We start from the raw sequence: 210,947 nt of genomic DNA, 5'->3' as shown, positions 1-210,947 counted from the left end.
ACAGAAATACAAACAATAAGAGAATATTAAGAGCAATTATACACCAATAAAATGGGCAATCTGGAAGAAATGCACAAATTCCTAGAAACATATAAACTACCAAAACTGAAACAGGAAGAAATAGAAAATTTGGACTGATGCATAACCAGTAAAGAAATCAAGTTAGTAATCAAAGATATCCCAAAAAACAAGAGTCCAAGGGCCAGATGGCTTTCCAGAGGAATTCTACCAAACATTTAAAGAAGAGTTAAAACCTATTCTCTTGAAGCTGTTCCAAAAAACAGAAATGGAAGGAAAACTTCCAAACTCTTTCTATGAAGCCAGCATTACCTTGATTCCAAAGCCAGACAAAGACCCCCACTAAAAAGAACTATAGACCAATTTCCCTGATGAACATGGACACAAAAACCTCAACAAGATACCAGCCAACTGAATCAATTAAGAAAATTATTCACCACGACCAAGTAGGATTTATACCTGGGATGCAGGGCTGGTTCAATATCTGCAAAACAATAAATGTGATACAGCACATCAATAAAAGAAAGGACAAGAGCCACATGATCCTCTCAATACATGCAGAGAACGCATTTGGCAAATACAACATCCTTTCGTGATAAAACCCTCAAGAAAGTAGGGATAGAAGGATCATATCTCAAGATCATAAAAGCCATATATGAAAGACCCACCACTAATATCATCCTCAATGGGGAAAAACTGAGAACTTTCCCCCTAAGGTCAGGAACAAGACAGGGATGTCCACTCTCACCACTGTTATTCAATATAGTATTGGCAGTCTTAGCCTCAGCAATCAGACAACACAAAGAAATAACAGGCATCCAAATTGGCCAGGAGGAGGTCAAACTTTCACTCTTTGCAGATGACATGATACTGTATATGGAAAACCCAAAAGATTCCACCAAAAAGCTGCTATAACCGATCCATGAATTCAGCAAAATGGCAGGATATAAAACCAATGCACAGAAATTGCTTGCATTCCTATACACCAATATGAAGCAACAGAAACAGAAATCAAGGAATCAATCCCATTTACAATTGCACCAAAAACCATAAAATACCTAGGAATATATATAACCAAAGAGGTGAAAAATCTATACACTGAAACCTATAGAAAGTTTATGAAAGAAACAGAAGAAGACACAAAAAATGGAAAAATATTCCATGCTCCTGGATAGGAAGAACAAATATTGTTAAAATGCCAATACTACCCAAAGCAATCTACATATTCAATGCAATACCTATCAAAATAACACCAGCATTCTTCACAGAGCTAGAACAAACAATCCTAAAATTTGTATGGAACCAGAAAAGACCCCAAATAGCCATAGCAATCTTGAAAAATATTGGAAAGGGCTTGAAAAAGCTGGAGGCATCACAATCCCAGGCTTCAGTATGTATTACAAAGCTGTAGTCATCAAGACAGTATGGTACTGGCACAAAAACAGACACTCAGATCAATGGAACAGAATGGAGAACCCGCATATGGACCCAGAAAGGTATGGCCAACTAATCTTTGACAAAGCAGGAAAGAATATCCAATGGAATAAAGGCAGTCTCTTCAGCAAGTGGTGCTGGGAAAACTGGACAGCGACATGTAGAATAATGAACCTCAACCACTTTCTTACACCACACACAAAAATAAACTCAAAATGAATGAAAGACCTAAACATAAGACAGGAAGCCATCAAAATCCTCAAGGAGAAAGCAGGCAAAAACCTCTTTGACCTTGGCCACAGCAACTTCTTACTCAACATGTCTCCAGAGGCAAGGGAAACAAAAGCAAAAATGAACTATTGGGACCTTGGCTAAATAAAAACCTTCTGCACAACAAAGGAAACAATCAGCAAAACTAAAAGGCAACTGAAGGAATGGGAGAAGATATTTGCAAATGACATATCACATAAAGGGTTAGTATCCAAAATCTAGAAAGAACTTATCAAACTCAACAACCAAAAAACAAATAATCCAGCGAAGAAATGGGCAAAAGATATGAATAGACACTTCTCCAAAGAAGACATCCTGATGGTCAACCGACACATGAAAAAATGCTCAACATCACTCAGCATCAGGGAAATACAAATCAAAACCACAATGAGATACCACCTCACAGCTGTCAGAATGGCTCACATTAACAACTCAGGCAACAACAGATGTTGGCGAGGATGTGGAGAAAGAGGATCTCTTTTGCACTGCTGGTGGGAATGCAAATTGGTGCAGCCATTCTGGAAAACAGAATGGAGGTTCCTCAAAAAATTAAAGATAGAACTACCCTATGACCCAGCAATTGCACTACTAGGTATTTATCCAGGGATACAGATATCCTGTTTCAAAGGGACACATGCACTCTAATGTGTATAGCAGCACTATCAACAATAGCCAAAGTATGGAAAGACCCCAAGTGTCCATCGATGGATGAATGGATCAAGAAAATGTGGTATAGGGGGCACCTGGGTGGCTTAGTCAATTGAGTGTCCGACTTTGGCTCACGTCACGATCTCGCAGTCCATGAGTTCAAACCCCATGTCAGGCTCTGTACTGCCAGCTCAGAGCCTGGAGCCTTCTTTGGATTCTGTGTCTCCCTCTCTCTCTGCCCCTCCCCTGCTCGCACTCTGTCTCTCTCTCCCTCAAAATAAATAAAATATTGAAAAAATTAAAAAGAAAAGAAAATGTGGTGTATATATATATATATATATATATATATATATATACAATGGAGTATTAGTAATCCAAAAGTATGAAATCTTGCCATTCGCAACTATGTGGATGGAACTAAAGGGTATTACGCTAAGCGAAAGTTGTCAGAGAAAGACAAATATCATATGACTTCACTCATATGAGGAGTTTAAGATACAAAACAGATGAACATAAGGGAAGGGAAGCAAAAATAATATAAAAACATGGATGGGACAAAACATAAGAGACTCTTAAATATAGAGAACAAACAGATAGTTGCTGGAGGGCTTGTGGGAAGGGCGATGGGGCTAAATGAGTAAGGGGCTTAAGGAATCTAGTCCTGAAATCATTGTTGCACCATGTGCTAACTGACTTGGATGTAAATTATAAAAAGTAAATAAATTATAGAAAAAAATAAAATATTACTATGTAGTCACCCTCAAAAATAAGTAATGCACCTCTCTCTGGACCAAAAAAAAAAAAAACAAAAAAACAAAAACAAAAAAACAAAAACAAAAACAAAAAAAAAACACAACAACCCATAAGGCATTTGCAGAAGGAGGAAAGAGGGGGGTAAACTATAGTAATGAACAGTGGCTGACACTGCCACAAGGCCATGTAAGCCTTGTTGCAAACTCAAGGTTGAATCTCCAAGCCAGAAATTGTTGCTGGAAGGCTGAGGCCAATTCTGTCTGGTCCACACTTGGTTAGACCTAGGCCTAGAATTTAAATAGCTATACTCAGGCTTTCTCGCTGTTGGCACTATTGGAAATTTGGGCTGGATAATTCTTTGCTGTGGGGGGCTTTCTGGGGATTATAACATGTTTAGCCGCAACTTACCCACCCCCCAGTTACAATAAGCAGAAACATCTCTAGACATTGCCAAGTGTTCTCTGGGGGGCAAAAGCACTGCCACCATACCTCCTTTGAGTAAAATAGTTTCCAGAAGTGTGGGCAGAATATGCAAGTCAAACAAGTAACATACTACAGTCAAGATTCAGAACATTAAAGATCTTTTTAATCCAAAAGAGAAAAGACTTGGGATCATTTACTAAAAGAAGAATGAAGTTTATAGTACCTATTTCATTAGCAAGACTGGATGCAAAAATAATATGGGCAGTAGGTTCAAACTGCTATGGAACAACAATTTTGAACCTAGACTTCTCTCCCCAAATTATCATTCAAGGTTGAAGGCACAATAAATACATCTTCAGACTTGCAACAACTGGGGATTTTTTTTTTATCAGTCATGGCCCGTATCTGAAAGGGATACTGAAGAATGTACCCAGCACAAGAAAAATGAACTAAGGAGAAGGTTGTGGTTTTAAGAAAGAAGGGTGAACAAGGAAATCCAACATGGCGGAGAAGTAGGGGGACCCGATGTTCCCTGGCCCCTCAAACACAGCAGTGTTGATTGAGGCCCAAGGACTTTGAATTCCAAGAGTCCAGGCTGCAGAGTGACAAAGACATCTCCGGGGGCCCACAGGGACAACCTGGTGGGCCATAGGTGCGTGATCACAAACTGGGAGAGATAAAACTGGCCATGGAGGCACAGATGGTAGGGATCCCCTTGTGTGGAGAGACAAAGGGAAGAGAAAGAGTGGCTGCGGAAGCATAGGACTGTATCTGGACAAGAGAAAAACCACATACTGGGATGGACAAAGATCCAGTCTCCAACTGCGGAGTTTTCTCTGGACTGGGGCTTGGTGCCCTGTTTGTGCACCAGGGGAAAGGGGAGCCAGCCCGGTCTTGGTAACTAGTTCAGGGGTGTAGTCCACAGTGGGAGAAAGCAATCCTCTCCCTCAAGTGCTGTGGGAAGAAGGTATATAACCACTTAAAGGACAAAGACCCTGCCTGCGCCCGCCAGCCAGAGGCCATATATCGGTGGTGGGGAGCAGCACTTCCCCAGAACCAGGGCGCACAGAGCGGGACCCTTTAGGACTTTGGGTTTAAATCCCAGCTGACAGCCAGGGAGGTGCAGGAGTCGTGGGAGGGGAACAAACCACCTCATTCCCACTCCTGGCACTGCAAGGACAGCTTGAACAGAGTGGTTTGGGACACCCGGTCCGGGGAGGAGAGACTGGGGTGTTGCCATTTTTCTCCCCATCACCAACAAGGTGGGGCTTCAGGGAACAGACAGTGGGCCCACAGTGCAGGTAGGACCTGCCTACACCAATCCACACCCCTCCACACCCGGTAACTGGTATCTAGGGGAGTGGGATTGACATTGATGAACCAGACAGCCCCTCCTCCAGATCAGTGCTGCCATCGGTTCCAAGTCACCCAGCGGTTTTGCATTTCCTGATTTAATTCTTGGACAATTCTTATTATATATATATACTTTTTTTTTTCCTTCCTTTTCTCCTTATTTCTTCCCTCTGCTAGTCTGGTTACTCTGCTTGTTGGTTTGTACTCTGCTTGTTGGTTTGTTTAAGCAGACATATTTACTCTATTCTCTTTATACCTGTTCTATAACCCCTTTATTTTCCTCTTTCTCTCTCTGGATTAAGTCATATAGTTTCTCTGGTCAATTTTTATTCTTTCTTTTTCTCCACTCCTGTCATTTCTCTCTTTGTATGGGATATAGCCTCTTCCATTAACAATGCCCCCACTCCATCATTCTGCTGTAGCTGGTGTTTTTGCTTTTTCTGTTTTTGGTTTGTTTTCTTTTCCAGAGCTACATCAACGAACAAATCAAAGTATACCTGGTGGATGGTCCAAAACATAACTACGAGTAGGGAGATAAAGCAACCAGTGTCACAACAACAGAGAGCAAGTAACACACTCCAAAAAATGCGTCCTGAAGAGCCAGGGCCTGGACAGTGTAAGAAAGAAGGGAACATATAAATCAGTAAAACATAAAGTTAATCTATGTGTATTATTTTCTAATTGCCAAATAATTCAATAGCCTTCATATATGCAAACTACATCTATTAGAATATATAATGAAAGGAAAAAATCCTATAGTAATTACAAAAAAGGATCAATTAAAAATAACTGCAGGAGGAAATATACAAACTCCCTAGGAATAAAGCCATCATATGAAACTGAAGAACCCAAAAGAGAACTTAAACTGATGAAAAGCAGACTGTTTTTGGATAAGAAGACTCAAAACCATAAATACATCCATTTTCACCAAGTAATCTATAAATTCAATGTCATTCCAGTAAAATACTAATAGATCCTTCCCTGAAGCATCATAATGATTTTATAGTCATTGAAAGATAAAAAGCAAGAATATCCAGGAAAAATTCTAAAACAGAAGAAATCTGAGGGTAATCAGCATTACCAAATGTTAAAGCATATTATAAAGCTACAGTGATTAAAACAATGTGGTTCTGCTATTTGGCAGATCAATGGAAGAGACTAGAATGTCCAAAAATGAATTCAAATATGCGTGGGAATGTAGCAAATGCTAAAGGTGGTGTTTAGATGAGCTGGGAAAGAATGGATTATTCAATAAATGATGTTAAATGACTTGGGGACCTATCTGAAAAACGTTAAGTTTGTGTCGTACTGGACACCAAAATAAATTTCAGATGGACTCATACTTACCTATGGAATATGGAATCACAGATGTACATGGAGAAAAAGTAGGACATTTATCTTTAAATGTTAGTGTAGGGAAGGACTAAATAGGGCCATCAATCAGAAATCATCAGAGAACACGTTTGAGTATTTTTGTAAACAAATATTGATTATTTTAGAGGTGCCTCGCTGGCTCAGTCAGAAGAGCATGTGATTCTTGATCTTGGGGCCATGAGTTCGAGCCCCACATTGGGTATAGAGATTAGAAATAAATACATTTTAAACAAATATATTGACTATTTTAAACAGAATTATCTTTGTAGCAAAAACACCACAACTAGGTCAAGAAACAAACAACTGGGAAGATATTTGCAATGAAATTCAAAGACAAAGAGTTAACTCCTTATTTTTAAAAAAGTGTCTACAAATTAAAGAGAAAAATAAATTCTAAGCTCCTAAAAGGAAAACGGGCAAAGGATGTGAATGTAGAACACAGAAAAGAGATTTAAAACAATTCCGTGACATCTGGAAACTTCAGTCATGATATAAAAGTATCAATTAAAAACTACAAGACAGGGGAGCCTGGGTGTCCCAGTCAGTTGAGCATCCAACGCTTGAGTTCAGCTCTGGCCATGATCACATGGTTCATGAGCCCACACTGAGCTCTGTGATGAGAGCGCAGAAGCTGCTTGGGATTCTCTCTCTCTTCCTCTCTCTCTCTCACTGCCCCTCCCCCACTGGCACACACGCTTGCTCTCTCTCAAAAAACTTTAATAAAAAAACCACAAGCCATTACTCATTTTCACTCATTAGGTTGAAAAATCATTGAATTCAAACCTAATGATTTTACTGTTTGACAGGGGGAAAGCCTTATCACTCATTGCCATAAAGTAGTACAACTCCTATCAAGAACAATCTGGTAAAAGCTCAGAAAATTTTTAATGTTCAAATCCCTTTATCTAGCAATTCCTCTTTTAGGAATTTATTCTACATAATGTTCAAACATGTGTGAAATGATTTCTGTACAGTTAATTGAAGTTCGTTTTATTTCTTTCTTTTTTTTTTTAAGTAGGCTCCACGCCCAATGTGGGGCTTGACTTCAAAACCCTGAGATCTAGAGTCACATGCTCTAGCAACTGAGCCAGCTCAGCACCCCAAGTTCACTTTATTTCTAATAGCAGAAGACGGCAAAATAATAGATACCCATCTTACAGGATCAACTTGATTAACTTATGGCATATCAACACACTATAATACTATGAAGCTATACAGAACCAGAGATCTCTATATGTATTAACAAGACCAATTCTATATTGCATGTTGAACAAAGCAACATGTTGAAAAATGCCTCCCTTTTGCCTATAGAATTGGTAAAGTATGTGCTTGTAAATTCATTAAATATCTTTTCAGGCATAATAAGAAATTGGTAATAGTGTTTGCTCTAAGGAAGGACAAATGAGCATCAGTGAGACACAGTTGAGTAAACAACAGTTTTTGCATTGTGTGGCTTTTGGATGTTTTTTAAAAGTTTATTTATTTATTTTGAGAGAGAGAGAGAGAGAGCACAAATGGAGAAGGGGCAGATGGAAAGAGAGAATCCCAAGCAGGCTTCGCACCACCAGGGTAGAGTCCAATGTGGGGCTCGAACTCATGAACCCACGAAATCGGGGCCCTGAGCCAAAGGCAGCAGCTTAACTGACTGAGTCACCCAGGCGTCCGGCTTTTTTTCATACAAATGTAACAATTTTGGGTATTTACTGATGTGATTTTGCCCTGTGTGTTTGTGTTTGTGTGTGTGTATGTCCGTGTTAATTTTTGATGTAACAGTATTAGGACTTACTTTCTTAGTTTTATATAGGGAGTGGGGAGGGATAAATTTGGAAAAATACAAAAAGTTAAAAAATAATATAATAAAGCTTTCCCAACTAGGATTTGTAAGTATTAACATTTTTTTCATAATTGCTTCAATCTTTAAAAAAAAATTTTAATGTTTATTTTTGAGACAGAGAGAGACAGAGCATGAATAGGGGAGGGTCAGAGAGAGAGGGAGACACAAAATCTGAAGCAGGCTCCAAGCTCCACGCTGTCAGCACAGAGCCGGACGTGGGGCTTGAACTCATGGACCGTGAGATCATGACCTGAGCTGAAGTCCGACGCTCAACTGACTGAGCCACAAGGCACCCCTCAATATTTATTTTTAATAAAAGAAATAAAATGCCTTCACAAACTTTTAATTCCTCTTTCTTCTCTTTTCCATCTAATTTCTCTCCTCTTTCCCCAGCAGCAAAAGCCATCGTGATTTCAGTGGGCATCCTTTCAAGCTATCTGTTAATAGTTTTACATATGCACATGGTGGCGCCATTCGCTCAGGAGTGGTGGAGGATGAAGGAAGGTGGAGGGCAAGGCTCTGGGAAATCATGTGACTGTGGCATTTAGGCTCTGTGGGAACAATAATAATTATAAAAATTGAAGAGTAGAGTGGCTTTTTCCTTTTCTATTTTTATTTTTAATTTAATTAATTCATTTCTGTCTTTATTTTTAATTAATTAATTTTTAAATTCACATCCCAGTTAGTTAGCATCTATGCAACAATGATTTCAGGAGTAGATTCCTTAATGTCCCTTACCCATATAGCCCATCCTCGCTCCCACAACCCCTCCAGCAACCCTCTGTTTGTTCTCTATATTTGAGTCTCTTATGCTTTGTCCCCCTTCCTGTTTTGGTATTATTTTTGCCTCCCTTTCCTTATGTTCATCTGTTTTGAATCTTAAAGTCCTCATATGAGTGAAATCATATGATATTTGTCTTTCTCTGACTAACTTCGCTTAGCATAATACCCTCTAGTTCCATCCACGTAGTTAAAAATGGCAAGATTTCATTCTTTCTGATGGCTGAGTAAAACTCCATTGTATATAGATACCACATCTTTGTCCATTCATCCATCGATGGACTTTTGGGCTCTTTCCATACTTTGGCTATTGACGATAGTGTTGCTATACACATTGGGATGCATGTGCCCCTTCAAAACAGCATACCTGTATCCCTTGGATAAATACCTAGTAGTGCAATTGCTTGGTTGTAGAGTAGTTCTATTTTTAATTTTTAAAGGACTCTCCATACTGTTTTCCAGAAACAATCAGCAATATGGATGAATTTGCATTCCCACCAGCAGTGCAAAAGAGATCCTCTTTCTCCACATCCTCGCCAACATCTGTTGTTGCCTGAGTTGTTAATGTGAGCCATTCTGACAGCTGTGAGGTGGTATCTCATTGTGGTTTTGATTTGTATTTCCCTGATGATGAGTGATGTTGAGCATGTTTTCATGTGTCGGTTGGCCATCTGGATGTCTTCTTTGGAGAAGTGTCTATTCATATCTTTTGCCCATTTCTTCGCTGGATTATTTGTTTTTTGGTTGTTGAGTTTGGTAAGTTCTTTCTAGATTTTGGATACTAATCCTTTATGTGATACGTCATTTGCAAATATCTTCTCCCATTCCTTCAGTTGCCTTTTAGTTTTGCTGATTGTTTCCTTTGTTGTGCAGAAGGTTTTTATTTTGCCAAGGTTCCAATAGTTCATTTTTGCTTTTGTTTCCCTTGCCTCTGGAGACATGTTGAATAAGAAGTTGCTGTGGCCAAGGTCAAAGAAGTTTTTGCCTGCTTTCTCCTTGAGGATTTTGATGGCTTCCTGTCTTACGTTTAGGTCTTTCATCCATTTTGAGTTTATTTTTGTGTGTGGTGTAAGAAAGTGGTCCAGGTTCATTTTTCTGCATATCGCTGTCCAGTTTTCCCAGTACCATTTGCTTAATAGACTGCCTTTATTCCATTGGATATTCTTTCCTGCTTTGTCAAAGATTAGTTGGCCATAGGTTTGTGGGTCCATTACTGGGTTCTCTATTCTGTTCCCCTGATCTGAGTGTCTGTTTTTATGCTATTAAAATTTTTTTTAAATGTTTATTTATTTTTGAGAGAGAGAAACAGAGTGCCAGCGGGGAGGGGCAGAGAGAGAGGGAAACACAGAAACCTAAGCTTCAGGGGTAGAATTTAGTGATTCATCAATTCCATATAAACCCAGTGTTCATCCCAACATCCCATTTATGCTCCTCCCCCACCTCTCCTCCCCTCCAGGAACCAGCAGTTTGTTCCCTGTATTTTACAGTCTCTTATGGTTTGCCTCCCTCTGTTTTTATCTTATTTTTGCTTCCCTTCCCCTTCTGTTTTGTTTCTTAAATTTTTCCTAGGAGTGAAATCATATAGTATTTGCCTTTCTCTGACTGACTTATTTGGCTTAGCATTGTATACTCTAGTTCCACCCACATTGAGGAAGCAATGTTATTTAAAAAGGTGTGTTACTCTGGAGCATCTGGGTGTCTTAGTCAGATGAGCACTCCACTCTTGATCTCGGACTTGGGCTTGTCAATTCGAGCCCCACATTGAGTGAAGAGATTACTTAAAAAAAAAAAAAAAAAAAGATGCGTGTGACTATCTGAGAGGCAGCAGGAGATTTCTCCTTTTCTATTTGCTTCTCTGTATTTTCTATGTTGTGTATGGTAAGAATAAAGGCCAGTAAAAAAAAAAAAAAAGAAAGAGTTGGCGAAGCTGGGGCTACCTTCCTTATCTCAGTGTTCCTGACCCGCAGGCAGAGGTCCCGTGCGCATCCGCATTTGCCTGGTGGGTTTGGCCCTTCCCGCCCTTGGGCGGCTGGTGGAAATTTGCAGAGCCTGCAGTCTGTTAGCCAATGGACCTTACAGGCTTGCCCTGCGAGTAAAGTGAGCCACACTGAGCTTTAGCACCAGTGTTACTTGTTTCACGAATCTGCCAAGTGTCAGGCTCCTGGCGGGGTGATTCTACACGGACCTTTCAAGCCCTCCTCGCATTCCCTCCCCTAAAAACTCAGATGTGTCTGGAGAAGGGGTGAGATCTGCCCTGAATGCTCAGAGAGGAGGAAGGGGTGAGGAAGGGGCTGCTTCGAGGAGGCAGATTCGGGCACACACATCCCTCCGGGTGTAAGGAGCACCTTGGGGCCGTGTGAGATGATTAGTCCAGACCAGACTCCAATGGCTTCTCCCAGGGGATACAACACTCCAACCACTTTGCTTGTCCCAGGTCCCCTTTTTGTGGTATTGTGGTAATCAAGTTTCTTCAGCTCAACACAGCCAAGACTTGTCACCAGAACCCACAGCCTTTGAAATGCACGGAAGTCATGTTTTAAAACAAGATCTGGGAGGATCGCCTGGGTGGCTCAGGCGATTAGGTGCCAGACTCTTTATTTTGGCTCAGGTCATGATCTATCTCACAGTTGGTGAGTTCTAGCCCCTGGTGGGGCTCTGCATTGATAGTGTGGAGACCGCTTGGGACTCTCTACTGTCTCTCTGCGCCTCTCCCGTGCGCGCTCTCTCTCTAAAGAAGTAAATAAACATAAAAATATAATTAAAAAAAAACAGAATCAGAGAGAAAGAAAGAGAGAGGGAGAGGGCTGGGGGATTGGGGACGGATAGACAGACAGAAAGAGATGCCTGAGGAACCCTCAACTAGTGAAATCTCCCTACCCTCAGTTGCAGACCTGTGAGAGAAACTCCAGATGATGTCAACCCCAACTTTCAAGCCACCCCAAGCTGAAAGTGAATGAAGCAGAGACAAGTGTTCCCCTCTCTGGCCCGTCCACATTCCAGACCCTCTGGATCCATGACTATAAAGAATGCTTATTTATGCAACTTGAATTTCAGGATAATTGGTTATAAACCTATAGTGACTGGTACAATACCATGTATATTCTTCTCTGACCCTTTTTTCAGGTTGTCTTTTCCCATCAACATTATGTTCCTGAGATTCATATTCAGTAGGGAGGTGCACCTAACGTTTTGAACCCAAGTAGCATCTCCCAGATCCACATTGTGTCACAGAATGTATACACGCTCTCCTTCTCTAAGGACTTTCCAAATTTGATATCTTTAGACTTTTACATTTCTTTCAATCGTTACAGTTTTTACAGTTTTTTGGTTACAGTGCTGCAAATATCTATACATCAGTTTAGATACAATGACATCTCCATGAGATTATGATTTCCAACCCATCAACATAATATAGGTCTCCATATTTATTTACATCTTCTGCAATGTCTTACAATGCAGTTATAGACAATTTTCTGCAAAGATCTTACAATCTTTTGCTAGATATTCCTGTGTCCTTAATTTTCAAAGCAGTTTTAGGTGGTATCTTTAAACAATCGTTTTTTCCTACCTGTTTGATAATATAACTACAATTGCTTCCCACTCATAGATCTCTGGTTCCAACAAATTGACATGTTTTCTCATTGTACTATGATTTCTGCACTTTTTACCATAGCCAGTCAAATCACCTTCCTTTCAAAACTTTATGCCTTTTAAGAATTGATTCTTACCCAAATGGATTAGCTATGACCTCTAAAGCAACAGAAAATAGAAGTAATGATAGTAGTCACTTTAATTATGTTCTTGACCTTAAGGGGACATCTCTGGGTTTGTTCCACTATGGAAAATGTTTGCTGTATGTTTCGTTGTAAATCCTCTTTGTCCATTTCCAAAAGTTTGCTAATATTTCTAATTTAGTAAGAGTTTTTATCATGAATGTATATTGAACATTTTTTTCCATGAAACCATTAAAAATTTTTTTCCACATAGTTAACTTCACACCAGCTACAAAAATCATGAAATGAAGAACCAGTCATGAAACTGCAAATTCAAAGCCACTGGAGTGATAAGCAGGTTTCCCCAGAGGATGGTTAGAACAATGATCCACAATCTCATGAATTCATATTTCAGTAGTAAACATGGCACGTATTTAAAATAACAAATATAGAACAGCAGTAGAGAAACTATAGCATAAACAGCACGAAGTATATATATATTTGTTAAGACAGATGACATTTCTAGGCACAGTTTTAGGCAGTAAAGAGGACAGAGACACATAGGTTAGTGTGCATGGGTCTCCACAAAAATAGAATCTGCATAAATTGCATTGTTAGCCATACAATTATATGTCACTTACCAGTCAGTACCTTGCATGTTTAATAAAACACAGCTACATGGTAATCCATATGTATCCTTTACATTTCAAAGGGGCGCCAGGGTGGTGCAGTGGGTTGAGGGACCTATTTTGCTCATGTCATGATCTCAGGATCCTTGGGTTTGAACTCCCCCTCGGGCTCTTTACTGACAGCTCAGAGCCTGAAGCCTGCTTCAGATTCTGTCTCCCTCTCTCTCTGCCCCTTCCCCATTGACGCTCTGTCTGTCTCTGTCTCTCAAAAATAAATGTTGAAAAAAATTGGCTTCAAAATCGTTCTTGAAAATCTTTTAAAAAATGAGATAAAATAAAATTTACATGTTGAACTTAGAAACAGCTAAATGATTGTACAGGAAATCTAATTAACTAGCCCTGTGGAGTACTTTATGCTCTATGTGTGTATGTGTATATTTCTCTCTCAAATGAACAATGGATTTGTAGTTAATAGTTGTGCTTGTAAGAAAGCATCGAACAAACCTAAAGCTGCAAACACATAATGTTTTTTTAATGTTTATTTTGAGGGAGAGAGAGAGAGAGAGAGGGAGAGAGAGAGAATGAGCAGGGGAGGGGCAGAGAGAGAGGGATAGGGGATCCCAAGCAGGCTCTGTGCTGACAGAAGATTGCCTGATGTTGGGCTCAAACTCAGGAACTGTGAGATCATGACCTGAGCCCAAGTCTGACACTTAACCTGGGTGACTGAGCCACTCAAGTGCCCCAAGACATAATGTTAATGTAGGTGAAAATTCTCTTGTGTTTAATGAATGAGTACTGAACTTTATCAAAACCTTTTTCATCATCTACTCAAATGATCATATGATTTTTTCTCTTTTGATTTCACATGAATTACACTGATTGATATTCTAATGCTAGAATCAACAGTAAATTCCTAATTTAAGCCATCCTGGTCATGATGTATTATCATTTTACATACTGATGGATTTGGTTTGCTAAACTTTTGTTTAGAATTTTCTCATTTAGGTGATGATGCTCTACAATTGTTTTTTCATGCTTTACCTCTCCAATTGGTTATTAAAGTTCTAGTAGCCTCACAAAATCAATTAGGGAATGTTTTCTCTATTCTTTTCCACCGTGGCAAGGTCATCAAAGGCAGAGGCTGGGGAACTGTTCCAGATTAAAGGAGATTTAAAAACAAGTAAACTAAATGTAATGCATGATCCTAGATTGAATCCTAGACCAGAATTTTTTTCTTTTGCCATGCAGCATTTATTGGACAAGGATAAAATTCAAATAAGGTCTACAGATTACATAACAGCATTGTATCAGCATTAATTTCTGCTTTTTAATATTGTACTGTGAGTATCCTTAGTTTTAAGAATTACCTGCTGACATGTTAGAGGTGAAAGACTCTCATGTCTACAACTCATTTTCAAATGTTCCAGAGAAAAATTGGCAGTAGGAGGAGACACAGGGACAAGGAGAGAGAAGGCCATCAGGATAATCTACGGTCCACGGACTCTGGTCACAGTGACATCTAGTAACTAAATTTAAATGTTCGCCTTTCACTATGTACAAACCTTTACAAGTTTTGCTATAGGTAGGACCTGATGTTCCTTGCAAGTTGGGAAATAAAAGAAGAGACCTTTCTTCATGAGATGCAGAGGTGCATGGAGGGGACAAAGCTTGGCAAGGTGTCATGTCAATCCAGGCTGTCCCCGCAGAGGTCTTAGTACAACAATGCAGAGCAGAAAGAGATAGGAGACTACCAGAAGAGATCTGTAGAATGTGGAAGCATTTCTGGCATTCTCAGAACTCTTAATGGAGGGAAACTAGATAAAAGACCCAACCTTCTGTATTTACGCACAATGAGAGCTCAATCTTAGTTGGGCATGAGGGATCTCAGAGCTGGAGAATAATTTTTTCTGCTGCAAAGTAAAAGACAGTAAACCAAATACTTTGTCCCTCCCTTCACTTTGTGTCAAATCTAGAGGAAAGAGAGAGTAAAAACAGGTGTTACGGAGTTTGGGGTCAGGTAGATTCCCCAGTGTGTGAAGGGAAACCTCATCCTGGTTTTCAGAACTACATGAAATACATTGTAAATGTGATCCATGCCTTGAAGAGGGAAGCAGATACGAAGGGATGAGATCGCCACAGCCTTATACAAGGGAGAATAAAAGGAGGTTGTAGCAAAGTGGGATGTGGTAGACATGGGGATGCACCACGCAACCCCCCTTCAAGGAAAGACTTGTTACCCAGATTCACAGAGGGCCATCAGCACAGCCTCTAAATGCCACCTCCTGGAAGACTGGCCTCAGTTGGGGGTGAGCCGCATTGTCTGTGGTTATGAACAACTCCTAGGCTCACAACTCTCACCTGGCTCCTGGAAAATGAGATATGTGACAACATAAAGGCCCAGCCATTCAGCTCAACGCAAGACAACTCTGTTGGGCACAATTCACTCCACAGCATCTGCCGAGTTGGCTGAGGTGGTGTTGAGAGTTGCATCACAGTTCACCTTTTTTTCTCTGCCCAATTCTGCTTCCTTCTGTTTTTTCTTTTCATGGTTTCCATCTGTCCTAAACATCTTGCACCTGAAACTCGATCTCAGCATCTGTTTCTGGAGAATTCAGCCTGCAGCATGGGCAGACTCTGTAGCCACAGGAAAAAGAAATAGTGTGGCAGACATAGTGGATTATGGACATAGATATTTTCCTCCCTGGAGTGAGAGAAACAAGGAAGACAGGACCCTGGTTTAGCATGAAGGGAGGTGAGGAGAAGGTTGGCATAGGTTTGGATGTTGGTTCTGATGCTTTCAAAGAAATCCCAAATAGACAATGGCATAAAGAGAGCAGAAGCTTATTTCTCATAGAAAAGTTGAAAAATGGTGGGTTAGCGCTCCTCTGAGAAGTCATCAAAATCCAAGACTCCTTCCATCCTGTTGCTCTGCCTCACTCCACATGCTTCACGTTCTAATCAATTAGGCTATGTTGTGGTGCAGGGGCACATCCTCCCCCAATCTCAATGGCTCACAACAAACCTGTTGTTTCTTGCCTATAGCGCATGTCTACTGGGGGTTCCCATTGGCTTGGCTCCACATCCCCCTCATGTGGAGATCCAGGCTGCCAGAAGATTCCCTGGGATATCACCAGGGTTCTGCCAGAAGGAAACAAGAGCAAGGAGAAGTAGCACACATCCCTTCTATCGGCATTTAATTGGCCACTGCAAATTATATGACCAGGCTTGATTCCAATGGGCCAATAAATGTAATCCTGACTGAGGGAGGGGCAGAAAATATTTTGGAAACATATACAAAATATCACATATATGTGCCCACAAAGATTCACTTCTCTCTCTTTCCAATTCAAGATATAGCCCCACCACCACCACCTTTAAGGACACAACTCAAAAATTCCATCCTAATGGGATGTCCCATCATAAACAATGCCCAAATCCTGTGATAGTCTGGATAGGACTATCACTGGATGTCTATGAATTATACATACAAATTAATATATATACTCTATACAATGTGGAACAGTAACGGGACAACCCCAACACCTCCCCCCAATGTAGACAGGGGGAGAATGGGAAGGACAGAAAAAAAAAAGGGAATAAACTATAACACACACATTGACATAGATGTGAGAAACAATATGAGTTCAATCGAGTCGCAGAAGTGTACATATAGAATTATAGCTTTTTTTTTAATTTTTTTTAACGTTTATTTATTTTTGAGACAGAGAGAGACAGAGCATGAACAGGGGAGGTGCAGAGAGAGAGGGAGACACAGAATCTGAAACAGGCTCCAGGCTCTGAGCTGTCAGCACAGAGCCCGACGTGGGGCTCGAACTCACGGACCGTGAGATCATGACCTGAGCCGAAGTCGGACACTTAACCGACCAAGCCACCCAGGTGCCCCGAATTATAGCTTTTTTTGGTGGGGGAGAGAGAGAGCGGAGGAGAGGGGCAGAGGGAGAGAGAGGATCTTAGGCAGGCTCCACACTGATCTTGGAGCCAAGGCTCAGTGCAGAGCCTTGTGGGCTCCACCTGGGGCCCACCAAGGGGTTCACCAAGGAGCTCGATCCCACAACCCTGGGATCACGACCTGAGCCAAAATCAGGAGTTGGATGCACAATTGACTGATCCACCCAGGTGCCCCAGATTATGCCATTTATCTCAGCCTAACGTGCACATGTGACAATGTTCATATCACTCCTGGATATGTGTATGTAAAACAGCGTGTTAAAAACGCGATAAAGGGGCGCCTGGGTGGCTCAGTCAGTGGAGCGTCTGACTTCGGCTCAGGTCATGATCTCACAGTTCATGAGTTTGAGCCCCACATCGGGCTCTGTGCTGGCAGCTCAGAGCCTGGAGCCTGCTTCAGATTCTGTGTCTCCCTCTCTCTCTGCCCCTTCCCAGTTCATGCTCTGTCTCTGTCTCTCAAAGGTGAATAAACTTTAAAAAAATAATTTTAAAAAGGCAATAAAGACATGAGGTAAACTCAGAATATTGGTTACCTTTGAGAGGAGAGAAACATGAAACTGGAGATGGAAGGCAAAGAGAACCTCACATTTATCCACAATATTTTATTTTTCGAATTTTAAAAAGGCTTGAAGTAACTATGGTAAAATGCCAACAGTTGTCCATTTGGGTGGGGCAAGAGGGTAACAAAAGGCGGGTAACAAAAGAAATGTTTGTTATAATATCTTTGTACTTAACAGGAGTTTATCTTCCTTGCTCTTATGAAACATACACCACACAAACTCAAAGTGGGATTATCCCAGAATACAAGATGGTACAAGAAAACCATTAATAATATAAAATATCACATGAACAATTAATAGAAGTCAAAATTGTCTCACATACAAAAATCTGGTAATAGTCAGAAGGTGTTCTAGAAAAGCATTATTTTAGAATAGTAACAGGAAGATTTTTTTTTTTACTTTGAGAAAGATTTGAGGCAAAATCTGTCTACACACACACACACACACACACACACACACACCTCTGACCCTGGTGACAAGGGCTTGGGGTATGGCAGCCAGAGTGAGTGTGTGTGTGTGTGTGTATGAATGAACATATGCAGGTTGGAAATGGTGATGTGAGGAGGGGTCCATGGTGAGGGGAAGTAGGGTTATGAGAGACTCTGAGAAAATACAATCCACAAAGAAACAAAAAACAGACACAGGACAGAGGAGACCCACACCCTCATACTGGCTCTGACTGTTCCCCAGCATCTTGCTATGCTGTCTTGTATTTCACAAAGACCCAAGTCAGAAAAGTTATGGTCCAGGGAGCCAGGGTTGATAAGTCAGTTAAATGTACGACTTCAGCTGAGGACATGATCTCAGGGTTCGTGAGTTCCAGGCCCCCATAAGGGCTCTCTGCTGTCAGTTCTGAGCCTGCTTTGGATCCTCTGTCTCCCTCTCTCTCTGTCCCTCCCCCCCCCATCCTCTCCCTGTCCCCTCCAAATAAATAACCATTTAAAAAAAAATTTTTAATATATGAAATTTATTGTCAAATTGGTTTCCATACAACACCCAGTGCTCAACCCAAAAGATGCCCTCTTCAATGCCCATCACTTGCCCTCCCCTTCCTCCCACCCCCCATCAACCCTCAGTTTGTTCTCAGTTTTTAAGAGTCTCCCATTTTTAAATTTTTAAAAATGTTTACTTACTTTTGAAAGAGAGAGAGACAGACAGACAAAGCGGGAGCAGGGGAGGGGTAGAGAGAGAGGGAAAAACAGAATCTGAAGCAGCAGGCTCCAGGCTCTGAGTTGTCAGCACAAGCCCGATGTGGGGCTCAAACCCACAAACCGTGAGATCATGACCTGAACTGAAGTTGGACACTTAACCGACTGAGCCACCAAGGCGCCCCCACATGAAACTATTTTTTACTGTTTATTTTTTTGAGAGAGAGAAAGAGAGAGTGTGTGCAAGCAGTGGAGGGGCAGAGAGAGGGGGGGAGAGAGAGAGAGAACCCGCACTGTCAGCTCAGAGCCTGATACAGGGCTCCAATTCCAGACCGTGAGATATGACCTGAGCCGAAATCAAGAGTTTGCTGCTTAACCAACTGAGCCACCCAGGCACCGCCCCCCCCACATCAAACTATTATTAAGGAGGAACCCCTGGGAAGTGGAATTGGAGACGAAGAAGATAGGGAGAGAGGAATTATTATTTTGTCAAATAAGCCTGAGTTGCTCGGGAAATGTGTCATGCAATAAAGAAAAGCAATGCTGGGGGCACCTGGGTGGCTCAGTTGGGTGAGCATCTGACTTTGGCTCAGGTCATGATCTGACAGTGAGTTCCAGTCCCGCTTCTGGCTCTCTGTTGTCAGCGCAGAACCTGCTTCTGATCCTCTGTCCTCCTGTCTCTCTGCCCCTACCCCGCTTGCCCTCTCTCAAAAATAAACATTAGAAAAAAAGAAGAAAGAAGAGTGATGCTAGAGCCAGTTAGGGAATCAAGCAGTGCATCTCATGGACTTTCTCACTTAATTTTTCTAGTAGGCTCTGTAATTCCAACAGCTGTAGTTAAGCCCCGTTGAACTTTCTCCTGGATTTCCTTTTCTTGATTGGGCTCCTAATGCTGCTGATCTTAGATTTGATTATGGTTTTTTTACTTACCACTCTGATCTGCCACTTCCTTCCACAACCCGCATAAGTTACAGTTCCTTTGAGCTCTGGTTTGCTTGGTTTCTTTTGGGTGTCCATTTTAGAGATTGCAAGAATATTATAACATGGATTTAGCAATCATTTTTTTAACACTGAGAAAAGGTGTTGTACACTAGAGGGAATTGAGTTTGAGATGTCACGAGCCAGATAATTAATTCCCAATCTTAGCTGTTCATTGGAAACTTTCACAACCTTTAAAAAAAAAAAATGCAAAATGCAGATTCAAGAGCTCCTCCCACAGACATGTGGAATTCAACAATGAATCAATGAGTCAATAGTACTTTAAAGGTGATTCTATGGTCAGTCAGGCTTCATTGTTTTTTTTTTTTTTTTAATGAAATTTTCTTTTACTAGACTCCCATTTCCTTTTTTAAAAAAATTTAATGTTTATTTATTTTTGAGAGAGAGATACAGAGGATGAGTGTGGGAGGGTCAGAGAGAGGGAAACACAGAATCCTAAGCAGGGCTCCAGGCTCTGAGCTGTCAGCACAGAGCCAGGGGTGGGGCCCAAACTCAGGAACCTTGATATCATGACCCTATCCGAGGTCTGATGCTCAACCAACTGAGCCACACAGGCGCCCCTCCCATTTCTTCTTCTTCTTTTTTTTTAAGTTTATTTATTTTCAGAGAGAGAGAGAGAGCGTGAGCAGGGCAGGGACAAACAGTGGAGAGAGAGAATCCCAAGTAGGCTGGGCACTGCGAGCACAGAGCCCAAGCAGGGCTCATTCCCACAAACTGTGATATAATGAACCCAGGTGAAATTGAGGGTAGGATGCTTAACCGACTGGGCCACCCAGGCACCCCCCAGACTCCCATTTCCTATCTCTCATTACCACAGTCTACTGGCTCACTATTCATGGTGGATTGCCATAGAAATTACTAGTATTAGTAATTAGTATTAGATTGTCACAAAAACCCAATTTGTACCAAATCTGGCCAGTGTCATTACTTCATGATATTGCCTACATGTGGCAAGCAGAGGGGTAGTTATCTGATTGAGAAAAGTAATACAATACACAAATTAGCTTAGAGTCACAGCATTTCAAAAAATCATGGTTGAGAAGTATCCACTGAGAAAAACCCACAAGAGCCCAGGGGATGTCTTAATAGCCACTGCTCACAGAGTCTACTAAGTGTTGTGTCAAACCCTGTCCCAATAAGCATTTCTAGTACCCTCTCAGCCCTAGGAAGAAACTAAGCTTCCCAAGGGTTAAGTAACATTGTTGATAAAGTAATTTCTCATAATCACCTAATCACCATCTGACCGTGTGCCTGGCTCTGAGAATTTAGCGGGGGTTCGATAGCTACTGTCTGTTGACTCTTGGGTTTGTACCAAGCACATGAAACAAAGCATTTAATCTTTACAACAACCATCTGAGGGATATACTGTTGTTTTTTTGCATTTTATACAGAAAATTCGGTTAAGCTGCCCAGATTACATTTGGGTGCTTGAGTCTGAAATTTGAACCTTGTCATGTCTGACTCTGAAACCCATGCAAGTGCACTAGTTACATTTGGGGAAATAAAGATATGTAAGTGACCATCCTTACTCTCAAGGAGCTCCCAGTCTGATTGGAAGAGAAGGGTGTATACATCTATTTCAGGACAGAAAGAAAAGACTTGGAGAAGGGGTCAATAGTTCTCAACCCTGGTGGCATATAAGAATCATCTGGACGACTTTTAATAAATACCGATGCTCAAGCCCATGCCTAGAGATGCTTATTTAATTGGTTGGGTGTTTGCCCTGATCACTGGTATATTTTAAAGCCCCTTTGCCCCCGTACAAACGATTTTCAGGAGTAGCCAGGGCTGAGAACCACTGAGTTAGACCTTCTACTTTAAGCCAGAGTGAGTTATTGAAGTAGACTAAGAACTGATAGACTCTCAAATTCAATATATAAAACAATTATTTTTATTTGTATTGTTTTGTTTATAAGATTTATTTTGGAGAGAGAGACAGAGAGAGAGACAGAGTGTGAGCAAGGGAGGGACAGAGAGAGGGAGACACAGAATCTGAAGCAGGCTCCAGGTTCCGAGCTGCCAGCATAGAGATGGATGCAGGGCTTGAACTCATGAAGTGCAAGATCATGACCTGAGCCAAAGTCGGATGCTTAACCAACTGAGCCACCCAGGTGCTCCTGAAATAATTATTTTTAAAATGAATTATTTTATCAGATTATATAATGTATACATACAGTTTAAAAAGTTAAATTGTACTGAGGCTTATGACTAAAATATAGCAGTTCCCTGTTTTTTCCATTCCCCTAATCCCTCCTCACTTGACTCTTTAAATTAATTTTAGAGAATTCACACACCTCCCATTATCCAAATGTTAATGCAGTGGTGTCTTTTGCTTCATCAGAAAAGAATTACTTGCTGAACTTTATTTCTCCCACCCAAAGTACCCAAATATCCCCAAGAAACGGTAAAAGGGAGGAAATGTCAAGTAACGGAAGCAGGAAGAGGCAGGGAGGGGAGAAGTTCTTCTGTTCAGTCCATGGTCAGTAAAGCTGACCATTAGGTTTCAGACTGGCCTGTCTGATCCTCTCCCATCTCTTGGAAAGGTGATGGGCTTTATGTGAAATTATAGCCAAAGGAATATTTCCACACTTTCTTTTGCATTCATGCCTGCCCAGCATCAATAAAGTTTTCTGAAACCTTTCTAGAAATTAAAAGCAATCTGGAGGGGCACCTGGGTGTCTCAGTTGGTTAAGCGTCCAACTTCAGCTCAGGTTACAATCTCACTGTTTGTGGGTTCCAGCCCTGCATCAGGCTCTGCTGACAGCCTGATTCAGATTCTGTGTCTCCCTCTCTCTCTGCCCCTCCCCAGCTCATGCTCTGTCTCTCTCTGCCTCTCAAACACAAATAAAAGTTGAAAAGCAATCTGGAAGCTGGAATATTTCCAAAGCAACTTAAAAATCCTTACAAACAGGAAAGCAAGTTTGCATTGAAGAGCACGGCATTGGCTTAGCTGTTTGGGGAGCTGACCAGAGAAAGGGAACTGTGTTTTATTTCTACTTCACATACACTGGAAAGAAAACATGATAGGAGAGTATTACGTAGATCTTGTTATGCTGACGGCTACTTCTCTGGCACAGTTTAGAATGACTTTGGCACTATCCTCAAAAAGTTTTTAAGCTAGAGAATGGCTGCAAAAGGAGAGACCAAATTTAGGTCAGGGGGATGGCGAACGTTTAATTTGAGGAGTTGGCCTTTTGAACAAAGACTTGATCGACAAGCTAGGATTTCAGCAGGTAGAGGGGCAGACAAGGCTTTGAAGGCAGAGAAGAGAAGCACAGCCAGAAGCCAGGAGTGGGTAGGGATGGCATGGGTGGTAGAGTTGCCATCCAGGCTCCCTGTTGATTAAAATTAACACCAAATCATAATGGAAGAGCTCAGGGATGTGCAAAGGCCTCTTACAGACAGACCATTTCCCAGGCCAGCAGCAGAGGATAAGCAGTTTTGAGCCTAGGTGAACATATGAACAGGTAGAGGATGAACATGAGCAGTGTGTGTGTGTGTGTGTGTGTGTGTGTGTGTGTGTGTGTGTGTGTGTTGTGTGTGTGTGTGTTGGGAGGAGTAAGGGGAGGGTTGGTGGTCAACCTGAAAACTTTGGAAACTAGGAGAGAAGAAAAATAAATTTGCTTTATTTTGTAAACCTGACCTGTCTGAGTCCTTGTGGTGGAAATATCCCTATTTTAGAGATGACTGCACTAGTCGAATATTGCCTAGACTCTTCACACATTTGAATAGGATCCCCATTGCTGCAAAGCTATGTTCATAATTTGGCTTCCAATGTTGCCATTGAATATATGGATTAGCAAAAGCATCTGGCCCATTTACTACTACAGTACTCACTGTAAACTGACAGGGTGACATTTTCATGTGTGCGTTGGTCTTTTGTGAGCTTGACTGGCATCAAACCATCTCCAAGAGACCAATCCATGCTTAGTGCAAAGAGGAAGTCAAGTTGTGGGCCCATGAAGCTCGAGACCCAGAGCCAGTATGAGGTACTCAACAAGGTGCTGCCCCTGAGATACCCAGTTAAAATAAGTAGCCTGGGGGGCATCCTCCCTCCCACTCCCAAAATGGGTCAGCAAGGCTGGGCTGCCTTAAGACGCCTTGGGAGAGGAGGTATAACAAAGGACGCATTAGGAGAGGAAGTCAGGGTGTGTCATGGAAAGCCTTGAGAATTGGTTTGGCTTCTAGCCTGCAGGGCCTCCCTGCAGATACGTTGGCAGGGAATGCCACACAGTCAGTTCCCCATTTAAGGAGAACCGCTGGTCCCTGAAAGATGGACTGGATAGGAAAACCAGAGGCAGGGGACCAATCGTCAGTCTGCCATAGTGTATAGGAGGAGGAAAAGGACAGTAACAGCACACAGAGTGAAAGGTCACTCCCAAGAGACATTTCTTGGCTCCACACAGTACTTACTGTGCCTTGACTTTCTCACTTGCAATATGTGAGAAGGAGTAGCTGCCACCTCCCCCAGAGAAGAGACTCTGCTCTTTATGGCACCTGTATTGTTAAAATAATTTTCGGAAAGCTGCCCTCTTTTCATAAAGCACATAAAGGTGTTTAATGGCTCATGAGGCAAAACGGAGCTCATGTGCTTCTTCTGACAGTGCACATTCTGGACTCAGCCCAAACACAATCTTCCTCTCCAGGCCTGAAAACTGTTGAATACTGTCTAAGATGATGTGACTTCCCCAAACACCGGAGGCCTGGCTGAACACAACCTTCGTTGCTCCAGGGGTTACAAATAATTCCACTGCTTTTAGCAGTGCAGGCTCATAGCATCCTCTGTCCTCCCTTTTCCTGCACAGAACGGCTATGTCTTTGGGCAGGTAGCCACATTGGAACAGGTGGTGACACCTTTCCGCCACGTGTTTCACAATTTGTTCCATAGTGAGGCCAGTCTCTGTGTCATCCACCCCAGGCAGACCCTGGGCACACACTGCTTCCTTGTAGGCAGTTTCCCCGAACAATGGCAGTGTGTCTGGGGACCTGCCAGAGGGCAGATTTGCTCTGATCCCTTCTCATTTCTTCTTTCGTGACCGTTGCTATTTCCAGAGCACAGTGGATCCCATTGGTGATTGTTTTTCGAGGAAACTGAGCAGATGAAGGGGGGAGGCCATTAATATCTGCATGATGGACTTGGAAAGGGTCCAGAAAAATCCAGAGAATCCCATGATGAAGGTTTTCACTCCCAGCTCCCCTCACCTTTGGAAGGGTGATGCTCCTGGCCTTCAAGTACTAGTCTCCATATTTACTGCAGAAATTCTCAGTCTCATCCATCACTATGTGTTTAACCTCTAGGAACTCCCCTTGTAAGAAGGTTTTCCGAGTCACAACTCTGCAGGTGGTTTGTTGGCTAGAGGATGAAAGAGAGAATAAGGTTTCAGGCATATATACAAAGGGAACACCATATGCATCACTATCTACATCGGAATTAGAAGCTGGTTCTCATCTGGAGACTGATTCATTGACTCAGTGGTGTCCTAAACACTACAAAACTACTCTACTTACAAGTTACCTGATAGAATACATAAACTGCAAACTCTACTCTTTGGGGTTATCTAATTAAATCTGCACATGAAAAATTTTTTAAATGAACCCAGGTAGGAGATTTCATTTCTATTACTAGTCCATTTCTGCTGCTTGACAATCCCTAAAGACAGGCTCATTACATTGACAGGAAATCTCAAAAGCAATTTCCACTTGTTACTATCATTGCTTAACTTTCTTCCTTTTTAGAGCAGGCGAGCAGGTCCCTGGAGGCATAATTTTTATGTGCAAAAGAGGTATGGGCTAGGATGAATTCCTATCTAAAGCAAATCCTATTTCCCCACTTACTGGTAGTACAAAACCAAAGCCTTTTTAGATTTTGGTAAGGAAAACATCAGGAAGTTGCTGAGTTCCATGACATGTCAAGTAAGATAGAAAATCTACAGGGCTATGCCTCTCTGGGACTGCTACTCTGTTTACTTAGCTCAATTTTCCTTTGTAGTATGTTTTAGTGTACTAGAGGAGGAGGAACAAATTAGAGGAGGCAAGAAGCAGCCAATTTCGTTATATAGATAGATATAGGTAATTTTTTCAAAGTAAACTTGGTTGTTTCTTTCCTCTAATTTAGATCCAAATAACATCATTCATTCCTATAGATTTCCTGATTTACATATGCAGTCCTTGGGGATTTACTCCCCCTATGCCTTGAATCACAGCTACTTACATTCTTCTGTACCTGTTTCGACTGTGTAGACTTCTTGAAGTAAAGCACCGATTCTTAGCCCCCTCATATTAGGGGTTCAATAAATAGCTTGTTGAATTTGCTTTTTGACTGGGATATTTTTAATCTTACCCATACAGCATAGCCCTTAGCACAGTTTACAAGATCCTCCATAATTCGGAATCTACTTCCTTTCTAACTTCATCACCTGCTACATACCTCTACTCCCTCCCTACTCCAGTAAGACCTACCATTCTGATTCTCTCATGTGCTTTTGCACTTGCTGTGTGCCCTTTGCCTAAAAAGCCCTCCACTTCTCCTACTGACTTCTTAAGAGTGTGCCAAAGGATCCTTCACCCAGGACTATTTGCTGGCCAACCTCCAACCTAAGTTAAAATAAGCATATCCTTATTATCATATTAATTATGCAACATTCAATTTGCTTATTTTTTTCTTATCTCCCTTATCGGATCTTTAGGGCCCCATCTTCAATATATTTTTCCCTGGTAACACTAAATGTACACATTCCTAGCATATAAGTGGGGCCCCAAAAGATTTATTGGGTACATAAGTAAACCAAACCAAAAATTAAAGTGAGTTTGCCCTCATTTGCTAGATTGTATAACAACGAATTTTTTTTTTTTTTTTACTACACTGAAAGGTAAAGACTTAAATCAGAGGCAAATTTGCATGTTTTCTGCAATTGTCGATTCAGAATAAGTCAAACAAATGAAAACAGTTTATAAACAAAATGAAATGGGTATTTAAATTCAAGTTCCTGTTAGGTATAATGTCTAATTAACTGAAATACTCTATGACTTTGAAGCCTTAAATATCAAGCAAAATGTATATTTAAAACAAAACAGGCTTATTTCCACTTTTCTTAAAGTTAAGGCCAGAGATTGTAGGGAAAAAATGTTTCTAGTTAAAGAAATTTAAAGTGATATATAGTTGGCTAATTTGTAATGAGATGTTTAAACCTGAGCATTACATAGTACCCATTTGTAGCTCAACTACCTGATCATTTGGAGATGTGTATAGGGTTTGGGCTCTCACATTTATGCAGCTAAGGCCTCACAACATCTTAAACTAGAAACGCAGATTACTCTTGAGATACTGTCGAAAAGACTGACTAAATATGTTTATCATGTTGTCAGTGGCCCTCTTACATCACATAATCCTTTAAAGAGTCACTTTCACAAACATAAAGGATCTCTTTTGGTTTGCAGTGCAACAAATGCTTAATTTTCTCCAAGATCTTTATGGCTAGGGCTGTCTTCCTGGTTCCTGAAAGGCAGTGGATAAACAATTCTCACGGCTCCTGAAGGCTTTCTGAAAGCAACTCACATTGCTCCTCTATGAGCAAGTTGAAAAATTCACAGCCCAGCTGGTCACTCAGAAGAGATCTGGAACACAGTGAGACTATGATAAAGGCTGGCAACAAGTCTTCCATTTCATCCTTGGCAGCAAGCCTGTAGGACTGGGGGTAGTGAACAGGGATTTCATTGGGGCTGCACTGTGTGCTGGACAGGTGCATCAACCTTGGGATAGCACACACTTTCCCTGTGTAACTACCAACGGTTCCCAGTTTCTGCTTTAACTGATGAACAGTGTTTCGGCCATATTCAAGCCCTCCAATCCAACCGGGGCGTATTAAGATCGTATAGAGTACCAGGGGACTGTTAACTGCTATTAGAAGAGCGTCGCACAGGACATCCCGCTCTTTCCTTAAGCCAACATCACTGGCCCAGCTTCTAGAAAATATCACAATCCCCTGAGAACAAGGATATATCTGTGTCTTCATTAATTCCTTGAGTGCTTTATGATCTGAGAAGAGTTTCTTAAAGAGGGATACTGGTTTAAACTGTATCTCTTCCTGTGTCACTGAAAATGCAAGAAATAGAAATTACAAACTAAAATTTACAAAAGCATATTGTAAGTATTCCTGCAACATCATAGGAAGAAATGAATCTAGCCATGGAACTATGGGTTTCCTCGTCTACAAAGAAAGCACCCCCTCTTTATTTTGATGTAGCCCAATAATTTATTTTTGCCTTTGTTTCCCTTGGCTCAGGAGACATATCTAGAAAGACCTGGTAATCACAATACTGGGTATTTACCCAAAGAATATGAAAACGCTAATTCAAAGGGATATAGGCACCCCTATGTTTATTATTGCAGCATTACTTACAATAGCCAAACTATGGAAGCAGCCCAAATGTCCATTGATAGTTGAATGGATAAAGATGTGAGAAATATATATATATATATATATATATATATATATATATATATACACACACATGGAAATATATATATACACATGGAAATATATATTTATATGGAAATATATATATACATGGAAATATACATATATATATATATATATGGAATATTTTTGGCCATAGAATGAAATCTTGCCATTTGCAATGACATGGATGGATCTAGAGAGTATTATGCTAAGTGAAATAAGTCAGTTAAAGAAATAAAAATACCATATGATTTCACTCATACGTGGAATTTAATAAACAAAACAAATGAACAAAGAGGGGAAAAGACACAAACCAAAAAACAGACTTTTAACTATAGAGAACAATCAGACGGTTATCCCAGGAGAGGTGGGTAGAGGCATGGATATGAAGGGGATTAAGAGTACACTTATCTTGGGGTGCCTGGGTGGCTCAGTCAGTTGAGCACGAACTTTGGCTCAGGTCATGATCTCACAGCTTGTGAGTTCGAGCTCCGCATTGAGCTCTGTGCTGACAGCTCAGAGCCTGGAGCCTGCTTTGGATTCTGCCTCTCTCTCTTGCCCTTCCCCCGCTTGCATTTTTTTAAAAAAAATGTGTTTTTTAAACATTAAAAAAAGAATACACTTATCTTTTTTAAAAAATTTTAACATTTATTGATTTTTTGAGAGACTGAGTGTGAGTGGGGAAGGGGCAGAGAGAGAGGGAGACACAGAATCTGAGGCAGGCCTCCGGCTGTCAGCACAGAGCCTGAGGCAGGGCTCAAACTCACAGACCACAAGATCATGACCTAAGCTGAAGTCCAATGCTTAACTGACTGAGCCACCCAGGCGCCCCAAGAGTACACTTATCTTGATGAGCACTGAGTAATATATGGAACTGCTGAATCACTGTATTGTACACCTGAAACTAATGTAACACTGTAATTAGCTACTCTGGAATTAAAATTTAAAATTAACTCAATAATTTTTAAAAAGAGAAAGCACCCCCTCTTCACAGGCCAGGACTACAAATTTCCTATTTCTGGCAGCTCTTGTGCAGGAGAAGGCAATAGGGAGGAGTCTTCACAGAATAGAATAGCCTCCTGGTACCTTCTCCTCAACCCCAAGTGGTCCACTACTGTTAGGAAGGTATTTCTTCCGGCTAAGGGGTGTGTGTGTGTGTGTGTGTGTGTGTGTGTGTGTGTACCTGGTGCTTTAGGGATCCAAGAACTTTCCTTTAGGACATTGATTCTTAACCTGTGGCAGTTTTGCCCCCTGGGAGACATTTGGCAATATCTGGAATATTTTTTGTCATAGCTGGAGAAGGTGCTACCGGCGTCTAGTGAGTAGAGGGCAGAAATGCTGCTAAATATCCAACAAAGTCACAGGGCAGCCCCCCTCAACAAAAATTATCGAGCTCGAATATCAATAGTGCCAAGATTGAGAAGCTCTGCCTTAGGAAGAGTCCAGGTGACCCCATGGTTCACCTCTCTCTTTTATTTTTAAGTTTTTTTTCACTGTTTATTTTTGAATGAGGGAGACAGAGAGTGAGCAGCAGAAAGAGAAGGAGACACAGAATCCGAAGCAGGCTCCAGGCTCTGAGCAGTCAGCACAGAGCCTGACGGGGGGCTCGAACTTACAGACCGTGAGATCATGACCTGAGCCAAAGTCAGATGCTTAACCTATTAAGCCACCCAGGCACTCCAGTTCACCTCTTTCTGATTGGAAAGCCAGGGGCAGCTGTGGTATAGACTTAAAGAATTTAAGAGAATTCCTATATTTTCTCAAATTTGGAAAACAAAAGCCATATGTGACTGGAAGCCCCAAAGCACACAGAAATATAATGTGGATACAATAACTGAGAAACAAGAGTCCATCGTATATATTATTTCAGGACCATTATGTCTACATTTGACCTCCTTTAAGGACTAATTGCCACCAATTCCTCCCAATTTATTATTTTTTGTAAACTCTATGTTCAATGTGGGGCTCAAACTCATGACCCCAAGATCAAGAGTTTCACGCTCTACCAACTGAGCCAGGCAGGTACTCCCCAACTTTATTATTATTGTTGTTGTTACTATTTTAACTTTATTTTAAATTAATTTTGTTTTTTTTTAGGGTTCATGTCCAGTGTGGAGCCCAATGCAGGACTTGAATTCACAACCCTGAATCAAGACCTAGGCTGAGGTCAAGAGTCAGATGCTTAACCAACTGAGACACCCAGACGCGCCCCCATCCTCCAACTCAGTTTTAGAAAGCAAAGTCCCTTCAGCTATAATGAAGAAGGAATACCTGGAAACAGACATTGTTGTAGAGGTCTCTTAAATTCCAGGACTTTTTTGGGAGATGATGGGCTTCCTAGGGCTGATGGAGCTGGTGAACTCAGGTGAAAGCTGTAGTCAGTGGCCAGACTGGAAGTTGCTAAACAAACACACGGCAAGTTGTTTCAGATGAAAAAAGAAAACTCTTTTTCATTGCCCTTACTACTGTTGACGTGAGATGTGCAGCGTGCCTGAGCCACTCACGCTTTCTATGCCTCAAACAGTTCACATATGTTAGGAAATGAAGACTGGGGACTCTTGGAGTGTCACGCATCTTCTAAGTCACTATGTGGCTCATTTTGGGCAAGTCATTTCCTCTCTCTCGTGCGAACGTGAGCTGGTGGCCCCTAACGTTTCCTTCTAACTCTGATATTCTGATTCTGGGTCACCCCTAAAAGGAAAGGCTGCTGGTGGCTGATCAGAAAAAGGTTAGCACAGTATTTTTTTTTATTTTGTTATAGTTTGTTTAAACCCCCATTCAAGGTTTAGTTGGATCAGAAAGCAGCAGGATCTCTAGATTGGGGTGTGTGTCTATGAGAAAAGTAAACTCAAATTTAGGACAGGAGAATGATTTAGCAAAATCACTCGAGTCTTGATCCCAGCTTCTCTTATCAAATTTGGAACATATTGACCATGAAGACAAACTGACCTGTAAGTCCTTTATGGGTTGATTAGAAATCACCAGGGCTGATTCTGAGCCAAATTGTAAGGGAGGTGAAAACACTGAGTCCTTCTTCCCCTCCCCCATCCCCTGCTCAGCATCTCCTTTTACATCGGTTTTTCCCCATTTGGTAGTGCCCCAAGCCCACTGGTTGAAGACATTAGCTCTTAATGTTACAGAAACCATTCAAATTTGTCAACAAGCTTCCCTTAAAGGAATTAGTGGAGGGGCACCTGGGTGGCTCAGTTGGTTGGGCAGCCAACTTCGGCTCAGGTCATGATCAGCCGGCTGGTGGGTTTGAGCCCCACATCAGGCTCTGTGCTGACAGCTCAGAGCCTGGAGCCTGCTTATGGATTCTATGTCTCCCTCTCTCTCTGCCCCTCCCCCACTCATGCACGCGCTCTCTCTCTCTCTCTCTCTCTCTCTCTCAAGAATAAATAAATATTAAAAGAAATTTTTTAAAAAAAGATTAGTGAATTCATCCTTAAACAGTGTTTCTCCCAAATACTGACTTCAGAGTGACCCTGTTGATTAATGTTTTTGACTAGAAAACCAGCCTACAAAATTCTTTCAACAGGCAGTTACCGTGCATAAGGGAACTTTCACTAATTCATAGCTGATCAGATAAATTTCCAAAAGTGGACCAAAATCCAAGCATTTCTTGACCTCAAAGAGTTCATATTCTGGGTCTTTGGAGCTGAAAATATTTTTTTAGGATTGTATTTTTAAGTAATCTCCACACCTGCCGTGGGGCCTAAACTCACAAACCCAAGATCAAGAGTTACACACTCCACTGACTGAGCCAGCCAGGCACTCTGGAACTGAAAATATTTTCAAAAGAACGCTGTAAAGGGAGAATATTTGTTTTTTTTTTTTTTTTTAAGGGTTCAGAGCCCTAGGCAGGGGCTTATTTTTTTTATTTATTTATTTATTTATTTATTTTTATTTTTTAATATATGAAATTTACTGTCAAATTGGTTTCCATACAACACCCAGCGCTCATCCCAAAAGGTGCCCTCCTCAATACCCATCACCCACCCTGCCCTCCCTCCCACCCCCCATCAACCCTCAGTTTGTTCTCAGTTTTTAACAGTCTCTAATGCTTTGGCTCTCTCTAAAGGGAGAATATTTGTAAGCAAAATTGCTTTCTATCCTTCAACGAAATTACCTGACCAAATACCCATGGAAGGCACAGAAGGGGTTCCTTCCTGGCTGACTAGATTATGACTTCTCTTCTGCTTTACCTGACTGAATATCCAGCATCATGGCCACCCAGTGCTCCACCGTCAGCCTTGTGACAGAATTGTCCCTCATGATCCAGGAATCCGGGGCCTCTGTGAATACTACACAGCAGAAGTATGTGAACCACATAGACATATCCGTACAGGACATCGTTTTGGTACACATTCAAGATTTTGGTTGTGAAATGCACCTTTGGCTTCTCACAGCAGAAGTGGAAGGTTGGCAATTTTTCTACACAGCTTTCTATTTCCCTTTTTAGTAAGTCAGGGTTCACTTTTTCTCTCTGACAGCCAAACACTTCTTTGTTCTTATCATCTACTCCAATAATTAGGTATCCCCCGAGGGTGTTGGCAAACGCAGAAACGTAATGAGGCAGCATTTCTTTAATCCGAGGGACAATCTTTCTGGTGGTGAACCTTTTAAGCTCCACACGTGTTGACTCCGTAACATTGAGTTTCTCCTTATACAGGAGCCTGTCCTTTTGTTTTTTTTATTTTTTTTTTAATTTTTTTTAATGTTTATTTATTTTTGAGAGAGAGACAGAGCATGAGCAGGGGAGGAACAGAGAGAGAAGGAGACACAGAATCTGAAACAGGCTCCAGGCTCTGAGCTGTCAGCACAGAGCCCGACACAGGGCTCGAACTCACAAACCATGAGATCATGACCTGAGCCGAAGCCGGATGCTCAACTGACTTGAGCCACCCAGGCACCCCAGGAACCTGTCCTTTTGAAACAGTTCTGAGGCAGACACCCTCCTTTCTTCCTCTTCCTGAATGTATCCGTAAGGAACTTTCTGAGAACTCCACTCCTTCACCCTTGATCTTCCTCTTTGGGCTCTAGACTGCTTCTCTCTGAGAAGCTCCAAGGCACTGCTGGCGCTCAGGTTGACAGTGGAAGTCACGGCTCTCTGGTAGAGATTGGAACACAAGCTGCAAATCCTTAGGGGGAGGCTGGAGACATCTGGGCTCCAGGACTTTACAAAAATCAGGAGATTGTGCCCCTGCTGCATGTAGTCAAGGTATTTCTGTGAACCTGAAGGAAGGAGCTTCTGAAAAGAAGTTTCCAGGTCCTGCCCCAGCCCATGGCATCGTTAACTGTAGCTTTTATCATCAATCTCTGCTTTGATCACACCCCCTCCAGAATTTAACAGCGCACAGGTGGCTTGGATGATTTTCGCATTCTCCATTCTTTTCAGATAGCTACTGGCCATCTTCTTCCTGCTCTCTTCTCCAAAAGTCATCCTGCCCACGTGTACAACTGTCTTGGGATAGAGCATTTCCATGTCGGTCTGGACGCCATCCAGCCCAGCAGTCCCTCTGTGCTCCAAACAATAACAGAAAGGGGTTCCAGGAAACAACTTGGACAGAAATGTGGTTTCTACATTAACAAGAATCCTGGAGATTACAATGTTTTCTTTGAACTTACAGATTACTGGAGATACATTTTAACATTGGAAACACTCTTAGATATTACTATTTTCTAACAACGTTGCAAGCTCCCAAGTCTTTCCAGCATGAACAGGTATAGGTAAAGATGAATGCTTAATATTTTGCCATAACAGAAAGATTCCATTGCTGAAACTGTTAGTCGTTTTTCATTTAAAGTCAGGAAGCAACAACAGTGAGCCCAGAGATAAAGGGCACGGATTGGCACAGGAGCCAAAGCAAGTTATACAGAATATGCAGAGGCAGAAGTTGAGCCAAAAGTTGCTCCTATTTATAATTCAAAGGGAAAGGAAGGCAATAGAGAACTAAGGGAGAATAGTTCTGGGGTATATGTGATGTGGTCTTATAAAAACAAACATAAAAGTTGGTGTTCTTTATGCACTATTTTATACATTTAAAACATTTTACTCCTGGAAGAATGTCTATTGATACCAAATGCAGAAACCGTTATAGCTTCTCAAACCTTCTTCTAAAAATACATTTCTTCATACACAGTGTGAAGTAAGAGCAGGAGTGTTCTTTCTCTTCTGAATAGTTCTACCCTGTGCTGGGGGAGCCTCCAAGGCTCAGAAGAAAATGTGAGCCTTTGGAACATAGTCCTTAAACTATGGTCGATTTCCCTTTTTGCTTCATGGACCAGAGAGCAGCCATCCAATTTGAACTCAGTGCTCTGAAGCAAATGTTTCACAAACGGCCTTGTTAGCTCTTATTAATTGCAAAGCAAAATATTTACTAAACCAAATCAAAATTCTTCCTCTAGGAGAAGAGAACCATGTCTTCTGTGTGATCTCCTCCAAGTAGAGGCCATATGGGTGTTGTTTATGCCCAGCAAGAGGGGAAAAAAGCAGGCATCCGCAGGATGGGTACCCTCCTCTGCCATTTGTTTGCTCTTGGCTGCCTTCTCACTTCCTCCAGGCAAACCAGAATCAGCCTGATGAATTGTTTTTTTCATATGTGAGCATCTTCTGTAGGTAAATGTAAACATATGGCTCCTAGAGAAATTTCTGTTCATATAATAGAATCACAGAAGTGTTGGAAGTGTTGGCCCTTTCTAGCTTTGAGACCTCAGTTATGCTAACCAAAGCCTCAGATTCCTTCTGTGTAAATTAGAGATAATAATAGTGTCTTCTTTGTACAATTCTTGTGAGAATGAAATGTAGCCTGGGGCTACATGTCACAATAAAAACTGCTATTTAGTGATTGGCTTCTTTGGGCCAGATATGCAACTCTGATTGTCTCAAATTGTCCTTATGACAACTTGTAAGACATGCATTATTTTCATCATCTTATAAATGAAGAAACTGAATTCAGGGAAGTAAAGCTCAAGGCTACACACCTAGTAAGTAACAGAGCTGGGATCTGAACCCCTGTCTCTTGCAAAACTCATTTACTATCATTCTGCCATGCAGCCTTACTGTTAGCCAGAATAAGATACACGTCCTGCTCACAATCTAGAGAGGAAAAACATGTATTAACTCATTGCAATTCAACAGATATAATAACATCAGTTGAGCCCTTTACCTGCTATGCATTCTCTGTGTGCTCATTCAACTCTTATAACAGCTTGCAAATATAGTCACATGCATGACCATTATACCCTAGTGCCACTCTGGAGAGCTAATAACATATGAACAGTGTGCTCTGGGTGTTCTGAGGAGTGACAGTAACTATGCTCGTGAGTATAAGATTTCATAAATGAGATGGTACATGAGTTGCAACCTGCAAGTAAGAATGCACCAGGTTGAGGGGCACCTGGGTGGCTCAATCAGTTGTGTCCAACTCTTGATTTGGGCTCAGGTCACAATCTCACAGTTTGTGGGATCGAGCCACACGTCGGGCTCTGTGCTCACAGCAAGAAGCCTGCTTGGGATTCTCTCTCTCCACCTCTCTTTCTGCCCCTCCCCTACTTGTGCACTATCTCTCAAAATGAATAAACATTAAAAAAAAAAAAAAAAAGAATGCACCAGGTTGAGAGGGAGAGATGGGGAAGGAAAGGGAAACCAGGTAGAAGAATAGCACACGAAAAGACCCATTATCTTCACTGTCTAACGTCCCCTGTCCTGAAACTACAATGGAAATCCTTAATAGGTCTGGTACAGAGACACTCCATTTCTCTTCATTCTTCCCTTTTATTTCTCGAACTTCAATCTAAAATGGAACCAGAGGGGGCCACCTGGGTGGCTCAGTCGGTTAAGTGTCTGACTTTGGCTCAGGTCATGATCTCACAGTTCATGAGTTCAGGCCTCACATCTGGCTTTCTGCTGTCAGCACGGAGTCTGCTGTGGAGGCCACTTCAGAGTCTCTGTCTCCCTCTCTCTGCCCCTCCCCTGTTCTCTCTTTCTCTAAAAAATAAATATACATACATACATACATACATACAAATAAATAAAATAAAATAAAATAAAATAAAATGGAACCAGAGGAGAGAAAATGAACTCTCACACAAGGGCCCTCAGGAAAATAAAAAGACTGAGAGATTCATTTCTCATAAATGCCTGATTTACAGAAAACTGATACTTGATATATTTTTGAGAGAGAGAGAGAGAGACAGAGACTGTGTGTACAGGGCCACACATGTGCAAACAGGGGAGGGGCAGAGGGAGAGGGAGGTAGAGGATCCCAATCAGGCTCCAAGCTCAGCTCCACACTGGGCTCGATCTCCTAAGTCGTGAGATCATGACCTGAGCCCAATTCAAGAGTCAAGGCACTCAACATATTGAGCCACCCAGGTATCCCTGGAATTTTCTTAAATGATAGTGAGTTGGTCAGGGGTTAAGTTTTACTTATGGTTCCCAGAGGCACAAACAAGAAATAACCCAGGTCAGGTTGGTCTTGCAAAGGAAGCTGAATTGAAGTTTGTTTGTATGACCAGACTGGTTAATCTGGTCTGGTTTGCTTGGTGAATTTTCAAATCTGGCCTCCCTTTGTTTTTTATTTTAACAGACTCTAAACTGAGCTCTCTCCTCCTTACATTCCCTACCCAAATATGCAGCCTATCCCAAACTCTCAAGGGACTCAATGTAACTTGCTAACGTTTGCAAGTCTTGAACTGCAACTCCTCTGCTCTTCCTAAATAAACTCATCTTTTTGACAATTTTGCACTTGTCTCAGTCTTCCTTTTTATTTAGGTTGACACCTTCTACCCATCCCTTTCTGACACTCATCACATTCCTCACGCTGCTTTTCATAAGCCACCTCTCAATTTCCACTTCCACAATCCTAATTTAGGTTCTTCTTAGCTCTCACCTATGCCAATCACTTGCTATAGTTTCCCTTTCTTTCACTTCGCCCTCCTTTGATCTATTTAAAAACACATTTGCATACATAGTTGTCAAAAGTACAGCTCTGATCACTGATCTACTCCCACTCTGAAATCTTCAAGTCTCCCACTTTCTCCAGAGTAATCTACACAGCCAGTAAGCCACCATCTTTGATGAAGTCTTGATTTGTCTTTCAAATTTCCCACCACCTCCTTTCTTTAACACTAATAGCGGTCCTCAGACTTTGGTATGAATCAGAATCATCCCTGGGGCACCTTTCAATAATACATCTGCCTGGGATCCAACGCTAGAATTTCTGATTAGATAGTCTGGGTTGTGCTCCAGGCTTTTTGGGGTTTTTGTTGTCTTTGATGCTAGAGGACATACATATTAAGTATCCCCTGGTGTTTTCTAACTCACCGAATTTAGAAACACTACATTTTTTCGACTTTACTTACATTTCCAAGTTCCTCCATGCTTTCTCATTTAATTCGGGCGTCAAATTATTCCTTCTGCCAGAATCTCCTAATTTTCAAAACCCATCCATCTTTCCAGACTCAGATCAAATGCCACCTCTTCCAGGAAGTCTTTCCAGTTCTCCTGCGCATTTCTTTGATATTTAGCTGCACTTTTCTTGTGGAAAGCTGATCTAGGAAGCGTCCAAGCGCCCGATCAACGAAAGAGTTCACAGAATGGAAAGGGACACATTCCTCCCAGCCCCCAGCCCTCAGCCCTCCCGCGGGAATCGGACAAGTGCAGTAAATCCTATTGGATCACTATCTGAATCGATAATTCTTCCCGGAAATCCCGGGCACAACTCTTTCAGATGCCCTCCCCGGTTGTAAAACAAAGGACCGGCAACTGGCAAAAGACGTCCCAAAGTCCAAGGGCAGGGAGTTGAGAGGCAGGCAGGAATCGCTCAAAGGCTGAAAAAGCACTAGCCTGAAGACGAAGACCCCACCCTAAGAAGCAACCGAAAAGGCGCTTCCGCCCTCCGTCCCGCTCCACGCCTCAGTGTCGCCTGGCCCTCCGATTGGCTGCTCCTCGCACCCGCCCGACAAAGGCTGTGACCCACGTGACTCAACGGCGGCCGGAGGATTGGTTGTCCGGAGGGGGCTGTTCTGGGCGGGGAGGTCTCGCGAGCGGCAGCAAAGCTAGACTACCGGCAAGCGAGAAGCGGGACTGAGTTGTAGCCAAGAGCCGAAAGGCCGGGTGTCTGCTGCTGTCAGTCTCCGCGGGCCGGAGCAAACCTCCCGAGACAGGGCGTAGGAGCTTGAGGAGTTCGGAGAGCGGGCTGTGGACTCGTGCCTGGGTCTTTGGTTTGAGCCCTGGCTTCGGCCTTACTCGTATTTCCCTGCAAGTACGGCCCCTCTCAGTCTTTCCTGAAGTCGGTGCGGTTTGGACTTTATTATTATTATTTTGTTGAGAGTCCATTGTATGGAAGCACCGGTTGACCTGCGCAGCGCGCCGTGGAGACCGCCATGAGGTAGAAGCTAGGGGAGGGAGGGCTTAGAGATGCTTGTATGGTTACCTGCGTGCAGTACTGGAGGTAAGTTGGCTTTTTAAATTGTGCTGATGACTTTGTAATCTAGGTTTAGGAGGAAGGGGCGCCCAGTGACCGAATTAAACGTTCATTTATTGAGCCTCGTCCTATGTACCAGGCACTGTTCCGAGTGCGATGGATGCAAAGGCCAGGAAGACACTGGCCTGGTTCTTGAGGCAGTCCGTGCCATGGGGCCGATGGCAGAGATGGAAGGAGGGGTATGTGCATGGGTAAATAACTAGCGTGTGATGGCGTGCTGTGGTGGGGAAAAGTGCTGTGTAAGTGAGACGAGAGGATGACAGAGTTAGAGACCACTTAGAGAAGGTGACGTTTGAGTAAGGTTACTAAAATTAGAAGTTCTCCAGGTTGAAAGGGTTGGGGGAGGCACTCCAGATGGAGCAAAGCGTACTGAGGAAGAGAGCTAGGAATGTGTGCGTGCTGTGAATGGCGGGAGCACACTTGGAGCTCCGCTCCCAAGTTTCATGCTTTTAGACAAAGTTTTTTAAGTTCTCTGAGCCTCTGTTTTCCTCGTTTTTAATGTGTACTTCACCGGTGTAGGAAGATGAACTAAAGACTCCAGCGTAGCCCCTGTAAAACAGGCACTTTGTTAGTCCCCTCGCCCCCCGCCCCTTTTTAATGGAGTTTAATTGCTGAATGGTTAACACAGACCAACAGCTGTCAATTTTTAACTAAGGAGTATCGATCTATTGACATTTATAGATGGCTGAAGGAAGCATGTGCTGTCTCCAGAATTGTTACTTAGGTACTGACAACACCATGCTGAAAGGCTGGGGAGGGTGACATTGTGATCCAAGTACTTTTCCACGTCAGTGACAACATACCACCAGAAGGTGTCATTTAGAATAAATGAAATGCAGTCAGCTTTCTTACTCAGAAATTGATTATCCAGGTTTTGAATTACTTACACTTTGCATTGCTTTTTTTTTTAAACATTTTTTTAAATTTTCTTTTTTTTTTTTTAATTTTTGTATTTATTTTTGAGACAGAGAGAGACAGAACATGAGCAGAGAAGGGGCAGAGAGAGAGGGAGACAGAACCTGAATCAGGCTCCAGGCTCTGGGCTGTCAGCACAGAGCCCGACGCGGGGCTCGAACTCACAGACTCTGAGATCATGACCTGAGCCAAAGTCAGATGCTCAACCGACTGAGCCACCCAGGCGCCCCTTGCATTGCTTCTTTTATCTTTCCTATGGCCTGGAGAAAAATGAAATTAAGCCTCATATTTAACTGGTAGTGGAAAAATGTAAATCTGATCATCAAACCTCTGTTCTCTTTCCAGCTCTACTGTTAGTTAATTTGTTGTGAACCTTTGGCAAAACGTAGCCTCTCTGGATCTTGGACTTTTAAGATAGAAGATTCCAGTATAAAGATTTTATGACTATACTTTTTCTCTTTGTTAGGAGCAGAATTATAAATCAAACTGTATATTAAATGAGCTGGAGTTTATAATGGAATGTAGTAGAAAATCTTTTCTAAAGCTTTTGCTTTAGGACAATAAATCTCTTCACAGACATCCCTGAAATTTTATCATGCCTAGTGTTTGGGCTCATTAAAAAAAAATTTGGGGGGCACCTGGGTGACTCAGTCATTTAAGCATCCAACCCTTGATTTTGGCTCCAGTCATAATCTCACAGTTGGTGGGATGGAGCCCTGCATCCGTCGGGCTCTGCACTGACAGCCTGGAGCCTGCTTGGGATTCTCTCTCCCTCTCTCAAAAATAAACATTAAAAAAATTTTTTTTTAATCATAAATGCTTCTCCACTCTCCTGTATTTCAAAAGCAAAAAAGTTCCTCCAAGTTTGCATTTTTGTATAGCAGACTTGCTTAAAGCAAAACATAATGGAAAATAAAGTATTTGTTGAAAACCCATGGTTGAAACTTATCTATAAAGAAGCCTTTATTTTTTTCATAGGTTAACCTAAGTTTTCTCGGATGTGGAGAGTGTTGGGCTGGTCTTAGGTATAGAAAGATGTGAAATGGAATGATGCGATGATGAGTGAAGTATAGTCTGACCTGGTATTGCCACTGCTTCAGTGTTGGCCTTGACCAGGGTATGATCCCTTAATCTTCTCTCTGAGCTGATTCTGGTTGTGGTTTTTCCACATTGGTATGTTTTAATCTATTTGCATACTGATTTTATTATGTATAAGAATGTTTCTTTGATATTCTTTTGAATTGCTGATACTTTGCTGTTTTCCTTCTTAGGTTGAGGTGAAAAATCTGGCTTTTGATATCTTCGTGGAGGACTACATTATTTCAATCCTGAATCTGGTTCAGTTTTCTTATTGACTTATTATGATATTAAAAATGCTTAATTAACTATGGTGTTTGTTTTCGTAAAACCTTGCGCTCTAACAAGAACTTTTACAAATATCTGTTACATTCTTCTTATGGTACACAAAAGTGTTAATATTTTCAAATCCATAGGTTAATCCATTTCAAAATTTAATCAACTTTGTGCTATAAGAGAATGTACTTTGAATTGCTAAATGAGTGAAAATATTGGAAAACACTTATCTCAGCAGAGGCACTTAAATTATTTTCATCCTTCCTCTACCCATATATTTTCACCAACCTGACCATCCAGTGGCATGAATTTTACTACACAGAACTGAAGTGTTTCTGTAGTATTTCTAAGACAGGGTATTTCACACAAAGCTGAATTCTTGCTGTTGGAGTAGAGGATTTTTTCTCCAAGTATTAGATTAGCAATAAACACACACACACACACACACAAGATGCCAATACAAAAATACCTCAAAGTCAAAGGTGGTCTGAATTTAAACACCTCAGTAATCTTTAAGTTTCCACATAATCATGACAACTTGGAACAGCTCTTTGCCAAAAACATTTATTCTTAAAATTTGTTTCAGCATTTCACAGAAACTTACTAATAGCCAGAATAATTTGTGCCCATTTTGCAGACTCTTAACAGCAAGAAGAAAGAGCTTATTAAAAGATTCTTTTGCACAAAGTTAGATCAGTATTTTAGTTCATCTCTTAATTAATTAGATTTGCTTTCACACTGAAATCTTCAGACAACAATATACACTCAACCCCTACTTTTCTTTAACCAGTTTCCCATCTGTATGGCTCATTAAGGGATCTTCTTTAAAAGTTGATAAACTATAACAGGTGTTAAGTGGATCACAGTATATGGAAGGCGCTTTTTGTTCTTCTAAAGTGTTTCTAAGTATGTCTATAAAGAGCAGGTCTATGTTTCACATTGTTTGCAAACTGATAAAATATCTTCTTCATAGGCAGATAAATACTTTCTTTTCTCAAGAAGAAGGCTGCTACCTATTCACTACCCACTTTATGAGGTCTAACTTGGGTTTTTCCTGAGAGCTTCTATACCTCTTGTTCTTCAAGGAAAAGCTTCTGTACTAACTATCCCCTTTTATCCACGTCCTGTACATTGACCTTCATGTCTCCTGTCAGTCCTGATTCTCATTCTAACCAGCTTTGTAAACTCTAAGTAGGAATCTAGAGAGCAAGTTAAAAGGTTAAGATCAATGGATACATCTTTTTAAAGAAATCCATATACAGTTGACCCTTGAACAACACAAATTTGAACTGTGTAGGTCTACTTATATTCGGATTTCTTACAGTACTGTAAAAAGTATAAATTTTTTTTTAACTTTTATTCATTTCTCAGAGACAGAGCATGAGCAGGGAAGGGGCAGGGAGAGAGGGAGACACAGAATCTGAAGCAGGCTCCAGGTTCTGAGCTGTCAGCACAGAGCCCGATGCGGGGCTGGAACTCACAAACTGCGAGATCATGACCTGAGCTGCAGTCGGATGCTCAACCGACTGAGCCACCCAGGCACCCCCAAAAAAGTACAGTATAAAGGTACTTTCTCTTAATCTTAGTATTTTCCCTATCTTATTTTACTGCAAGAATACGGTATATAATACATCTAACATACAAAATGTGTGTTAATTGACTATTTATTTGTGAGGCTTTGGGTCAACAGTAGGCTATTAGTAGTTCAGTTTTGGGGGATTCAAAAGTTATATGTGGGGGGCCGGTGAACACATGTTCAGGGGTCAACTCTAGTTATTTAAAGTCCATATAATTATGAGTGGAGGATGAGAAGTATCAAACGATGCTACATACTGTGCTGAAAATCAGTCCTGTGGCCTTATAGTGCAGTAATTTTGTTGTGAGATAAAATGCTAATCCCTTTCAGTTCTCAGGGGAGTACAGTTTAATTAGATGTTGTACTTCTGTTGGATAACCTGTTATGGGACAAGCTTGGTGACTCCTGACATAATTAAACACACAGCGATAACAAAACACATAGCCAGAGGTGGCAAGAACAGTATCATTCACCCGGGTTTTACGACACAGTGGGCACACAGTCTTCATTTTGGGTAACAGAGGAGAATCAGAATTGTAGTCCAGGTGTACAGGTGGTGGCGGAGTAGGTAGGGCAGTCAGCGATTTGACGGTTTCTTGATTTTCAGATGAGTACCACCACTCAAGGAATTGCAGAAAGAATACTCCCACAGAAAGGCCAGTAGAGAGGGATAAGGCAGCACCTCCCACAGCTTTCTTCAGAGCTGACTTTATCTTCTCACCAACACTGGTGGGAGAACAGAACGAGGAGACAAAAGGAGAAACTGCTTATGTAGGTATCATCACAGAATGGGTACTAAAATTATAGTTCTTATACTCTTCATCAGAATCACCGATTCAGTTTGGGGATTCAATAGTTGCTAGATTGGCACTGTCTCCTTAGTATCTGTTCTAAATGATTTCTTTTTTCTGACCTACAGTCTTTTGGGAGTATAGGAGCTAAACTTTGTATTTAATGACTAGGGTCTTCTTTGTTTTTGTGTTTTAAGAAAGAAATTAGACTGATTATATAGATTGTGTGTAAGGTAGTATATCCAGAAAAAGGAACAACGCTCTTAACAAAAAATAACTTAGCAATATTGAGGAATATGAACTTGTAGGACACCACAAACACTAACTAGAAGCAGTATAGCATTGTGGTTAAGACACAGTCTTGAGAACTGTTGATCAGGCTTGGATCTCAGTTCTGCCACCTTCCAGCCATGTGGCCTTGGCAAAGGACTTCAGTATCAGGGCTCAGTTTCCTCAGCTGTTAAATGGAACAATGAATTTATTTCATTCAGTTGTGATGAGGATTGAGGTAACGTACGTAAAGCAAACACCTAGCACAGGGCCTGACGCACGCAGCAAGCATGCACAAAAATGTAGCTAGTGTGTGGGGCGCCTGGGTGGCTCAGTCGGTTAAGCGTCCGACTTCGGCTCAGGTCACGATCTCGCGGTCCGTGAGTTCGAGCCCCGCGTCAGGCTCTAGGCTGATGGCTTGGAGCCTGTTTCCGATTCTGTGTCTCCCTCCCTCTCTGCCCCTCCCCCGTTCATGCTGTCTCTCTCTGTCCCAAAAATAAATAAAAAACGTTGAAAAAAAAAAATGTAGCTAGTGTGATGAGGAAGTTTACCAGGAAGTTTACCACTCTTGTTCTATGGACACGAGAATTTTTCTGCGTTTACAAAATACCTCAAAGTGAACCGAGGAAGGTGGATTTAATAAAATTGGTTCTGATTTTAGAATATGTTAATGAAATATTTGGGGGAATGTTAAAGCCTTACCTCTTGGCTGGTTGCTGCATCATGCTGACTTCAGCTGGTCTGTGCTCCAGAGCTTGTATATCCTGAACTGTAAGTCGACCTAACCGAACACCAGCCAGCCTCAGCAGTGGTGAGTGATGCTGAGCCTTTCCTAGGATGTATCGAAGTTGTTGTACAAAAAACCAGCCTTCCCATGCCATGTTAACAAATGGGTAGGCTGCCAGGAAGGCTCTATAAAACTGTTTCCAACGGGAAGAAGGGGGATGAATAGAATATTCATCCTCTTCTCTCAGGCTAGAAACCAGCTTCTCTAGCTTCACTTTCAGGTAGGGAAGAAGAACCAGGAACATAATTGACTTCCAAAGCTGCTGCTTTGGGAGACCAGAACTGGCCAACCTCTGAAGCTTGTGTGTGTCCTCCATTACAATGCGCTTTAAGCCATAAAAATTTTCAGAGAATGAGGCACTGGTTTTGGACAAATAATGCTGCTGGAGCAGAAGATCTAGCAGGGTGAAGATTTCATCAAACCACCTCCAAAAGAAGCCATAGTGGGCAGGATTGGATTCTGCAAGAACCTAAAGCAAAGTAAATTAATAAAATGAAATTCATTCCATTTCACAATTACTATGCATTGTATTTGCATTTCCCCTTTTTTCTTCTAAATTCTATACTTTAGGCTTAAATGAGCACTTCTTTTGGGGTCTGCCCTATCCTCCCTGAAGTGCTGGGTTATTCAGTACAGGGCCCTACACATAACATGGACTCAATAACCGTTAAACCATAGGATGTGAATTATAATTATTGGTTTGGTTTTTACCCAGATCCTAAAAACTCTCAGAGAATTGACACCTTACCTTGACCACATGCTGAAGAGCAGGTCTCACTGCTGTCATTAAACTCTCCTGTGCTACCACCTCAAAGATGGATGGCTGGTCATCCACCACAGAAGCAGTTGTGATGTGAGCCCCGTGCTCAGCCATAATTTCCCGTGGGCACTGGGTTTCACTTTGCCCACAAACTCTTTACTAAGCATGAACTTGTTTTCGTTATCAAATGGGTGCTCAGTCTTAAAGGTAATCTTTCTGCAAGAGACCCAAAACTCCTCTTTCACGGAAGTGGGGGAAAAAGACCTCTTCTGGAGGCAGAAGGGAGGGGTCTCAAACTAAGGAGGTTAAGAACGAAGTTAAGGCAGACGCGGGTGGAAGTGGTGTGTGGGGTAGGGGTGACTTGTCAAATGCTGTACCTCACAGGGCAAAGCATGCCTATGGGGACAGGGATAGGCGAAGGAGTGATATCTTCTGGAGCTGCAGCCCTGGAGGCTGCGAATCAGGGACTCTAACTCGTGAGGGCTCAAGAGCCAGCTAGCTCTGAGGGGTTAGAGGTGCCAGTGCGGACTCGGTACGCGAAGACCGGCTCCAGCCGTTGGCTGCGAAGTACCCCCGCCAGGGACCGTCCTTGCGCGCTGACCCCCGGCGAGGCGCGAAGGACCCACGATTCCACGTTTGTAGAGAGGCCCCCGCTTTATGACAGGAGCCGCACCCGGAAATAGAAGCCGCTGGGGACTGGGATGGCTGGCGGACGGGAGGCGCTCTAGCCCCGAACGTGGCCCGGAAACCGGAACGAGCAAACTCTATCACCCCACCGGAGCTTCCGCTTCCGCTTCCGCTCCCGCTGAAATTAAAGAAGTGATTTGGGGAGGTCTGGCTTGGAGTTGGATTCTCAGCTCGATTTACTTTTCTTAGCTAGGTTTGCATCGCATCCCCGATGGGAAGCCACACCTCTGAATCTCTCTGCAGAGGTCTTTTTGGAAAGGTGTTTGGGGCGCCGCGCGACGTCTGGCACCCAGAGCCAGGAGCCCGAGCCTGCTGCTGAGGCCTGTGTTCCCTTGGGCGATTTAGTGAAGGGTGGGGGGACGAATGGGAAAGTGGACACACGGAAGTTCTCTCTGTGTGCGCCGGGCGTGGTGATTAATTTATAGTCGGCCCTCCCAGGAGGGATTTGCAGCTGGAGATAGAAGTCTTTAGCCTTATTGCCGCTAATTTAAAAAAAAAAAAAGAAAAAAGATGAGAATGAGAAAGGTTCCTGATGTTCCTCCGAACTTGGAACGGTCACTTTCCATTCTAGCCGGTAGATTAACTGTCTTGTAGGCGTAGTTACGTTCAAGCATAACTAGGCACTTGCCACACTTGATGAAAATGGTTCCTACTCTCCTATACAGTTGGATGTGTCACAGCGATGTGAATACAGGACTAAGAGGAATCCTGATGAGTTGTAACTAGAATCAACTGGAGACGCTTGGAAGATGGTACTTTTCACTGTATACCAAACTTAGTGTAATTTACAATTAGCAAAGGGCTTTACATCATATGCAACTTACCCTCTCTTGAGTTGCTTTTTCACGTTTAACCATTCCTCTTTCTTCAACCCCTCCCCACTTCTGTGCTAAATAGATAGGAATAGAATGTATTCACTGCTTTAGAGGACCTTGTGGTATAAAGATAATTGGTTTGCATAATGAGAACTCTCAAAAACAAGATTTGGGTTTAATTGTTTCAATAAAATCTTGCAAGTTAACCTTAATTATAGTTCTAAAAGGTTTTTTTTTACTCCACCAAATAACCTGCCAGCGAAAATCACATTGATACAAGATATTTTACTTTAGGGAATTTTAAGGACTAGAGATAATGTATCTGTATAAAGCACCCGAAACGTATTAGGTGTTCTAACAATGGTAGCCCTTATTTGCAGGCTTCTCTTTTTTCTTTTCTTTTAAGTTTGTTTATTTTGAAAGAGAGGGAGGCAGAGAGAGAATCCCAAGTAGGCTCCACACTTTTAGCACAGAGGCCGAAGCAGGGCTCAATCTCACGAACCAAGAGATCATGTCTCGAGCCAAAATCAAGAGTCAGGTGCTTAACTGACTGAGCCACCCAGGCGACCCATATGCAGGCTTTTCTTAATTAAACAACAAAAAGACAAAGTTGAGATGGCATCTACTATGACAAGTGGGAAATTGGTTAAACATTTGTATCAATTTTAGGGTTCTTTGGTTACTAGCAAAAGAAATAGGCCACTATTTAAACTAAAAAAAATATTGGAAATATATAGAGTAGTTAACAAAATGAGGAAAGCCAGCTCTAAAAGGACAGGAACTACAGTCCTATTGGATGTCTCTAGCAAGAATTAGTAAAGTCTCACCCAGGCAGCATTGTTAAAATGAATGAGCTTCAACAAATTTCTGCCACTGTACTTAGAATGCAAATTGTATTGCCCTACCTTAGTTCAGATGTCTTCTCTACTCTGTTTCAGGGAAGAGGGCAAGACATCTTGATTAACGGTCTTTGAAAATACCCCAAAAGTAAATTGAAATTGCACAAGGAAAAGGCAGTCAAAAATAGTTAGTGTCAATTATTACAGCCAACAAATAACCACCTCATCATAAATCCCGCCCTCATGTTTATAATGTAATAATAGATAAGACACATAAAAAGTGCACTTATGTGAAGAGGTATTCAGAGCCATCAGACAGGCTAATATGACGTGAGTTTAGAGGAAGAGATAACTATCAGCTGGGAGGAATACACACTGCTAACCAGTTTAAACAGAACACCCTTATTGGCCTGCATAACCAAAGGCAAGAACATTGTTTCTAACCTCATATTTTATTTCCACTTCCCTTTGCCAGTTGCTCTTTAATGCAATGATGTAACCTGGTACATTCTGTACCTCATATCATAACAGATGTCCACTGAGAAAGTTTTATGAATCAGGTGGACCTCAAAAGATAAGTACATTTGGGGCAAGTATTAGTAGTAGTGACAGAACTTTTGAGGCTAAGGGAGCAGCATGGAGTGGATAGGAGGAACAAATTGTTGCTTGCTTTAACTGTAGAGGCACAAATAGGAATAGTAGAGAGTATGTTGAAAATAGATTTAGACGGATTATGGAAGGTCTTAAATGCTAGTTTTAGTACTCTGCCTGTGGATGGTAATTTATTTAATAAATATTGAGTAACTTTAAAGTTTATTTGTATTTATTTTGAGAGATACAGAGAGCAAGAAGGGAGGGGCAGAGAGAGGAAGACAATAACAAGCAGGCTCCACGCACTGTCCGCACAGAGCCCGATGTGGGGCTCAAACTCACGAACAGTGAGATCGTGACCTGAGCCAAAATCAAGAGTCGGATGCTTAACCGACTGAGCCAGCCAGGTGCCCAATACTGAGTAACTTTTATGTGTCAGGCGTTATGTTGGGTGATGGGTATAAAGTAGTAATAAAAACAAATTGTATCTGCCTTCATGGAATTTACAGTCTAGTCGAGGAGGGAGATAATAAATAAATTAAGATACAATTTGTAAATAGAATGAGAGGGCTGGGATGGTGTGGTGGTGTGGGCTGGGAGTGCAGAACCTTCTAGAATGGGTAAACAGAGTGCCTTTCTGAGGAGATTGCAATTAAACCAAGACCTAAATTATGAGCCAGCCATGTGAGGAGTTGTGGGAGGAGGGGGTAGTATTAGGTAGAAGGAGCGGTATTTGTGAAGGCCCTAGGATGGGAAAGAGTTTAGCATATTTGAGGGCTGCAATAGCTAGCAAAAGGAAAAATGAAGAGTAACTGAAAGGCATAAAATGATGTTAGAGAGGTAGAGGCCAAACCATGCAATGACTCTGGCCATGAGAAAGAGACTGGATTTTAGCCCAAGTGCAATGGGAATTCATGGAAGAATGCCAGAATCACGATGAGATTTGTATTTTTAAGATGACCCTGTAATGGTTATGTGCTTATGTTTACTTTATGAAAATTCATCCGAGCTTTACATTTATAATGTGTGCACTTTTTATAAAATGTTTGTTATACTTCAAAATAAGTGCAATTAAAATCTAAGGGCACTTGGGTGGCTCAGTCAGTTAAGCGTCCAACTTCAGCTCAAGTCATAATCTCACAGTTCATGAGTTCCAGCCCCACGTCGGGCTCTGTGCTGACAGCTCAGAGCCTGAAGCCTGCTTCAGATTCTGTGTCTCCCTCTCTCTCTGTCCCTCGCCTGCTTGCACTCTGTCTCTGTCTCTCGAAAACAAGTAAACTTAAAAAAAAACAAAAACAAAAACTGGCTGCTGTGTGGATAATGGTTGGGAGAAAAGTTGAGGTTTCTAGTATTCCAGGCAAGAGGTGATGGTGGCTTGTATTAATGAGGTGGAATAGAGGGGATTGGATGAATTAAAGATTTATTTTGAAGGTAGATTGACAACTTGGAGATGGATTGGATGTGACAATTAAAGGAGAGAGAAATCAAGGATGACCCCAGGTTTCTGGCTTGAGGAATGTAGTGTAATTTATCGAGATAATCACGCAGCAAATACATACATAGTATGTGCAGCCATAGTTCTAAGTGCTTTACATATATTAATTCCCTTCATCCTTATAACAATATTTTGATTAAATATTACTATCTCCCCATTTTATAGATGAGAAAACTAAAGAGCATAGAGCTTCGGGGAACTGGGGGAAGGATAGGTTTTGGACATATTAAGCATAAAGGAGCTGTTGAAAGGTTTTGAATAGAAGAGGCATATGAATCAAAGTCTCTAAGATTTTTCTGGTGGCTTCGTTATGAATCCACCTCTGATTTCTGGGAGTTGTAACTGGAACCAGGTTTTACAGCAACCCTCATCCCATGATTTGCTTAATTTGGGTGGGCCATAAATATAGAATTTTCCATAAGTGTGTTTGGCAATTTGGTGGTGAAAAGTTGGGAAAAGGTCAAGGCTAGAGATAGAGATTTTGAAGTCCTATGGGTAGGAAAGATCATTGAACTCATGGTATTGCTAAAAATAGTGTAAAGAAAATGTATCAATTTGCAAATGACATATCGGACAAAGGGCTAGTATCCAAAATCTATAAAGAGCTCACCAAACTCCACACCCGAAAAACAAATAACCCAGTGAAGAAATGGGCAGAAAACATGAATAGACACTTCTCTAAAGAAGACATCTGGATGGCCAACAGGCACATGAAAAGATGCTCAACGTCGCTCCTCATCAGGGAAATACAAATCAAAACCACACTCAGATATCACCTCACGCCAGTCAGAGTGGCCAAAATGAACAAATCAGGAGACTATAGATGCTGGAGAGGATGTGGAGAAGCGGGAACCCTCTTGCACTGTTGGTGGGAATGCAAATTGGTGCAGCCGCTCTGGAAAGCAGTGTGGAGGTTCCTCAGAAAATTAAAAATAGACCTACCCTATGACCCAGCAATAGCACTGCTAGGAATTTATCCAAGGGATACAGGAGTCCTGATGCATAGGGGCACTTGTACCCCAATGTTTATAGCAGCACTCTCAACAATAGCCAAATTATGGAAAGAGCCTAAATGTCCATCAGCTGATGAATGGATAAAGAAATTGTGGTTTATATACACAATGGAATACTACGTGGCAATGAGAAAGAATGAAATATGGCCTTTTGTAGCAACGTGGATGGAACTGGAGAGTGTGATGCTAAGTGAAATAAGCCATACAGAGAAAGACAGATACCATATGGTTTCACTCTTATGTGGATCCTGAGAAACTTAACAGAAACCCATGGGGGAGGGGAAGGGAAAAAAAAAAAAAAAAAAAGAGGTTAGAGTGGGAGAGAGCCAAAGCATAAGAGACTGTTAAAAACTGAGAACAAACTGAGGGTTGATGGGGGGTGGGAGGGAGGGGAGGGTGGGTGATGGGTATTGAGGAGGGCTCCTTTTGGGATGAGCACTGGGTGTTGTATGGAAACCAATTTGACAATAAATTTCATATATTAAAAAAAAAACTGAGAACAAACTGAGGGTTGATGGGGGGTGGGAGGGAGGGGAGGGTGGGTGATGGGTATTGAGGAGGGCACCTTTTGGGATGAGCACTGGGTGTCGTATGGAAACCAATTTGACAATAAATTTCATATATTAATAAAAAAATAAAATAAAATAAAATAAAATAAAATAAAATGTATCAATATGGAACTTAAAAAAATCCTCACTATTCTCTCTTTCCAATATCCTATATATCTTCTCTTTTCAGCCACATTTTCTTATGGAGTTATTTGTAACTCCTGTTTTCATTTCCTCACCTCCATTATCCTCAAACTTCTGCAGCATGGATTTTGCCTTCTGTTTCTACTGACGGTCCCAGCAATGATGACCTTTACATTGCTAAATCCTTGGACGCTTTTCAGTCCTTCCTCCTCCTCTCTCTAGCAAGTGATACTGTTGATCATTCATACATTTACACATTCAACAAATTTTGGAGAGGGGAGGGGGGCTAGGTCGCAGAGATAGAAGAGCGAATAGGTTAGTATGTTCCTACTTTCATAGAACTCTAAAAACATCCTAAAAAGTTATAGCCACCAGCTTTTCCTTCTCCTTTTCTACTTCGCAGTCTCCTTTGCATTTTGGTTTCCTCAGCTACTGCGCCAGGCACTCTCACTCTCCACATTTAAAAAAATTAAAGACTTACTATTTTTGAAGCAGTTTTAGGTTCACAGCAAAATTAAGAAACAGGTACAGAGATTTCTAGGTCTCGGTTTCCAAAAGTAACTTACTATTGTGTAAGCACTCCTATTACAAGCCAGGTGCTTTACCTACTTTATCCCACTGAAACTTCCCAAGCCAGGAAGAGATAGATTGTTGGCTCCTTTTTACAGACAAGACTAAGGTTAAGGAGACATTAAGGAACTTTCCCAGTCATTCTCAAGGCAGGGGTTTGAAATCAGAAATTCAGATCCGATGCCATCTCATCCTGTTTTCCAACAGGATATTTCACCCTTTCTATAGGAGAGTTTTTAGAGAACTGTGCGAGGAAACAAATCCAGAGAACGACAGTTTAATACATCCCTCTGTATAGCCACTGAACTCCCTCTTGGGTCCAGTATCCAGTCTCCGGGGAAAGCCTGTCCGTCTCCAAGGCGACAGAGCTCGCCGCTTTACTGGTTCTGCCGCGCGCGGGGATGACGGTGCGCGGCGAGGTTCTCTGACGTCAGAGTTTCCTGTCCACCATCTTTGTCTCTGGCAAAGTGGGTTTTGCGCAGTGGCTTAGACCTGGAGAAGGAGTCGTGACGTGCAGGAAACCATTACAACACCACTCGGGCCGTGCTCTCTGGCTGCTGCCGCCACCCCCGCCCTTGCCTCCGGTGAGTTCAAGGCGGCTAACTTCGGGGTGCGTCCGTCACTGCTGGGGGGAGACCCCAGGTTGACTTGGACACTGGCGGGGGGAAGAGGAAATCCTAGGAGCGTGACCGTTGAGTACGAAGTGAGCCGTCGGGTGTGACCGTTGTGAGGAAGAGGGTTGGAGAAAGGGACTCCACCGCTCTGGCGGGGCGAGGGAATCCTCGGGTGTGGCCGCTGGGAGTTGGGGGGCACCTGAGGGAAGATACGTTCGAGGTCGGGGGGTTGGGGCCAGAGGCCAGGGGTGTGGCCGGTAGAGGCTGGAGGCCAAAGGGGAGAACCTTCCTTCCTCCCCGCTTGGCGTCTTTCACTCAGAGGTGGGACGTGTCCAGCTTAGCAGAAGGGGAAAGGGATTCCCCCACAGGTTTGTCCATTGATGGGCGAACCTCTCCCGTCTCCCGTAATGTGAGGATAAGCGACACCTCTCTCCCACCTTGTAATGGAGGAACATATCCCTAGAATCCTGACCACCTGGGGCAGAAGAGGAATTCCTGACACTTGGGGGGAAGGGAGGAGAAACGTTCAGACCCGATGTGAGGTGGGGGAAGCAAGTAGGGATAAATCTTAGCCCCGAATTTTTTCTTTCTGGGCTTAGCAGGAATGATCTGGTTTGAGAAAGGCTGTAGATTAAGTCAGAGGTAAAGAAACTGGAACAGCCTGTTATTTCCATATTCTTTGAATCGAAAGAATTTATTCACGCTGTTTGTTTTAGGAGCAGTCTTCTATGGGGGTGGGGGGCGGCGGGGATGTTAATGATCTCACCTGGCTGTTTCATTATGGAGCTGAGCACATAAAGTGTTGCTGCTTCATTAAACGGATTTTTAAAAGAAGTGTGTCTTAGATGCCAGAAACTGTTAATCATTGTGGTTTATAAGAAGTAAAGCACAGTAAGTTTAGAAAAGGCCGTATGACCACGAGGGTGGTCTCAATGAGGAACAATTTAAGTGACTAATTACCTGCTTGGTATGCCTGTATTGCTTAGCCTCAGGGTACACTTATAAAATAATAGAAAGCAGCAGATGAAGGAGATGCAGCTGTACAAGAAAACGTGTAACACATTCCAATGATGACTAAGCGTGGTGGTAAGGTGAGAACTGTTTGCAGGTATTTTGACAGTTTAAACACCCAGCGAAGTAAAAGGATAGCGTGTTCTGCGGACAGCCTCGCTGGAAGTTGGGTGGTAAAATTAACACAAAGCTAACATTCTGTGAATTAAGAGACAGACTCAAGAAAGCCCAGTTCTTCCATCTTTTTTTCCCCTTAAACATCTATATTTTATTTTATTTTTTAATTTATTCAAAAAAAGGTGTGGTTTTTTTTTTTTTTTTAAGTTATTTATGTATTTTGAGATAGAGAGAGGGAGACAGAGAATCCCAAGCAGCCTCCGCAGTGGTGGAGCCTGATGTGGGGCTCAAACTCACAAACCGTGAGATCATGGCCTGAGCTGAAATCAAAAGTCGGACGCTTAACCAACTGAGCCACCCAGGCACCCCACTATCCATATTTTAAAATATTACATTTTATGCACGGATTTGACCCAAGCTGGACAAGGAGTGAATTAGATATGATACGTTCTCCTTTACTTCTTTCTTTACTTCTAGGCTTAAATTTTCCAGAGTTTTGGTATTTCAGTTAAGAATCGGATGTAAAGGGGGGCCTGGCAGGCTTCAGTAGGGCATGCTACTCTTGCCCCATGCTGGGTGTAGAGATTACTTAAAAAAAATAAAATCTTAAAAAAAAGAATTGGATGTAAACCTTTTGAACTTCTTACTGTATAATATTAACACATTACTTTGTAGTCTGACATTTTTTTAATGTTTATTTTTGAGAGAGAGTGGGGGAGGGGCAGAGAGAGAGAGAGGGGGCAGAGGGTCCAACGTGGCCTCCACGCTGACAGCAAGTCCGATATAGGACTCGAACTCACAAACCAGGAGTGAGATCACGACCTGAGCCAAAGTCTGATGCTCAGCTGACTGAGCTACCCAGGCGTACTGGTAGTCTGACGTATTTAAGTAGAAGTCACATCTTGTGTCTATTGTAATTAGATGTCTTATGATTTCTTATGAGCTAAATGATAATGGAAGACACTATTATCTTTGCATTGAAATTTCTGATTATTGAGACATTGAAATATCTCAGCACCTTTCACACTTGTAATAAAAGATGGCCGAATGGCCTTTCTGCTCTATAATTAGGTTAACTCCTGCCGTTTTTTTTGCTGTGAGCACCAAACTGTAAAGCCCAGCTCTGTGTGAAAAGAAGGGACTTAGTGGCCTCACCAAGTCTAAGTTAGCTGCCATTTCCCAGAGAGCCATTTGAAATTGAGACCCTATTAATTTTTTTCTGGCCTTACTTTCTTTAGGGGGACTGTAAGGAGGGAGGAATAGAAGAGAAGGGTCTTGGGGCACCTGGGTGGCTCAGTCGGTTAAGCGACCGACTTCGGCTCAGGTCATGATCTCACAGTTCGTGAGTCGGGCTCTTTGCTGACAGCTCGGAGCCTGGAGCCTGCTTCGGATTCTGTGTCTCCCTCTCTCTCTGCTCCTCCTCTGCTCGTGCTCTGTCTCTCAATAATAAATAAACGTTAAAAAAAAAAAAAAAGAGAAGGGTCTTTCACAACCTATATTTGGGAGAAACTAGGTTATGTTAAATCCAGATATGTAATCCTGTGCAGGGAAGCTTTCTCTGAAATGCAGTGACACCACACTCCAGGCTAGGTCAAGTAAGAATGGTTGTGTGCTTTCCCTGTGATAGCTTCGTTGTTCAGCAATATCCCTAGGCCAAACCACAGGCCTTCAGAACAGTCAGTGACTTGTGGAGTTTGATCTGGTGGAAAGGTAGTGTGAGTTCAAACTCCATAATGCCTTTGCTTTTTCCTGGAGTTCTCCTGTAGGAACAAAAAAAAGGTTTTTTTTTGTTTTTTTTTTTGTTTTTTTTTCGGGAAGAGCTTGGTTTTTGAGGCTCTTCGGTGAATATTTGATTTTTTTTCCCTATTTTTTTCAGCTCTATCTTGGCTTCTTTTTCTTTGGCTTCTAATGCAGGCTTCGTTTTTCACCATCTTGTATTTTGGAGAATCTGCTTATGTTCATCCCTGGCTTGTGATTATCTCCTTTAAAAAATACATATGTAATTTTTTTGAAGTGTAATTCACATAACAAAATTAACCATTTTAAAGTGAATAGTGACATGTAGTACAATCCCAGTGTTGTGCAACTACCACCTCTTTCCACTTGTTTTTGTTTAGACTATTTTCATTTTTCTTGGAGTTTTCTTTTGGCTTAAGGCAGGAACTGACTTAATACAATGTGTCCCTGCCAGTATGGGTAAGAGATGTTTCATTACTGTTTTTTCCAACAGCAGGAACTAAGAGTGATAGGTTTTTCCTTTCTTTAAGAGCAGAGATTCTTAATTTAGGATCTAAGATTACTTGACTCTCTTCCCTGAAATTTTGTGGGTGGGTATGTTATTCTCTAGTTAAGAACACAGTGCTCACAACGAATAGGGAAATATATTCCTTGACAATGAAATTTAAGGGAGGTAGTTAAATGTGTGCGTCATTAATAAAGGTAGAACTTCAGACTAGGTTAGTTTTATGTTTAACAGACTGTGGTTAAAACTGTTCAGAATTAGGGGCGCCAGGGTGGCGCAGTCGGTTAAGCGTCCGACTTCAGCCAGGTCACGATCTCGCGGTCCGTGAGTTCGAGCCCCGCGTCAGGCTCCAGGCTGATGGCTCGGAGCCTGGAGCCTGTTTCCGATTCTGTGTCTCCCTCTCTCTCTGCCCCTCCCCTGTTCATGCTCTGTCTCTCTCTGTCCCAAAAATAAAATAAAAAACGTTGAAAAAAAAAAAAAAACTGTTCAGAATTTAATATGTGGGGCACCTGGGTGGCTTAGTTGGTTGAGCGTTGACTCTTGGTCTCAGCTCAGGTCGTGATCTCATGGGTCATGGGATCGAGCCCCACATCAGGCTCTGTGCTGACAGTGCAGAGCCTGCTTGGAATTCTCTCTTTCCCACTTTCTGTCCCTCCCCTGCTCATGGTCACACACTGTCTCTCAAAATAAATAAGGAAAACTCAAAAAGAAAAAAATGTTTGGTGTGCCTGGGTGGCTCAGTGAGTTAAGCGGCCAACTTTTGATCTCAGCTCTTGATCTCAGGGTCATGAGTTCAAGACCCTTGGTAGGCTCCAGGCTGGGCAAGAAGGTTACTTAAAAAAATTTTTGTTTTTTAATATGTGTATATGAATATGAGATCTTGAGAAAACAACAATTTTTGTGCCCCTTTTCAAAGAAACTGGGCGAGGGGGTGGGGGGGTGGGGGGGGCACCTGGATGGCTCTGTCGGTTAAGCATCTGACTTTGGCTCCCGTCATGATTTGTGAGTTTAAGCCCTGCAGCGGGCTCTCTGCTGTTAGCATGAGTGGTCTCTCTCTCTCTCTCTCTCTCTCAAAAATAAAATGTTAAAAAGCAAAAACAAGCAGTATGAAAAATTCCAAGCAGATTTTGTTTGTAAATCCTAAACAAGTTTTAAGTTTTGGTGATCTTATTGGACTTAATAGGCATAGTAACATCTTAAGCCATAATGGCCTTGAGCTATGGCTCTCCTGTTAGGCTCTAGTGATCGTTTCTGTATAGCCGTTTCTCTCTTTTTATGTGTAAGTTATTACGTGATAATTTCAGATTTATTCCAGGTCTTTTATGTGAAGGACTCCCTTTCTTCAATTTGCCCATTTCAAATTTAGTGTACATTGTAAATGGATTAAATGATTATAACATTCTTCAAATTTTTTCTAGAAAGGCATTATGAAAATACTGCAGAAGGCAAGCCCCTGTTACAGGTTGATTTTTAATTATAACAACTATCGGGGGGCGCCTGGGTGGCTCAGTGGTTGAGTGTCCGACTTCGGCTCAGGTCATGATCTCGTGGTCCATGAGTTCGAGCCCCGCGTCGGGCTCTGTGCTGACCGCTCAGAACCTGGAGCCTGTTTCAGATTCTGTGTCTCCCTCTCTCTCTGACCCTCCCCCATTCATGCTCTGTCTCTCTCTGTCTCAAAAATAATTAAACGTTAAAAAAAAATTTTTTTTTTAAACAACTATCAAAACGGGAATTTCTTTTTTTTTTTTCAAAACAATTTTTTAAGTTTTATTTACTTATTTTGAGAGAGAGCACACGCAAGAAAGCGCGAAAGCATGAGCAGAGGAGGGGCAGAGAGAGGTAAAGAGAGAATTCCAAGCAGGCTCCACACTGACAGACGCTCAACTGACTGAGCCACCCAGGTGCCCCTAAAATGGGAATTTCTGTATTCTATAATGTTTGTGAGTTCTAGCTTGCGTCTTTTAACAAGGGAATTCAGTGAAATTCTGATACAACCTATAGCGCTCTTGCATAAGGATCAGGACTGTAAATAATAGCCACTTGGAAAGATCTCAGCTGAGTCTAATTTCCTTTAGGTTGTTCAAGTGGCACATTTTAGAGATCAAATTTGAGCCAGGCTGTTTTCATTATTTCATGTTTATTTGGCTCTTTTTCCTTTTCCTTAATTACATCGATTTGTTTAGTGCTTAGGTCTTTTCTCTCTGATCCATATTTACTGTTGTTTGCCATATGTGGTATTGCTCAAGTTTGCCAAATTATGATCACTCATGTTGTGGCATGACAGTAATGAGCAGGTGCCAGGCATCAGTCCTAAATTTGGTAGTAAGTATTGTTGATGATGGTAAGGAAGAAGATACATGTTTTTGAGTGCAGAAGGGATATTATTAAAAGAAAATTTTAATACATTTAAAGATACCGAGTACTTTGGACGAAGTCTTGAGTTTCTCAAATCAGAAAACATTGTCTCATTATTTAGGGAGAAATGTGACCAGTCCATGCCATTTTTGTTTTACTAGTAAAACCATGTGTCAGCTGGATTAATTTCCTGGGAATTGGAACAGAAGTATTAAACTTGAGGCTGAGATCCGTGATCTTTTAAATTTTAACGCCAGTTCTGGTTCTCTTTTGTATGCAATAGTGACTGAATAAATCTCTCTTTCTCTCTCTCTTTTTTTTTTCTGGCCTTATTTTTAACTGTAAAGTGATATTATTCTTTTGGAATACAAAAGAATTATTGAAGAATGTTATTCTTTTGGAATATTATTCTTTTGGGCTAAGTGTAGATTGTTGGAAATATGAAAACTGTAATTAAAAAAATCCATGCATGAGGCATGTTTGCCTCTAGATATTTGTTGTGAAAGAATATTGTCCTATTAATTTAGTCTTTTTTTTCTTAGATTCCTTTTCTCAAGTGTAATAGTGAATAGGTTGGCACAACTGTTTTCTCTTTCTACTTTGACCTTAACATTGCTTCAGGATATGTGTTTTCAGGATACGTCCCTTGAGGTAGGGAGTAAATCGCATTTTCCTGAATGGAAAGTAATTGGGAGATCTTTCAAAACAAACTTTTTTTATCTTAAATATTTGAGTGCCTAATTGAAGATGTATTTACAAAAAGGTCTAGCTTTAGATCTTCGAGGTGTTGAGATAATTATGGATAAAATTACAAAGCCATAATAGGTTCATATTATCAGTCCATTCCATTTAGCCTGTTATTTTGCCCCAGTTCCTTGAGGCAAGAGTTACATTCTTAATTATCTTTGCATCTCTTGAATCACCAATAACGGTGGTAAGGAAGAAAATACTCAATTTTGAGTACAGAAATTATTATAAATGTTCTTAAAAGTAGTTGAATTCCTTGCTGGACATCAATAATTTGGATAAAGGAATTTTTTTCTCTTGTTGTAGGTGCACATTAAAGATCCAAAACCATGACTGACTCCAAGTACTTCACAACCAATAAAAAAGGTAAGTATGAAAACTTGATTAAAGAACTTTTAAGTTTGAATTCCTTCAAAAATTGTGGTTTAAGATTGTCCCACCTAGAATGTTTCTGACCTCTTTAGACATGCATATTGTGGACTATCTCATTGGGGATCTACTATTTGTACAAAAAAGTGTATTTGAATAAATTATTAAAGGATGGGCTTTTAAATATAGATAGAGCTGGGATGCACTTCATTTTGGCTTGGAGGTTCTGTTTTGGTGAAAGGATGAAATCCAATTTTAATTTGTCGAAGATGGGTAGGTCTGAGGAAGGCAGAAAGGGAAGCAGCAGCACATTTATTCTCTTTTAGTTTTTACTTGGAAATATTAAAGCAGGGGCACCTGGGTGGCTCAGTTGGTTGAGCGTCCGACTTCAGCTCAGGTCATGATCTCGCGGTTTGTGGGTTTGAGCCCCGAGTTTGTGGGCTCTGCTGATAGCTCGGAGCCTGGAGCCTGCTTCAGATTCTGTGTCTCCTCCTCTCTCTGCCCCTCCCATGCTTATGCTCTGTCTCTGTCTCTCAATAATAAATAAACATTAAAAAAAATATTTTTTTAAATATTAAAGCGATACAGATCACGTAAAAAGTAAAAAAGAAATTTCTCTTTCTCCTTATTCTTGTTCCTTAGGTGAACTCAGGGTGTATCCTTAGTTTTTTTCTGTGCATATAAATGCAAGTATTAATACATATGTTTAAAAAATTTTTATCTTTAACAAACTTCATGTAAACAGTACATAGAAACTTGATATTTTCATATCCCTCCATATAGATCTACCTCATTCTTTTAATTTTTTTTTAATGTTTATTTATTTTTGAGAGAGAGAGAGACAGAGCACCAGTGGGGGAGGGGCAGAGAGTGAGGGAGACACAGAATCCGAAGCAGGCTCCAGGCTCTGAGCTGTCAGTACAGAACGCGACATGGGGCTCGAACCCACAAGCTGTGAGATCATGACCTGAGCTGAAGTCGGACACTCAACTGACTGAGCCACCCAGGCGCCCCAGATCTACCTCAGTCTTTATCTGGGCTTTGTCTAAATATGTTCTTTATACTTAAAACAGGGAACCTTTAGAATCAATTCCATGATTTTTAGGTTATAGACTGTGGATTACTTGAATAGCTTTGAATTTATTAACCTCATGGTCTTTGTAATCAGAAATGTAATGCTGATTTTTACATTTGTGGGGTAGGAACTAAGGATTCTTGGGAAAATCCAAACTCCTCATCTTTTGTAAAATTGTTCCTAAATAATAGCTCATTTCTAGTGCGATAGATGGCCCTCCTATCAAAAACAGACTGGTTTCATTCTTCTCAACCTGTTGTTGAGAAGCTGAGATTTACTTTTCTTCAGGATTAGGATTCTGTGCTTTGTATTTAGCAGTCTTTATATTTACTGAAGCATTCTAACCATGACACAACTATCATTCCTCTTATTCCTCAACAACTTTTCTCCTCAAATGGACCTTTTCTCCTCTCTTCCAGTGGATGAAATATAACTTCTCTGCCTCAGAATTTATCTTTCTTGTTTCCATTGTAATTTACTGGCCTCGGCCTCCTGACTGTCTTCAGATTTAACTAAGTTTAGTCTTGAAGAACCAAGGGTCCTTCTATCTTGTCTGATTCATTGCGTGTATTTATTCCGAAAATATTTATTGAGTGTCCACTGTGGAGTTTCTTTTCTGCAAGAGACAGAGCGCAAGTAGGGAAAGGGCAGAGAGAGAGGGAGACATGGATCCGAAGCAGGCTCCAGGCTCTCTGAGCTGTCAGCACAGAGCCTGACGCAGGGCTCAAACTCATGAACCTTGAGATCATGACCTGAGCCGAAGTCTGATGCTTAACTGACTGAGCCACCCAAGCGCCCCATAACACTATGGAGTTTCTGATCCTAATTTCTTTCAAGTCAGAGTAGATGCAAAGGACACTGAATACCCTTTGGTTTCTAAAAATCATTTCCAACTAAAAGGAATCGGGACTCTTTGGAAAAGGAATCAGGACTTTTTGGAGAAATAACTGATTCCAGGGTGCATCAAGGGAAAGTACAAGATGAACATGAACATCTTATGCCAGAAAGCAAAAAAAAAAATTGATGGGACATATCAAGGAGCAGCATGGTTTGAAGGGGCTTCCACTTGCCAAATTTGAGCTTTAAAAAAAGTGATCATTAGGGGCACCTGGGTTATTCAGTCAGTTAAGTGTCCAACTCTTGATTTCGGCTTAGGTCATGATCTCAAGGTTTGTGAGTTCGAGCCCTACATTGGGCTCTGCACTGACAGTGTGGATCATGCTTGAGATTCTCTCTCTCCCTCTCTCTCTCTGCCCCTCTCCTGCTCACTTACTCACTCTCTGTCTCAAAAGTAAATATTAAAAAAAAAAAAAATTACCATAGTAGTAGATTATAACCCACTGAATAACATATACACACATAAATCATAGTTTTAACTGATTTAGGCAAGAGTCATCAATGAATACTAAAACAACTACCAGGTGAAAGCTTGATGAGGAACAAGATATTTAAATAGTCTTGAAGTTTCCTTTCACAAATTACTAATCACAAAGGAAAAAATAGTAACTTTACAGGGTCAGGACTTGGTATTTACCAACTTAACCACATAGTTGATGTTAACATCACCTATAATGGGATGCATTAACATTATTTGCCTCTTGATGTCATTCACTGAGAAAAACATACCATCCCGTAAGAATTATGCCTGTCAAAATGCATAACCTCAATGTAATCATGAGGGAACATCCATGATAAACCCCGTACTGAGGGCATTCTGTAAAATAACTGGCCTAAACCTTTAATAAATGTCATTATCATGAAAGACAAAGGCTAAGGAACTGTTTCAGATTAAAGAAGACTAAAGAGATACTATACTAAAATATAACATAGTGATCATTGGATCCTGGCCTGAGGGGGGATGGTGGTAAAATTACTATGAAGGAGGTTATCAAAACTTTTGAGTTGAGTCCATAGATTAGATGATGATGATGTGTCAATGTTAAATTTCCTGATTTTGATCATAGCATTATGGTTATATAAGATAATCATTTTTGGAAATTGTACATTGATGTACTTAGAGCTAAAGAGACAGGATGGCTGCAGTTTACTATTATTGTTTACTATTATTCAGGAAGAAACATGTAAATATATAGAACATATGATAAAGCAAATGTGGCACAATGTTAACAATTGGGGACTCTTGCAACTTTTAAGATTGAAATGATTTTTTTTTTTTTTTTTTTCTATTGAGAGAGGGAGAGCGAGAATCCCAAGCAGGCTTTGCACTGTCAGCGCAGACTCGACCTGGGGCTCAATCTCACAAACCATGAGATCCTTACCTGAGCCAAAATCAAGAGCCAGATGCCTAACTGACTGAGCCTGGTGCCCCTGAAAAAATGTTTTTGTTTTGTTTTGTTTTGTTTTGTTTTTTAATTTTAAAATAGGAGGGCACACTGTGGTGGTCTAGAGTGAGCAAACAGCATATCTGCTTGATACGCTGTTTTCAGGAAAGTGCAAGCATATCTGGCCTCTTCTGGTCATTTGGAGTTATGTCAGGGTAAACAAACTCTTCTATTACAATACAGAGAACTACATAGTGAGTTTCTTAATTTTATCAACTGCTAGTCCGTGACTTTCAATCTTTCCTACACATTGGAATTTCTCAGGGAAGTGTAGAACAATACTAATATCTAGGACCCTCCACCTGAGATACCCTGATTTCATTGGTCTGGGCTATGGCCTGGGTGTGGGGATTTAAGCACCCCACATTTTTCTCCTGTGTAGCCACGATTGAGAACCATTGCTGGCTGTTAGCAGTGGTTGGTAGATTTGATTAGTGGGAGGAGGAAGAGAAAAATAGAAGAACTTGTATGTATGAGATAATTTGTGCCCTCTTGGGCTCTCACCCAACTTCTTCCCTCTCTTTATTTTCTATACTTCACAAAAACTATTAGCACTTTGTCATTCATTATCAGCTTTTTTTCTGATTGTCTTACCATTCTGAAATGGTATTTATTTCTTCTTTTGTTAACATTTTGTGTGCTTTATGACCAAGGTATTGTCTATGTTGACATAAAAATGTATAATTAAAAAACTCCCCTAACTCTTCAAACCTTCTTTTGTAATGAGTCCTGGTAACCTTTTTTTATTCAGGGATTTGTAAAAGTTTGAGACCTACAGATTGAATCACGGCTGGGTAAATACCACATTTAAAAAAATGGATAGACTGTGTTCCTTTTACTTCCTGCAACACCCACCAGAGCTGCCACTGGAACATATTCTTTAAGTTTATGCTAGGATTGGAATAGTTTCAGTTACATCCTGTTTTGATCCTTCAGCTCCTGCTGCTATTCACAGTTCAGACTTTTGAAACCCTGTGGCTTGTCCTTTACTGTTCCTAGAAGTAAATGATGGGAACCCTGAGAGCTGGATTTGGCAGCTGAGGACTTGATGGAGAGGAGCATGACTCTAAAGGGCCCAGCTTTCCTGACTGCTATTTTTGCAGTTGTTGATTAAATAAAGCTGATTTTTGTAGCATTAATCTGTTTGCCTTGTTGGTAGTGGATTTTAATGTCACAAGCCTTTTTAGTGGTCAACTTTTATGTTTCTTACCAGTTTCATCCTTCCCATTGAGAGGCTTTAATAGATCTCAGAATTTGCTGTCCCCACTGTTTCTGTACTGATGAATGAAGTCTGGTTAAAATGAACATCAAGCACAGTCCTAGAAATGGAGGAAAATGAGGCAGTGTTGTTGAAGAGTTTAAGAGTACAGATGGAAGGTTGAACGGGGAGTAGCCAATTTCTCTTTCATAGGCTTAGTGGTATATTTTCTTCTTTCTTTTAAAACCGGTGGAAGATTGTTACCTTTTCTTTCAGCGCCAGTTTTCTGAAGATAGGTGAGCCTGGTCCTTAAGATAGTGATGATATCCCTGGCATTTCCCAGTGTGGGGCCTGAGTACTCATTCAGGATTGTGCCTTTAGAAATGGTTCTGGTTTGTACCATTCTTGAAGCTTCAAGATAATCATTTTTGTTAGATCAGTTGAATAGGATGGGGCCTTTAAAGCCTGTCAGCTTCTTAAAGTGCTAATTAGAGCAGTGATTCTCAGCCCTGGTTGTGCATTAAAATCACTGGGAGAGGGGCACCTGGGTGGCTCAGTCGGTTGAGCGTCTGACTTCGGCCCAGGTCATGATCTCACGGTTCGTGAGTTCAAGCCCCACGTCAGGCTCTGTGCTGACAGCCTGGAGCCTGCTTTGGATTCTGTGTCTCCCTCTCTCTCTGCCCCTCCCTAGCTCATGCTCACTCGCTTGCTCTGTCAAAAATAAACTTTAAAAAAAAAAAAAAAGAATCCCTTGGAGAAACTTTAAAAAATATGAACCTAAGAGTTCTGTTTGACATGCTGATTTATTTGCCCCAGAATAGAGCCTGAGCATTGTTATTTTTATTTATTTTTATTTTTTTAGTGCTTATTTATTTGTGAGAGAGCGCATGTATGCACACACAAGTGAGTAGGAGAGGGACAGAGGGAGAGGGAGACACGGTCTGGAGCAGGCTCCAGGCTCTGAGCTGTCAGCACAGAGCCTGACGTGGAGCTCAAACTCACAGACTGCGAGATCATGACTTGAACTGAAGTTGGACGCCCAACTGACTGAGCCACGCAGGCAGCCCGTTATTATTTTTAAATACCTCCCAAGTAATTTAGTGTCTAGCCAAGGTTGAAAACCTCTGGATTCAGCAGTCAGGAGACACAGTTCTAAGGGCAGCTCTGTCACTGACTCACTCTGATCTTTGAGCCTTAGTTCTTTATCTGTGAAGTTGAGAGTGGGTGAATGAGCTGATATCTAGTGTCTCTTTGGCTTGAAAACAGATTTGTGAACCTGTTCCCGTGCCTACATTTATTGTTTCCCTTGGGACCTTGAAATTCTGATGGAAGATCATCCCTCAGACGCCGTTCTCTCCCCTGTGTAGTAAGATATGAGATTTGCTTTTTCCCCACTCCCACGCTTCTAAGATCCGGATTGCAGCTTCCTCTCTGGCATAACCTAAATGATGGTATCTTTATCAATGGTCAATTAATATTCTAGGGATTTGAATTGTACCTATCCTGTAATTTTTAAATCCTCTACTTCAGTTGCTGCCCTGTCTCTGGTCAGCTGTCATGTTATTTATTACAGAGTGTAGTATTTTGCTCTAGTTTTCTGGTCCTAGGATCTTACCAATTTGTTCTCTTTTCTTGTAGGAGAAATCTTTGAATTGAAGGCTGAACTCAACAATGAAAAGAAAGAAAAGCGGAAGGAGGCTGTGAAGAAGGTGATTGCTGCCATGACTGTGGGGAAGGATGTTAGGTAAGGGTCATCACTCCTGCTGTCGGTCACTTTAGACCCATACCCTATTTTATGGCTTTTACTGCTTTTCATTTAACTGTTGTAAACAAAGAACCTATAAGAATGGGTTTGTCCCACTGAAAATCACAAGGAAGTATAGTTGCTTTTACGTGAACTCTGTGACTTTTTTTTGAAGAATGAAACCAGTTTGATTTTCTTGCGTCCAGATCTAGCATAAAACCTCCTGAGAGCTGGCACAGTTACAGATCTGTTGCTGAAGTAGTTTTAGGAGATGATAAAAATGTACCGAGAAGCAGAAGCTCATATGTTCTTTAATTGGCTCGAGCCAATGTTCTTAACTCTACAACTCTAGAATCAGTTGCTGAATTCAAGATGAAAATCAACGTTAACAAAGTCTGTTTTCTCACCCTCCCTGCTCTCCCCGTAATTCGGCCAGACCATTTGGAAATAGGTACAGATTATCCGCAAGCCCCTGAGGATTCCCAAAATCCTTTCGGGGGATTTATGAGGTCAAGGCTATTATAGTAATACTTAGGTGTTATTTGCCTTTTCACTGTGTTGACATTTGCACTGCTGATGCCTTAGTGCAAATCAGGGTAGCAGTGCCAAACTGTGATAGTAGTCATTGTATTCTTCATCACCACTTACTTCCAGGAAAAAGGGCAGTTTTAATTAGGGCTATTCTTCATTGAAGCATTAAAAATGTATTTTATTAAGCCTTGAAATATGAGTCAGGTCTTTTTAATATTCCATGCGATAAAATAGCAATTATGCATAAAGCACTTCTGCATAACATAGTGTGATTGGTTGACCTGGAAAAAAGCCGATTGTTTGAACTGGGAATACCATTTTTAAGTAAAAGAATGATTGACAGACAAATTATAGTTAATCAGATCTTCAGTATTTGGGAGACATTTTATCAAAAATGAACAAAGTGAACCTGTCACTTCTAGAGAAAAAAATTGACAGATCCATTTTGAGCTTTAAAGTAAAAATTAGATTGTTGGAAAACTTGTATCTCTCATTATGAGCTTGACAGCATCCCAATACTTAGAGACTTTTCTGATGAGATTGGTGGTGAAATGAATTAATGTATTATTTACTGTTCTCTGATGAAATGTGTCATTGGGAGGACCTGCATAACTCAACCAATATTTTCTAAATGACCAGTGCATAGATCATAGAAGTATCCATGGGTAAAAGATCCATTCACATTAAGTGAAAGAAGATAGATCTTATAGCAAGCAAGTTTAAAAAGTTTGATATGGTTTCAGATTCCACATTGTAGCTGACTTTTAAGCTGATTAATGTGTGTGCTGAAAAAGACAAAAGAGAAAAAGCCTTTGTCTAGCTTTAATGTATCAAAGAATATCCAGTTATCTGAAAAAGCTGTTAAAATACTCCTCTCTTTTCCAATTAATATATGTGTATGATTTGCTTCTTACACTTCAGTCAAAACAACATTCTACAGGGGTGCCTGGGTGGCTCAGGCGGTTAGGTGTGCAACTCTTGATTTTGGTCAGGTCATGGTCTCACGGTTTGTGAGTTCAACCCTCACATCGGGCTCTGTGCTGACAGTGTGTGGAACCTGCTTGTTATTCTGTCTCCCTCTCTCTGCTCCCCACTCACATTCTCTCAAAATAAATAAATTAACTTAACAAAAAAAAAAACAAACCCAACATTCTACAACAGGTTGAATGCAGGAGCAAATATGAGGTCATTGCTTAACAACAACAACAAAAAAACCAACATTCTACAACAGGTTGAATGCAGGAGCAAATATAGCTGTCATTGCTTAAACTAGACATTAAAGAGATTTGCAACATGTAAAACAATATCGTCTTAATTTTTTAAAAAATACAAATTTTTTTGCTTTAAAGTGATATGTTAATATGAAATGCATTTGTTATTTTAGAACTTTTTTTAGTGTTTTATTTTTGAAAGCGTATGCACATGCATGCAAGCTGAGGAGGGGCAGAGAGAGAGGGAGATAGAGGAGTCAGAGCAGGCTCTGCAGTGAGAGTGGAGAGTCCGATGCAGGGCTCGAAACCATGAACCGTGAGATCATGACCTGAGCCAAAATCAAGAATTTGAACACTCAATTGACTGAGCTACCCTGGCGCCCCACATATCATAGTTTAAACAAAATGATAGTAGATATCTTTTGGCCTTCATTGTATTTACTATCTAGTTGAAGAGACCCAAAATCTGAAAACTTAGGGAGTAATAAAATACGATTTTATTATTAGGAACTAGAGTATACATTAAAGGCAATAAGAGTTCTACAAAAGAGAGATACATGTAAATAGGAATAGTTGAAGAACACTTCTCGGAGGAGATGGGATTTGTGCCGTGCCTAGATAGCTCAAAGAGGCAGAATAAATAGAGCTGAGCTATTCATAGGTTATCATATTTCAGTCTCCCCTCCAAGTAACTTCAAGTTCAGTGCTGTGAGAAAGAAATACAATGTGAGCCCCATATATGATTTAAAGTTTTCTGATAGCCAAGTTAAAATAAAACATAGATGAAATTCTAATAATATATTTTATTTAACAGTATATCGAGTATCATTCCAATATGAAATTTAAAAATAATAAAAATTATTAATGAGGTAATTTACATTATATTTTTCATACTAAGTCTTCAAGATCCAATGTGTATTTTATATATACATAAATATATACGTATGTGTATATGTATATGTGCGTGTGTATATATAGACATATATATATCTCATATGTATATATATCTCATATATATATACACACACTTCACATCATAGTTCAGACTAGCCACACTGCCAGTGAGTAGCTACATATGACCAGTGGCTACCATATTGGAAAAATCAACTTTCTAACTTTATAGGTTGATACTTAACAGTTTTTACCTCTAGAACTTTGTTTTTGACCAAGATCTTTTTGATCTTGGGCAGGTTGTTGGAATTAAATTACTCAGGATCTTAAATTTACTGTTGGTTAATGTGTCACATTTGTTTGTCAGTTTTTAGTTGTTTTGCCCATGAGTTATTCTAAGAAATGGAAAGAACATTCATTTTGGGGGAATGTTAATTAGTGCTTGTTGAGTATCCACATGTGCTTGAAACTAGGTATGTATATTCAGATTAAACAGTTTGCCTTTCAGAGCAGAAGTCATTGGTTCGTTGGAGATAAGGTGGATTCTTTGACTTTGCTGTCCATCTTCCTTTCTGTAAATAACTCTTTCTGCTTATTGTGTGTGTGTGTGTCCAGGAGCTGTACCATGTGACCAGTTATTTCAGCCATTCTCCTTTTTGTAGAAATATACTGACATTTGCTTTCTGTGTACTTGTAGTAAGATGTTCAGAAGTATTTAGAAGTTTTACAGTACTTTGATAAAGCTTTAAGGGGGAAGTTTAATTGCTAATCACTCATAAAATTATAGTTCACCTATATTTTAAAAATAGAGCTTATATGTTAAAATCCAATAAGCTCACCTTCTAAACTAATGATGCCACTTTCCTTTGGCTTTACAGGAAAGTAGTAAATCATGAAATGACTTGGACTTGGAAAAAGTGTAAACTCCTTTTATATTTGAGGAAACTCGTTTTGATTGTCTGAATACGTAATATTAAGAATAAAGAAATAGGGGCACCTGAGTCGCTCAGTTGGTTAAGCGTCTGATTCTTGATTTGGGGTTAAGGCCATGATCTCAATAGTTCGTGGAATCGAGCCTCTTGTCGGGCTCTGCACTGACAGCATGGAGCCTGCTTGGGATTCTCTCTCTCCCTCTCTCTGTGCCCCTTCCCCACTTGCACGTGCTCGCTTGCTCTTTCTCTCAAATAAACTAAAGAAAAAAAAAAAGAAATAAATTCCACTAGAAGGGAATCAGGACGTCTTAGAAAAATGACTGATTTTAATTGTAAGGTTAGAAATGAACCAAGTGATCCTGGATGGAACATCATGTCCTACCAGAAAGCAAGGAAACTGGTGAAAATACAGGGTCACATCCCAGGGACTCAGAAGCGAACTGAGTAAGTTCTCACTAGCCAGGGATAGAAGAATATGAACATTTAAAAAATATAGCAACCATAGTGCGTTGAACCTACAATGAATTGATATGTAGAATTACTGTTAATTTGTATATGTGATAAAGACTGTTTTTTTAAAAGCAACATTCCAGGGGTGCCTGGGTGGCTCAGTTGGTTAAGTGTCTGACTTTGGCTCGGGTCATGATCTCACAGTTTGTGAGTTCAAGCCCCGTGTCGGGCTCTGTGCTGACAGCTCAGAGCCTGGAGCCTGCTTCGGATTCTGTGTCTCCCTCTCTCTGCCCCCTGCCCTGCTCACACTCTGTCTCTGTCTCTCAAAAAGGGAGTAAACGTTAAAAAAAAAAAAAAAAAAAAATTTAAAAGCAACATTTCTAAAAGGTATGTCCTAAAATATTATATGTGAAATTATATGATGTCTAGGATTTGGTTAAAAATAATCCAGAGCAACTAGATGGGCTAGGGACAGGGAGGGAAGGAGAATGGATTGAGGACATGTATTAATACTTGTTTATAGCTGGGTGATGGATATATTGGGTTCATTATACTGCTGTTTCTATTTGTTAGGAATTTTTGTAATGAAAAGTTTCGTAAAAACTCTATTTTTAGAGACTTTCTTGAGACCCAGGGTTATAGTTTCTTTAGAAATTCATCTCAGTGAGATAATTATTATTGCCATGGGGACATTTGTCCTTGCATCAGATCACTTTGTAAAATAAGGCCATTTCTTCAGGTTCTATCCATTGGCTTGACACCAACATCTTTTCATTTTTCTTTTCTCTTTTCTCCTCTTAGCTCTCTCTTTCCAGATGTAGTGAACTGTATGCAAACCGACAATCTGGAATTAAAGAAGCTCGTGTACCTTTATTTGATGAACTACGCCAAGAGTCAGCCAGACATGGCCATCATGGCTGTCAACAGCTTTGTGAAGGTAACATTTCCCCCAGGGACTCAAGACCAGTCTCTTCTGTCTCAAGTAACCTTTTCAGAAGTGTTTCTTGATATAGTTAATGTCTGCATTGCAAATAAGCAACCTCTGTTCCAAAAGAGGGCCTCTGGAGAAGTACTGGCACTGACTAGGAATGTTCATGTTTTTAAGCCTTCTTTATGCCAGCATTTGTCATCCAATTCAGACCATATGGAGAGCTTTCAGTTAGCTGGTCTTGGTGTCCTTGCCAGATGGAAGAAGAAAAGCAGGTGAAGAAGCCTTAATGTTTTACCTACCCAGGCTGACAAAGCTTAGGTATATCATTGCAGTTTCAGTAACCTGGGCTTTATCTAGTTTCCCTTTGTAAAAATTATGCTTATGAGTTAGAAGTAGTAGAAACCACAGGAACTACTACCTCTGTTTTGTCTTACTTAATAGGTCTTAACACTGGATTAATTTTTTTATTATGGAAACTTTCAAACATAATGAAGTAGAGGAAATCGTATTATAAATTCCTACCCATCTTGTAGTTGCAGTAGTTAATAACCCATGACCAGTCGTGTTTTATTTATTCTCCCATACATGTTTTCCTGACTCCTCCTCATTTTCCTACTAGATAATTTTAACGTAAATCCCAAACATGATAAAGATGAAAAATAATTTCATCCTTACATTTGTCAGAATAAGATCTCTTTTTGAAACATAACTACAATTTTCACATCTTAAAAAATTGACCATTAAGAAATTTCTTATTATTAAACATGCAGTCATAGTTTTCCTATCATTAGATTTGATGGACATAATGAGGCTGTACCTATTAAAAAGTACATATTTTAATATTTTATATATGTATGTATATATATATATATATATATATATATATATGGTTTTTTGCTGTTTTTTCCCCTTTGTTGGGAATTTAGTCTGCATTAAAAAAAAGACAGTATTTCTAAAATTAGCTTTTATTAAACTGTTCTGAAAAATAAACTATATGCTTTCTTTTTTTTTTTTTTTTTTTTTTTAAATTTTTTTTTTTCAACGTTTTTTATTTATTTTTGGGACAGAGAGAGACAGAGCATGAACGGGGGAGGGGCAGAGAGAGAGGGAGACACAGAATCGGAAACAGGCTCCAGGCTCCGAGCCGTCAGCCCAGAGCCCGACGCGGGGCTCGAACTCACGGACCGCAAGATCGTGACCTGGCTGAAGTCGGACGCTTAACCGACTGCGCCACCCAGGCGCCCCTATGCTTTCTTTCTTATGGAATTTTTGTTCTTTACCTGTGTTTAGCTACATTGTACAAAATCAGAGAACATAACGTTCTGTCTGGTGGTTCATAGGTGGACTACATCATTGGAAAGATAATTTAGTTTACTTGTTTTGTACTTTGGTGTATACAAGGTTTAGAGTGTTTAAAGAAATTTTTTAGCATAGTGCAATTTAAGGAGTATTCTATTTGTACTGTATTTGGAAGCATTTGCTAATAAAGGAGAATGTAGGAGTGCCTGGCTGGCTCAGTTGGTAGAATATGCAACTCTTGAACTTGGGTCCATGAGTTTGAGCCCCATGTTGGGTGTAGAGTTCACTTAAAAATAAATAAGTAAATAAATCCCTCATTTGGGGAAAAAAAAAAGGAGAATGTATGTTAATTGGGATCTTGGAGGGCTCTCTCTGCTGCTTAACTCCAGGAACTTGGGGCAGGCCCAAACCAGTTTCTCTCTCCTTTGCTTTCTTGGCTGTAGGCCCCAGAAAGTCCCAACCTATTTTCTCTCTACTTGATACTTGCAGACTGGCTCTGGAGTGGAACACATCTTTTCAATTCCTCATTTTTTTCCTGTTGTTAAGGCAGGTCCACTAATAGCCATGGGGATGGTATTACCAGCTCACTAAGGTGCTGCCCTTCTGGGCATTTCTTCACTGTGTTTATAAAACAATTAAATGATTTTCTAAGCTAAACTCTTAAATAGGCAACTAAGGTTTGTACTTAGGAAACAATAGCATGGGATGATTTATGTTCTGATATAGAATGAAGGAAATATTTTTTTGTGGTTTGTATAAACTAGACTATTTACTTTTAGTTACCATGTACACCTACAGTTGTCAATGATTTTTTTTTTTTTTTTTTTTTTTAAAGGACTGTGAAGATCCTAATCCTCTCATTCGGGCCTTGGCAGTCAGGACCATGGGGTGCATCCGGGTGGACAAGATTACAGAATATCTGTGTGAGCCCCTCCGCAAGTGTTTGAAGGATGAAGATCCCTATGTTCGGAAAACAGCAGCAGTCTGTGTGGCAAAACTCCATGATATCAATGCCCAAATGGTAGAGGATCAGGGATTTCTGGATTCTCTGCGGGATCTCATAGCAGATTCAAATCCAATGGTAACAAACTTCTGCTTTTATAAAGAGAATAGTGCTTAAAATGGGTCCCTTTTAAAAAAGCGTGTTTAAAACAAATCTTATGTTTGGGACATTGAAACCTAGGTTAGCTATGGGAAGTATGAATTCTGTGTGTCCCTCAGATTATCTGTCTCACGCTGTAGGTGTTTCTGAGGTGAAAACCAACTACTAAAATACCAGGGTCTTAAAGCAAACCTTTGCATCATACCTATCCCTGTATTTGCTCAGCAACTGGTTCTTTCATCATTTTTTTAAGAGGATTTTACCTTAAATTGATAGCAGTTTTTTAAAGATGATTTCTTCAGATGTTTGTGGTCTTTTCTAGCAGTGTGGCAGTAGAAACAAAGTTATATTTATTGCTTAGTGATTTTTATGCATTCTTCTACAGGAAAATTCTAGGACAAGATTCTCTTTTGACAACTAACGTTTTAAACATTTGGTAGCTAGGAGTGCCTGGGTGGCTCAGTCGGTTGAGCGTCAGACTCTTGGTTTCAGCTCAGGTCATGATCTCACAGGTTGGTGAGCTCGAGCCCCACATCACACTCTGTGCTGATGGTGCAGAGCCTGCTTGGGATTCTTTCTCTCCCTCCCTATCTGCCCCTCCCACGCTTATGCTTGTTTGTGCATGCGTTCTCTGTCTTTCTCTCTCTCTCTCAATAAATAAATAAATAAACTTAACCAAAAAAAACCTTTAAACATTTAGGAGCTGGAAAACAACTTAACACCTTAAAGTTTGGAGTACTTTTATTTCTCATATTAACATTTTTAACTTTGTCCATATAATGAAGGGGAGAAAGTCCCAAGTGGTATGTTGACTCTGCTGGTTATTGGAGCTCATTTGAATTCAATGATTGGTCAAAGTATCATTGCTGAGAAGATGAAGGAATATGGCCACCTTTTCTCCCCTTTTTGCCTAATACAATATTTACTTAGAGGTGAATAATTGTGAGTTAATCAAATGAGTAATCTTTGAATATTTTTCTTGTTGTTGAACTTTCTGGAATTTGCCTTGAAATAGACATTGCCTCTCACTTGGAAATTACCCACTCAGATCTCTGCTTTGATATTTCATTTGGTTCATCTTATTCTTTGAATAGCCTTGGCTTCTGTTTATTCTCCTTCAAGTTTAGTATCAAGGTCAAAGGATGAAGCAAGCCCCACTTTTTTTTTAGGGTACTATGGTACTTACTATCATCAGGAATCTTTTTAGCCACCTTCTAGGTACAGAAGTGGGTGCAGATATGGATGTGCTTAAACTATGACTTCTGATAGGATGTCACCATCAGTAAGAAGATTCAGCCTTTCCTTTTTTCCACCTCAAGTAAGATCATGTGACTTCTCCCCCGCTTTTTTTTATTCCATACAGAAAGAAATTTATAGGGGCGTCTGGGTGCCTCAGTTGGTTGAGCGTCCAGCTCTTGATTTTGGCTCAGGTCACGTGATATCACGGTTCGTGGGTTTGAGCCCCATGTTAGGCCCTGCGCTGACAGTTCAGAGCCTGCTTGGGATTCTCTCTGCCCCTGTCCTGCATGTGTGCTCTCCCTTAAATAAGTTTAAAAAAAAAAAAAAAAAAAAGAAATTTACAAGGCATTAGTATCTATGTTATAGACTGTGTAGTTGGTCCTAAGTTGTATTTTAGTGTTGTTTCTGAGTCACGGTTACTCTGAGCAGCTGTACTGGAAATTTTCTACCTGAGGACAAATGAAAAGATGAAAAGTATTTGGCTTCCGTGCTCCCAGTTTCAGGCATCCAGATGAATAGGGTATTGTGCACTCATGGAAACTTGTTAAATAGTGGGGCTAGGAATGTGGAGTGGAGTGAGGTGAAAATGAATTCTAACTCATTTAGGCAATTCCATTTTGGGGAGAAAAAGGCATTTTTACACTAATGTAAATTCTTCAAAGTAGAACCTACAAAATTAGATGATTAGGGATAGGGAGTAACTGATGGTTTAGTAAAGGCTTGCTTTTTCTTTTTTCTGCTCTTTTCTTTTTTTTGTACCTAAGCACTTAGAACTTAAAACTTTATCCAGATCAGTTGAGAGGGTGGAATGATTCTGGAACAAGCCTAATTTAACTTATTTTAAGTTTTCATTATGGAGGAAGGGCTGGTTTTGGCCAGATCCTACTCTCAAGTAACATGTATGCCATTTATTTATTTATTTATACTTTATATTTTGGGAATTTTCAAACATATTCAAAATTAAAGTGACTAAATGAAAATGAGATAAGTGAAATGAATCCATTTACCATCATCAGATTCGGTAATTATCAGCATGTGCTAGGCTTGTTTTACCTGTTTTCCCCCATGCCATACCTACCTATATAAGTAATATAAACAGGCAACACATCAGTGGGTCTCTGTTTGAATTTAATATAACATTATATTAAACTATAATACTCTTAATAAAATTTCCTAATCTGTTTTTACTACAGCTTATCAGGAGGTGATTTCAGGGGATTTTCACAAGTTACCTTTGAGGAAACATTTAGAGAAAATTTAAGGTCACCTGGTAGATTTTGAGAAACTTTCAGGAGCCACTTTTGTTTACTGTGTCTTTATTGCCGATTTTCCTAGAGCAGGTGTCAGCATTAATTATCATTGGACCTATCGCTCTCTAAATAGAAAATCTTTTTGATTCTCGTCACATTTCTCAGTAGCAGAACTTTTCCCTTGATATTGTTCAATGGAGTGCTAGCAAGGCTCACAGGGTGCAAAATTTAAAATGGTACTCACATTCAGGTGCCAACTCCATACCTGCAGAAGCCTGAAAGTGGAGTGTCTCCTTAAGCTTGTGCCTTACTTGCCTTACTCTTGTTCTGGTCTTGTTTTACATACTCTTATTCAAATCATTTTTTGAGCTCTTCATGCTTGTTTTAGTGAAGAACTGAAAAGTTTGTGTTAAGATAGCCAACAGACACACATACCTACCTTTGATCTCGAACCCATACTTTTCATCTCAATCGATGTCCTGCTTTTTGCCAAAAAGTATTACAACCGGCATTTAGACCACTGATTTTCCTTTTTTATCAGCTGGGTCAAATACTGTTGATAGGAAACAGGTGAGTACATGAATGTAAGGTTTAATAGCTCAAACATCTGAGAGATTCCAAAGGATTCTGATGACCATACATTCTTAGGAAAAGGGAAATTTAAACTTAAATGCATTCTATGCCAGATACATGCTTTTACTTAACGATTTATTGCTTCGTTCTCTTATCTTCCCAATGCAGTAGAGGTTATTCCATGTTGAGATCAAGAAGTGTACACTCAGGAAATTATCCCAGAGTCCTACAGCTAGTGGTAATATAGCCAGGATTCTAACCTAGTTCTGAGTCCCAGTACCTGTTATTGGTCACTGTCTTCATAGAGGTATGTCTATAATAGAATTTAAATGTGTGTATTCACACGTACACATTTAGAACTGTTTTATTGTCTCAAAATGGTTAAAATTTTGAATATATGAAGGCCTTTAATTATCTGAGACCTGTTTTACTGTGGAAATCCTCTCAAGCTCCTTATTCTGATGCTTGAGTCCTCTTCTGCTCTGGAGGGTATTTTGTTGCACTGTTTCAGAAGTTGTTCCACACGGTGGCAGCACTGCACCAGAAAATACTAGAATCTCTTGCAAAAAAAAAAAAAAAATTAACGTTTCCAGGGGGTTCTGCTTTAGTAATTTTCTTATAGCTCACTTCAGAAGGGCATCCTAAAGGTGAAAGCACCTGCAGAAATGACTTGGAAATCAGAGAGTAAAATGTTGATCAAGATCTGAATACTTTTGGGGTTATGTTGATTTCCAAGCTCATTCCTGGGAGTAGGGTACCTTGCTGCAAGTAATAGATTTGTTTTCATTTCTTGTCTTTCTGGGGGGGATCACACGCACTTCCTTTTCCTATAGTTATCCAATTTATAACAGTTAAAGCAGACTTTCAGTGAAATACTATTTGAAAGAGAAAAGATAGACTTTGAAGTAAAAAAATTCTCTTAAATTCTAGCTCAACGTCACTGAGTTTCTTCTTCTGTTGAATGAGGGGCGCCATTGTAGAAAGGCGTTAGGAGTATTTATTGAGCTGTGGTATAAAAAGTGCATATTCAAGGGGCACCGGGGTGGCTCAGTTGCTTAAGCATCCAACTTCAGCTCAGGTAATGATCTCACGGTTCATGAGTTTGAGCCCCGCGTCAGGCTCTATGCAGACAGCTCAGAGCCCGGAGCCTACTTAAGATTCTGTGTCTCCTTCTCTCTTTGCCCCTCCCCTGCTCACACTCTGTCTCTCTCCCTCTCAAAAATAAATAAACATTAAAAAAAAAATTTTTAAAAAGCACATGTTCAAGTGCTTGGCTTATGGGAGCTCATGAGAATGATGGCTGCTGCTCCTGTAACTATGAAATAGACATTAGACAGGGTTAACGTTATTGCTACAATATTAACTTAAAAGGTCCTGGTGCCGATGATAGCTGTACAAACTCATATAGTACAGTCTTTTCTGAGAGAATTAGAGCCAAACTTATTTTCAGATGCAGATTTTATTATTCATTATTTTGAAAGCAAACCTGTATTCAGAATGAGCAACCACTTTGGAGCTACAGGAGAATAGCTCCCATGACTTCTTCACAGATGTCAGAATTTTTTTATTTTATTTTATTTTTTTACATTTTATTTTATTTTTGAGAGGCAGAGAGAGACAGAGCACAAGTGGGGGAGGGGCAGAGAGAGAAGGAGACACAGAATCTGAAGCAGGCTCCAGGCTTTGAGCTGTCAGCACAGAGCCCAACATGTGGCTTGAACTCACAAATTGTGAGATCATGACCTGAGCCGAAGTCAGGTGCTCAACCGACTGAGCCACCCAGGCGCGCCCACAGATGTCAGAATTTTTAGAATTTCCACCAAATGTATATTTACAAGAAAAAAATGCACTTTTGGGTGATAGTGATTGTTTTGTAGCTTTTTTCCCGTACATTAGGATTTTCCCTCCTTTACTATGGTTTTTATTTTTTCCTCCAAGGCATTTGAGATATTCTGACTTCAGTTAGCATGTTCATGCTAGAGTCTGCCACTCCTGAGACTCCCAACAACCCCATCGCATGGTTGCTTTTGTTTGTGAACTTGGCTCTCCTGAGCCCCATTGGCTTAGGACTTTGCCCCTTTAATGTCTTCTAAACTTTCTCCATTCTGCTTCCATCAGTCACCCTGAGAACTGCCCTGGGAAGCCCCACTTCCCTCTGTCCTGTCCTCTCTGCCAAAGCACAAATTACTGAATAAGTAGGAAACCTATTTCTGTTTGATGAGTGTTCTGCACGAGCAGTATGTTCTCAGAATAGCCTCAGCTTGGCCCAGAATAGCCTTTAGCAAAGGTTCTGGTTAAAACTGCTAGCATCTTGGGGCACCTGGGTGGCTTGGTCAGTTAAGTGTCTGGCTTTCGGTTTTGGCTCAGGTCGTGATCTCACAGTTTGGTGAGTTCGAGCCCCGCATCAGGCTCTGTGTTGACAGTGTGGAGCCTGCTTGGGATTCTCTCTTTCTCTCTCCTTCACTGTCCTCTTCCCCTGCTCACAATGTCTCTGTCTCTCTAAATAAATAAATAAACAAACCAGTTAGCTTCTTTTAATTAGAAATTATTCTAGAAAGCTATCTTATAAAGAGGCCTTATAAAAATTTTATAAAGAGGCTTTAACTGGGTTCATTCACATATATCATGCAAGTGAAAGACAAACAGAACCCACATTCCAAGGATCGACATAGGATGAGAAACCTCCAATGATCCGGTGCCAGCTCACAGGTCAAATGGCAGTCACATCTTTTTGGTGACCATCACCAGCATGTAGAAGCAGCGTGGTATTATGGCAGTGGATCTCAACTGGGAGCGATTTTGCTCCCCAGGGTACATTTGGCAATATCTAGGGCACTTTTCATTGTCACAGCTAACCGGAGGGATGTTGCTAGTATCGAGTGGGTAGAGTCCAGGGCTACTTCAGACATCCTGCAGTGTACAGGACAGCCCCCTAGAGCAACCAGTTATTCATCCCCAAATGTCAGTAGTGCTAAGTTTGCAAAAATTTGGATTATAGAAATAATAGAAATAGCATATAACCACGTAGGGCCAGAGTGGCTGCTGTTTTGAGTCCTGGTGTGGCTGCTTAATAAAAATGTTGCCCTTAGCAAGTTGTTTAAAATGAGCTTCAGTTTCCTTGTCTTTAAAAAGGTAATAATGCTTATTTTACCCAATTATTTTGAATATGAAGGAATAATTTAAAAATTTAAATAATGCCTGGGGCACCTGGGTGGCTCATCGGCTCAGGTCTTGATCTCAAGGTTCGTGAGTTCGAGCCCCGCATTAGGTTCTCTGCTGTCAGTGCAGAGCCCAATTGGGATCCTCTGTCTCCCTCTCTCTGCCCCTCCCCCACTTGTGCACACTCTCGTACTCTCACTCTCTCAGTCTCTCCCAAAAATGAACAGTAGGGGCGCCTAGGTGGCTCAGTCAGTTAAGCATCGGACTGCAGTTCAGGTCATGATCTCACAGTTTGGTTCCTGAGTTTGAGCCCTGTGTCGGGCTCTGTGCTGACAGCTCAGAGCCTAGAGCCTGCTTCAGATTCTGTGTCTCCCTCTCTCTCTGCCCCTTGCCTACTCATGCGTGCACGCTCTCTCTCTCTCTCTCTCAAAAATAAACAAACATTAAAGTTTTATTTAAAAAAAATCAAAAAATTTTAAATAATGCCTGATATATAGCAAATATTTAATAAAACTGTAGCTATTGAGGAACAGACCTAACACTGCATACTTTCTGATTATTATAATTTCTATTTAGGCCTTAGAAAGTTGTGATTTGTTGTCAGTCAGTCTGAGATGGTACATATTGAAAAACTCAAGTCTCTAGATCACTTTGTAAATTTGAGGATTTTTATCAGAATATAAATGATGACCTTGTGGGCTATGTTGTCTTTCAAAGATCAGTCTAGAGCACACAGAAAAACTTCATGACTTCATTTAATTTAGTATTTTCTATGATTTCTGTTATCCCTAAATGTATATTAATAAGTAGAGTTTTAAAGTACAATTTCATACGTAAGTAAAATGAGAAATACATAATGTTCTTCGTGCTAAAAGTCCATAAAGGAGTTCTGGAGCTGGTAGAATTTTAGGTGCATGTGAGAGTGCCTGTAGGTGGTAGGCACTTAATAAGAGTAATGTGGGAGGTAATATGTTCAGTCTGTCTGGGTTCCCCATGTGAGTAATGTTGTATTTGGTACCAAAAGAGGAGCGATTTCTGCAGGAATGGAGTAAGTAGAATCATTAGAGACTGCTTTGATATAAGGCCGATTGCCCAGCTCTTGAATCTCCCACTGGTTGATCTGAGTGTTGTTCTGTCTCTGCTTATAGAGGAAGTAAATGATTTTTGTTTCCTGTGTAATAAACTCTGGAAATCTTTCTGTGATTCTCACTTCTTCTAAAATCAGTTTTCTATCAGTTGTTACTAACTTATAGGTTATTTTTTTTATTCTTTTTACATTTTTTTAAGTTTATTTATTTTGAGGGAGGGAGAGAGAAACCCAAGCAGGCTCCATGCAGAGCCTGATCTCACAACTGTGAGATCATAACCTGAGCCAAAATCACGAGTAGGACCCTTAACCAACGGAGCCATTCAAGTACCCCTGAGTTGTTGTTGTTGTTCTTCTTCTTCTTCCTTTTTTTTTTTTAATAAGCTCATTTAGGGGGGATAATTTTAGAATAACAGAAAAGTTGCAAAGATAGTACAGAAAGTTCTCATATACTCTTCAGTCACTTTCACTTAATGTTAACACCTTACATAACCATGGCACATTTGTCAAAACTAAGAAATTAGCATTGGTACATTATTATTAACTAAAGTACAGATTTTATTTGAATTTCACCTGTTTCAACACAAATGTCCTTTTGCTATTCTAGGATTCAATCCAAAATACCAAATTGTATTTAATCACTTCTTTTTATAAAGAGTTGACTCACTCTGTATGAAAGTGTCTCAAAAACAGAAAAGTGCTTTGTAATTATGAAATGGTATCTTTTCCTCCCCCCAGTACTGGATAGCATAGTGGTTAAGACTTAGACTCTTGAGCCAGACAGACTTGGGTTTGTATGCTGGTTCTGTCATTTCTTGGCTCCCTGGACTTCTTTCCATCCTCATCTACATAGTAGAGGTGATAAATAAAATTTTTCTCGTAGGGTTGTTGTGAACATTAAGGAGAGAGAGCTTGCAGAGCCCTTAATCCTGAACCTGGCAGAGAGAGCCCTCCATAATATAACTGCCATTTATGGTCCATATTGTATAGTCACTGTGCTGCTGGAGATTAATAAGTTTAAAGGGGTTGATTTTTCAATTGCACATTTATTCTTAAAAGATTTAGTTCTTTTGCATATGTTATTTATTTAAAAGCAGACATTGTTTTTAGGGTAATTCTGGGGGCAGCTTACCCACAAACGAAGCTAGGTCTGTTTACAGTGTTACTACACCATTGCAGAATTACTTTTAAAAGGTAATTTTTCCAGGAAATCCCTTTAAAGCAGTTCATCAGCAACTTCTTGAAAAGTGGATCTGTTGTACATAGTAATACTGAAAGATCACAGCTCATTCCTTTCTCAGTGTTCCCTTCAGGATGATTTCAAGGCTTTTAATGTGGCAGGGGGTTACTTTGTTCTCATAGGGAGATAACTGGTATGGTCATACATTTTTGGTTTGTGTTGCAGCTTGCTCTAGTGTAATTTCAGGGTCTGTGGGCCCACTAACCCTGATTGTTAGGAGTGCCTTTTGTCTATTTGTAGATACCTATTTGTGATGTGAGAATATTTGCATTTTGTCAGACTATATTTTAAGCCACTTTAAGTAATGAATTCTATTGAGTCTTATTTGTGAATCTTAATTGTTACCATGTATACAGACTTCCTTGTCATCATGAGCTGTGTTGACTCAACCAGGCAGACCTGTTGACTCAAGTTCCTTATTCATGGGAAGATGAAGGGGGGAAAATGGCACATTTTAGGATGTAATACAGTTGGCATATTATCTATTGGCATTCTGGACAGTGTGTTGGGTAAAAGTATGAGCTCTAAGTTTTACTTATGTGAGGGGGAAAAAATTAACTGGTACCACATAGTCATTGTGTCCTTAAGGAGATGATCAGGACTGAAACATGCTTGGAAGAAATGCATGTTGCCTTGTGCTTTCACATGTCAGTTGAAGCAACTCTATAAAGGAGAAAGCAAGATTATGTATATTTCAGCATAATAGATTTTGGTTAGTTATTATGCTTTCACTTGATTTCAGTCTTTAGGGGCACCAACCAAAAGGGTTGTAAATTGAACAGGAAAACTGAAGTATAAACCTGGATAGAGAGTATGTGACCTTGAAGGTCATTGCTGGAAATGGAAGTCCTCTAAATAGTACTTGAGTTAATAGGGAGAAGTCACGGTACTGGAAAGTGATGTCTTTCTTGGGTTCTGAGGCTATGGAAATGAAAGTGCAGGATGAAAGTCATTCAAAGGGACAGGGACATGTGTGAGAGATTTCTCGTAAAGGAGCTTCTGTCTGTGACACTCCAGTCCCACAGGAGATCTGGATTTCCCTTCTAGATTTCTTTTTTTACAGGATCATTTTTATTTTAACCCTACCAGCAGCTCTAGCTTGCTCCTTTTAAAAAAAAAAATGAGGTCAAATTTATGTCCTTATAATTGATGCATATCAGATAGGGGTAGCTTATAAATCAGATTTTATAGCTGGATAGTAAATCCTGCCTCTTTAAGTGCTGTCAGGATATGATTATCTCTGAAATATATGAAGTAGAAGAATACATTTTTCTCCTTGTATAAATCTCCTTGTATAAAGGCATGTCACCTTTGCCTGGACATAATGCTTTGATTGTATTATCCTCCCCCACCTCTGATGTTTCTTTCCATTTCTCCCAGCTGAAGTTCACAGCTCCTGGAAATTCTGCAAATGCTGAACGCAGAGTGATTATTACTCAGAAACTGGAAGCAGACACAAACCTTGAGTTCATATTCGAGCACTATCCCTTGCTAGTTGTGTCAACTAAACAAGTCACTAACTTCTCTAAATTGATTTATAAATTCATTTTTAAAGCCTGTTTCCTTATCTGTAATAGGTGGATTTTGATAGCTACTACCTCAGAGTTGCTGTGAGGATTAATGGCACATAGTAAGTGCTCAAAACATTTCAGTAGTTACTGTCTTTTTTTCTCTTTGCGCAGCCTTATCTATTAGGTATGGTATAAAGTAAGTTAAAACACAATTTGCTTACCTTAAAAAAAGCTCCGCTGGCTCCAAGGGTCCATAAGGAACTATCACACTGAAGAGAAGTCTGTAGTTAAGGCAGAGAAAGATGTGTCTAGTATGGAGTGTGATTTTATATGTATCTATATGTTTTGTATATAAATGTGTATATGGATGTTTGTGTTTAATATCTGTATCTATAAAGTATACACATTACATTACGGGGTGGGGTAGGGAGAAGTGTTTAGTTGCAGTCATCCCAAGAAACACCATAGTTGGGAGGCAAGATGAATAAAAAAATTTTTTTACACTATGTATGTGTTCCTTTGTAACCTATATGCCAACTTTTTATAAATCCGCTAATGTACTGAGAAAACTCATTTAAGGAACCCTATTTATAATTATATTTTTAAAGCAAAGCTTCTTTAGAAATTCCTTTCTAGGTTGTCTCGCTGGTTCAGTTGGCGGAGCATGCAACTCTTGATCTCAGGGTTGTGAGTTCAAGCTCCATGTTGGGTGTAGAGATTACTTAAAAATAAAATCTTAAAAAAATATAAAGGAAAAAAAAGAAACTCTTTTTTTGGGAACTGTAGTTTTTTTTAAGATTATAGTTAAAAGGCTGTTCTCTTCCTGGCAGTGTTTCCTAAGAGAAGTGCCAGTTTTCCAGGGGAGAAATATTATGCATGTTAGTCTTAGTTCAAATTCAAAGTGATAGTTCAAGTGAAAGAGACCTAACCTTTGGGTTTTTGTTTTGTTTTGTTTTTTTTAACGTTTATTTATTTTTGAGACAGAGCATGAACGGGGGAGGGTCAGAGAGAGAGGGAGACACAGAATCTGAAACAGGCTCCAGGCTCTGAGCAGTCAGCACAGAGCTGACGCGGGGCTCGAACTCACGGACTGTGAGATCATGACCTGAGCCAAGTCGGACCCTTAACCGACTGAGCCACCCAGGCGCCCCCTAACCTTTGTTTTAATACATGGGTATATTAAGGCAGTTACTCCAAGGGTTAGATTTTTTTCTTTATTATGTTGAATTACTGTTTGGAGAAGTCTTTCTGGAAAGAGGAAGTAGATCTTAAATTCTAATCTGTTATTTTTAAAGTTTATTTTTACAAATAGACAATATATGTGCTGTATAAATAGTACAAAATTCCAAACAAGCAGAGTATGAACATCAACAAGTGAATTGTCCTGTTACCGTAACCACCCAGCTGCTGTCCTGAAGTCAGTCTTTTTTCTCTGTCTACTTTAGAGTTGGTGTGACTAGCTTAAGTTTCCTTTAGAGTGGGAGAAATGTGGCTTAATGACCAGAAGACTACTACTCAGTCCCTACAGGCCCACCGTAGTATGTTTCTGAAATCATAACAGCCTGTGAAGATGGGGAGTTGAGAGTGGAAAGACAGAACAGAGGAACTTGGAGAAGTTTTAGAGGAACTGTGGAATTTTGTTATTGGGGATGCATTTTTCTCTAGTTGGCCATTGGCTCAGTGACTGTTTGGCAGTAATCTCTTTTCTCAATGCAGGCCTTTCTAAATGTAATCCTATAATCTGGTCTCTCTGGATCTTTTAATGAGATTTACTTTTCCCTATTTCCTTTTTTGTTTTAATGTGATAATGAGTGGAAATTGCCTTATTTTGCCACCAGAACATATACTTCATTAGCCGCATTATACACTTGGTTTAATTTCCAATTGCCTATGATAATGACAGGGGAATTCTAATTGTTCGTTCTGTTCAGCATCCTTCTGTTCTCTTTCCTCCATTGCTTTTTTTGATTCCCTAAATTCTGACCTTTTCTTTTTCTACATTTCCTATTAACAGACTTTATATTTAACATGTAATTTTTCTAACTTCAAAAGGATTTAATAGCAAAAATGGTAAATTGTGGTAGGACATCTTATCTTGGACAGCTGGTAACCAAGATTGGGCATGTGTTGTCAGTAACAATTTGAAAACAGGCATTTGGTCTTCTGATATGACATTTTGATCCTTTATAATATAATGTCAATCCAAGTGTAGAATACATGAGAAATCTCTTTTCCCTGCATGTACAGCACCTGAGATGATGGAGAGGATTAGTATTTCACTCTTCATGCGTTTTGTTTTTCCCTAAATCCCATGCTTGATGATAGCAGACAAAAATTAAGTCAGAAAAGAACTTCATACCTGCTACCATGTGGTATGTGGACTAGACAATTCTTCCTGATTTGTCTTAATAGCAGTAAAATCATATCATATCCATAATCATACTTACAAGTGAGCCTTTGATTTTTCATCTTGGAATTTTGTAATCACTAAATTATAGCTGAAGAGGATTCCATTCATGGCATCATACCTTTTATGTAATTATGAATGTTGTCAGACTTACGTTATGTGATTAAAAAATCATGTTGTCTAGACATTTATATTCTAGGATAAATGCTGGGATAGCCCGCAAACTACTCAGATAAGGTGGATGGTAAAATCAATAGCTGAGGGGCATAGTTCAGCGTCCGACTCTTGATCTCGGCTCAAGACATGATCTCACAGTTTGTGGGTTTGAGCCCCGCATCGGCCTCTGCACTGATGGCATGGAGCCTGCTTGGGATTCTGTCTCTCTGCCTCTCCCCTTTTTCTTGCTGGCAAAAGGATACAACTCTTAGTTTCTTAAGCTTTTAACAAGGGACTTCAGTGAGAACTAAGAATGAGTTGACGTTTGAACAATTTTAATATATATGACTGAAGCTGCTATCTCTTATCTCATTGATACTTAGAGAATATTTGGATTCAGTCTTTACTTTGCTTGTTTTTAGTAACACCTGGGAGCCTCACTGAAAAATGGGGTTATAGGGGTGCCTGGCTGGCTCTGTTGGTAGAGCATGCAACTCTTGATCTCAGGATTGTGAGTTTGAGCCCCACGTTGGCCATACAGATTACTTTAAAAAAAATGTGGTTTTAGGAGCGCCAGGGAGTCTACATCAGTTGAGCATCCGACTTTGACTCAGGTCATGATCTCGTGTTTCTTGAATTTGAGCCCTACATTGGGCTCTGTGCTGACAGCTCAGAGCCTAGAGCCTGCTTCAGATTCTGTGTCCCTCTGTCTATGCCCCTCACCTGTTTGCATTCTCTCTCTCTCTCTCAAAAATAAACAAACATTAAAAAAAAATTTTTTTTTAAAGTGTGGTTTTAAATTCACTTGTATAGGGCCATAGTATAGTTTCTTGTGTATTTTTATTTTTGTGTGTTTTTGCAATTTTTAAAATACTTTAAATATTCACTGGCAGGGCTCCTGGGTGGCTCAGTCGGTTGAGCGGCCGACTTCGGCTCAGGTCATGATCTCGCGGTCCGTGAGTTTGAGCCCCGCGTCGGGCTCTGTGCTGACAGCTCAGAGCCTGGAGCCTGTTTCAGATTCTGTGTCTCCCTCTCTCTCTGCCCCTCCCCTGTTCATGCTCTGTCTCTCTCTGTCTCAAAAATAAATAAACGTTAAAAAAACATTAAAAAAAAAAAAAAGAAATATTCACTGGCTGTAGACTTATTAGTTATATCAGGAATAATCTGTAATTTTGATAAAGGTTCACTTTTTTTTCTTGAAACTAGTATGGATTCCCAGATCTGTAAGTCAGGATACAAGTGTACTTTCTTATATTTGGTAGCAATTTTTCATATGTCATACTGCCTGAAAAGGTTACATTTGAGGCACCATATTTCTTTGAGTCTGAGATGGCATTGATTATAAGATGTGCTATTTTTTGTATTACCTAGAAAGAAATGTATTTCCTATTAAACTAACATGCTTTTGGTTATTAAATGCATCTTAGTTTCAGAGATGTTGATGTGGAAAACTGTGCAACTAAGTCTTGAAGAGTTATGGTAATAGTACCACCTTAAATTTGCATAAGGCTTTATAGAAAGCACATATGTATATCATATACCTGATTGAGCCTCAAACTAAAACTAATCTGTGAGGTGGATTAAATTATCCCCAATTTTCAGATGAGGACCATCTCCAGACATGATCAATAGTGAACTAGGGTTTCAAGCTCATAATTTCTTACTCTGAGACTCATGATATGATTGACAGTATCACCTCCTCACTCCCCCTTACATGCATACCCATACAGCTCTATAATTAGCCTAGATTTTTCTGTCTGTTGCCTGCCTAATGTACATGTTTCGTGTTTAAACTTCATTGATCTTATAACTGTTCATGTGTCTTGATTGTATTGATAGTGTTGAATACTATTGAAATTGTTAATGTTCTAACAGTAAATCATGTGTGACTTGTGTGACTGTCTGCTAATACGTGAATTGTTTTAATTCTGGGTTCCTGACCACTAAGAAGCTCTATATACCATCATTGGTGGTGTAATATGTTTTGAAAGCAGTCTATCTGTTTCTAGCTGACTGGGTAAAATGTTCAGGAATGGTTATGAGTTGAGATCTATGAAGTGGTCCAGAGAATATTATTTATTTATAATTGTACTGTTCTTGGTAAATCCAGGTCATGTCTGTTTCTTTCCCAGGTGGTGGCTAATGCTGTAGCAGCATTATCTGAAATCAGTGAATCTCACCCAAACAGCAACCTACTCGATCTGAACCCACAGAACATTAATAAGCTGCTGACAGCCCTGAATGAATGCACTGAATGGGGCCAGATTTTCATCTTGGACTGCCTTTCTAATTACAACCCTAAAGATGACCGGGAAGCTCAGAGGTCAGTCTGTTTTCCTGGATAGTATCTGGGAGACTTGCCTGCTTGAATAAGTTCTGTCTATATTAGAATAAGGGTCTCTTATGTTGGCAGAGATCAGTGGCTTGTGGGGCAGATACTGCTATCCTCATGGTATTTTGTCACTGGATTTAGGAACATTATAGGTGGTGGAGTGAACCATGCACAAATAACTCTTCCTAAGGGATGTGTATTTTTCTTTTATTTAAAAAAATTTTTCTTTTAATGTTTATTTTTTGAGAGACAGAGACAGAGTGTGAGCAGGGGAGGGGCAGAGAGAGAGAGAGGGATTCACAGAATCTGAAGCAGGCTCCAGGCTCTGAGCTGTCAGCACAGAGGCTGGCATGGGGCTCGAACCCACAAGCTGTGAGATCATGACCTGAGCTGAAGTCAGACGCTTAACTGACTGAGCCACCCAGGTGCCCCAAGATGTGTGTTTTCCATTTCTTGTTTGAATACTGTAGTTACCCTCTGCTGAAATCTCCCTCATCATGGTTCCACATCTCCCATACAGCAGTTTCTGGCCATTTGGTACACAAAGGTTTTTGAGTGTCTCTCACCATAGTGACAAACTTTTCATTTTATGAGATACATAGTAAGTGGCTGGATACCAGTTACTAAGCTGAACTATACCTATCATTCAGTAATAGAGAAAATGTATTCAAGTCTGCAAAATATGTGATGTCTTCCATTAGATACAGAAATCACGTCAGTCTGAATTTAGAGAAGATTTTGGAAGGTACACTTGGATTGTTGTGCTCAGCCCTTTACCAAGTTCACTGTTGTAAATTTTCTTTGACTATCACAAATTGACTACTAAATTTCGTATGCACCTACACACAGTTTACAGGATTGGCATTATCACCAATTTTTATTGAGTGTTTTGTGCATATAGGCACTATAGTAGGTAAAGTACTTCTGAAGAAATGGTGGCTCTTTGACATATTTTAATTATGTAGATAAGAACCTTCCTTGCCTGGATGAATCTCAAGCTACCATAATGTAAGTGCTCTTCACTTGTCTGGGAAATTGTTCCCTCTGAACCTGATTAAAACTCACCCTGATCGTTTCTTTCCATCCTCTAAAGTACAAGTATCTTATGGAAAGAACTTCATGTAAAATTTTATTTTTTGTTCATCAGTGACATCTCACACTTCTTGTTTATTCACTTAGCAAGTATTTATTGAGGCTATGATGCCTGCCAGGCATTGTTATAGGCGCTGAGGATACACTGTCACCAGAATCGTAGCCCTCGTGGAACATTTATCCTGAGAGATGCTGCAGAAGTATATATAATATGATATGATATGATATGATATGATATGATATAATATAATATAAATCAGAGCCTGATAAGTACTAATGAGAAAGATAAAGTAGGGAGGAGATCTAAAAAATGCTGGGCATTTGCGGATGAGGAATTGTGTTTTATCAAAGGGTGGTCAAGAAAGGCCTTGCTGAGAAGGTGGCTTTTGTGTAAAGACCCAAGAGCTGAGGGAGGTCAGAGAGTCAGCCAATTAGATATAGGAGGAAGGGAGAGGATCCCAACTTAATTACCTTGAATCCTTAACTGCATATAATCAGCTCACCTCTCATGTTGACCAAGAGCTATCAAAATTAGGTTAATTTCTGAAGAACCCTCAACAGATAATTAAATACTCAAGATTTAGTGAAGCCTTTAAGCATAGGTAGCAGGGGCTAGGAGAATGGGGGAAAGGTATGGGAGAATATTGCAGTGGTGTTCTGTAACTTACAAACTTTTTCAGAGATTCCCTTAATCATGAAGGCAAGGAGTTGAGTAGTTTTCCTGGTCAACTCCCTTCCTTCTGCATCATATAATGACACCTTCAGTGACAGATGGTTGGCATCTCTCACTATGAAGTAACTCTTAAAACTTAATTTGACATCCTATAAGTTGAGGAGAAATAGTCTGTGAGGCAGGAAGCCCTTATGGAATATGGGGAGACCGACGACCATAAAACAGGAAGGTAAGTGGTGTGAGCCTCAAGTATTTTGGGTATTGCTTAGTTTCCTTGCAGTTTGAGCATCCCTTATTGCTGGTTTCCTGAGGTCTTCTGATGTCTCTGCTCTGCCTGTAGTTTGCCTGTAGTTTGCTGCAGTATAGGATCCCAGTTCTGTTTACACATGGAGCTTTGACTTTCCTGATTCTCTAGTTTCTTGATACTGGGGCCAAGGTACTCTGACACATTACATCATGGACTGGATTGAACAAAGAAATTTTAATTCAAGTTATTAATTTTCCTTTTTTCTCCTCAGCATCTGTGAGCGTGTGACTCCCCGGCTATCTCATGCCAACTCGGCAGTGGTGCTTTCAGCAGTAAAAGTCCTGATGAAGTTTCTGGAGTTGTTACCCAAGGACTCTGACTACTACAATATGCTGCTGAAGAAGTTGGCCCCTCCGCTTGTCACTTTGCTGTCTGGGGAGCCAGAGGTGCAGTACGTCGCCCTGAGGAATATCAATCTAATTGTCCAGAAAAGGTTGGGAAACCAAGAATTGGTGATTAAAGTGTTTGTGATTTTGAATTAAGCTTAATAATATCAATATTAGAGTGTTAAGTTTTATTGATTTTTATTTTTAGAAAGTGTTTATTTTTTTAAAGATCACACTTTTTTTAAAAATTTTTTTTAACGTTTATTTATTTTTGAGACAGAGAGAGACAGAGTATGGATGGGGGAGGATCAGAGAGAGAGGGAGACAGAATCCGAAACAGGCTCCAGGCTCTGAGCTGTCAGCACAGAGCCCGATGCGGGCGGGGCTCGAGCTCATGAACAGTGAGATCATGACCTGAGCCGAAGTTGGACGCTTAACCGACCGAGCCACCCAGGCACCCCTATTTATTTATTTTTGAGACAGAGTATGTGTGCAGGGGGGGGCAGAGAGAAAGGGAGAGAGAGAATCCCAAGCAGGCTCCACGCTGTCAACTCAGAGCCCAGCACAGGGCTTGATCCCATGAACCGTGAGGTCACGACCTGATCCGATATCAAGAGTCGTATGTCAACTGATTGAGCCACCCAGGCGCCCCTAAGTTGTTGCTGCTGCTGTTGTTTTAATGTTTGTTTTTGATAGAGCACAAGCGGGGCGGGGAGGGGCAGAGAGAGAGAGAGATGGAGACAGAATCTGAAGCAAGCTCCAGGCTCTGAGCTGTCAGCGCAGAGCCGGATATGGGCCTCAAACCCACAAACTGTGAGATCATGACCTGGGCCAAAGTTGGATGCTTAACCAGCTGAGCCACCCAGGCACCCCCCCCCCCCCCACTAAGTTCTTTTTAATGTATGGAAATGAAAATGTTGAATGGCCAAGCAGCTTGTCCAGGGTGAGGAGGCTAATAGTTGTTTTTGGAGTGTCCCTGTGATAAATACATAGTGCTGCTCTCCAATGTAGTTGTTTTCTGAAGGGCCTCTTTATAGTATACCAGCTTGTGCCTGCTTCATACAGTTCAGGCTGTAGTTTAGAGCCAGATTGTTCTTCCAGCAGTTCTTAGCAGTATGTACCCTAACCCTTAAAAAATTTCTACCAAAAGGGGAACTGGTTAGAGGGATGTACAGGAAGTTTGTGAGGTTTTGGGGATGGGGAGGAGTGAGTAGAGAGCAGAGAGACACAGATTAGATATTAATACAGACTTAAAAGGACATGTCAATATATGCCTCACCTTCCTTATCTTGTGTTTCTGTGTACCGCAGGCCTGAAATCTTGAAGCAGGAAATCAAAGTCTTCTTTGTAAAGTACAATGATCCCATCTATGTTAAACTAGAGAAATTGGACATCATGATTCGTTTGGCATCCCAAGCCAACATTGCTCAGGTCAGACGTAAAGCAGACTCAGGTTTATAAATCACGTAGATCTTAAGGTCTGGCCTTCAGAAAAAGCAAGGCCATGAAATTGTTTTTTGAGAATCCTTAATGATTTTCTACTTCCTGGATTTTTAACAGGTTCTGGCAGAATTAAAGGAATATGCCACAGAGGTGGATGTTGACTTTGTTCGCAAAGCTGTGCGGGCCATTGGGCGGTGTGCCATCAAAGTGGAGGCAAGTGTCTAGTGTAGTTGTGATCACATTACAGGATTCGGAGTGTTCTCTTCACTCCTTTCTTTAAAATGGGTTTCTTAAGTTTATTAAAATAATAAAGCACATAGGTAAAATTCCCAGAGGGAATCATTTTTATCTCTTTGTAGTTTCAGTTATTTTGACTACTCCCATGTTTCTAAATAATATGCTAATGGTATTTATTGATTTACCAGTTATACACATTATCTGTTAACTTTGTGCTGTAAGTACCATTCTTCATGTACCCCACTGTTCCTACTTGAACCATCCTATTCTCCAATACTTATATCATGAGGTTTTTTGCTCCTGCATTGATTATCTTTGTAAATTGAGATAATATGCCTTCATTTATTTTTCTATTGACTAAAAGTTAGAAAACTCACCGTGCATATTATGACCAAATATTTAGGGCCAGTAGAATACAAATGATTGTATTTTCTTTCCTGTAGAGACTTTTATTTTTTCTGGAGTTTCTATAACGGCCTTTCTTTTTTTCTTGCATTATATGTCTTCATTGCATCCCTATCTTCTTCCATCCAAACTTTTCAAGCATAGTATCAAATGTGTGTAAGCCTTTTTTTGTCCTAATCCCTTGTCTCTTCAGTCCTCTGTCCTCTCACTTGCCCCAGTCTGGCTTACTGCTTTTTTGGCCTTTGCACAGCCATCATTCCATATAGCTTCTCTTCATAGCTCCTTGTTGTTATTAGTCTTCTTTAATAGCATTCCTTTTTGTGTGATTGCCATAGCTTCTCGAGTCTCTGACAATATGAATTACAGTGTTTTGTTTCTGCAGTTTAAATTTAATTGTCTGGAGTATTGTATGGTGACCGTTGCAGGTCTATATATAATTTTTTTTTTTTAATTTTTTTTTTTTAATGTTTATTTATTTCTGAGACAGGGAGAGACAGAGCATGAGTGGGGGAGGGGCAGAGAGAGAGGGAGACACAGAATCAGAAGGAGGCTTCAGGCCCCGAGCTGTCAGCACAGAGCCGGACGCGGGGCTCGAACTCACAAACCGTGAGATCATGACCTGAGCCGAAGTCAGACGCTCAACCGACTGAGCCACCCAGGCGCCCCCTATATATAATTTTTTAATTGAGGTGTATACCATGCTTATAGTAATTTACAGCCCATTTAAATTGTTTAAGAATGAGATAACAGAAAAGATTATCAGGACTTCTGTGAGCACAGGCAGGGCTGCTGATGAACAGGTTTCTGCTTTAGGGCAGGGAGTTGATTTTTACTTGGAAGTCCTCTGAAAGAGCCTCTCTGTGACCCGAGAGGGGGGATTGATTTTTAGCTTGGTTGCAGCCTTCCAGTAGGTGTTAATGGGCTATAGCTTATATTGTTCTCCATATTGTCCTCCATTTGTTTTTCATCATTCAGGAATTTGTTGAAATTAATGAAAACGTCTGTTCGCTATGATGTAGTGGATTCGGAACTCCGTATTTGTTCTTGCTACTTGACTCTATGCAGTTCTGCTTAGAGTCAGAGGATTGGACCATCTGATTTCTCAAGGATACTAAAATAATTTGCACAGTATGTCCAGTGCTTCATGGGAACAGAAGGAAACAGATGCTGTGTCAGAGAAGCATCTATGAAAGCCACGTTCCTAATTAGCCTTCCTTTTATTAAGACAGTGCTGCTTTGTGCAGTTACCATTGATAAATCATTTAACCAGAAGTTAATTACTTCTGGTTCTGATCGCTTAGTTCAGATATTTAATGCACTCTGTTACTCCACTGAGAAATAGGAAGTCTATTTATTGGATCTTGATACATCTCTTTTGTCACCATTCTTCACATTCTTTTCTTACTGAAGTATAGCCACCCATTTACTGTTAGATAATTTTCGGAGATTTTGGTAGCATTAAGAGTCATTTTGTGCTTTTCATTGCCAGTCTGTCATCACCTTATTCACTTCTTTTGCAAAGCTCTAGAGTCATACAAAATTATCTCTCATTCCAAAGTTAAAAGAGATTTTCTATCACTGAAATTACTAGAAAGTGTTCTCCATCTGTATTCCTAGAAGCTGTTAATGCCATGTATTGTGACTAATGGGAAAGTAGTCCATAATCTGGAAGGGATAAACTTCTGATGGCTTTCACTTCTTCCTTTGACTTGGGATGCCCAGGTAGGAATATGAGAGCATGTGAGGAATGAACTTTGGAAATGTAAGATCAGCCTTCTAGCAAGTGCTCTCTTATCTCAGGTTGCCTGGATTTGCTGGAGCACTTTTTCTAGACCTGATTCAGTCACGAAGGTTATCAGTTTGAAAGAGGTGCCTAGCCCAAACACACTTATTAGGGCCAGAGAAGAAATGATGGTCTGTTTCTAATAAAGCATTCACGGGAAGGGGGAAGAGCCAGTGAGGGAATTATCATAGACTTTCTGTATAGCCTCTGAACCAAGCTGCTGCTTGCATTCAAGAATGCCGCTGCATTCTCTCGGGGCCTCTTACCTTTTTTAATGTGTAGTTGGTTTCAGAGATATGACAAATGAGAAATAAATGAATATTAGTTTAATGCTAAGCTGCGAGAGAAGGGCCTACCTAGCAAGTTTAGGGTGTCTTTAAGAGTTAGAGTTGTATTTTTATAACTGTAAAGATAGGTGTTTCTATGTTGCTGTAAGTATTCTGAAGTGAAAAAATATGTATAATTTTGTTATTAAGTTGGTTAGGTTAAAGATTAAGCAGTAAGCTGCTCAATCAATAAATAGCATTAGAAAGGCAGTCCAATAGTACTGTTTTTTTCCATAACTTTTGCCTATCTTTTGCCTGATTTTTTAGTAGATTTTACTCCACTCCTCCCCCAGCTTTATTGGGGTGTGATTGACAAAGTTATATATATTTACAGGGTATACCTGTTTCTTCAAGGAAGAGATAAACCCCTGGTCCTTCTTAGTCAATTGATTTTATTTGTTTCAGAGAGATTAAGGCACTAAGTTCTCACTTCCCAGTCTTCTGTTCTGTGGTGTTTACTACAGATCAGGGTAAGATAAAAACAAACAAATGTATTTTTCCTGCTAGGAAAACCATATGTGTTTGCTACATAAAATTATATAAGCTAATTTAAATGAAAATAAAACACTGTTTTCTCCTACCCCTGTTCTACCCTCCCAGAGATGATATGGACATGATTTTAAATCTTTGTCTATATAGTCTTTCATACACCGGTGTACTTTTCACAAAAATGAGATGATTCTAAAAATGCTATTTACTTTTGTGGTCTGCCTTTTTTATTGAATTAGGCATGGACATTTTTCTGTGTTATTAGCATTTTATATCATTTTTAGTGGATTATAGACATGATGTGTGATTGCTTCTAATTTATTTAGCCTTTCTCTTATTGTAAGACCTTAAAGTTCCTGCTCTTTTTCCAAATAATGACATAAAGAGGACCTTATAACCAAGTTTCTGATCTCTAGTGGAGGTGAACATTGTTTGATTTATTAGCCATTTGAAATCACTTGTTCATGTCCTGTGACATGTCCTTTTTCCAATGAGTTATCTTTTCCACAATGATTTTTTAAAAATCTCTTATAATTAAAGATATTAATCCTTCACTTTGTAGCAGTTGTTTTCCCAATTTGTTTTCCTTTTGATTTCATTTGAAGTTGCGATTCACAGAAGTTTACGTTTCCTTGTGTAGTGAGTTCTGTTTTGTTGTCAGGGGTTCTTTAGTGGTACACCTAGAAGATTGTGCTTCACCTCAAACTTCTGTAAAACCCACTGTTATTTTCTACTTTTATGGCAAAGATTTTATTTTTTACATTTAACAATATTTTCAATAATTAAAACAGAAGGAATTTTGGTGAAAAATATGAGGGTGAGGGTCAAACACCAGACCAAACCATCTTTTCCTTACTGTTAGGAAATGTTGTCTTATACTAAATTTTGTAAGTGTATATTCTGTATTTCTCTGTTTCTGGACTTTTTTTATCTGAACAGTGATTGGATGTTTAATCTTGTTCTTCTGCCATACTGCTTTAATGGTAGGTGTTTTGTTTTGTGTTTTCCTCTTTAATCAAAAGCAATATGGTTGAGATGACAATTTGCTCAAAAATTACTGTTCCAGAGGCGCCTGGGTGGCTCAGTCAGTTAAGTGTCCAATTTTGGCTTAGGTCATGATCTTACAGTTTGTGGATTTGAGTCCCGCGTTTGGGTCTGTGCTCACGGTTCAGGGCCTGGAGCCTGCTTCAGATTCTGTGTCTCCCTCTCTCTCTGTTCCTCCGCCGCTCGCTCTCTCTCTCTCTCTCTCTCAAAAATAAAGATTAAAAAAAAATTACTGTTCCAGACTTAAATATTTCTCAGATATTGATGCATCATGGGAAATAGCCTTTTGTCTTTTTTATAATAATGATACAAAGGGCTCACTAAATGTTAACTTCATATCAAACTCTGTGTTAAACACTTCATTTGTGTTATTTATGATAATTTAAAAAATTTTTAATGTTTATTTTTGAGAGAGAGAGAGAGAGAGAGAGCATGAGTGGTGGAGGATCGGAGAGAGAGGGAGACACAGAATCTGAAGCAGGCCCCAGGCTCTGAGCTGTCAGCACAGAGCCCGACTCAGGGATCGAACCCATGAACCGTGAGATCATGACCTGAGCCGAAGTCAGACACTTAACCAACTGAGCCACCCAGGCGCCCCAATGTTATTTATGATAATTTAGAACTTATAGCAGTCTATATCCTACATACTCTATAATTTATCACAACTTATATGTGATAAATTTTTCTAATTTTGCTGTTGCAGTAACCACACAGGAATTACTGGCTGAAAAGGAATAAAATAGAATCCAAAAATGGAAAAAATACGTAAAAGATGGCAGAATCGTTTCATGGTGCAACAGAATCATCACATAGCCTTAAGATGCAGTTTTGTTTTTATTAAATTGCTTGGAGTGGTTTAACTTCGTACCTTTAAAAGATTATATTCCAAAGTTTTCAGGCATACACTAAAGTGAAATTGATTAATGAGCTGTCAGGTACACATCATCCATTTTGAACAAGTATCAACATGTTGCTGTTTTTATCTTCTCCCTTATTCTTCAAGGGAATGAAGTGCTATTGTATTTTTGTTTTTTAAGTAGGCTTCACGCCCAACACAGAGCCCAACCTTGAACTCACAACCCTGAGATCATGACCTGAGCTGAGATCAAGAGTCAGACACCTGGGGCACCTGGGTGGCTCAGTCGGTTAAGCGTCCGACTTGGGCTCAGGTCATGATATTGTGGTTCGTGGGTTTGAGCTCCGTGTCAGGCTGTGTGCTGACAGCTCGGAACCTGGAGCCTGCTTCAGACCCTGTCTTCCTCCCCCTGCGCTCCTCCCCCACTCGTGCTCTGTTTCTCTCTCTCAAAAATAAACATTAAAAAAAATAATAATAATAATAAAATAAAGAGGCCCCTAACCAACTGAGCCACTCAGGTGCCCCAGTGCTACTGTATTTTTTTTTTTTTAATTTTTTTATTCTTTCTTTATTTTTGAGAGAGAGACAGATTGCGAGTGGAGGAGGAACCGAGAGAGAGGGAGACACAGAATCCAAAGCAGGATCCAGGCTCTGAGCTGTCAGCACAGAGCCCACCATGGGGCTGAGTCCCAAAGATCATGAAGCTGAGCCAAAGTCGGATGCCCAACCGACTGAGCCACCCAGGTGCCCCAAGTGCTATTGTATTTTAATATAGATCCCAGATATGATCTTACAAAAGTAGTCTAATGTGTATATCTAATAGAGTATGTCCCTAAAAAAATACATTGTCATGATACCATTACTATACCCAACAACTAACAATAATCCTTTATCTCATTGAATACCCAGAACATGTTCAATTTTCCCTAGTTGTCTTTTTACAGTTGGCTTGTTCAAATCAAAATCTAAAGAAGATTCACATGTTGCATTTGGTTACTATGTTTCTTAAGTCTTACTTACTTGAGGTGCCATGTATTGAAGTGATTATATCATTAGGTTTATACAGTTTTCCAGAGTCTGGATTTTGCTGGTGTAGTTTAGTGATGTTGTTTATCTCATTCTGTCATCCCCTGTAAATAATTAAATCTAGAGGGTTGGTAATGTTCATGTTCAGTGTTAGGCAAAAGTATCTCCTTTGATGCTGTGTACTTTCTATTGCATCTTATCAAGAGGCATCTAATGGAGTGACCCATCAGAGTGCATCATGAGATATGATAAATTTTAGGCTTTGATTCTTAGGGTCTCTTGTCCGAAACCTTTCCCTTTTTAAAAACTATGACCTAGGGATGCCTGGATGGCTCAGCAGGTTAAGCGTCCAGCTTCAGCTCAGGTCATGATCTCACAGTTTGTGGGTTCGAGCCCCACGTCGGGCTCTGTGCTATCAGTTCAGAGCCTGGAGCCTGCTTCAGATTCTGTGTCTCCCTCTCTCTCTGACCCTCCCCCACTCATGCTCTGTCTCTATCAAAAAATAAATAAACGCTAAAAAAATTTTAAAAAACTATGAGCTAGAGTTTTAGTACATTAGTTTTATCACTTGTATTCTCCCATATTCCCTTCATTAATAAAAGGTTAATAGATCCAATTCTATTTTATAAATGAACTAAAGGCTGTGGAAAATTGCAGTTTATCTGAGGCCATAGACTTTCAGTTAGATAGTTCAAAAGATGGCAAATTTTCCTTAAGAGTTTTTTGAGCCACAGATAACTTTGAAAATATAATGAAAGCTATGAATCCTCTCCCTGGAAAATATCCTTATATGCACATATGCAATTTGGCAGTTTCATTTCAGGAAGTTTGTTTTATTGGTTGATTTTAATTTTAAGTAATCTGTACACTCAGCATGGGCCTTGAACTCATTACCCTGAGATCAAGAGTTGCATGCTCCTCCTCTAGCTGAGCCAGCCAGGCACCCCTCATTTCAAGAGGTTTAAAGCCATGAATTCCAGATAAAGATCTACCTTGGCTTATTCTTTCCTCCTACCTTGACATATTCTTTCTTCTCATTTCTATTCTCGTGGCTATCCAAGATGATACAATTATCATTTGATCCAACTCGTTTGTCAAGTATATTTTTGCAATGAATAAAATTTGGGGTTTATCTGGAAATTCTGTGTATCTCCATCAGATAGCCTAGCCTGTAGTGTAGCTTGGTCAAATTAGGTGCCTGATCTTTTAGTTTAGCTTAGTTGGTGCACATGTATGTCACAAAGCTATTTTTATATTGAGGTTGCATTATTGGAGAGATCGTCTGACTTGTCATTTATTGTGTTCCTCTTCATAGCAATCTGCAGAGCGCTGTGTGAGCACATTGCTTGATCTCATCCAGACCAAAGTAAATTATGTGGTCCAAGAGGCAATTGTTGTCATCAGGGACATCTTTCGGAAATACCCCAACAAGTATGTACAAATACTTCTACCCTCTTCTTCCAACCATATAGGAAATGTGTAAGGCACTTTGAAATTGGCTAGGTATAAATTATTCTTTGTAATGTAACTGGTCATAATAGGATATTTTGTTAAAAATCCTATTAAAATGGATACCTTATGAAAAATAACTTTTGTTTATTTAAAATTTTTTTAATGTTCATTTTTGAGAGACAGAGAGAGAGGGAGACAGAATCTGAAGCAGGCTCCAGGCTCAGCACAGAGCCCGACGCAGGGCTCAAACTCACAAACCGAGAGATCATGACCCGATCTGAAGTCAGACGCTTAACCGACTGAGCCACCTAGGCGCCCGAGCCTGTGTATTCTCTTAACCAAAAGCCTTTATAGTTTGGTGGTTTGGTTTAGGGTACCTTGTTGGTCATTTTTTTTTTTAGCCTTCATTGTTAAATACACTTCTCAGTTGTGCCCTCAATAACTATAGTTGATTTTGTTACATCAGGTATGAAAGCATCATTGCCACTCTTTGTGAGAACTTAGACTCGCTGGATGAACCAGATGCTCGAGCAGCTATGATTTGGATTGTGGGAGAATATGCTGAGAGAATTGACAATGCAGATGAGTTACTGGAGAGCTTCCTGGAAGGTTTTCATGATGAAAGCACCCAGGTAAGTTCTCACCTGTGTCCTGTGTCAGATCTTTTGGGGAAATTTTCAGGGAAAGTAAAGGTTGAGCACTTACGTGTGTGTGTGTGTGTGTGTGTGTGTGTGTGTGTGTGTGTGTGTGTGTGTGTTGAGAATTGGTGACCTTTTCAATTGTGCTGATTTCTTATGGAGCAAATCTGCCTTAGACCAGTGGTTCTCAAACTTTAGTGAACCTAGAGTTTGTTAAAGCACAGGTTAGGTTGCTGGCCCCACCCTTGGAGTTTCTGACTCAGTGGGTCTGAGATGGGCTTAAGCATTCTCATTTCTTACCAGGTTCAGGGTGCTGCTGCTGCTAGTGGTCCAGAACCACACTTTAACAACTAATGGCTGAGAGCAGTAATTAGCACTTTTTAATTTTCTGTCACTGGAAGATGATGACCTATTCCTGTTCATAATGGTTGTGGCTCATTCCAGCAGGTGTTTTCGCTTAGAGCTGGGGTGAGGGCTGGCATGTGCAGTTTGAAAAGATTCTCTGGATAGCTAGATTTCTTCCCATCTTCTGTCTCTCCTCTACCAAAATGGAGAGACCTGACCTTGGAACTGTGGGCACAGAGAAGCAGATAAATTATAAAACCCTTTTCCCCTGGCATTTGCACTCATTGAAAATTGAAGGTCATGTATGTAATCCACCATAGTAATTTTAATAGACCTTTACAAGGAACACATACAAGCCTATAGCTTTGTGTATGGTTCAGCAGCCCATATTTTTTTTTACATTAAAAAAAATTTTTTTTAATGTTTATTTTTGAGAGAGAGAAACAGTGTGAGTGAGGGAGGGGCAGAGAGATGGGGAGACAGTCTGAAGCAGGCTCCAGGCTCTGAGCTGGCAGCACAGAGACAACTCATGGACCACAAGATCATGACCAGAGCTTAACCAACTGAGCCACCGTGGCACCCTTCAGCAGCCCATTTTTAATTAGCTGTGATCTGGCATAGTTTTACTGTTTTTTTGGCTCTTGCCCTAGTATGACAGATAATTCCCTAATTTCTCCCCAAGTTGTATCTTTTGGTGGAAATGAATATAAAGGATTTAATAAATAAGCAATTTTTTGTGCCAAAAATGCAATTTAGGGACAAGAGGCTAGTGAGTTTGGGTTGTTGTTTTTTTAATTAATTTATTTTTGAGAGAGAGAGAGAATGAGCAGGGAGAGGGGCAGAGAGAGAGAGGGAAAAAGAGAACCCCAAGTAGGCTCTGTACTGCCAGTGTGGAGCCCGATGCTGGGCTCAAATTCACAAACCTTGAGATCATGACCTGAGCCAAAACCAAGAGTCTGATGCTCCACTGGCTGAGGCACCCAGGCTTAGAAAGACCAGGTAGTAATTCGTAGATGGGTAAGCACTACTTTGGAAATAATGGTAGGGAGTAATGTAAATGCCTTTCACTTTATCTGTTAAATTACATCCCCATAGGTGCAGCTCACTCTGCTTACTGCCATAGTGAAGCTGTTTCTCAAGAAACCATCAGAAACACAGGAGCTGGTACAGCAAGTCTTGAGTTTGGCAACACAGGTATGAAATCTAGAAAAAGCATGGGTTTGATTTGTCTGCTTTTATATTGAGGAAATCATGAAACTCTGAGAAGATTCAATTTGGGGGGATTTGTTTATTTATTTTTACTTATTTATTCACTTATTATTTTAAGTAGGCCCTATGCCCAAGTTGGGGCTTGAACTCACAACCCCAAGGTCAAGAGTCACATGCCCCACCGACTAAGCCAGTGTGGCACCCCTCATTTGGGAAGATTTTAATTGGAAAGGGCGCAGTCTTTAGATCCTGTTAAAATATAACAATAGTGCCTCTTATACATATAACATCGAATATAGTTCGGTGCCTTTTAAATGAACTGGCTCCAGTTTCTGTTGAACTTAGATGGGCTTAACTTAGATATTTTACTTTTAATGAATGACCTACAGTGTGAAAATGACATTGAGTCTCACAGTACTGGGTGACTCACTTAAGTCTCACTCCTTCTGGGTGACTTAATTTCACCTTCTAAATGAAAGTACAATGATTTAATATTGGTAAATGCCTCAACAAAGGTCTCCGATATTGTTCTTTCTACCTTCTAGAATTGATTGCCTTTCTCTTTAAGTAATTTCAAAGTGCTTATGCTGCCTCCTTAATTATTCGATATTTTTGGTCCTCCCTAGGATGAGTTTGATTTCAGAAATGTGGCAACTGGAGGCCACAGATGTATTGTCACCATTTTAGGTCCACAGAAATCAAAACAATTATTTTATCTAGTGTAACTAGTATAGCAATCATCAATTCATCATAATTTCGTTATGTTCTTAATTGAATTTGAGAACTGGCTGGCTATAGCAGGCTGTCAGAAGTTCAGGTGTGTGTCGACACATGGAATCAGATTTAGATACTCAGTTTACCATTTTTCTTATTCATCTCTATAGTGGTAGATAATCAAAATTTGAAATCTTTTCATAGTACTTTTATCTGTTATCTTTCCTATTATTAATTTTACATCTTTTAATATATATCTGTAAGCATTCTTTGAAATGTTTCTTTAAAAAAAAATTCCCTTTTAAACATCTTCCTTTGCCTGAAGCAAAGCAATTTCTATAACCATCAAGGCAGTGGTTATTTAATTCCTGTATTGAATTAAGCATTCTAGGCTTTTTTTTTTTTAATTTTTTAATCTTTATTTTTGAGAGAGAGAAATAGAAAGCGTGAATGGGAGAGGGGCAGACAGAAAGAGAGAGAGGGAAACACAGAAGCTAAAGCAGGCTCTAGGCTCTAAGGTGTCAGCACAGAGCCCGATGCAGGGCTACAACTCAAGGATCTCAAGATCACGACCTGAGCCAAAGTCAGCCACTTAGCCAACAAAGCCACCCCAGTGCCCGAGCCTTCTAGACTTCTTAGTGTAGACCCTTGATCACCCACTTGTATCTGTGTTAAGGTGGATTTACAACAAGTTTCTAAAGAGAATTTGGGCCTTGCTCTCTCTCTGCTTATCTCTAGATAGGGATAGTCTTAAAATCAAGCAAGTGTCCTTGGTAGGTTCCATTGTAGTCACCGGTTCTCAACCCTATCTCCATCTCCATTGTCTGTTGAAGGCCTATGGGTCTGTATTTCAAAGGCGTCACAAGAGAGCTGTATTTTGGATTCTTGTCAGATTATCTCCTGTTATTTATCAAAATTTGCCTGAGATAAAGTGTTTAGGGAGGATTGCTTAAATAATACAAGGACTCTCTGTTCTTACAGATAAAATTTGCCACTGAATCAAGCCAGACTGGTAGAGAGCTGGGTATCTAGACTGCATTGTACCTGACCCTTAATTAAGTTACATTTACTAAATTATACTGATACATTCATCTAATAGTAGGGTTGTCATGAGAAACTATCCTATTTGGATCTGTTGTCAAAGTCATTTGTTATTCCATTATATGTTTTTTTTTCTTTATGAGGTTCCATCAAACAAATTCCTAACCAGTTTTGGATTCTCCTAAGCATTGGTAGGTATGTAGTTAACTGACCCTCTGAATGGCTTATGTAACTAGATTTCGTGTTCATATGAGTTGGAAACTTTAGAGTCAAATTTAAGGATCTCTTGTAGAAAATGTGTAGGTCATTGTGGCATGCATTTTTCTGTTTCTAGTTCTGATTTATGCTTTCTAGTCCTGGATGCATTTTTGGAAGCTTTGCTAAGTCCTTTTCTGGGACTAGGGCAGGGTATAAGTAGACCATCAGATATTCCTGATTGAGACTTTTTGTACAAGGACTAGTATAAAATCTTTAATAATAACCATTTTTGTTGTGCTTACTATGTACCAGGCATTCTTGTAAGGACTTTACACGTTAATTTAATCTCAGTAATGGTTGATACTGTTATTATTCCTATTTTATAGATGAGGAAATTGAGACATAGGCCCAGTTAAGTATGTGGCAGAGTGAGGAGTCAAACCCAGGTAGCCTGGCTCTAGAGTCTTTGCTCTTATCTATCATGCTGTGCTGCTTCTCTAGCCTGAAGGTCAGGGATGGCTTTGAGACTGCGTACTCCTCGCTTTACCTCTCTGAAGCACTATTGTGCATAAGCCAGTACATGCAAGTGAACTTAGTGGTTTTAAGATCATTGTAGGTGATTATTTCATATTTGGTTGTAAATAATTATTAAGCAGTTTTTCTAGCCAACCCTTTTCTGTCCAGTTAATGAGATCTGAGGAGTTAGCATAAAAGAACACCACATTGGTATATAAGTCTTTTCTACTGGAAGTTTTTTTCTCTGTTTTGTGCCCTCCACCCCTACCCTCCAAGTTTGTGAAATAAGAACCTAATAACTTGTTAGGTACCAATATTAGGAACCTAATAACTTATTAGGTACCAATTTCAGTTGAGGGCAGTGTGATCTGCTAAGTTGTGTTAATTAAGTTTATTTATTTTAAATTTTTTTTTAAGTTGATTTATTTTGAGAGAATGACAAAGCCTGAGTCCGGGAGGGACAGAGACAGAGGGGGTGAGAGAGAATCCTAGGCAGGCTCTGCACTTCTAGTGCAGAGCCTGATGCTGGGATTGAACTCACAAAACGTGAGATCATGATCTGAGCCGAAGTCAGATACTTAAACAACTGAGCCACCCAAGCATCCCTAAGTTGTGTTCATTTGAATTGGGTGATGGGAGTTCTATTTCTGCTACATCCCTGGTTCGAGACGTGCCTGAGCAAATTTCTTTTTAATACTGTTCCTTTCCCATTTCAACAATAGAGTTAATTAATTCTGGGTTCTTTTGTGTGTGTGTTTTTTTAACCTGTGCTGATAATTCAGTGAAGTAATGTGAAATATTTATGCTTCTAACTTCATTTTTATTAAATAAAACCATTTTTTATGTTAATTTTTGAGAGAGAGAGAGAGAGGCAGAGTGCAAGTGGGGAGGGAGCAGAGAGAGGGAAACACAGAATTTGAAACAGGCTCCAGGCTCTGAGCTGTTAGCACAGAGCCCGATATGGGGCTCGAACTCAAGAACCATGAGATCCGAAGCCGGCCGAAGTCAGCCTCTCAATTGACTGAGCCACCCAGGTGCCTCTGTGCTTCTAACTTTAAATAAAATGGTGGTTAATTAGAAATATTATTACAGGAAAAGAAAATGAACCCTTGAATCCAAGGCTTCATTTCAAAGGTTTGTCTTCTCTGCTTTGGTAGTTATAGAGCAATCAGTTAAGAATACACACAGAAGTGTCCAGACTTTAATAATTACCCTGTATAGTATATTCAAGAAAAATTAAGATGAAGACTTCTCTATGAGCTAGAGAACACCATCATCAAAATCACCTGTGCTGCTTGCTGGAAATGTAAATTCCTGGGCCTGATCCTGACATAATGAAAATTTCTGTGATGTGGCCCTAGAATCTGCCACTGAGTGACTTTCCTGGTATGTTACAATGTTGATGCATAGCACAGTTTACTGTTATAGAGCATGCCTGGTAAGAATTATTTTGGAAGCTCTTAAATTTTTAGAAATGTACTATTTTTCTGGGGCACCTGGGTGGCTCAGTCAGTTAAGCATCCGACTTTGGGTCAGGTCATGATCTCACGGTTCATGAGTTTGAGTCCCGCATCAGGCTCTGTATTTACAGCTCAGAGCCTGGAGCCGGCTTCAGATTCTTGTCTCCCTCTCTCTCTGTGCCCCTCCCCCACTCATGCTTTGTCTCTGTCTCTGTCTCTCAAAAATAAACAAACATTAAAAAAAAAAAACCAGTCATACTCCTGGTAATAAAAAATGTGGTATTCACACATACATACTCACACACACAATAGAATGTTACTCTGCCATGAGAAAGAAGGAAATCCTGTGGTTTGCAACAACATGGATGGACCCCACAGGCACTATGCTAAGGAAGATAAGTCAGGTAAAGAAAGCCAATACTGTTGGTTTCACTTATACGTGCAACATAAAAATGCCAAATTCATAGAAACAGAGTAGGATGGTGGTTACCAGGAGCTGGGGGGTGATGGGGAATGGGGAGATAGTGGTCAAGGATACAAGCCTCCAGTTAGAAGATGGATAAGTTCTAGGGATCTAATGCTCATCATAATGATTATAGTTACTACTGTGTTATATACTTGAAAGTTGCTAAAAGAATAGATCCTAAATGTTCTCACTACAAGAAAGAAATGGTAATTAAGTGACATGATGAATATATTAGTTAATGCTACACCAGTAATTATTTTGCAATATATAAGCATACCAAACAACATATTGTACATCTGAAATTTAAACAATGTTATATGTCAGTTTTATCTCAATAAAGATGACTAAAAAAAAAAAAAAGAAAGAAATGTACTATTTTCCCAGATCCTGGCCAGGAACTAGGGGGGCTAACAGAAAAGCAGATCCAAAACCAAATTTTCCGAATCACCAAACATGGAATGGCACCTTAAAATCATAAAAAGTTTCGATTTTTATGTCACATGTCTTGACTGGGCCTGATTTATTGTGGCCTCCATATAAATAGTGAGGCAGTGTTGACCAGCTTACAGTAAGCCTAACAAATCAGCCCTCAGAATAGCAACATTCGAACAGTGAAGATCCTTGCCTGTTCTTTAGCTTCAGGCTTTGGAAAATTTGCACTCATTTCTCATAGGACCATATTTTTAAAGTGTGTGTCTATAAAGATTTACGGTGCATATACCCTTTAATTCAGGGATTCTATATGCAGCATTTTGCCTTATTGCCGTGTTTTGAATTTGTGGAGTATAGGGAGACTCCAAACTTCTATCATAGATGTACATAGTTTTGTGAATCCCCACAGGAATTAATTAATTAATTTTGCATTTGGTTAAGTATGTACATAATGGAAGAGAGAAATAATTTGAAGTAAAAAGTAGTCAGTTTTCATCCATACATTATTAAATTGTATTATAGTTTAATACCTCAACAATATTACTAATCTATGAAGACAGAAGACTGAATTTTCCTGGGCAAGTGATGTGCAGTATTCATTTTAATTGTGTATAATAAAAAGCATAATTAGTATACAAATTTTAAATGGTGTGCTTTGGGGATTGAATATATAAATTAAGATTTAACTTTTATGTATCAACAAAAGCTGGGGTGGGGATTGCTTTCCTGACCTGATACGTCAAAAAACTGGTAGTCTATTCTTTTAAAAAATCAACTTGTTTCGGGTGCCTGGGTGGCTCAGTCAGTTAAAGCGTCAGACTTCAGCTCAAGTCATGATCTCACAGTTCGGTTCGTGCGTTCAAGCCTCACATCAGGCCCTCTGCTGTCAGTGGGGAGCCTGCTTTGGATCTTCTGTCTATTTCTCTGCCCCTCCCCAGCTCATGTGCGTGTGGGCACTCTCTCTTAAAAATAAACATTAAAAAAAGTCAACTTACTTATGTTTTTTGATGTTCAAACTTTGTTTCCAAGTAAAATAAGTAAGGAGATTTCAGCCTATTTATAAACCAATTACCGGACTTCTCAAAAACAAAACAACTTATGTAAATTGAATATTATCACTGTTTCCCTTTTTTAACCCTGGCATTTCAAACACTACAAACATTTTTATATGCTATGTAACACAACCTATGAATGTGATCAATATTCTCTTGAGTTATATTTACCATTTTGATATTCTGTTAACTAACTTGCCGTATTGCAGTGTTCCTTATGCTTTTTAAAATTTTTATTTGTTTGAGAGTGAGTGGGCGGGGGAGGGGCAGAGAGAGGGAGACACAGAATCTGAAGCAGACTCCAGGCTCTGAGCTATTAGCACAGAGGCCAGTGTGGGGCTCAAACTCAAGAACCATGAGATCATGACCTGACCCAAAGTCGGACGCTTACTAACCAGCTGAGCCACCCAGTGGCGCACCCTTACGCTTTCTTGTTTTTAACCAGTGGTCTACTGTGGGCACAAGTTAAACAATACATGACTAAGAATAACCATAGGAAACCATGTAGTCAAAACCATTGGGGTCACTGCTAGTATTTATTAAGCAGGGTGTTAAGTGCCTTAAGTGGCTAACTCATGAACCAATTTATCTGCTTACTTAGAAACTCACATGGAAGCCCTCAAATTGGCCTAGTTTTGAAGAAAATATTTTTGTATGTGTATTTTAAATACAGATACTGAAACAGCGACTTACTGTTGTGGCACTAAAACAGCTGGAATGCCATCATATAGACATACTCTGAGAGGTAGATACCAGGATATTTATCGCTACTTTGTGATGTTCACATAAATGAATGCATGAATGGCAGGAAGGAGGGAGAAAGAGGCAACAACCTAAATGTCCATTGATAGGGCACTAGTAAATAATGTTGCAGTGCTGTATATACTGGGGAAGTTTGCAGGTGTATATGCCAGTGTGGAAAATACCTTGCAGAGGAGTATATATAATGTGAAATTGGTTTTATATAAAATGGATATATATATGCTTAGGAGCTCTCTGGAAGGACACATAACCACACTGTTAAAATGGCTATCCTGGGGATGTAAAGTGGGGAAGGGTTGGATGTTTGGGGAGATTTAAAATTTTAATTTATTTTTATTAAAATATATACATATTTTTAAAGATTTTGTCCCTGACACACAAAAAAATTATTTTTTTAAAGATTTTGTTTTTACACACTTAGTGTGGGGCTTGAATGCACAACCCCATCATCAAGAGTCATGTGCTCTACCAACTGAGTCAGTCAGGTGCCCCAGAGACTTATTTTTGTACTACAAACTTTTTTTTTTTTTTTTTGAGAGAGCAAGCATGAGTAGGGGAAAGGGGCAGAGGGAGAGAGAGAGAGAGAGAGAGAGAGAGAGAGAATCCCAAGCAGGCTTCATACCTAGTGGGGAGCCTGACAGGGGGTTCAATCCCATGACCCTGGGATTATGACCTGAGCAGAAATCGAGAGTCAGACGCTCAACTGGCAGCTACCCAGGCACTCCGATATGTTACAAACTTCTAATTGTGATGTGGCATTGATGAATTTTTTTTAGCCATGAGTATGAATAAAAATTATTTTAAAACTACCACAGAAAAAACAAGACCACTAAATTAAAAGGTCACCACTTTGGGAAATGTTTAGTTCCATGCTCTCCTTAACAGTCATTTATTATTTTAGATAGTAGTACCTCTCATACTATATTGTAATAATTAGTATTCTGGACTTGTTAAAGTCAGGCACTATGTGTCTTATCTCTTTATTTCCAGGGCCTAGCCAGTGTCTCCATAGGAGATACTTAATAAATATTTGAATGAAGAAAGAAGGTATGGGTGAAATATTTTTAAAATCAATTTCATGAATAATTCTGATGTTTATAGCAGTTAAAAAACATTTTTGGGGGAGGCACCCGAGTGGCTCAGTCGGTTAAGTGTCCAACTTTGGCTCAGGTCATGATATCATGGTTCGTGAGTCCGAGCCCTGCATCAGGCTCTGTGCTGACAGCTCAGAGCCTGGAGCGTGCTTCGGGTTCTGTGTCTCCCTCCCCCTCTATCTCTGCCCTTCCCCTGCTCACACGCATGTACCCTTGCTCACTCTCTCAAAAATAAACGTTAAAAAAAATTTTTTTAAAGAATTATTTTGATGTTCCAAGGCTGTCTCAAGGAGTTAATTTCTATCAGATTAAACTTTTATTTTCCATTTCCCATCTTCCCTTGAATTTTAGTCTTAGAACTAACCCATCTCGATTTATATTTAAATTCTTTGGAACATTAGAGATTACAGAATTATGACTGTATTAAAACTGTGTTGAGTTTAAATATCTTAACAGCCAACTTTATAAATCACTACAGCATTGCCTTAATATAAATCTAACAGGTTGGGTTTCTGTATGGAGAAAACTTCCATTTAAACCTTCTTGCCCTTGCCTTTCATTAGGATTCTGATAATCCTGACCTTCGAGACCGGGGCTATATTTATTGGCGCCTTCTCTCAACGGACCCTGTCACAGCCAAAGAAGTAGTCTTGTCTGAGAAGCCACTGATCTCTGAGGAGACAGATCTTATTGAGCCAACTCTGCTGGATGAGCTAATATGCCACATTGGATCTTTGGCCTCGGTATACCATAAGCCTCCCAATGCTTTTGTGGAAGGAAGTCATGGAATCCATCGCAAACACTTGCCAATACATCATGGGAGGTAAGCAGGTGAACTAGGTTTTGAGTGAGAAGTAACTCTTTTAGACAGAGTTGGTCTTCCTCCTGTTGTTATAGCCTAGAAAAGAACTTGGTATGCATTTTGCAAACTTACTATAATGCCCTGGGGTCTCCATCTGAATACCAGTGACCACATACATAATAGGTGAAGGGCTCTTCTGTGTTCTAATTTGGGAAGTAGATAAGATAACAGCTTTAGAAAATGATGAAGACCTTTTTTTTTTTTAACTTTTTAGTTTATTTATTTTGAGAGAGAGACATGAGTGGGAGACATAAGCATGAGTGGGAGAGGGTAGAGACAGAGGGAGAAAGAGAGAGAATCTCAAGCAGGTTCCACACTGTCAGCAGAGAGTCCAATGTGGGGTCCAAACTCACGAAAAGCTGCGAGATATGACCTGAGCCCAAATCAAGAGGTGGGCTCTTAACCAACTGAGCCACCCAGGGGCCCCATTGGTGAAGACCTTCTAAACTGATAAATTTGAAAGCTGTTTATGTCCCCAGATGAGGCTAGAAATCTTTTCAAGGCTGAAAATTTGGAAAAAAAGACTATACGTACCTTTAGCTATCTTATTGCTTTAGTGTAACTTTGGTAGAAGCTTATGGATAAAGTTAGCAGATACTGCTTTTGTGCTATACAGCTATTAGTGAAATAATATTTACAGGATTGTTTTATAAGAGCAGCCTAGATTCCTTCCTTCTACTGGCTTTGGGCTCTGTTCTTTTTCTGGCTCCTTAAGGTATAAGGTTAGGTTTGGGATTTTTCTTGCTTCTTGGGGTAGGCCTATACAGCTATAATCTTCCCTGTTAGAACAGCTTTTGCTGCATCCCCAAGATTTTGGTATGCAAAATGAAAACAACTGTGTTTTCATTTTCATTTGTCACCTTGTTTTTGATTTCCTTTTTGATTACTTGGTTAACCCATTCATTGTTTAGGAGCATGTTATTTAGCCTCCATGTATTTATGTTCTTTTCCAGCTTTTTTTCTTGTGATTGATTTCTAGTTTCATACCTTGTGGTCAGAAAAGATGCATATGATTTCAGTTTTTTTGAATTTAGGCCTAACGTGATATATTCTGGAGAACACTTGACAAAAATGTGTATTCTGCTGTTTTGGTATATTCTGAATGGAATGTTCTGCATATATCTGTTAAAAAGCATTCAGTCTAAAAAAGAGGTTAGAGTGGGAGAGAGCCAAAGCATAAGAGACTCTTAAAAACTGAGAACAAACTGAGGGTTGATGGGGGGTGGGAGGGAGGAGAGGGGAGGTAATGGGTATTGACGAGGGCATCTTTTGGGATGAGGTCTGGGTGTTGTATGGAAACCAGTTTGACAATAAATTTCATATACTAAAAAAAAAAAGCATTCGGTCCTATGTGTCATTCAAAGCTCCTGATTGATTTTCTACCTGGATGATATATCCACTGATGTAAGCAGGGTGTTGTTCCTTGCTGTTATTGAACTACTATCAGTTTCTTCCTTAATGTGTGTTAATAGTTGCTTTATGTATTTAGGTGCTGCCATATTGGGTGCATAAATATTTACAATTGTAATATCCTCTTGTTGGATAGTTTCCTTTATCATTAGGCAGTGCCCATTTTTGTCTCTTGTCATGATCTTTGTTTTAATGTCTATTTTGTCCATTGTAAGTATGGCTACCCCATCTTTATTTTTGCTTCCATTTGCATGGTAAATGTTTTTGCATCCCTTCATTTTCAGGCTGCACATCTTTAGGTCTGAAGTGAGTCCCTTATGGGCAGCATATAGGTGGCTCTTGCTTTTTTTGTCCTTTCAGTCACCCTGTGTTGTTTTGATTAGAGCATTTAGACAGAGTTGGATGCAGCAGTGCTGTTCTAAGAGGGAAAATTATAGCAATACCTTCCTGAGACTTAACTCAGGAAGCAAGTAAAATCTCTACTTAACCTTACACCTAAAGGAGCTAGGAAAAAAAAAAAAAGCACAAAGCTGGTAGAAGGAAGGAAATAGTAAAGATAGAGCAAAAAGAAATAGAGACTTAAAAAAAAAAACAACAACCAAAAAAGAATCGATCCAGGAAACTAGGAGATGGTTGTTTGAAAAGATCAATAAAATCGATAAACCTTCAGTCAGACTCATCAAGAAAAGGAAGAGAAAGGACTCAAATCAGGAATGAAGGAGAAATAACTGACACCACAGAAATAAAAAGCATTAGAAGAGAATAGTATGAAAAATTATATGCCAACAAATTAGACAATCTAGAAGAAATGTATTAGTTCCTAGAAACCTGTAACCTTCCAAAACTGAATGAGGAAGAAATAAAAAATTTAAACAGACCCCTTACTAGCAATGAAATTGAAACAGTAATCAAAAAATTCCCAACAAACAAAAATTCAGAACCAGATGGATTCACAGGTGAATTCTGCCAAATAGTTAATACTTACTCTTCTTAAACTATTCCAAAAAATAGAAGAAAAAGGAAAGTTTCCAAATTCGTTCTATAAGGCCAGCATTACCCTGATACCAAAACCAGAAGAAGACACTACAAAAAAAGAAAACTACAGGCCAGTATCTTTGATGAACATAGATGCAGACATCCTCAACAACCTACTAACAAACTGAATCCAACAATACATTAAAAAATGATTCATCTTGATCAAGCGGGAATTTTTCCAGGGATGCAAGGATAGTTCAGTATTTGTGAATACTGAATACAAATGAATTAACATAATGCATCACATTAACAAGAAAAAGGATAAAAACCATATGATCACCTCAGTAAATACAGAAGAAGCATTTGACAAGATACAATATCCATTCCTGATAAAAAACTCTCAACAAAGTAGGTTTAGAGGGAACATACTTCAACATAAAGGCCGTATATGAAAAACCTGTGGCTAACATCATACTCAGTGGTGAAAAACAAAGCTTTTCCTCTAAGATTAGGAACAAGACAAGGATATCCATTCTCTCCACTTTCCTGGGTACAGCAGTCAGACAAGAAAAAGAAATGAAAGGCATCCAAGTTAGGAAGAAGTAAAACTTTGAGTGTTTGCAACTGACATGCTATATATAGAAAACACTAAAGACTCCACCAAAAAACTAGTAGAATAAATGGACTCAGTAAAATTGTAGGATATAAAATTAATATATAGAAATCTGTTTTGTTTCTATACACTAATAAGTAAGTGGCAGAAAGTTAAATTAAGACAATATCATTTACAATTGTACCAAACCATAATATACCTAGGCATAAACTTAACCAAGGAGGTGAAATACCTGTACTCTGGAAACTATAAAATGCTGATGAAAGAAATTAAGGACAGCAAAAACATGGGAAGATATTCCATGCTTTTGGATTGGAAGAACCCATATTATTAAAATGTCCATACCACCCAAAGCAATCTACAGATTTAATGTAATCCCAATGTCAGAATACCAACTGCATTTTTCACAGAACTAGAACAAACAATCCTAAAATATGTATGGAACCACCAAAGACCCTGAATAGCCAAAGCAGTCTTGAAAAATAAGAACAAAGTTGGAGGTATATTTCCAAATATACTACACAGCTGTAGTAATTAGATAGTGTGGCACTGGTGCAAAAATAGGCACATAGATCAATGGAACTGATTAGATGGTCCAGGAATAAACCCATGGTTTTGTGTTGGAAAACTGTATAGCTACATGTAAAAGAATGCAATGACCTCTTTCTTATACAAAAATAAACCCAAAATGGATTAAAGACCTAAATATGAGACCTGAAACCATAAAATTCCTGGAAGAAAACATAGGCAGTAATTTCTGTGACCGAAGGAAACATTTTTCTAGATCTGTCTCCTCAGGTGAGGGAAACAAAAGCAAAATTAAATCATGGGGACTACACCAAAATAAAAGTCTTCTGGACAGCAAAGGAAACCATCAACAAAACAAAAAGGGAACCTACTAAATGCGAGAAGATATTTGCAAATGATATATCCAATAAGGGGTTAATATCCAAAGTATATAAAGAACTTACACAACTCAACAGCAAAAAACACAATCCAATTTAAAAATGGACACAGGACTTAAATAGACATTTCTACAAAGAAAAGATGGCCAACAAACACATGAAAAGATGCTCAACTTCACTAATTAGAGAAATGTGAATTAAAACCACAGTGAGAGGGGCACCCGGGTGGCTCAGTCAAACTTCAGCTCTTGATTTCGGCTCAGGTCGTTATCTCACAGTTTGTGAGATTGAGCTCCACATTGAGCTCCATGCTAACAGCATGGAGCCTACTTGGGATTCTGTCTCTGTCTCTGTCTCTGTCTCTGTCTCTGTCTCTGTCTCTCAAAATAATATTAAAAAAAATAATAAAACTACAATGAGATATTACTATATACCTTCAGAATGGCTAAAATCAAAAATGTAAGAAATAACAAGTGTTGGTAGGATGTGGAGAAAAAGGAAATCTTGTGCATTGTTGGTGGGGATGCACACTGGTGCAGCCACTGTGGAAAACAGTGTGGAGGCTCCCCAGAAAGTTAATAGAATTACCATATGATCCATTAATTCCCTATTGGGTATTTACCCAAAGAAAACGAAAACAGTAATTCGAAAAGACACATGCACCCCTATGTTTATTGCAGCATTATTTACAATAGCCATGATATGGAAGCAACCTAAGTGTCCATCTATAGATGAATGGATAAAGAAGATGTGGTATATATACACTATGGAATAATATTCAGCCATAAAAAAGAATGAAATCTTGCAATTTGCAACAATATGGATGGACCTAGAAGGTATAATGCTAAGTAAAATAAATCACTCAGAGAAAGACAAATACCAATGATTTCACTCATATATGGAATTTAAGGAGCCAAACAAATGAACAAACCAAAAAGAAACAAGGAACAGACTCTTTTTTTTTTTTTTTTTTTTTTTAACATTTATTTATTTTTGGGAGACTGAGAAAGAGAGCATGAGCAGGGGAGAGGCAGAGAGAGAGGGAGACACAGAATCTGAAGCAGGCTCCAGGCTCTGGGTTGTCAGCACAGAGCCCAACACGGGGCTCGAACCCACAAACCATGAGACCATGACCTGAGCCAAAGTCCGATTCTTAACCAACTGAGCCACTCAGGTGCCCAGAACAGACTCTTAAATATAGAGAATAATGTGATTGCCAGAGGGGTGGTGGGTAGGGGGATGGGCAACATAAAAATATACTTGATGAGCAATGGATTAATGTATAGAATTGTTGAATCATTATATTGTACACCTAAAACTAATACAACACTGTATGTTAATTACACTTGAATTAAAAGAATAATAATAGCCTAGATTCAGTGTAGACAGTTTTTCAGTTACCCTCACTCTTTTTTGCCAAATTGATCATAATATCAAGGGAATTCTATTATGAACAGCTTCTCTGGTAGCACGGAACTCTTTCTTGCTTTTTATTGATCTCAAAGTTTTAATTTTAATTTAATAAATTTAATAAACTCTTAGAATGGATATCTTGGAATTTTTTCAGAATCTCTTTCCTTCCTTAATCATAATAAACCTTAAACCTAAGTTTGATCCCAGATTGACTAAAGTGATTAATGTGTGTCTTGTACCATTTTCTAATACATATTGTTGTTTAAGTGGTTCAGAGTAGCCAGAGTGTAGGATTTATTGTTTTACAAATTAGCGTAGTCAACATTTTCAGCTCTGTTTAAACAGACTGTGCGCACAGATAAACAAAAAGGAAAGGTCAACATCCAAGCAAATCTTTAATTAATATTCATTAGTCTGACTCTTTGGTTTTAGGGCAGGTGCTATGATTTTCACCCAGAGGAGCTGTAGCTTCCTAAGGATTAGGCCTTGTAACAGTAGGGTGTTTTGCCTGTAGGCAAATATATTTAACCTTCTCTAGATGTGATCATTTGACTTTTAAGTTCATCCATCTCATCCGTCTCCTAGTCTGTTCTTTAAGTTTGGGTAATAAATAGGGATTTTGTTTTTAACTTGCCTCTGTAACCATATTTATATGCCATTTAAATTACCTGTCTCCTGATAACTTAAAAAAAAATTTTTTTTAATGTTTTTATTTATTTTTGAAGGAGAGAGACCGCATGACCAGGGGAGGAGCAGAGAGAGAAGGAGACAGAATCTGAAGCAGTCTCCAGCTCTGAGCTGTCAGCACAGAACCTGATGCAGGGCTCTAACTCATGAACTCATGAACTGTGAGATCATGACCTGAGCCAAAGTCGGACACTTAACCGACTGAGCCACCCAGGGGCCCCTCTCCTGATAACTTTTGACCCTTGGATGGGGAAAGTGAAACAAATCAAGAAATAAAAACAACCCTTTCTAGAACACAAGAACCAATATTTAAACCATAAAAAGGAACACAATCTCTTACATAAGGTCTTTATCTGATTGATAGTCTTTAATTTGTTCCCTTCACAATTCCTTATGTGGTTGCTTTTTAGGTAATTTTTTTTGTCCATTTGTGCTTGTATTGTTTTTTTTAAAGGAAACACAAATGCATAAAAATCCCTTTTGAAATAAATAAGGATGATATAGGGCGCCTGGGTGGCTTAGTTGGTTGAGCGTCTGACTTTGGCTCAGGTCATGATCTCACAGTTCTTGAGTTTGAGCCCTGCATTGGGCTCTGTGCTGACAGCTCAGGGCCTGGAGCCTGCTTCAAGTCCCATTTCTCCCTCTCTCTGCCCCTCCCTCGCTCACACTTCACCTGTCTCTCTCTCTTTCAAAAATAAATAAACATTAAAAACATTTTTTTAAATAGGGATGATATATTGCTGCAAATGGCATATCCATAATAGTACTGACATTACCTAGCTCTCTTCTGCATCACGCAGTTAAGAAGTGATATGCCTCTGACATGAAATACAGCTACACTGTAAAACCTTATCCTGCCTCTTCTAGAGATCTAAAAATGGTTACTAAACTAAATCTTTTAAAATCACTTGGGAAAGGGAAAAGTGCTTTTGAGTTGGGTATTGCTTATTAAACTTGGCTTCTCAGGGCTGTGGGAGAGATGTGAGATGGTAAATAGTAGTCTAATTTAGAAAAATCTCACCTTAAAAAATATTGCTTTGGTGACAGTTAAGCAGTTATTTCCCAGGAGTTCATGATGGGAAACATTTTCACGTTTATTTTCTTGTGTTTGTCATTTAGAATGCATAATGATTTACCATTTTCTTGTAGAAACCATAGGAGTATTTACTTCTTTTCATCTAATGCACTTTACCTTCTCATGGAAGGAATTTTTGTGCGTTGTTACCTATTCTGCCTTCTATTTAGAGGTACTGATAATATGACAGAACACTTCTTAAATGGCACATGTCATAAGATGATAGAATTTCATGTTCAGAAATATATTTTATAGAGATTTCATATATTTCTTGGCAGGTGTATATGAAATCGCTTCCCTTTTTGACTTCCTTATTAATTTTTGGCTATTTTTGCCTCTCTTCCCCCAGTCTAGATACTTTTTATCTTGGTTTCCTTGACACTTTTTGCTCCTAAGTCATCTTTCTTAGATTGGTTTTCTGTATTTTATCTTTGCCATTCTGTGTTCATTCTTTTCTCGGATTATTAATCTTGATGGTGTTGCAAGACTCATTCTGAACGTTCTCTGTTTGTGCTTCTCTTTATTCCTTTAGGAAACTGATCTAAACATAGGTACCGCTGATCTATTACAAGGCTTTACGGTTTACACCATGTTTTCATTTCATCCTCCCTAAAATAGATCCTTGTGTTTTGATGACATTGTTATCATTTTATTGATGAGGAAAGTTTGTCTCAGAGAAGTTGTCACTTGCCCAAGATCACACAGCTGGTAATTATTGGAGCCAATACTTGATCTTCGTCTTCTTAATCTAGACCATCTACTCTTTACACCACACCCCGTGGTACTCTCTTACAGTCTCGTCTCCTAAGCTATCTGTTAGACTTCTTGACTTATTTTTCTTACTTGAAACTTAACAATGGAACCACATTTATATTTCCCATCATCCCTTCAGATTTCTCTGTAATTATGAGGAGCATCACTAGTTTTTTGCTTCTTAGTTTTTGTTTATTCTCCAAATTTGATTATTCATTCTTCTTTCTTGTATGTTCAAGAAAATATTGTTAAAGGAATTTTTACAGTGTTTTTTTTTTCCTTCGTATTATGTAAATCTTAGAAAACATGCAAGGTAGGGTGGTATAGCAAACTCATGTCTCCTTGTCCCTCAGCCTCCACAGTTACCACTATATTGCCAATCTTGTTTCATGCATTACCCCCACAATTTTTTATTTTTTGAGGGAGCCGGAGTATTTTAAGTCAAATTCCAGACCTCCTGTCATTTCACCCATAAGTACATTACTGGTAGCTCTAATAGATAAGGATTTTTTTTTTTTTTTTTAATTTTTTTTCAACGTTTATTTTTATTTTGGGGACAGAGAGAGACAGAGCATGAACGGGGGAGGGACAGAGAGAGAGGGAGACACAGAATCGGAAACAGGCTCCAGGCTCCGAGCCATCAGCCCAGAGCCTGACGCGGGGCTCGAACTCACGGACCGTGAGATCGTGACCTGGCTGAAGTCGGACGCTTAACCGACTGCGCCACCCAGGCGCCCCGATAAGGATTTTTTTTTAATGACAATAAATTATCAAGCCTCACAAAGTACAATTAATATTGAATAAGCAGTCTGAACTACTTTCAGACTTTCTTAATTGTAATTCTCTATTGTCTTTTAAAATTTATATAGGATTGACTTTATTGTTCCCTTAAATGTTTGGAAGAATTCACAGTGAAACCATCTCAGCCTAGAATTTTCTTCCTGGGATTTTCCCCACTTTTTAAATAGATAAATCATTTATAGTAATCCTAAAAAAAATTTTTTTTAATGTTTATTTTGAGAGAGAGAGCATGCAGTTGGGGGAGAGGCAGAGAGAGAGGGAGACACAGAATCCAAAACAGTTTCCAGGCTCTGAGCCATCAACACAGAGCCTGATGCGGGTTCGAACTCATGAACCATGAGATCATGACCTGAGCTGAAGTTGGGCACTTTACCGACTGAGCCACCCGGGCACCCCTCATTTATAGTAATTTTAATGCTGTGCTAACCTTTAGTGTATAGCTCAACACATTTTTACATTTGTATACAATCATAACCACCACCCTGATCAGATATTTCCAGCATCTTAGAAGATTTCTCATGCCCCTTTGCCATTAATACCCACTCTCCAGAGATAACCATTGTTTTAACTTATATCACGACAGTTTTGCTTCTTTTTTTTTTAGGTTTATTTACTTTGAGAGTGAGAGACAGAGCAGGGCAGAGAGAGCATCCCAAGCAGCCTCTGTGGTGTCAGCGTGGAGTCTGACACAGGACTCAAACTCATGAACCATGAGATCATGACATGAGCCGAAATCAAGAGTCGGATGCTTAACTGACTGAGCCACCCTGGAGCCCTTGCTCATTCTTGAACATGATATAAGTCAGTTGTATGTATGTTGGGGCTCTTATGGATAACGCTGCTATGAACATTCTTATGTATGTCTTGATAGACTTATGTACTTACTTCTCCTGTATATACACCTAGGAATGGAATTGCTGGGTCATAGAAGATGACCCAGTGGCTATACAAGATACTGCCAGTTTTCCTGAGTGATCAGGAAATACACTCCTTCTAGCAGTGTATAAGAGTTCTGGGTGATCCACATCCTCAGAAGCACTTGGGATTGTCAGTTATTTTAATTTTTGCCATTCTGGCAGATGTGTGGCAAGGCCTTGTTTTAGTTTTCATTTGCATTTTCCTGTTGAGTAGAGATGGCTTAAGTCCCTCTTCATGTTTATAGACATGATCCGCTTTTGGTAGAGGACCCTCTACTTTAGGTAGTAGATCCTCTTTTGTGACATGCCTGATCTTCTTATTTTTTAATGAGTTCTCTTTGTAGGAATTCTTTATGTAATGATTGAATGACTTGTAGGAATCTTTTATGTGATTTGAATACACGTCTTTTGTCAGATATATGTATTGCAAACATCTTTGTGTAGTCTGTGAGACAAAGACTCGTTTTTTGTAAATGGTGTTGTTTGAAGAAAAGATGCTCTCAATTTTAATGAAGTCCAGGTCATCACTTTTTTTTTTCCTTTTTATACTTAATGTTTTCTGTAGAAACATTTGTCCACTTCAAGGCCATCAAGGTCCTCTCCTCGGTTTTGCGCTTCACATTTATGTTTGCTATGTCTCTTTAATTTTTATTTTGTGAGATAATAGGAGTCAAGGCTCATTTTTTCCTCACACAGCTATCCAGTTGACCCAACATCACCTAGTCTCGGCGCTCGCCACTTTTTATTTTCGTGCATGGTGGCTGTAGCAGTTTAGATTACTCTTCGCTGATCCCCATGCTCATTCTCCCATCTTCGGTCCATTTTCCGTACAGCTGTTAGTGTTTCTATAATATTTTTAGTTCTTTGTTCAACAAATCAAAGTGATTCTGTATTGCCTATCACAAAAAATTAACTTCCCAGGCTAGTTTCCAAAGTTTTATCTCCCTCATTTTCTCTTTCCCAAAATCTTAATCCCAATCTCTTGTCCTGCCAGTACAATTTTTTCACCACCTCTGTTGTCAGATTGCTCATTTCTGTGCTTTTGCACTAACCATTCCTTCCTTTTGGGAAGGTCTCTCTCTAGTAGTTCCCCATAACTGTTCTGTTCTTCAAAAGCTAGTCATAACATCATTCTCAGAAGCTTTTAGAATCAGCTGCACCTGGTTTTGTCTCTCTATCCTGTCAGTATGCAGGCACTCCTACGGTACTCGGTTTTACCTGTTACACAGTAAGTGTGCTTTTCAGTCATTTTGTAAATGCTGCTTTTTGTTGTTGTTTGAGTGTAAGTTATTTGTGGGCAGGAAATATATTTTCCTTTTTTAAACATACTGCCCTGGAGGGCGCCTGGGTGACTCAGTCGGTTGAGTGTCTGACTCTTGATTTCGGCCCACATCATAATCGTATCGTTCATGGGTTCAATCCCCACATTGAGCTCTGTGCGCTGGCAGCACCGAGCCTGCTTGGAACTCTCAGTCTGCCTCTTTCTCTGCCCCTACCCTGCTCGTGCTCTCTCTTTCAAATAAGCAAACTTAAAAAAAAATGGGAAAACCCTGGTGTTCTTATTACGGTGCTACATCTTAGAGTAGGTGCTCAATTAAAATTGACTGATGAGGTTCTGTAGTATACATTTAGTTTCATTTTAGCAGCTATATTTTGGTTTCTTTTTCAATTTTTTAATGTTTTATTTATTTATTTATTTATTTATTTATTTATTTATTTATTTATTTTAATATATGAAATTTATTGTCAAATTCGTTTCCATACAACACCCAGTGCTCATCCCAAAAGGTGCCCTCCTCAATACCCATCGCCCACCCTCCCCTCCCTCCCACCCCCCATCAACCCTCAGTTTGTTCTCAGTTTTTAACAGTCTCTTATGCTTTGGCTCTCTCCCACTCTAACCTCTTTTTTTTTTTTTTTTTTCCTTCCCCTCCCCCATGGGTTTCTGTTAAGTTTCTCAGGATCCACATAAGAGTGAAACCATATGGTATCTGTCTTTCTCTGTATGGCTTATTTCACTTAGCATCACACTCTCCAGTTCCATCCATGTTGCTACAAAAGGCCATATTTCATTTTTTCTCATTGCCACGTAGTATTCCATTGTGTATGTAAACCACAATTTCTTTATCCATTCATCAGTTGATGGACATTTAGGCTCTTTCCATAATTTGGCTATTGTTGAGAGTGCTGCTATAAACATTGGGGTACAAGTGCCCCTATGCATCAGTACTCCTGTATCCCTTGGATAAATTCCTAGCAGTGCTATTGCTGGGTCATAGGGTAGGTCTATTTTTAATTTTCTGAGGAACCTCCACACTGCTTTCCAGAGCAGCTGCACCAATTTGCATTCCCACCAACAGTGCAAGAGGGTTCCCGCTTCTCCACATCCTCTCCAGCATCTATAGTCTCCTAATTTGTTCATTTTGGCCACTCTGACTGGCGTGAGGTGATATCTGAGTGTGGTTTTGATTTGTATTTCCCTGATAAAGAGCGACGTTGATAGCAGCTATATTTCGATAAAAAGTAAGAATTGCTGTCATCTTTTCATGTGTATTAACGAACTATTATAAAGTAAGAGGTTTTTTCCCCCCTCTTGTGTTTTATAGATTTGACGTTCATTCGTTGCCTTGTTATTATGTCCCAGGTGAAACTGACTTTTCTCTTTCCTCCTCTTTGTGTGTGTGACTGCAGCACTGATGCGGGTGACAGCCCTGTTGGCACCACCACTGCCACCAACCTGGAACAGCCTCAGGTTATCCCCTCTCAAGGTGACCTTCTAGGAGACCTTTTAAACCTTGACCTTGGTCCCCCCGTCAATGTGCCACAGGTGTCCTCCATGCAGATGGGAGCAGTGGATCTCTTGGGAGGAGGTCTAGATAGTCTGGTGAGTATCTTTCTTCTGTCTTTCTTTTGGTTATTTTTAATTCTTGATGTGCTAAAAAGCTTTAGGACTATTCAGCTTTTTAGAACTAGACCTTTCCTTGATGAGCAGAGCAACGTCCTTTGATAAAGGACAGAATTATTTGTCTTCAGAGAATTAATTGATACTAATTAATTGGTATGGGGCACATTTACAAATGCACAGGATGGTTTTGTTGCCCTGCCTCTAAATAGAACTTGTGATGTTTAGCCAACCTGTTGTTCAGCAATCTTAATATTTAGTATCCTTTCCAGAGCTTATTACTGTTCCTGCTTCTTAACTCTGGATAGCCCCTATAATTCCTTTTTCCCTGAACAGCATATAAATGATCTCAGAGAGATTATCTTATCTTGAGTCTTTCAAACCTTTGGCTTTTTTATATTTTATTGGCTTATGCCCTAATTCTGAAAGGCTTTGAGGCAGCCATTTGAGCCATTTGTGTAAAAAACGTACCTTGATTACAGTTGGGAAGTACTGCTTGATTGGTTCTTTTTATCCACCCTGCCCTTCCTCCCACCCATACTTCCAATTTAATTAGCTTCCAGGATTCTAATAATAAAAGGCTCCAACGTCCAGAGTATCTGTGACTATGTGCTAATGCTAGTTTTAGTGGGAACTAAAATTAGTTTTTCTTGCTGTACAAGATAAATGAGAAACATTAAGGATAACCTTCCGTCTGTGTAGCAAAGACTAGAAAAATAACAGGTCACATCACATGGCTCCCTGGAAACTAGGTTTTTAACTGAGGAATTAGAGGGACTCTTTTAGCCAGACACTTGCACGTTTGTATGTAAAGACACCCAAACAAACTTATTTCCCACCATGAGAAATTGGAAGACATGCCATAGATAAGAAAATATATGTTCTCAGAGATTGCATAATGCATTATGTCTGGGATTTATGCCAGCCAGTACAGGTGCATTTAATTTTTGGCTGGCAGAGGATCTGAGAAAATTATTGTTTATTTATTGTTTTTCCTTATTGTTTTTCTTGGCAAAGTAAGCATTTGCTTTTCATAATTCATATTTTTAATGAGTAGAGTTGACTGATTATGTAAAAATAGCTTTCTCGTGTGATCATTCTGCATGGCTGTATAGCCTCCGTGTAGACTCAGAAGAGTCTATGGAGTCTCAGGAGACTGAACAGTGAATACTGAAATAATAATGGAGACTTCCAGGAATCCCACATAAACATTGAAATAGCTCTTCCTGTTCTGTTGACAAATCACCCGCAGGTTATGTGTTATGTCCTTCTTAAGTGTATGCCTTACAGCCCTACTTATTAATTTACCTGATGGGTGACAACATAATGGACTCATTGAACCTAAGAATGACAAATTAAGCTTGAAGGATGGAGGGGAGAAAGAGGCCCTATATTTTAATGTTGTCTGGCTCTGGCTCAGGATTTTCTGTGCTTCTTGACCCACTTTAGTGGAGAAAGAAACAGACATGTTATTTCGGTGTGGCTTATATTAGCAGTTGCTGGCCCTTAATGCCAGTGAGTTTGCTCTTTATATTTTGCTTAGCTATCCACAAGTGTTACTTCAAATAGAAAAAATGTTGCATTTTTTAGGTTGTAGTAGCTGAAGTCACACATGGGCCTTTTTTTTTTTTCTTGGTAAAGGATGTTCTTTTGGGGGTGGGGAGTATGTTTCTCCATTTGGATTTGTAAATCCATAGCCTTTGCTATGTAGGCCCAGTCATGTTCCTGTGTAACTCTATTATTTTACCTCTTGCTGACTTCAGTATTCAAAATGGTATATACTTGGTGTTATAGCCCTAGAAAGTCATGTGGTTTTCAACTTATTCTGTAATATAAATTTATCTCAGAAATTAAGGGGTAAAAGTTTTGCTTTGTCTGTATGGGGTTAAATATGTATTCACTTAGAGAATTAATATCCTTTTAAGAGACTATCACAAAGAAGGCCTAAACCCAGCTGTGTGGAAGATGAATTTCCAAGACAGCCTATGCCATGATATTTTTTAAATGCTTTATTGTTCTTGTGTAAATTATCTAATTTAAAGGGAAAATAGTCCTCAGAGTTTTTACTTAATCTGTATAGATAGTGCTGTTTCTTGAATGAATCTTTTCCTTATGGTAATGCTTCTCAAACTATAATGTAAATCTGTATAAATCTTATAAATCTCCTAGACATCTTGTATAAGGTAGATTCCGATTTAGTTGGTCTGGGTTAAGACCTAGAAGTCTGCATTTGTAACACGCTCCCTGGTCCATGAGTCAGATTTTGAATAGTGAAGCCATAGAATTTCTGTAACCACTTTGAACCACTTCAGTTTGGTGCTTGAACCACAGCTGTTGGTAAACCCAGATGCCTTTTGCTCTTGACCTTAGTAGTAAACACACTCCTGGAAAGAGGGCTTCTCGAGAACTCTGCCCCAAATTGAGGGAGAGAAACTCTTGAAATTAACTTCTTAAAGGACCTTCTTTTACTGTCTCAGACGAATAATGTTGCTAGGAGCGGTAGAATTTGACCCAGTGTAAAATTAGGCCTAGGTTAGAGTTATGTGTTCACCTGGCAAGCAGCTCTTGTTACCTTAGTCAGCAAGGCCTCTACAGTGTTTCTGCCGCTTTTATCATTGCTAATAGAACCCTACCCGTAGGGGTCAGTGCTGTGCTGCTTATGAAGCATGACAGTTACTAACCTTTCATTTAGCCTTGGGGTTCTCAACTCCACCTGCATTAGTCCCACATTAGTACCATATTAAAAAAATACTATCAGTCTTTGGGCTCAATGCTAGAGTAATTAAGGAGAATTTCTGGGAGATAGGACCTAGACATTGGTAATTTTGGAAAGATGCCCAAGTTATTTTAATTTTGTATCCAAGGTTCAGAACATTGAACCAAAGGAAGTTGCAAATGGAGTTAGGTAGAGATGTTAAAATTGATCTCTAAGCCAAGACATTGGTTTTGATAGAAGATTTATATTCTGGTGGGCCTCTTCAGTACCTCCTACAAAAACAGACCTCTCTGACTTTACCTCTGTTCCTTCCCCCCATGACATTTTTCTGTTGTGATTTGCAATTAGGTGGTCAAGCCTACCAGAAATTGGCCAGGAGTTGAATTTGATCAATTTAGATTTAGTTATTCAGTCCCAGCATTCTTTTTACTTTTACTCACTTTGCATAATTGGAGACTGGAAATTGTTTTTGTATTTTGGATTGTCTCCCATTTTTCTGTCCTTCTGTCTTATAACTTGATATTCACTAGAGAATGTTCTTCTCTTTTCATATTCTTGTGATCCTCCCATTAGATCTTGTTTTATCTTCTTTCATTATCGCATTTATAAAATTTTGAGATTTAGGGAATAGAGGCTTTTTCTAGAATTGTTGTTAAGGAAATATTTATCTGTTTATCATTGTTATTATTCTTATTTGCCATAACACCTGAAGACTTCAGCCTTCTTCCATCAATAACAGTGACTCCTAACAGCTGTGATTTTTAAAGTGAAAAAAGAGTGAGTGGGGATATTGTTCTGATGTAGAGAAAATACACAGGGGTGCCAGGGTGTCGGTTGAGCATCCAACTTCAGCTTAGGTCATGATCTTGCAATTCATGAGTTCAAGCCCCATGTTGGGCTCGCTGCTGTCAGCGCAGAGATCACTTTGGATCCTTTGTCTCCCCCCCCCCCCCAGCCACCCCCACCCTTCCCCAGCTTGCCCTCACTCTCTCTTTCAAAAAGAAACATTCAAAACACACACACACCCCATGTCTCCTAGTTGAGATATATATATATTTAGGAGGCAGGCATCTTTGAAAATCATTGATTTAGGCAGAGCTGCAGATTTAAAAAATGGAATGCTTTTTCATCATCGGACTCGAATCAAAATGGATTTCCTCCATACTCTTTTCGGTCTCCTTACTGAAATAACCCCATTTTTAGTTTCTGCCTGCCTTAGCATATTCTCTTTTGCTTGAACTCTGCAGATAGTTTCCTCCTTCCGTTAATATAAACTTAACTGTCACCTTGATGTTGGATGAATTGTATTGAAACTTCCATAGTTGATATAAAGCAGGATAGTATACTATCTAAATGTAGGCTTACAAACGTAGTACTTGAGTCTTTGTTTCTTAGTTTCAGAAATCATGTATGGGTCTTTTGGTGCCTCTAATACGAAACCTAAGAAAGTGCTCATTCTGGGTAGCGTGATTTTTCTGACAGTCCAAATCCTGGTTTGGTGTAGTGTGGGAGGTGACCTGACGCCCATGCTCATAACTCCTGCATACGTGTTATAAACGTACAGCATTCGCTGATAGGTCTGACATCTGTGAGATCACTAAAGTAATAATAATTGAATCTTGATTATTGTTGTTGTTGCCTTTACTTTCAGGCTGTCAGCATAGACCTTGGCTAAATTATAGCCTTTTATTCATCCAAGGTGCCGTGCACTATTCTATTTAGATAAATAGCGCTATTGTACATGAAGAACGGAAAGGAAGCATTATCCAGAGTGCCCTTTCTCTTTGCTGACAAAGGTTTTCCTGCCAGAGAAATGTCCTTTCAGTGTGCCCAGCTGGAGTATTGTGGGATAGAGGAGAAATGGCCTTTTCCTAACTCCAGTGTATGTTTTTCAAATCCTCCCACTCTATGTTGTTGTTTTTTTCCAGTATAATTAACATGCAGCGTTATATCAGTGTCAGGTGTACAATAGAGTGACTCAGCAATTCTCTACATTCCTCGGTGCTCACCATGATAAGTGTGCCCTCCCACCCTTTCTTTTATTTTTACCTTTCAGAAATTTTAAGTCGGGAACTATTTTAGTGATAATTTTAGGTTTTTTTAGCCCACAGGACTAAACCACTACATACTAGCTTTGCATCTTCCTATTTCTTCCTCTGGAAAATATTTGCAGTGATTAAAGAGCTTAAGTTTTAGAGTTGGTGCTGTTGTGGAGAGAGGTTTTTGAATTTTAGCCCAGTTTGCCTGGTAAATCTTCAGTGTGGCCTTTGTAACCCCATTGTCTTTTTTTTTTTTTTTTTTTAATATTTATTTATTTTTGGGAGACAGAGAGAGTGCAAGCAGGGGAGGGTCAGAGAGAGAGGTCGACACAGAATCTGAAACAGGCTCCAGGCTCGGAGCTGTCAGCACAGAGCCCGATACGGGGCTTGAACCCACGAAGTACGGGATCATGCCCTGGGCTGAAGTCGGACACCTAACCAACTGAGCCACCCAGGTGCCCCAACCCCACTGTCTTTTTATCAATGTGTAGATTTGACCAAGGCTGGCCTCAGGCAATTTGGGGGAATAATTACTCAATACTGAGTTCCTATTTCTGTTCTGGTTTCCTGTGCTGCAACTCTTATAATTTCTAAACCTCAGAATAACTCTGCAAGGAAATTGGTATTGAACCCCATTTTATAGAAAACTGAAGGTGTCATAGCAAGTAAGTCTCAGAGTCAAGATTTGAACCCAAGACTATCCTGTGATTCTTCTAGTTTGTTGTCATCTTCTGAAATAGAGTGTGGTCTCACCTAACTTTGGTACTTGTCAAACTGGAGTACACACGGTCTATGGAGTACTCAGCAGAGTGCAGATGCATTTATAGCTGCAGAATAAACTTGGCTCATTGTCTTGCAGTGTCATTCTTATTTGATGGTAAGGAATATAAACACAGACTAAACACCGCTGTGTAAAGACTTAGACTGTAAAATTGCATGAATGTTTAAGATAAAACACAAGGCTTGTTTGCCCTATGCTTCTTCTCGCTGTACATCCCAGGTGTTGAGTTTGGGCTAGCGTGCCACTAGGAGGCACATGAAAGCTTGAGAAAGACTGTAGAAGTGTATTCATTTGTGAAAACAGGGACCAAATAAGTTCATACATCTGTTTTGCAGCAAAAGGAACAAGATTGTTCATCTTACCCTCTTTGTAAGCAGAGCCACAAAATGCTGTCTTCTCATCTCTTTGCCAGTGAACTGTGATATAAACCACTAGTGCTATCAAAGCAAATAAATGATGCACAGGGCATTCTGCTGAAAACTTGCTGTCAGAACTGCTCCGACAATAATACACTTCCTCTCTAGAAAGGACTTTGGCCTTAGGATGGGGACTGGGTCCTTTTTTTCCCTAATTGGTTCTGTTCCTGTGTGTCAGAAATGTCGATGCCGATAGGATGCTCTAGGCCAGTTGATGAAACAGTTTTGTCAGGCTTCTGTCCATTTTGTGATAATTTTCTCCAATAAAATGATTCATTTCAAAATTGTCCTCCCAAGAAGTAATCTTGCTAGTATTCCTGTTTATATGGTTAGTAGAACATTCATTCCCTGAATAAATATTTGAGTGCTGATTCTATATCAGACTTCTTTCTATGTACTGGGAACATAGTTGTGTCTAGCCCTTGCAAGCATACGTTCCGGTGTGGGGAAGAGAGATGACAAACAACTCTATAGGTAGGTAGTGAGGACGGCAAAGGAAAATGAGACAGGAGGAAGAGCTTCTCCTGTGGAGTTTTACTATACTCCTCATTGGGTTCTGTTGGAGCTAAGAGACTGCTAGTGACACATTCTGTTCCTTGTCCCACCTCAGGAAGTGTTCTGTTACATCCCCCTACTTTGCTGTTGATAATCAAAGCCCTTTTTTTCTGTCAAGCTAAAGAGTCATCTGATGATTTTGTGGGATCTCAACTAATTTTCACTATTTCACATTTGGTCCATTCTTAGCTGTCAGTTTGTTTCATAGCTTTTGCATGGTTACAGATCCTTTTCACCAGTTTTAGTTGTATTTTATGATACTTTTCTGAATAGCTTTTTGAAGATCAAATTAATATTTGCAGCCAAACAGCTGAAAATTACACTTTTACCTAGGAGATGTTGTGTGCCTTCTAAAATCTAAAACCCTAATAGGAAAAACATAGACTAATGTTTTTAACACCAATAGGATTTTGGTACAAATTTTATTATTTGTGATGGAAATCACTGTATGCTATTTTTACATCATTCTATTTTGACTCCTTAATAGTAACAGAGCTATCAGTAAGCATTCCTTTAGACTCCCTTTAATTAAATCAGTTCTGAAAAGCATTAAATGAAAAAGGTAAGAACTCTAGACAGAAGCAAAGAAATTTGTGAGCTTAAGATCTGCACTTCTAATTAAGAGAATGTCTTGAGACACTCAGCACCACAGGTTTAGAAGAGGTCAGTATATTTTGGACTGGCCAGATACACGTACCTGAAAGGAGAAGGAGCTAACCAAGATTGGCCATTGTGATCATTATTTGTGGAACTTTTTCTCCTTTCTTTCTTTCTTTCTTTCTTTCTCTTTCTCTTCTTTCTTTCTTTCTTTCTTTCTTTCTTTCTTTCTTTCTTTCTTTCTTTCTTTCATCTACTTGGTGGCCATCTCAGCTGATAACCCTTTTTTTTTTTTTAATATTTATTTATTTTTGACAGAGAGAGACAGAGACAGAGTGTGAGCAGGGAAGGGGCAGAGAGAGAGGGAGACAGAATCGGAAGCAGGCTCCAGGCTCCTAGTTGTTAGCACAGAGCCCGATGCGGGGCTCGAACCCATGAACCATGAGATCATGACCTGAGCCAAAGTCAGACACTCAAGTCACCCAGGGGCCCCTGATAACCCTTTTATAAAAAGACTTCTTTTCTTTTCTTGGAGTCGGGTAGACTTGTTGCCTTTAGAACCTTAGTCCTGAGTTCTCCCTCTGTATTTCTGCTATTTAGCATTTTGCCATTGGATGAGGGTGTTTTCTTTTGGTATCTAGCTGAACTAGAGTTGTGGGCAGACTCAGCTAAAACTTTTGGCTCAACCTGGTTCTGTTGCAGAGATCGTGTAACAATGCTGAAATCCCTTTAGCCCATAAGTTACAGTAAATCACCATGAACTCATTGCTTTCCATCCAGTTAACATTGCAAGGATACATTATTATATAGTTCAGCATGAACTGAGCCCAGTTCAGCACTACTTCAGGGATGGTAAAGTGGCCAGTATTAGCAGTGGCCAAATGTTAATATTATTTTCAGTGCCATTTAATGACTATCGCCACTATGATTTAGATGGGGGACGGGGGGAACCAAACCACTATGGCTTGGTTCACTAACCATACCACCATTTGGACTTGGGTATCAGCTTCAGACCTTTCAGAAAATTCTCACTTTTCAACATTTGAAATATTGTTTTGCCAAAATTGACACTTCTTTCTTCACCTTCATCTATCCTGGTTTAGCTGGCATTATTTCCTTCATGGAGATTCTGGGAACTGTGGGAAGTGGTTAGCTCCAAGAGACACTTAAAACACAGTATCTAGACACCTGAGATGGGGATTAAAGCCATGCCCTGCACACCTAACCCTTTTCACTCGGCTCCCACCAGCTCATTGGATAACAGATATTACTAAATTTTTACAAGTCCTAGTTTGGCTGATTTTGTACCCTACCTGATAAGTATAGCCGGACTAAGATGAATCTAGTCTGACTCCAGATAATACCAACAACTGAACTGAAATGGTTGATGGCTAGTTGAGGCCAACATGAGAACTTTTCTGAGTTTTTTTCAGTTTTCCAGCTGCTTTTTCTTAATATTTGCAATCATCCTGCTTGTCACTGTAGACAAGAGAGGCCACTCACTGGGTAATTGGTCCCATCCTTGCTGACATCTCTTTATTAGTCACTCCTGCCCATGACTGTGCTATCACCTTTGTCATGTTTTCCAAGAGGAGGATGATAACCTCCCTAGGAACTTTTTCAGTCAAAAGGAAAGATGCTGAATAAAGTCTGAGTAGGTTACAGTTTTGCTAGTCAGAAAACGTATTGAAGCTATCCTTTCCCTTTGCTCTCTGGACATAACAGTACTGTTAGGTGAACCTTTACATATTTGGCTATGTGTCTCTTGATACCCTTTGGGTCCTGTCTCTTAAGATCAGATTTCCTGATTCTTGGTTGAAGCTGTGTTGTATCTGATATATTGAACATAAACATGGGAGTACTGGAATTGCTTTTCAGTTTCTTTAATGGTTTTGAATAAAATTGACAAGCAGTGTGGTGGGGAGAGTACATTCAGATCTTATCTGGCTAAGATAATGTTCATATAACACTCAAAGATAATAAGAATGAAATCTAAGAAAATAAGGGCTGTAAATGGGCTTTATTTCCTTTGGAAATAATACCACCAGTGAGTGCCTTTTATCAATGCCTTTTATTGAATTTAGCATATTGGATAAAACCACTGTTTCTCTTCCAGTGTGTGGTTTCTTCCTTGCCAAGTGCCAACCAGGTCCGTAAAGAATTCGCTCTTTTAAGCTTGGATTGTACGCCTGGCCAGAGGGGAGGAGAATGGTTGAGGGGAAGAAGGGATAATAAGCCCATCAGAAAGTCAAACCAGATCAAAGCAGCAGGACAAATGAGACATTGTACATCCATCCCATCCTTATTAAGAGTTTTTTTTCCTTTCTGCTCAAGTTGTAACTTTCTTTTTATTCAGGAGTTAGCTCCAAAGTAATTTTGAACGGATCAATCTTTTCTGATTCCAAATATTAGTTAATTCTTTAAGGCATTGGTTTTCAACCTTGTCTATACATTAGAATCACTAGGAGAGCCTTTCAAAATTCTGATGCCCGGGCTCCACCCCAGCACAATTAAATCACTACCTTGGGGGGGGGTGAAACTTGGGCATAGTGTTTTTTTAAATGCCTCCCCACTATACACACACAGGTGGTTGACTGAATTGTGTATCTAAGGTTGAAAGCCATAGTTGATAGAACCCAATTGAAGTACTCTTGAAAAGTTTATATCTTATTCCATAAACCTCCTGTAATCAGCCTGCCTTTGCAAACTTATTTTCTGTGGCTGTTTTTTTGTTTTGTTTTGTTTTGTTTTATATACACATATCTACCCTGTGCTCAGTCTAATTGGACTACTCATTCTTTTTGATCCTACTATTATTCATGCTCTTTCAGCCTTTGTTCATGCTATTTGGGAAATAACCTCCCCATTTTTACTTTTTATAATCCCACATTACCACCTCTTTGAAGCTTTTCATTATCCTTCAGCCAAAAGGAGGCTCTTCCCTTCAGTACTTATCTTTTTTGCTTTAGTATATTCTGTATGGTTTTGCATTCATGTTCTATTTCTCCTGCCAGTTTGCAACGTCTGGGTTTTATTCATCTATGTATTCCCCTCACTGTCTGGCATCTTTACATTCCCCATAGTGCCTTGTATCCGGTTGACATTATAGGAGTGTTTGTTTGAATAAAAGGTGGTTTTCAGATGTCATGCTACAGATGTGTGCTATTCCAGAACCAGGGAGAAAGCAGGTGTGTAATATCTTTTCTCTTTACTTTAGACTTTCCCAGTTATTTGAATTCTTAGTTGTGATGACCTTTTTATTTATTTACACATGTTGATTTTTGGCTTGTATTCAACCATTAAGTAATTTTCAGGAACCACGTTCTAGAAATGGCTCTTTGAGGTTTGGAGTGCTCTGTAACTTAGTGCAGAGGATGCTTAGTAATGCTAGTTCTGAAGCACCTGCCTTTTCTGTCACGGTAGAAACAGAATTTTGTCATATGTCTCCATGTTTTTCAGTGTAGAGTATTTTTTAGATTTTGGCAACACTGTTTCATGTATTTTTTCACTGCGAAGATAAATACTCTTTCTCAAATCCTGAAAACCAGTGCAGTTTTGTTTTTTAACATAACCACACACAAAGATTTCCAAGTTTCTACCACTAAATGACAGATAATAAAGGAAACAGTGTTTTGTAGAGTAGACAAGGCATTTGGTGATTCAGAGAAGAACTTCAAATGTACAATGAGAACTAGGGAAGAGGCAAATGTGGAACCGTAGCCAAAAAAGGTGGTGCTTGCTTTTTAAACAGCGCTGGTGTGTGTGTGTGTGCGTGTGCGTGCGTGTGCGTGCGTGTGCGTGTGTGTTTCTTCATGCCAGCTATTTTCAGCTTCTGTTCTTCTTTAATGCTTTTGTCGTGGAAGACTGACTTCAGGGTGAATTATATCAGAGCACTGAGGGGAGAAAAGGCCAGATTAAGACCATGTGGAATTATTTTCCTGTCACCTAGCTAATTAAGTCCATCTAATTCTCCAATAGTTAGCATCCTTTTAAATGATCTCCAAATAAATCACAGCATTTCTCCTTAGTAGTGTCAACTGTGAAAGAGATTTGAAGCACTGCATGCCTTCCTACTTCCTCCCCAGATAGGATATCTTCCTCTCCCAGCTGTTTTCTTTCTTAGGAAAGTTCTAAACTCTAAAAATCACTCTTGTTCCACCTGTAATTTTTGAAGCTTGAAATTGCTCAATACTGGTTTGGTTCCCACTTTCTCAGTGGAACAGCAGGTTTTGTAGATCAAAGCACCTTTTAGTTTTTCTTTGCTTTTCTTTTTTTTTCTCCCTTAAATTTCCTTTTAAGGAAAAAATAAAACACATTCAAAACATTACTCCTTGGAGATAGAGCTTCTTGGAATATGTAAATTCTTTAAGTCCTGTTTCGGTTTGTGCCTATGTACCCCAGTGGGAAGATTGGATCTGAAACATCCCTGAGATGTCCCAGCTCCATCTTCTTTCCAAGTTTTCTCAGAACTCCCACACACCGTCAATGCCACTACTCGGTTCCCCTAGGACATATTTTCTTTGCAATCTAGAATTTCTTTAGGCTTTGGGAGTCAAGTTGAATAGCATGTATTCCTAGCAACTTGGTAGAGCTATTTACAGATTCTAAATGGGCATCTAGTACTTAGCTAAATGAACTCTACCTCTCTCTCCTCTCTCTCCTTCTCTCTTTCAGCTTGGCAGTGACCTTGGCGGGGGCATTGGAGGAAGTCCGGCAGTAAGTGCCATCCGTTTTTTTCACCATGGGATGCGCTGCCCCCTGTTTGATGCCTTTCCTATGCACACATTCTCAGGCCAGCCACCGCTGCTATCTAGCATTGTACACCAGAACCTCTGTAGAAGCATATGAAGAGTAGAAAGTGGCATAGGGTTACTTGGAATCTTCGGAGGTGTACACCACATGTGGTGTAGGGACATCTTTAGGGATTGGCGCTCTGGTGTCTACAGAGGTCTTTGTCTTCCTGACATTAAAGAGCTAAAGGAAATGGAACCTGCCATCTTGACTAGAGAATGTTCTTACTCTTTAGCGTCATCTAGAAAGAACTTGAGAGAGTCAGCTGGACTCAGAGGGAGACTCTCCTCGTAAGTGACTGAGTTTGGGGGTATGAATATCCATCTCCCCCCAGGAGAGTTTCCTACCAGATATTTATGCCTAAATGGGAAAGTAAGACTTGTCTGCACCCAAGTGGAACTAGAACTGCTTTCTAAGTTGGATGCTTCTTCTTTCTATAGAAACAGCCTCCCCCTTCGTTAGGGTGCCTGTAGGCCTTTTGCACAGAATCATGGAAGCTAAAATTGGAAACAAACAGAAAAGATCTTGGATCACTCTGTTCCTGATCCTACTGTTTTAGTCTCTCTTGATAGAACTTCTAAAGAGTGTTTGTATATCATCAGTGATGAAAAAATAACTGTGATGATTAAAAGGATAAAGAATATACTAATTCAGCTCCTAAGAATATTATAATTATGATGTATTCTTGTTGTTTTATCAATACTACTAAAATATAGAGCAACAGGTTAAGGGCTATTAATGTGTTCTTCCTGGTCCCCCCTGCCCCTTCCCTTTTTCCCTGCAGGTGGGACAGTCGTTCATCCCATCATCAGTGCCTGCAACCTTCGCTCCTTCACCTACTCCTGCTGTGGTCAGCAGTGGTTTGAATGACCTGTTTGAACTCTCCACAGGGATAGGCATGGCACCTGGTGGATATGTGGCTCCTAAGGCTGTAAGTAAAGCAATACTTTCGTAATGAACAAGACCTGAATAACTTGGCATTTTTTGTTACTTCCACTGATAATAAATCCGAAGTTTGGGCCCTTGTCCTAGAGGATTTAAGAGGAAGATAAAAAGTGGTCTAAAATTTGGCAATAAGAAGCACTGTAGCATCCTCATTAACCATTTTTATAATTAGACTTAAAATTAGAAGTATTAAATATTTGTGTTTTGTTCTTGTGTAGAAATGTTGTCTGGTTTGTCAACGCTGATGTCAGTCTAGTATAAATCCAGTTAACAATGCAACAGTAGGGTCAGGGAGGGTAGAATACACTAGAGGGGTACATATACACTAGAGGGGTAATGTTTTTACTTGTCATCCTTTCCATTCCCTGTTTCAGTTGGTATTACAGATGGATTCTACTACACTGTTGCTCACATGCAGCCTTCCTGGGTTTTAGTGTACCTTTTTAGAGTGCTGATTTGGGTTTCTGTCATTGGTGCTTTTCTAGTCTCAGCCTTGCTTAATGTCATGCTCAGACTGAAATTCAAAAAGGGAAACTCACTGTAAGTGAAGCTTACTTCACCCTTTGGTGAAGTACCATCCAGCTAGGCTCAGTCTCTTGTAATTGCCTTTCTGAGGGACAACCTGCCTGTCTGTTTCCTAAATTCTCTACCTGCTCACCTGACTCGTGGAGGATCCCTGCTACAGAAATATAGACCAGTTGTCCATTCCAGGGGTCATAACTTGATCTACGCAGCAGCTGAAGAGAGAAGCCAAAAATAGGATTTAAAACTGAACCGTAATATTTTGGCACAATACAGTAGCTTTGTTGTGAGGTTTCTGTGTTGGATATTATCCCATAGACTTTTCATTGTTGATTAAAAGATTATCTAACGCATTTTTTTTACTAACATTAAAGTAATACATACAAATGACAAATGTAAATAATGCGGAAATAACAGATGGAAAATTAAGTCTTTCTGCCCCCACTTTCTCATAGATAGCCCCTATTAACTTTTGTGTGTTCTATAAGAACATATACCTATGTCTGTGTCCTTTAACTACTAATGTCAATGGAATATACTGTTTTCCATCTTGTTTTTTCTCTGCTGTATTCTTTTGAATGTCTGTATCCACTGTATTGATGTACCACAACTTACTTAATCATTCCCCTGTTGATGGACATACAGGTTATTCCCTTAGTCCTACCACACTCCTCCCTCTTTCTTTGTCATTATAGCACTGCAGCAAACATCTTTGTGTATGTATAGTGTGGTATATATATAAATATTAAAATAGACATTCTCTGGGGCGCCTGGTTGGCTCAGTCAATTGAGCATCTGACTCTTGATTTCAGCTTAGGTCGTGATCTCACGGTTTGTGGGGGTGAGCCCTGTCCAGCTCTGTTTTGACAGTGGAGCTTGTTTAGGATTCTCTCTCGCCCTCTCTCTCTCTCTCTCTCTCTCTCTGCCCCACCCCACTTGCACTCTCTCCCTCTCTCTCAAAAAATAAATAAACATTAAAAAATAAAATAAGTATTCTCAACTTACCTTCTAAAAGGAGACTTCAAATTACATTCCCAGCAGCACAATGCAAAGTGCCACGTTGCTTATATTCTCCATTAAGGGTTATTGACTTTTAGGATTTTTGACCCTCTGATAGATGAAAAATATCTTATGGTTGTTTTGTTTTATTTTCTTCTTCTCCTTTATTTCTTTAGTGTGGCCGAATATGTTCCCAAGTTTATTCACTACCCACTGATGCTTTGGTATTTAGTCTTTGGTGGTCAGAACAATTCATGAATTTTCTGATTTTTTTTTTTTTTCTTAATTAACTCTTATAGTCCAGGGGTTTCTGGGGCCAGGGGTGGGTTATGGATGAATTATATAGAAAGGATAGACATTCAAATTATTTAAACAACATCTAAGTACTATTTACCAGAAGCTATAGCGAGAGTTAAAAATCTACGTAAGACATGGTCTTTGTCCTTAAGATTACTGATAATAGTTTTGGTGATGATTAAAAGAAAAGTCTTGGGGCGCCTGGGTGGCGCAGTCGGTTAAGCGTCCGACTTCAGCCAGGTCACGATCTCGCGGCCCGTGAGTTCGAGCCCCGCGTCAGGCTCTGGGCTGATGGCTCGGAGCCTGGAGCCTGTTTCCGATTCTGTGTCTCCCTCTCTCTCTGCCCCTCCCCCGTTCATGCTCTGTCTCTCTCTGTCCCAAAAATAAATTTAAAAAAACGTTGAAAAAAAAAAAAAAGAAAAGTCTTCAAAGATACAGACATACTATTTTCATTAGTAGATTCAGTTTCTTCACTTTTAAGCCTGTTACCAAAAGTGCCAATAAAAAAAACCAAACACATTATACTCATTGGAGTTTTTCTTTTCCTTGTCTATGGAGTTGGTAGCAGTACTCAAGCAGTAAAATGACCAAGTTGAACAGAAATGGAGAAGTAGCCAGGGTTACTCATATACTGTGTGTGTGTGTGTGTGTGTGTGTGTGTGTTTGGTTTGGTTCTTTAATTGAGGATGATCTCAAAATTCAGAAAATATGACATTATCCGGAGCCTTTTGGATCTAACTTGATATTTATGGTATAAAAATCACCATAATTTCCTAAAGAAGCAAAATCTTAATTTAATCTTTATATATTCAAAACAAAGAGCATGAAGATAAATCTTGCGTGGTTCCATTGAGCTTTATACTGTCTTTTAGGTCTGGCTGCCTGCAGTAAAAGCTAAAGGGTTGGAGATTTCTGGAACATTTACTCACCGCCAAGGACACATCTATATGGAAATGAACTTCACCAACAAAGCTCTGCAGCATATGACAGATTTTGCAATCCAGTTTAACAAGAATAGGTAAGAAGTCTGAGTCCTTGGCTCAATCACTAAACAGCATTGTGCCTTATGTCCAACAAGAGAATGTTCCATTTAACAATACGTTAGATATGCATGTCAGAAGGGCGCCTGGGTGGCTCAGTTGGTTAAGCAGCTGACTGCCAGCTCAGGTCATGATCTCATGGTTCATGGGTTCAAGCCCCACATCAGGCTTTGTGCTGACAGCTTGGAGCCTGGAGCCTGCTTTGGATTCTATATCTCGCTCTTTTTGCCCCTTCCCTGCTCGTACTCTGTCTCTGTCTCTGTCTCTGTCTCTCTCTCTCTCTCTCTCTCTCTCTCAAAAATAAATAAACATTAAAAAAAAACCAACTCTCATGTAGGCAAATGTTGAGTGTAGAGTGAGTGCTGGCTCTTGTGTGTCTGTTCACTTGTCAGCTTCAACTCTGGAAGCCCTGAGGAATTTTCTTGAGAAATTTATTCATATGGAATAAGGAAATCAGAACTTACTGTCTTCTTAAAGGATTCTAGGACTAGAATGTTTTTAATAAACCATTTACAAAAAAAAAAAAAAAAAAAAAAAAATTCTAATTGAAATCCATTTATTCATTCAACAAATAATTGTTAAGCATCTATGTGCCAGACATTCCTAGGTGCTGGTGCTAAAGTAGTGAACAAAACAAATATCTGTCCAAATCCCACATTTTGGTGGGAAAAATGAACATACTTTGATTTATGTAAGATATTTGAAAGATAATAGACCTGTTAGCTGAATATATAGGCTGACAATCTGCTTTGCCTTAATAAGGAAGAGAACATGAAAATGTAAAATATTGATGTCCTGTAGTTCTGAAACATCACTGTTCATTATTAAATATTGTGGTTCAGGAAACTGCCTGCTAGACTTTGATGGCAGATTCATAAATACAAGATATTCAAACTTGTTTCTAACAAAGTAGTAATTGGACCCCATAAAGCAGATTTAATAAAATTTATTGATGGCAGCTTGCATCGGCGACTGTCTTATTTACTTCTAAGCATTTGGAAATAACTTCTATACCCTAGATTTGAAAGTTGGCACATTAGAAATCACTTAAGTGTCTAGAGAGAAAACTTTCTCAGGTTAGTTCTGTTTCCAGCTATTTTCAGGGAGCTGGCCAGGTTAAAAGCCAAGGCTGATGGACAGATCTGTTGTAATAATGGCAGTCTGCATAGCCTATCTTCATACTCATATCTATTTGTGTTTGCTTTTTTTTTAAGTCTGATATTGAGAAAACCTTATATCTTTGTTGATGGTTCTGCTTCTTTTTTTTAAATAAAATTCCATTAGTCCCTGTTTTCTGTGAAGATAGTCTCTTGATTTCCTACTGTAACATATCTATTCTGCCCCCCACATTGCCTAATGTCAATAGTACTATCTCTCTTTGGATTTACTTTTGTACCTGAAGTATACTTAAAATTCTACTACTTGATTTGTCATCTTTGAAGTCCATTTATGACAGATGAGAGATGAGGCCAAGAGTTTATTTTTCTTTTTTCTACACACTTAACCCTCTCCCCCCCCCCCCCTTTTTTTTTTTGTTTTAACCTTTATCCCCATCTTTGTTTTGGCTTGGATTTGTGCTTACTGCCAGTCCTTTTATTTAAGTTGTCCTTTCTTGAAGACATGTCCTTTCTTGAGGTATGTTCCTCAAAGGGGGCTCATGTAAACAGCAGTCCTGTGAATTAGACAGTCTTTTGTGGTTAAAACTATGACCTTTATCCTTGAAAGTCCTTGACTCAAATTCTTTGTTTCACTCCCTTGTCTTTTGTCATTGAATATTCCTGTGGAAAAGTCTATGGCCAGCCTCGTTTTTCCCCATGTTAGTGTGTAAGTGATGACATCATTTTGCCTGGCTGCCCAAAATTTTGATGTCCAATAATTTTATTAGGATATTCCCAATATTAACCAATCTTTGTCAGTTTTTCCTGGAATAAGGTGTGCCTATTCTATGTGTACATCCAAGTCCTTTACTTCAAGAAAATTTTTAGGGTTATATGTTTAAATTTTTATACTGTTCCATTGTTTAGATTTTCCTTTTTGGAGAACTATGTTTTTATTAACTCTTTTTTGTCTATCTTTTATAAATGCTTTTTTCCTAATTTTTTCTTCTGTATAAATATATATATATATATATATATATATATATATATATATATATATATTTCATGACTTTTTTTTATTCATAACCCGAACGCTATTATCGTACCAAAATTTTCTTTATATCATTAAATTCTTTAATATTATTAAACATCCAATCAGTGGGTTTTTATGGTGGTGTAATGTTCTTGCACAGTTTGCTTTGTCTGAACAGGGTTCCTAATAAGGTCCCCATACATGCCAATTGGTTGATTGTGTCTTGTCTCTCCAGACCTATAGGTTTCTCTTCTCTCTTTTTTTCTTGAATCTATTTGTAGAAGAAATTACATATTTTTATTTGTGGAGTTTTCCACAATCTAGGTTTTGCTGATACATCTGTAAATTGGAGGCAGATATATAGGCTTGATCAGATTTAGACTTGATCTTCTGGCAAGATTGCTACATGGATGGCGGTGATTTTATTCTCTATGTCTCTTACTGTGTTTACCATGGTGTCTCTTGTTCTTTGTAACTCTCCCTAGCACTGTAATTGTATTTTTTTCTGTAATTTTTTATAAGTGATGAAGTCGTCTCCATCTTTTCTTTTGCTTAGCATAATGCTTTGTGATGTATCAGTAGTCTGTCCATTTTATTGCTGAGTGGTATCCATTGAGGAGTGTACCACAATTTGTTTACCTTTTACCAGTTGGTGGAATTTAGGGTTGTTTCCAGTTTTATATTTTATGATTAAGGTTGCTTTGACTATTTCATATACAAGACTTTGGTGGATGTATGTTTTCAGTTTTCCTGGGGAATTACCTAGCAGTGGTATTGCAGGGTCATGTGGTAAGTGTGAGAATTTTAGCTATTCTATATCCTTACCAATTTTAGCCATTCTTACGGATTTATAGTAACTTGCATGTAATTTATTTCTCATTTTAATTTTCATTCCCCTGGCCCCATCGATTGAGTGTCTGACTCTTGATCTCAGTTCAGGTCTTGATCTCAGGGTCGTGAGTTCAAGCCCCACGTTGGGCTCTGTGCTGGGCATGAAGCCTACTTTAAAAAAAAAATTTTTTTTTTTTTTTTTTTTTGCATTCCCCTAATGACTAATGATATTGAGCAGTTTTTTTCATCAGCGTATTGACCATTCTTATCTTCTTTAGTGAAATATCTGCTCAGATCTTTCTTTTTTAGTTGTTTTATTATCAAGTAGTATAAGTCTTTGTATATTCTAGATACAAGTCCTTTATCAGATATATGTCTTGCATATACTTTTTGTGGCTTTATTTTCTTAACTGTCTTTCAAAAAGCAAAAGTTTTTTATTGCTTACACTTTTTGTGTTTTTAAGAAATCTTTGATCCATGGTTACAAAGGTGGTTTCTTTCTGTGTTTTTTTTTTTTTTTCATAGAAATGTTCTAGATTTAGCTTCTACATTAACTTCTGTTATCCATTTTGAGATAATTTTTAATGGTGTAAAAGTAAGAGTCAAAGTAAACTTTGTTTTCCATAATAACCCTTGAAATCAGATACTATAAACTGTCTTTGTTCTTTTTCAAAACTGTTTTGGCTATTCTAGGTCCTTTGCCTGCTGGGATTTTGATTGAGAGTGCAGTAAATATGCAGATCAATTTGGCAGAGAATTGACTTCAAACAGTATTGAGTTCTAATCCATCAGCTTGGTTTATGTATTTACTTAGATCGTCTTTAATGTCTGTCTGCACTGTTTATAATTTCTCATGTATACCTCTTGCACATCTGTTGTCAGATTTAAGTATTTCATGGTTTTGATGTTGTAAATAGCATTTTTTTCATCTTAATATTTGTTTCTTACTGGTATATAGAAGTAGAATTGATTTTTGTATATTGAAGTCGTATCTTGCAACTTTGTTACACTTTTTTTTATTCTTTTCTGAGTTTTATTGACTCTCCTTTACCTTCTCCTGCTGTCTGGCCATCTCTTCCCCAGGTGCTTCCTTCACTGTTGTGTCCTCCTTTGGTAGCTGCAGTTGCTTTATTAAGTCTGTTTTCCCCTTAACTTCCTGTATAAATGTTTCATAATTTCCATTGTTTTTACGGCAAATCATTTTCAAGTATGTTTTGTTTGTCAATAAGGAAGTTTGTACTGCTGTTTTTCCACTTTTATGTAATAGTGTCTTTGAATGTGTGCTGTGCTTACACCATTTTGATACTCCTTTTTTAATGAGTTGGAACTTGTAAGACTAGCTTAGCAGGAGACTCCTGTAGATGAGGAAGATAAGCCAGGGTCATTTTTTAGGCTTTGCTGCTCAGAGACTCTCCCTCTTTACTGCCGTGTGGCTACAACTCCTTTACCTCTCAGAACCTGACTTTATTAAAGTATACTTTTTATTTCAATCCTGAGCTCTACAGATTTCCTTATTGGTCTCTACCTCTGTCTTCTAAGGTATCTGTTTCCCCTTTAGAAGGTAGTGCTTTTTTTTTTTTTTTTTTTTTTTTTTTTTTTAATGTTTATTCATTTTTGAGGAAGAGAGCATGAGCAGGGAAGGGGGAGAGAGAGAGAAAGGGACAGAGGATCTGAAGCAGGCTCTGCCCTGACAGCAGCAAGCCCAGTGGGGGACTCGAACTCACGAACCTGGAGATCATGACCTGAGCCAAAGTAGGAAGCTCAACCAGCTGAGCCACCCAAGTGCCCCTGAAGGTGTTGCTTTTTTGAGCTCTATCACCTCCAGGCCCCACTGGGGATTTTCCACCTTCTTTCTTCATCTCACCTCTGTGTTGTTTCCTGTTTGATCTTTGGCCTACTCACAGCACTTGGCACCAGAATGGGTGGGGGGGGTCTCTTCTGAGAATGGGTATTTCCCATCAGTATGTGAGGCCTGCTACCTACCACTAGTTGCCTCTGAACTCGTTGTGCGTTTGCACTGCACCTTTCTCTCTCTCACTGGTTCTGCTCATCTTGTGTGCTTTGGCCACACTTTAATATAATTGGGAATTTGTAGGTTTTCTCTAGCTTATAATTTTGCAGAAGATGAAGCTGTAGATTAGTAAGGAATTTTTTCCTCCTTTGTTTCTTCTATATCATTTCTAAGAAGAGCATTTAGAAGATTAGGTTGATGGCATGTTTCTATCCTGATACTGCTTTCTTGACAGAGTTTGCTGACCATGAGAGCAAGAACCTAAGAGCAGAATGGCTTTTTGATCTACAAATGTTACACCAAAATGAGTGATGTGTATTCTCAGGATCACTTTATTATTACATTTTGATATTCTAAAGCATAGTTTAGGAAAAAGAGAGTGTTTCTTCTGCCATCCTGTGACTCTTGAAAGATGTTAACTATGTAAGCTCTGTATTTATTTTATATAATCTTAAGTGTTCTTTCCCCTAAGAATTATCTAAGAAAAGATATTTAAAAAAAAAAAAGAGAAACAGAGACTTATTAAATCTGTCCCTCTAGTTGTGTGAAAACATAAGAAACTAACAAAGTAATTCTGTACTTATGTTTTCTCCTTCCTCAAATCCATTTCATGGGAAACAAGGGTTATATTGTAATCAGTGTTATAGGAAATTACAATTGAGCACCTTGGTTCCTGCTATTCCTTCCATTTAATTTTTTTTTTTTTTTTTTAATTATGTTTTCAAGGCATCTGGGTGGCTCAGTTGGTTAAGTGTCTGACTCTTGGTTTTGTCTCAGGTCATGACCTCATAATTCATGAGATTGAGCCCCACATCAGGCTCTGTGCTGACAGCATGGAGCCTGCTTGGGATTCTCTCTGCCCCTCCCCTGCTGTCTCTCTCTCTCTCAAAATAAATAAATAAATAAATAAACTTAAAAATTAAAAATATGTTTTCTTGATATGGAGTAAAGAGCCACTGGAACCCAAAGATGTGCCTAAATCCTGCCTCCTGGTTAACCTCTGGGATTTCTTCATTCTCTTTCCTAGCTTTGGTGTCATCCCCAGCACTCCTCTGGCCATCCATACACCACTGATGCCAAACCAGAGCATTGATGTCTCCCTGCCTCTCAACACCTTGGGCCCAGTCATGAAAATGGAGCCTCTGAATAACCTCCAGGTTAGAGTTTTACTTCACTCAGGGATGAACTTGATTATCTTCCCAATTTTATTTCATTTATATATAACACAACTCCTCTCTCTTCCTTATATTAGGTTTGGTCATGGAATGTTCAGGTTTGAAACAACTATGGAGAAGAGTTTTATTTTTTATTTAAAAGAAAAACGCGTCAGAGCAGTGCCTGGCTGACTCAGTCAGTAGAACATGCAACTCTTGATCTTGGGGTCATGAGTTCAAGCTCCACATTGGGCATAGAGTTTATTTTGTTTTATTTTTTTTTTAATTTTTTTTTTTAACGTTTATTTATTTTTGAGACAGAGAGAGACAGAGCATGAATGGGGGAGAGTCAGAGAGAGGGAGACACAGAATCTGAAACAGGCTCCAGGCTCCGAGCTGTCAGCACAGAGCCCGATGCGGGGCTCGAACTCACGGACCGCGAGATCATTACCTGAGCCGAAGTCGGCCACCCAACCGACTGAGCCACCCAGGTGCCCCTGGAGTTTAAACATAAAAACAGATTTTTAAAAAGTCCTACATTGACATAGGAAGTTACTCATTATTTTGCTCAACAAACATTTAGAAACTTTTTAAGATCTTATTTACAAACTTTTTTTCTTAAGACTTTTGTAGTGAATTTGTCATTTATATGAGAAAAAATTTCAGTAGAGATTTATATAGAGGTTATCTTTGAGCACACAACCAAAATATAGTTATCTGGATTTAAAGACACCCCCCCCCCATTAGCACATAACTATGCTAAGTAGCATCTTACAGAAGCTCAGAATTTTATCAGGTCTACAAGAGCCTCTCAATCTTGAAAATATTGAATTTTTTAGAATGCTTAAGTACTAGCTGAGAGTTTCATTCAGTTTTCATCTGTTTTGAATTTCTCTTTGAAATATAAGCCTTCTGGAGTTCAAGAAACATGAAGGCACAGTAGTAAGCTTGTAAGCTAAAGTGTGGCAGTGTTGAAGGGTTATTAATACAGATATAAGCCCTAGGTGTTGGGGATTTGTAAATGCCCACAAGGACAAGAGAGACAGTCTTGGGCCCACCAGAGATGGGGAACTCTAGCTGATCTCTGCACAGAGCTGATACCCTGGAAGGGGAACTCCCTCAGTGAAAGGGGACTGGGAAAAGTGTTTCCACTAAGGCAGGTGATGGAAAAGTATCTCTCTGACCAGCGTTCTGGGTGCCCTCTTATGACAAATCCATGGCCCAGTATTTTGCTATACATGGCGTAATATACGGGCGTGTAGTCCAAATATAAAAGCTATTTGGTGAAGTGTTCTCCAAACCAATAAATGAATGTAACATTGGCCCAGGACTGGTGAAACCCAGGGTACCTGGAACAAGCAAATACAAAGCAATCATTTTGCAAGAGCTCTAAACTTCAGGGCCATCAGGACTCCCACCTGAAAAGAAACTGTCTATTGACAATGAGTTCACAAATTGAACCATAAAAAGAGGGAAAGGTGTACTGTGAGAGACAGAAGTCACAACAAAGCAGAGGACAAGTATTCCTCTTCCACCAAGAACTTGAAATGAATAGTCTGGATGAGACTAAAAATATAAAATATGTTGGAAATGATGAAAGAAAAATATCAACCTTCCACTTCCCAGTCAGGACAGGTGAGATAGCATTGCTCAGTGTTTCTGGAAACACCAGTGTGAGACCTACTACTGAGACACCAGCAGCAGAATTACTTGGAGTTAAAACCCATGTTCTTCTGTAATTTAAATACCAGCGCACCAAGCCTGTTCGCAGGTTCACTACCTCAGTGCCACAGTTAGTTGATGCCTCTTTCTCAGCAAAGGGTATAATGATTCAGAGCAAAGATGAGTGAGTCATGATAGAACTTGGCTCAGACTAGAAGAACAAAACAAGACTTACTGTGCAGATGGAGCTGGCTGTTACTATGACGAGAGCAGTGTGTTAAGGGGCTTTTCCAGCACAGAATCCTGAAGTAAGGAACTAACCCAAATCTCCATCTGCTCCCTTTCCATTGAAACCTAACCTCCTGTTGGCCCATAGAGCCTCCAGCATAATATTTGAGGACAGTCGGCAAGAATGCTTTACTTTAGGAGTAGGATAGGGAATTTGGGTCACAGAAACCAGGGCAAATTTTCTGCTCTTAGAACAAAAAGGAAACAATAAAGAAATGAATGTCAGTTTACTTTCCTATTTGTATTTCCATTTTTCATTCAGTGAAATGAACATCTGGAATAACGAACCCTCATAAGAGCAGTTGATTCTTAGTCCAAATCCCTCCCTCAAAAGTGTTGATTAGGACTTATAAGTATTTGTTTTTGCAAACCTGAAGTTATAAGAAGCAAATATTTAAAAAGTTTCCATCTAAGTAGAGTATAACAAAGCATCTCAGCTTTCTCTAGGAGAAAAGAAAAATTACATCTGTAGTCAAGTACTTATTGTTGGAGTTTTCTCCATGGTTGTCTTCCTTCATGGATGTCATAATTATCGCTGTTTTCTCATTAATTGGCATTTCCCAGTGGAGAAGATAAGTAAAAACTTAAAAGAGAAAAACTTTTTTCCCTATGAGCAGCTCTATTTAATGTCTGCTGGTGGGAGTTGAAAGTTATGGCTAGTTTTAAGGTGGGTGGGTTTCTGTAGATTTCAGCTTCCATTCTGCCCTTGTCCCAGTATAAACAAAAAGAATCCAGTATTAACTCCAACAAATTTAGATCATGAAGATCTAGGATAAAGCCAGATAAAAATTGATTGACATTTAAACATTATATTTGCATAAGTGTTTAAATTCAAGAACTCATGTAGGAAAATTAGTACTTTTCTACACTTTAGACTATAAAATCAGAAAGAAAAAACGTTTGGGGTTGGAGGAAACGAAATTTTGAATGCAGTGTGGGTTTAACTATTTTGGCTGATTTGATATCAATATATAGGACAAATAAACCCAGCTGCCAGAACTTAATGTAGCACTTAGTACAAAAACTTTTCATTGTAATGCTCATCAGACTACTTACTTACAGCCTGTCTGAAACACTATTGAAAGGTTGAAAAGACACTGTTACTGTTCCCTCCTAAAATATAAAATAGATTATACCTTAGAGACAAGAATTAAATACCTAGTAGAGGTGTGAGCCTAGAAAATGTCTCCTACTGCACTGATGTTGTTAAAACCTTCATGAATCCAACTTATAAGTATTACACAAAGTAAAGTTTAGCTTGCCTCTGCTGGGATTCTTTTGAGTTTATTTATATCATACAATTATATTCTTTGAAAAAGAGACTTGGGGCGCGTGGGTGGCTCAGTCGGTTGGGCGTCCGACTTCGGCTCTGGTCATGATCTCACGGTCTGTGAGTTCAAGCCCCGCATCGGGCTCTGTGCTGACAGCTCAGAGCCTGGAGCCTGTTTCCAGTCCTGTGTCTCCCTCTCTCTCTGCCCCTCCCCCACTCTCACTTTGTCTCACTCTCTCAAAAATAAATAAATATATTTAAAAAATTAAAAAAAAAAAAAAGAGAGACTTGATTCCCTCTATTTAAATGAAACCAAAACACTAGCAAATGTCTAAATGAATTATTTCTAAATGAGTCTTCTCTGACATCCTTGACCTTCATTTCATCTGTGTTAGTTGCTTAGAAACATTTTCCCAATATACTTCTTCAAACTTGACACCTGGCAGGCTACTACTTCAAGTCAGTGTCTGCAAAAAGACAATAGACTTACAGCGTCACATGTATTCATCTGGTATTTGCACAGATGCTGCAGAGTTCTCACAGCTGCTTGGCTTCCCTTCCCACTGGGCTATAAACTCTTATGGGATCATTGGTAGCACCATTCTTTCAAGTTTTAATTTTGTCAGGGTTATAAAAACAGTTTAAAGAGTCAACTGGTTCTATAGTTAATTAAGAAAAACCCAGTCTCCAGCCTTCTCGCCCCGACATGACCCCCAATTTCTCTTTCCACAGAGTCCATCCCTCTTGCCTCTTTCAGTTGATACCTTTTGCATTTACTTCTGTATGTCTGAATAACATGCTTCTATTGTGACTTCTGAATTTTTCCGTTTTAGGTGTTCCTGTACATCTTTCCCCACTCACTGACATTATCTTCATGCCAATTTCCTCTCCTTCTATTTTCCCTCCTATTCTGCTAGCTCAGAATTTGCTTTAATCAGAGCCCAGTGTTTACATTATTATTGCTGTACTTCAGAGCAGAGCTATAAAGGATAATTATTTTTTTCTCCATAAAACTTTTTATAAGTAGTTAGTTGCATGCTTACATGTTAATACCTGTCTCTTCTTGTTTGCTTAATTTTTAAGTTTATGTATTTTGAGAGAGCCTGTGCATGAGCAGGGGAGGGGCAGAGAGAGAGGGGGAGAGAGAGAATCCCAAGTAGGCTCTGTGCAAAGCAGATCCCAGTGTGGGGCTTGATCCCACAAACCTTGAGATCATGACCTGAGCCAAAATCAGGAGTCAGATACTCAACTGACTGAGCCAACCAGGTGCCCCAGTTTTTTGTGTTTTTAACTATAATTCAGTCCCAACTTCCAATGAAGTCAGAGCCTTCAAACACAGTTTATCACTTTTCACTTTATTGAGGGTCCCCTCTGGAGTTTTCTGACTTGCTCCATTCTGGACTGGTTTTCTTTTATGTGTGAAACATGACTGTGATCCTGGGAACTCCCTTCATCACTATTCCACGGTTCATTGCCTTCACCTCTCTTCTGTGTTGGGTCTCCTTACTGTATTTTTCTTTTCTTTGTTTACTCCCTCATTTTGATGGAAAACATCCTCCAGTATCTTCCGAGAATGGTACATGGAGAATAAAGGTTTTAAAGTTTCACGTGTTTTACGGTGTCTTTATACTTTTTGACAATTACTGTATAACATTCTAGGTTACAAATCACTTTCCTCCTAGTGTGATGCCATTCTAATTCTGCGCTGTTGTTTCTTATTGACAACTTGTATTATTCTTTATCCGTCATGTTCTGAAAGTTAACAGTGATATGCCTGAAGAGGTATGAGTCCCTTTTCACCCATTGTACCAGGTACTCATTGGGCTTTTTCGAAGTGGAAACTTGAGGCCCAAATTCTGGGTGGTTTTTTGTTTGTTTGTTTGTTTGTTTGTTTTTTAACTTTTATAGATCTCCCATTATTTGCTTGCCATTTAGATGTTGACCCTTCAGGGAAAATCCCTGTTTTTCCCTCCTATTTTCCATCTCTTTCTCATTTTGCTTTACTTTCTAAAAACTTCTTATGGAAAATTGTTAACATTACAAAAGTAAACGGAATAGTGTAATGATATGTATGCCATACCTGTCATTCAGTAATTATCAATCCACGGTTAATATTGTTTCATCTATACCCCTATCCCCAGCCCTACTCCATATTATTTTGAGAAAATATCGACATAGCATTTCATTTGTAAATATTTCAGTATATAACTTTAAAAAAAAGAGTCTCTTTTTAAAAAATATAACCACAGTAACTTGTTCACATTAAAAAATTAACAAGAATTCCTTAACATCAAATACCCAGTGTTCAGGTTTCTAATTATCTCAGCACCTTAACCTTTTTGTTTTTCTCATTACTGTTTGTTTGAATCAGTAAAGTGCACATATTATGATGGCTTGATATCTCATAACTCTCTTTAATGTGTACTTATTTTGAGAGAGAGAGAGCAAACAGGGGAGGGGCAGAGAGTGAGGGAGACACAGAATCCGAAGCAGGCTCCAGGCTCTGAGCTGTCAGCACAGAGCCTGACACGGGGCTCAAACTTACAAGCCACGAGATCATGACTTGAGCCGAAGTTGGATGCTTAACCACCCAGTCCATCCCAAGCCACCCAGGCCCTCCTCTCATAACTCTCTTTAGCTACAGTGTTCAGTAAGGTAGCCACTAGCCACATGTGGCTTTTTAAATTAAAATAAAATAAAATAAAATAAAATTTTCATTTCCTCAGATGGATTAGCCACATTTCAAATGCACGTGTGGCTAGTGGTTACTAGGTTGGGCATTGCAAAAGCAGAACTTTCCCATCTTTGCAGAAAGTTTTCTTGGTCAGTGCTGATCTGTGGGTTCCCTCTCTTTTTTTTTTATCTTTGGTTTTCAGCAGTTTAACCATTACGTACCTAAGGTTTTCCTTACATTTATCTGGTTAGGGGTTAATTGATTGTCTTGGGTCTGTAAGTTGATTGTTTCTCCCAAATTTGCCATCATTTCTTCAAAGTTTTCCTGCCCCATTGTGTGTCTCCTCCCTCTGGCACTCCAGCTACACAAATGTTAGACCACTTAATATCGTCCCTCAGATCATTGAGGCTGTTCTTTTTATCATCTTTCTCTGTTCTTCAGATTAAATAATTCCTATTGATCTGTTTTCAAGTCTATTGACTCTTTCTTCTGTAGGCTACAATCTTCTATTACTTCATGCAGTATAATTTTCTTCTCAGATAACATACTTTTTAATTCTAGGATTTCCATTTGGTTCTTGGCTAAAATTCCCCATTTGTCCACTCAGAAGTACAACTGGAGAAGCCTGTTTCACACCATACCCTCCTTCATCCCATCTCTACCCTTTGGCCATCCCTTGGGCCTAAGGGTATGCTAACTGACCCTCAGCAAAAGTGATAGAAGTTCTCAAACAGGCCCTGGAAACAGTGTTGGGTCTGTCTGCCAGGAAATTCTGTGTGTTCTATCTGCGTATATCTCTTTGGTCCTGAGAATTCTTCTATCCATTGGTTGCAGGGAGGCCACAGGAGGATCAGAGTATGGCTTTCTAAACCAGGAGATCCAGGGCTGGACCACCAGTTTATTCATCACTGAGGGCAGCTGGAATCCTCTATGTCAGTACTTCCACATCTTTTTTCTTGGGCTGGCTTAATTCTTCCCGAAATTATCTTTGACTCTCTTGTCTAGAATATAAAGGCTTTCTGCCAGCATTCTGGAAGCTAAATTAGGAAAGATGGCTGAAGAGTCTCAGCATTCATTATGCATAAATTCGCTGAATTCATCACCCCTATTAAAGAATTAATCTTTAGTTTTTCGCAAGGGTTGAGGGCCTAAGGTAGCTTAGAATGGTGGTGGGGATCTCAGACTCCCAACAGCACCTTAAGCCTGTTTCTTTTAACACCGTCTATCCACAGTCCCCTCCATACATTTCTAGAGGTGTTGCCAGTCCTGAGCCTTTGAGAATTCTGTGGTGGTGTTGCTAATGCATGTATTTTACACTACCGAGATTTTCTTGCTCCCCAGTCTTTATAATTTATACCTTTAATTTTTTTCTTTAATTATGACAGAATTTCTTCCAGGAGAAAGAAAATTTGTAATTTTCAGTCTGTTGTCTTTACCTGAAAGTCTGATAACACCTTTATAAAAATTCTTCTTTCTATAGTAGTTACAATTAGGAGCCTTGGAGGTAAACCTATATATGGTTTTTGTTACCAACCTATTGCTTTTAAACCCTACATAAGCATTGTTTGATAGCAGAATGAATACTAATTAGGGAAAATGTCTCTGGTTTTTTTTCTTTGAATGTCTCTTCTAAAACAACTTCTATTCATTTTACCCTTGGAGTGATTAGGGGAGAATGTGCTGAAGAGCCTAGCTCCAGAGAACACAATCTTACAGTCCTATTTATTCATATCTTTAAGATCTTTGTCAGCCAAAAGGGTTGTTTTTTTTTTTTTTTTTTTTTTTTGCGCCAGTGTATGGCCCTGAGAAAATTCTGTCCCTTGCTACTCCTACATTGCAGTTCCAGCCTGTGAGACAATCAGTTGCAGATGGTGCCTGTCCCTGATATTTCATGGCTTACATATGTCAGTTCACACTCAGAAAGCCCATAGCTGTAGCTATTGTACCAAAAAAACTGGTAAATGCTTCCAAATGGAAGACCTTTTCAGCAGCTTCCATCAAATGAAGCTAACCAGCTTGGCATTTGCTGATTTTTCTTGACTGTCGTGCAAGCCAAACAAGTTCAGTGTTAAAAAACTTCTTTGGTCTTCCAGGATCCACAATTGAGGACTCTGCATGCTGATTGCTTTTATGGGACTACATGCTGCTTGAATAGCTGTTGAGTCCTTGAAGTGGTGGATTTTATGGGAACTATAAGAGGTTCCAAGGCCGGACAGATAGATCCAATGCTGAAAATAACCTCTGTAGACAGGACGGAACCTGAAATGTTCCATTAACAATATGTAGGTCATGGAGTCTTGGTTATGAAAGATGAAAACATTTTACTACCAAAGAGAAGAGAAAATTACTTTCTGTGATTGCTGCTTCAAATTTTTTTTCTAATCTTTATTTATTTTTGAGAGAGAGAGACAGAGTGCGAGCGGGGGAGGAACAGAGAGAGAGGAAGACACAGAATCCGAAGCAGGCTCCAGGCTCTGAGCTGTCAGCACAGAGCCCAACACGGGTGTCAAACTCACAAACCGTGAGATCATGACCTGAGCCAAAGTCGGATGCTTAACTGACTGAGTCACCCAGGTGCCCCTTTGCTGCTTCAAATTTGATTCATTTTTCATGTCTCATCTGAGAAATTAGACTATCTTTCATACTAGATACTGCTTTTTTACTAGGTTATCCTTACTGAGAATACTCCTTATCCTTTTCATCAAGATAATCAAGACTCTACTAGGCAATATCTTTTGTCTTTCTAAAATAATCAGCACTCAACAACTGGCTTATGGGACTCTCTTTTAGGATATACTTATTAATAGCAACTGCCCTGCTTGAATAACCACCCATAAGCAGTAGCCAGGAATTCTGTACCCAGATAAGCAGAGGTGGTCCAAAGCATCATAAATCTGGCATCAGTGGCAGGACACAGTTGTTCCTGAAATTCAGAATTCAGTTCTGAAAACACCCAGGCTTGTGACCTAGTTCCTCATAAAGAAGGGTCTCTCAGATCAGATTACTCAAGTAGCTGAAGCCCATGCTGCAGATCTTCAGCAAAAAATGAATTTCATAACGTAGTTCTAAAGTGGTAATAAAAATGATTTGTGGGTTTTCATCTATTAAAATCCCAGCCATCTTTATATCACGATGGTAAGTTAGGAGTTGATGATGAAAAATGGAATCAACTTTGTGGCTTTGGTTTGATAAATAATTAGAAAGTAGATTTAACAATGTGATCTTTATGCAGTAGGGGACTTTGAATTCTGAGTAAAAAGTAGGCACCTCTTTCTAGTCCCTATGTTCTCATTATGGCTGATAATTTATGCAAAGCCATACAGTACGTTGTGGGTTGGAATTAAAGAGAGTTTACTCTGATTTTTCTGAGCTGGATTGAAGCCCACTCAAGAGCCATATCCTGCCCTCATTCATATTTACTCTCTTATATTTTGCCATAACATCATGTTCATTGAGATAAAAGAATTTGCTTTATTTACAATTTTTATGTAGGATTTAAGCATTGGCTTCATGGTATTGAGGTCCATATACCTTGAAAATAAAACTTCAAACTCTATTTCTGATGGAGTTTACCCTATATTAGCAGTAATGGTATCAACATCTACATGAATACTGGTAGTGATTTACTACCCTAGAATGGCCCATTCCATCTTAAGCTAGAAAGTTATTTATATTGACTAAAACGTGTCTTCCTTTAAATTCTGTCTGTAGATCCTAGTTCTGCAGCTTGTGGTTTTATAGAACAAGTTTCTGTCTGAATCAAGGTTCATAGGGCCTGAAAATCTGTCAGTCTGAATTCATTTCCCTTTCAGTCCACTTCAGGAAAGCCTAAATTTATGGAAGGACATTTATTTGTGTGCACTGCAAGTAGATGCCAGTTTTCTTCTTCTAATTTTAAGTAGAAAAATTGGTTAGAAATAGAGACACTGGTGAATGTGCTTAGAATCAGTTATAGTTTGGAGACCAAGGGAAATAGTATTTAACCATTTTTGAAAAGTGTGTGAATAAATGGTGGTCCTTGGTTTGATAACATTCCTTTCCAGAAGCCATTAAAGGAGTTGGAAGGCTGAAAGCACAAAACTTCTCAATTCCATAGCTCATGCTCTTCACAATAATTTCTGTCCTTCTATGTGTGACCTGTTTCCCCAGTAAAACTGCTCAGAGCCAGCATCTGTGCATGGCGGCCTGTCCATGTGTCCAGTCATCTTGAAAACTATATGCCCTCCTTTTGTCCATGTTAAGATTAGATAATATACCGGGGCAGAACATATGCACACCTGTGAACCCCTTTGATTTCTGACTTGCTGCTAACTAATCTGAGACTGTATGTTTATTATCTAGAACCTAGTTTCATTCTAGATCAGTTTTACCCCAAGATTTAAAACTGAGTAATGTTCGGGGCTCCTGCGTGGCTCAATGAGTTGAGCATCCGACTTCAGCTCAGGTCATGATCTCACGATCCGTGGTTTAGAGCCCCACATGGGGCTCTGTGCTGACAGCTCAGAGCCTGGAGTCTGCTTTGAATTCTGTGTCTCCCTTTCTCTCTCTGCTCCTCCCCCACTCATTCATTCTCTCTCTCTCTCTCTCTCTCTCTCTCTCTCTCTCTCTCAATAAAGTAGATAAACATTAACAAAAAAATTTTTTTTTAATGACTAATGTTCGTTCATTCATTGAGGTCTGTGCATTTCCATTGGGTCTTCTGTCTTATGACATATCAGACTGGGGTGTGGAATATCTAATCACTTTAACTGGTGGTTTACTAGTCCTGTTTTCACCATTTTGTGATTCAGTACAGTATGTATTAAATGTATTTTTTAAATTGAACAGTAAGCCCTACATAGCAAGCAGTTCATGCTGTTACAGCAAATAGTATTCCGAGATGCAACAGCTACAACCAAGGTCACATAAGCTAGACCTAGCAAACAAAGGAGGGAGAGAGATGGGTGCCTTTAGGTTTAGAACCTATATAGATCTGGCAGAATGTTTAAGGTGTAAGACTTTAGGATTTGGGGAACTGTCAGGCAGGCTGAAAGGCCTGTGAGAATGTTGCTAGCTGTTTCTGGCAACTGAAACTGAATAGAGTCATTCTGTTGTAGGCTGCTGGAGGAAGAGAGAATTTGGGGTTTGTAATAGAGGTTTCTGGATAGTAACCAGATTGGTCAGTATAGTATGGCAGGTGAGTTCTGTGTTGGCAGAAAGAGATCACGTACACATTTGCTGTAAGTTTCTGATTTATTTTGCCTGACATCTAAAACTTCTTTAAAATAAGGAAGCTAGGGAACACCTGGGTGGTTCAGTCGGTTGAGTGTCCTGAATTCAACTCAGGTCATGATCTCATGGTTCGTCAAGTTCAAGCCCCGCATCAGTCTCTGCTGTCAGCATGGAGCCCTCTTTGGATCCTCTGTCCCCCTGTCTCTCTGTGCCTCCCTCCCCCCGCCTCAAAAATAAATAAGCTTTAAAAAAAAAAAAAAACGAGGAAGCTACCAGAGCTTCAGTGTATCTTAGCATTATTTTCCCTTATCCAGGTTCCTTGTGCACAGCTGCCCTCTCCAGTGACCTTCTCCATATAGGTGTGGTCCTATCAGAGTTTCAGTAGCGGCTTAATTTTTGCTATACCATTGCCCTGTTCTACTCAGGTATACATCGCCTGTCTGAAAGAACTTGTGTTGATATTTTTTTCTAAGCAGAAAAGCCAAAAGCCCAGCAGTTGTCTCTAGGGCCCTGTGTGATCTAGCCCTGCCTTTCCTCATTGACTGCGTCTGGGACACCTTTCAATTTTAATCAGAGGACTACAAGTACAAATTCATTTTCTTCCAAGTAGGCAAAGCAAACATTAGAAGCTATTGCTTCTTCACTCTGTTCATCAATATTTGAAAGGGCAAAATCACAGCACGTCAATGGACCCCAATTCCAAGGTTGGAGATAACTAGGAAAATAGAACGTATTTCTATTCAAATATTTGGAGAACGTTTTCTGTTGCTAACCTATGTCTGTGTGCCACTTTAAAATAAATTGCCACTACGCAGCTACTTATTAAACTGTTATCCTAATTGCCTAAGACTATTTTGGATAATATTTTCAGAGTAACTTTGGAGGCTCAAGGGTGCTCTGTAAGTGTCTTAGAGCCTCAGAGAAAACCAAAATCATTTGGATGCCTGGTAAGAATTAGAGCTGAGCAATTCCCTTTTTACTATAAGACTAGAAAGAAACCTGTCTTTTTCATAATTGTGATAGACACAAAGCTAGAAGGAGACAAATTTTAAGAGCAGAAAATGATTATCTTTTGCCAGTGGATATTCATTGTATCTCATTGCTCAATTCTTTGCGAGGTAACAATTTATTCAAATACTCAAAACAGTCTAGGGGTGGTTAGGGGTGGCTCAGTTGAGCATCGGACTCCTGAGTTTAGCTCAGGTCATGAACTCACGATCTATCCATACCACTTTACAATCTTTCTTTCTTTCTTTCTTTCTTTCTTTCTTTCTTTCTTTCTTTCTTTCTCTTTCTTCTTTTTTTTTTTTTTAAGTTGATTTTGAGGGGCAGAGAGAGGGAGGAAGAGAGAGAATCCCAAGCAGGCTGCACACCCAGTGTGAGCCTGACCCAGGCCTCAATCTCATGACCATGAGATTATGACCTGAGCCGAAATCAAGAGTCAGACACTCCACTGACAGAGCCACCCAGGCGCCCCACATGCCACTTTACAATCTTAACCTTCTCTTTGGTGTTCTAGAGATACTAAGTTGGCCTGCATTCTAATTCGTGGTATAAACTTTTTGGGAGTTTTTTTGAGATGGAAATTAAGCAGATCTCATGACAGGATGGAGACCATAGGAGGAGTCAGGGTCCTTTTGGTTTCTTTTCACCTCCTCTCAAAACGGCCTACTAAGAGAGCTTGGCTCTTAGGATCTCCTTGCCTTTCTAAAACCCAGTGATTATAATGCTCTTATAGTAGAGGATTTACAGTTTAAGAGATCATCTGGGGGTCTGTTCAGAGCTTTCCTTTCCCTTCTAAGAGCTCTTTGGTCATGGAACCTTCAAATGCTGAAGTGCCATGTTGTTGCCCAGGAGTAAATTACAGACATGGAGCCACTGCTTATATCAGGAGGAGGGGAACCTGTTGAATTTTCTCTGTACAGAGTCCCACTGTCCACGCACTCTTAACAATGAGAAAATCCTATCTGTTTGAGAGTGAACAAGTCTGGCTTTTATCTACGATAGGCAGCAGGTTGGTACCGTTCGAGGGCTTCTCGGCTGCTGTGTAATCCCATCTGATTTGTTGGTGGAGTGAGAAAGAATATATAGAGATTCCAACAAGATTGGAATCTCAGTCTTGGAAGTAAACTAAAGATGCTGGTCAAGTTCAAATATGATTAGCATCAGAAGGAAAGTAAATTGACACTTTTGGTGGCAGGTTTCGTGATTACTTCTGCTCTGTTTTTAGCTGTAATTTCTTTTAAACTTTAAACTTCAGTTTCTCAGGATTCTCAACTTATTGGTCCACAGAATTTGAGATGGAAGACCATATTTCATACTACAGATGGTAGATATTTGGGGGGCATTGACCAGAGATGCAGAAGTACAGGTGGGAAGTCCAGCAGCTAGCAGATTGAGTCTCAGATGACATACATCACACAGTTGGAGTATGTGCCATTAAAAACCTGTCACTCAGAGCCATTCCCTCAGGATCTGTTGACTAGGTGGTGTGGCACTTAAAACACATCTGAATCATGATTCCTCAGAGAACTGGAGATGGTTGGCGTCACTGCCTGGTCCTAGCTTGGACCAGCCTGCAAATACTCTTTCCAAAATCTAAATGGAGAGGAGGAATGAAAGAAAAAAAAATATTCTTCAGAGACTTGGAAAGGTCACAAGTGACGTCAGGAAAGAGTAGATGATATACTCTTCAGAGGTGAGCTGTGTGCCACTTGCCTGGGTTTTTCTTGTGGCCCTGCCTCCTGCGGTTATCTCTGGTGAGAGGCTGCATTTACCAGAGTTCAGACTGAGTTCATCTCGTACCTTTTTATAGTACTTTTGAGTACACTGGAACGAGGTTAGAATATTAATTTAGCCTGCTTGTCTCCAGCTGTGCACCATAAAGAGGCTTCAGCTACCGCAGCAGGCTTCCTATACTATGGAAGGAAACTAATTGCTACTTACAGGCCGAAGCTGACAGGCTGCACTTTCCCCGGCAGCCACTGAAAGTAACTTTTGAAAATCATTATTATTATTAAACATTTATAGCCCGCTTTTGTGTTTTCCAACTGCCTCATAATCATTTCTTTTTGCTCCTCCTATTGATGTCCCTGAAAGGCAAGTTGATATTGTTATGGTCACACGCTGCACGTGACAGGGCAGAGGCACAGAAGATTCGGTAATCTGCTCTTTGGTGCCATCTGTGATCTGTTTTAGGCGTCCTCAGAGCAGCTTGAGGTATGCACTCTGTTCCTTTGTCCGTTGAATCCATTTCCTCACTGCTTGCTTTTTACATAGCGTGTGAGTATTCATGGCTTTTATACTTTTTTGGCTGACACTTACAGTAAGAAATACAGTTTCTCTACACACACACACACACACACACACACACACACTGCATACGTAAAACCAAAACAGTTTTGGCAAACTGTTCATAAGATGCACTATCATATTTTCCGTCCTGTTTTATTTTTTAATTTATTTTAGATAAATTTTTATTTTGAGAGAGAAAGCCAGCGTGTGAGCGGAGGAGGGGCAGAGAGGAAGAGAGAGAGAGAATCGATCTCAAGCAGGCTCCATGCTCAGTGCAGAGACTGACACGGGGCTCGATCTCACAGCTGTGAATCATGACCTGAGCTTAAATCAAGAGTCTAACATTTAACTGACTGAGCCATCCAGGCGCCGCTGTTTTATTATTTTATACAAGTTTCAACCCACTATCTTAATCTTAAGAAGCATCATTTGGTCATGATCCACAATTTTTAAACACACTGCTAGGAGGTACTTGAAGAATACACATGGGACATTTTCTGGAGCATCAGTTTTACTCAAAAGTAAAGGGAGAAAACCCATTTTCATATTAAAACATACAGATGCATTATGGAATAGTGTGGAACTTCAGAGAAATTTTGTTCTTATGATGGGCTACTTCATCATCTACCCCCAATCCTCACCCTTCCTTCTACTTCCACCCTGGTATATATGTCCATACTTTCCTCTTCTGTTAAGGGAAATACACTATAAAAAACTTGAGAAGTACTGTCCTTTTGGAAACTTTAGACCAAGTTTATATCTTGTCTAAACCTAAATGGTTTTCAGGTACTTTGAGTAGTACATTTTACAGTTGGTATTCTTATTGAGTACTCACTCTGTACCAGTCACTGTTCTAGAAACTGAGAGCAGTTTCTTAAATAAGACAAAACCCCTCCTCTCATAGCATTTCCATTCTGCTGCAGGGCGGGGTATGTGTGGCACGGGGACAGGCAGTGAGTAAACCAACAAATAAGTAAAATAGTATGTCAGATGAAGGCATTGGAGAAAAATAAAGCAGAGATTGGGATAGGCAGTCCTGGGGTGGTGTAATTACACCTTGGTGGTGTAATTTTATAAATACATTGATCATGGAAGACCTACGTGGAAAGATAATATTTGATTAAAGCAAAGACCTAAAGGAGGCGGGAATAAGCCATGCAGATTTTTGGAGGAAGAGAATTCCAGACAGAAGATACAGCAAATGCACAAAGCCATAAGATAGGAGAGTGCCTGTTCTGTGCCAGAGAAAACAGCAGGCCCCTGTGGCTGACATGGAGCTAGCAAGGAGAGAGTCACAGCACATAATATCAGAGAGGTAATAGGCATCAGATTATAGGCATTCGTAACTTTGGTTTTTATCCTTAGTGAGATGGGAAGTCATTGGAGGTTTGAGCAGAGAGGTATTTATGAGCTGACCCACATTTTAAGAACTCTCTGGCTGCTGTGTTGAGAATAGACTGGGGTGTTACAGGGGGTGGAGGAGGCAGGTGCAGAAACAGGGAGACTGTTAGAAGGCTTTGTGGTATTTCTATTTACTGTTTAGGGATAGGGAGGGGAGATCAAGAAATTGGTTTTAGACATGTTCAGTTTGAGATAATTAGTTATCCAAGTAAAGATACTAAGGCAGTTGGGATATATATGTTGTAACTGATTTCCCATACGCAAGCTAGGTATTGATATTAAAGCTCTCGGAAAGTAGTTCTTCAGCTTGTCAGGATTATGCCTTCCTATTCTGTATATGTTGGGATGGTGAATTTCAAAATAAGAAAGCTCTCTAAAGCAATCAGTATTATCCTCTTTAAGGTTCTATTTAAGAGTAGCTGCTATCCGGATTGGAACTGAGCTGGCTTCATACTGTGTTTTTCCCTTGATTCTTTTTGGCCTCAATGCCTAAAGAGTGATTGGCATGTCATCCTTGGAGAATCTAGTATTTGGGTTGTGATTTACTCCCTATGTTATTCTTAGCATATAGATGTTCTTCTAGCTCAGTGATTTCAAACAAAAAGCTTTTATCTATCATCCACCTGTCCCTGCCTCACTGAGTACCAGTATACCTAACAGATGTTAATGGGATTATGTTAGGCATACAGATGATAATAGAGGTAGAAAAAGTTGGGAAATGAATGTTTCATTCCATTTGCTCAACATCTTCCCCTTAATTTCATGCAACAAATATTTATTGAGCCGTGGGCATGTCAATGATAGAGCCCCTGCCCTCAAGGAGCTCATTATATTATGAGGGAGGCAGATGTAAACTGTTATGCTATGGTGGAAGTGTATGCACTGGGTGTGTGGAGAGGGATTAGAGTTTTCCTGAGAAATCTTAAACTTGAACTGAATCTTCAGATTAAATAGGTATTGGGACACCTGGGTGGCTCAGTTGGTTAAGCATCGGACTTTGCTCAGGTCATGATCTCACGGTTCTTGAGTTTGAGCCCTTAATCGGGTTAGTACAAGCCCCACTTCTCTTTCTCCCTCTCTGCCCCTCCCTCATTTGCACCCTCTCTCTCAAAACAACAACAACAACAATAACAAAAGATATTTTTCAGACAGCTGAAGCTTCAGGGGAATATATTAAGCAGGAAGAACAATATGTAAAAAGGCACAGAGCTATGAGTTTCAGTGTTTGGAGAACAAGAAGTAATTTTGATATGGTTGAAGTTAAGGAAATAGGCTGGAGAGGAGGTAGGCAGGGGTCAGATCCAAGAGAACCATATACTCTTGAATGGATGCAGTAGCCAAGAGTAAAACTGGGAGCTACCAAATACAGAGTCTGAAAAGCTAATGTAAGAGGGGAAGTGCCTCCTCCAGAGTGACCTGTGCTATGGATCCCATAAAGAGAGATTTTACTAAGGGCACAGTAGCAAGAAGAATCATTAAGCTAACAGTTTGCTAATACGCCTTTTTTTTTTTTTTTTTTTTTTTTTAATCTCTTCTGATCTCTTTTTAGCATAGCGGTAGTACTACATTTGAGCATGTGTAAGTTTTCACTTGAGTCTAGTATGGTTATCCTTTATATGAAAATTCTGAATAAAAAGGCAAAAAAGAGGATGAAAGAAGAGGGAATTTTTCTTTCACAGACACTTGTTAGCTTACTTACTGTAAGCCAGGCACCATTCTAAGTGCTTCATCAGTACTCACTCACTATTCTCTTAACAATCCATGCATTCAGCACCATTATCTTCATCGGACAGGACACTGAGCTGAGCACTCCTTGCCCAAAGTCACAACAGCTAGTAAATGTGACAGAGTCAGAATTTGAAATCAGGTGGTCAGGTCTGGTTCCCAAGTCCACGTTCTGAACCACCACTGTGTCTGCTGCCTCTGATCTGGGTGTCCCAGCTTCTCAGAATTATTCTAGAGCAGAAGTCCCAGGATAGTATTCAGGGTGTCTTGAAATCCCTGAAATTGTATGTCAAAATGTTGCGTGTATGTTTTTCAGGAAGAGGGTCCGTGACTTTTATCTGTTGTCAAGGGGGTCCCCGAGGTAGAATGGTTTAGCACTACTGACCTAGAGGAGCTTTTCATGTCTTTTCCATTGTTAAAAGGCTCCAATTAGAAGGATTCCCTCAGAAGAATAAGATACTTGCAATCTTATTCAGACTCCTTAGGTGACACTGTTTGAAATTAATTGCTTCTCTGCTTGGTCTTCCTAGGAACTTTTTCCAAACTAGACCACACCAGGCTCCAGATTTAGATTGTTATTTACATAGGATGAAGCCTTGGCTTCTGTTTTGAAAAATCTCTCCAGATGATTCTAATATGTCTTTGGTTAAGAACCACTAATGTTATCCCCTGGAGGACAAAGATTATATTTTCTGTATTCTTCCTTCTATTTCAAATGCTTGGGATATAGTAAACACTAATAAAGGTTTGAATGAGTGGCACATTGTGAAATATGACTGCTTTATATTCAAAGATGATAGTAATGATAATCACTCACATTTCTCATAAGACTTTTCTATAACCCACACTAGCCCACCTCAGTTTTCCCTTCTAAATAAATACCATTTACAGAGCCCGGCACTACCTCAGGATCTTCTTGATGCCCTTATTTGAAGTAAGAGTTCTCTCATTGCTGAGTACCGGATGATTTAGAAAATACCTCTTTCCCAGCAGCCCACAACTGGTATAAATCTTTTCAAGTGGTACTCTAGTACATGTAAATGTCTGTGGTCCTCTTTCCTGAGGTTAGTTACTCTGCTTACATTTACTAGACTCTAGCTTTTTTAGAATCCTGCTGTCTCAGCATTTGGGGCATCAGATTATGTGATATAGGTCAGAAACTCCTAGGGGATTGGTAATTGAAAAGCACAAGTTACAAAGAAAGTAATTTGATGGGTTCTTCTGGGAGAGAGAGAAGAGAAAGACAGTGTCAAGTAGACATAACCAAATTATGGAGACGAAGTAAAGGTATTATTTACGCTGGGGGAGTTGAGTTGATGATAAACGTCAAAGAACTGGAAAAACTTGAAAAGAGGATATCTGTATCTCGTGGCCAAAGTTTTGATAAAGAGCTAGATACGCTGTTGAAGTTTGACATTTGCCCCAAAGGGGTGAAGGAGGGGTGCTAGATAAGCCCCCCCCTTTTTTTTTTTACTTTATTTGTTTAGAGCAAAAGGAAAGAGAAATAGGCATGGTTACTGATTATAGGACTTACCCAGAGAACTGTTTTCCTGCCTTGCCAAGAGCATAGATGGGAAAGTTACTAGTGACTGAAACCAGTGGGAAGTGGTGGTTTAGAGCAGTTCTCCTCCTCCTCTCCCATCTTACAGTATGTGGTTTTTGTCATCTGCTGCAGTGGAACCTGCCTGTTTCTGAATATATACACCAATCAGTGTCACCCCTGAATAAAAGTACTTATTGTAGCTTTTTAGAAATATAAACAGCATGCTCTGAATTGAACAACAGGCTGTGGTAGAATTCACAGCCTCCCTAAATCAGGAGCTTGTATTGTGACAAGAAAACTCATTTCTTTGCTTGCTGTAAGTCTTTTCCTTTTTCTAGTCCTCAGATTTAGCAGTGTTTGACCAGCAAGCTTTTTCCAACCATAGGGCTTAAGAAAGAAGATTTTATAAAAGAAAAACTTTAAAACTTGTATCTAGAAAGGTGATGGGGGGTGGGTAGTGCTGTCTGGCACCAGTTACTTTGGAAAGAGGAAAAAGTAAAGGTTTGGAGTCAAATTTGCATTTGAGCCTGCTACGTCTGTGCACTAGCAGTGTGACCCTGGATGTTACTTAATCTTTTGGAACCTCAGTTTCTCATCTGTCAGATGTGAGCAGGGAGTGACACCTACTTTGGGATAATAACAATGAGGATTAGAAATAATATCATTAATAGTACTTAGTAAGTGGGAACAGAAGCTACTACTGTTAATAACCATGGAAACAAACAATAACTGAATAGTTTATTCTGGGTGCAGAACTTAACGCCTTCAATTTATCCCTCCAGGGCTCCTTCTGGAAAGAGGTAGAGTTGTGGGTTGTCCAGGGCTCTGACAGTGGAATGAGTAAGGGATGTGCTTTGCAGTGTATGGGCTGGTATGTCTTGATTTGGGAAGTCCTGCACTGTCTGTAAGAGGAAGGAAATAGAGTGATATATTTCTAGACACATACTGTTCCTTCCCTCCTACCTGGCTTCCTATGATGTCCTGATTTTCCCTCGATACTTTCTTGGCAGGTGGCTGTGAAAAACAATATTGATGTCTTCTACTTCAGCTGCCTCATCCCACTCAATGTGCTTTTTGTAGAAGATGGCAAAATGGGTAAGTACGTCCTCCTGTCCTTCTGCCAAATATACCTTTGCCCTTCCTCTGAATGTCAGAGTATACCCCAGAAGCTTTTTTAAGATTTAAAAAAAAAAAAAAAAAAAAGGTGGGGGGGGAGGGTAAGTCTGTTTTAAAGGCCTAATGCTTACTAATTATATTTATTCTCCTGAGTCACAGTTGATCTTGCTTTGCTGTTGGTCTCTCTATCATAGTGCCGGTTTTCTGAATAATCCGGTCACTCCAGCACAGAGTAAGTGGTTTGGTGACAAGGAGATGTGGATTTGAATCTCACTTTCGCTGTTGGTTAGCTGTGTGGTTGTGGCAAGGTGCTTAACTTTCCTGAGTTTCAGTTTTCAAGTTTGCAGAGCGGAAGTAGTTATTGTAAAGACTTGATGAGATAATATATGCAGATTTAGCACTTAGCCCTATACTAAGTTCTTACTGTCTCAAAATAAGAATTCAGTAATTTGCAATAAACCATTAGTACTCCTCATGTGGTTGTTGACATTTCTGTCTTCCCTTACTTAAGAAACCACCACCTAATAACACTCACTTATACTGGTACATATTAATTGTATTGGTACTTAATTGATTTGATTCTTAAAATGGCTCTTTGGGTAGGCAGGACAGATGTAATTATGTATGATGAGATTAAGGGTCAGAAAGATCACAAGACTTACGCAAAGTCATGAAACAGGAGAACAGTGGAGCCAGCGCTGAATCCTGGATGTAGACTTTTTCCAGTGATGTGAGATTGATCGGTGTGGAGTATTTGCACAGCTGAGGACTGGCTCTGGGTCTTGGCTGCTCCTGGCTGTGTTGTAAGAGCCAGCACTCCTGAAGAGAAGCGGTTAAGGCATCAGAAATCGGAATATTGGCAGACTGCACATCCTCCCCTTCCCTCTGCTTCCCCACACAGAGCGCCAGGTCTTCCTCGCAACATGGAAGGATATTCCCAACGAAAATGAACTTCAGTTTCAGATTAAGGAATGTCATCTAAATGCTGGTGAGTAATGACTCTGAATTTCTTGTGCAGCTTAGTAAATCAAATTAGGTACTTGAAAAATTTGTTTTTAATTACCTCTGCTTTCCACATCTACTTGTTTCTGGTGGCTATATGCTAGGTATTTGACTTTGTAAACTTCTCTTTAAAAACTTGAGATGTTTTTATGCAGGGTACTACATTATTCACAAGCTAACAGATTTCACAAACTAGAATGGGTCCATCCACCCAGTTCTTTAGCAGTTGAACATGTGTTAGTCATGTCTCTTGCACATCCCCCTGTAAGCCTCAAGTAATTGAAGTGGCATTTGAGGATATACACTCTCCCAAGGATTAAAAGGACTGTTTCTCCTTTTGTATCAACCTTCAGTATTAGAAGAAAGGTGACTTTCTAAGATCCTTATGCAGAATCTTGTGATTGTAATTAAACAAAAATACATCATAACTGATTAAATTAGCTTTTTTTTCTTGAGTTGTATCAACTTTCATATGATGATATTAACCTCTATAATCACCATTAAAAAGCCCCAGGCCCTTCTGTAGTTAATTTTATTACTGCAATAGAACATCAAAGCAGGAACCCAAAGAGGAGAAACCATACAGCTGTATTATTCCCTAGGTCTTGATAGGGCTTGTCTCACGGAAGTTTCCTGAGGAGTTAGAAGGGGCCCTGAGCTTTGCAGTGTCCTGCCTTGGTCCCAGGCACTCTTTTTTTTTTTTTTTTTTAATGTTTATTTATTTAGAGAGAGAGAGAACAAATGAGCAGGGGAGGTACAGAGAGAGGGGGAGAGAGAGAATCCCAAGCAGGCTCCGCACTACCAGCACAGAGCCCGATGCAGGGCTCAAACTCATGAACTGTGAGATCGTGACCTGAGCCGAAACCAAGAGTCGGATGCTTAATCGACTGAGCCACCCAGACGCCCTGGCAGTCGCTCTTTTTTGAGGTTAGCACAAAGCTTTCTAAGTTTGAATGAAAATGAGCCTTGGTGCTTGGTACCTTCTCCTCTGCCTTTTATCTATTTCCTCCTCATTTGTCAATGGTTTGCACATGGGGTTTTCAGTGGCTGTCCCACCATAACTGCAGCACAGCAGTGGGAGAAAGGGGCAGTATGGGAGTACAGAGAAGGGTGAGAAACTGTCTTCTCTCATTCCTACCTTTTCTTTTTAACTTTTGTCTTTTGGGGCTCTATGATATATGTATTCATCCTCTGTGTTCAGACAGATCTTCTCTTATGGGGCTGCTCCTGAACCTTTGAAGAAGTGTCTGAGGAGATAGTCTTCTATAATTTACATTGTAATAACTATGTAGTTGATTCTCTTCAGGAACACCACAACATCTGCCTTCTTCCTAATGTAGTCTTGGTCTAGGTTTCTCACCCTGACTGGTTATGTATGTATTAAACAAAACTAAAGTTTTTGCTACATTTTCATAAAAAGTCATAATCCAGAGGCACCTGGGTGGCTCAGTTGGTCAAGCGTCTGACTTCAGTTCAGGTCATGATCTCTCCATTCCCAAATTCGAGCCCCACATCAGGTTCTGTGCAGACAGCTCAGAGTCCGGAGCCTGCTTCGGATTCTGTGTCTCCCTCCTCCTCTGCTCCTCTCCTGTTCATGCTCTGTCTCTCAAAAATAAATAAATGTTAAAAAAAATTGTTTTAAAAATCATAATCCAGTTGAGGTGCTTTTGGTGCCATATTCTAGGTAGATGACGGTGTTACCTGTCCTCTCTGAGGCTCACGGTCAGCTACCACAAGCCTCATTTCATGAGTGTAGGAGCTTGGGTAGCCTTCCATGGCAGAAGCTGTGCTGCAGGAAGCTGTCAGGTGCAGAATCCACAGTGGCTCATGGTGAGAACCAAAGCAGATCATGTTAGAGAAGCACTCCTACCCAGCTTAGAAGACACCCTTTGTTCAAGTCACTCTTGCGGAGGTTGGTCCTATGGCAGCATTTCATATATTATTGTCCTGAGAACATTTGTCTCTCAAAGAAAAAAGGGGGTTCTGTGGTTACAGCTGCAAAAGGCAGTGCATGATGGGCCTCTACTAGAAGTTGCCATTGCATGTGAGCACACATAAAAGCTGAGGAGCCCACCATTGTGGAAACCTGTTTAACTCAAGGTTAACTGAATTTATTGACCATGGAATTTAAAATCACAACACGCTTATTAACATCCTGTGGAACACCAGTGTTCCTTTTTTTTTTTTTTTTTGAGATTTAATTTTAATCTCTACACCCAGTATAGAGGTTCGAACTCACAACCCCGAGATCAAGAGTCACCTGCTCCACAGACCGAGCCAGCCAGACGCCCCAACACCAGTGTTCCTTGAGCATGATCTGGGAAACACTGGCCTATAGGGAACAAAGGAAGGCCAGAGTAATTGGAAAGGTTTGGTTTCAGACATCCAGTATGAAAGGGAAATGGTTTTTCAAAAAAAAAAGAAAAAGAAGTTTGGATGACTGATGGTTTTAGTCTGGCCTGCCAAAATAAAAGATCCCCCTACATCCAGATTGGAGTTCTGAACCCTTACTGCACCTTAGTGTACATTTATGATCTTGCCAAGGAAGAGATGTCTGGCCTTTCTCCCAGTGGGGCTGTGTCCTCTGCTGTAGCCTGGCACAATTTCTCAGAGCAAATTCAGTTTTGATCAATTCTGCCATGGCTTCATGCCAGTTCCTCACTGCCTTGGGTGCTCCAAATACCAGCGAATAGGTTTTTCAGTGACATACTGCCTTATGGCAGCACAGCATATGGAGTGGAAGGAAAAACAGCCACTTTTGTTTTCTTCAGGAGGCCAAGGCCATCATTTTCCCACACTAAATCACTGCTAATCTGCAAGACCACTTCCTGCAACTAATCCTTTCTAGCTTTTCCTCTGCATCCACCCCAAAGTCTGGAGTGGCCTGGCCTTTACATTTCCCTCCAGTCCTGAGGGCTCTATTAACAGTATGTTTCCAGGTTTAGTGCCTTCTGATTCAACACCCTGGGTCTAGCTGGGAGCTAAAAATACCATCCTTTCCAGCTGATCTGCCCTAATCACAATAGCACCAACACTTTAAATAGCTTTTCTGTGCCAGAGTAGACATTTGACAGATGGAACTAACACTCTGAGGGCTACAGGAAGTCACAGGCTTAAAGGACTTAGCAACCTGGCCTTCAGTCTTCACTTTTGCTCTTCCATTTCTTTCCATAGAAAATAAACAGGAAACCCTCTTCCCTTCCTAAGCCTTAAAAATTATAATCAGATCTTAATAGAAAGGTGTATATGATAAGGGGCTTATGGGACCACTAGTTGTGTAAATACTAGAAAATGTTAAATCACGAAGGCACTAATGTATGGGTTTCCCTGCTTCCTAGCACTTGTCATCTCTCCTGGTGTCAAGAGTTTGCATGAATCTGTTCTGCAGCTTACCATTAGCTACATGTCAGGGTTAGTGTATGTCTGGGATCACTATCTTAATTGCACAAGAACTAGTTGCAGTGCTTGGAGAAAGGAGCCTTTCTAGCAAGCAGTCTACAAACCTGTTTTTTTTAATTGTTTATTATATTTTTAAAAGCTCAGCAGCATATTGTATCTGTATTCACTAGTTAGGCACTACAGTAGGGGACAGATCTTTCTTCTGGTGGGATACTTAGGTAGGGGTGAGTTCTGTTTCTCTGTTTTGTTGTCGCTCTCCCTGTCCTTTGGAACATGTCAGAAATGGAAATGCTTCGCTGGCCATCACTTAAGTAGAGTTTGGTTGCTCAAATGGTAAAATGTGTTTTTTTCAGCAGTCGTAGTTTGGGACTCAGTTGGCCCCAAATGTAAATTTCCCCTTCCCACTCTCAAATATAAGTACCATCTCCACTCTTCCTGGTGCTGGAAGAGATGTGACCTTAGCTAAAGTAGGAAAATGAAGACCATATCCACACCTCCTCAGATTTTAGGCCCCAGACTCAGCCAACTTTGGGGAAGAAGACAAATGAACAAGAAGAAACCCCATCTGAAAGCAAGTATAAACCTATTTGATATCTTTTTTAGTCTATCCTTTAGGGCAGATCTCCTTGTCTTTACAACTCCTCCTAACATTCTCAGACTCTCAGAGTGGTGGTAAGATTACATCTTATTTCCCAGAAGTTCAGGTGTGTTAACACACACACACACACACACACACACACACACACACAAATGATACCTTGTCAAGAAATGTATCCCAGTCTGGCTGGGAAGCCTCCTCACATCTGGCTCCCATTGCTATTCTTTTTTTTTTTTTTTTTTTTTTTATTTAACATGTATTTATTTTTGAGAGACAGAGAGAGACAGAGCATGAGCCAGGGAGGGGCAGAGAGAGAGGAGACACAGAATCCAAAGCAGGCTGCAGGCTCTGAGAAAGCTGTCAGCACAGAGCCTGATGCGGGGCTCGAGCCCACAAACTGTGAGATCATGACCTGAGCCGAAGTCGGATGCTCAACCAACTGAGCCACCCAGGCGCCCTTCCCGTTGCTATTCTTAATAAGTACATTTAGTACAGTCCGATTATTCTTTCCTCTATCTGTCTTCAAGCTCAAACCTAATATGTAAGATTTATAAAACTTGACTCACGCATACCTATGTTCTAAACCCCTCCCTGCAGTTGGTCTTCTGGTAGAAATTATAAAATTATATACAGCCATTCAGTAGGAGCAGAGCCAGGTTTCTGGCCAGAATGTTTCCTAAATGTATTAACGTTACCTTCATTCAACTTGTTTATTCTGCCTGGCTGTTTGCCACGTTTTTTAATTCTGGAAGGCTGAGTGTGTTTGTGTATTTGTGTGCTTCCATTTCTTACCCTGTCATCTCTTACGTAAGTGGTGAAATCATGAGAAGTCTGTAGGAACCTGGGCCTTGCTATATATACAGTCTAGAACACATTTTTGCCCATGCAGCAAAGTGCCTCTTCAGTAAAAGCTCCTGTGTGTGTTTTCTGTTTCCTTGGAAATGGGCAAGAGCCTTGAAAGTTAGGAATAGCTTTTACAACTTAAAACAAGCCCCCCTGTCTTAAAACAGGACATTTCTGTCAAAATACATTAGCCAAACTCCAGCTGGTGATGTTGCCTAGCAACTCAGTGTAAGCTGCAAGAGCCCTTCATTATGGGAACCAAGGTGGCAGAACTGCCTGACCCTCAAGAAGGTGATTAAAAAGCACGTTGAGGCCCCCTCCTCCAACAGTATTGCACATTAATTACCATGAGATACACTTTTTAGCTCCCCAGAGATAGCCGGTTCTTAAGTTATAACTGCTCTGCTTGGTGTTAGTGAAAACTTGGAGGTAAAAGGGGAAGAGTTAAGTAACAACTAAATATGGTGCAAATGTTTAATGAATGGGCTTTAATGCCTCCTTCGCTGAGCTCTCATTGGTTTGAATGTGGGAGAAAGACATGAGAGTAAGAACTACTTCCAAGATTAGCCCACATCTAAGTAGGTGGTTTTTAATGCCTATGGCAGTGTGTGTGTGTGTGTGTGTGTGTATAAATCGGCCTCTCTAGCACCAGTCAGAGGCTCATTCGCCGGTATTGATGGCAAGTACCCATTGTGCCCCACATACCATGGGACAATGATGAGAAACTCCAGGATCCCTGTGCTCAGAGAGCTTCTTCTCTAGGGAGAGCAGAGAGGCCAGCCATCGTTGCATTTTTTTCCTAGAGAGCACAACAGAATAGGACAGATGTTTATGTGGAGAATTCCTGAAGTCAGCATGAGTAATATGAATTCTCATCAGAAACAAACGTAATAAACTCTCAACAAAGAAGCAGCATTTATTCGTCTCTGTTCTTAGGAGTTTCTTTCTCTGATGCTTCACCATCTCTCCTTTTGGCAGTCAGAGAACAAGGAGATTGAAATGACCTTTAATTCTGGACCTTCATGTCTCTGGGATGTGGCAGTCACAGGGAAGACCACAAACACCAACCAGGTCTTACCCTGGGCCGGGGGCCACAGACGCCTCTGCTGTGCTGAGCAGCCACAGTCCCGGGTATAGGGCCAGGTGGCCGTCCTCTTAGCATGACTTCAGTCTTTCTCACAGTCTTTGGTTGAGACTTTTTCTTTATTAATTTGGAGGCTTGAGAAATCATTTGCCGGCTTAAAAAAAAAATTCTGAAACATCCAGGTTAATACGTTTGACTTGCAGGATTTCTACAACTCTGGGCCCTTTTCTGATCCTGGCAGTTGAGGCCAGAGTGGCTCACAGTGAAGTAGTAGCGATTTGGGAAGTAAGTGTGGATTTGATCATCAATCTGTGTATCCCTGTAGATCTGGGATCAGTGTTCCAGAAGTGGATACCAACATGGCAGGCACTATAGCAGTACCTTTACACCTGCTGTCTTTGTCCTCTTCAGAGCGTTTTTATCTGTCTAGCCCCTAGTTTCAGATTACCAACTCTCTGACCCACCATAATCTCCACAGGTAATCTTTACACAATGTTTAGGTGCACCTTACTCTGTTTTTCTCTCCTGGAATCTGTTAGGCACTTCAAGAGCCTCTTCCTCACGCACTGCTGTTGTGGGTGAAGGGCTTTCTGAAATGTGTGCCTGCGTGAGTATGACCGTGCTTCTCAGGAGACTATACTTGTGGCTCATGAGGATGTCAGAAAAGTTAGCATGCATTTGTTATTTTAACTGAAGGTTAACATTTTGAATTTTTAATCTGTGTTTCTAGACACTGTTTCCAGCAAATTGCAAAACAACAACGTTTATACTATCGCCAAGAGGAATGTGGAAGGGCAGGACATGCTGTACCAATCCCTGAAGCTCACTAATGGCATTTGGATTTTGGCTGAGCTACGTATCCAGCCAGGAAACCCAAATTATACGGTAAGGCCTTTCTGAAAATAGGTGAGATGGGTTCAAGGAGGGAGGTAAGAGCCCTTTCATTTCTTCTTAGCACCACGGAAAGACCTGGAGGAGGCGCTGCAGACCCCAGACATCCAAAACAAGCAGTCAGTCAAGAAGCCCCCATTCACCTCGTTGGAGGACCTTGTCTCTTCAGTGTCTGTCTGCCCCATCCAGTAGGCACGGTGGCTCTGGCAGCAGGGAGTGTGTGGACTTGCTCTGGAACGTGCAGGGTTCCTCACGATACTTCTCAAGCATTTCTGTGCATGTGGTGCTGTCACAAGCTGCTAAGAGGGCTGTTTACATAGCTCATGTCAAGAAGGCCTTCTTTCCTGCCCTTGGAGTTCATGACTTAAGACTGTCAGAGTCATAGACACATGAGCCTTATAAGCCTTTGTTTTCACAGCACCGTGTGTCCTGAAATGCCCACTGAGAAAGGTGAGGCGAAACTGGGGCACACCTTTGGAAGACTGCAAGGGGACTTTAGTTTGGAAAACTCCTTTGGTTCCATAACTGGACTAAAATTAAAATTCTGGCAGTATTTTTAGAGCAGGAGTGATTGCCTTGAACAACAAAGACTGACCCCTGAGGCACTGGACATTGTTTGCTGTTATGACATGTGATCTCCCAACAGGATGCTGCTTGTCATCTGCATTTTGTAAAATGAAAGCTCCTGGGATGGGGAAAATATCTCAATCTTATGTTGTCTTTGAGGTTTCTGTAGGCTGTTTTGAAGGAAGGGACAGGAAAGTGACAGAAGAGAATATGGTTCAATACTGAAAAAGCTGAATAGGAGATTAAGAGGCCATTTTAGCCACTGAGTGAGAAAAGTCTGTGACTGCACTCCTTAATTTTAACAGCCAAGTCTGTTTTCATTAGCATACATCAAGGGAATAGTACCACCCGGAACTGAGAATTCTTGTGTTTTCCCTACTAGTTCCCTCCTTTGAAGCAGCTGGAAGCACGTGTGTGTGTGTGTGTGTGTGTGTGTGTGTGTGTGTGTGTGTGTGCGCGCGCGCGCGCGCACGCACACACTCCTCAGTTCTATCAAGCTAGATTTTTGTGAGTGGGAAACTTCAGGCTTCCTCCATGAAGTAGACACTCCTTCCACCCACCTTCTCCTCCACCAGTCTCATCTTTTTTGGAAAGAAACTACCCCATCGTTTACTTTGAGTTCCCTAAGAAAGGAAAAAACCCTTCTGTGCTGTTGCTGAAAGGGCAGGTCTAAACTGTCGAATCGGGTCTTGTAAAATAACTCTATTTTCTTCCTTAGAAATGTGCTCTTAAGAGAGGGGCGCCTGGGTGGCTCAGTTGGTTAAGCGTCTGACTTGATTTCAGCTCAGGTCATGATCTCCTGGTTTGTGGGATTAAGTCCCACATGGGGGTGTGTGCTGACATTGCAGAGCCTGCTTGGGATTCTGTCTCTTCCCGTCTCTGACTGCCCCTCCCCTGCTCTCACTCAGTCTCTCAAAACATATAACTAAGCATTGAAAAATAATAATGTGCTCAGAGAGAGAGTGTGTGTGTTTTGTTTATCTATTTTATTGTGTACAGGCTTTCATCTCAGCTATGTTAAAGAAGCGTGGTCACTCCTTGTTTGCAGATAAGGAAACCAAAGTTAAGAGTGTTTTATCAACTTGTCCAAGATCATGTAATTTGTTGGTAGTTGTGTTATGCTTAGAATTCAGGTTATATCTTGACCCTTACACCATCTTCACTGTGAGGATAGTGAGAATTTGGAGAAGGACCTCTTAATGTCACTGTCTTAAACATTGCTTGTTTAAAATTTTCTAACTTTTTTATTTTGAAATAAGTTGAGACTGACAAACTTTGAAAATGGTACCGGGTTCCCACATGTCTTTCACCCAGTTTTCCCTACTGGTAACATCTTATATGCCCATAGTACATTCTCAAACAGGTTATTGATATTGGTACAATACTATTAACTAAACTGTAGCCCTTACTCAGATTTCACCAGGTCATACATTATTCTGTTACTGTTGATGGGGGTGGTTGGCAAGTGTACTTGACTGTGCACTCTTACTACATGTGTGTAGATTGGTATAGTCATCACCACAGGCAGGACATCAAACTGTTGCGTCACTGCAAAAAAGTTCCGTTCTTGCTCTCCCTTTATAGCCAGATTCTCATCCAGCCCTGTGCCCTGGCAACCACTGATGTTCTCTCCATTACTGTAATTTTGTCATTTTGGGAGTGTACTATAAATTTAAATTCTTAAAATATGAAATCTTTTGACCTTTTGTTTTTGTTTTGTTTTTTTTTGCTTTTCGGTTAGCACAATACCCTTGACATTCATCCAGGTTGTTAATGTGTAACAGTAGTTTGTTCGTTATGACTGAGTAGTAGTCCACCATATGGATGTACCACTGCTTATCCATTCACCTGTTGAAGGACATTTCCTCCCCTATTTTTTCATTTTAACAGTTTTTATTTAAAGTCATGTATAAGATTATTTTATTCCTACATCTTCCCAATTATTTCTTTTTTATATTTGCCCTTTTCCTTTCCTACTTGCAAGATTTGGCTTTATGTTCAAGGATCTTCTTGCAGTCTTTGCAGTTTTAGTCTAGTAATAACCACCTTGCCAGGCTGGATGCCCACATGGACAGTTGTGCCTTTCGCCCTCTCTCGCTGTACTCGTTCAGTGTAGATGACGTATTTCTTCCTGTAAACCTGGACTACGTTGCCAATTTGCTGACCTCTGTAGTGCCCTCGCACAACCTGTACTTACTTCCTCATCCTTTTGGATGGGCGTGGATCGAACATTGTACTTCTGTCACAGCTGTTTGGAAAGAGGGGAAGAAAAAATCTTCCTGCAAATGCGGGAGGGTACATTGACATGCCTTTTACAGTGCTTCCTCCGGTCAGAAGTCACAAAGGGATTGAACTTCGTTTTGGCCACTGGAGCTTCAGCAGTGGCCACAGAAGGGAAGAGCCTCCTATATATTTTTTTTAATTTTTAAGATACAGATTTATGTACGGTTGTAAGAAATAATCCAGTGGGATTTTGTCCTCATTGTGCCTTTTTATAGCCACACCCACCTCCCTTCTTTCCTTGTATTTATAAATGGTAAATTTGTTTATACTTCCTTGCCCTCTTTCCTGTTTTCCATCCATCTGGTGTCTAGGTTCCTTCTGCCCACAGAACAATCCAAATTTTCCATCACAACATGTGACACAGACCTAATCCATTCCCCTAAATGGTGCTGCAGACTTCAAAGTCCCTGGGGTCTGTTTTCTTCCTTCCATCACCCTAACACCTATTACACTATTGATCTGTCTCAGCAAGGTATTAAGGAGGAAGAAAATCTGGTTGAGCCAGTACTAATGCTAGAGGACCGATGGTCCCTAAGCCTCCTAAAAGGTGGATAAATCACTCCCTCCCCCCTGCCCCTTACTGTATTTCATTAGGAAAGATGTTTATCCTGTAAGGATGAGGCCCTGTCACTCTAAGTAGCTACATCTTATCGGGAAAGGTAACTTGTCCCTGGGGAAAAAGTATGTGTTCCAGACTGTAAACCAGAAGTAGATGTGTTAAATACCTGGCTTACTGAGGCATAAGAGGTGATTCTTCTTTCCTCACTGGGTCTGGATGTGTGACATTCCAGAGTGGTTGGTATTAAAGATGTGTCACATAAGTAGGTCAGCAGTTCAAAAGTTAAAACCCTGGTAAGGTCTCTTTTCCCTTAGTAACCCAAAACAAGACCCAGAGTCGCACCTTTATTTTATAAGTCAAATTATTTGGTTTTATTAATTGTTTTTTTTATGTATGTTTCCCTTGTACTTCAGGATTTAGGAAAATCTTTTTTTTTTTTTTTTTTTTTTTTTTTTAATTCATTCTAGCTTGTCTTAGTTGGAAAGCAAAAGATGAATTTAAGCCTAAACCTGACCCTTTGTTAGAGGTTGGCATGGCTTGGAGAGGGGAGTATGATATAAGGAGAGAAAGATTGATTCTTCCTCATCCAACCCCCTCTGCAAAGAGCAGCTGAAACTTAGAGTCCAGGCCTGATCTGTCCATGACTACTCCCCTCCCCCCAGTGCTAGCTTGGCAGATCGGGCTTTTGTAGAGGAAGGCAACATTTCCTTACCAGTCATGAACAACAACAACAAAAAAAGAGTCTCCAAATGGTACATCTTACAAAGGTGTGGAAAAAATATTTTGGGAGAGAGGAACCACCCCTCTGTAGTCTGAGAGTTAACTCCCTTAGGCTGGTCGTCCTCTTTTTAGCTTCCTCTCCTCCTCTTCTGAACCCACATACTTTCCCACGAGAATTTTCCACGACACTGGCAGTGGAGAGGCTGTGGAGGAGGAGGTAGAAAATTGCCTCTATAGTCAGGGAAATGCCTAGAGCTGCAACTTTGACCAAAGTAGGGAGCCGTTTTCTATGCATAATGACATTCTTAAATTAGTCGGGGTTGTTTTTTGGTTTTGGGTTGTTTTTTGTCTTTGTTTTTGTTTTTACATTTGTCAGAATTGCCTTCCTGATTAATGTCAAACAGCAACTTTGAAAGTGCCTTAGAGACCGAATATTAAAGCTGTAAATAAATAGAGCCTCTTTTGATGTTCTTTTGTTTGGCTGGTTTTGGGTTTTACCTTTTTTTTTTTTTTTAAAGTAATCTCTGTGCCCAAGGTGGGCCTCAAACTCACAACCCTGAGATCAAGAGTCACATGCTCTACTGACTGAGTCAGCCAGGTGCCCTGGTTTTTGCATTTTTTTAATTTGCATTTTTAAACTTTTGAGGATGTACGTTTTTTTCAAGAAATTCAGGGTTGCAACAACATGGATGGAACTAGAGTGTATTAGGCTGAGCAAAATAAGTCAGTCAGAGAAAGACAAATACTATCTGATTTCACTCACATATGAAATTTAAGAAACAAAACAGGTGAACCTAGGGGAAGGGAAGGAAAAATAAGATAAAAACAGAGAGGGAGGCAAACCATAAGAGACTTGTAAATACAGAGAACAAACAGGGTTGCTGGAGGGGAGGTAGATGGGGGATGATGGGCTGATTGGGTGATGGGCATTAAGGAGGGCACTTGTTGGGATGAGCACTGGGTGTTATATGTAAGTGATGAATCACTGGATTCTACTCCTGAAACTAATACTACACTGTATGTCAACTAACTTGAGTTTAAATTAAAAAAAAAAAAAAAAAGAAATTCAGCGTTGACCAATATCTTCCTGATATTTTTGCTAAATATATTGTCACCTTTTGTACTATGTGAAATTGCCCAGTGTCTCTGAGAATAAAGAGGTAAAGGAATGTAAAATCTCATAGTGCTATATGATTAAAGACAGGTTTTGCTTACATACCCTAATAGATGAAAACAATGGTGTCGGTAATGCAAAAAGCAAATGTTCAATTTTCTGGTTCTAAATGCAATTTGCATGCTTCTGTTATATTACTGTTAATAATATTTTGGTTACTGTGATGCAGTCAAGGATTTCAAATCTGAGAGGGAGGGAGAGAGAATCTTCAGCAGGCCCCATGCTCAGCACAGAGCCCGACATGGGGCTCGATCCCATGACCTGAGCCGAATCCAACAGCCAGACGCTCAACCAACTGAGTCACCCAGACGCCCTAATCTGGGTTTAAGTTTTGTGCTTATTGACCCACAAAATGAAAATCTCAGTGTTCAACATTGAAATTGTTTTATTAAAGTTTTCGTTTTAATTTGATGATTGTGAGACTAGAAGAAGAGAAGTGGTAGACGAGTGGCATCAGGAGTGTCTTTGCCTGTTTAGGGAGGCAGCAAATGAGGAAACTGGTGCCGTAAATTGCTGTCTGGTTATACTAAGTCAGTGTCTCTTGGTGTTCACATTTGCCTTCCATAACAGTGTTTTTGCTGTCCTCCGTGTAATACAAAAAGGACTAGTACCTTGGATATCTATCCTCTCTTATGCTTTTATTTTGCTTGATCGTACATCTTGAATTGGAACTGAGATAACCATCCTTGTCTGAGTGAGAAACTGGGGCAGGCAGCCGAAATGACCCCAACAAGTTAGACTTTCACCCTTCCCTTTTCATTTGGTAATAATCCCTGTGACCCTTAGCAGAGCGTTGGAGTAGCTGTTCCCCCACAGTCAGAGGTTTTGATGTTTTTAGTATGGATGATTCCTAACCTCACAGACCCACAGAGAATGTAGGTGGAAACACAGCACAAGTTGACATTGATTAAATTGAAATTTTAAAACCCACAGAACTTAACAGAACCTCTCTTGGTTTGGCCTCTCAGTGAAAGAGGCTCTTCTCTCTTTGCATCAGAAAGAGATTTCCTTGAACTGAGTACTGGCTATCTTTCAAGCCAATGCCAACCTCCATGCTAATCCTCTTCTCCTTTTCTCCCTAACAGCTGTCGCTGAAGTGTAGAGCTCCTGAAGTCTCTCAGTACATCTATCAGGTCTACGACAGCATTTTGAAAAACTAATAGACTGGTCCGGCGCCCTCCGGCCATCCTGTGATTGGTGCAAGCCAAGAACTCTTAACTGGAAGAAATTGTGTTGCCGTGTAGAATCTGAACCCAAACACACTGAGGCCACCCACCAAGGTAGTGACTAGTCTAACCTGTGCTAACATTAGGGCACAACCTGTTGGATAGTTGTAGCTTCCTGTGAACATTTGTAACCACTGCTTCGATCACTTCCCTCCTCTTGCCACTCGCCGCCGCTATCTGTCCTTACTTGTGAGCTTCTCCATAGTGTGCCAGTGGCTGGCATTTTTGAGTGTAGTTTGATATTTTGTAATTGAGAGCTCATTTCAAAAGCAGAAAAAGACAAAAAATATTAAAGCAAGGAAAAGTGTCACTGAAACATAAACTGCACTTTATTGTTTTATATTTTTGTACATATGAGAAATGGAGGGCATAGTGTACCTGGTAGAAAGTGTTAAAACACCCGACTGCCATTAACCACACAGTCCTGGAGAAAGAAATGCAGTTATTTGCACCCCCTGTTAGGGGTTCTCTTATCTGTGGCAACCTTGCCCCTGCTCATTTGGGTTTTCACTTTCTTCTCTCTCCAAAGTCCCTCCCTTTCTTTATGATTTCCAACCCCCCCCCCGCCCCCCCCACACCCCTTATTATCATCTCATCTGATTGCTCTGGAGTTGGGAATGGTGGTCTTCCTTGAATGGTGTTTCAGGGTGCGGGAAATAGGGCCTGTTGGCACTAAAGCTGAGAGACGTTAGAGCGTCCTACATTCCTTTCCCTCAATCTAACCCGTTAACACTGATCAAGGAATTTGAGTAGAGATGGGGATCAGGAACCAAACTGTGCTTCTCCCTCTCCCTGCCCTGGATTTAATTTAATTCTCAGCTCCAATTCAGATCTAAAATCCTAGTTTTAGAGTTGAAACAGACTTTAAATAATAACTTATCCAACCCTGTTTTTCCTAAAATGGAAAAAGACAAAGATGTAGACTGCCTGAGGCCTTTTAGCTGTTGAGTCGCAGAGCGGGAGGACTGGGTCTCCTAAGTCCCCATCAGTGTTGTTGGAGACTGCAAGAGCCGCTCACTCATTTTTCTTTCCTCAACGCCTTTCTCTTACCTTTTCTGTCCTGCTTCTTCGTGGCTCTTCTCCTACTCCATGCTGATTTTGGCTCTCCATTCACTGGCATCAGGTGGCAGCAGAGTGTCTCTTCAAGTTACCGGGAGGTAAATCCAGATGCCAGAATGAGAGGGTAGCTGAGTGTTCCCACACGTGCTCCTAGAGCCACAGTTCTTGAGGCCAGCAGGGTGGGTGCAGAGATGAAGTGAGCTTAGAGAGGTCGTGGACTCGCTCTATCCTTTAACAGTCTGCTCTGCCCTTTACTTATGTTAATTAGGCTTCACAGGCAGTTGACACCACCTCAAGAGGGATGGTCAGTTCTTGTCATCTCTCTGAAGACTGGGAGATACGAAATCCCCTAACACGTTGGGCGTGTTTTGTCCAAGAGTGCTTTGTGCCCAAAGCACCAACTCTTTAGCTGTGTTCACACTATTACATCTGTGGGCACTTGTCACACTGCCTGGTGCCCAGTGCTCAGGGTCCGGGAACAAGACCGCTCTTCTCCGATGCCCTGTTCAAGTCAGAGGCACTTTGGGGCCCAAAGGCCTCATGTTGAACTCAGACCTCAGAGTGAGTCCAAGGGGAGAAATCCTAGAAAACAGCAGAAACTACCCTACAGCCCTGTCATGTCTGAAGTGACCCTGATTCATACGAGGTACAAAGCTTTGGGGGGGTGGGTCTCCCAAAGCAATTTCCTAAACCTTGAGACTCTCCAAGAGAAGAATTACTGGGGTCGGGGGCCCTTGTCCTGCACTCACCACCCAAGGCACGTGGAAGATAGGAAGTAGCACAGGGGACGTATGTGGGAGGTGGGTAGGTTGGCTGTGTGTCAGGTGGAAAAGCAGGTCGATAAGTTTCCTTGTTGGGAGATCATGGAGTCGGATGGACACAGGCAGTGAAGAAGGTTCACACTACAAATACCAAGTTCTTATCTCCGAGCAAACCGTGGTTGCACAGGGAAATGTACGTGTCAGCTAAACAGACAGCACACAGTTTTATACCAGAGTATGTCCCTCTGCCTCTGAAACGAGGCTTCTCTCACCTTCCCCAGCAGTGGTGGGTAACAGCTGCTGTTCTCAGCTCACCTGACTGAGCCAATCCCGGAATCCTTCGCTCCTTGGGGAGGCTGCCTCCTGTCGCAGCCCCGAGCGTTCAGGGAGGGATCCTGCTCCGTGGAAGAGGACCTCTCTCCTGAAGAGACAGACTGTCGCCTCCACTGCAGCTTCCCTTTTGGCCCATGTCAAGCTCGGCCGAATCGGGGAAACGGAGTGGAGCTTGCCCTCCATTCTCCTCTCCTCTGCCTCCGTATGTCTTTGTAACATCAGCTGGTATCCTACAGAGGGCAGGGAAGCACACACACACCCAGAACTCTTGCTGGTCAGAGATTCCCTGAGTGTCTGTCCTCGCCCGAGCCTGTTTCGTGTGTCTGTGTTGTGGAGAGCAGTTGGGAGTGGGAGGGGAAATGTTGCCCTAAGAATGCTTATCATTCTTTGGTTATTGGGATCTGTTCTTGGGGAGGGTGGGGGTGGGGAGAAGCTTGACCTTGTGTCTTCGTCAATAAACTCATTTACACAAAATGAAGTTTGTGGTGTGGACTTTGTTCCCAGAACCGACCCTCTAGGATGCAACACTGGTGGCCAGGAGAGGGATGGAGCACTAATAAGCATACTGTTAGAACTTTTCTTTTGGCTCCCTCACCGTCCCAGGGATTTAGCCAGATGAAATTAAGACTACATAAGGAAGAAGCCTGTATCTCACGGAGGCTCCTGTTAACCAAGCCCCCTGTCACCACCAGCACCATGGGCGGGAAGTGCTCACAGGAGCTAGTCTGTATCCCCTGGCAGGTTCTCTGCTAGGGCCCCAGGCAGATGGTCCCAGGGACAGCCAACCAGCCAGCCAGCCAAGGCACAGGGGCAGAAGCGGCACAGCAGAGCTACTCACCAGCTTCCTGTCACCCAGGACGACTCATCTCGATGTATAAGCGCCGCTGGGACCTGAACTCAGGGCCGGCATGTTCCCAAGTGAAAAGAATTCATGCTTCAAAGCAAGCTTCCCCAGGAGTTCAAGTCCAGTCATGGGCATTTGTGTCGCAGGGAGCACAAGACCCAGGTGTTGTCAAGATAGAGGCCCTAGATCGTGGTGAGCAACAGCCTCTGAAGTCTTCTAACCTGAAGCTCAGTAAAGAGGCTGAGGGATCCAGCACCAAGGTGCCCTGAGCCTCTCACCACTAGAGTGAATGTAGAGAAGCTGCTTAGCACTTAGGCGTTGGGACTTGGATGTCCCAACTCCATGAATGAACTGCCTTTGGCAGCCAGCAACTTTTGGGTTGTCCCCTTGTTGCTGGCTTGCAGTTAGCCCAAGCTGTAACAGGAATAACACTTGGGAAGCAGTGGGGTCAGGATGGTCTTTGTTGATGTTCAAGGCCAAAGAAATGAAGAGGGATGGGCTGTGCTGAGATCTATCTGGATTTACCAACTAAGAATGATACCAGGTTGGGCAAAGAAAATCTTTAGGGCAGAGGGTTTCAACTCTTCTCCCCCGCCCCCGCCAAAACTCTATTTTTAAGTAGTCTCTCTACCCAACATGGGGCTCGAACCCACAACCCTGAGACCAAGAGTTGCATGCTGCACCGACTGAGCAAGCCAGGTGTCCCCAGAGGCTCTCAAGTCTTATGTGCACATTGACACCACGTCTTGGGTTTCAAAAACCGATGATTCTGCTCAGCCAGGCTGGCGTGCGGCCCTGGGGAAATCTGCATTTTTAAAGAACTCCAGTGTTTCTAATGTGCAGCTCGAGAAAGAACACCTGTTTGTCTACTTTTAAAGGGATACAGGTGACAAATGGTAAAGCACTGGGACGGCAGTTGGGGGGGGGGTTGGGGGGAGTCGGTAATCAGGGAAACAGGTGAAGGGGATTAAGAGGTGCAAACTTCAGGTTTATAAAAAGCCACGAGGGCGAACCGCATAGGGCGTTGTAGTCGATAACGTTAAAAAGTTGCATGGTAGCTACAGATACTGTGGTGTCATCTCATAATGTATGTAATTGCAAATCACTGTGTTGTACACCTGAAACATATATTGCATGTCAGCTATACTTCGGTTTTTAAAAATAAGAAAAAAGTGAAGTTGCCAAATAAAATGCCAGTTACCCAGAATCATACTGGGAAAAAAAAATGGTAAAGTACTTTCATGCGCATGACACCTGCCTACCCCATGAACCTGGCATTATCCCCATTTTTCAGGTGAGGTGCGACCGAGAGTGGAACAGTTCCACTGAAAGTTCTGTAATAGGCCCTCCAGCCCCTCTACATTCAGCCACCAGGCCAATGGCTGGCCTTGCTAAAACCCCAAGCTACCAGGATATGGAACAATAAGCAGGGCTTGCCGGCCCCAGACTTTGACCTTCGATCGTACCATCCTTCTCAGCCTCCAGAATGGCGAGTAGGAAATTCTGAGATATCAGGTACATTGTTTCTGAAGCTAAGAAACAGTTGAGGACTCCCAGAATTGAGTCTTCCTACTCCCACCTCATGCATTGATGCTTTTTCTGATTTTGCTTGGACCCAGATTTCTTTTCCCCGCCACCCCCAGCTCCAGGAGGCAAGAGTCTGTTTATTTTAATACCTGGTGTGGCACTTGGGAAAGATCACACCTCCCCCGTTGTTACCCATTTCTATCTCCTGAGCACTAATCCTAGAATCCCAACCAGCCCCCAGACATGTTATTAGCAACAAGGATGTTTCTTGAAAAGTTTCCGAGTTGGCTGCAAACTTACCATCTCAGTTTTCTCATTTAGCTTTTGCCCTGCCATTCTTGATGCTGCCAACAAGGGGAAGGCTGATTTGGGGGTTGATAGGACGCAGATGGACTTAATCTCCAGAAGAATTGCTTTGAAACGGGACTGCCCCAGCACTCTGGGACCGAGAGAACGGCTCAGGAAACAGGACTGCCCCTGCACTCTGGGACCCAGAGAACGGCTCAGGGCCTTCTCCCACTATATGGGTATTAGAGGAGAATGTTCAAATCCAGCCTTGGGCTTCCCCTCCCTTGTTTCATTCACTTTCCACTTAAGGTCTTAGGCTCCAGGGTCTGGTCAAACAGCCTCTGAAAGCTCAGCGGGGGTTTCAGCTTTGATGGAGGGTTTGGGGGCCTGTGGACTAGGCAGCTCCAGGTCTCTGTTTTTTTTGTCCCCCTCGGGTGCCTGGGCCTCAGATGCTGCAAGTGGACCCACGCATCTCCTCCCCCAGAGTCTGTGCTTGCGTCTCAGGTGCCCCCACAGGAGGCCCAAGGTCAGACCCAAGGACAGAGCCTCTCAAATTTTTTCACCAAGGTAACTGTAATGATAGAGGAGAGTGAGCAGGCCTCTACAGTGTAAGAAGTTCTTAGCCCAAAGTGACTCTCAATAAACAAATGACGTAGGGGCCCCCCGGGTGGTTCAGTCAGTTAAGCATCCAACTCTTGGTTATGGCTCAAATCACGACCTCATGGTTCGATTCATGGGTTCGAGCCCCGCATAAGTCTCCCCGCTGACAGCATGGAGCCTGCTCAGGATTCTCTCTCTCTCCCTCTCTCTCTGCCCCTCCCCACTCATGCTCTCTCTCTCAAATAAATAAACTTAAAAAAAAATGACTTAGGAGAATCTTAAACGCAGGCATATTTTGCATTTTATATTAATACTATGGCTGCTTGTTTTTTATATAAAAATGTTTTAAATGACCTACCACCGAAGGCAAGTGTGAGGCTCCATGATGAACCTTTGGCTTTGTGTTCCCCTAGTAGGAGAAGCTTCTGAGAAGCCTGGTGCCAGGTTATGAGTATGAGCACTGCACAATTTCTCTTTCTAGTCTACCTTGGGCTAAGATAGAACCAGAATGGAGGTGTTGGCCAGTAGACACAAAGCCTGAGATCTTTGGTCATAGTAAGCATTAACGATTTTGAGATACAACGCGGGGGATGGACAATGCCCCGGACAATTAAGTTAGGAAAAGTGTCACTCTAGGTGACACTGTTAGGACCCCATGGGTCAGTAAAATCTAATTTCTCCCTGGGAATTCTTCCCGAAGGAAGCCATATCCTTCTCAACCCTGTATTTGTTTCTAGCTGCTGCCCTGGCCCTTCTCACACACCACCCCAAACGGCCCTTCTCACACACCACCCCAAACCCCTAGAAGCCCACCTAGAATAAAAGGAAATGCTTTTCCAAGGTGATGTTCAGCCATTCCCATATGAATGGCTGTATGTCTTTTAAAAAGGCAAGAAAAGGGGGCACCTGGGTGGCTCAGTCAGTTAAGTGTCTGACTTTGGCTCAGGTCATGATCTCACGGTTCGGTTCATGAGTTCGAGCCCCACATTGGGCTCTCTGCTGTCAGTGCGGAGCCGCTTCGGATCCTCTGTCTCCCTCTCTCTCAAAAATAAATAAACATTACAAGAATGAAAAGGCTACATGTTGAGACTTCCTACAGGTCAGGCACTGCTGTTAAGAACGCTACACTCTTGTAAGTCCTTTATGCTGAAAGGATGACTGATCGCATGTCCGCTGCTTTACAAATAAAGCAATAGCTGGGGCGCCTGGGTGGCTTAGTCGGTTAAGCGTCCCTTGGTTTCAACTCAGGTCATGATCTCACGGTTCATGAGTTCGAGCCCTGCATCAGGCTCTGTGCTGACAGTGAGGAACCTGCTTGGGATTCTCCCTCTCTCCCTCAAAAATAAATAAACTTATTACAAATAACGCAATAGTTCAAGTTACTTGTCTTCAGTTACCATCATGGTCACATAGTCAGTGGAGGGCCAGGATTTAAATCCAGATCTGTCCGATTCTGAGGCCCAGGCTCATAACCACTACACTTTCTGTCTGGATAGAAGAGAGAGGAGGAGCAATTGGGAACATGCCCAAAATGCAGAGCCCAGAGGGAGGAGGAAACTGGCTCCATGAGGAATCTGGAACCCAGGAGTAATAGGAAGTCTAGAAAGTCACAGGGGGGCATGCTGGGTCCCAGGGATAAAAACACGGGTGAGCTCTCTGGGCTTCCCCTTCCTCTTCTGCCCTGCAGGCAAGTACAATGTGACTCCGGCCAGGTGGTCACTGCCCTGCTTCAAGACCCTTCATTACCTTACCATCCAGCACAGGGCTAGGTCCAAATTCCTTACCCAGCAATCACCACCGCCTTTGAGACCTCACCTCAAGCCCCCTCTCTGCCTCCTCTCACCAAGCTGCCAGCCCCCTGGGCTCCCTTCTCAAAGCTCTGTACTTGCTCCCATCTTCTCTCATCTGTAGCCCTCCTCTCCCACAACCTCCTCTCACCCTGACGCCCCAAATCCATTTCTTTCAAGGCTCCTTCCTTGAAACTTGCCTCCTCTGACACCTCCACTGACTCCCCTAACTATTTGGGCCCCTCCCTGCGCCCTCCCTCCAGAACCCTGGCTTTTCACACAGCACATAATTAGTGCTGCTGGGCCAGCTTCTCCCCCTTGGGCTGGGAGGGCCACCCAACTAGAGATCCCCATCTTCTATTCCAAATTTTGCCCTTCAGTAAGACAAGTCACTCCACCCCTCTCAGTCCCCAACTATCCCATCTGTAGAATTGACCTCACATGGAGCACCTGGGTGGCTCAGTCAGTTAAGCAACTGACTTCGGCTCAGGTCATGATCTCACAGTTTGTGGGTTTGAGCCCCGTGTCAGGCTCTGTACCAACAGCTCAGAGCCTGGAGCCTGCTTCAGATTCTGTGTCTCCCTCTCTCTCTGTTCCTCCCCTGCTCGTTCTCTGTCTCTCAAAAATAAATAAACGTTAAGAAAAAAAAATTTTTTTTTAAAGAATCAACCTCACAGAATTGTGAGGATTAAGTTTGAGGACGCAGGTAAAACTTAGAGCCCGTTGTCTGGCACACAGGACGCACTCCACAAATGCTAGCTATGATGAATGACACTGTGGCCGGTGGGTTTAGAAAAAATATATAGGTGATTCTGCCTGCATGCAGCCCCTGCAAATGCTGGCATCTCCCGGTGTGGAGAAGACAGGGGAGCAGTGGGTTGAGGGAAGTGGAGGTCATTCACTGGCAGGAGATACGCTGTGCTCTGCGGCCAGCCTGGTGTGCCCTTCTTGCACTGCTGCGGTGAAGGGCGAGAGTGACCACCCTGCACTCCGTCCTCCAGCGGGACGGCACAAGGTGCAGGGCACACAGGTGCGCCCGCCCTGCAGCGGACTGTGGCGTGGGAAGGGTCAGAGGGGGACCTAGAGGGAGCAGCTGGGGTGGACGCGGGGTCGGGGTCGGGGCGGGAATTGGAGTGAAGGAAGCAAAAGGCTCTAGGGCCTCTCTGGCGCCTTCCTCCCACCCCTCCAGGGGAGAAATAAAAACCTGCCAGGGGGAGTCGGGAGGGGGTGCAAGTCTAGAGGCGCAGGGTTCAAGAATTCGTCCTGGGCCGCGCGAGCGAATCTGTCAGGCTCAGGGACCCAGCGGAACGCCAGCCCGAACCCCCCCCCCCACCCCCCTCCCCGCGGCCTCGCGCTCCCCTCCGCCTCCCTCCAGCCGGCGCAAGCGGGCGGCGCGCTCCGGAGGGAGAGCTGGGCTGGAGGTTTCCTGCCCCCTCGGCGCCCGCACCTGCCCTCCGCGCCCGCCGCTGAGCCCGCGCTGACTGGGCAGCCGGGGGCGCCCCCACCCCTCTCCCCCCGGGCCGGGGAGCCGGGGGGCAGCGCCGGAGCCCGGGGGGAGCGCGGCCCCGCCGGCCGGCCGGCCAGGGCCGGGGGCAGCTAGGACGGCCCCGGGTAAGCGGCGGGAGGAGGGGAGGCGGGCGGTGCAGGGCCGGGGGCGGGTGGGAGCGGGGCGGCCGGGCCCGGGGGCCGGGACGAGGAGGGTGGAGGGGGACGGCGGGCTGGCGGGGAAGCGGCGCTGGGCGGCCACGTGAGAGCGGGAGCTGGTGGGGGGGGGGGGGGGGGTTGCCTGCCTGCAAGGTGCTGGAGGCGGAGAGCAGGCAGGGCTCCGGCATCCCCCCCAGACTCCCACCAATCAGGTCATGGGGAGCCCAGCATCCTCTGCCGCCCCCACCCGCCCACTCCCACATGAACGTGTGGGGACAGACAGCGGGCAGACGTGTGACTCTGCCCATGGGACCGCAAAGCCAGGGCCGCCAGTCTAGGGCAGGACTCCTGTGTCCAGGCCTAGGGGAGGGGACAAGAACCAGGCTTTGGCCCCTGTGTGTGTCCCCGGTCTCTTGCCGGGGCGCTGTCTGCAGACTCACTGCGGAGCGCAGGCCTTGGGGAGGGAGCCCTTAGGGAGCTGGGCCCTGATGCTCCGGACAGCCCTCTTCAGTCCCCACCCAACTAGGGATGTTGGGTTAATAGGCACTTAGACCCAGGACCCCCGCCTGAGAAGAGGGAGGGGACACTAGTCACCTCTGAGTCAGGGACAGGGCCACACTTGGGCCTGGTGAGTTCCAGGAGGGTGGCCCCAGCCTAGGGGCCTCTCTTGCATCCCCTCCCTGGCTCCAGCACTATGCCCCGTTTATTTCCCAGCAATTCTCCAGAAAGGGTTGATTTCTGTGCAGGGAGCGTGGCGACCGGGAGAATCTGCAGGTAGGACACATCCTAGATACCTCTAAGTTGCCACACCCAGAGAGAGGTCAGGGATTCTTCTTGCATTCTTTGTCCTCTCTGCCTCCCCCAGTATGCCCCCCTCCTCACCTGCTTGTGCTGGTTATGTAATTAACCCAGCTGAGGCTCTCTGCCAAGCTCACAGTGTCCAGGGATGCCTGAGGGGCCCAGGGCCTGGAGGGATTTGGGGGGAGGAGGGACTGGTACGTACCCCAGTGGGAAGCCCATAGAAGTAGATAAACACCTGTTGGGGAAAGGACACCACATGGGACAGAAAGGAGATCAGGGTCCTCGTTTGGTTGATAGCTCAGCTGGCTGTATGCTTTTCACTTCCCTGAGTCTCTGGTTTTTAGTTTTGGTTTTACCTTCAATAAAACAGGGAGAAGAGTCTCTCTCCCTCCCTCTCTTTCTCATACACACACACACACACCATACAACATGTATGTGAACAACAGCGCAACAGTGGATAGTGACCCATCCTGGGGTTGCTAGGAGGTCCCACTGAGATCTTAGTAAACCTCAGGTGAATGAAGGACCCCCGTATATAACCGTGGCCGCTGTTAGTTGAACACCTGCTGTTCCTGGCACTGGGTTTTACTTTCATGACCTCACAACACCCTATGAAGTTTCTTGCCCATGGACACATTTTAGGTGGCAGAGCTGGGAACCAAACCTTGGTGGGTCTCACCCCAAATCCTGCCTTCTGTTTACTGTCTGTACACATACCCAATAGATTGGATTTTCTGAGCCAGGCCAGACTGAGGGACATTCAGCTGTGAACTGCGCATATATGGAAAGAACATATATCCACAGAGAGGACATGCACATAACCTGAAAAGCATGGCCTTGTCGGAATCCAACAAATCCGTCTGCCCTGGGCCCACATAGTAGGCACTGGTGTCACCCTCCCGTGAACAGTCCCTGGACAGGAGGTCTCAGGCGTGGACCAGCCTCCCTGGTCACCATCCCCAACAGAAGGAGAAGGCATCTGGTTAGGAGGTTTGCTTGGATTATCCCAGAAGTAGGGCCTGTTAACCCCACTTTATATGTGTGCAGACTGGGCAGGTGATTTGCCCTCTGACCACAGCTAGGAAACATCATAGCCGGGGTTTACCCCTAAGCTCCGAAGTCACCGAAACTGAGCATAGCAAGGTCCAACCCTGTAGCAGTCCTTTCCTGGGCACCTGCTATGTGCCAGGCCCTCTGACTTTGGGAGGATGCCAGAGAATGAGACATAGCCCTTGGCCTGTAGGCATTGACCAGCTAGAAGCACTAAACTTGGAGGAGGTCGGAGGTATTGCAGCTTTGTCGAGGGGAGGCTGTTGCTGTCAGCTGTGTGCCCTTGGGCATGCTTCTCGCTCCCTCTTGAGTCTTCTGGAAAGGGGGATGGTTACCCATCCCTGAGGGCTACTGTTTTGACTATGGATAACCATGTGGCTGTGCTAACACTAAGTGTTCAACAAGTAGTGTGCTCCAGAGCCAGAGCAGTCATCTGGGCCAGGGTTCCCAACAGGATGTAAAATGTCCTGCCCAACAAAGGACTCTCTCCACAAAATGCTGTGAATGTCTCTGATGAGACATGCTCGGCCTTGGCTCATCCTGGGCTCTATGGGAAAGTGGGGATTGGAGCAAGTCTAGGGTGCGTCCCACTCTGCTCTGCAGCCTGGCCTGGCTGGGGGGGTCGGAAGTGGCCACATGTCTGATCATAACACAAGAAAGAGTGATTCCCACCGGTGGGCGGGTGGCAGGAAAAAAAATGGAGAAGGGAGGGTGGAGAGGCTCTGGGTAGATGGAGCTAGGTGTTCTGGGAAAGGAAAGGCTTTCTGAGAGGCAGTAACAGCTTCAGCCAAGTTCCTGGGCTGGGGAAGTACAGGCCAGGTCCAGGGAAAAGCGGGCCCACCAAGCCCACCTCTTGTCCCCACAGTCCAGGTGGAGGCCGCAGAGGGCCCGGGGCAAAACAGGGGCAGCAATGGTGGGTCCTGACGGTGGCTGAGCCCCCAGCCCCTGGAATATGCAGCCCGGGGGAGCCCCAGGCAGCGGCGAGGACGCGGTGGCGGAGCGGGGCGGGAGGCATGGTCTCCACCTACCGGGTGGCCGTGCTGGGGGCGCGAGGCGTGGGCAAAAGTGCCATCGTGCGCCAGTTCCTGTACAACGAGTTCAGCGAGGTCTGCGTGCCCACCACCGCCCGCCGCCTCTACCTGCCTGCTGTCGTCATGAACGGCCACGTGCACGACCTCCAGATCCTCGACTTCCCACCCATCAGCACCTTCCCTGTCAACACACTGCAGGTAGGAGGGCCGGCTGGTGTGGCCAGCCAGGGAGTGGGGGGGTGGGGGAGGAGCTGGACTCCTGCCTTTTCCAGGCTCTGGCCCTGTCCCCATCCTTCAGGCTCTGAGGGCTCCATGCAGCACCACAGGCTACCCTGTCTCGAGCCATCACGTGTGTGCGGCTTTATTCAGTGCATCTTTAATGAGTGTATAACGTGTGGTGGGCACCAGGGCAGACTGGCGGGCAAAACAGATGTGCAGTTTGCTCTCCAGGAACTAACTCACCGTCGGGTGAGAAGGCAAACCGGCAATTATTACATAGTACAGTAAATGCTGTGGTCGGCATCAGCTCAGTGAGATTGGGCAGGTAAAGGGCAGTGGAGAGAAAGGCAGGAACACTAGATGCTATTAATACTCTGGGTTGTGCCCATCGTGGCCTCAGACCCTTGTCATCTAGGACAGCGGAAGAAAAAGCCAGGGCCTGGGAAAGGTATGTTCTCTGAGACTGGAGGCCCCAACCGGTCCTTTGCCTACAGGCGTTCCTTAAGTGATGCCCCGCCCCCTGGACTCAGGACTGGCTCACTGGGCACCCTTCCTGCAGGGGGTGGATTCAGATGCCCCCAGTGTCCTGGCTTATAGTGCCCCTTTCCCCAGCCTGCAGGGACCAGGCCCCCCTTCCATCTCTCTACCTCTGGCTTGAGAGGGGATAGGGTGCGAGTGGAGGCTTAGCTCTAAGACATATCTGCTCACTGAAGGAAGCCCCTGACAGAACATTCAGAAGTTTCTCTGGAAGGAGAGGTAGGGGCCACAGCTTGGCCAGTTGTGACCACAAATACAGCAATCTCTGGGGCAGGGTCTAGGTCTCAGCACTGTCTCAGCAACTCCGGGCAGGAGGACCTTGGCCCAAGCCCAAGGGTACCTGTCTGTCCCACCCCAGGTGTGGGGGATTAACACCAAAGACAAAAACCTGATCCACACATGGGCCTCTTGGAAAAAGTGAGATCAGGGCAGCGCGTCTGGGGTCAGGGCCTTCTGGTTCTCCTCCACGGTGGACTTGAACAGCGGCCCAAGTGGATACTCAGATCTTGTGCCAGTTTTGCACATTGAGCGGCTTATTTTTTCACATTTTGTTGTAGATTTAATTTTAATTTAACATTTTTTTTTTTTTTTTTTTTTATTTTTGGGACAGAGAGAGACAAAGCATGAACGGGGGAGGGGCAGAGAGAGAGGGAGACACAGAATCGGAAACAGGCTCCAGGCTCCGAGCCATCAGCCCAGAGCCTGACGCGGGGCTCGAACTCACGGACCGCGAGATCGTGGCCTGGCTGAAGTCGGACGCTTAACCGACTGCGCCACCCAGGCGCCCCTAATTTTAATTTAATATCGACTTTGGAATGGGTAGGACATAGTTTAAAAGTCCAAACTTTGTGGAGTGCCTGACCGGGTCAGTCAGTTGCGTATCCAACTCTTGATTTCGGCTCAGGTCATGATCCCAAGGTGATGGGATCAAGCCCTGCATCGGACTCCATGCTCAGCCTGGAGCCTGCTTAAGATTCTCTCTCTCTTTCCCTCTGGCTCTCTTATCTGCTCATGCCCTCTCTCTCTTAAAAAAAAAAAAAAAAAAAAAAGTCCAAACTTTTTTTTAAAAAAGTTCAAACTGTAAAAAGGTACATACAGAGAAATCTCAATCTCGCCCCTGCCTTCTTCACCCTGATTCTTGCCCCACTCTCTATGGCCATTGTCAATTGGTTTTTTACTCCCACTTCCAGTGTTTCTATAGATAAATAAGAAAATGTATTCTTATTCCTTTCTTACAGAAAAAAAAAAAAAATTGCTCTACACCTTGTCTTTTTGCTTTACGTTTTAACCTGGAGATCTTCCCCGAGTGTTAGTACCTGAATGTCAGTAGCATGGCCACACTGTGCCCTATCAGAGAGATGTACAATGGAGTCCCCTCTTGTTGGACAAGTGGGTTGTTTCTAGTCTTTTGCTGTCTTAAGCAATGCCACACAAATAGCCTTGTTCGTAGTCTCTCTGCACACAGGGAGGTGTTTCTGTGGAAACGAGCCCCCAAAATGGCATTGCCAGGTCAAAGGATGAATGCAGCTATATTTGGAAGGTATTGCCAGATTTCCCTCCCCTTCTAGAAAGTTGCCCATTTTGTGTTGCGAGGACTGTACGCGAATGCTAGTTTCCCTAAAGCCTTGCCATCAGGATGTATTGTCCACCTTCTGGAGTTTTGACAGTCTAATGGATGAGATGAGATATTCTCAGAATAGTTTTTATTTGCATCTCTGGTTGTGACCAAAGTTGAGCATCTTTTCATATGTGTAAGGGCTTTTGTGTTTCTTTTTTGACAACTAGTAATGCCTTTGTCCATCTTTCTGTTGGATTGTTGGCCTCTTTCTTCCTGATTGATCCTGAGTTTTAGACTCTCCAGGCTATCCAGGCTTCACACAAGAAAGGGACCCTGAGCAGAGAAATATAGAGAAAGGACCCTGCATGCCCAGAGGCCAATATAAAATCCCAGTGGCCACTGTCTGAAAAGAAAAGAGAAATACATTCTTCCCCAATGACAGATGAGATCCAGCCCAGAAGAGAGTGGCATTTTCTGAGCCTCAGTCGTTCCTTCTGTAGTCCCTCTCCTCCTATCAGAGGAGGAAGCTGAGGTTAGAGCAACAAATGCATGGTCAGCAGCCAGGTGTCCTTAGAACTGGACTCAGTTTTCAGTGCTCTTTCTTTGTTGACACAGCCTCAAGATGATTTCTTACAGTCTGGAACCCCGCACAGAGCTAGCTGGAAGGAAAGGTCAGTTTTCTTGCTCCCTCCCTTCAATCAGGAGTGAAGGCACAACCCAGACAATCAGGAGACTTCCTCTTCTCCCTTTTAGGCGCCCCCCCTCCCCAGAGCAGTGGGCAGGAGGGCAGGCTGGAGGCCCTCTGGAAGAGGCAGCGTGTTGGGGGAGAGGTGGGCTATCACTCTCAAAGGCCGGCAGCTGTTCCCTCTCCCCAGCGAAGGGCTGGAAGAAGGTGGGAGCCTCTCTGCCCGTCTCCCCGTCCCTCCTATTTCCCGCTGATATCCAACCCTTGCATGAGATGAGGGAGGAGCTGTGTGCACATGGGGGTCCCAGGCTCCCAGAGGGCACCGTGTCCAGCTGAGTGCAGTCTTCCCTGGCCTGAGAAGCCAGCTCCTGTTTCCCTGTGGTTTTAGATTTGTCCTCAGCATCTTCCCCCTGCACCAGAGTTAAAACTCAGCACAAAGAAAAGATGCCACATCATCTCCCTGGGGAAATCCACTGCAGCAGCTTCTAAGCCTTTGAGTTGGGAAGTGCTTTTCTGGAGCTGGACTTAACTCTCTACCCCTGCCTCTTTTCTTCCTGCTCTGAGGTGGAGAACCAGCTGTAGTCCTGCAAGCCTGGCCCCTGCCCCAGCACAGCTCATAAGCTGGCACCACAGGGACATGTCTGCACCCCCTCCGAGTCTTTTGCCAGGGCCCTCAAGGCAGAAGACCCTGGGTCTCTTTGTCCTCGGAGGCCTCCCCTCCCCCAGCTTCAGGGACCCCCTTCTTGTTCACACACCAGCTGCCTTCAACTGCTCTTGCATTTGCCATCTGCTGGAAGGTCAATCAGCTCATTAGTCTCCTAAGGAACCTTCCCTTTAGTACACTGAGCCTTTCCAGGAGCCTACTCCTCTTGAGCTGCGGCCCCTCCTTGAGAATTTGCGACAAGCATTCAGGATGCTCTGACTCCCCGGAGCGGCCTTTGGGCCCTGCTCCACATCAGCCCCCACTGTGCGTCCAGTCTCAGTCTTTTTCTCCTCGATCCTGAGGGCAGCGTGGAGCACACAGAAAGGACATCGGGTAGCAATCCAAGGGCAGTGTTATAGGCGGCAGTTGCATTGATTCCAGCATGGAACAGGTAGGGTTCAAGACTGCAGAGAGCTCACCAGTCTAGGCAGTGCAAGTAAAGAGCCTGCTGAGAGCCAACACAGCTGGGAGGCACTCAGCAGGGAGGAGAAGGAGGCGTGTAAAAATGTGGAAGACCTGGCTAGGGCCCTCTCAAGAGCTCACAACAGAAGCAGGGAACTGGGGATGGAAACAGCTCTAACCAAGGTATAACTAAAGGATTCTCAGAACACAGATGTTCTGGGTGCTCGGTCAGTTAAGCGTCTGACTCTTAACTTCGGCTCATGTCAAAATCTCACGGTTTGTGAGTTCGAGCCCCCCATTGGGCTCTGCACTGGTGCCATGGAGCCTGCTTGGGATTCTCCCTCACTGTCCCTCCCCTGCCCATTATAAATAAATAAATAAATAAACAAACAAACAAACAAACAAACAAACAAACAAACATTAAATAAAAATAAATAAATAAACATTAAAAAAAAGAGGAAGAAGAAGAACACAGGAGATGAAAGGCATAGTCTTCTGCTTGCAGGAAGGCTTCCTGGAGGAAGAGGAAGCATTTAAGCTGAGCCCTGGAAGATGCAGGATTTCACAGGATCCATCAACTAGCTCAGAGGGCTGGGCTCTTAGGGGCACTTAGTAAATGTACTGGAACAAAGGTCCGAATGGACGGATGGATGGATGGACAGGTTGGGCGATAAAAATGGGACAAGGCTGATCTCAGCTCCAGATGTGCACAGGACAGTGAGGGCATTAGCTCTGGAGGTCAGATAGTGTGACCTTCCCTATCCTGGCTTGGAGGTGGGGGAACCCCAATACTGAGCTTGTACATTTTCCTGGGCCAGGCTTCTTGTGATGGGTGGGTGTGGAAGGTTTGGGGTGCAGTGGCAGGTGAGAGTGCTGTCGGGTGTTTGGCTAGAGGTGGCTGGGGGCAAGGGGAGGTCTCCGAGTGGCTCTGACCTTGGCACTGGCTGGGGGTGTTGCAGGAGTGGGCAGATGCCTGTTGCAGGGGACTCCGGAGCGTCCATGCCTACATCCTGGTCTACGACATCTGCTGCTTTGACAGCTTTGAGTACGTCAAGACCATCCGCCAGCAGATCCTAGAGACGAGGTGAGGGCTGGGATACCAATGCTGGCTACTTCCTGTTTAAGGGTGCAACAGTGGGGTGCGCGCAGAGTTGCTAGATGAAATATCCTCTGGTTCCCGCACATTCTCCCTCTCTCTCTCTCTCTCTCTCTCTCTCTCTCTCTCTCTCTCTCTCTCTCACACACACACACACACACACACACACACACACACTATGTTATGTCCCCATTTCTAATAACTCACTTTGGGATTCTTACCATGGGGTGGCTAGTCTAGTGCAGTGCTTAAGAGCAGGGGCTCTGGGGAGGAAAAAAAAGTGTCAGGGTCACTCTTCTGCATGACTTTAAGCCACTTAACAGGTTAGACTCAGGTTCCTCATCTGGAAAATGGGGATAACAATAGTACCTACCTTTCAGATCAGTTCTGATTGGACAATATAAGGTATCCCGAGGGCTTAGCGCTGCAGGCGGAACACAAGTATGGTAGTAGCAGTATTGACCAGGCACAGCCTGCCCTTCTCGAAGTCCAGTGGTTGTGAGACCGGACTGTGGAGTTCTGAGATTCCCCCCTCACCCCCGCAGGGTGATCGGCACCTCGGAGACGCCCATTATCATCGTGGGCAACAAGCGGGACCTGCAGCGCGGGCGCGTGATCCCGCGCTGGAACGTGTCACACCTGGTGCGCAAGACCTGGAAGTGCGGCTACGTGGAGTGCTCGGCCAAGTACAACTGGCACATCCTGCTGCTCTTCAGCGAGCTGCTCAAGAGCGTCGGCTGCGCCCGCTGCAAACACGTGCACGCCGCCCTGCGCTTCCAGGGCGCGCTGCGCCGCAACCGCTGCGCCATCATGTGACAACGCGCCCGCCCGCAGCCGCATCCCGACGGGCGGGGACCTCCCCGGGGACTGCCGGGCTCGGGCGCGGAGGGGCGGGGTAGGACTCTGACGGTCCGGGCCTGCGACGGTCCCGCAGCCGCGCGCCTCCCGGTGAGGGGCGGAGGACGAGAGAGCCTCCGGTAACTGCCCAGTCCAAGCCCTCTCCTGGGCCAGCCGTCTTCCTGGGCCCGCTGCCCTTAGTGCTGGAGTTAGCGCAGTGCCCGGCCAGGCCCCCAAGGGGCGCCTCAGCCTTTTGGGATTGGCGGTGAGCGCGGGGGGTGGGGGTGGGGAGGTGCTGCCTTGGCCGGGGCCCCCACCGGTCTTCTCCAGAGAGTGTGTCTGTCATTGCCCTGCGTCGTCTACTCCTGTGTCTGTCTGCCCAAGCGTCTGTTGGCCCTTAGCTGTCTTATCCACCCTCCGGTCCACCTTCCCGCCCCCGGCTCCGTTCACAGGGCTCTCACTTCGTTCACCCCCTTGTCGCAGATCCTGGCAGCTTCTCTGTGAGGCCAGCCTTTGGACCGTCAGCACCACGGGCACAGGGCAGAGAGATGCGGGTGGCCCAAGGACCATAGTCAGGGTCCGAGGGTTGAGGTCAAGGGTCAGTCAGGGGGAGAAGGCTGAGTTCTCCCCCTTCCAGGGAGATCTCCCCGCCCAGCAGCCCCCAGAGACACAACAACCTACCTTCCAGCCTTAACTCGATGGTCCATCCCTGCCGGGTGCCCCTCATCCCCTTCCTGACCCCAAAGCCAGATCACCTCCTGGGTTAAAACTTTTTGTTTTCCTTGACAGTGTGGAGAGGGAATCCCCCAAAGGATAAATTTATTTCCATGATGCCAGATTCCAGCCCTCTCTTCCCCCTTGCGTTGGGTGGTCTGCAAGATTGGAGGATGTTGGGTTTGGGGGGCTGGTGGTGGGCAAGGTGGTGCCCTGGGAGGCGGAGGGATTAGGTTGTGCTAGTGAAGACTCTTATCTCCCCATCCCACTCCAATCTGACTGCCCCAGACCCTACCTACCTTGAATCTCAGATTTCTCTGATAAATCTGGGGAGGGGCAGAGCCAGGATAAGAATTATGGAGACCCCTGTCCTTGGGGGAGATATGCCCACATACCCACCCCTAGATGGAGGCCCTCAGGATCTGATGCCCCCTTGTCCCAACACCAGTTGGCCCTATGACCTGACTCACTCCACCCCATTTTCTCCGGCCACCTGGCCGGTTTCTACCTCTCGTCACCGGAGCTGATCACTGTCAGTTTTGTACCGATTTAGAAATAACAAAATCCATTGAAGATACTAGGAGCGGCCTGAGGGATTACTGGGGTACTCGGAGGGTGGGACCAATGGCGTGTGTCCCCTGCCCCCAGCTGAGTGCTCCTTGAGGCTGAGCCCTGAGCCCTGGTGTGGTGAGAAGATAGGAAGGTCACTTGTTAGAAGACGGGCAGATAGAACAACCCAGCCTCGATGTAGCCAAGCTGCAGCGTCTAGACCAGAAAAATCAGGTAGCCCAGAGTGGTGATGGAACGGAGTCTGGGGGAGGGGTCATGGGTGGGGAATTTATCCAGATCTAGTGTGAGAGGGAATCTGATTCTCCCTTCTACTTCCCCAGCTGATTCTCCCTCCAACCATGGGGTGTATCCGCAGCCCTGCAGTGACTGCCCTGACCTGGGGCAGTCCCATATTCCTGGGTTCTAGTCCCTGCTCTGCTCCATGACTTTGGGCAAGTGACCCGCTCTCTCTGAGCCTCCCTCTGAAACAGAGGAGGTGGCTCCCCTTCCCCACACCTTGGGAGTGGCTGGGAGGGTAAGGAAGAGGGCCTGCCCCCTTTTATCCCCTGCATCCCTGCCCCCTGGTTCACCAGGGGGCTGGGGTGAGGGATGGCAGCATCTCACCTGCCCCATCACTGTCACCCCTAGCTGAGGCACCTGAGGTGGGTGTGGGGAACCCAGGCCTCTGGCTACCCCTTGTGGGAGCCATTGGAATGTATTGCCTGGCCAACCCCCCTCACCCCCTCCACTGCACCCCAGGTATTTGATTTTGATTCCCTGCACTCCCATTCTGAGTCTCTGTCCCCACCCACCCAGGGTTTCCCACCACAGGGTCTGGAAGTTTGTGTGTGTGTGATGCCCATTGCGCTGTGATTGGAAGTCAGATTAAAAATCAGGGAGTGTTTTCCCTCGTTTCTGTACAATGTGTTGGCTCAGTTCCTGCCCTGAGAGGGAAAGGGTTCCCTACAGGGCCTGCCTGCTGAGATCTGCTGTGGAAGGACCACCAGGGTGATGAGGTGGCTCTGAATCCCAGAGCCTGGAGCAACCAGGAGAATTAAGAGGAAGAGTTTGGGACTCATCTCTCCCTAGCCCCCTAGCCCTCCAACTGATCAAAACCATCCTGAGGGAAAGCGAAAGGTCTCACCCTCCGCCCCACTCTTGGGAAAACTTTCATAACTGGACTCAATCCCAGCTCCTGCTGCTGTGTCTTTGTTCCCACTTGTGACCAAGCTTCAGCAGCCCTTTTGTGGCTGTGAATGGGATAAGAACAATCTCAACCATCCCTCTTGACTGAGTGATCTCAGTTCCCAAACCCCAGAGCAAAGTTTTGAAGTCCTGAAGTGCTCTGTCCCTGTCCATGGTGCTGACACACAAGCAGCTTCCTGGAGAGATTGGCTGTCTGGCTAGGTTGACTGAACCTCAAGAGAGGAAGCATCTCTCACCCCCAGTTCCCTGCGCCTCATCCCCTTCCACTCCAGTGGGTAACACTTCAAGCTTTACCTTCCTGCACCACCACAATGCTAGAGTGGGGGAGTCAAGAAGCTGGGGGCTCAGGAACAGACCCACAAATGTTTAATAACTTATAAGAGTTGTGGAAATGGTAGGCATGGCCAGAGGCCAGGAGTTTGGAGTTTGGGGAGCTGTTCTGGGGGAAGGCAAGAAGACATTGGGTGGCCCCAGTGCCCCTGGAGTTGGAGTGGTCCCTTTGGTCAACAAGCAGACTGAGTCTATATTTGTCTTCTGACCCCACCCATATCCTCACCCCCCCCACCCCCGCGACAAAGGCCTTGGATAGAGGTGAGGGACCTAACTTTCTGTTCAAAACTGGGGTCCAGCAGCTACATGGCATCCTTTTACTTCCCTTCTTCCCCAGAACCACAGCTTCAGGTCTGAGAAGGCCCTTCCTCAGACCCAGGACTCCTCCTCAGGTTGGAGTGGGTCTTGATCAATCTGCTGGAGACCCCCACCCTCCAAAGCCTGGAGGCTGCTCTTCAGTGGAGCAGCTGGTTCTTTCCACTTCTTTTCTTCTTCCTCCTCCCCTGCTGAGGCGCCATCCACTGGGTGGGACTCCACTCCCTTGCTGCCCAGCACTGCTCTCACCAGCCTGCCTCTGGGGAGTGCCCTGGCTGAACCCAGGTGGAGGTAGGCCAGTGGCTTCGGGATGCGTGAAGGCTGCTTCTCGGGCCTGTGGTCTCTCCGGGGCCGGATCCTGGGCCTCAGCTTCAGCTTGTAGATGGATGGAACTCTCTGGGGCTTTCGGAGTGTTCTCTTGGCCTTGCCCAGACATACCTTGGTTTTGTCAGAATTGGGGTCTGAGGGTGAAGGTGAGGGGGCTTCCAGGCTGGCAGACACAGTAGGAGCTGAGCAGTCCTGCCCTCCTTGAGCTGGGACCTTCTTCACTCTGGTGACCTTGGCACTCAGGCTTGCCTTTACCTTTGGCTCACTCTTAAGGGCTCCCAGTTTCCCTTTAGGGCTTCCTGGGCCTGTGGTAGCAGCTAGTTTAGGGCAACCTGTAGGGGCTGCCTTCCAGGCTCCCAGGTCCACTTTAAGGAGGGCTGGGGGACCCTGAGCCAGTTCTTGGATGACTTTGTCATAAGGACCCCCAGGCTCAGGCCATCGCCCACATGGGCTGGGGACATAGACTCCACTTCGAGGGATGACCCCAGACCCTGTGCCCTGGGGGCAGGCAACTCCCACCTCTAGCAGCTTCATGTTGGTCAAAAGCTCTTCCTCGAGCGTGTGGTACATGGCCTGATCCTTGGTCCCACCCAGGAGCAGGGGAGGATATCGCCCCTCCCACTCGTGTGGGCCCAAGCCCCGAGGCTCCCCAGCCTTTGCTGTCACCTGGATGTCCAGCTTCTGGTCCCCTTGCTTCGCATCCACAAAGGAGTCCTCATGTCTCCACCCAGCCGGGTCGCCAGTGACAGCCCTTACTGGGATGGATCCGCTCCCCAATTCTGTCATGGTACCTACACTTGCAGGACCTGGAAAGCTACTTCCTGGAGTTGGGGGGTGGGCAGGGGACAATCGGACAGGGATCTTGGTGGGCCCTTTAACAGGGGTTGGAGAGCGGACAGCTGCTGGCTCCCTGAGCTGGGCAGAAGCACCCTCAGCCTCACCCCTGGGTGGTGGCTTGAGGTTCATGGGCTTGGCTGGGCTGGAGGAACGAGGCAGTGGAGATGGTCCTCTCACTGGTGTCCTTTTGGCTGTAGCTTCAGGGGCTCGGAATCTCTGGGAGGTGGGGGCTCTGGCATGAGTTCCCTGGCTGTCTATCCCGTCATGAACCCAAGATGTGGGAGTCCTTCCTCTGGGGTGTTCAGGGGAGTATCTCTCCTCCTTTTTCCCTGAGGAGGTGCCCTGTGGGTCTTGGCTCCGATGGGGGGATGAGGATTGGGGGCCAGGTGGGCTGTCCTGAGCTGGCAGCTGCCTCCGAGATGGGGTAGGTGACCTCTCCTGGCACCTGAAAGGGAGAATCACAAGGTTGACAGGATCATCTAGTCCATTCCCCTGGCTCTGGGAAGGGAGGACCTTTCCCCAGCCAGAACACCAAGGGGACCAGACTTCATGTTGAATGACACCGATGCTCTCTCCCTCTGTGCCTGCCCTAGTCTTCCTTATGACTTATTCTCCCTCATTCCCTGTGTGGCAGATAGAAAGAAGCCTGGTTTGGACCCCGAATTACTTCAGGTCCCACAACTAAAGGTCACCAGTCTTGGGGGAGGGAGTGTCTATCTATTCTACTGTGAAATGGCAGAAGGACCTTGAGAAATCTGTTCCCTTTATGGGCCTCAGCTTCATCTGTGAAATGGGAGAGCATATGAAAAAGCTACATGATTCCAATGGTGCCGACTGGATGCCTTTTTGGTTCTGAACACCTGGGATAAGGACATTGCCAGGACACTGCTTCCCTTATCTTGGGGTGGGGTGGCCCCCTGAGAATATGGACTCCGTAGGGAAAAGAGAACCTACTCTGTCCTTCTCCCTTGTACCTCAGGAATGATGCTGTCTCTCTGGGGACTCCCGCCTCTGCTCCTCTTTTACTGTGGGCTCTAGGGGAGGAGGAGGTGAGGGCCCTCAACTTTCGGCCTGAAGAGGTGTATGTCTTCCAGTCCACGGGGGGCAGCGGGCTCTGGGAACGGCTGATAGTCATCGTAGGTTGAGGCAGCGAGGGCCCATCCTGCACCTTCACTTCATGCTGCACCGGTGGGACAGGGGGCTTCTGGAAACTGCCCGTCTTGTGTGCTACCAACACAGGCCCCCAGAGAGAGGAGAGGAAGAAGGGGTTAAATTCCTGCTGATGGAGCCCACTGTTCTCCTTCCCCAACTGTCCTACCTCCCCCCCGCCCACAACCCACATTAGAGACAGTGGGACCTACAGTACCAGTGCCGGTGCGAGAGCTTCCTTTTAGGGGTTCAGGGGATGAAATCCGGTCAGAAGGCCCAGCTGGGGGACTTGTTTAAAGCTGCATTTGTATTGCAAGTTCAAATCTTACTTAGATTACATGTTTATATGGGGTAGCTTGAGGTGCTAATAGAAATTATGGAAGGACTGAAGACCCCTCCGAGTCACACTCGGTGCTTTGGAGGCTGACCCACGCTCTGCCTAGAGGCACCTTTACCAAATGCTGATTCTGTGTGTTTGGCGTCATCTTGTGGATATAATCGGTATTGCAATTTGGCTGCCCAGCTTCCTTCCCATGTCTGAAGGCATCCCACCAGTATCTTTATCTTTTTCTTCTTTCTTCTTCTTCTCCTCCTCCTTCTTCTTCTCCTTCTCCTCCTTCTCCTTCTCCTCCTTCTCCTTTCCTTCTCTCTTTCTTCTTTCTTCCTCTCCTTCCTCTTTTCTCTTTCTTTCTTTCTTCTTTTCTCTTTCTCCTCCTTCTCCTTCTTCCACCAGTACCTTCTATAGGATCTTCCTTTCTCCATCCCCTGCATACTTCCTGGCCCTGGAGATCAGACCTACCTCCCACCGCTGCTCCCGGCCTCCCGACCCAGAGCCACAGAGACTCTCAGAGGACTCACAGAGGGAGGTGCACCGGCAGGGGTCATGTTTGTCCAGGTAATGGCCGAGTGTGTCCCAGCCGCCCCCCACACGCACCATCACATGGTTCCGGAGGATCTGTAGAGGACAAGGATGAGGTTGAGGACGGGATGGAGGGTTTTCCCTCTTCCTGGAGTGGCCCACAGTTTTCCAGCATACACTCCCATGCATGTACATATGCACACGCAGGAACTCCGCACAGGTGTGTATTTTGCAGCCTGCCTCTCCACAACTAGCATTGGATAACGTGTTGTTAAGGGTGGTGACCAGGCTGACAAAGAGTTGCCCCACAGCTGGACAAGGGATCTCCCAAGCACTGGGCAGCCTGGCCCCAGAACACTCTCCTCTCCCCCTTCACCTGCACATGCCTATGTCAGAAACGTGGCCCTGGCTTTGCTCTATAGTGTGTGTGTGTCGAGGAATCCCTGGGAATCCCGGTCTTACCCCATTCTGGGGCAAGTCACAGTCTCTCCAGGCTTCCATTTTTCAACTCAGTTTTCAACTGAGGAACACAATCCCTTGTTCTTACCTACTTCACAGAGCTATTGGCCCAGGGTCTGGGTGAGGGCCCCAGGGAGCTGGCTCTGCCCCCAGGCATGGCCCGTGATCAAGGAAAGGGCGTGCATACCTATGAGCTGCTGGCCAAGCCTCTGGGTACGATCTGTTTCTGGTAAAGCATTGCCAGGTATGAGGGTGTGGGTATGGGAGGTACGTTTCAGACCTGTACTACTGCTCACTCCGCAGAATGTACCAAGCCAGGCATGTGAAGGGTGGACTATGGGGCCCATGCACTGAACACAAACTTGGGGTTCTCAGGCCCCCTGCTCTGACAAGGCATGTGGATGGAGTGGAGGCAAAGGAAATTCAGCAGTACCCTTCACACTGCACTTCTGCCTGGACACCCCTCTGCACTCAGCTAAGGTGGAGCAGACGGGGACAGGGTTCTGGCTGTCGTAATGGGAGGAGGGGATAGGATTGCCAACTCTGCCAACAATCTTCTGGAATTCTGCAAGGGAGAGAAAGAAAGCCCTAAGGCCCGATAAGTTGGAGTGAATGATGAGTTCCTGTCCTTGCCCTCAGTCCTGGGTATGTTCCCATGAAAGGAAACTCTATTCTGCGGATCCTGGGGGACACCCCCACCCCTGTCCCAGACTTACCCGGATGAAGATGAGAGTGTTGGAGTCCCCCACGCGGTACTTCCCCTCAGACACCTTGACCATGGAGAACTGAACTGGGCACGTGCAGTGGCTGACGAGGCTCTGTACCTGTGGGTAGTGACGATGGGCTCAGCCCTCCCTCTGCACAGGTGCCCAAGCTCCCTACTCCCCACCCTGGGTCAAGCCCCGGGAGAGGGAGCTGGTCTGTCCCCAGAGCCAGCACCTTGGCTTCTGCTGAGGTCAGGGCTGGGGGCTGAGAAGCAAGTGCAGAAGACTTTTAATGACCCAGTGAAAACAAGACCTATAGTCCAGTCACCTATAGTCCAGTGGTCTGTGGGTCAGCTGACAGAGGCAGTGGAATGTAATGGTGAAGAAGATGGACATTGGAATTTGACAGGCTTCGGCTGGAGTCCTGTCTCCACCGCACCATAGGCCTTGGGCAAGTTAAGGAGCCTCCCTGAGCTCGATTCCTGGATAGCAGAAATGGGTTCATCCCAGTAAGAGCTAGCTCCTATGAAGCGCCCCTCTGTGCCGGACACTGTTCCCAGCACTTCATACGCACTGGCTCATTTAATATTCAGCAGTCATATAAGGTAGGTACTATTACACCTCCACGCTACAGAATTGAGGCACAGAGAGGTTAAATAATTTGCCCCAAGTCACACAGCCGGGGAGCAGTGGAACTAAGATTTGAACCAAGGTGTCAGAAACGGTGCCAGGGGCTGGGTTCTTAAAAGCCGTCCCGCAGAGACTCAGAGAGGTCTAGAGCGCGGGATTGTAATAAAAACGTAATAAGCGATTTAGCTGCTACTATATGCGATGAGGATTGAGGCTCAGAGTGGGACAGGACTTAAAGCCGCGCTGTGAATTCAGACAGGGTGGGGGCTGGAGCTCGAGAAGGGCGTGGGTCGGATCCCGCAGGCGGGGCTGGGGGAGGGGGCGTGGCAGAGGGAGGCGGGGCCTGGAGGGCGTGCACCAGCCCCTCACCATCTGGTCCAGGTTGCGGAAGTGGCAGGGCCGACGCGCAGGGCGCTCGGGCGGCGGGGGGTCCGGCGGGGGCAGGGCCAGCTCCTGCCGCAGCTCCTCGTCGATCTCCTCCTCCAGCCGCACCAGGGTCGGCGCCGCCACACCGAAGCGCCAGGCTCGGCGGCCCAGCTCCAGCAAGCACAGCACCACGTTCTTCACGTTCTTGCGTAGCACCAGGTCCTCGGTCTCGAACATCACCACCTCTGGCAAGCGGAGGTGAGGGAAGGGGGCAGGCAGCTGGGAGAGCCCTGGGGCCATCCCTGGCCCCGGGTGGAGGCCCGAGGGGGTGACTCGGATGGCAGGATCTTGGAGTCAGGCCAGCCCCCTAGGAGGGGTCTGAGCAGAATTGCACAGGCACTGAGTGCAGACTAGGTGGCCCGTCTCACAAGAGAGGCTGGGGTGGGAAGGAGGTGACACAGCCAAGCCAGGAGCCCGGAGCCCAGCTGTGGGTTAACTCCACCTTGCCCTTCTTCCTATTCAGTTTGACAAAATGGGTAGGAGCAAGGAGCACTTCTGCTTCCCACCCACGCAGCCCACCTCCAATATCCAGCAGACATCTGGAACTCAACCTTCAGCCCACATCTAACCAGGCAGGGCTGAGTGCAGGCTCTGGAGCCTGACTGTCAGGGTTGGCGTCCCAATTCTCCCACCCAGCAGCTGTGTATCCTTGGGCTAGAACCTGAGCCTCAGTCTCCTCCTCTGTCAGATGGGGTGTAGACTATACCATGGGGTTGTTGTAAAGACAGTTGTTAAGTGTCTGCAGACGAAATCTGGCTACATGGGAAGTGCTCAGTGAGACACTAGCTTTTCTCAGCCCTCCAATCCTGAGCCGCCCTGCCTTGCCACCAGCCAGCAGCTGGCCTGACTCTTCCCTCTGTCTCACCCCACTCTGCCTTTGACCTGGAGGATGGCCCAATATCCAGCTTCATCCCACTGCCGGATCCAAGGCCTAGGAGATGAGGGATCCTGGCAGGTTACTCCTCTGCAACTCACAAGCCTCAGCACGACTGCCTCTCCCTAATGTCCACTTGCCTGCTCCCCTTGTCCTCCCCCACCCCCACCCCAGCCCTGTGCCCTTACCCACACTGGCTTCTGCCAGTCATCCGAACACAGCATCTCTGTGCCTATACCCCTGCGGTCCCCTGCCCAGAATTCCCTTTCCTCCAAACTTCTATTTGTTCCCCAAGACTCAGTTCAAATCTGTCTCCTCTGAGTGGCCTTTCTTGGCCCCCACTTTCCACCTCATCAGGTAGCTGTTTCCTCTCCTGGTTCCCCAACACACACACCTCTATCTTGGGCTTTTATCACATTGGACTGTAATCTGTGTATCTATGCATCTATCTCTCTAGACCATGAGCTCTTTGGACACTGAGTCTTAGTCTTCTTGGTCCTTTGTGCTGGGCACAAAGATAGGGACTAACTATATATTTGTTGAATGGATGAATCATTCAACACGTTTATTTTTTGAAGATTTACTATGAGATGGGGAAACTGAGGCACGAGAAGGGATGAGCTGGCCCAAATGAGGAAAGAGGACCCTGGCTCCTGACTCCAGCTGCAGCCCGAGCCTCAGAGAGTAGGTGGATGCCTGGCAAGATAAGGTCTGGGGAGAGGGTGCAGGGTGGTTACCTTGGATGCCCATCTCCTTTCGACACCAATGGATGAAGTTGGAGACATTGTCCCGGGCCTGGAAGGTGCCCGGCTGGGCAGCCCCGTTGCAGGAAACCCCAGCCCGAGGCAGGGGCATCCTTTGGGCTCGAGCAGGTGCCTCAGCCAGGAAGGCCAGGGCAGCCTCCGTGATGGCGTTGGCGTGCCGGCACAGCACCAGGCCTGTCTCCAGGACCTGCAGGAAGTTGGCCGCGTCGATGTCCAGCCCATAGAGATCCCGAAGCCACTCGGCCAGGTCCTCCTTCATGGCTTCCAGGTAGTGCTCGCTGGACTTAAAGGGCCGGATGCTACGCACTGGTGGCCCAACAGTCCCAGGCCTCCTCCCACGTCCCCTAGGCTTGGACATGGTTGGACCCTCAACAGGGAGGAGGTGGGTGCCTCCTCTCTGCCGCTGTTGTGCCTTCACTACTACCTGCTGGGTCGTGGCTGACCCTGACTCAGGGGTTCCCCGTCTACCCTCCAAGAGCCCAGAACTTCTGGCTCTGCTACTTGCTGCTGGCTTCAGCCTGGTCCCCCGCCCTCCCACATTCCTCAGTCCCTGCCGGAACTTTCCCTACTTGGTGGCCCTGCCGGGACCTCACTCTTGGGCTGCCCAGTTCTCTCAGAGTTTGCCACCTCCCGGGACAGGTGGAGGTGAGGACACTGCTCTCTCCCCCCAGGACTAGACAGGTCCACTGGCTGCCTCCCACCCCCCAGCGGCTGGCGGAGCCCGGCTGTCCGGCTGTCCGCCTCTCCAGTCTGCTTTCCCCTCCTCTCCTTGGAGACAGCGGCTGCTACAAACACTCCTTGTTAACCCTTCCTGGCAGCCAGCCGAGGACTGCCCTGCAGAGCCTGCCCTGGGATCCAATGGAGCAGGGAGGAGAGGCTGGGGCGGGCTTCTCTCCCTTGTTGGAAGCATGGGGGATTCTGGGAATTGTGGGAGAAAAGCAGGGCCAGGGGTTGCTGAGGCCCTCGGTGTTAGTGAGCACTGTAAGGTGGGGATGAAAGAGACAGTGATAGGGGCTAAAGACAGGACTCAGCCCTGGCCCCTTTCCTTTATCCTCCTGGGACCTTCATATGCTACCTAACCTCTCTGTGCCTTAGTTTCCTCTACTGTAAAATGGGAATGTCTACCTCTGTTGGGTGTTGTGAGGAGTAAAGGAATTATGTAGGTGGAAAGTTTCAGGACACACGCACACACAGGACTGGGTGGGTCCCAGCTCTCGCTGATTCTCCCAGCAGCCCCGTCTATGCCCGGTGATCTCCACTATCTCTAAGAACCTGCTCCATCCTCCCCTCCCACCACTGATTCCGCTAGAGCAGGTTGGAGCTGTCAACCACAGTACCTCACCCTGGCCACAGCAGCACATCCCTTCAATAAATATCAAGTACCTCCTATGTGTCAGGCACTATTATAGGCCTGAAGACAGAGCAGTAAATGAGGTGCCTGACCTCATGGAGGCTACATACATGTTAGTGGGGATGGATGACAGGTGATAAATAAATCAAGAGTAAGTCTGATGGTGATAAATACCAGGGAGAAAAATCAAGCACTAAGGGAGATGGAGCAGTGTGTGGAATTTTATGGGAGGTGGTCAAGGGAGGGCCTCACTGACATGATGTTCAAAGGGTAAGAGGCTCCAATCTCTTAAATATAAAATATTGTTATATATTTAATATGTATAATATATATTTTTAAAATATATTATAAATCTTGTTATATATACATATATGGGAATATATGTATGTATGTATATATATACATGTATATACATGTGTATATATATTATATATTATATATATATATATATATATATATATATATTCCCACTTGGGTAACCCTTACATACCACCTTATTGGATATTTCTTCTTGTAACTTACCTTTATTGCTCAACTAAAATGAACATGGAATCTCCGTGTTATACCTGGTCATTACAAGTTAATGTGCTATATGTGCCATTAATTTACATATTAAAATCTTAAAAAGTACAAAAATTATAGCTTTACTTTGGACACTCAAACTCATCTTGTTCTCCAGATTTCTGGGAATGGCAGGAAATAATGCTTGCCAATAAAATGTAGCTCCTTCTCTTCCGGTTTTAAGCAGTTTCTTCTGGATAGAGATCCAATTTTGAGTTCACACATCAGTGCAGTTTCTCCCCTTTCAAGGGGTCTTCCCAGCTTGGCATCTGAGTCCAGGAGAGATGCTTATGTCCCTGGTGGAGTGGGATTACCTGTCTGTTCTCGTGCTTTCCCTGCTGACTCTATTACTACTCTGTGATCAATTTCCAATGGGGTTTTATGCTGGTATTGTTTGTTTTGACAATCCCGCTTTTTATGGAGGTCCCACGAAACCCAGAATATCCCTGAGAAAGTGAATGAACACCCTAAGGATGACAAAGGACCTCTGGGCAAGTTGAAGTGGGTGAGGCAGGATGAGGTGAATGACCAGACATGAGGGACACCCTGTCATGGTTGTTCGTGGGATGCTCCCAAAAAGCCACGGCACAGACTCAGTGGTTTGGATGTGCCTGGCCAGGGACATTAAATCTTAGGTAGTGACTCAAGAAGGTTGTTCATGGCGCCAGTGACCAGAGGTGTCCCCCGCAGTGGCTTCTGAACTGTATTATTCCTGTGGTGTGCTCTCAGCTGTGCTCGCCCTCACCAGCCTTCTATAGTTCCTGTCCGATTGCCAAATTGGCCATTCTATGAGCTCCCGCTGCTCTGTCTCTTTAAATTAGCCAGAGTAGGGGTGTCTGGGTGGCTCAGTCAGGTGAGCGGTTAAGTGTCTGACTTTGGCTAGAGTTATGATCTCCCAGTTCGTGGGTTCAAGCCCCCTGTCGGGCTCTGTGCTGACAGCTCAGGGCCTCGAGCCTTCTTTGGATTCTGTGTCTCCCTCTCTCTCTGCCCCTCCCCCACTCATGCTCTGTCTCTCTCTCTCTCTCTCTCTCTCTCTCTCAAAAAATAAACATTAAAAATAAATAAATAAATTAGCCAGAGTGAGCCTTTGAATTTTGCAATGAGGAATCCTCGTGGCTCTAAGCTCTTTTGGGAAATGTAAGGAGAACAGGTTTGTTGGGAGACAGTTCTCCATGGGTCTTTTGCATTTCTGCCTGTCTCACAAGTAGAGGCACGGACTTTTCAAGGATGTTTATATAGTGAACAACCTTTGGAAGATAGTGACCATGTCTCTCTCTGGAGCAGAGAGCAGGTTTGCTTGCTGCCCATTAGAAAAGACTTGTGTTCCAGGGCCCCTGGGAGGCTCAGTTGGTTAAGCGTCTGACTCTTGATTTCAGCTCAGGTCATGAACTCTTGGTTGTGAGACTGAGCCCCGTGTCAGGCTCCTGTGGAGCCTACTTAAGATTCTCTGTCTCCCTCTGCCCCTTTCTCCCTCAAAAAAAGTTAATAAAAAGATTTGTGTTCCTAAGCTCAGAGTTTCTCTTGTAATGCAAGCCAGTGCACGTGCAGGCATTCACTGACACCCATCCCTGTGGCACCCATGTCAGCAAGAGGTGCTGACACACATATGCTGATGTTGCTGTGCCATGAGGAATCAAGTCCTTGTCTCTGACCCAGGAGCCTCATGTTTTTTGGCACACCCATGACACTCGGGCAAGTTAACTCGTTAGCATTTGAGAGCAAAACTTCAGACCCTCCACAGTTCTTGACAGAATTGTCCCCATGTGACTAGGACATTCCTGGGAGCCGTTCTGTTCTCGTTGTACTCCGTCCCACCCACCTGCCTCCACCAAACTGGGAGATGCCCGAGGGAGTGACCCCATTCTCCTCCACCCTCAGACTTGAAGGGAAACCAAATCATTCTTCCCCGTCAGACTGAGGCTCTCCAGAGCTGGGTTTGCATCCTCTGACCCCT

The 210,947-nt window shown here is 42.0% G+C and overlaps 5 protein-coding genes, 1 long non-coding RNA gene, 1 other non-coding gene and 1 pseudogene across 14 annotated transcripts; 4 read left to right on the top strand and 4 right to left on the bottom strand.

The window, feature by feature from the left end:
* Window positions 1-21,773: 21,773 nt before the first annotated feature.
* On the bottom strand, window positions 21,774-35,544 carry SLFN14 (schlafen family member 14). The gene is given in 8 exon segments (XM_053892237.1): window positions 21,774-24,917; window positions 24,919-25,258; window positions 27,283-27,997; window positions 30,636-30,764; window positions 32,570-32,682; window positions 32,684-33,040; window positions 33,287-33,961; window positions 35,534-35,544. Coding segments are annotated over 8 exon segments (2,847 nt in total). The 3' UTR covers window positions 21,774-24,410.
* A 2,531-nt stretch (window positions 35,545-38,075) lies between these two features.
* On the top strand, window positions 38,076-41,155 carry LOC109251947 (uncharacterized). Of its 5 annotated transcripts, none has more exons than XR_002073784.2 (4): window positions 38,415-38,821; window positions 38,934-39,033; window positions 40,748-40,942; window positions 41,041-41,155. It is a non-coding gene; the product is annotated as an uncharacterized LOC109251947 (long non-coding RNA). The 5 variants fall into 5 exon arrangements; XR_002073781.2 differs by having other exon boundaries at window positions 38,416-38,821; window positions 40,748-40,886; XR_002073785.2 differs by lacking the exon at window positions 38,934-39,033 and having other exon boundaries at window positions 38,416-38,821; window positions 40,748-40,886.
* On the top strand, window positions 40,820-40,916 carry LOC128774359 (Z30 small nucleolar RNA). The gene has a single exon (XR_008418937.1). It is a non-coding gene; the product is annotated as a Z30 small nucleolar RNA (small nucleolar RNA).
* A 515-nt stretch (window positions 41,156-41,670) lies between the features above and the next one.
* PEX12 (peroxisomal biogenesis factor 12) lies at window positions 41,671-46,040 on the bottom strand. Its single transcript, XM_019423969.2, has 3 exons — window positions 45,295-46,040; window positions 44,462-45,015; window positions 41,671-43,424 (listed from the first exon to the last, which is right to left on the bottom strand). Exons 1-3 carry the CDS (start codon window positions 45,418-45,420, stop codon window positions 43,025-43,027), a joined length of 1,080 nt encoding a protein of 359 aa, XP_019279514.1. The 5' UTR covers window positions 45,421-46,040; the 3' UTR covers window positions 41,671-43,024.
* Window positions 46,041-52,407: 6,367 nt separating this feature from the next.
* AP2B1 (adaptor related protein complex 2 subunit beta 1) lies at window positions 52,408-179,498 on the top strand. Of its 4 annotated transcripts, XM_019423968.2 has the most exons (23): window positions 52,408-52,592; window positions 59,401-59,460; window positions 65,345-65,444; window positions 65,717-65,822; window positions 70,639-70,774; window positions 72,903-73,148; window positions 87,924-88,114; window positions 90,407-90,628; window positions 91,832-91,952; window positions 92,082-92,177; window positions 99,446-99,561; window positions 100,049-100,214; window positions 101,661-101,759; window positions 110,073-110,332; window positions 122,612-122,804; window positions 134,601-134,642; window positions 135,502-135,648; window positions 138,353-138,498; window positions 144,520-144,649; window positions 164,725-164,809; window positions 165,732-165,818; window positions 172,487-172,641; window positions 179,036-179,498. In XM_019423968.2, the coding sequence occupies exons 4-23, from the start codon at window positions 65,800-65,802 to the stop codon at window positions 179,108-179,110; spliced, it is 2,736 nt and encodes a 911-aa protein (XP_019279513.1). In that variant the 5' UTR covers window positions 52,408-52,592; window positions 59,401-59,460; window positions 65,345-65,444; window positions 65,717-65,799; the 3' UTR covers window positions 179,111-179,498. The 4 variants fall into 4 exon arrangements, with proteins under 4 accessions (XP_019279513.1, XP_019279510.1, XP_019279512.1 ...); XM_019423965.2 differs by lacking the exon at window positions 65,345-65,444; XM_019423966.2 differs by lacking the exons at window positions 52,408-52,592; window positions 65,345-65,444 and adding an exon at window positions 52,646-52,711.
* LOC128774265 (60S ribosomal protein L26-like) lies at window positions 175,141-177,071 on the bottom strand (annotated as a pseudogene).
* An 8,236-nt stretch (window positions 179,499-187,734) lies between the features above and the next one.
* Window positions 187,735-199,124, top strand: RASL10B (RAS like family 10 member B). The gene is made up of 4 exons (XM_053892711.1): window positions 187,735-187,986; window positions 190,736-191,099; window positions 195,965-196,089; window positions 196,647-199,124. The coding sequence occupies exons 2-4, from the start codon at window positions 190,884-190,886 to the stop codon at window positions 196,915-196,917; spliced, it is 612 nt and encodes a 203-aa protein (XP_053748686.1). The 5' UTR covers window positions 187,735-187,986; window positions 190,736-190,883; the 3' UTR covers window positions 196,918-199,124.
* Window positions 199,125-199,756: 632 nt separating this feature from the next.
* GAS2L2 (growth arrest specific 2 like 2) lies at window positions 199,757-207,774 on the bottom strand. Its single transcript, XM_019423970.2, has 6 exons — window positions 207,055-207,774; window positions 205,387-205,628; window positions 204,400-204,507; window positions 203,224-203,320; window positions 202,191-202,443; window positions 199,757-201,661 (listed from the first exon to the last, which is right to left on the bottom strand). Exons 1-6 carry the CDS (start codon window positions 207,437-207,439, stop codon window positions 200,107-200,109), a joined length of 2,640 nt encoding a protein of 879 aa, XP_019279515.2. The 5' UTR covers window positions 207,440-207,774; the 3' UTR covers window positions 199,757-200,106.
* Between the last annotated feature and the right edge of the window lie 3,173 nt (window positions 207,775-210,947).

This window comes from Panthera pardus, unplaced genomic scaffold, assembly GCF_024362965.1.
Source record: "Panthera pardus isolate Hobbes unplaced genomic scaffold, ASM2436296v1 HiC_scaffold_3, whole genome shotgun sequence".
NCBI classification, from domain to species: Eukaryota; Metazoa; Chordata; class Mammalia; order Carnivora; family Felidae; genus Panthera; species Panthera pardus.
The sequence above is the reverse complement of the archived record's forward strand: the minus strand, read 5'-3'. Positions and strand labels throughout refer to the sequence as shown.

Coding starts and splice junctions, on each gene's coding strand:
- GAS2L2 (XM_019423970.2), bottom strand. CDS start 207,439: ATGTCCAAGCCTAGGGGACGTGGGAGGAGGCCTGGGACTGTTGGGCCA. Junction 204,508..205,386: donor TCCGCAACCTGGACCAGATG/GTGAGGGGCTGG, acceptor CACTACCCACAG/GTACAGAGCCTCGTCAGCCA. Junction 202,444..203,223: donor CTGCCGGTGCACCTCCCTCT/GTGAGTCCTCTG, acceptor CTGTGTTGGTAG/CACACAAGACGGGCAGTTTC.
- PEX12 (XM_019423969.2), bottom strand. CDS start 45,420: ATGGCTGAGCACGGGGCTCACATCACAACTGCTTCTGTGGTGGATGAC. Junction 45,016..45,294: donor CTCTTCAGCATGTGGTCAAG/GTAAGGTGTCAA, acceptor ACTTTGCTTTAG/GTTCTTGCAGAATCCAATCC. Junction 43,425..44,461: donor ATGCAGCAACCAGCCAAGAG/GTAAGGCTTTAA, acceptor TTCTCCCACCAG/TGTTGGTGAGAAGATAAAGT.
- RASL10B (XM_053892711.1), top strand. CDS start 190,884: ATGGTCTCCACCTACCGGGTGGCCGTGCTGGGGGCGCGAGGCGTGGGC. Junction 191,100..195,964: donor TCCCTGTCAACACACTGCAG/GTAGGAGGGCCG, acceptor GGGGTGTTGCAG/GAGTGGGCAGATGCCTGTTG. Junction 196,090..196,646: donor CAGCAGATCCTAGAGACGAG/GTGAGGGCTGGG, acceptor TCACCCCCGCAG/GGTGATCGGCACCTCGGAGA.
- AP2B1 (XM_019423965.2), top strand. CDS start 59,424: ATGACTGACTCCAAGTACTTCACAACCAATAAAAAAG. Junction 59,461..65,716: donor CTTCACAACCAATAAAAAAG/GTAAGTATGAAA, acceptor CTTTTCTTGTAG/GAGAAATCTTTGAATTGAAG. Junction 99,562..100,048: donor TTTCGGAAATACCCCAACAA/GTATGTACAAAT, acceptor TTGTTACATCAG/GTATGAAAGCATCATTGCCA.